At 37.6% G+C, this 288358-nt stretch overlaps 5 protein-coding genes and 1 pseudogene across 14 annotated transcripts in view; 2 read left to right on the top strand and 4 right to left on the bottom strand.

Annotated features, from left to right (window-relative positions):
• The window catches only part of LOC127639113 (sterile alpha motif domain-containing protein 3-like), a 9901-nt gene extending 704 nt beyond the window's left edge, over positions 1-9197 (top strand). The window contains exons 1-11 of one of the 5 annotated variants that reach the window (XR_007969925.1): positions 352-441; positions 1190-1245; positions 3103-3194; positions 5813-5954; positions 6076-6268; positions 6375-6462; positions 6837-6989; positions 7111-7304; positions 7418-7592; positions 8279-8358; positions 8643-9197. Coding sequence is in view for 4 of the 5 variants with exons in the window: in XM_052120968.1 (XP_051976928.1) it covers positions 1244-1245; positions 3103-3194; positions 5813-5954; positions 6076-6300; positions 6375-6462; positions 6837-6989; positions 7111-7200 (792 nt within the window). In the remaining variant the exon portion in view is untranslated. Of the gene's footprint in view, positions 1-351; positions 442-1189; positions 1246-3102; positions 3195-5155; positions 5694-5812; positions 5955-6075; positions 6463-6836; positions 6990-7110; positions 7305-7417; positions 7593-8278; positions 8359-8642 lie in introns of those variants that run through there. The other 4 variants (XM_052120967.1, XM_052120968.1, XM_052120969.1 and 1 more) reach the window with 4 other exon arrangements.
• A 62830-nt stretch (positions 9198-72027) lies between these two features.
• LOC127638906 (plasma membrane calcium-transporting ATPase 1-like) lies at positions 72028-129320 on the top strand. 6 transcript variants are annotated; one of them, XM_052120653.1, is made up of 23 exons: positions 72028-72225; positions 88305-88713; positions 104507-104704; positions 104815-105072; positions 105194-105319; positions 106020-106178; positions 109850-109888; positions 111245-111400; positions 113552-113766; positions 114609-114851; positions 115638-115879; positions 117913-118150; positions 118692-118871; positions 118952-119039; positions 119155-119261; positions 119849-120040; positions 121978-122191; positions 122425-122636; positions 122780-122887; positions 123077-123265; positions 124449-124535; positions 126802-126853; positions 127507-127724. In XM_052120653.1, the coding sequence occupies exons 2-22, from the start codon at positions 88521-88523 to the stop codon at positions 126808-126810; spliced, it is 3453 nt and encodes a 1150-aa protein (XP_051976613.1). In that variant the 5' UTR covers positions 72028-72225; positions 88305-88520; the 3' UTR covers positions 126811-126853; positions 127507-127724. The 6 variants fall into 6 exon arrangements, with proteins under 6 accessions (XP_051976613.1, XP_051976609.1, XP_051976612.1 ...); XM_052120649.1 differs by lacking the exon at positions 126802-126853 and having other exon boundaries at positions 127507-129320; XM_052120652.1 differs by lacking the exon at positions 126802-126853 and having other exon boundaries at positions 124449-124614.
• Positions 129321-131994: 2674 nt separating this feature from the next.
• LOC127639199 (coatomer subunit gamma-2-like) lies at positions 131995-147057 on the bottom strand. The gene is made up of 23 exons (XM_052121102.1): positions 146942-147057; positions 146122-146174; positions 145958-146038; positions 145805-145876; positions 144220-144299; positions 143979-144054; positions 143659-143751; positions 143129-143215; positions 142884-143041; positions 142661-142794; positions 142369-142436; positions 141866-142054; positions 141514-141609; positions 141008-141251; positions 139873-139948; positions 137363-137466; positions 136497-136622; positions 136199-136267; positions 135692-136003; positions 134890-134987; positions 134662-134800; positions 134452-134550; positions 131995-133030 (listed from the first exon to the last, which is right to left on the bottom strand). Exons 1-23 carry the CDS (start codon positions 146976-146978, stop codon positions 132900-132902), a joined length of 2622 nt encoding a protein of 873 aa, XP_051977062.1. The 5' UTR covers positions 146979-147057; the 3' UTR covers positions 131995-132899.
• A 3567-nt stretch (positions 147058-150624) lies between these two features.
• On the bottom strand, positions 150625-153360 carry LOC127639255 (urocortin-3-like). Its single transcript, XM_052121171.1, has 2 exons — positions 153098-153360; positions 150625-152475 (listed from the first exon to the last, which is right to left on the bottom strand). The coding sequence occupies exon 2, from the start codon at positions 152464-152466 to the stop codon at positions 152020-152022; it is 447 nt and encodes a 148-aa protein (XP_051977131.1). The 5' UTR covers positions 152467-152475; positions 153098-153360; the 3' UTR covers positions 150625-152019.
• A 4174-nt stretch (positions 153361-157534) lies between these two features.
• LOC127638858 (collagen alpha-1(VII) chain-like) lies at positions 157535-223748 on the bottom strand. The gene is given in 92 exon segments (XM_052120592.1): positions 157535-157557; positions 158417-158506; positions 161076-161124; positions 161211-161257; positions 161379-161408; positions 161411-161452; positions 162472-162516; positions 162519-162582; positions 163291-163344; positions 163900-163935; positions 164040-164090; positions 167730-167916; positions 168796-168818; positions 172024-172080; positions 172160-172213; positions 172595-172648; positions 172752-172796; positions 173085-173138; positions 173502-173576; positions 174550-174594; positions 175007-175114; positions 175383-175565; positions 175724-175825; positions 176010-176144; positions 177293-177328; positions 177420-177458; positions 177565-177600; positions 177689-177706; positions 177931-177990; positions 178101-178169; positions 178296-178322; positions 178409-178444; positions 178528-178572; positions 178758-178823; positions 179191-179223; positions 180206-180265; positions 180550-180588; positions 180681-180743; positions 180841-180882; positions 181164-181193; positions 181449-181484; positions 181659-181730; positions 181898-181942; positions 182327-182362; positions 182561-182641; positions 182908-182943; positions 183182-183241; positions 183347-183418; positions 184482-184514; positions 185549-185584; positions 186233-186268; positions 187051-187095; positions 187590-187625; positions 187814-187858; positions 188128-188154; positions 188280-188339; positions 188686-188757; positions 189008-189061; positions 189147-189173; positions 189552-189647; positions 189772-189840; positions 190105-190149; positions 190486-190512; positions 192254-192334; positions 192851-192919; positions 193342-193368; positions 194380-194397; positions 194509-194586; positions 194679-194866; positions 195196-195339; positions 195718-195841; positions 196011-196150; positions 196542-196805; positions 197214-197360; positions 199783-199902; positions 200099-200245; positions 200364-200501; positions 203025-203174; positions 203418-203531; positions 203649-203807; positions 204202-204321; positions 204434-204580; positions 207851-207967; positions 208653-208808; positions 209035-209151; positions 210630-210759; positions 210964-211127; positions 212778-212951; positions 214398-214491; positions 215500-215659; positions 215852-216032; positions 223673-223748. Coding segments are annotated over 92 exon segments (7242 nt in total).
• A 141-nt stretch (positions 223749-223889) lies between these two features.
• On the bottom strand, positions 223890-272819 carry LOC127638857 (uncharacterized; annotated as a pseudogene).
• Between the last annotated feature and the right edge of the window lie 15539 nt (positions 272820-288358).

Genomic DNA, 288358 nt, shown 5'->3' with positions numbered 1-288358 from the left:
CATGAAATGAAATATAGATTTTACATTTATTTAATAGTAATAATAATAATAATAATAATATGCATTTGACCACAAACAGTACAAATGTGACCCTCAAACGAACAGCTGTAGGCTATATTAAATTGAGTATTTTGTAATTCTGAATTAAATAGCTTTCAGGACTGGCTATTGCTTAAACTGGTCAACAATTAATACAGTGATTTATCTTTATGTTGTTATTGCCATGATGAAACCTATTACAGAATATATATCAGAATATATATAGCCTATATATATCAGAATATATATTTTTAAAGTGTAGTATTATTATAATTATTAATCGGAAGAAAAATACGAAGAAGAAGAAGAAGAAGAAGAAGTGCTCTCGTGCGTTCTGCTCCCGCGCAACGCAAGAAGCGGTGATTTAAAAAAAAACGGCTTCATATGACTTCCCCATTAAAGGTGAGTAAAGTCGCCAAAATTATTATGCAAAATATATACTATGTGTACACACATTGACACACTAACACGCTTAATTGTATGGCTGTTTAAAAATGTATGTTTTAAACTTTTTAACCGCTTATAGCAAAGAACGTATATTGACCATACACATTGACAGTAAGTTAGGCCTATAGCAGAATAGGACTAACTGTTTTAGCTGCGATGCTAACGAAATGTAGCCTAAACGAAATTACTTTGTGGGTCGAAATGAGCACTGTTAAATCACAAACAATGATTTTAGTTTTGTTGTTAACTTTTAGACAATGTAACGTTAGCGCTCTCTTTTTTATTTAACTAACGTTATTTGTTGTCATTGGCATTTGTGTTAATTCGTTGTTTACACAAACATACACAAATTGGGTTTACATGTTTTAAGGGGACATTCCATGGCCTTACGAAAATTAGCCAAGGATTTATTATAGTAAAAGTGTAGTAAACATTGTTTTCTGTCGGATTGATTAGTATTTGTTTAAACACAGTTGTACTACAAATAGGCCTAACGTTACCATGGTAAAACTATGGTTAGTGTAGCAAAACGATGGTTCATTTGTGGTTACTATGGTATAATAACCATGTTTTTGTTTTATTTGTAGTAAAACCATGGTTAATTTTCGTTAGGGTAGACATAATGATTTTTATACTGTACAAACTGTATACTATTATTTAATATTTACCCTAACCCTTTCCTTTGATCTTTTTCTGTCCTCAGAACATCCAGTATACTTTATTCCTCTGAAATACAGGTTTCACTGAGCTGCAACAAATGTAAGTGTATTTCTGGACTTCAAAATAACTGAAATGGTGCTTGTCAATCAGGTCTTATTCATTAAAACACTAGCAGAAAAATATTTTTTAAATCAGTTTATGAATTAGGGGTCCAAGCACCGAAAGAACAAGTCATTCTGAGCAAACATTAGTTTAATTAAAAAAGAAATTCAGATGTTCAGGAAGCTAACAGCAAATTCTAAACTGTTCTGAATCTTTTGAGCCTAATATCATATTCATGGACTTTGCTATAAAAACCACATAAGATACATTTCAATTGAATCACTGATCGCCCACACGGGCCATTGATGCTTGGACCCCAATGATTGCCGTTTGTGGCTATATTTTTTCTTCATTTATTCTAATCAACATATTAGAATCATTTCTAAAGGATCATGTGCCACTGAAGACTGCAGTAATGATGCTGCAAATTCAGCTTTGACATCACAGGAATAATATATACTTTTAAATATATTGAAGATACAATATGTAAGATTTTTGTAATAAAATATCCAAAAATCACTTGCACAGTGTGATATATTTCCTGCAGTTGTCTACTTACAATACCCCAAAAGTCCACAAAGATTTTTAATTTCGGAGAAATTCCCATTTTTAAATAATGGTCCATCCCGGAAAAAAATGTTGCATGTCAATGACGCAATATCCGCGCTATCCTTGGTTTCCGCAATATCACGTGGACAAATGCGGAAGTGGTGGTTATAGCTGTTGTGTCCATCATGGATCACCAGGGGCAGAGTGGCAATCGGGAGAGTCGGGACTTTTCCCGGTGGGCCGGTAGTGTTTTGAGGCCGCGAGGGCCGGTCTGATAATAGTTATACATTGCAAGTTCTTAGCAACACCATCCGGTGGCCTGGTGTGCGGCCGCTGCCCGCTTGTCAAACTGTGCAGCCTCTCTGCTCAACCCGTAAATAAATGCATCGATGCGCATTTTGTTTGAGTTTTTAAATGGTCCAGTGGTGGATCTTTTGCCAAGCGTGTCAGAGGTTACGGGTTCTAATCCGCACTCGTATAGTTTTTTTTCTCTCTCATCAAAACTGAAAATGTTCATCAGTGGTTACAGTATATCAAGCAGGGACACGTTGTGTGCATGTTTTTTTATGATTTCACCGGAACGAATAGAGAGTCTCCCCAACGGCGATAGATTGAAGCGTGCGTCCTTGTGAAAACTGTGCGCGACATAGATGTGACCAGTAGTGGTAGCTTACTTAATCTATTTAAAATAATTGTGCAAGGGTTCTTTTTATCACGTGTGGTGACCAAGATTATGGCAGTGCAATTAAATACAATAGGCTGTGTGTTAAAAAATATTTAGCCATTAATTGCAAATACTGTCGTTCAAATTTACTTTGAGCACGATTGTTTTGAACACGTAAAACAACACGGCATTAACCATAAGCACGTAAAACTGCAGCATTAACCCACCAAATCATTTGACAAATAGCTGTAACAGGATAATATATTATTACATTTCGTGGTCATTGCATTTAATTCATTTTGATTACATAAAATAGTGGGATCACACGTACAGGTAATACAAAAAATGATAAGTTACCTCATCCGTGATCATTATTTGGTAATTCAATACATATCTGGATGGTGAGAACGACATCTCCCATCATTCCACTCTCCTTCATAGCATCATCAAGATTCACCTTTATTATTGTTTGTAATCTGTGCCCTCTTGCGCTAAAAAATCTTACATATTGTATCTCTAAAATAGAAAACATTTTAAATTTGTTTTAATATTTTACAATATAACTGTTTTTGTTGTATTTTTCATCAAATAAATGCAGCCTTGATGAGCATAATAACTGACTCATGAATTGGCTTTTATAGGGACATCTCTAATGTGAGGCAGTGGACAGTTTCTGATGTCTGTTGCTGGCTGACAAGAAATGACCTCTCTGTACTTGCCCCGTCTTTTGAAGGTGTGTAAATAGTTCAACAATGACCATTTATAATTGCCCTCTGTGCAACAAGAAGACATTTTATCTTACCCATTTACTCAAACACATTGGACTGTACCATCAACATGAGCCTCATTTCCACATAACTTGCGGACTGAATGACTGCAGCCATAACAGTAGTTGTTTTACTTCCTACCGTTCTCATGTTTATCGAAAACACAAGGAACTGTTAAAACGCAATACAGTGGACAGCCATCAACATGCTGAGCATGATTTAGGATCGGGCATAGTACAAGAAGATGAGCCTGATTTAGAATCAGATATCCCAGAAGAAGACTGTGACCTAGTACAGACTGATCAAAAGTCTTGCAACCTTACTCACGAACAATTAATTGAAGGTTTAAAAAAAGCCTTTGCTTGTTTGTTTTAAAAATTCGTGAAAAACACACAGTGCCAGCAGTTGTACAGAAAAGTGTTGTTGAAGATCTCAGAACAGTATGCGACACATTTATCACACATTACACAGAAGCCATCCGTTTTCATCTGACAAATAAGCAAATAAACATTGACGATGACCATGAGCTCCAGGCTTTGCTAAGTAACGGCTTGTTTTTTGAGCAGTGCATTAAGAGCATTAGTTCTGAATGGATGCTGGAACAATACTGCATCAAAGAGCTGGATATGATACAACCCATTGAAATATGCCTCAATAAACAAGAGAATGAAAAAATCGTTTCATTCCAGTACATTCCTCTGCTTGCTTTGCTGCAAAAGGTTGCAAAGAACAAAGATGTTTGGGCTACTCTTAATAGAGCCCAATCTGTAAATGATGAAATTCTCACAGATTTCACAGATGGTGAAATGTTTAAATCAAACAGACACATGACCTTTCACAGCTTACGTCTCCATTTTTATGTGGATGAATTTGAAGTAGTCAATCCACTTGGTTCAAAAAGAGGAAGACACAAACTAACTGCTGTCTATTTTAAGCTTGGAAATCTGGACCACAAGGATACATCCAAGCTACAAAACATTTATTTGTCAACACTTGTCCATCATCGGTTCCTCAAAAATGAACTCACATCTTATGCTGAAGTACTTCAGCCTCTTATTACTGATCTTGCAATGTTGGAAACTACTGGGCTTATGTTGTCATGTGACGGAGAAAGTAGGTTATTTAATGGTACAGTGGCATCTGTATCAGCAGATAACCTATCTGCTCATGCCTTAGCAGGACTCACCAGAAGTTTTTCAACTGGAAGAGTTTGCCGCTTTTGTCTGGCAAATGCAAATGACATCAAGACTAAATTCACAGAGGATGAGTTCATCATGAGGAATGCTGCCAATTACAGGTATCATCTTGATGCTGTTGAAGAAGATTCAGCAAACTCATCAGTCTACGGGATCACTAATGCCTGTTGCCTTTCAAAGTTGAAGCATGTGCCCTCTCCAATATTACACCTCTTTCCACCGGACATTATGCATGATTTCCATGAAGGGATCATACCAATGGTCCTTAGTCTAAGTATCTCCCAGTGGCTAAAATCAAAATACTTTGCACTAAGTGACTTAAATTATGAGATTGAGAACTTTCCATACAGCAAAAATGATGTGTCATCAAAACCTGTACCACTCTCAGACAGAGCTCTCAAAAGTGGCCGTTTAGGAGGCAGTGCTATGGAGAATATTACTCTTTTTCGACTACTGCCATTCATGATTGCAGAACAAATTCCAGAAACCGACTGTCTATGGAGTCTTTACCTCCTTCTTCGAGAGATAGTGGACATTGTCATTGCTCCTGTAATAAGGAAATCCTGGATTCCATATCTATCAGAGAAAATAGTTGAGTTTTTGTCCACGTTCCATCAACATTTTCCTGGGAAAATCACCCGAAGATGCATTACATGATCCATTATCCAAGGTTAATCCTATCTTATGGTCCTCTGGTGCATTTGTCATGTCTCCGCTTTGAAGCTGAAACACCAGTATTTTAAAAGAGTGGCCACAGTTCTTGGGAACTTTAAAAACATTTCGAAGACTCTTGCCAGACGACATCAATTTAGGCAGTGCTGGGAACAATCAGATACTTATTGCCTAGGTATCAATACTAAAACTGCAGACACACGAAATATTCCTGTGGAGGCTCTGCCAATTGATGCACGCAAAGCCTTAATGTCTCAAACAACCTCTGTGCCTGTGACTGTCAGTAAAACAAAATACATCTATGTAAATAATGTTGCATACCATGTGGGAGACTACATCGTTGTCAACACAGTGCATGCAGAGGAGATACCAGTGTTTACGGAGATCCGGGGAATATACTGTGTCAATCAGACTTGGCTTCTGTGTGGGAAAATGTTCATTCCTTCCTACTTCGACAATCATTTCAGCTCATATGTTGTTGAGGAGAAGCATCAATGGACTGTTGTAAAACCTGGTGAGGAGATTGGACACCACTGCCTTGATGGTTACAGGAAGTCAGATGGGCAGATATCAATCCCACTTAGACACTGGATTACAGTCAGTCCCTCTTGTTAATATTTTTTTCCTGCTCCATTTTTGCACATTTCCATTTTCATCTAAACAAAGTTAAAAATGTTAATTATTGAATTTCTTGATATAACAATTCTCTCTTTTAGAACACCAAATAGATGGAGATACATTATTGGCACTAAATGAGAGGATGGTGGAGCAATTGGTGCCAATAATAAAACAAAGAATTAAATTCAATCGAATGATGGACAACCTGAATATCGCCAAGAGTATGGACAAGAACCATGAGTAAGTCAATTTAAGTTTTCTGTTTTTCTCAACTTTAGTTCAGCATCAATCCAATTTAACATTTTTATATATATTAAGAAATAACGATAATCATGATGATAATGATTATTTTGCCCTGTAGCTTAGTGCTCACTCCATCAGGTGGAAATGGACCATCATCTAATATAGTTCATGAGACAAATTCAGGACAAACTTGGCCAACAATTTTCAAATTACCAGATTTTCCAGCTCTGTTAAAACAAAAAATGGAAAACAACATGGCTGAATTGCACCAGCCAACATTCCGTTCTAAATGGAGGTCGCAGATTGTTCAGGTGTTGTTTGACTATATATGCACCATAACTTGGTAAGTCACACATATATTATTACTAATATGCACTGCATTTACTTTATAACCGCAAATGTATAATTTTGCCTAAGGTATCCTACACAGCAGCAGTATAAAGAAGTCTGTACTGCACTTATTGAGATGTATCCAAACTTGAGGGACCAAACAGGCATTGGACATGTAAGATGTTTTTTATGATAAAAATTGTATTGTATCACTGTCCTAAGTCCTTTCCACCTTTGATGGAATTCATGAAATAAATAGCATGTCCCCATGTTTTGACTTGAAGCAGTGAATTATTAGTATTAATTCTACATTAGTTCGAACATTATTTCAATAGTTTTTGTTATTTAAATGGTTCATGATTGAAGTCAATGAAAAAAGCAGAATTTAATGCCAAAATCACCATTCGCTTATGGATAAAAGATGCAGTGGAAGTGAATGATAACAGGAAAATTGGTAAATGACGTCAGAAGTTTCATTTGTGTGTAAACTTTCCCTTTAATACCTGTTAATACTATTATACTATTACATTTTTTTGTTCTTGTTTGCAGGAATCCTGGCATGGAATGCTGAGAAACAAATTCAAGAAGGAACGGAAACCACTTGTAGATCTGAATTTAATTAATGTGCCAGGACAATACATCAGTAAAGGCAAAAAAAGAAGCCTAGCTGAAAATGAAAATGATCCGGCTTCAATTGCTGATGTACGTTTAATACACTTGCGTTTAAATGTTCTGCATAGTGCATCATTCCAGTTTTGTCTTAGTTCCGTATTTGTCTGAGAGTGTTGCTCTTTTGCTCAACTATTGTTTTTCTATTACTCAGATGACTACAGAGGATGAATTTAGTATAAGACAGCACATAAGCAAGATGAAGACAGAATGTGAGAAAAGAAACCTAACATCTCCATGTTGAAGGATAAAATGAAGAGAACCGAGAGAGAGAGAGATGCCTTCATAAAAGAGAGAACCACTCACGAAATACTGATTCAGTACCCTGCCTTGCGATTATCTGCAATTGTAAGATTGACATATTTTATTTAAATACAGACAATAATGTGCTTCAAAAAGTATTTCAAGTGACATTAATATCTATGGTAATGTAATTCCTAAAAAGATCTTTGCCAAATCAGATTTTTTCAGAAATGAAAACAACATATAATATTGACGTGGACAGAAGAATTTTGACTGGATTTGGGACCACTGCAGAGAAAATACTGACTGAGGCACAAAGAAGAGGTGTGGCTAAGGACCTTCTGGCTATGTACACCACGGCACTTCAATCACATGCTGAAGAAGCACACAAAGGTGAATATTTTTTATTGCTTTTATTAGCAATACAAAATTAAGCAATGGTAGTTTATATTAGTAAACTACCATTTTTCCTAGTTATCTCAGTGGCAAAAAAGTGTCCTAATTAATGTGAATTCACCCTATTTGTTTTTTTGTTTTGTTTTTTGTTTGTGAACACTCAGCATAATCATCTATTCAACCAGTAATTTTTTCAGTAACATTTTTTTTGTTCACAGCAACTACTATATATGATAAAGGGTGTATTCTATAACTATATTTTACATATTTGTATATGTATTGTTAAAATACATTGTGCTCATACTGATCATATATATTGTACTTATTGTAATAATTCTAACCAAAGGTTATTGGAAAAATCACATTTCTTTTTTGGAGCACCGTGGCAGAGAAACATCAGTAACCTTTAAAAAAAAAAGTTTGGTAACACTTTATTTTACAGTGTCCTTGTTACATATGTTACATGTACTTACCATAGTAATAACAGTAAATTATGCATAATTACAAGTAACTAACCCTCAACCAAACCCTAGTCCTACCCTAACCCTATAGTAAGTACATGCAGATGCTTAATATTACTCAGTACTTAAATATATAATTACACTGTAACAATGACACCTTAAAATAAAGTGTAACAAAATGTTTTATAGTTTATTAAACCATTATTTTCTCCATATTTGTAGGACTAATGGTCATTGCAGGAATCCTTCTCTTGCCGTACCTGTTACATGATGATCCTGCTGGACTGTACATGATAAACAAGGTCAGTTTTTATTTATACATGCAAATGTTTTGGGCCATTGACAATTGAAATAATCAGCTTAAAGTTTTGCCAGTATTATGCCAGTTATTGCTAGTGATTTTGTGCATTTAACTACTCCACAACCATAAAAGGACATTGGATATTATGTATATTTTTAACTCTGTGACCAGTTGCATTTGATGTTCCTAATTTTTAAGACACTTTGAATAAATGTTTGTGGAAAATTAATTAATGTAAATGTTTTGTAATAAAAATTTATCTTATCCCTTTTTTTCAACCAACAGCCTCCACAGAACCTCACACCAACAATGGTGATTACAGGAGACCCATTTGGTGAAAGCAGCATTGCGGTTTTTCTTGATGGCGAAGAACTGCTTGCTGATGAACCTGATGACATAACAATGGGTGTAGGCCTTACTATGAGTGCCTACTTTCTGTTCAACATTAAGTACAGGAAACCAACTAAAAGTACACTGACTTTTCTGCAGTATCTGTTGGGTATTCAGAAGGAGAGCATCAAGCTACCTACAGTTGTGTTGAGGCTTATCAATTTCTTAAAATGTCCTGTGTGAATATTCCCAGAGTGAAAATGTTACCATTGACTGCATTGTAAATTGAATTGTAGTCAATTTGAATTTTAGGCTACTGTTTTTGAGGAACCTGAAATATATTCGAAAGTTTTAAGATATTTGAGTCATATTTATATTTTACAGTTTTGTCAAGATTTAAACTCTTAATGTATCACAATATTAACATTATACATGTGCTTCCATGAATTAGATGTTGATACATTTATTTATTGACTATAAGGTGATTATTTATTGAACTTTTTATTTGTATGGATGTTATTGTTGTTTATCAATAAACAATGTTTGTTTTGTATTTGGTTTCAGTTTTTCATTGTGTTTATAAAATAATAATACATGTAAATAAATAAATAAATTGTATTTATTAGTAAAAGAAAGGGAGGGGGAGGGTGGGGACAAGAAATAGAATTCAAATTGGGAAATGGTGCCTTGAAGCACCAGAGGTGGTTCCTGATCATTCTTAATAAAAGGGTTCCTCAAGAAGCCTTTAAGGTTCCTCAGAGAACCGCCCCTTTTGAAAGGGTGCCTAGAGGATCTACTGACGGTTCCGCCGGTGTGGCAAAGTGAAGAACCCCAAAAGGTTCCTCCAGGCACCTTTTCTTTTTACAGTGTGGGTCAGCTACTAATCGCAGGGTTGGTTCGATTCCCGGCCCATATGACTCCACATGCCAAAGTTTCCTTGGGCAAGACACTGAACCCCAAGTTGCTCCAAATGGCAGGCAAGCATTGCAGCTCTGCCACCATTTGTGTGTGTGTGTGTGTGTGTGTGTGGGTGGGTGTGGGTGAATGGGTGAATGGGACACAGTGTATAGTGCTTTGATAACCTCTAATGTTAAAAAAAGTGTGAACTGATAATCTTCTGTTTTACTCGTAATTTGTTTGTAGTGCCTCCAGTTTTCATTTAACCTGCAAACTTCTGTTATACGCACAACAAGCCACGTAAAAATAATTTTGCAAAAATGTATAGTAGCATAGTTCTATGAAACCAGGTTGATATTTAATGTATTCTTTAACCATAGATTTGTTCACACTTTTCGAGGATGAGGGCTTTATGCAACTTGTCCACTTTAAAGGGTTAGTTCACCCAGACATTTTATTTCTCTCATCTTTTAATCACCATCATGCCATCCCATGTGTGTGACTTTCTTTCTTCAGCAGAACACATTTGAAGAAAAAATAGAAAAATATACTTAAGTAGATCCTTAAAATGCAAGTGGATGGTGATCAGTCCTTTTTGAAGCTCCAACAATCACAGGCAGTCTGGATAAACGTCATCCAAATGACTCCAGCGGTTAAATGAATGTCTTCTAAAGTGACATGATTGCTTGTGGTGCAAAAAAGATAAATATTTAAGTACTTTTTAACTATAAATCATCGCTTGTGAACTGACATCGCACAAGAACTGACGCACTTGCAACACACCCGGAAGAGCAGCACTGTTTACAACTGAGGAGGAACACTATAAAGAAGGTTTTGATCTGGATTTGTATTTCTTCACTCACAATGGTGCGTTTGTGTGCTTATCCTGAATGTCACAACCGAGAGAAAAACATGAGATTATGTCCGTAACATGCCAACACGAATTTGTCACACGAGAGACCACGTGATCTCAGCGCTCACGTTAATGCGTATCCTTCTGCTGACCGGAAGTAATGGGTTATATTTAAAAAAAGCACCTCAATATTGATCTTTGTCCCACCAAAAGTGATCATACGCAACATTTGTCAACTGCTGGAGTCGTTTGGATGTGTATATCCTGAGTGTCTGGGATTTCTGGAGCTTCAAAGGTCAGATCACCATCCACCACCAGGACCTACTGAGCTGAGATATTTTTCTTCTATTGTTGTGTTCTGCTGCAGAAAGAAAGTCATACACACCTGGAATATCATGAGGGTATATGATGTGAGAATTACAATTTTTGGGTGAACTATCACTTTAAGTTGCATTTTACCTGAACAATTTTTGTAATTTGATCAATTATTTTCTATGTAGGCTCACTTTCACTTCCACAGAAATACAATATACTTTTGATCCACTCCACTCGAGTGTCTGGAAGAAGACAAGTTTTCCAAGAGCCGTACACTAGAGATAAAGCCCTAGTGTGATGGTATGATGAAAAGTGAAATGAAGACGACAGCTTATTTGGAGCGAGCGATGGCAAGGGAGTGATAGAAATAGATTGTGTGACAGAGACAGGAAGACGGAGAGAGAGAGAAAGAACAACAGAGAGAGAAGAAGATGAGTAAATTGCTGTTCGATGAGAGGAGCAAGACCCACTCCCCTGACTCCTAGAAACACTGAATTGTATATAGATGCTGCTGCCTGCAGGAGGTAATTAAAGTATCACAGGAGAGTGATACCATACTCTCTCACAGTTACACACAGACTGAGGGGGTCTGGAGAGGACCGGTGAATCGAGAATGGCAGCCCCAATATGTCATGTCCTTAATGAAGATATCCCTGAGGCCTTGTGCCTAAACGCTCACATACTCTTGCCAAGACATCTTCATATTAATCAACTCACAATTCTCTGCATGTACAGTAGCTCATTGATCCAATCACAAAATCCCTTTGAAGACATTTGTTAGGTGGCCTGCTCTGTTACACCAAGGAGACATCTCACCCGGTGATAGCATGGTTTATTTGCACACACTGTGTGCTTTTATTGCCCAATTCACTAAATTCCACACGATTTTGTTGCTGGTCAGTTAAGAGAAGATTACTGCGGTCTGACATACTTTACTCGGACTGCAGCATTGCTGTGATTGAGACACCTGAATCATCTCTTTAAAATGCCAGAAGTGTGCTTAGTTTGACTAAACTGCTAGTTTGACCATAAGCCAGGTGTTCTTCATTATTTGATCATCATTTGATGAAATGCTGCTAAAATCACCAGAACAAATCTCTTTTAAAGGAATATTCCAGGTTCAATACAAGTTTGGCTCAATCTAAGGCATTTGTGGCATAATGTTGATTACCACAAAAATTAATTTCGACTCATTAATTTTCTTTAAAAAAAGGAAAAATTGAGGTTACAGTGGGACACTTACAATGGAAGTGAATGGGGCCAATTTTTGGAAAGTATAAAGGAAGAAATGTGAAGCTTTTCATTTTATAAAAGCACTACATTAATTATTTTGTCAAAACTAATGTATGAACTGAGATGTAAACATTTTTTTAAATGTTATTTTTAGTCATTTTAGGGTTTTAGGGTTTGTTTGCATTAAATCGTCATGGCAACAAAGTTGTACAATTGGCCAGAGACGATTTAGCAGAGACGGACCACTTCTATTAAAATGAATGGGAGAAATTGGAACGCCCAACTAGGAAGCTCTAGAGCCCAACAGTCAACGGATGTAGAAAGGAAGTCCCGCCTTACAGGTAAAAGTGCCAATCACATTTTAGATACAGATATTGCCTTTCAATCATCTCAAGAATGCACATTAGCTATACAAGCTGGGAAAATTGTGTTTTTTATTGTGATCTGAGCTAGAGAAGCAAAATTTACGATACCATTTTTTTTGTTTTTTGTGTTTTCCCACAAGTAGATATGAGCTGCACTGTCATGACTGGAAATAGCCTCCTGAGAGCGTTCCAAAGATGGCCGATAGTGGACTGACTTGCTAGAATTTTTTTTATTGTCTATAACTTTAAACAGAAAATGTTAGTAAGCAATTTTATCACACTAAAATCATGTTTACACTCATATTGTTTATGTCTTGTGGCTATGCTTTAGAAATATTGAGAACTGTGTATTTTAACGTTAAAAAATTAACTTCCCCTATTCACTTCCATTATAAGTGCCTCACTGTAACCCAGATGTACGATTATCAATTCCACAAAAAGCATTGGCCTAGTGTTTGAATGTTCTATCAATCAAATCAGATCAGTGTGTTATTATGGGTGCAGTTCCCAGAAGGAGCACATGTATGGCTTAACAGACAAAGCTTCAGTCTTTGTGTGTTGATTACGGTGGCGTGTTGAGAGGAAATTAATTACCCCTTTGTTGCAGAGGGTGACTGAGCTTCTCCACAGAGCAGCTGATTTGAAAGTCTGTGTTGTGTAAAGTAGGAGTACGGAGACAATGCCTAAGAGACTCATCTTATGTATATTTTTGCATGAACCTGTTTATAGAGAGTGTGAGAGAAAAAAAGTGCCTTTTCGCCATTAACTCCTTTATAAAATATTTTTTTATGTAAATTTTAAAGTAAATACACAGCTAGGGCTTTCACAATTATCAAATTTGGCTGACCATTAAATGTCAATTAAATGATAATGATAATTATCTGTTTTTGGTCTGTGACAATTAATTGTCTGGTTAAGGGCTTTCATGATGAATTGAAATAAATTGCACCCTAGTGCCTGACTCAGAGAGCTCGGAGAGCAGAGCTGTGTAACGCTCGGAGGGCAGAGCTGTGGAACACTTGGCAGGTGCGGGAGTCAAGGCGACCACCAGTTGTGACTGGACTGACTGGACAGCAGCCGATGGGAACCGTAGGAGCTCAGGCAGGGGGGCGGCCACTTGGGATGGGACAAACTGGACTGCGACCACTGGGAACTGGACAGACTGGGCTGCTAGACAGGGGTCATACTGGGCTGCAGCTGCTGGAGAGGTGTCATACTGGAGGTGGGCGGCCACTGGGCACTAAACAGACTGGTAGCTGGTGTCTGACAGGTGCTGGTTACTGGGCTGAGCAACAGATTGGTGGTTTGTGTCTGATAGGTGCTGGTTACTGGGCTGCATAACAGACTGGTAGCTGGTGTCTGCTGGGCACTGGACAGAGCAAAGGGCTGGTTAACGGCCGCTATGGACTGGAAAGGATAGTCAATAGTCACAGGGGACTGAACATGATCAACAATGGTCACAGGGGACTGGACAGACTCGTCGATGGCCTCTGTTGCCGGGAGCGCTGGCAGCGACTGGGGAAGCGCATTCGTGGCCGGGAGCGCTGGTAGCGACTGGGGAAGTATCCTCCGTGGCCGGGAGCGCTGGCAGCAACTGGGGAAGCAAAAAGAGGCTTTAAGTGCAGGCTTAGAGCGCTTCATGCACTCTTCAGGACAGGAGCTGGTTGACCTCTGTGGTGCGGCCCTGTGATGCTTGGACGCAGAGTTAAACTGAATGACACGTCATTCATGGCATTTATACAGTATATTAGCTTAATTTCATTATTTGGGCATTAAAATGTGATTGGAATTTGATTGCTCAATGATCGTAGTTGTCTCAAATAACCACGGTTAGATCAAATAACTGTGATCAGATGGTTATTTAATAATTGTGACCGGCCTAGACACAGCAAGCACATTCATTGATGACATGTGCTCTCTCTCTTTTCCACTTTTCCTCACTGCTAGAAAGGTTTAACCCATCCTAAGGGATCATCAGTGTGTGTACTATCTGTACCTTTCGAAAGCACAAATGCCATTTAATGACTATCCAAAAGAGAGACTCTGTGCATGTTTGTGTGCGTGTGTGTGTGTGAGTACGTTTTAAGTCTTATTGTTCACAAGAATCTCATATTCTATAGGCCAGACAGCCTAGAAATATAATCTTTCCAGCTTGTCCTAAGTCTCCTCCCAGACTGACATGCCCAGAATACCTCTACAGGTTGGCATCTGGGGGGCATCCCTAGAAAGATGTCCGTACCACCTCAACTGGCTCCTTTCAGTGCGGAGGAGCAGCGGCTTTACTTTGAGCCGTTCCCCAATATCCAAGCTCCTTACCCTATCTCTAAGGCTGAGGTCAGAGGATTACAAAATCGATCATCGACCTGTGGCTTAGGGTGTCCTGGTGCCAAGTGCACTTATGGACACCTGTAAAACAGTTAAAGGATGGGAAAGGAGGAGGCGAGAACCGGCTTGACGATATAAATCATAGTTTAATGGAAAACTTAAAAGACAACACAAACACACATGACGGACATGTCCGCTAACGATCTCTCTCTCCCGCACAGCCCTCTGCAGTCGACCTTTAAACCTCACGGAGGCATAATTAGCCTAATACGGGACCGGGTGTGTAGGATCACGACCCGGCCCCGCCCTCCGCCCTGCCACAACACCCTTATGCTCAAACATGGTGTTCGTTATGGGCAAACTGTGATTAGCACAGAAGTGCAATAACAAAACACCTCTATGGTTCAGATCGGATGGGCCGTTCATCCCAATCACACCCTTCCAGGTTTCACTGCCATTGCCCACATGGGCGTTGAACTCCCCCAGAAGAACAACGTAGTCTCCAACCGGAGTGCCTTCCAACACCCCACCCCAGGACTCCAAGAAGGATGGATATTCTGAACTGGTGTTTGGCACATAAGCACAAACAACAGTCACAGTCCGACCTCCAAATACGAGCCTCATGGAGGTGATCCACTCGTTCACTGGGGTGAACCCCAACGTAGAAGCGCCAAGCCTCAGGGCTATAAGAAAGCCCACACCTGCCGGATGCCTCACCCCTTGGGTAAGTCCAGAGTAAGAAAGAGTCCAGCCCCTCTCCAGGAGTTTGGTTCCAGAGCCCAAGCAGTGTGTGGAGGTAACCCCGACTATATCTAGCCAGTACTTCGCTATCTCCTACACCAGTTTTGTGGTGCATGGCACTTACAGTAAGGGATTGTCTATTTCATATAGAGTCTTTTCGGTTTACATTTTATTATCAAACCTCTTCAAATAACATGTTAAATCAATATAATTTATATTCCAAATGATATTTGTACTAAAGGAGCTATAGTCCTTTCGTTTTTTTTTTTTTGCATGCCCCGAAGTATATATTGTACACCCAGGGATGTGAACAGAATCTAATTCTAAACATATATACATACATGTATATTGAGCAAATACACTGTACAAAAACAATATATATACAAGTACACTCAAAAAATATCTAAATTATGTTTTTATGGAAACAAATACCTAAAATAGATCATAGATGGATAGTTAAATAGCCAGACAGACATACACTGTAGGTAGACGTGAGTATGTTTGTGTATATATAGTGTATTTGTACAAGTACATATACATATATACATTATATACAGACATTAACGGAATTTCTGGCTCCCATTATTTCCCGAACCTGCTCCCACTCTTTTATCCATCATTTCCTCTCTCTACTCTTCCTATAAGTTATAATAGAAAAAAATAATAAAGCTATAAATGCTTTCAGACCAGTCGTACCTCAAGATGGCAGATTTTCAATCTATTCCTGTCAATTCAGCATCAGCACAGTTCATATGGATTAGTTTTATGTAGGTGAGCATGTGTGTGTGTTTTGTGTGCGTTTGTGACATTTGCAGCCCATCTGATTAGTATATCAGGGTCTCGTAGGCTCGATTGCTGCTTCATTTTGTACTATGCTGCATAGTGCAGTCACATGCTTCAGCGTAGTGTGTAAGCCACCCCTGATTTGCTGCACTTTCTTTCATAGAGAAGCCAGCACATGCATGCATAATGGCAGATTATTCTCAGATCTGATTCCTACATATTTCAGGTGTGCCAGTGTAAAAATAGCACCCTGTCTATGTTTGTGTATACAGCCTAGAATAGCTCTGAAATCAAGACTCACTTTCTCTGTCTTGTAACCATTTCTCACCTCTCTCTCTCTCTCATTTTTGAGTCCTCTGCTGTCACCTACCACTTACTCGTAACACTTGTGGCTTGTTACTTATGGGAATAGCTTGAGAAGAGAGAAAAGATTCCCTAATCCTGAGAGAAAGTAAAGCTAAGTGGACTTTACAGGGCAGTGCCATTGCGGATAAAGAAAAAAGAATTCAGTTAACTGAAAAAAAATAATAAATACTAAAATTAAACAGAATTAAAACTTAACTCAAATACATTTTGATGACATCAGAACTAACAAAAATAAATACAAAATTACCAAAAATTGATTTTAGTTTTAATTTTGTGATACACCATAAATTATAAAAATGTAAACCTTTACCTGCTTTCATTAAACACTAAATAGAACAACATAGTTTTTCTAAATTGATACAGCTGTCAATATTTTTTTCAGCAGTATATAATGTCTTCAAATTATCTCTAATTGTGTGCTTCTGCAAATACTGAAAATGTGATTAATTGTGATTAATTAAATTAATCAACATATTAAATTTATTAGATCACTTGTTTTTATCAATTAACAGCCTGAATTTATAACATTTATTACTTTGTTATACTTTATAATTGAAACCCTGATTCTGCACTAATCAAGTGTTGTCTAAGTTTGACAACATTGCAGGGCATTTCAAATGCCAAATCATTTTGTCAAGTGAAGTGAACATTTATACTGTAGATAACCTCTAAATGTAAGCAGCAGTATGCAAAGGGACCCTATGAATGAAGTGATATCACACAGGATTTTTAATTGGGTCACTAGTGTTCTGAAGAGTCAGACTCACTTTGCAGCACCTTTCACAGCTTGAACCCTTAAATAAATCTACAGCCTGTCTCAGTTAGAGGGTTTCAGGATCAATGGATCTCTCTCGCACTCTCTCTATGTCTCTCTGTGTGTCTGTGTGTGTCTGTGTGTGTGTGTGTGTGTGTGTCTGTGTGTGTGTGTGTGTGTGTGTGTGTGTGTGTGTGTGTGTGTGTGTGTGTGTGTGTGTGTGTGTGTGTGTGTCTCTGTGTGTGTGTGTGATAACACCCTCGTCTTCAGCTTTACGGCTCTTTTAGTGTTCCAGACAGATAACATGCCTTAGGACTACCTACAAGCTCTATGAGAGCCATCAAGGCTACTTAATTCACATTACCATCCTTGACAGCCACGAATGTGACTCACTGAACCATTTAAGACTTATGAGTTTCACTATTCACTTGATTCTTCAGTGGGAACATGCATCATATTACATGTCCGGAATCATTTTTTTTTGCCATAACATGCAGAATTGTACTATTTTGTATTTTTCTTTTTTAAATAGGGCTTTTTTTTTTTCTTCTTTTTTTTCTTTTTTAGCATAACTCTGTTTTGTGTTCAGTTTGTATTTTAAAGTCGTCAAAATGAGCCACAAACAACCCTTTAGCCAAGCAGATGTGCTAATATCTTAGTGTAGGCTTAGTACTTCCCTTGTCAACAGCTTCTACAGCTCTATAATTAAATAAAAATAGTTTTCCAGGCAATTAGCACAACATTTATTCACTCTTAGTGTTTACCAGGTTCTTTTGTTTGCATTGCAAACCACAGTGTCCTCCAACTGTACCAGATACACTATTATGACTTTTGTGTGTGTGTGTGTGTGTGTGTGTGTGTGTGTGTGTGTGTGTGTGTGTGTGTGTGTGTGTGTGTGTGTGTGTGTGTGTGAGCGTGTATTTATCACTTTGTGGGGACCAAATGTCCCCATAAGGATAGTAAAACCCGAAATTTTTGACCTTGTGGGGACATTTTGTCGGTCCCCATGAGGAAAACAGCTTATAAATCATACTAAATGATGTTTTTTGAAAATGTAAAAATGCAGAAAGTTTTCTGTGAGGGTTAGGTTTAGGGGTAGGGTTAGGTTTAGGGGATAGAATATAAAGTTTGTACAGTATAAAAACCATTATGTCTATGGAAAGTCCCCATAAAACATGGAAACACAACATGAGTGTGTGTGTGTGTGTGTGTGTGTGTGTGTGTGTGTGTGTGTATTTTATGAGCCAGTCGTTACAAATTTACAAAGACATTTCTGTTTTATACAAGCACATTTGTGTTTCTATGTCAAACACTGTTATAAAACACTTTGACTGAATTGCGCCAGCATAAAGGATCCGATATTACATCAGGCAGAATGTGTACAGTTTACTGTATTTTGTCTACCATTGTTTCATTGTAATTATTTATCAATATACACATAATCAAAGAGTTAGGCATGTAAGAGAAGAAATGAGAAAGTGATTGACAGAGAGCAAAACATTAGAGACAGAGAACTGGCAGGTCAAAATAATGGCTTGTTCTTACACCCAGTTATTCTTAATAAATATTATTCCAAAGAAGCTTTACAAAGAACCCAGAGGAAAACATTTTAGTCCATAAGTTCTGGGGCCTGTTTAGCTCAGCGAGCATTGAAGCTGACTACCACCCCTGGAGTCACAAGCTCAATTCCAGCATGTGCTGAGTGACTCCAGCCAGGTCTCCTAAGCAACCAAATTGGGCCGGCTGCTAGGGAGGGTAGAGTCACATGGGGTAACCTCCTCGTGGTCGTGTTTAGTGGTTCTTCCTCTCAATGGGGAGAGTGGTAAATTGTGCGTAGATCATGGAGAAAAGCATGAGCATCCACATGCTGTGAGTCTCCACAGTGTCATGCACAACGAGACACGTGATAAGATGTGTGGATTGACTGTCTCAGTAGCAGAGGCAACTGAGACTTGTCGTCCGCACCAGGATTGAGGTGAGTAACCGCGCAACCATTATAACTCGCATAAATTGGTATCTTTACAGATTCTACAGATTCTGATTGATAAAATGCGTGTTGTGACATTTGGAAGTCTATTGTGTTGATTGTATCAGCTCAAATGCCTTTATAATCAATGTTTTTATTGAGCTGTTACTTATCTGGCCTGGTTGAGGTATTAGTTTCCTTAGAACTGATATGCATAATGCATTTTCCACTGATTACAGCTGTGGTGATCCATTTTTTCAGTTATATTTGACAGAAGCCTGTCAAATATTGTTGCAGTATTTACTTGTTCCTTATTCAGTCTCATTTGAAATGCATAATCATGTTTCTTTTTCCCCACTCTCTCTCTTTCTCTGCTGAATTACTTCAGATTCTGAATAAATAAGACTTATTGTGCAAAAGTCATGGGCACATTATATTTTTCACAAAAAAACTTAAAACGGTTATATTATATTATGTGTATCAGTAGGAAATATCAATTTTAGATTTCATATTTCCCTTTGCAAATAGAACAAGGACAAGGAGTCCTACAACAGATGATATTTCATCAACAGAGCCAACATGAAGAGACAGAAGCAACGGAGACAGCCTAAATAGATAGAATAACTGTTGTGAATTATCCAAGAAGTTTGAACATCCTATCTGTCAACAACCAAGAAAAACTGTGTCCAGGTGTACCGAGGAGAATTGTTGCTGTTTTGAAGGCAAAGGTGGTCACACTGAATATTGATTTAGATTTTGTTATTCTTACTGGGCTTTGTATGATGTTAATTGAAAAATGAAAACTATTTAAGGCATCCTCACTATGCAACATTTTTCACATGTGCAAAACTTTTGCACAGTACTGTAGGCTATATGTTGAGCTATATGAAAAGGTGTCCAAAGTGCTCACCCCCCTCTAATACTTTGAAGAGACAATAAAGCAAATCTTGATTTTAACAATGCCTAATTATACCTTTTTATCATGCGTCATCTGATATCTCTGTGTTAGTAATTATTGCCATTGATCATTGAGTCAGTTGATAAGATGGCCTGAAAGCATAATAGAGGTGAGCTGCCAACATGGCAAGTCACACAGTGTGTGTATTTGTGTGTGCTCCGTGACTAACACTCAGGTGTGTGTGCAAGTATTCTATTCATACTTTGACTGAGCTGGAATGCGCGGTCTTATTTGCAAGACAAAAAGCCCAGATACAGCGGTGGTGACACACACACACATACACAAATAAACGCAGGATGAGTCAGACATTCTACATTTTACTTTTTCTTTTCTTTTCCCAGTATTGAAGCTGAAGATTTGGACACTGTATACACATTGTGTTTGTCAATGTTATGTAAGGAAGCCAAGGTCTTGTGAAAATGATGAATAAAAAAAAAGATAGAGTGGCAGTCAGGGTCAGGGGGTGCTTTGAGTAGATTGTGTGTGTGTGTGAGTGCTGTATGACAGCAGAGCAGGGAGAATAATGCCTGCTTTATTTAGCTCCCACTGACTTTCTGCCAAACACAGACCAGCATGGATGTGAATGGCTTCACACACAAAAGCATTCAAACACGATTACACACACACACACTATTAAATACCTTCCAGCACTTCATTAATTTTGTGTAAACATTGCAGACATACATTTAGCCCTCTCACCTGATATATTGTTTTCTCTTATTGTTGGATACATTTTTTTCCACATGCAATCCCACCTGCGTGGTACTGAATTCATGTTGTTTATCAAATAGGCCAATGTAATTTTTTTTATTCTCCGAGACAAACCTGTCTATTTTTTATCGTATTGTTGTCAATAACTGCCATTACTACTTCCCCATGACAGGAGTTTTGAAGTGACAAGATAGCATTAAAAGATAGCATGCAGCTTTTGACATTACAGGCTTGGGATAGTGTGCATTCTTGTGGTACCATAGACAGCCAATCAGCGTTGTCAATGTGCTGGGGCTTCAGAGTGATTAGACACATTTACGGCTGATGATTGGCTCATATTCTTCTGGAACTGAGTGCCCATGAGCGAAGATAGCAGCATTTAGGTTGTGTACTTTCATGGCTTTATGCGCCAGCCAAGCAATCATTGAGAGAACATTTTGCTCTCTACAGGAATTTTAGACCTCCTTGATTTTAAGAAGTACTGAATTGGAATGTTGGTATGTTTTTGGAATGAAGAGTGACCCTTCACATTACTGGTAGTGAAGGGGCACCCCCCCTTAAAGGTGAAAGCCTTACACAACTCTGAAATTTGACTCAGGACTAATTTACTGGCTGGATGGCTTACTCTTGAGTTCTTTAAATAACCTCACAGACCCTGACAGAGGTCTTGGAAATGGGTTTGGGATCAGGAATTGACATTTCCAGACTAGGGTATCCCCCCCCACCCCACACACTGCTTTGAGCTCTACACGATAGCATGTCTTAAGTCACATGACCTAGCTCCGAAATACGAGACTGTATGCACGTGTGTGTGTGTGTGTTTATGTTAGTCATGTACCAAGAATCTGGTTTAGAATCTGGTTTGTCAGGGTCACCACCATTTATGGTGACTGCATAGCTCAGTGCATGCACATTCCACTTGTTATTTAGCCACAGAAACTTTGTTGTTCATCCATCATTGTCTCAGCTGCTATGACAGTTGTTGTTAATTAGCACACTCAGTAAAGGTCAGTTTTCCATTCTGACACATGCCGAACTCTTTCTGCGAAAGCTCCTCTGGTAAGGAGTCTGTCTGGGGTCCGGTGGCCCAGTGTTTGTATTTGAGAAGCTTCTGTAATGAAGAGTTAGGAGGGAAATCTCCCTAAAATCCAGAGGGTCTTCCCCTATGTTACCACAGCTGTCTGCCACAGCACCTGGTGCTCTGCATCAGAACTGGGCAACTCCCAACAGCTGCCTGTCTCTCCCATTCTTGGACAACTTGACACCAAGAGTTTTTTTGTTTTAGCTCATAGTACACGTTATGTTGCTTTAGACACTCTTTAACACTCGGAAAGCTGCAGTGAGAGATAAAATAAGCCTTGCGGTGACTTAAAGCGTTGTGCGTGGATTTTAATGCTCTGTCAGTCTCAGTAAATCAACAAGCTTGGGGATTTGGGGATTTTTAGATGGTGTTGAGTTTTCCTGTATGGAAGTCCCCATCCCAGTGGAATTAAAGTATATTTGTTTCACCCTGATGAAAAGACTAGCTTAGACTAGACCAGCATGAATTTACAAGCTGGTCCAGGCTTTTTTGTGATGTTAAGTGCTAGTTTGGTGTTGGTCTAGACTGTCAACCCGCAAAATGTTGAGGGTTTACCAAGGAAGTCTTAGAAATGTTGCATCCAAAACGCTGTATTTGCTGGTGACCATTTTAGCTTGTCTTTCATCATGAATTGGCAATTTACAAAAGTTACGGCACTCTAGGATCGGCGAATATATGCTGATTCACTGTCAATCGCCATCTCCAATCAGACATGTTTACGTTGGCTCCAGTGTTTTTACCATCCCCTGTGGCGCATCACATCAGCAGCGGAAGAGAGCCAGGTCTGGATACCGGCTTGAAACCAGAAAGTAACCGCGTTCGCATAATCAGTGATGAGTGTGATTCAGAGATTGCATTATTCCCTCTAAGATTAAATTTTTATTCGACTAATGGTATAGCTTTAGGTTTGGGTTGGGTGCTAGAGTAAATTATGCATTCCTCTTCACTGTTACATCCTGTAAATCTGAAAAGAACTTGCTTCACAACTAGCTTTTGGCAGCCTCTCCTGGACATAAATTGAGCTTACACATGCATATATGCCCTACAATGTTTACTGCTTTGGCCACTGGGGGCAGTGTTTTAAATTTCAGTAGGCACACAGTATACCGTTTTTCGCTAAAGAAAAGTCGACCTACTCTTTCAGATTTCACTGTGAGATCAGGTCTTTCCAGCAATTTCAATGAAGGTTCAAAGAAATAAAAAAATCACCCAAAATGTTTTGCGACAAATGATTAAATCATTCATTTAATTTCTCTCCTGATTAAACATAGTTCACTATTAATTTAAATTAACACAGCAATAAAAACGATTTAATAAAAAAAAAATATTTAGCACCACATAATGTCTACCAAATAGTTTTTGATGAGGTTATGTAATATTATTAATTAATAAAATAAATATTGACATACAAATTTGGAGATAATTAGAGCATTTTGAGAAATTAAGTGCTTATCCATCAAGGGCCTTTTAAATTAAAAGTGAACAGATTAACAATTATGACGTGTATTATATTATAAAAATTCTTATTTCTATAGATGGTATTTCAAATAATTTTTATTAATCTCATATTTTTTTGTCTGCAAATATTGTGTGTATACAATGAACATGTTTTGGGGTAATACAAATTACTTTAAACATTTACATTGATTTCTTTAAATTTCATTCAATTTTAATTCTACTACTTTAAATTCAAATTTAAGTTACAAACCTCCATCCTTTTTTCTACCTTGAGAATTAGAATTTATTAAGCCATGCTTTTTGCAATGCATGGCTTAGAAGAAAAAAATAAACATAACCGTAAGTTCTTCAGAATTCCTTATTTGTTTTGTTCTCAGTAAGAAAGAAGTCATATGGGTTTCAAATGAAATGAGGGTGAGTAAATTATTACAGAACTCAATTTTGGGTAACCTTTAAGAAGCCTGGTGGGGACACCTGCATAAAATAATGGAAACCAGCATCCAAAACATTTACTGGTGACCAGCTTAGCTAGTCTTTGCTTCTTCCACCAAGACTTTCAAATGTACTTTAGCCCTAATTGACCTCGTGACTTTATGTGACACAATCACCAATCCTTGTGTGATCCACCATTTAGGAAACTTGTGACCCGTTACCTGTTTGTGTGTGTGGGTGTCCTTTGTGACTTTGGACAAGAAATGGGTGTGTGCTTTGTCGTTAGTCCTTTTTAGCAAGGATTATTTTTTACATTTTCATATATCTTTTGTGTCTATTTGCCTACTGTATCTGTGTAAGTGAAAACAGTCAACTTAGTCTTGTATGTCCAGCTTTGCTGTTGAACTCTTTCAACTCTGTGTTTTGTGGTTCGTTTCTCAATAGAAATGAAAAGGAACTGAAAGATCACAAATTGGATGGAAAAACAGAGATATAATATGATTACATCCGCAAGCTTGTTTACGCTCCAGTCAGTCCCCATCAATAACTGCAGTCAACACGCACACACATTACCACTATGTTTACTAATGTAAGCGTACACACACAGAAGGTGCTGTCTGTATGCGAGGGCTCCACGTGTGTGGCGAGAGCACATGATATTTATGAAATGGGAGTCATTATGAGGGGCAAACATCCATTAGAGCTGTCACAGCCACTGCAAAAGCAAATGGCGGCTCATAAAATCGAAATAAACTGAGGATTTGCCCTGTAATAAACCGGTCTTATTTGGGGACAAGAAATGCGGAAATTGGACCTCCATCTTTTTTTTTTTTTTTTTGGTATTTATCAGTCTGTATTGACACTTGGACAAATGCAAAGACCTTTACACTCCAGATAAGTCCTAACTAAAGAACCATGACTCATGGGAGGAAAAAGGGTGAAGCCAAAAGAATAAAAAAAGCCCGGGCATCGGAGCCTGATGAGTGGGGGGCTTTTGGAGGGAGTTTACAGTAAAATTGCCCTCTGTGCCATCCGTCTGCCCACCAGCCACTTTCCTACCATGGGAAAGAAAGCAGAGATAAGCCAGTAAATAATAGCTCTTTGAAGCAGGGGATGGGTCATGCTTAGGTCATTAACTGGACAACTGTGACTAAGGGTTATTCTGCTGATCTGAGTATATGGGATTGTACCAACTGGTGCAGGGTGAGGGGGAGTGATGAGAAGGTTGGTTCTAGAAAACAGTCATTTCCTCAGTTATTCTTTCTCTCGCCTTCATGCTTTTTACCTTTCTCTTTATATAGATGAAGAAAGGCTGAAAATCCCCCGTGTGAGTCACACAATGACAGTGATCGCATCAAAACTGCCACACATCTGTTAAGTTGAGGAAATTCAAATTTATGAAGAGTAACAAGGTCTGTTTACATTAAATTAGTCATAATATATTTGTCAATCATTGCCTTTGACCTACAGCTTACCATTCGAAATATTAATAGTTAAGCAGATTATTGAAGTCAGTGTGCACACAGAAACCTAGGTTATTTTTTCTTCCAAAAACAACACCAAACCATTCCTTTTTGATTACATTTTCTTCAGTATGTGTAGCATTCATGTGACTAATGCTAAAGCATTTCTAAAAGACTTAGAGGTTGTTCAGACCAAAAGCAGTGCTACAAATAGAGTAGAACAGAACACTGCTGTCTCGAGACATGTTTTTAACGGTTGATGTTCTTTTTAACTTGACATAGATCTTAAAGTGTGGCACTCCTGCACGAGACACCGAAAACACTGCAATACGTAGTTCGATGATCAGATGATCTGTTTAGCATGTTCACATAGAAAAGTAACTGAAAACAGTATAGATGGAAGCAATATGGCGTATGGTGTGAACAGACCAGTATTAAAAGGACACAGCACCAAGTCCAATTGCTCATGAGTTCATGACAAGACCAACACCTTATATAAGGTCCTATTACGGTCTTGGACTCGATTAGCCTAGGGGAATACAGCAAGCACATGTCTGATATGACTTCTTTAATTTCATCTCATTCTCGACTACTCTCCTTGACCGTCTCTGCTACGTGGCCTCTCTTCCTTCATTGTCCCTGCACTTCTGGAGAAACTATGAATAATACATCATCCTTTACATCACCATTTGTAAGGCGACAGTGTTAGCATGTCAAAGCGCGGCATACAATCCACTTTTACAATGACAAGATGGAATATGTTGGTCAGTATTGGTTTTCAACAGGCACGGCTGAAATATTGATGAGGACAGAGGCAGTTTTTCCACTGTGGTTAAGCTAGACACTGGTCACTTCACCCGCTTCCCATCACTTATTAGCCCAATCCTAGGCCACAGCCTGGCTATCGTCCGTGTGTGAGAGAGAAAGACATTTTCCATTGGGTGTGAAATGAGAGCAGTTCATTATAGCAGAGTGCTCAGCATGTGCGATGTATCCAACATACGTATAATTGCGTAAGAGGATGACAATGGGAGTGACGGTTCCTTCCACACCTTTTGCTCAGTGTTGGATCAATGAACTGGATAAGTGTTTAGTGACACATATAAAATTAAAAGATGCTCTGCACCATTTAAAGTTCCTCAGATGCCACACTGGCTGAACCTTCTTGAGATCCTCAAGACACCCTTTTATTTGTCTGAGAAACGTACTTTTAGTGCCTTCAGGAATTCTAAGGAACTCTAAAGACTGTCAATGGTTTCTTGAGTAAACCCATCAGAAGGGAAAGGTTTGAGACATTGAAATTTATCTTTAAGTTCCTTGACTTAATAAATATGATATTTGAGGCTCCTTTAAAGGGCTTCTGGAGAATCTCCAGAGGTTTCGTTGGTGTGACATCTGGGAAACTCCAAATGGTGTCTTGAGTAGATTTTCATGTTTACAGTTCGGAGTGTGATTCAGCAGGAATCTGGCAATGTGATCTGGGGGTGCGACACAACATTGCAATTTTTTTATTTCTAGTGTATTGCAACCTTTACTCACTTGTTTCTTATTTGTGTTCATTGCTGAATTTCCAGTCTTAAAAACTTAATTGTAGACTTTGTAACTTAGACCCTGTTTACACCAGGTATTGATCTGATCTGATATGGTCAAGTGAGACACATTGCTGTTTACACCTGGATGCATTTCCTGTGACCACTTGTGATCGGATTTGTGGGGGAGGGACTCTATTTCATGACAACATACATCAATCCTTATGTCAGTGTGTAACTACATTAAAACAAACTGCAACAAAGTCAGAAAAGACAAAGAAAGTGCAAAAAAATGGCACGCTATTTCTTCTTGATGCAGCTGAAATTTAAGTCAGCAGAACTGTCCATCATTTTAGTGGATTAGTTGTATTAACCTGAACTGCAGATGTTCGTGCTTCTCATAAGTGTCCGTGCTTGTTGATATCATACACACTGAAGAAGATCCGTGAAGTTCTATGCTTGTGTGTGTGTGTGTGTGTATCTGCTTTTTTAATTTTTATGATCTGACGGTTATTTATTTTTAGAGGTGTGCAGCAGTTGATTGACAGGTGAGGGGTGGTGCTTTGCAGCTGCCAGGACGCATTCAGGATGGATTAGCATTTACACATCAAATGTAATGCGGTCTTATGCGTTTTTGACAACATACGTGTGTGGTTTTTGTGATCCGATCACAAAATATTTTAGAACTGTTTAGACCTGTATTTAGTGCTGACCACTTGTGATCGATCACCAGAAATGCATCTTAATACCAGGTGGAAACTTGGTCTTAAAAGTAAAGTAGTTAGTAATGTGATTGCTTTTTCTATGAAGTATTCAGAAAATGTATCTGATTACCAGATACAAGTAATTCTATATTTGTACTGGATTACTTTTGAGTAACTAACCCAATACTGCAAGTTATAGACTTATATTCTTAGCTCCTTCTGAGTTAGCATTTTGGTCGAATCAGAAAGGAAAAAAGTTTTCGTTGACCTAATGCCATTGTAAATTTCTTTGTTTTACCCCAAAAATATAAATATTAAAATAACATTTTAATCGTTAGTATTTATTTTAAGTTATTTTATTAACTAAAAATATTGATTATAGGTATTAAAATATTAACATAGCATTGTGAATCTTTGAAATATTGATCCCCCCACTCCACATATAGTTTAGTGTAATTCAAAGTGCACTATACAGCTTCGTTAACACTACTCACAGTGGAGCGGTTGACTCAATGCAGTACATCGTGAATAAACCATGACTCTAAACGCTCATCAATAATGCAGAGAGCTGCTAACACAGCTGGGAGAACGTAAGGGTACAACTGTTGGATCAAACATTTATCAAGTCTTGGAAGACCTGAAACTGTTGGATCAAACGTTTATCAAGTCTTGGAAGACCTAGTTTAGTTCCAGGTTACACTAATATCCTGAATAAAAAGCAGAAAGAAAGTAGGGCATGCTCTGCTTTTCTTTGTGTCCTCATCATCATTTAGAGTGGCTGTCTGTCTTAGAGCCAGCAGTTCAGGTCACTTCTCTGGGCTGTCCCTTGAGTCACTTTATTTCCATTCCTCTTCTCATTCCACACCATTTAATGCAAGTAGAACACTGGGGCTGGTTCTTCATTCCCTCACTTATCTGCTGGCATACAGTGAAATTAGAAAGGACAAAGACTCTTCAAAAGTGCATTGGTAACACTAACACAATAAGGTTCAATTGTTAACATTAGTTAACAACAATAGTTAATATGAACTAACAATGAACAATACTTTTACAGGATTTTATTAATTTTAGTTCATGTTAAATTCATGTTTACAGGGTTAAGAGACGCAGCGGCCCATGCTTTTTTTAACCCATTCAGAACACAAGCCAATCAGAAAAGCTCTTTGTCAGACAATAATTTTGCATGTTCAGATTTGCTAACATCAGGTTTGCTTAAAATTTCTTTGGAAGGCCGTGTTTTGGAAAGCGGGCATGCAAAATGGCAGAAGATAATAAAATTGCTGAAATTGTTTACAGCACATTTAAAGGAATAGTTCACCCAAAAATTAGGATTGTGTCATCATTTACTCTTCCATGGAACTCTAAAAGGTAATGTCAAGCAGACTCTTAAAATCAACTTTTTTCCATTCAGTGAAAGCACTAGGGCTATCAAGCTCCAAAAAGGCCAGAAAACCTGCATATAAGCTTCATAAAAGTAGTCCATGTTATTTATATGCCATTTCAAGTCATAACCTTACAATAGATACATTTTCAGTCTATTCACTCTCAAATCACATTTGTGCTTGTGTTCAATTCAAAACATCCAACATGTCGCAATCTGTCATGATATGCGCAAGAATCACTGATAGTTTTGTCAAATTTTGACAGGTTGTCCATTTAAACAAATTCTCCTGCACTCAGTCAGAAGAAAATGTGTCACTGTGCCTGAATCTTCTAATATGTCTATCATGACACATTATGGAATTACCTTTCCGTTGCCATCAGCCTTTGATTTCAAGGCCTTTCTGTGAAGCTGAGAGGTTCCAGTCCCTTATAAGGAATCTGTTCTCAATAGCCACAGCCAACATATTTGTTTTTATATTTCATATTCTGCCATTGGACAGGAATAATAACATTTCAAGGTGAATTTATTTTTTCTTGTGACCTTGTTTCCACACCCATTCTGGCTCGGCCATATAAGTGACAATAAAAGACCCAAAAGGCCACCTTATAATAGCCACCTGACAGGGGTGTATTATTTACCATTTTGTAGCATAAGTTATTGCATTAAAATTCTTAAAGTGGAAGTGTGCGATTTCTAATACACTATTGTAGTCTTTTGTAATGAAAGGAATAGTTCACCCAAAAATGAAAATTCTCTCATTATTCACTTACCCTGATGACATCCCAGATGTGTATGACTCTCTATCTTCAGCAGAACACAAATGAAGATTTTTAGAAAAAATGTTGAAGCTCTGTAGGTCCTTATAATGTAAGTAAATGGGTGCCATCAGTCTGCTGGCTATATGACAGCCCAAAAGGCATATTTAGGAAGCATAAAACATTTGAACCTGAGAGAGGTCTTGCAAAGGGTTCTTGAACCATAGCAATTTCACAATGCAATAAAATTACATATGAATCTGAAACTGCAGCAACAACTCTTATCTTGCATTGCAATGGCAGTGACAGTTTTTTTTATTTGTGTGTGAGTTTTATTTATTTTTTACAATGGAAAAATGTGATTACAGGTGCTGGCTCAAGATGTAACCTTTAATCTGTTGCTGTCTGCTGACTTTGGAGGTCTAAACCTTAATTAAAGTTTAGCTTTCTGATTTAATCATTCTCCAGTGGAAAATGAATGCGGTTTACCACAGGTTCATATGAACAGACCTATGACACAATACTGCAACTGTTCGTGCTAAACCAATCACTTAATTATAACAAAATCAATGTTTTAACAATGTTTTGAAAATATTTTTTTTTAGGTTGGAGATAATTCCATGTTTCTTTGAAATCTGTACCCTGAGATTTTACAGTGTTTGGTTTTCCTCTGGATCTACATGTATGAGAAGGTGTTAAATGAGGAGAAACAGCCGTTGCCCTCGACGACATGGTGTCTTGCCTCATTCAGTGGTTTATGATTGTAATAATATCTTGTGATATAACAATGAGGGGGCACTTAAACTGTTGAACATCTTCTAGTCTAAAGGTGATGGACTGTGGTGAAAGTATTTGACAATTATGTGCTAAACACATATTCACCCAAGGTTGAACTTGCCATCAGTCTTCTGTCAAAATCAATGATGAACGACAGATGCAACCAAAAAGTGTAATGTCCCACACAGACAATTTTACATAATTCTATATAATGCGATATTGATAGTGCTTTAGACATTTGTTCTGTGCAGTTCTTTCTTTTTGCTCTTGTATTCAATTCCAAACATTAGCCACAAGATGTAAACAATATGCATGTTTATTGTGCAAAGATAATTTACTAACCTTTTTATGTGTAAAGTTATGTCCGAAAAAAACACTTTTAATCCTAAAAAGACCATAAATACTGAGATTTAACTCAACAGCTCAAACAATGCCTTTACACCTTTCAAAAAATTGGCTCTATTCACTTTCATTGTAAGTGCTGCACTGCGACATAGAACCCAGAATAACCCTATAAAGTATATAATATTTTATATTGCTGGTAAAAACATAATTGTTCCAACATATAATGTGTTTATAGTATTACAAATGCAGTATATAAAAAGAAAATAATCACATATAAACCTTTTTGATGTTCAAATTTAGACAAAATTTACATATTTAAACAATGCTTGAAATTTCAGTATTTGATTAACTACATTTTAAGACCTTTACTAAAAATAAATAAATAAAATAAATTGATCAATTGTCACACATTATACATACATTTCTGCATATACATGGTGAAATTATTTATTTTTCACATATCCCAGCTAAGCTGGGGTCAGAGTGCAGGGTCAGCCATGATACGGCACCCCTGGAGCAGATAGATTCAAGGGCCTTGCTCAAGGGCCCAACAGTGGTGTCTTGGTGGTGTTGGGGCTTGAACCCCTGACCTTCTGGTTAGTAACCCAGAGCCTTAACTGCTGAGCCACCACCGCCCTCCTACTACTATTTGTATCTGTTCGACACTTAAAAAGCATGTTATGTCTGGCAAATTCCCCTGCTACTAAAGGAGGTTGTTACAACATGTTCTAGCTGATATCAGCAACCTGGACCGAAGCTTTAAATGAAGCTTTCTATTCTGCTATAAATGTGAGCATTAGAACTTGGCCTACAGGGTGTAGATTGTGAGATTATGGCAACACTATGTTGGTGTGTGTGAGACAGAGAAAGAGAGTTAGTCCCATAGTGTCTGCTTGCTATTAAAGTCATTAGCTGGGATGGCAGTTAGATCATTCTCACTAAGCAAAATCTGCCTTTTGTGCCAATTAGAATAAACCATCCGCATCTGTCACAGAGGAGGAAGGATTTGGAATTCAAATTAAATGGTCAACTGGTCTAGAGGGATACAAGAGTGTGGAGGGGAGAAGGAGAAATCCATGGTCTCTTTCTTCTCATACAATAAAATGATTTCTACTCATATCAGTATTTCACATCCATGTATTAATTAATTTGTTAAGTAGCCATGAATTAAGCAGGATAATGTACAGTCAGCTGGTCATTATCACAAAATAACCCATCTGCTTTTCATTGCCAGGGTTCTCACAGTAATGATTGGCTGCCTTTTATGTGTGTATATACAGTACATGGAAGCAAATGCTAGGTTTTTGACCAGCTAAGTGGTATGATCATGTTTTTAGGATATAAGCTTTAACCTCAGTTCCACTGTGATCATTGTGGTTTGGCCCCAACTCAACAAAACAATCTTACACCCACATTCTGCATGGGTGTCAGGCCATGGAAAAGTGTAAACACTTGTTCTACCATGTCATCATGATGCACCAAGGCAGCGGTACTGGTGAGGATGTCATTGCCTCTGGGGCACTTTCACTGGACTCTCAACCTGTGTGGAACTCTCAAATTCACTCAAAAAAGGAGAAATTACCAATGGCAGACACTTTGTTTGGGAGCAGTTTTGTTCCATTTGAGGAGATTATTTAAAATTGGGTTCACGGATTGAAACAAACCCCCACATTTCCATGCATATTTTGCGAGGTGTGATTTGAATTCGTCCACTGAGCTGATTTCAGCACTGCTGTGCAGAGTGGAGATTGTGTGTAGTGCTTGCCACTCGACTGAAGTTTCCAGCTATTTTTAGAGAGAGGTGAATTGTATGTGTTATGTTCCTATATGGAACAGTGTGCAGCATTATGGGTACTTTTCTTCTCTCACTCTCGAAGAAATGGCACCACAATCACTCCATCTTGCAGAGCTATACCTGATTGGAGGCTGTCTGCCAATCAAAGCACAGTGTGTTAGTTTTATAGAGCTATGAAGGAATTTATTAAGGATGAATTGCGCCCACTGATTTGTTGTTGATTTTCATAAACTGTCTATCTCTAAAAGAGCTATGTAAATCAGGTCACAGCGAAACATCCCCAAAAATTAGTGCTGAAATTAGCGCAATTTACATAGCCCAGAATGGCTCTTTCAAATGCAGAAAGTGAGCATGACTGCTTTGGACCTGGGTATACAGTATGCCCGCATGTGCCATCTCCTATCACACATGTTTAGCAACAGCCCCAATGTGTTTACCTTCCCCTGTCACGCGACTGGAAGTATGTTGCATCAGCAGCGTGGGAGACCTGATTCGGATACCACATTGAAGCCAGGAAATAATCACATTTGCATTATTAGTGACGAGCACAATTCAGAGGTTGCATTTTTCCCTCTAACATTACTTTTTTACTCCAGTGATGGTTAGGTTTAGGGGTTGGGGGGATTCAATCATAAAACTGAATTATAAACTGAATTACCACTTTATTATTGCCAGTAAAGTTGAAAACAACTTGCTTTACAACTTACTTTTGGTGCCCTTCCATGGACATTACACTGGGAAAATAGAGCTCACTCGTGCCCATATGCCCAACAACACTTACCACTTTGGCCACTGGGGACATTGTTTCACATTTCGACAAGCACAGACCGATTTTAGCTGAAGAAAACTCAACATACTGTTTCCGATTTCACTGTGAGATCCGAGTTTTTTTATTTAATCAAAATTTTTGTCTTTTGACAAAAATGCCCTTTTAAAATTAGTCAATATTTCATCATGTCATATTAATTTTAATCAGTTTTGCTCTGACTATAATGGCATATAATTTTAGTTGAAAAATAATGCGCAAAATAACAAAACATATTTCAAACTGTAACTTTAACCAAATATTAAAATGTTTTGAAAAATTTATGAATTTGTATGAAATTTATGAAACATGATGTATGAAACATGTATCAAACATGTTAAACAGTTTAGGATATTATGTTACATGTAAGGGCATTTTCACAATGCCAATTACACATTCTGACTAGCACATAGCTTAGTTCAAGATAGTTCACATGCTCATTAGTTTCATTGTCTATGCAGATGTATGTTGTAATATTACACTGAGGTAGTGAATATTACTAAATTATATAACATTATTTAAGTAAATTCTTTAAAGATTTTTTTTTCTTTAAAAAAATGCATAAATAAAAAAAAAATCAGTGTCAGTAGTAGCAGTATTATTTTTTCTTGTCATATATTGGCCAACAGTATGTTTTTGAAAGTGCTCTCTAGGACTACATACTGCAAGTACTGCAATGATGATGTTAGGAAATGGAAAATTTTCAACCAAAAACCCATTAGTTTGGAAGTGGCCTTGGCCTAATTTATAGAGAGCAGGCACATTTGCACTAATAGGAATTACAGTTAATATAAATGCACATTCTGCAGCACTAAACCAGTTCAGATTGTGCCTAAACGGAACTGGTTTACGAAGATAAAATACCAAGCACAAAAGTGGAGCAAGTGTTTAGTGAATTTGAGTGTTTGTATTTTGGTTTGAGTGATTTTTGCACAGGAGTGGATGCATGTGCTAAAATGTGAGTGTGTCTGTTTGCATGTCCGCTGTGGTTTGTCTTTGACCTGATTGCTGAAGGGAATTATCAGACTGGGCCATTGGCTCTCGCAGCACTCTGTGGCACCCACCTACTTTTCCAACTCCACTTTCGTCTGTTGGGTCACTCTGACTTTTTCTTCCACATCTCAGATCTGGGACATGGAGCATTTTGAATACTTGTGATCCCAGGCCAGTATGCCTCCATCTGATCAAATGTTTCGTAAACTTTTCCTCAACAGCAGCAAAATGGATTGAATGTATTTTTTTAAAGATTCTTCATTGCTGTGATTTTGTTTTTTTAAACTGGAAAGAAAAGGCTATCTGTCTCTCTTTCTTTCATGTCACCTTATGGCTGGTCTCCCACTGTTTGTGTAAATTGGCCTTTTAGTTAAAGGAACCGCAGAGCTGTGTCTATATGTCTCTAAATAATTTTGATTGGTGTGTTCAGAGAAAGAGACCCCGTTCTTTGGCTGTTCTGCATGGTTTTTTTCAAAGTGCATTTGGTTGTCTTCATTGGTAATAAATTCTGTTCTGCCAGCGATTTTGATAAGACTTTTTGACAGGCCGGAAACCACCCATAGACACTGATGTCCCCTCCAATATTCAGAATAGTGGTCAAGCATTGGGTTTTCAATTATTAACTCTTAAACTTTTAAATTTGGTCCCCCTCGGTCTTGAATATTCTTCTTATGTCTCCAAACTCTCTCAAATGACTCTTGCTTGCTCTTTAATTGATGAAATAATTTTTAGTATGGCATTTAAAATAGTACGTGACATCACTGTGTTACCATCTGGGTAAAGATTTCATCACATATCTGATTATTTAACTGAAAACCACTTAAAGATTTGATGATTGCAATAATGTTAGTTAATGATTTTATTGAAAGTTATTATAAAGTGGTACTGTGAAACCTAGTTTTTTTACACTGGTGGTCCCTGGGTCTGTTTGAAAACTTCAGGTGTAAAAAATAAATCCTAACAAATTTGAGCTGGCATTTGTGTTGAATTTTCAATAAAATCAAAGGTAATTTGAGATTCTGAAACCCTCTTTTTTTCTAGCTCTTTGTCTGTGTGATGTGTGCAGGGCTGGATTGATAATCTGGCTTTCCGGGCATTTTCCCAGTGGGCAGATGCAAATTGTGGCCGATCATGGGCGGACTGGCCATCGGGAGAACCGGGACTATGCTGAAATGAGCCGCTGCATTATGCAGAACAGGCAACAAAATGGCGCCACAATATGCCAAAGGGGGCAGCGATATGCAGAAAAGGACAGGAAGTTCAACAACTTTTGGACCAGTTTCTATGTAAAATTCTGGGCGATTTCTCTTCCCAGTCCACCCCTGGATGTGTGGGTAATTTTCAAATTGCACATGCAGTTGCATCACCATAGGTGAATTATGGACTGGGCCAATGGGGCCAGTGCCCAGGGGCCCTTGACTACCAGGGGCCCTGGGGGGCCTTGGCTGCTTGGTCTCGTGGCCCATCACCTTTGAAAACAAATGTTGATATATGCTTAAATATGCAGCCTGGTCTCATGAAATTAACGTGAACAACAAAATAACATAACTTACATGTTGTACATCACGTTTGGTTGCAGTTTTCCAGTGAATTGTCCAGCTGGGTGCGCCAAAAGCAAGCAATGTGCTGTCGTATTCAGATGAGGTTTTAATGTGAATTTTAGATTTACATTTTTTTAAACATACCTCCCTAACGTAACATTTTTACCTGAACCTAACCAATAGTGTTTTAAAATATATATGAGATGTTTTAAAAAGACATCCTTAACAAAGCAACTCCAAAACTTAACCATTAGTGTTTTAAAATGTTTATGAGAAGTTAAAAAGACATCCTTACATTATCCTAAAAACTAATTTTCTGAAGCAACCACCTCATTTTGTGCTCCTTCTATGACTCTGTTTTGTCACGAGTCAACTTGAGCTTATGGCTGGACTTGACTCACAGTCCTCCGACTCGAAGACCAATGCCCTATCAGATGGGTTACCATGCAAGCTATCCATGTTGGAATAAGTGTATATACGTATGTAGGGTACGATGAGTCTGTAATAAAAGCATTAAAATGTGTTGTTTTTAAAAGATGTGTTTGAGTAAAAGTGTGTCAGTATCATAAAATAGCAGGGTCTGAGTAATACAGAGAAAAATAAGTAATTATAAAGTCATAATCAGCGATTTATGTCATGATACGTGTGAAAGTGAATAAAACACACAGTTGCTGTAGCGCCACTAGCATTCATTTCTCCTGGAAACTGCAGAGAATTGTACCTGGAGACACGTAAAACAAGTTTTGCAAATTGTATATACAGTAGAGTCACATTTTCACTATGAGACCAGGTTGTAAATATGTGGGCCCCACAGCGTATTCACGGCCCCCTCAGCAGGTCCCTGTGGCTATGAGGGCCCCCAGCCCTCTTATAGGACTCTTTATAGCAACTCTTTAACCTTATAATGCAGTGTGCATCATATTTGATGCATGACATTCTAAAGCCTCTACATCATCATCACAATGTGTATGAGATGTCTACTGTCTCCTGGTGAAAATTTCCTTGCAGTTCTGGAAGTAAAAGTGAAATATGTGAAATCTTTGCTGACTTTGATAAATTAAAATTAACATTAATGTTTATTTTTTAGTATTTATTGAATTCAAGCAACATGTGCATAAAACGTCATTATTTTATAGAAAAATAGGTTTAAACGGGTTTAAAAATATATAATGTTTTTGACTATTTCATATGCTAGACTTGAAATGTTTAAGCTTTATTCTTTGTATAAAAGGACTATCGAACAAAAACAGTTATTATACTATTCATTGCTGCAACTGCATGTTTGCCCTATGTTACAAAAAAAAAAAAACTTGGCTTAGGTGGTTTGGAAAAAAACATTCTTGTGGTTCAAAAGTACAGATTAAACTAGATATTTAAAGTTTGAGACAAACTGTAATGTTGGTCTGACAAAAACCTTTTTGAAAGTATTAAAGTAAGTTTAAGTGCTTGAAGTTAGAAATTTGTACAGGTTTTACAGAGAGAGAGAGAGAGAGAGAGAGAGAGAGAGAGAGAGAGAGAGAGAGAGAGAGAGAGAGAGCATCTGAAAGCAGATTTAAGGATTGTGTGTAAATTTTGACTTCTGAAGTTTGAAATTACAAACATCCCAAAACAGACTTGTTGCTCATTTAAATATTCTGTCAATGTAATGTAGTTAAGGGGACTTTTGGACACTTTGAAAAGGCTTAAATGATGCCTTAGCAGGGCTTTCCGATGGAAGAATAATAATGGTAGCCAAGCTGTAGGGTCATTCCAAACCGAATTACCAAAACAAATGACCAAATGATCACTATAGTTTGAGCCCCAACCTTTTAGACCCTCAAAGCTCTCCCAATGTAGGGTAAAGCCTTTGAAGGATATAGGGTGTAAAGATGATCACTTCTGAATGGAATGCACCCCATCATTCAGATAAGATACAAAAGGTATAGCAGCGTAAGCCAAAACTCTTTGCCAAATTTCACCAAACACTTCCATAGATACTGTAGGAGCCAACTGTATTTGTTAAATTCATAAATCTTTAGTGTTTTTTATGAATTTAAAATATTTCGTAATTTACTATGGCCCCTTTAAATATATGCATTTTGTATGCTTACATGTATGTAAATGTTAAAATGGTACTGTCTCTTTAAAAACAGTGGCTGTTCAGCAAACATGTTTCATTTGAGAGAATACTTTACTACATGTGTTTGAATTAAGCTGACTATAAATAACAGAACAGGTATTAAAAGAGACTTAAATCTTATGTTAATGAAAATAGATTGCGTAGATCTCAACTTTAAAAGATATTTGGTCCGAGGGGCCCTAATAGAAAATTGGCCTGCTAGTCATAATCCGCCCCTGTGCATCACAGATGTGCATAAGATATGAAAAGATTGCATTAGACCATGACATGATTTCATTGCTGCTGTTCTCAGCTTTGCCTAGAATACCATTATGGATGTACTGTAGCTGAGACTATTGGCTTAATCCTGCTGTGACGTGTGTTTTTGGGGGCATGTGTGCTTCTCTGTAATCCCAATTTGTCTGAGTGTGTTTGCAATCCTAAATGTGTGTGTGTGTGTGCGCGCCTTTTATGTGTATTCTTGGATTGTGCTTTGGTCCATTTGTTTTCTAGTTCTAAAAACTCTATACATAAAAACTGTTTGCTGAAGTATTTTGGTCTTGTTTACCAATAAAAAATGTTCTTTATACGAGAAGCAAAGCTGTGTAGGATAAAACAATTTTTTTTGATAGAATACACTGTATATTTCACTGTATTTCAATTTCACCAAAGAAAATGTGTTTGTTTTTCTGGTTTGAAGCATTAAGCCTGACGTGTGTAATTTCTTCGATTTAAGTGTCACCAAACAGAATTGCAAAAATAAACACTGAATTCAAACAGATTCCAGAAAAGTCCTACCCTGTCTTCCATTGGTTGTATACACCCCAAACTCACACTATTGTTCAAGCCAGTGTTACTGTGTCAGGCTCCACGGCTGCTCAAAAAGTCGCTGTTTACACTTTTAGGTTAAAGCAACCTACACATTGTTTACTTATATTTGACTCTGCTTATTAAGATGGGGAACACCATTTTAAGAGCACTAGCGTTAAGCACAGTGCAATGCTTTATGTCACAACCACAATTTAATGGCCATGGCCATGAGGTTTTGGTATTTTCTTGCAAGCATGTTCTAAGTCTAAGCACAAGCGGGTTTGGCAAAATCACATGCACAATGTGCTAATGGACTTGTTCAAGTTTAATTGAATTCTGAGGTTCCTCTCCAGTTATTACATCATCTGCATCCTATTATATAGTCCATTTCCTCAAGGAACTTGATATAAACAAAGACAAAACCTTCATATGAAGTTGGTACTGTGGAATTTATGCAATGAATTAGAATTATAGAAATATGGATTTATCTCTTTTGTGCATTAACTGCATCCTTGTAGAATGTCAGGCATGCCATTTCAATAACAGTGACACGCTGCTTTTATAGGCTTAGAAAATGTTGTTCTCATCAGGATTTAGATGTATGTTCCATTAAATTATAGGGAATGTAATACTGTATGTATACTGGCACACAAATCATGGTTGGTATTAAAAGTGATTGTATCTGCACGCTCTTCACTTCTACCAGTCAATTTAGATTTTGAACAATGAAATGTATTCTGTGAAACAAAAAAATAAACAAAAAATAGTTCTAAATTCAAATTACACTTCAAACTACATAATATAAACAAAATATTGAAACGTTAGAAAAAGAATCATAAACCAAACACAAGCATTTTACCATCTCCAACATTTTCCACCAGCCCCTTTTGCAATGACTTAAATTTCACTAAATGACAAAAGGTGGAAAAATACCAATATAATTAGATCATAAATACAGTTGTAAAAATAAACATAATAATTAAAAAATCGAAATAATCCATGACCTATAGATAGTTAAACACAAATCTCATAACTTTTTGTTTCATAATACAACTCTGGGTTGCATTTCCCAAAAGCATTGCAAACTTAAATTGATCGTAGAGACCATTGGCACCAATAGTTTCTATTATCTATTATGCTTACAATGCTTTTGGGCAATGCAATCCATGACCATCAGGGACACTTTGTTGTTGCACTATATTTTCAGAGTTTGAACTTGAAATGTATTACCACCTGTGGGTTGAATCACAAAACTGCAAATTTTGCAACTAAATTTAGACTTTGCACTGAAAACAGACTTACTTTTGAAACGTCTTCGCGCAATGAAAATAGCTAATTGTGCCTTGCGCCACTTCGTTAACATACAATACACCCACAGATAGCACAAACACCTCCCCATGGCTACTTGCGCTTTGCAGTGGCATAAAAATTGTGCTTAGAATTAGCGTTCTCGCGAAAATAAGGTAAGATATGGCGCACGGTCGTTGCAAGTAGCGCTGTGCTTTGCGCACTCACAAAAATAAAGCACTTAATATGAGAATTTTAACGTCATAAATGTTTACACACATCAGCTTTAAAACTAGAAAAAACTTAGTTTATTATACTGTACAATTTTGCTTCTCTTGTATATATTTTTAAGGATATTTTTCAAGAAAAACAATATTGATTAATGAAAATATTTTTCCAAGAATTGTTTGATTTTTCTTCCTATTTCATACTCTCTCTCTCTCTCTCTCTCTCTCTCTCTCTCTCTCTCTCCCCTTCCTTTTCTAACTTTCTCCATGCAGGTGTGTCACTGCATTTCCCAGGGGCTTTGTGAGCCATTATGCTGTGAATGGTAAAAACCTGTGGAAAATGTATACAATCCTGCTGTGAATTGCTCCCATCCATTTAAAAATTTCTCTAGACGAACAGAGATTCCTCAGTAGGTAGAGGAAGCAACATGCATCTGTTTTACCACTTATTGTTTTGCCTCTTTGCAGTCACTCCTAGTCAGTGTCAACATCACCCATGAGCTGCTCCCATACAAGTGATTTTGCATTTCAGACACTTAAAGGCCCCATACACTGTTTTCATTCTGGCCACTCATTTTTTTTCATGCATGGCTGCATATGTCAGATGTTATATGCCAGTGTGCAGTCCTTTTTATCAACTGTAATCCTTTCTACTTGCCGCAGGAGTTTTCCTCATTTATTCTGGTGAGTGTTGCTCCACACGCACTGCAACAGCTGGCTGATCTGATCACAGACATGGAACAACAACACCCCGACTCCGTTATTATTATTCTCGCCGATATTAACAAAGCCGATCTCACTTGTGAAATGCCAAAATACAGACACCACATTACATGCCCCACCAGAGACAGAAATACACTGGATCACTGCTACAGAACAATAAAGGATGCATATCGCATACAATTGAGGCTGCAGACACAAATCTGGATGAGCTCACAGATACCGTGTCATCATATATCAGTTTCTGTGAGGATATCTGCATTATTTAACATGTGAATTATTTTAACATTCAACATGACAATCCATGGTTTACAGCAAAAATCAGGCAGCTTTGGCAACCCAAAGAGGATGCTTACAGAAGTGGGGATAAAATCTTGTACAATCAGGCCAAATTTAATCCATCCAAATTTACTTGTTCATTGAACCATTGTATATAAGCAACATCACACTCGCAATCGTGCTATATGGCCCTAAATCAGCATTGCTGGGATTAACTATGGCACTCGGCAGCGGCCGAATCATAGCAGTGCTGATGTAGGGCCTTATCGCAATCTTGCTCATGTGATATTGCTTATTATGTGATATATACAGTATATATATATATATATATATATATATATATATATATATATATATATATATATATATATATATATATTGTCCTATCTTGTATTTCTATATTTACTAATATTTTCTGTTCACTTTTTGTTTTTATTCAATTTGTATTATTATTGTATCTGTCTTGTTGTATTGTTTGTGCACTGGAAGCTTCTGTCACAAAAAGTCCATTACAAAAATTCTGTCACAAATAAATTCCTATTTTTCTTGGCATACTTGGCAATGTCCGATTCTGAATTGTCCATGCTGCCTCAGAGCTAACGCATCTGTGATATAAAAGTCATGATTATTTGGCCAGTACAAACAAGGTCTTTTGTCCTCAGTGAAGGACTACAGAATGAAATGTTCTTTCCCAGATAAATCTCTCCTCATTATGTGGCATTCCATCTCTATTGTTGATCAAACAGCCTTGTTTAAACAATATTGATGATATGTTATACTGGTATAACCTCATCTTTTTGTTCAATTGTATGGATATTCAATAACTGGATATTCATCTTTTTTTTTTTTTTTGTAAAATAGCCAACTGTTTAGTTAAATAGTGTCAGAAATGTTAAATAATGCCAGCAATTATACAGTTCATTTATACAATAAACACTTTTTACTTCTCTTATTTTATATTTTATTTTTAAAGATTTCCATTTGCTGTCCATTTCACAAATAATCAGAAGAAAACTAAGAAAATATAAAAAATAAGAGCAAGATGGCTATATAACTTTTATTACCCTAACAAATTAATTATTTGAATCTAACTTAAACTTCTTAATATACAGTAGATTTATACAAACATCAAGTATATACGCATATTCATAGTACAATGTTCCTATCAACCTACTCTTTCTTACTTTTTAAACACCTCAATTTTAAACATTTTCTTAAATGTATACATTTTTTTTTTTACACTATTTTAATACAATTTTAGGTTGTTCCATAATTCCACTTATTTTATTACAATGCATCTATTCTTCAAATCCATTTTAACTCTCCTTTTCTTAAATATACATATTCCTTTCAAATTATAATGTCTCTCTCTCTCTCTCTCTCTCTCTCTCTCTCTCTCTCTCTCTCTCTCTCTCTCTCTCTCTCTCTCTCTCTCTCACACACACTAAATGATCAAAATCAAGTTTTAAGTTAAAAGTAATCTGACTCTACATTTTCTTTACATAAAGACTTTAATTAATTTTAGACCTATACTACCATTAAAAGTCTCTTCTGCTCACCAAGGCTGCATTTACTTGATCCAAAATACAGTAAAATCAGTGATATTGTGAATTTTTATTTATTCATTTGTTTTACAATTTAAAAGAACAGTTTTCTATTTGAATATATTGTAAAATGTAACTTGTGATCAAAGCTGAATTTTCAGCATCATTACTGCAGTCTTCAGTGTCACATGATCCTTTAGAAATCATTATACTATGCTGATTTTCTAATATGGGCATGTGTATTTCAAAAAACCATGATGTAATTGTTTATATGTTTGCCCGCATGTGTTTGGAGGAATGGCAGAAATGCAATGATATCATTGCAACACTTGTATATCATACATCTGTGTGTGTGTGTGTGTGTGTGTGTGTGTGTGTGTGTGTGTGTGTGTGTGTGTGTGTGTGTGTGTGTGATAGAGAGATATGTTTAAAATGATGACGTAGTGTAATCTGAAATACAGAGAACTGCATCTGTGTGCTGATTCCGGGTGTAGAGTAAAGCAGGCTTAAGTTATGTCATCCTCTCTGTTCTGTGACTATGCCACTACACGCTGGATTACTCTGGACAGAACAGCACCAGAGGACACTGTGTTTATGGGGGGTTGGGTGATGTGGTCATAAGCATTTACTACATTATTGTGACATGTCCTTGATATACTGATGAATTGGCTGACGATCATCACAAAATCATGTTTTGCTCTCTGCTGATGTCATCTCTCTATTGCAGGGGTCTTTTTCAGGACAAGGACCACTGGGTGGATTGCAGGGTTACATATTGTACAAAACTGAGTGTTGCATTTTAAGCCTGGCCTATAATTTGTTACCTTATGCAGGTTATTAATGTACAGCGTTTACTTTTTATTATGTTGCTTACATTGCAAAGCCATTAAAATAATCATTATTTATGTACAAAATCATATACTTGTACATTACATTTTATTTTATTAATTTATTGTGGGTTAAATAGTGAAACATTTAGCTGAACTTTGGCTTCTTTAGCTTAATTTGGAGTTTAAGGAAAAGTTCACAAAAAATAATTTTAAAATAATTTTAAAATAATTTGCAGTTCCAAACTCATAAGGCTCTTTCTTTTGCGGAGAACAATTATTATGAGGTGGGGTTTTAAGTCATTGGGGTCCAGAAACCTTGTAAAGGTAGTATAAAAGTAATTCATCCAATTCGAGAGGTTTAATCCATGTCTTCTGAAGACATATGTTAGCTTTAGGTCTGTAAATACTATAAATCCCTTCTAAGTTAGGTCAGTAAATAACCGCTAAAACCACCAAGCAACAGAACACCCTAGCAACAGTATAGTAATGCACTGGCATCCACCGTCATCTCCCTAGCATCGTGGTATTGAGTTGTGCATGGACAAGCCCTAATCATCTTTTTGGTGAAAACTAAATTTTATATAATATAGAAATTGCTATATTATCTATAGTTTAGACATGCATAGATTAGTGTTTGTGCACATTCAGCATTGGACAGGAACTGTCTTTATATTCAGATAAAATTGAATTGCCTAGACCCTTTACAGCTGAATTTGGCACTTCATATAATGAATGATATATTTAGGATGTTTGGTTACAAACCACATGATTATGGTCATGTTGAATAATAATGTTTTATGTATAAGATGCTGATGTCTGTGGCATATTTACAGTGCCGTTTCTGTAATGTGGTCACCCATAGTCACAGTTGCATAATTATTCTTACACTTGCATGGCTATTTATGGCATATTTCTTCTTTAGGCGATCTGTCTCTCTGATTTATTCATCTCTTCCCAATACACCTGGGGTCATTTATAAAACTGAAAGGAAAATAAAACACCAATATGATTTGATTGGACAACCAGTGGCTGAGATTGATGTCTTGTAAGGGATATTAATGTAACTGCCATTTGAAAACTAATTTCATTCTGCCGGTTAAGACTAGTATTAATGTCTGTGTACGCTCTGTGTTGTTTCCCTCTACACAACACAAGTTTTTATGTAAAACAAAGCTGTTGTGATCTCATATTTTATGGGGTTAACACACTTCCAGATTTTGTCCTTCTGTATACATTATATAGAGATTGTCTGAGGGTTGTACATTGGTGTTAAATTAGCTTTGGACTGAAATGGATCATGGAATGACATGAATGTGTAGAAAGATGTTGAAAACAGACAAACGTTGAATAACTTCTGAATGACTGTTGGATTGTTTGGACTGCAATGGTTACACTGGTATGTGTGGTGTGTTTAACCTGAGAGGCATCATGTCTTGGCTTTATTATAGTAAAATGGCAAACATTTTGTGTAAAATATAAATTCATTTATATTGGCATATACAGTACTTTAACCAAAGCAAAGCATTCAGTGCATTCCATGTATACAATTCATCAGTGCATGTTTTCTCTCTGGGAATCAAACTTTTGATAGTTTTTTCTTCCTTTGGAATAATGTACACATGCACCATAAGACAAGAAGCATGCATTCAGAAAGGGCATTGGGTCCACTTTGATTTCATGTTTTCTTAAAGGCATAGTTCACCCAAAAATAGCAGAACGTTAGCCTCAGTCACCATTCACTTTATTTTTCTTACAATAAAAGTGAATAGTGACCTCTGTCTAACAGCACTGAAGCAGCACTTCAGCACTTTTCTATTTCATGGGAGAAAGAAAGACATAAGGGTTTGAAATGGCATGAGTGTGAGTAATGACAGAATTGTCATTTATGGGTGAACTATCCCTTTAAAACTGGCATGATTTATCACAGACATTCACTCATTATAATAAATCAAGATGGCAGATAAGTGCTGCTAAGTATTGTCTCTGATCCTCGATTTAACCCTTCCTGCATAATGGGTGTCTCATCTCTGCCAAAGCACTTGCCACACTCACAATCAAGCTGCCACTTATCCATTAATTTGTATGGATGCTCTTCAAGCTTTCAACAGGCCTGGACTAAAGCCCTGCATAAGCATTAGTGCCATACCCACTGGAGTGCACCAACCAAAACATGACTGGTGGTTTTACTTGCCCACAAAACACTTGGTGACATTTACCAAGGGTTCTGGTCAGATACAGTGAGATGAGCTACATGGTCCACTTGAAGTGCTGCTTGAAGTATCAAGTTGTATATTAACAAATGGAGTGGAATACAATTCTAACATAATGAGAGGAGTTGCTGTGGTCTACAGGGGTGGCCAAAAATATTGGTGCCCTTGGTAAATATGAGCAAAGAAGGCTGTGAAAAGAATCTGCATTTATTAAATTTATTAAAAATTTGCATTTATCCTTTTGATATTTCATGAATAAAATACACAAAAACCTAACCTTTAATTGAATTCAAATAATTGAAATGGGGGACAATTCCATTATTAAATGTTTTTCTCCAAAACACGTTGGTCACAATTATTGGCACCCTTAGAAATTGTTATGAGTAAAATATATCTGAAGTATTTTCCAATTCATGTTTTATATTTTTAGTGCACCTGGGTACCTAGAGGTACCAGCCATGACTTCCTGTTTCACAGGGGTACAAATATGAGGTAACACTCAGGCCAAATTCCCTTAATCATCAATCACAGTGGGTTAGACTAAAGAATATAGTTCTGATGTGCGCCAAAAGGTTGTTGAGCTTCACAAAATAGGAATTGGCTATAAGAAAATAGCCAAAGCATTGAAAATGCCTATTTTCACCATCAGGGCAAAAATTAACAAGTTCCAATCAACTGGAGATGTTAAGAATTGGCCTGGAAAAGGACGTGTGACTGCACACAGTGAGGAGGATGGTTCAAGTGCCCAAAGAATCTACAAGGACCACAGCTGGAGAATTGCAGAAATGGGTCTTGAGGTCAGAAAGTCACAAAAATATCAGACATCACCTACATCACCACAAGTTGTTTGGGAGGGTTTCAAGAAAAAAAGGACTCTGCTCTCATCAAACAACAAACTCAAGCATCTTTAGTTTGCCAGACACTACTGGAATTTCAAATGCAACCTGTTCTATGGGCAGATGAAACAAAAAAAGAGCTTTTTGGCAGCAAACACCAGAGATGGGTTTGGCGCACACAGAGATGAAGTAGTCCCCAATGCAATATTATCAAGAGCAATAATCGACAATTACGAGTTTTGCTATAATCGTGCAGCCCTACCAAAGACAGTATATTGAGGTGGAGATGGACCACTCGTAGGTGAAAGAATGGGAGTAAGCATAACATTCTTAATATGGCATCTAAAGTAATTCCGGCCCTTCAATTTAATAAAGAGCCTATTGCCTTTTGGATTAAACTCAGGACTCAGAATAGAATAAAATTGTATAAGAATCAGAGTCGATGAATATTCCTAAGTCGACAAACAAGAAGTACGGTCAGCTGCATTTATTTACATTTAAAGGTTTTTTAAACTATTTTTAATAGATTACACAAAATTGGATTACCATTTTATTGATTTAGTAGATAACTGGATTACACTCATTGAATTAAACGTGCAACATGATAAAAGCATATGCTGTTTGAAATGTTTATCTTCAAATAATGCATGTACTAATTCCCTTTAACAATTTATTCCATTCTGAACATAACATGGGAAATAGCTACACAGGGCATTACCAACATGGCCACTGAGTGAAATAACTTGCCTTAAAGGTGCACTCTGGGGTTTTTCCCCATTCAAAATGTTGTACTACTAAAGAAATTAATTATATTTTTGAACCATATTTATAAAATCATGACCACTCACATGAGATGAAGAATCTAGTCACATCAGTAACCTTATAAATGCTGTTTTATTCTACATGGGGCACCCTCATGGGGGCTGCCATTTTAGAATCACATGACCAGCAGAATACTACTTGCTTAATCTCAGTAACCGTCTTGTTATTGGACACTTTCACTCTTGGATTAAATTAATCATGGCTGATTGTGAATATTGAATTTCTACATTGGCATTTGAAACTGAAAACAATTGATTTTGAATGATGCTGCATCCACACCCCTTGGTGTCACTGTAAGTCCAAGATGACACAAACAAAAAGTTACGGAGTGCAGTTTTAACACAGAATCATCCATTTGTTATTAAAATAGCCAATAGCCTTTAGTTTTACCTAAAAGAAATTAGCATGATTTTCTATTGCTAGTCAGGGGCATGTTGTTTAAGGAGGACGGTCATCCTCATTCTAGAGAACATTTTATTGGATAAAATAATAATACTCCCGGAAGAGAGAGACAGTACATTTTAAATGTGTATATCTGCTAAATTTGTATTTTATCAACATTTAGGAGAACATGAGCAGATAGCTTTAAAGCTAATTTATAATGAACAAAAAGACACAAAACTTTTATTTTGATTTCACAGGGTCTCTAAGAGGACGAGGGTTAGGGTTAGGTTAACATATTTTTTTTTAAATAGTTATGAAAAAATATCATAACAATGCCTTAGATTTGGGCCTGGCTACTGTCTCCTTGAAATATTATGGCTATTCTTAGGTTGCTGTACTGAATTACTGAAAGAAATGCCACCTGTCATGTTTTCAATTTACATTTGGTTCTGAAATATTTTGACATGGTCATATAATAGAAGACATGGAAACTTAGAGACTTTTATTTTTAAGGCATTTAAGTTGTAAATACATTTATTGAAACTTGACTTAGACTAGACTTGACTTGAAACTTGCCCTGGACACCAAATTAGAGAATTAATGAAATTGATTTTTCTTTGACAAGCTTTATAAAAATAGCCTGCAAAATAAAATAAAAAAACTATTACCGAAAGGGATTTGAGACTTCACTTAGTCCCAGTGTAAACCTGGTATTAAGATGCATTTTTAGTGATCCAATCACATGTGGTCATAGCTAAATACAGGTCTAAATGGGGGTCTAAAACATTTTTTGACCATATCACAAAAACCACATACGAATGTGGTCAAAAACTCATGTGACGACATAGCATTTGATGTGTAAATGCTAATCTGTCCTGTAATCATCCAAGGCAGAAGTGAAGCTTCACTCCTCACCTGTCAATCAACCGCTGCACTAAAACAGAGTGTAATCTTTGCTATTTATGAGCAGCTTAAAATGGATATAATGGATAGATCCGATCAGAAAATTTGAAAAAGTGATGTGTCTCACCTGACCACATGTGTTCGGATCACCTGAGACACATCTTAATATGTAAACTGGGTCTTAGACTTGTCCTTAAAACACTTGACTTGTGCTCCACCTCATAGTCTTGGGACTTGACTTGAACTCTACGTCAGAGACTTGAGTGAACATGTCAGATAGTAGGCAAAAGTGACTTTAAAGGACCATTTTCTCCCATTTTATTCCCCAATAATGGCTCGCTGGTCCATAACGGCACAATTTCACCCATTTCAGTCCATTTCCCAATTGATATTCTGTTTGAAAAGTTCCTCTTTAACATGGTTCACATGGGTTTTTATTTGGATTATGTTGAATAATTTATCTCAGGTGTAGACTACTTACCTAATCTTAGTTTGTGTGTGTGTGTGGGTGTGTGTTTATGTGGCATTATTGGAGTGATGAGTTATTTATACCATGCATTGGGTACACCGTACAGCCCGAGGGATGATCAAGCCATTTGCCAATCAATTATTTACGCCCTCTTGGAACAGGCTAATTCATCCTTCTTTTTGCGTGAAAATGTCATGGCAACACAACAGGAAGAGAGTGCTTTTGAGAGGTTTTTGCTTAAATAGGGGACAGTGCTCCATTTAAAGCCTTAAGTCCCTCTTACCATGACCACCAATGTCAAAACCTTCTGTTGGTTCTGTAATGGCTGTGGTCAGCAAAGTGGCACAGGTTTCGATCAGGAATATTCCTAGTCTCAAGTGATCTTACTTTAAATGGGGGTTAAAATAGGATACTGATTCAAATGCAGTACACAAACATTAAAGATCAGAGTCAAGCTGTTTCTCTAGAGATGCTGATTCTAGATTACCAGACGGTACATATAAGGTTAGTTGATGCATAACATGCCTGTGAGTTGTTTTATTTTTTTTATCATTGTCAAGATTTTAGGTTAAAATGTATGTGAGTGCATAAGGGAAAGTATATATTAATTGGTTACAAATTCTTTCAAGTTTTTCACATTTTAATCACCTTTATACGGCTACACTGGTTCATTTTAAATGGTCCTGCATTGTGATAAATGTATTTTAAAACAAAAAACGTGCATGTGCAAAGACTGGTTCAGATGGAGTTTAGCATGTCACACACCAGGACAACTCAAATTTCCATTAGTATTTAATTTAACTCATATAGAGTGCAATGGTGTCTGCCCTCTTTTATAGTCATCTTGGTTCCAGAAGTATTTTTCCCATTTATTCCTTCCCTAGGGATTACATAAAATCCTTTATTAAAGAGTTCTGAGTCATAAACCAAACCAGCCAGCACCAAGGTGAATCACAACATTATAAACTTTGATTTGAAGCATAAAAGCATTTAAAAACCAGACAAAAAGACAATGATACAACACTTTGTAAGATCTTATGTGAGGGCATGAACTACAATCCCAAGAAGCATTGCGAAGGACAAATTAAAAACGATATAAATATATTTTCGTTGCCAAATGTTGTTTACATTGTTGATGGGTTTTCGAGCAGGGAGATCACCAAACTGGATCATGCAACGTTAAAGCCCAGGGCACCCCCCTGGCAGTCAAGGGCCCCTTGTAGTCAAAGACCCCTGGGCACTGGCCCATTGGCCCAGTCGGTAATCCATCCCTGTGCTTTATAGCAAGTCCATCAAGCAGCTGCATGGCTCGACGTCAGTGTGTAATAGAACGGTAGAAATATCAACCGCTAGAAATGTATCAAGTCTTATGTCTATCGTAGTTATGCAAAATCTGTGTCGGTGTCCGTTCCCAAAAATCATTGTTTTATAATCATAACGCATCCATGTCGGTGATATACTGTATGTGTAGACTTATATATAAGTAGAGGGGCCTTCAAGGTAAAAAGGTTGGGAACCACTTGTCTGGTGAATATTTTCATAGAAAAACTATTAAAAAATATATATATATTGTACAGCATATACAGATGCAGAATTGCTTTTTTTGTGGTAGTTTATGTCATATAAAATATATTAACACTGTATAACTTGAAAAACCCATTAAGTATTATTGCATTATACAATGCTTAATAGACAGTTAAAACTGAAAATACATTGATGTAGTTAGGGGTGAGGACCCCCATATGACTGGAAACAATTCGGGCACTGCCCTCCTTCAATGTAAGGCTATGGGATTTTTCGCCCATGTTATTGTCTCCAAGATGAAAATTGTATAGCATATTGACCAAAAGTCTATCTATCTATCGATCTCTCTCTCTCTCTCCCTCTCTTGCATAAAGGTGCATTATCTTATCTCCTCAGTGTTGTATCCATGGGGATTCATCTTTTTGAAGTGATGCAATAGCACAGGGATTTAATAGTCTGCTAGTCACAGTGCGATCAGTGCCTGGCATGCAGAGACACAATGTTAGTTATTAGGTGCTGACTAAATGAACATGCCTCCTCTTTTTACCATTTGTTTACATATTTTATTCACAGCAAGGGCTCTGATTTAGTGAATTGGTGCTGGAAAAACGAGCAAGGAGGTGTTATTCCCAACTGCATGTTGAGAAGAGCTTGGCTGAGAGAACAAAAATTCTGCTAATGGAACGTCATTAAATAGACCATAAACCTTTCAAAACAAGTGTATAATAAGCCATTACACAATAGTGCAGGACTTACATTGACCAGATGGAACTGTTTTGAATGATTGGCCTTAGGTGTGCTCCCAGTACACAGGGCCAGGCTTCTGCTAATTTGAGACATGGTTTAAAGTTTTTTTGAGCAGAAAATATTGGGAGTAAGTGCAGTCGTTCATAAAAACCTCCCAACTACTGTATAAGCAGCACACGCCTCACGGTATGCCAGAGAAAGTGTAAGAGAGGGGGTGGGAATTTACCGTGAAGAAAAGGGAATAACAAAAGCATAATTTTTACATTTATAATTTGGAATTTTTTTAAGAGCTTTTCACCACCAATCTGTAATATTCTTTGCCATGCACTGTGCAGTTTTTGCAGGTTTACAAGGATATATAGGTTGATAAAACTGTTGCTCATTACAAATCTGGTGGAACGCCGTCATCACCATCAATATGTCGTGGTTTTAGACTTGTATAGGAACTTGTAGTGGTTACAAATGTTTGAAATTGCATGAATGTGTGAACCTATCGCACTTTCACAATACAAGCAAATCGCTTTGAGACTGCATATTATGAGCTTGCGTGTGCACACAGAATAACGCATCACCCATTCACTCTGAAATGCAGATTCTACAGACCATGAATTAGTTTAATTAAATTGCAGCCTTTTGTGGTTTATTATTTTAATTAATTGTGCAGCCCTGAAGGATCATGAAATTAGTCTCCCCTGGCACACTTCATACAAAACCGAAGAACTAATGGGTGTGACATAATTTAGAACAAAATCTGGCCAAAACTAAGGTGCTTTTGATTTTGTTTTGGTGGTTCATAACAGCTCGCCAGTGCAAACTCTTAGGAAAAGTTGTGCCGGCTGCTAAACCTTCTTACTGCCATTGGTCCATATCATCGGTAGGTGTGACACTTTGAGGCCATCAGCTAATTGCCTTTCAGTAAGGTCAGTCAACATGAACACACCAGTGTGCAGAGTTATTAGTAAGCTTGTGCAAATTTACCTACATTGGTTTGATCATTCGCGAAGAGACATTTTCCAAGAACATCATGTATTTCTGTTTAGTTAGTCTATAAAAGGAATCAAATCTACTCAAATACTCTTAAGTGCCCATGTACTCTGTTGTTTGATATGCTGCTTCAATTATGTGCCATCTGCATTGAAAGCTATTCACACATCTGGCCAAAGTAACATATTCCTATCACCATTCTTTAGTCTGTATTCTGCCCATTAACCATATTTTATACACCCGTCTTTGCAGTAGTACCAGTGTCATTATACAGTATAATACAATACAGTAAGTAACCGGCGAATATTATAGTCACATATAGCGTGTTAGCGCCATGAATGTAAAAGGTAAACATTACAAATGACATATTATCTACGGCATATACAGTATATATTACTTTAAATGAATGAATGAACGTTACATTTATATTTTTACATCTATATACCGCTTGTCTGACAATACACTCAAAGGCCTTTACACAGTGAACAGGGGACCCTCCTCAACCACTACCAATGTGCTGCATCCACCTGGATGATGTGATGACAGTCATAGTGAGAACTTATTTTTGGCTCTGAGCAAAGAACGAAGAATCACTTCACCATGAGTGTGCCAGGGCCATAATGACACGTTTTTTTTTAGGAAACAAGGTGGCCAAATAAAAAGCACACTACATTCATCAACATGATATTAACAATATTGCTTAATTTTGTATCACAAGCAAAATCATTGTGATAATATTGTAAATATTCACAAACACCTACTTTTATACCCATACATGAGGACAAATTTCATATAACTACATACAATATTTCTTTCAAATTCAGCAATTCAAATTTCTATATTCTGTAATTTCATTAAATGCTGCAAAAATAATCATTTGTGCATTGCAGATGCAAATTAGCATTGATATTTTAATTGTAATAGTCAGTTTCTCTTCTAATCTTAATGTGTCAAAAGCATTGATTCCACATGTCTGCATAGTTTCTTATTAACGTGATGACATTTTTTTGCTTTACAGGCAAAATCTGAAGGATCTGAAATGTTGTTTTTTCTGCCTTCAGCACTGACACTGTCTTGTCTCTCTCTTTTTATCACACACACACACACACACACACACACACACACACACACACACACACACACACACACACACACACACACACACACACACACACACACACACGTTGTGTTTCCATGTTTTATGGGGACTTTCCATAGACATAATGGTTTTTATACTGTACAAACTTTATATTCTATCCCCTAAACCTAACCCTACCCCTAAACCTAACCCTCACAGAAAACTTTCTGCATTTTTACATTTTCAAAAAACATAATTTAGTATGATTTATAAGCTGTTTTCCTCATGGGGACCGACAAAATGTCCCCACAAGGTCAAAAATTTCGGGTTTTACTATCCTTATGGGGACATTTGGTCCCCACAAAGTGATAAATACACGTTCACACACACACACACACACACACACACACACACACACACACACACACACACACACACACACACACACACTTCTTTTTCTTTATGTCTCAGAGTGCTTCTTTATGTCTGCCTGCTTCATTGTCCCAGGATTCAATACTTTTCAGTCCTTCCCTTGGATCATACACACACACCCACACAAACACACACAGACACACACTTTCTCTTCAGCTGCACCTTTCTACAGGATTGTTACACCTACATCGCCACAGCAACGGCTGGCTGAGCAGGAGTCCTGTGATTTGAACAGGGTGATGATATCAGGCATCCACTGTTCCCAAGTGAGTTAGGGACATGCCACTCACCTGCACATCCAAGTCAGGGTACCACACAACAGCACAGGGCAGCACATTTTAGTTATCTGCATATCTGCAAACAAAGAAAATAATGGCAAAAAACTAAACAAAAACAGGCTAACATGAAGTTCTAAAGAGCAGTTCTTGTTATGCTTGGTTGGCCAGTTTGCACCAAATATCAGAAACAGTTCAAATTTATACGTTAGGAGGTTCATTTGGATTGGTTAGTAAAGGTTTTCATCTAAACGACCATCCATCAAACATTTCTTTGTAAATGTGCAGATTTCTATATAATATATATATATATATATATATATATATATATATATATATATATATATATATATATATATACACACATTGATTTTGCTGTCTCGATTGATTTTGAGAAATCCACACATTAGCAAAAAGAGAGGCTAATAAAACAGTAGCACAGAACAATACAGTTCACACAGACAGACAGACAGACTGACTGACTGTCTGACAATAGTTTATATATATAATTATGAATAATCATGTACACCCACAGGCACACATACATAAGTTGTCTCACACGTTCACACTCTCTTCACGGCATGTGCACACATGTACTCTCACATGCACACAGGTGGTTTATGTCATCTGGGTTTGAGATGACTGTCGCCATTAATCCCCTGCATTGACTTCAGTAGCCCTGGGGTCTGGTTTTTATTAATATCTCTGATGCTGTATGTTTTCAGTTTGAGGGGTTTTTTATTTAAATGAGCCTCGGGCATATGTGTCTTTATAAAGTGTTCTGTGCATCACGAACAGCAACGCATCCCATATCACATTTTCCTCTCTCTCTCTCTCTCTCTCTCTCTCTCTCTCTCTCTCTCTCTCTCTCTCTCTCTCTTTCTATCTCTGTGTGCAAACTCAGTAAGTGTTTATAATTATGTAACAAAAGCGTTTATTGCAATGAATTTAAGCAACACCACACAAGCAAGAGTGCTGCAGTCTAATGGTTGAATACGGTGTCCTCTTCAGCTGTCAGTCTCTAATAGTTTAGATTTAACATTCATGTATGATATATGCACTGTGTATTTAGCTGATAATAGCATTTAAATTATATATGAATGTGTGTATGTATATATGACATGTGTGTATGATGTCTGGAGATACCATGGAATCGATGAGGCTTGAATGTCGCATGTGGTGTATGATGAAGATCATAAAGGGGTGTGATGAAAACTTTAAACTCTCAGTCAATGAGACTTCAAAGTTCATGAATCAGAAATCAATATCAAATAGTCTCTTTGCTGCGAGAATAACAAACAGAATATCATCTGAGCACAGATAAGTACAACATTTTCATTTATTTGTTTTGAAGATGCTTTCTAATCATTTAAATTACTTAAGCCTTAAATCGAAATAAGTTTATTTTTGGTCAAGGTTGGCTAAAAGTATACCTGTCTCATAGTTTGTGTTAGATACTGATCTAATATGACTTACTTAAATTCTATCTAAATAAAGCAATTCATTTCCACTCTGTCCATCTATCCAACACCAACAAAAGGTAAAAAAATGGCTGTACTAGTAAACGCTCCTTAACTGTCCCCTCTGTCACATACTTAACACACAGAGCCAACTGTTCAGACTGCCCATCCCTGACCTCATCTGCCATAATGGCAAACATTCCAGACTTTGACATCTCAGAGACTATGGTGTCTAATCTCTTGGGCGCAGCATTCGTTCATGTCATTCTGATATCCTGAAGACAGATACAATGCATTTGATGGAGTATTGTACGTTTGCATGAAACAGTCTTACTCCTTCAAAAGCTCCATACATTCAAGAAAGTTCCCTCTATTTGTGCATTCACTAGATTCATCATTGGCATGGAAAGAGAGTTCCTGTCTTCCTAACATTGAGGTGACCGCAACAATTCTCCTCATATACTCCGTTCTCTCTGCAATTTCAATAGCATGGGCAGATGTTAAAATCTGAGCAATGTTCCCATGATTGCTGGTTGCCTGGTAGCTTTGCCATGCTACAACACAGTCTCTGTGTGTTTGTGCCACCCTCATGCATACCGAAGATAAACAAAGCTTTTTTTCCCATTTTTACAGCCATTAATGACAAAATAATCTAATTTAATGTTTTTGCCGATAGAGTACTCTACGCAACTATATTTCTCAAATCAGCAGTGCTGAAATGCCCTTTTCTGTGTACCAAACTTTTGTGTGGGTAGATATTGAGCTTCACTTGTCTGGGCCCAGTGTCTTGGTCACTTATATCGCTCTCATTTCTGGAAGGAGTTGCTGCACCAGCTTGATTACTTTCTTTCTCTGTATCTGCTTGTTGTCCCTTCCTGTCTGGATCTGTTTCTTGTCCCTCTTTCTCTGGACATGCTTGCTCTCTCTCACTTTTACAGCTCACATGTTGATCTCTGCCTTGCACAGAAGCCTCTCTTTCTGCATGACCCTTTAAGATATCATGAACATAATTAATTTTTCCCAAATAAAACAACAATAACAAAAGTAAGACATATGCTGTACAAATGTAATGCTTTTTTATCACTAACTTTCATCAGACATGCTCCCTCAGCCCTGTCAGCCTCCAGCATCTTTCCGTCATTCTTGTCTGCTGTGTTTTGAAATGTATTGGTATTAAACTCATATTTACAATAACTCAAGGCTTAATAGGTGATTCATCAGTTTTAATTTGTTTGTTTGAACTGGTAAAAATCTTAATTTCTCACCAGATTGGCCTTCGGCAGAGCTGCTGGCACTGTCTCTCTTCAAGAATATTAAGTTAGTCGTTAGCTAGCCTACAGTTGAGAAATTGAGTATAATATAATGACATTGTGATCAACACTATGTTACCTTTTCTACACATGACCTACTGATAATTGTTTTGCAATGGCCTACTGAATGAAAGCATTTGAGTATGAAAAGATATGTGCATGATATTATGTCATCTGTCTTATTTATAGCCTGGCACAGATAGCAAAACTACACTAAATACAACATTAATTAGATGTCATCGCCACATAATTTATGTCGACACTGTTACCGTTAGCTAGCTCGCAACGTCTGTTACAGTGTAACTTACATTAAAACATTTTGGTTAACAAAGCTTTGATTATGACCAAAGTATATAGTAGTGAATACTCTATACTCTATAAATTTCTGTGTCACTGTTCTAACTTACCACAAATTCACATCGTAGCCTATCTGCATGAATCCATCCTGTTAGAGCCTTTTCCTGTCTGTTTACTGTTAGCTAGCAGTCTCAAGCCACAGATGTGGCAAATATTATTCAAAATGTTTGCTACAAGTAGGTCTAATGCTGCATTCCATTCAACACAGAAAGTCGGATTTTCCAACTTCCGAAATTGCAGGTCGGCCCCTTATCGCAGGGTTGGTGGTTCAGTTCTCGGCCCACATGACTCCACATACCGAAGTGTCCTTGGGCAAGACACTGAACCCCAAATTGCTCCCAATGGCAGGCTAGCGCCTTGCATGGCAGCTCTGCCGCCAGTGGTGTGTGAATGTGTGTGTGAATGGGTGAATGAGTCACAGTGTAATGCACTTGTGCTATAATAAGTGTAGACCATTTACCATAATGCAACTGATGCTGTTTTTTGGTTCAGTCAATGGGGCGATAATGTTTTATTTGCCATGGATCTTCTCACTTGGCAGGAACTGCAATTTTATTTAATAACTGTCCAGGAATATTAATTTCTTCTAGAACTGATCTAAATGGACATTGGATAGAGGTGGTTTTAGATATTGAAAATATATTTTTAATTCTGATTTATATACATGGTAAAAAAAAATGCTATACAGAATCAACATCTGCTTTCTGAGGTTTCTTTCTTAATCTCTGATTTAAAGAGGTTATATCCAACAGATAATATTGTTGTAGGTGGGGACTTTAATGTTAGACATCCACCCAAAAGCAATACCTCTCAACCAAACTCCTTAATTACCCAGTTTTGCAATAATCTTAAACTGATAGATGTGTGGAGATATCTTAATCCTGATCTCAGACAGTTTTCTTTGTTAAGACCCAATGTTTCCAGCAAATCAATTATTGGCTTATTTCAGATGATTTATTGTTGTTTATAAAAGATTGCACTATCTCTGCAGCGCCTCTGACAGATCACTGTGCCGTTTCTTTATTAGTTAAACCGAATTATAACACTTCATGGAATAAGGGATATTGGAAATGTAATTCTGATTTACTTAATAATGAGGGATTCTGTGATAGAATAAAATATTTAATTCGGAAAATGATGAATAATAATGACTTCAGTTCTCATAAAGCAAGACGGGAGTAGCCTATCTTAAATTTAAAATATGTGATTTTTCTATTAAATATAGCAAAACACTTGCTAAAGTAAGGAGACAGCAAGAACATAATATTATCTATGAGATTAACAAATACTGTAGTAAAAGTTTATTAAGTAATACTGAAAAATGCTAAATATTTTTGCTACAATTAGAATTGGATAATCTTTACATTAAGAAAGCCAAAGGTGCATATATACCTTCAAAAGCTAAATGGATAGAAGAGAGTAAAAAAGTACTCCTTCTGTAGATTAGAAAAAAGATAACAATCTAAAAATGCTATTCTTTCATTAATGGTGAAAGCACAGATCCTAATTTAATAAGCAAGGAAATCCATTGCTTCTACAGTGACTTGGATTCTTCTAACTTCTTCCAATAGTTTGCAATAATTTTTTGAAAAAATAATACATTTCATTCCCGCATTGACAACAAATTGAGAGATTGCTGCGATGTTGGGTTACAGATTAAAGAACTTGATGTAGCGGTTAAAAATTTTAAGATAAATAATTATCCTTGTCCTGACGGTCTCGCAGCTAATTTAACAAATGTGAGTGATCTTAAATTGTTGTTATTTAATGCATTTGTTGAGTCTATGGAAGATGGGTCTTTAGGCCCCACTATGAGTCAGGCCTGATTACCTTAATCCCTAAACCAGATAAAGACCTATGATAAGTAGATAATCTTCACAACACTGATTGAATGTTTTCACACATATTTTTGTAAGATTAAAAGATTGCATTAATAATGTAATTAATGAGTCACAAATAGGATTTCTTAAAGGATATCTGTTCATAATAATATAAGATTGTCAATCATTTAAAGTATATTTTATACTTTAAAAAGGCCTTTGACACGTTAGAACACGTTTTTCTTTTTAAACTTAAGAACTTTTTGGTTTTGTTGAATGATTTATTAGTGTAGTGTTATAAGAATGATTAATAAAGACATGAACAGTTCAGTATCTCTCACTTTCGGTATATCATAAAGCATCTTAAATATGACAAACTGTTTATTGATTGCCTACATGATATGTGACATAAATATCTCATTATTTAGCATTCCCTTCAGATTGTAACCAAATTTTAGTTCATTCCAAAGAATGAGCGTTTCATGGTATCTTACGTCCAGCTACAAATGACTTTTCAAGGCTCTGTTTGTTAACATTAGTATAGTCCTATCAATAATATAACTAATAATGACCAAGGTAAAGAAGATGGAGGTTATAATGCATTAACTAATGTCAGCATAACTTTCCATTTAAAAAATGTGTCTGTGTTCAGTATGTTGAAATGAACATAAACCACGATTAATAAGTGCTGTAAAAGTATTGTTCATTGTTAGTTCATGTCAACTAAAGTTAACAATTTTAAACTTATTGTTAAGTTGGTTAATTTTTTTTTATACATTATATAGGACCTACTGCTTTTATAAAACATGAGTCCCTCCATGTCTTGGTCTCTGCAGCTCCAAAGTCCCAAGATGGAACTGGTGTTTAATTTGAAGCCATTTAGCTTGAGGGCATTGCTCTGCCAGACCATCATCTCTCTACCATTGCTGACATGGGTCAAATATTCAATCACTATGACCTTGCCCTTGTCATAACCAAACAGATTGATTTGGGATGTGCTTGCCTGTAAAGAGAATCATGGGTAATATTAAGAGATTAATTTTTGCTGTTCATTAGCAGTCTGTCCCTGAGTGTCCAGCCCTGTTGCTCTCTAATCTGAAACATACCTATAATTCATCTCTGTCAGAAACACATGGGAATGGGTTGATTAGAATCATGTGATACATGAGGTGATACTGAAACTTCTCATTTTAGGATGACAGTTGGGAAATTTTGCTGTGGAATTAAATTTGAAAGAAAAAATGACTCTTATTCCCACGGTTGATGGATGGGGCAGAAGAAGTCAATCTCTTAACACTAAATTGATCTCCAGGATCAATTTCCCCAGGATGACACAGTTAACTCGTGAGTGTATGCAAGCCTTGATTGCATTTTGTGAGTGAGATTTGCCACAGAGGAAGCACAGAATGGGAACATGTTCACTCAGGGACCAGAGCGAGAGCCATTATTGCAGCACTTATCATTTCAAAAGCAACAAGTCAGCGTGTAGCGTCTGTGACCCTGGGACTGCTGGGACTGGTTACTATATATGGTACATTGGAGAGGAAAGAGACTCAGGGGATAATTCACTAAGAATCAATTGTGTAGCTGAAAGCGTCATTTATTCTCACGCTGTGTCTGCACTGTGCAGATTCACCAAAGAAATGTATGCAAATTAGGCAACTTTGAAAACGCACCCAATAAATCAGTGCTGAATGCAGTTTTTGTACGCCCGATCTTGCGGGCTGGTTCTGAACGCTATACTGAAGACCACCGCGATCATGACATACTACCGGGACTGTGCATAATCACTCTAATGCTGTGATCCAGGGTTCACAGAGAGTCCTAGTGCTTACATTTAAAAGGATAGTTCACTCAAAAATGTACATTCTCTTATCATTTACTCACCCTCATGCAATCCCAGATGTGTATGACTTTAGTTTGCCTGCAGAACACAAATGAAGATTTTTAGTAGAATATATTTTGCTCTGTAGGTCCATACATTGCAAGTGAATGGTGACCAGAACACTAAAGTTCCAAATATAACATAAAGGCATCATAAAAGTAATCCATACGGCTTTAGTGGTTATATCAATGTCTTCTAGAGCAAGCCAAGAGGTTGTGAGTGAGAACAAACCAAAATAAAACTCCTATTTACTGTACATTTTGCCATCGCAGTCTCTAGTCTTAGTCAGATTTCAAGATCGATTACAATTCCTAGACGCATGCGCAGAGTGTAATCCGAAGTGCAATCAAGCTTGAAATCATGATCGCCAAGGAGACTGCTGTCAAACATTATAGTGAAATGGGAATCACATTTTGGTCTGATCTTTCCCAAAACTGATTGGATCGCTTCAGAAGACATTGATTAAACCACTAGATTCGTATGGATTACGATTTGGATTTAATGATGCCTTTATGTAATATTTGGACCTTCAGAGTTCTGGCCACCATTCATTTGCATTGTATGACTGAGATATTCTTCTAAAAATCTTAATTTGTGTTCTGCAGAAGAAAGAAAGTTATACACATCTGGGATGGCACGAGGGGTGAGTAAATGAGAGAATTTTCCTTTTTGGGTGAACTATCCCTTTATGTACTTAAAATACCTGGAAACTGTAATGTTGAAAGTGCTTAAAAGTCCTTGAAAATAAAACAGATTTTTTTGTACATTTAGCATGTCTGAAAAACAAATTATTTTTGTCTGAGATGTTGCTTAACAGCAAATCGGCATAATGGGATCAATGTCTGGGTTCTGGAACATTCGGAAGCAACATGTCGACTTACCATGTGATCATGTTGTTTTGTTGTTTAATCTCCCCTCTTTTGGTTAGGGTGTGTAAATGATGTGAGAATTATCATTTTCGGTTTCTGCTTTCTGCTGTAATGGAAGTGTATTTGACATGTACTTTTGTCACTGTCACTTTGGTTTGCAGACCGCAAATAGTAAAGAGGATTCACTGGTTATTCTGTCATATTTAAGATGCTTCTTTAAGATGTTGTTACATACGAACAGGTCAGTTTGAAAATGAAACCTGATAGTAAATACGGTTGTTAATCCCAAACACTGACTGTGCACGTAGCCTATTAGACTGATGTTCTCTGCTATCTGTCCAGCTTCTATCCATTCAAAGGAAGTTTGCAGGAGTCAGGATCATAATTCTATGTGTCAGGACACACATCATCACCAAAACTAAGATAGATGGCACCCTTTCTCTTTTTCATTTACATTTTCCAACACTTCTGACTCGAAAGCTTTGCGGCCTCTTTGCTCCAGCTGCGCTCTGGACATGCAGCCAGGAATCAATGAGGTTTTTTTGAGGTGTGAAGGTTTTAATTAATTAGATAGCCATACCTGCTGGGCTATGAAGAGTCTGGCCATGTGGATCCATGGAATTCCAAACACCTTTGTCTTATAAGACTACAGATAAAATTCTGCAAAAACACTTTAAGTGTTACTTTAAGTGTTTTTCCATTGTTTAAATGGAACACCCGGTACACCCATTTCTTTCCATGTAAAAGTAAACATCCTCTCCCTGTCTCACAGATGTGCAGCACTACAGTGTTATTAATATTTGGCCAAAGTATACATATTTGCCACTATACTGGAGCAAACCCCAGGTGTCACCTATTTGGTCCATTAAGAGTGGCTTTGAGATATGAAAATCTAGACCCAAGAATGTGGCCTTGCCCTATGTAAGTGTGCAGAGGAAGCTAACCATATGTCATGTGCACTTACCAAGGCCACTCAAGTTGGGACTGTTAACTTGAGTGCTCATCTTCCACTACTTCTTGCCAAGCACCAGATAGGTGATAAAAATGTCTTCTTCCTTAATGGATGGTGATTTCCTGCTCTTTATAAATGTTATCCCCTGACATTTCCTGCTTTTTCATTTCTTGGGGCTTTTTTTGGATAATTAATTATCTTTTTTTGTAAGTTTCTCCCCTTTTCTCCCCAATTTGTTATACCCAATTCCAAATGCGCTCCAGGTCCTTGTGGTGGCATAGTGACTCACCTCAATCCGGGTGGTGAAGGACGAATCTCAGTTGCCTCCGCGTCTAAAACTGTCTATCCATGCATATTATCAAATGACTTGTTAAGCACGTTACCGCGGAAACATAGCGCATGTGGAGGCTCACGCTATTCTCCATGGCATCCACGTACAACTCACCATATGCCCCACTGAGTGCGAGAACCACATTATAGTGACCACGAGGAGGGTAAACCAACGTGTCTCTACCCACCCTAGCAACCGGGCCAATTGTTTACTAAGGAAGCTTGACTGGATTAAATCAGCATGCCCTGGACTCGAACTTGTGACTCCAGGTGTAGTAGTCAGAGTCTTTACTTGCTGAGATACCCAGGCCCCCTTTTTTGTATCATTTTTAATATATATATATTTTTAGGGGGGTTTTATATAGTTTTTTTTGGATGTACTGCAGGTTGGACAGAAAAGGAGAAGGTTAATGCTCAGGTTACTCACCATTCTCATTCATTATTTGTAGCCTATTTTAAAATGAATGCACACTGCTCCTAAAGCCACCATTAGCCCTGCCTTCCAGAATCCTGACCTATATAGACGCACTGTGCAGGTGTAAAGATGATGATCTATCCATCCACCCATCATTAATTAGGGGTTAAGTGCCCCCTTAGTTTTCAATGGCATGATGCTTATGCATGCAAATAAAAGATTAGCATCAATCTTTTGTTTAAAAATACTTCCTATGATGACGCCATAGTTTGTATCATGCTCTCTGTGTTAGCATATAGGTGTGACAGCAATGTGAGGATAAAGAACAGGCCTTTCTTCTTTACAACAAACACAGAAAGAGCACGGCCATCAAATCCTCCAGATGATTAGCAGCAGCCGCCTTTCTTTTAAACATTCGTCATGATTTCAGCCCTTATTTAGCCGTCTCTTACGACCAATCCTCCAGAGAATGCTCTGGGCAGTGTAGTTTTTGTGTTCTTTCCACCACGTTTGACAGTCTGGAGGTTTTTGTTTGACAGGAGGATGTAAACGGCCACTGGATTCCAGATGGCCTGTATCACACAGCCAGGTAATCAGCAGGCCAGGCTTGGAAGCTGGCATTGGGGGCTACCCTGCTGGGGTAAAAATTGCTTAAACCAGTCTAAGTTGGTTTGATAGTCTTAGCTGGTTTAAACTGGTCTCAGCTGATCTAAGATGGTCTAACTGGTCTCCCAGCTTGGCAGCTCTGGTGCTCAGCTGATTTAGCTGGTCAGCAAACTGGTCTTCAAGGCTGACCAGCTGGCAAGTGACCCTTCTGAACCCTTCTGAAACCAGCCAACAGAGAAGACTGAGCTGGGATAACACATAAGACCACCAAACCAGCATAGGCTGGTTTAAGCTACTTTTAAATCAAGGTAATTCGTCATGCATAGTTTACACTTAACGTTGCCATGACGAAAGCCAACATGTAACTTCTGGGGATAGTGATGGAAGAAAGTGTCAGCTAGTGTGGTAGAGAATTTGTCTTCATCCTTTATGCAGACTCTGCTACTGGATTGAATGACCTGATAACATCTGTATCCAAAATATACAGTTTACAACTAAGGCTAATTAACATCACTCAATCTTTCCAGCATAAAGATATTTTAAGCTTGCCCTTTCATTATCATAACAAGCAACATAAGCCTGACTACTCCTTGCGTTTTGCATCAAATTGCTTTAATTTACTCCATGGTACACCAGCAACTTCTCCAAGTAGTCAGACATGAGTAGAAATTCTGAAATATATTTCTGGATATTTGCCTTTTCTCTCTTCACTCTCCAAACACTCCTCCATCACAGTTCTGTTTGTACAAGTCAGCACAAGAGCTGGTTTATTTGAAAGCTGTTTTGATGAATGAATATTAGTGCAAAACATCATTCTGAAGTTAAACTGAAAATCCTTTTCCCTCTTTCACTGAAATGTGCTCAATCTGGTTTAAGGTTTGGCTGTAACTCCCCGAACAGGGATGTGATATTTTTCATTTATTGTATGGAACAATGGCCTGTCTCAATGCTTTCACACCTTCAGCAGGTCTTTCGAGATTTCTGGGATAGTGAAGAATCTGAATATGAGCATCAGTCAGCTAACACACTGGAAGTAGTCTCAAAAGAATCAACTTTTTATTCAAATTTCCTCACAGCGATAGCTCCAGCACATCTGTTGAGCTGTGAATGTAAGGCTGTGATTGCAGAAGTGCTACAATATATTGAATTTTTTTCTCCTTTTTTGCCAAAGGGTGATATATTTGAAACACTGTTTAATCTCTCTGGTATTGTTTGACAATGACGAATCATTAAGCCTAGCACTGTGACTTTTCTCATATAACTCTTTTGCATTCATTGAGGGAAAGGAAACGATCTACTAGAACAAGGAAAGGAAGTCTATAAGTGACAACTAACGTCCAAAACCACGTTAGGGACATGAACGTCTTGGTTATCTACAACAAACGAACTACTGCACCACTGGTTTGGTGCCATCAGGTCACCAGAACGAACCACCTTATTGTAAAGTGTTACCATTATTCAAAATAAAACCTCATTCTAAAGATTAAAACATTCACCCACGCTCAGTACTTACTGCACTATAACACAGTATACAAGCAGAACAAAGAGTTCAAAAGTATGTAAATGTATGTAAAGTGTATATAAATAGATAAACTGATACAAGAAAACAGAAATAGAAATGACAGAGAAAGGTTGACCTACAAAAAGAGAGCAATCTATTTGAATATATATATATATATATATATATATATATATATATATATATATATATATATATATATATACATTATCATGTGAAAAATATAGAAGGGACCGTTAACCCAAAAATGCAATAACAATACAATGAAAGTGAATGGTAACTGAGATCCCCTCCTGGGATCTCTCAGTGGTCCTCTCGGGCCTTCAGAGACCCCCCATCGAGCCACTTGACTCAGTTGAGCTCAAGGCCCTCTCCTTGAAGATGGCCCTCCTGATTGCGCTAGCTTCCATCAAGAGGGTTGGGGACCTGCAAGCGTTCTCTGTCAGCGACACTTGCCTGGAGTTCGGTCCAGCAGATTCTCATGTCATCCTAAGACCGCGACCAGGCTACGTGCCCAAGGTTCCTACGACCCACTTCAGGGACCAGGTCATGAAACTGCAAGCAAGCTGCCCCAGGAGGAGCCAGATCCAGCCTTCGTTGCTGTGTCTGGTACGTGCTTTGCATATCTATTTGGACCGCACGCAAAGCTTTAGATGTTCTGAGCAGCTCTTTGTCTGTTTCGGCGGATGGTGGAAAGGGAATGCTGTCTCCAAACTGAGGCTGCCTGCTTGGTCATTGATGCCATTTCCTTGGCCTTCCAGACTCAGGCTGTGCCCGCCCCTTGCAGGTTCGAGCACACTCGACGAGAAGTGTGGCATCCTCATGGGCACTGGCCAGCAGCACCTCCCTAAGCAGACATCTGCAGAGCAGCTATCTGGGCAACACCCAACACCTTTGTGAGGTTCTACAATCTCAGGGTTGAGTCAGTCTCGTCCCATGTTTTGTCAGGTCCGAGCCGGTAGAACTCGGTAATACGGAACAGCCACCGGGTGTTCCACTTGCACCTAGCACCCTTCACCAAGTTGATCCAGTGTGGAGGAATTTGCGACCAGACCCACTACGAACCGCAAGTGCTCTGTACTGGGGTAGGGCTCCTAATTCCCTCTACAGGTAACTCCCTGTGATGTATTTTCTGCGGTACGGTCCCCCTATCGGCGGACCCGCGTCTCCCTTGGGCAGTCCCTCTGCCCCCAGTCACTGTGTTTGTAGAGCTCCTCCCTCATCAAGTAGGACCTGGGGGCCATTTTTGTAGGAAATGTGAAGCTTTTAATTTAAAAAAAGCACTGCCATTATTTCTTCTGTTAAAACGTATGTATTATTTGAGCTGTAAAGTTGTTTAAATCATAATTTGCACAGTCGCCTTAGGGTTTTTATGGTTTACAGTGTTATGCTGTCATGGCATGTCATTACAACGAAGTTGTAAAATTGGATATAAGTCCAGACATTTTTATTTGTATTGCGCTTTTCACAACACACATCGTTTCAAAGTAGCATCACAGAAAATCATGCATTAACAGAAAATGAAACTGTAATATTTATACATTCTTAGAGTCATCATTGTGTAGTTTGATTTAATATTATTGTAAAGTGTGTATAAAAATGAAATAATTTAATAATAATTGTATTTAGAACTCCTGTGAGCAAGCTGAAGGCGACTGTGACAAGGAACACAAAACTCTATAAGATTGGGAGAAACCAGGCTCACTGTGGGGGCCAGTTCTCCTCTGACTAAACAGCATGCACATACTGTAATGCCAATAATTGTTATTTGTGTGCAGTGCAAGTTATGGTTTAAAATTAGTAAACTATGTAAGTGTTAAGTTAAGTGGCCAGTTTAAACAAAGATTTTTTTTATGAACTGTAAGATAAATGACTAATGTCTTTAAAGTCCATCCTGGATCACAGTATATAACTTTTATATAACTTTACACAGAAAAGTTTATTAGGGGATTTTATCACACTAAAATCATGCAAACATGCATATTGTTTACGTCTTGTGGCTATACTTTTGAAACAGTGTGCATTGTAGTGTTTACAGATTGGCCCCTTCACTTCCGTTTTAGGTGCTCACTGAAACCCAGATTTTTGCTTTTTTTTTTTTTTTTTTTAAGAAAAGGAGGGACAAGTTGAAATATTTTTTTGTGGTTATCAGCATTATGCCACAAATTCAGTTGACTGAGTTTAACTTGTACTGAACCCAAAATATTTCAGGTTGCACTATGCCTGCAGGGCCATTTGGTTTTCACTATATAGGCAAAACCTGACCCACTCACACAGCGCCAGACAGGCCTTAATATCAGTGTATGATATCCAGTTATTCCATAATCCTCATAAATACACTTTTGTCTGGGTTTCTTGATTTAAAGACTAGATGTGCGAAGTTGCAGCCTTAAATAGAGCCGCCCTCACTGTAAATGCTGGTTCACTGACCTTCATGAGGAGCCAAGGCTTCTCCCTTTATACAACACACACATAAACATACTCTGAAACAGTAAGTGTAAATATGTAAAATCAGGCTTGGAAATGTAGGATGTTGGGTGGGAGAGGCACTTCACTGGCCCTCAGAGTGAGGGATGTCCTCTCACACATACGCTACATGCACACTGGGCACTTGAGGTGAATTATTGTTTGCAAGTGGAAACTTGGCCCCCCATCCCGGCTGCCGGTCCAGTGCTGACTAAGAACATTGTCTGTGTTTTTGTCCCCCTCATACATTACACTGTACAGCTGCAGCCTCTTTCCACTGGGCCATTCACCTCTGAAGTCCTGCTGTAAATTCCAGGAGTAAATGGAAATACAAACATACCCCTGCCCAGTGCAGACTAACACTCAGTATGTTTATATGCACTTTAAAACTTTGATTTTTGGTGGACTAAAACGATAATTTGTCCTTTAAAATGCAATGTTAATGCTTTATTCAGTCTAAAATCATACTGGTCAGATATTTGAAAAGTCAGACTAATAGACCTGGATAATGCAATCATAGCTCGGTCTCTTCCAACTTGTATAGATGTTAATGAGCCTCTGTGTTGTGTGCATACTTTGTATCAAAGACAGAGCTGATGCATGACATACCTAAAAGACATTCAATGTAATATCTATGTTTACAAATATTTAAAATGCAATGCATTACACTATGTATTTACTAAAAGTTTTGACTTACACTAACTAATTACTTTGAATTGCATTACACCCAACACTGTGCAAATAAAAGCATGTTTGAGTTTGTGCATGTATTGAGGGACACGGTTGCCCTTCACAGTGTGCTAATACCATTCTACTTTCTCATGGAAAATAACCCAAGACTGTCGCTCTGTGAGTGAGGGGAGTTTATTGTTGACTTAATTAAGCAATCTTACACCACACAAACCCTATATTCACCCACATCTAGTATTTCTGAGAAGAGACAATTATTGTAATTACAGCTGTCTGATGACATGTTTGGTATAATGAATGTTTCTCATTAAGTTTCTCTAAACCCAGACAACCTGCCCCAATAGAAATCCATGGCTAAGCATTTTGCAAAGTCTGATATTGGTAACCCCGTGTTTATAGGATTTGGATAGTGAGGAGCTTGGAATGTAATGATGCTACGTGCCAGTAAACATTGATTTTTAGTCGTGTGTGTATACTATTTGGTGCGTTCTTTACATTTGGGGTTTTCCATGACATGCATATTATGTATAATACTAAATACAGTCTTTATCTCTCTTTGGGTCCCATCGGAATAAAGGAAGTTATGTGCTGACATGCTGAGTTTGTGGAAACACTAGGAGGAAGATTGGTGACCAGGGGAAGTAATAACACCAGGTGTCCTGACTGATAGAGTACCGGACCCTCTTGTGGATGTGCTAATGGGCCATTTCCACTGTCCTCTTCTTCAAAATTGATTGAGTCATGTGATTAGCTGATATTAAATGACACCTCTTGTGTCATCTTTTTCAGAGTTTCAGCAGTAACACCTTTAAGTCTTATGATTGCTTTGTTGCCTACCCTGAGGAATGTTTCCTGTCAAAGGAGTATTTTGAAACAAGAACGTTTTGTTGTCCACTATAAACTGCTTGTTAAGCAAACATTCTAATCTCAAATCTTGATAAGAAGGCCAGACTACTATAAAACATCCCTGTTCTGACATCACAGTATGTGTGACAGGCAGATGGACAGATGATTGATTGATAGATAGACAGACAGACTGACAGGTAGATGGTACTTTAAAATGTGCCTATGTATCTGTGTATGTTTAAATGTGAGACGGTCCAGTTTCGCAAAAGGAGAAAGAGATGACTTGTGGATGCCTGCAACACTGGGACATCTGCTCAAACGCCAGGCATCACTCTGTGCCGCCAATGGGAGAGGCTCCAAATAAAAATCTCAGAAGTGGAAACTGGAACAAATAAAAATAGGATTCATGTCCTCTCCACTTCAGAGATTTTGGAAGCACGAAAGGAAACTTTTTTTGTGGCTTAGCAAGGGCTGTGTTTTACTTTAAGATTAAAATATGGTGCAAACCAAAGTGGTCTGGCCTAATAGATTGACTGGATACTCCTGAGATTCCTATTGCAACCATACTGTATGCATCACATGTTCCACATTTACAAGCAGCTCACACTTAAGCTGAGCAATCAATGCACTCACTGACATCTACCCTCCACACCCTGTCTGATTGAACATTAGTAAACCTTTGAGCCTTACTGAACAAAGTTAAAATGACATGGTCTCAAGTTGAAGTTTTGCTGTATATCTACAGGATTGAAGAACTGCTCTTGTGTTGCTATGTACATCTTGTTAATGATAAAACCCATTAGGTGAATGGATCTTGTCAATAGCACCCACTGAGTCTGATACAAGTGTTGCTCCCAGTTTATCATCAACCGTAGTTGTTTTTCTCTTCTGTTGAGCTAAGGTCTTTATGTGTATTGTATAACTAGGAGACACCCTGATCTTTGATCAATCTTGGGGCACTTTTTAAAATCCTTATATGTACATAAGTGGCAGAACATTAATTTGTGTTATCCAATTAGAACAAGGCTGTGCTTTTTAAAATATCAGCATATTAATATTCATTATATTCTCATAGATTAGCCGTTAATGGTCTTGCGATCATTTTTAATATTCGACATGCGCTGATATGTTGCAAGTCTTGCAGCACTCCACCCTAGAAACAGGATGTGTCTTCTTTATCATGATAAAAGGAAGTTGTGGCATCTGCATGCAAGTTGAAATAGAAGTACAGTAGGCCTACAAAGTACTTGTCATTTTAGAAATGTGAGTGCAGGAGAACATCTTTGCTTGGCATTCCCCTTGTCTTTTTAAAGAAAGCAACTAAATTATTTGTTGTTACTTAACCAAAGATTCTCATTTGCCTCTGGTACAGGTAGTCCCTATACATGGGGACTCAGCAGATAGCAAAGGTTCACAAACAGAAATGCTCTAGGCTGCTCAAGTAAGTGCTTGAGTGGACATGAGTTTGATGAAAATGCAGAAATAAAAATGCTGGCCATGCAAGTTCACTCAATTTGCATCAGAAAGGCAGAGAATAGCACTGAGTGGGGGAAAGAATGCACGTTTTTCCAGGAGCACAATATCTTGCCATCTGTCTGGTTATCTTTTTCTCAAAACGTTAGTTAAATTCCCAACAGTGATATTTTAACAAACTGACAAATGTTTAATATATACTCTGAAAGAGGGTGAGCAAGATCAAGGCTGGAGAACGTAGTAATCCGGTTCAGATCAGCGAGTGTAATGAGTTTCTGCACACTGCGAATCAAATACAACAGATTCGAGGAGAGAGCGTCATGGAAATTATGACGTCAGGTTTAATTAGCCGCCGGGGAAAGACTCGTCCATGTAGGCGGAGCCAACGATACCGGCCCGTGCTTGAAGCTTATCGTGTATTAAGTAAACAAAATAAAAACGATCAGAGTTAACAAGCTATTTTTCATTTCACCGATCTCATAAACATCTCTGAAAATTATGTTAATAAACACGTATAAGACCAAATGGGGCTGCGAAGAGGGGTCTTCTCGTGTGACTGATATCTCAGCCGATCCAATGAGGGTCCTCCTGTATGTCAGTGCCAATCCTACTGACGTGCATCACATGTCTCAGGCGACGCGCGCCTGTGGGAGGGATTTCTCTGCAGATTGGAGCGGCTAGATAGACGGCAGAGTGAGTCTGAGGGAGATCGAGAGAGCGAGGGGGGTCCCAGGCACCGTTCGGAGAGCACTGTGAGTGTAATTTGCTCATTTCTCGCTTGCATGCCTGTTTAGGTCATTGCTGTATTTTGAGGTGATGAGCTGGTGAAATGCATCGTTTTCCTGCTTTATCTCTGCCTATTGTCTGCCTTTGCTCACCTCACCGTACTGCCCGCTAGCCTGCGTTATTATCAGCTAGCCAAATTGGCTAGGAAACTCCTGCTACTTGGCAAGAAAGCAGCGTGACTGCTGTGCATTTTTAACACACAGCTGCCTATTGTCACCGCAAGGGAGGCGGGTGCCTGGAAAATCAATGGGGGTTTAATGCTGTCGCTCCATGTTGAGATGCAGGGATGAGGTGAGCTCGTGCACTGCACGCTGAAAAGTTGCATTTGACGTATGAAGCTCTTGAAATGTGTTCGACCGCACGCGCCTTGTTTCTACAGCGACACACGCGATACGACATTTATTTTACAAACACTCGGATAAAAAAAGAAGCTATATCCCTTTAACAATGGAAGGACCAGGCATTACTGTTCTCCTGTTGTGTGCTTTCGAGACGTTTTCTAAGACCGGGTGACCCGTGGAGACAGTAGATAATGTCGTTTTACCCGCCATAGGGCGTTTAAATCCCTCCTATAACACAGCAGTTAACGGTAGTTTATTAAAGCAAGCGTTATCGACAGTTCGGTCATTTAATGGCTGTCAAACGAGCTAATGTGTTCCGCTTTTTAAGCGACTGTCTCTATCTTGTAACGGACTCGTGTGTCTCGTTGGATGGTCAGGGGCTTGTGACATTAGCCAGCAGTACATTTGAGTTTTACCTGAACAGCCACACAAATTGAGGTGGAAAGTTGAACACCAGTCCAGCTTCACGAAAGATAGTTTAGGTGCGACGCTGTCATCAAGATTACAGCAATACACCCTTCTTGACAGGAGGACTTGAGTTGAGACCGCTAGCGGTGGAGCTAGCCGGCTTAAGCCAACTGCGAGAACGCCTCAGCTGTCAACTTGCTGTTTGAACCATTACCTGCTTTGTCAGTTACCGCATGTGGGTATGTATTTTAATACTGTCTGCGTTCAGTCGGATGATATGCTTGTTGAGCAGCGTTAAGCTTGGCGCATTCATTTCTACAGTTGTAGGATACAGTCCTAATTCCTCCTGTCAAGTGTGACTTGGCATTGAAACTTACAAGCGCAGTGTGACACGTCAAAATGGCTAGAATCGAATTTGAAGGAGCAGATGTGCAAGACACAATGCACCCTACCTAATCGGCTGAGATATTGTACGCACTGTCTGCCTTATGTGTTAAAATTGAATGTGGCACTTGGAATTTAGTAGATAGACCCCTCTGCTTTACCTCTGTAAGGACCCTTCAGTGGCGTGTCAGGACCATTGCTCTTTGACACACACACACACACACACACACACACACACACACACACACACACACACACACACACACACACACACACATTTGCTGCCCTGTTGCTTTAGCACAAGCGTCTATTGCCCCTTATAATACCTCGCTATATGACAGCAATGCTGGATTTGACCTTGAGTGTTTCTCTGCCACAAAACAAACCTCAGATCTTCGAAATGTGTATTTGTTTTTAAAACTATGCTATGTTGGTAATTGCAGTGTACATTTGTTTTGGCTGGAAAGGTCTGCAAAAAGTGCTTTAGGTGTATACTGACCTTTGACATGACTGTTGACTTGACCCCTGAGGAGGATCATTGAGAGTTAAAAATGTTTATAAGGAGATTTATAATGGATACAAACTGTATAAAACAGCTGAGAAGCACCACAGCATGACATATTTCCTGATGCATGATAACAGAGACCGGTTTTCCAGAGACAACACAGAGCAAAGTACCTTGATTGTTTTGTTCAAAGTGCAGTCTGGTATTCTGTTTGTTAAATGGCTCAGTGCTGCTAGCTTATAGAAAAATTGCCCTCATATGCTTATGTGGTGCCTCGGTTTTAAGAGCTAGGCTAAATGTTTTTCTGCAGATGTGATTTATTACAGCATGGCATTATGATTTAACTTCAGGAAAAACTGGGAATGGTCTAATTTTTAAATGATTTACTTTTTAACATTAAATAAACTAACCTTTTACTCTGTCAGATGAGCTTCAATGGCCTTTTAACTGTTATGTGTGCAAGAATAACTCTCATTATCCAGCTATAAACTAGCTATAAATATATAAACAGCTCTGGATAAAATTAAGAGACCACTGCAAAGGGGGGCCTGGGTAGCTCAGCGAGTATTGATGCTGACTACCACCTCTGGATTTGTGAGTTCGAATCCAGGGCGGGCTGAGTGACTCCAGCCAGGTCTCCTAAGCCACCAAAATTGACCCAGCTGTAGGGAGGGTAGAGTCACATGGGGTAACCTCCTCGTGGTTGCGATTATGGGTGGGCACTCTAAACTGGGTGTGTGGTAAGTTGTGCGTGAATCCCGGAGAAAAGGATGAGCCTCCATGTGCTGTGAGTCTCCGCGGTGTCATGCACAGCAAGCCACTTGATTAGATGTGCGGATTGACTGTCTCTGAAGTGGAGGCAACTCAGACTTGTACTCTGCCACCTGGATTGAGGTGAGTAACCTAAGTAGTGGGAATTGGATATTCTAGATGGGGAGAAAAGGGGATAAAATAAGAAAAGAGGCCACTTAAAAATGATCAGTTTCTCTGTTATTATTCAAGGTCTGAAAATACTGTGTCAACTGGTCAAAATAACAAAAAAGATACAGTATTTTCAGACCTCGAATAATGCAAAGAAAACAAGTTCATATACATTTTTAAACGACACAATACTAATGTTTTAACTTAGCTTAATTCAGAAATCAATATTTGGTGGAATAACCCTGATTTTCAAATCACAGCTTTCATGCGACTTGGCATGCTCTCTACCAGTCTTTCACATTGCTGTTGGGAAACTTTATGCCACTCCTGATGTAAAAATTCAAGCAGCTCAGCTTTGTTTGATAGCTTGTGGCCATCCATCAAATAACTTGTTTTCTTTACATTATTCGAGGTCTGAAAACACTGCATCTTTTTTGTTATTTTTTCCAGTTGTCATTTACTGCAAATAAATGCACTATTTGACAATATTTTTATTTGTAATTTGGGAGAAATGTTGTCCATAATTTATAGAATAAAACAAATATGTTAATTTTACTCAAACACATACCTAGAAATGGTAAATCCAGAGAAACTGGTAATTTTGCAGTGGTCTCTTAATTTTTTCCAGAGCTTTGTATGCGTGTAAATATTTAAGCAATATCACATGAGCAAGAGTGCGATAAGGCCCTACATCAGCACTGTAGTGATTCCAAGTGCCGTAGGTAATTACAGCAGTGCTGATGTAGGGCCATATAGCACGATTGCGAGTGTGATATTGCTTATATACAACAGTTCAATGAACAAGTACATTTTAAAAAATTGGAAAAACTGAGGACGGTCATAAAAACGCATTTGTGTATGGAACTACTTTATTACGCAACCAGAATCTGCCATTGCTGGTTCAAAACAAATGCTGTGTCCAATTCTCCATAAGTAATTCAAAATGTTCACTTCAGAAATAGTATCATGGCTTGTGCTGTTTCTAACAAGTCATTGGATAAACTAGGATAGACGGCTGGATGTGTGTGCGCGTGTGTGTGAGAGAGAGAGAGATGGAGAGTGTGCGATCACTTGTTGCCACACGCAATCAGAGATACTTGCAGCTTGCTGAAGGTCAGCTTTCTCAGTGGAATATAGACATCCAAGCGGGGTATTTCTCTCTATTTCAGGGTAGTATGTAAACAATGACGGATTCACTTTACGTCACCAACTGGCTCATATTACAAACAAAAATGAGCTTTTGCCACCACCTGCTGGCTAACATATGTCATTTCAAAAATAAAGACAGTAACGCTTAACATATGCTTACACTTTAGTTTAGAACAGCATGAACGCAAGCGGAGTGATACACACAGTGAAGTGTCTGAGCGCTGATGCTGTCACACCATCAGTGCTCATGGAACGTCTCTCGTCCAATCAGATTCGAGGAACGGAACTAACTGTGATATATATCAATGTTTCCCCTATATCCAATCAGCAGCGGTGCACCGCCACTGCTGAGATTTCGCATGGTTCATTAATATTCTTTATGCAATGTATCTCTTGCTAGGTCCATTAAGCTGTGCATTTTTTTCACTGCATGCTGATGAATGGGGCTGGTACTATGAAACAAATAGGAACCCACCACAATCGCACACAAATACACGCACGTAATCACACTGATATCACCGTATAGCAGTCCAACGTGAGCGTGTCCTGCAACGGAGAAGCAGGATACCCACAGGGTCTGTATATCATCGCGGGATTGCAGGTATTGCACAGAAATTTAATAATTCCCACATGTTCCACGTTCAGAATGTGGGGAATTACCTCACACATTTATACAATTTAATGTAGCATCACATTGGTAAACCAATCCATACAGATTGTTTGTTGAGTCTCTTATAAGCGCACTCAGAAAGTCACAAGTAAGTTTGTCGCATATTTACTGAACTTAAGATTCGATGTGTGAATGGTGTTGTACCACGTCTCTGTAAGCGAGCGATGCGATAAAACTTTAAAACTATCACTCATGTTTGTAATCAACAAATCAAAGCTGTCAACATTGCAAGCACGCAACGTCAATCTAGTTTTCCTGCCTTTCATATCGCATAGCGTTTTCATGTCACTCCCTCATATCATATTACAGCACCTTTGGCAAGAAAGGCAGACACAGCAAAAATGCTTTGTGTAAACTGCTACCAGAACTACTCTGGGTGAAGAGAATCTACTGCAAGGAGAAGAGAAACAATTTAACACCTGTTACTTCTGTCATCTCCATCTATCTGGAGCTCCATTTGACCTGTACAGGTATTTTCTCTGCCCTGAGAATCAGTACATTTTAAATGGTATGTATATATAAAAAAGCATAATATAGGAATATAAATACTATATTAATAATATGAAAAAACATCCTTTTCTGTCTTTAATATACATATAATATAAGCAAGTTTGTCTCTCAGGATTTCATCTGTTAACATTTTCAATGTATTTTGTCAACATTAAACTGCCATTTTAATGTAATTGGTGGGTATTGACTTGTACTCTTAAAGTGAGTGCAAACGTTTATGATTTCCTTTCTACCGTGGAACTCAAAAGGAGATGTTGGGGAGAATATATGGGAAAAAACAGTGAGAATGAATGGTGACTGGAACTAACATTCTTCCTAACATCTCCATTTGTGTTCCACAGAAGAGAGAAATTCATAAAGTCTTGGGGGACAGAAATGTAATTTTTGGGTGAACTGCCCTTTAATTACCTGTTACAGTCTTTGTTAAAGGTATCTGCCATGAACAACAACATTAAATGTAAGTCACTCAGCACATGATTGTATCACGTCTTGCTGCGAAACAAATAACTGAAGCAGAGGACCATAATTGGGCTATATACTTTATAAAAACATTCTATCTGAATAAAGCTAGAGGAAGGAATTGTAACCCCCTTTGAGGTTTACGTAAGATTCTTGTAAATGTTCAGATGTTTTATAACATTTTACCACCTGAGGCATCCAGAGCCCTTCAAAAGCCCCCAGTAAACAAACAGGACAAGGCAAACATGAATTCTAAGATTCTAAGGTCATTTAATGCTATTTCTCCACCGATGTGTGTAAATACGAGTCCGGCATTATGGGCTCATGGACGCAAACACTACAGCACTGCTGCTAAAAAAAAATCCTATGACCGTGCCGGCCAAAATTCCATTTGCCTTTTAATGGATGTGAGAAAAGCCATCTTCAGGAGTTAAAAGCAACTCTTCATACAGATGGGATCATCACCGATGTTTTGTAATATTGTGACAAATTTATCAGACCTGAAAACAACACTAAACATTTGTAACTTCTGAATGAGAGATTTTTACGGTGATGTGCAGGTGTACTTGCTGGACACATCAGACTCGCCATATACTGATATGAATAGTGTTTAAATGTCTGCAAAAGTACAATTTGGCTGTATTTGTGCCATCTTAAGTCCTGTATGAATGTTCCTGGGACTTGCCATGGATCAAAAGCAATTTTTAATGTATTTCTTGATATTGTTTTACAGATTTTATATATTTTTTTTTTTCTCCATTCACCGCCATTGTTTCCTCCTAATGTCATAAATAAGCCGGCTGTGAGAAAAGTGACGTCACTGAATCAGGTCCATAAATATCTCTAAATGTCTTTAGGTCTTATTGTCTTAAGATCTTTATTTGTGTTAGGAATTTTCCGCCTGTTGTCATAGACTTGTGTAATTGGAAATTAGAGACGGTAAATGGTTTGATATGGCGAGGTGCTTGTATAACTTTGTTTTACCACTTTATTTTAATGGCATTTTGTTTCGTTTGAAGTGGAATTTGTATGTATACATATCTTTGGTCAAGTTTTTGTGTTTTAATAAATAATTACATTTTTAAAGTAAAATCAATAGATAATGACAGATCCCTCGGAAGGTGGGGTTGACGATTTTATATATATATATATATATATTTGAATGATATCATGAAAATATTTCTTGCATATTGCCCAACCCTAATGCACATGAGAGTAAAATACAAGTGAGATGTTGTAATATTATAGTAATGAAAATAAATGTTGTAATTTGTTCCACTCTGAGTGGTGTGGAAAGATGGTAAGCCCCTCTCTCTAGTATTTTTTTTTTTATGCAATAGGCCACTGACTTGGTGTCAAATTAATCTGAGGTGACATTCAACCCCACGGAAGCTGTTATAAACAGCTAAAAATAGTGTCCTGAGCTATTAAAGGAATATTCCGGGTTCAATACAAGTTAAACTCAACCAACAGCATGTGTGCTATAATATTGATTAACAGAATTTTTTATTTTGACTTGCCCCTCCATTTCTTTAAATAAATAAAAAAGCTAAAATCTGTGTTCCAACATGAAAATAGGTTCCGATCATACCAATGCACTAACATCAGCGTGAACTGGTTCTCTTCATGGACACAGAAGTAAACCATTATAGTGAAAAGGACTTGATCTGTTTAACACATCCGTTAACCAGTTGACTTTCACAACACATTATTTTATAGCAATTAATTGTTATAGTCATCACTTCTTAGTCAATGAAATCTTCATTGATATGCTTTTCTTGGTGCTGGTGAGAATATGAAAGCACGGAACCTTTAAGAAAGGTATAGGCTAAGTGATAGGGATGCACCAATACCACTTTCTCTTCCAATATCGGAAATCTCCGTATCTCCCGATACCAGTGTTGTTTTTTGCATAATCAGTTTAGAATATCTTTTATATTATTTTGTTGAACTAATTGGGTGTGCTCTTTTAATATGTAAAGAAACACAAACCTTGAACTACACATAATTTCAATATAAATGTGTAGGTTATTAAGAAACACTATTATTAACTAGTATACCGGATAATGTAGCAGCAAAATGAACAGTAATTACAGTGTAAGTCATCAGTAGAAAAGAAGCACTTTTTTTTTTTGCAAACAATTTTCAACTTGTATCTGGACTAGAGATGTAATGGTATACAAATTTCAGATCACTATTATCGTGAACAAAACTATTATCACAGTGTTGTTAAAATTTACAAAAAGTACTGATACACACATTGAAATCATTTAAACAGGTTTTATATTTGAAAATCAACAAACGACAAATAAAATGAGTAAACAAGGAAATGGCAAATAAAGTATTGTAATAATTATTATTATTGGTGTGGTTACATTTTGTTATTATTATTATTATTAACTTGTGCTATTATTAACCTTTAAATGATCATATGTTGGATGGGTGACTATACTGCCGTACATAACATGTTATTACAAAGCTCTCTGAAATTCTTGATTCTGGTCACTCATCCTGAAACTCCGGCTTCTTTCATGTCTCACGCTCTCTCATTTCAGTTATCGATTGTATTGAAAATGAAATCTGAGGACTTCAGTATTTGTATTGGACAATTGTTTTGTAGTCTGCAACGGATTATAAAATAATTGAAGAACAGGTACAATTTTAAAACGCTCTCAAATCACTATTTCATGTCCCCATAATTATTTGAAAAGCCGTGTATTTGTGGTATCACTTAAATGTTGCACATATTTGTTATTTGTTACTGTCTTGTTTTCTTGTTCGTTTGTCTTGGCTCAAAGGGATGCAAGTGCTAGGAACTTTTTCCTTTGCAGAAGCTTGCGTTTTTTACAAGTTAAATTATTTCAACCCAATTAAATATTGTCCAACTATTTACTTTTCTTCATACTGTTCCCCAACTCATGCACTCTGCTAAAAGTGAACTTACTGTAATGGAATGCAATGGAAAGGAGCAGGCGAGAACCGGCTTGTCAATATAAATAATAGTTTAATGAAGAACTTAACCAAAAGACACAAACACACACATAGGACAGACAGCTGCCCGTAAACGTTCTCTCTTTATCGCACCACTGTCCGCAGTCGGCCTTTATCCCTCTTGGATGCTTGATTAGCCTGATCAGGGGCCGGGTGTGTAAAATCACAACCAGGCCCCGTCCTCCGCCGGTCACACTTACCTTGCGTGCACTATAAAGTGATGGATGGTTGTCACGAGGATGACTTGCCAGATTGGACGCATGACCCCGTTTCGCAGCGACTTTCCTCTGGCAATCTTTGCAGACAGATTTTCCATCATCTAATTCTTATAAAATCCAATATGTGACCACTCTTCTGATTTGGTCTTCTTGGATGGTTGGAAATTCTCCGAAGCGCTGTCATTGCCTCGCGCCATGTTTTCATGCTAAATGGACAGCATTTATTGGAGTTTTACAAATCACTTTAATCACACACATTTTTAATGATAATTAAACGTGACATGGTAATACTAACCGTCAGGGAATTTTATCGTGGTTTACCATGAAACCGTTAACCGATTCATCACTATTCAACCCATTCAACTTAAATATTATTATCATTTGCAAACGAATAATAATATATTATAAAAGTAATATATAGTAATATATAGTGCATCCGGAAAGTATTCACAGCGCTTCACTTTTTCCACAATTTGTTATGATACAGCCTTATTCCAAGATTGATTAAATTCATTATTTTCCTCAAAATTCTACAAACAATACCCCATAATGACAATGTGAAAGAGGTTTGTTTGAAATCTTTGCAAATTTATTAAAAAAACAAAAAAATCACATGTACATAAGTATTCACAGCCTTTGCCATGACACTCAAAATTGGAAAGCAGCATGTTTGGAGGAAACCAGGCACCGCTCATCACCTGGCCAATACCATCCCTACAGTGAAGCATGGTGGTGGCAGCATCATGCTGAGGGATGTTTTTCACCGGCAGGAACTACTTTAATGGTGTTTTAATGGTTCTTTTGACATTTTTGTAGCTTGACATTAACGTACATGACTAATACACAGTATCAGATTTGGATCGGCCTCGTCGGACCGATACACGATCCATCTAAAATCTTCAGTAGCGGAGCCGATACCGATCCAGGTATCGGATCGGTGCATCCCTACTAAGTGGTGTCTTATTTTATCAGTGTGATGGATACAAGTTGTTTGATGGCCATCCTAAACAAGGTTCACAATTTTAGGACTAGTTTATTGAGCGGTTTTGTTTTATGTGGCTGGCTGGTGTGAGTTGGCTGGATCGGTGTCTGAGGGTATTGAAGAAGTGCCCAGCCAGTGGTGTGAAGTGGACCTAAGTGCACTGAGCTATGCAGCATAAGAAAGGCGGAATGACTGTATTGTACCCTCCACATAGAAATGGCCAGACACACTTCAGCAACAGCCAGAGAGGGGGATGGGAGTGGGCAGTCTGAAGCTGCTAATAATACCCTGTTAACGACAGCTTCACTCACTGCAGAGGGATCCCTGGAATTGCTGCCCTTGACTTGCATGAAGTTGGCTCTTACAGTATAGGGTCTCCAGTTGCCAACCAAGACCAAGAGGGTTTTCCTTTGGTTTTCTTGGAACCTCACCACTACTGCTTTCAAATACTTAACAGGGTTTGTGTGGCGAGCAGGGCGGGGCCGAGCAGTAGTAAGTCGCAGCCTGGAGAATTCCAGGGCCTGAGTTTGGCAATGGGGGTATGGGTAGAGTGTTCCAGTGAGGGGCGGTTGGAGTATTTAAGGAGAGGAGACTGCGGCAGATGTGGAGAGAGAGATGCCTGAAGCTGTGTGTTTGTTGATGTGTTAGTGTGTTATTGTGTGCGACTGAAAATTGCAACAATAAATGTCTACGTGATTTGTCAAGCCGGTTCCCACTACCTCCATTACAGTTTGTTTTAGAGGGGCAGTTTTGACAAACATTTCTAACATTATTCCCAGGTGATGATTGGTGCATGGTGAAATGTGTAGTTTAGAGGTTTGATTGATTGGTGACTAAATTTTTTACTGTGTAAATGCATCACACAGAGAAAAAAAAATGGTGCTATCTTTGTCGTGGTTGTCATACAGTTCTTTTCATATACTTGTATTATCAGTATTTATGCATATCAGTGTAGTCCAATGTTTCCCAACATTTTTTCTGCCATTGCACACTTTTTACGACTAAAAAATTCTACGGCACACCATTATCCCACGTAGGCTAACCAACATTAATATTTTTCCTTTTCAAGAACTTGTCCATGTTTTCTGTCCATCTTAGTAGCGTGTTTACGTGTAATGTTTGAAATTCGGCTATGCAAAAATGTTAAAAAAATTAGACGACCTCGTCCGTCATATTAACGGACATGGTCGTAAAAATTCATTCAGTAATTTTAATTTTCATATTTTAATAAGAACTTTTTAATAGCTTTTATTTTCGTTCACATTTTCATTTTGAATCATGAGTTTACAGAACAAGCTTATTGCAGATTAAGCATTTATTTATTTATGAAGAGAACAGATGAACAATAGAGACACGAAGCAGATTCGTGTGTTTTGTTTTTTTTCCCCCACAGTGACAGCAGAGGCCACTAAAACACGACATTTGAACAATACAATATATATAAAAAAAAAAACATAAACGATTAAAATATGAACAAAACACGTAAAAAATGAACCGTATCGACAACTCTATTGACAACTCAACCTCCACCTGGTCCGCATCAACTTAAACGGGGTGCTCCTCTGTGCGTAATCAAACTCATCAAGGGAGACTGATGCTGAGGCAATTGTCATTAGATTTTGTGTCTTTGCCTCGGACAGACGACTTCTCGTGGCATTTTTAATTTGGTTCTGGAGGATGAACCCAGCGTCATGTGCCGCATGACAAGAGTTGCAGAAAGCGTCACAGAGGGGCGATTTTACAAGTTTGCCATGTAAAAAAGCAGGAGGTGTGCACTGTGCAAAATAAAAATTGAGAACATGTATTTGGAAGAGAGAAAAAAGCTTGCAATTGCTTTGATAACAAAGTAATAAAAGGACTCGTTTATGTTTATGTCTAAGCGTTTTCTTGGTGAATTTAAATTAGTTCAATAACTGGGGTCTCTGAAATTCATAAAGGATAAGGTAATATTTAATTAAAAGTAATTATGAGATTCAATGTCTCTTCAAAAATGTTTTTTTGAAGAGACAGTTTTTAAATATTTCTTGTGTTTAGTACTCTCAAAGACATTATTGGTGAAGCAGAAACGTGTGTGTGAAAAACTCTTTGGTGTAAAGTGACGTCACTTCATAGACTTCAATGTATTTTGCAGCGCTGATGCGAGTCATGTGAAAGACACTTAACTTGTATAAATATCACTCACTTTTGCACATCAATCATTGCTCTTCACAATCACAAAAGTGACCGATTATGCTTTCAAAATAGGGCTGAGATAAACGATTATTTTTTAAACGATTAATCTAGCGATAATTTTTTTCCGATGCATCGATTAATCTAACGGTTCATTTTTCCCAGTCCGTTTCGATTCGATTAATCGACTTGTGACAACACCGGTAATACCGGTTTCATCGGGGGTGGGGGTGTATAAAATGTAAAAAAAAAAAAAAAAACATTTTCCGGGAGTTTGATTGACTGGCGATCTGATCAATCAATCATAATACGCCATTTTTGTCCGACAAAGTAGTCAGGAGAGAGAGGATTAACGTCGGTGGATTTGAATTTGAATAATGGATTGTAGGCTACTGTACTGACATCTTTCTGCGGTTAAAACAACCGTCCTTCTGATGTAGGCTACATTCATGTTTAGCCTATTTGATGCTATAAATTAACCAAGGAAAAGATGATCGGTTCACGAGCAGCTTTAACTGAGGCAATCTGTCACGACACATTAAAGAGCCACAAAATAGTAGGCCTATTTATGGTTTAATTTTCTTTGAATGACCAAATTTGAAAGTTGAGACTTTATTAAATGTTACCTGCTTGGTCCTGTCTGTCAGCGTGTTGTCAGTGTCCTCTATGTATTTTTCACGACATTCATAGCTATAAGCGCATTATTAATAGCTATAAGCGAAAACTTTAGGTGTCGACAACGTATTATAGCCTACTCCAACATCGAGTGCAAAGTGGGGAGTTGAAAAAAAAACTTACGGTGCTCTGTCATCTGCTGGTGCATTGCCGTGGTGCTAGAATGGAAGGCCATCTCCATTTTGCAAAGACGACATATCACTGAATTGTTTCCTTTTAAATTAAAGAATTCCCATACTTTAGAGGAACGAGTGCATGCCGCCTTGCACTTCTGATAGTCTGAGGAGCCACTCGTGTTGCTACTACTCGCCGGCGCCGCCATCTTTGTTTTAGGTCTGACGAATCGACGCGCATATTTTGCGTCAACGTCATCGATGACGTCGATGCGTTGTCCCAGCCCTGTTTCAAAATGGTGAATTTCTCCGAAAGGTGAGCAGTTTGGAGCTCTGAAAATATTATTTCTTTTTTTCACCCATTTATTTATTTTGTGGAATTTGCTAATTTTTCACGGCACACCAGACAACCTTTCACGGCACACTAGTGTGCCGTGGCACAGTGGTTGGGAAACACTGGTGTAATCTATAATATGGCTGAAAGATTCATTGAAACAAAATCGAAATGCAATATGATCCAGTGTGATTATCAAATCGCGAGTGCTGGAATTTCATTAAATGTGGTTTCAGAGCTGTTCTGCGCTCAATACACAATGTATCTATCTGGAGCCCAAAGCGCCTCAGAATTATTTTTAATTCCACATTTGAGTAACGTCTATGCTTGGCTGCTAAAATGTACTATGCAAATTTAAAATAAGCCAGTGGCAGCAGGTTTTTGCAGACGGCAAGGCAGAAGAAAGCATATCACGGGATTAAAAGGCTGTTGTCAAATGACTACATAGAACAGAAACTTCTGTTCCCTTTAGTTTTCAAAATAAAAGCTATGTCCAAAATAAAGGGTTGAGGGTTTAACCTGCCTTATAATGCCACGAGCAAGTTAAGAAATTGTTAAATAAATAAATGACTACTGAATAATATTAATAATTGTTATTATTATTCATTATAAATAATTAAGTCAAGTCTGTATGGCAAGGGTTAACAATAGAGTTGCTGTTGCTCAACCATACCATGGTACCTGTTAGTTGGAAAATCATTGTGACTGGATCTTCAATTGTTGTGACATGTGACCTGAAACTGTCACAGCACAGCAAAGGTTTGGCACTTCCCTCATCTTGGCCAAACAGCCATTCACAGATGATAATTAAGAGCAGTAGAGGTACTGAAAGGTTATCTTACTTGAAACCTGAAGTTATCCCTCATGTTTCTACACAAGTTTTGTTATGGGTTGTTTCATAAGTCACGTACACAAGTTTGTGAACACGTATTTTGAGAATTGTTGTATCAGATCATAAAATGCATTACTTAAGTACTTGACATGCCAGTCATATTTGGAAGTTCTTTGTTAACCCATAATTGTTTTCCCTGTGACGTGATAAAGCATTCAGTTTTGGGCCACAAAATGTTGCTGCTTCAAAAGGGCAAAATAGCTAATTGTTACAGTGTAAAGCGGTTGGGTGTTTCACTTCCAGTTTTAAATGTTTTTTTAAAACTGAGCTTGTTGACTTTGAAAATGTCCTGCTGCAAGTGAATATTTTTTTTCCATTTAGAAATAGGGCTGGGCAATATGTAAAAAATATTTAATTGATAATAGAAGTGATCAAAAAATCTAATTTTACCCCAAATCCATTGGCCCCATTTGCAATCACACAAGCATGTCACCGACAACAGGTGGAAAATTACTAATACCCTACAGATTAAGAATAAGATAATAATATTAATAAAGCCTAAAGAATTACCTTGTGCTCACAAAATAATGCTGCCATTTGTGTTTATATTTTGTTTTGGGAATACAGTTAATGCTGCATAATGAAAATGAAATCCCAGATCCATGGTTTTGGCATTGCCCGATATTGTCGATTTGTTGATCATCTGTCAATGTAGTGTTGCAGTCAGCATTGGGATCTTTGTAAGATATCGTTGATATCCAATAACATCGTAGTATTGTCCAGCCCTACTTAGAAAAGGCATTTTTAACCACATCATCTTTCTCCCCTTCAGTCAAAATTTCCATGCCTCTACCTTTTCACCCAACTGGTCCTTTTTTTTTTTAATCCGCACAGATCACCCCTGACCCTAAACCAGTTATTATACTTCTTGATTATAATTCTAAGAACATCTTTTAATGAAATCTTCCTGTTAAAGATGGATAATGAATGCACTGTATGCCAGTGTTTTCAGAATGAGGCGGTTACCTTGTATGCACGAGCACATGGACAAGTATGTGGCTTTGAGACGCAGGCAGCACTGAGAACTATATAGAGCCTTGATTGTGGATCTTTTGATGCCAGATTGACTGTCCTTGAGTTAGCCCTACTGGCTACTAAACTGATCATGTCAGCTGGCCCTTCCTTGAAGGGAACATTCGTTTTCTTATATCTGTAGTGCAGTAGAGGGTCACCCTATTCACTGCGAGATCTGCTAGTGTGTTGTTGGGTTTGAGGTTATGTTATAGATACAAGATGGTTAAGCACTGTCTGTATTCACTGTGGTCTCACTGTGAATGGTTGGGTGTTATTAAAAGGCTTTCTCTTCAGTTTTATAGTGCTAGTTTCCTTATTCTGTATTAGGGATGTGTAAGTCAAAAGAAATGTCATGATTGACTAGTCAGTGGGTTGAATGAACGAGTCGAGTTAAGGATAATAATGTATAATAAGGCTCTGTTCACATGACCCCAATCAGATACATTTCACAGAGATGTACAGATGATAAGCACAGCACTTAAATGTGGGTAACTAAAGTATATTTATAGTAAATAAATAGGCTAAACAACTATAACATTGCACAAAACTATTAAATAAAGTTAGAAACAAGGCTCAAATACAGAGCAGCACAACATCCTGAACGCAGAATGACATGCTTCAATATACAGAGTAATTCATGGTGATCTTCGCTGCACATTCTAAAGTGCAAAACGCAATATTGTTTCTACTTAAACAGGGGTGGGGAATCTTTTTTTCCATTTAAGGGCCATTCGAGTATTTACGAATTATTCGCGGGCCATACAATTGCTTGCAATTTCTGATTGTAGGTTGAAATTCATGTACATTCCGTTGCATGCTTGCACACCAAAAACACTAAAAGGTCTGTCTATTATACAATATTTTCTGTTATTTAAAATTATTTTTAAACATTATTTGAAAGGAATTGTTTTTTCAGGTTATTTGAATCAATTATTTCTCAAATGGCCTCACGGGCTGTGTAATATGGTCTTGCGGGCCTTATACGGCCCTGAGGTCTGACGTTCACCAACCCTGACATAAATAAAATTACAAATAAATGTGAAAATTTTAATGAAATTGAATTTTTTTTTGTACCAACACGATGGTCCAAAAAAGCGAAAAGTTCTATGAATCCTTAACTATTCAAATGCCCCCAAATGTTCTCTTTGACCATGGAAACATCATGAAATATTAAAAAAAGTAGGACAATTTTTTTTTTCTTTCCAGTAATGACAACAACATTAGGGTTTACAGGGTAGTTGGGTTTTGTTTTTGTGAATTCAACATTCAAGAACAGTAATCATAATATATTCTTCTTTCCATTTTCACAGATCTCCTTGGGCTGATTTTTCCATTCACAATGAAAGCAACTGGACAGTCTGAGAGGAATGGCTTGTGAATTATCCTGCCACTTGCAGTCGGGCATCTTCCTCCTCGTCTGAAGGACATCATTGTTTATGGGAACTATTGGCATTGTCTCCTGAGGATATAGCTCTCCTTTTGGGACGCCATTTTCCACCCTGACTGAGAAGCAGTGTAGCCAGGAGATGGCTAACAACTCATACAGCGGGGTGAAGAACTCTGTGGCTGAGCCCAATCATGAAGGAGAGTTTGGCTGCTCGCTCAAAGAGCTGCGCTCTCTTATGGAACTGCGGGGGGCAGAAGGATTAGACAAAATCCATGACACTTATGGGGACGTTAATGGACTGTGCAGCAGACTGAAAACATCGCCTGTTGATGGTATATAATCATTATCTTACATTTGCTTTGGTTTGCAAAAGTCTCTCTTAGTTTGTCTAAAGTCACGTTTAGCTATAACAGGTAGTTGGCTAGGCGATATAGCCAAAAACATTATCACAATATCCTTTTTATAATGTTCAATATTTATCACAATATACATTCACATTTGTACATTGCAGTTGTGGTTTTTTTATTTTTTATTTCCAAGTTGGCAGAAGAAGACTTTTTTTTTTATCATAAATAGTCATTGGGGTTTAAGGGATCTTCTAGCAAAATATTCAAATATTTTGAGTTTATCAATCGAGTGCATTTGGATGCGAATGTTAAAAGATCATCTGTTCGTTGTGAAGCTTAATGACAGCAGTTCAATATTTGTTTGAATATTTGTACATTCAAATTATATATATATATATTTTTAATATTTATTTTCATTCAGATACCCAAGCACAAGGGCACAGGGCTCCAGACATACATTGTCTCCTAAACTGAAAATTAAGGAGCCAAATGGCTGTTTTTTTTGTTGCCAAATCACAGAATTGCTCGATTTAGATGGAAAAATGTATACATATAAATGATGCGATCCAAAGTGCATTTGAACAGCGGTGAAACACTTTCTTACGATGTGTTACATTCATACGAGCAGACATAGAAGTGCGTTTGAAGTAAGTTTGGAGCACAAGAAATAGAAATAAACATTGTGTAAATTGTCAGCTTTACGCTAAGCTAAAATGCTATTTCTAGCCACTGTACATGCACGTTACCAGACGCAATCATATTTTTTATCAACAAAATTCATGTTGGATCATAATTTCTTTTTTCTAGTAAGACCTTTGATATTAGGGCAAAAATCTTATTCTTGATAATAATTTTTGTGTTTTCCTGTAAAAATATCGAAAAATCCTTAAAACAAGATCAATTTGATTAATCTTGTTTTAGAAACAACACTGCATAAGGTATTTAGGTTTTTCAGAGAATGTGTTTTTAACATGTGTATTTTGTCTTACTGTACTGGCAGAGTTTTTATAGTCAAAACAAGTGAAAAAAAAAAAATCTACCAGTACTGAAGAAGTAATCCAAAGTATTTAAATACATTACTGACCTAGAGTAATCTAACAAAATACATTACAAATTACATTTTGAAATGTATGTAATCTGTAGTGGAATACATTTAAAAAAAAGTGTGTGTGTGTGTGTGAGAGAGATCCATGAGTTGAGGTATGATGTTGCATGATTACTAACCTCAAAGAACAGTTTAATCAAAATGATTGCGCTCCCTTACTCCATTGTGATTGGTTTGATTGAAGTGGAAGCGCGTGATCGTTTGTTGAAGTTAAACAGAGACTCGCATGTGGTAAAAACAAACAGTTTTGTGAAATACCCAGAAATATGCACCTGATTTTGAATTCATAATGTGTATACATTATAAAACATAGAATATAGCATTAAAATGTAAGTCATGCGCTGGAGAGAAACCACTCTTAAATGCATCAAACAGTACAAGCACTCTTTCAATGCACCTGACGCAGCAATCACTCCACATGAAACTGTATGTTTATTATGATCTTTGGAGTGTTTATAAAGTGCTATTGTGCGCTGGACAACTTGGGTTGTGTTTTTCTGCTTCAGCTTCTCTCCGTTGTTTTTTCAAATGAGTTTCATCATGCAACACATTTTCACTAGGTTGTAAAGTGAAGTCACCGATGGAGCTTCTCCATGCTCATAGCAAATATCCAAATAATCAATAATGAAAATTGTCAATGATTTCCATTATCAATATTTATTGATTGGTTGTTGCAGCCTTAATAGTTGCACACACACGTTTCTTTCGGTCACTGGAAGTGAGCAGGTATTCTCTAGGTTAAGATGGGAAAAAGTGCAGAGTCAGTGTGCAGTCCACAGCTGCAGCTCCATTGGTTTGTTACCTCTCTGTAGACATTAGGTTTAAACACTGGCCTGACCTTGATTGAAATCTTGGGGGAAGGAATTTTCAGTTTGATCCCAGATTAAAACAGCACCATGTCATAGCAGTTCTCTGCAGATGACACAACTCCCTCTTTCTTGTGTGAACATGCAGTGATTAAAGACCTGTGTTTCACTGTTTTTACTAGGTGCTTTTGGCCAGTGTTTCCATGTGAAATCTGCTCTTGTATTCATGTTGACCATCAGTAATAAAACAAATATACCACATGTGATAGAGAGTTCCGAAAGGATCTGCACTTCCTGGTAATAGTGTTTTATTTAAATGGATGACTTTTGATCCATTTTGTCCCACCCACATTCATTGTCCCAGGAAAAAGATGGATAGATCACTTATTTCTATTTAATGTGTAATTTTCACAATGTATTGCAGATGAAATATAACACCGATACCAGTTATATTTAGATGTGATCTTATGATTCATCATTAACTGAAGTACAAATCTTGAATTATCTACATGATTTGAATGTTAAGTAGATAATTGTGCTGAATTGATTTTTTTTATTGTTTTCTCCCCTTTTGCTGTATCATATAGTGTTTATATCATTACAACAGTCAATTGAAAGAGAATCTGACTTCCACTACATTTCAGTGATGCAGTAAATGACTAAAGTAAAATGAGAACACACTATTGTGTTAAATTGGTTCATTTTCTGTTTGTGATAATCCCGTATAAAATCTATACGGTACTGTTACTTATCCTTCAAGATTATTTTCGAGAAAGAGGCTCTTAAGAACACGCAGCATCCCCAATAAGCAGTACAAATACAGAAGAATGCATGATGGGAAAATGAGGATTATTTATCACTTAAACACTTTCCTGATCAATGCACTTGATCGTTCGCAAGCCAATCAGCATCTTCATTCGACAGTGTGAACAAGTCGTTTCTTTTCACAGCATTTAACAAAACTAACGTTTAAAGTCTTTCTACGTTATAAAATCATGATGAAGTGAAGATGTGCCGTCCGTCTTACCGCCATGTTTGTGGTTTTTTTTCACTTATGACAGTTTTAGTTTTCAAGCGAATGGTCAACTGCTCTTCCTTCGAGCAAGGTATTGTGGGCAATATTAGCCAAAGGAGTGTTCAAGGCTCCACAAATCTACTGTAAATGGCTGACCATCAGGGTAACTTTGGGAACTTAGGGTGGATAGATTTCAGTTTGGGACACAGAGAGAGCCTTCTTTAAAATAGCTTTCTGGTAATGTTACTGGAAGTGCATCATCCTTTTTTTGTTTTTTTATACATTGTTGAAATTGTCTACTCTATATATAAACACTTTCAGTGAAAATATATTAGAAGCTTCTTGAGCTCAAACAAGTTTTAGTGATTTGTCTATGATTCTAATACAGAAATATAACTTTCTTTTCATGTGGGCTTCTAAGAAACTGTCCCTTTTGAAAAACCTGTTTGCTCATAGTCTAAAAGCAGAATCATTATTTAATTTAAACACCAATAACAAACATGATATACGTTTTGAAATGGTGTTTTTTTTTTTTTTTTTTTTTTTTATTCATGAAAAAAATATTATGTTTACATGGACTACTATTTATTGAGATTTATTTTCCATTGACCCCTATTGTTCCTAATAAGCCCACTAAGCAAATAACTTCTTGAACCCATTGGAAAATTATTAACTGAATTATTTTTCTACTCTAAATACTGAATCTATTGCAGGGAGAAAATGAACAGGCAGAGAAAAAATTATCCGGATCGTCTGAATATGAGTAAAGCTTGCTGAAATCAGTCTAAATCTTCAAATAATCTAAAATAATTAGTTTTTTGTAAAATGTGAAAGATTGACTTTGCATAGTGGGCTTATTAAGAACACCTGGGCTTAAATGGCACACATGTTCCTCATAAGCCCACTCCAAACATTTCACGCTTTCAATTAAAGTATCTTAATTTTGTCAGTTCCTATTTATTGGATGTCTTGATATACACAATATTTACTGTTAAAAGTAACCCCGCTACAATATGCATAAAAAAAAGAAACAGTTAAAATATGAAAAACGTATCATACATGTTATGATACGTTTTTCATACTTTAACAGTTTTTTTTAATTTTTATGCATATTGTTCTGGACATAAACTCAAAGTGCATTAGTATTATTTGATTTTTCTGGGTATATTGCATTGAGCCTGAAATGTTTCAACACTAGTTCCATTGCTTTATCATGTGTTGTTGCGCTAAGTAAAAGGGGCAGACAATAACTCCTAACATTTTCCAGCACTGTCTGAAAATTATTTTTTTGGAGTGGCGGTGGTTAGGAAAACAACAAACGTCCGGCACAAGTCTGATTAGGAATATAACTATATCAAAATTTCATGTCACGATAATTGCTGATGCTTTTGTAATGGTATACGATATTATCACGTTATTGAATTACATTACAAATATGGGTTGAACTATAAACTTTTGTTCTCTTAATAAAAAGTTTACATTTTCAATACCAAACTGGCCTTTAACAGATAACAAAGAACTACCATCAACACTATAGATACACAGCCAAATGCAACATTTAGTTGACATCTTAATATTTACATATTCATTCTGCCGCAGGGTCACTGATCATTACATATCAGAACAGACCTTGTCTTGTAGAGGCTATTATTAATGTAAGGATAGAATCATTTTATCCATCCAGCTATGCTACAGCAATATTATGCATGTTTGTTTTTCTTTTCTGGATAACCACAAGTTCACTCTCACTGTATGGCAACGTACGATTGCGTGGCATGCCAATTTGAAATTAATACTGAAAATATAATTGTGCCCCATTGCCGTAATTAATTACAGGACTTAGTGTTATCTGATTCCAACTGCATTTTAGTTGTTACTACGACTGTAATTGGGAACTACTCTCTGGCCAATAGAAAGCAAGCTACACATTATTTGCAAATGGCAACAAGAGATCACTTTGTCGTATTATTTGTCACTTAGCTAGTTGTCTCTTAGGGCTTGTTTACACTTGGCCACTTCATGCATTTTCACTGATCGTATAGCTATGCAATCACGAAAAGACCAGGTGTAAATGCTTTCAAAAACAGTTTGGAAAAATGAGCAGAGCTGTCACAACTTGCCTTTTATCTAGCCGAATTGAACGCAATGATTGAGCCATCTCCAACCAACAATTCCTTTTTTATGAGAGAGAGAGAGAGAGAGAGAGAGAGAGAGAGAGAGAGAGAGAGAGAGAGAGAGAGAGAGAGAGAGAGAGAGAGAGAGAGAGAGAGAGAGAGAGAGAGAGAGAGAGAGAGAGAGAGAGACCACATTTATCATGTGAAAATGGTTGAAATTAAAACTTGTGCTTGTTTCAAGTGGGCTGTATTATCCAGAGAACACAAACATAGTTGTCTTTGATCCAAATTGCATGTAGACTGCATGTAATATATGGTTTCCCCATAATACGCTCCATTTTAACCAGAAGTGTTTTGGAGAACCTCGGCTTTATTCTCAGCCTTCAAATTATGTCAATGTTAACACTAAATCCAAACAATAAATATTGTTTTAATGCTTCGTGTGGCAGTATGATCATGGCAGCTGCACATTCAAACGGAGTGGCACAGTGCTCTCTCTCCAATGTGAATGTAGCATGAAAAAAAACATGAATGTATATCAAAGGTTATATTGAAAGAGTACTGTATAACTTACTGCAATGTGTCATCTCTTGTAATCGGCCAATCTGTTAATGTTGAAAAGACATGGATGAGATCTCATGCTTTTCTGTTCGTGCACCCAGCCTTGGAGCACTCAGAAATGCACCCAGTCTATTAATTCACGTTTCATTTGCTAGTATTCCTCTACAAATCAGGGGTTGTGTTAACAGAAAACATGACATTTGGAGCAAACTTGTCAGTTATTTTTGTCAAATACCTGCATCAGAGCCTCTGAGGTGTGTGTGTGTGTGTGTGTGGTTCTCATCTGTGACATTTTATGCATGCCTGTATGTATGTATGTATGTGTGCATTTTCAAATTTTTCATTCGGATGTTTAGTTCCTTTCAATGCCACACATAACCGGAGTAGTATAAAAATCTTGTTTTAGCACGGTGGCTGATTGACAGGTAGAAAAAAACATAATTAAAGCCTATCCACTGTCATGTATATGCCATTATATTGAATTCTACGCCTCTGAATGTTGTAGACTCTGACGGGTAAAAATAGACCAAGACAGAAATTTTACAACTCAAAATGATGGATAACAATTTTTTTCTAGCACAACCACAGGCTTTTGTGAGGATAGAATTGTGAATTCAGTACCATAAATCAAACCAAATCCTTACGAGATATGCTAGAATGTTTTATACAATACTGAATCTGAACTTAATATCCCTGTATCGATATTTTTAACTATTTGTGTATTCGTATTATGCCTATTTCAGTAATGAAGAAGCATGTTGTCTAAAGTGCACTCTAAGACATGCATTGCTGTAAGAACCGCTTTTGTGAAGCATGAGAGAGACTGCAACTGAACCTACAGATTTACTATTTCTCCCGCAGACACACTGGGTCTTTCTTGCTCACTAGTGCAGTTTTCAATCACGATCCAGTTAAGATATAGTGATTCATCTTGTTAAATTTAATTGGTGGTTTGCGATACCCAGCCCTAACAATACCATCTACTGTTAAGCGAATAAATGTTGTATATTGGGGCTGTTAGTTCATAAACAAAACCTGCTCTTAATTATAATTTGTGATTCTTAGCGTTACAAATGCAATGTTTGACAGAGCAATTAATTTATCTCTCACTCTTAATTCAACTGCATGATTTGCATGGCATGTTTGAATGCTGTTATGAAGTGTCACCTGGCCAGTCCTGCCCTCACAAGGTCTGACTTTAATTAGCAGGTGGCGAAATACTGAGTGATTGAAACAGAGGCTTACTGTGCTGTCTGTAGGCCAGAGCTATACCTTTGTCATAGTGCCAGTGGAAACTATAGCGTCAGTGGAAATGTATATTTTGACATTGTGTCGACATTTATGGCTCAGATAATGGGGTCACACTGATGACATCAATATGTCATTGTGCACTGACACCTAAATATATAGGTTTTCTGAAATAAACGGATAAGTCTGCAACTAGGCCCATGCTGTGCCTGAGCTTTGTGAATTGTGTGGAAATCTGCTGTTGTCATAGAAAAAGGGGCAGATATTTTTCTTTATCAGCCTGTGTGCTAAACACAATATCTTGAGGTATTCTGTGCACTATTCATACTACACACCACCCAGCTAACGGAGCTCGGACTCCTAGAGCGATCCGCCACGGTCAACCTTAAAGCTTTTTTAGCATCGATTTAGATAGCTATTTTTAGCCATACATCCAAACATTATCTAACATTATGTTGGTCCCAGTTTATAGGACTATGTCACCACGCACCGAAACGTTAATTTAACAAGTACACAAATGTGTACCACTACAAGTTAGCCGATTTTGGATGACTGCACCGGCTCGGTCTTCTTGCAGTTGAAGCGGAGCAACATTCTGCTCTTAAATTTATTCTGTGCACTGTCAAGTGCTTCATCAGATTTGTTGTGTTGCCAGTCTTGGCATTAATTATCTTGTCGCAAATATTGCATTGCATGCTGTTGGCATCAAGCTTAGTGAAATGTAGCCACACTTTTGATCTTTTCCACATCTTTTACATCTATGGGGGTTGGGAGGCATACACACTACAGCCTCACGTGTGAGCCACTTCTCTGGGTGTAACCGGCGTAAACTAGTGTTGTTCCTTGATTCCTAAACCCAGCCAATCACTGGCAATTTTAAATTTGTTCACATCTAGCATGCTACATGCTTATCACTGACGTTGACAAGATTAACCCCTTAGGTATCGAAATTTGGTACCGAACGACAAGACAAATTTTTTGATACGCTATAGTTTAGAGGCAATTTGGTCGGTGCCTAAAATGTATCAAACTCGATACCCAGCCCTATCCGCCAGTATAGCTCTAACCTGTTCCCTGCGCTTCACAGTAGCATGCTAGCAGGTCGCCTTGCTGACATTTTAAAGCTTAATCGGATCACTCCGCTTTACCATAGGAAATTAAAGAGTTATTCAAGATTACAAAAGCTTTGACAGTTGAAACATTTCTCAATTCCAAAGCAAAACCACTTCTAATCTTTCCACTCTTTCAAGTTTAACTTGTTACTTTTTTGAGCCGTCTTGGCTTCACTTTAAATGCTTGTTTCCTTTCATTCAGATAAATGTTTTTATGCTTGCTTGTATTCTCGCCAACTTTGTTCCTAAGAACTAACAAATGAAAGCCACAGACTGTACCCAGTGCTCTAATTAAGGTGTGTTGTAATTGCTGGGATTTTAATTGAAAGGGATACTAGTATATGACCCAGCCTCTCATGCAGGGATTAAAAATGAAATGTTTTCATTCAAGTTCTCCAGCCTCTTTTGCAAATTTTAACCAGTTAGAATGAAATAACAGTTAATAACTTTCTTTTTAAAATGACTGCATTAAGGGGTGGGTGAAATACCAATTGTAGTGTTGCCAGATCTCGCAAGAGAAACAAGCAACCTGGTCTGGGAAAACAAGATCAAAATAAGACACTTGCCTCACCAAAATTAGCAGGAAAAAAAAAACAATAAAAATGTTCCTGTGTGGTGGATCTATAAGCATAGAAATGATAACAAGCATCCAGTTAATTAACAGTGAAGTATGATTTTCATTACAGATCTGCCTCTCAGTCAAAACTCTGCAGTATCTGTATGAATGCATCATATCTAACAATAATTCAGTGAAGACTTGGAAACAACTGAGAAATTTAATTTTTACCTATAATAATATTTTCCTTGTCTTTTAGCCATGCATGTATATGTAGTATTTATACATGGCTTTTAAAAAGGTCTTCATACAATGACACACTTGTGCCTCACTGTGCTATTGTTGATCTCTGTGTGTGTATTTATTTATTTATTTATTTGTGTGTGTGATTTTATATATATATATATATATATATATATATATATATATATATATATATATATATATATATATATATATATATATATATATATATAATTAGTATCTCACAAAAGTGAGTACACCCTCACATTTTTGTAAATATTTCATTATATCTTTTCATGTGATGACACTTTGCTACAATGTAAAGTAGTGAGTGTACAGCTTGTATAACAGTGTAAATTTGCTGTCCCCTCAAAATAACTCAACACAGCCATTAATGTCTAAACCTCTGGCAACAAAGTGAAAATGTCCAAATTGGGCCCAAAGTGTCAATATTTTGTGTGGTCACCATTATTTTCCAGCACTGCTTTAACCCTTTGGGCATGGAGTTCACCAGAGCTTCATGGTAGATGACGTCATGGAGCTGGTGGATGTTAGAGAACTTGTGCTTCTCCACCTTCTGTTTAAGGATGCCCCACAGATGCTCAATAGGATTTAGGTCTGGAGACATGCTTGGCCAGTCCATCACCTTCACCCTCAGCTTCTTTAGCAAGGCAGAGGTCTTCTTGGAGGTGTGTTTGGGGTCGTGCTGGAATACTGCCTTGCGGCCCAGTCTCCGAAGGGAGGGGATCATGCTCTGCTTCATTATGTCACAGTACATGTTGGCATTCATGGTTCCCTCAATGAACTGTAGCTCCCCAGTGCCGGCAGCACTCATGCAGCCCCAGACCATGACACTCCCACCACCATGCTTGAATGTAGGCAAGACACATTTGTCTTTGTACTCCTCACCTGGTTTACACCACACACGCTTGACACCATCTGAACCAAATAAGTTTATCTTGGTCTCATCTCTTGGTTCCAGTAATCCATGTCCTTAGTCTGCTTGTCTTCAGAAAACTGTTTGCGGGGTTTCTTGTGAATCATCTTTAGAAGAAGCTTCCTTCTGGGACGACAGCCATGCAGACCAATTTGATGCAGTGTGCGGCTGACCCCACCCCAACCTCTGCAGCAATGCTGGCAGCACTCATACGTCTATTTCCCAAAGAAAACCTCTGGATATGACACGGAGCACGTGCACTCAATTTCTTTGGTGGACCATGGCAAGGCCTGTTCTGAGTGGAACCTGTCCTGTTAAACCGCTGTATGGTCTTGGCCACCGTGATGCAGCTCAGTGTAAGGGTCTTGGCAATCTTCTTATAGCCTAGGCCATCTTTATGTAGATCAACAATTCTTTTTTTTCAGATCCTCAGAGTTCTTTGCCATGAGGTGCCATGTTGAACTTCCAGTGACCAGTATGAGGGAGTGTGAGAGCGATGACACCAAATTTAACACACCTGCTCCCCATTCACACCTGAGACCTTGTAACACTAACGAGTCACATGACACCGGGGAGGGAAAATGGCTAATAGGGCCCAATTTGGACATTTTCACTTAGGGGTGTACTCACTTTTGTTGCCAGTGGTTTATACATTAATGACTGTGAGTTATTTTGAGGGGACAGGAAATTTACACTGTTATACAAGCTGTACACTCACTACTTTTACATTGTAGCAAAGTGTCATTTCTTCAGTGTTGTCACATGAAAAGATCAAATATTTACAAAAATGTGAGGGTTTTGGAATATTATACGGAGTTTGCTCTTATGAAAAGAAATTGGTATGTTTATTCACCAAAGTGGCATTGAACTGATCACAATGTATATTCAGGACAATAATAACCTGAAAAATTACAATTACAATTTGAAAAAAATATTCAGAACTTCAAATAGTTTACATAAAAAAAAATCCTCCACAGGCAGCAATGACAGCTTTGCAGATCCTTGGCATTCTAGCTGTCAGTTTGTCCAGATTCTCACCCCACACTTCCTGTAGCACTTGCTATAGATGTGTCTGTCTTGTCCGGCACTTTTCACGCACCTTACAGTCTAGCTGATCCTACAATAGTTAAATGGGGTTAAGATCCATAACACTCTTTTCCAATTATCTGTCGTTCAATGTCTGTTTCTTTGCCCACTCTAACCTTTTCTTTTTGTTTTTCTGTTTTAAAAAATTGCTTTTTCTTGGCAAGGCCTGCACCTCTGAGTTTTCTCTCTACTGTTGTACATGAAACTGTTGTTGAACAATTCGCGGAGTAACTTTGCCTTGTGAATATGCATGATTGTGTATTTTCTTTCCCTCGAGATTTGCTGTAGAAATAATAAATAATGTTTAATAAAAACAGGCTGTTGTGGCACTGCTTTCTGATGTCGCTTTTCATGTAGGTAAAGGCAGGAAAAATGCTTGATGAGGGAATCTATGGATTATAATCCGCTTTTGTGAGGATATGCAGCTGAGTGTGATGGAAACATTCAGATCAGCTTTACATCTTGTTAGTTTTTCATTAAAAGAAGCTCATTGGTCACTTGATGAGAACACCAAGACCCCACCTTAGTGATTTTAGTTGTTTTTTTATGTGCTTTTCCATTGCTGGAACCAGCAGTGAGTCCATATGGTCATGTGATTAACGACTTACAACCGAGAGACACTAATGTGCACTTTGTCTCCTTCCGATTATGTAAATTAAGATTTTAGGTGAATGTTAGCCTCAATCACCATTTGTTGTCATTGTATCTTTTTTGTTTTCCAGTCATAAAGGTGTGTAAAATAACATGAGGATGAGTAAGCGATGGTGAACTGTCCTTCTAAGTGCATAATACAAATATTTCTGTATGAGATCTCTGAAAATACTTTTGAAACATGTATAAAATCTTGAACACTCATGAAATGAAGACTTCAGTAATCTTATAAAAGCAATTTTATTGTGCATGCTGAGGTTCCTCTCATGGTGGCTGTCATGTTATGATCACACTTGCCTAATGTCAGTAAGAACCCTGTTATTGGACACTTTCACAAATGGATTAAATTAATCAAGGCTGACTGTGAATAGTGAATCTCTACTATGGTGTTGGTAACTGAACTTTTGCATTTGAATGACGCTACATCCAGTGTAAGTCCACGACGACATATACCTCTAAAATTACTTGGTGCACCTATAACCAACATGCTGATTTACTCAATGGAATGTGGTATATTTATATTATATTATGCCCTCCCATCACTGATAATTGTTGTCTGAATGGTCATGACATGGATGGGTTGGTTAAATATTTACTGGATGCTCAATTAGTCTTTTGCCCCGTTTCGTACATGTGTTAATGGAATAGAGATGACTGATAACATTATCTTTCCATAGAGTCTCCTGTTTTTGTTGCCTTCAAGGTCTGAAGGTTGATGTCAAATAATTCAGTTTTCATTGGGAAAGTGCAAAAACCTTAGTCTTTGCACAAAGTAGAGCTAACACTAGTTTAGGATTAAAACACCTAAAGCTTGAAGTCACATGCAAATATGAGTAATTGGCTGTCTGAATGCCCATGTTTTGATGTGCTTGGAAGTCTTTAATAATTTAATAATTTCTTCTCCTGTTGACTTATCTTCCCCTCTGTGATGCTTATGATTCTTAGTTGTCTGCATTAGCTGGAGTCAGTGAAATTGAGATGTGTATGGCAGCGTAAATGCATTTTTTAAGCGGCGTTAGACCTGACTTATCTGCTCCTTAGCCCACTCTCGAAGCAGGCAGTGTGACTATAATCCTTGTCCTCAATTTCCACACTACACAGGCCTGGATTTAATGCACTGACATGGCAATGATAGGAGCGTGTTTCTGAAACCAGTTTAGCTGCCGTGCTTTCATTTGAGGAGTAGCAATGATTACTTTTTCAAAGAGCAAAGTTTTGGTGCACATTCTTCCAGTTTTAGATTCTCTTCCCCAATTAGGGTATTTTAAACTGATTTGGCTTCTAGCTCAACTCTTGAAATTTGTTTTATGGTTTACGTTTTTTTTTTTTTATGGCAAAGTTCTTTCTCCTGTTACATTTTAATGACTAGAGAACAATGTTAGTCATCTGTAGGTTGGTTCCCCCAAAAAGTGTGAACACTACGGCTCTGCGGCACTCTCAAAACATCCCCGCTAGTGGTCTAAGTTTATGGTGGAATTGCTGCTTTATTTATTTATTTATTTTTTGTCTGACCAATAGAAGATGGGGGTGTTTTGGGGAAATCTGTTTTAAACGGAAATAATTTTTGCGATTCCACTTTAATTGCAAATTTCACTTTAAAAGCTTGTGTCTCCTTAACTTTGTACTCAAAAGTGGCAACCAGTGATGCATGCCATCACAGCCAACCAAAGACTTGATGCGTTTTCTTGAATTTAAAAGACCACAGCATTCCATTGTGATAAGGCTGCATATTACATTTTTCTACTAGAACAATTAATGGCTAAATTTACTGTCATATTAGGAACCGAAACGGTTGATGCATGGTGAAGTTGTGAATGCTGGTTCTTTTTTAAGAAACCTACATGTTCCTGTTGTTCAAATGGTGGTAGCGCATGACGCTAGCAATAAGAAGGCCATGGGTTCCATTCCCAGGAATTACAAATACTGATAAATACGTACTTTGAATACTGTAAGTTGTGTTGTAGAAGTGTCCAACATTAAATAAAAAAAAGATTCTGACATTTTAGAGTTCTTGCATGTTGTGCTAAAGCTGAATGGAATCCACCACCAGAAGTGTGTGTGTTTGAGACACTTAAGTATTAATGAACCCTTCAGCTGAAAGAGAGCAAGTTAGAGTACTGAGGCTGAACATTTCTATGGTTTTGCTGAGTAATGTGGAGGATGATGTCATGACAATAGGCTCTGCTGACCAGGCTGCGCTGGTCTGTCAGGCAGACCATCATGTTCAGTCATGCATACACATTCAGTCTGAATCCCACACACTAGATGCATTAACACACACACACACACACACTTTCATCCACATCCAGTTGTTCCTTTTTTTTTTTTTATAAACAAACTGAATACACACACCATGACCTCTTTTGTATACCTGGTTTGAATATAGAGAGTTATTCAAATGGGCAAACCAGAGGACTGCTGTTAAACCTGTGCATTTGAATGAATCCATAGAATGACAGTGTACAATGGACCTAATAACATTCACATTCCCTGGAGCTTGTTTCAATATCGCAAAAAAAAATGTTTGTGGTGTGGGCTAAATATTTTTATGCTTAATGGCTTAACCACCAGCATTGATTGATTAGTTTCTAAAATGGACCTTATCCACAGTAGCAACATGTTTGAATTTTGATGACGATAAAAACGAGGCTGTGAAGGATAGACTTACATTCCATTCTTTGGGTTGTACTGTTGTTAAACTGGTTTTGATCGTGCCGTGGATGAAACATAAAAAGGCATCTTTCTTTAAAATGAATTAGACACTATCTCCAGAAAGCACAAGTTGTGAAAATTAGATGTGATTGTGGCAGGGCGGAGGGCGGGGCCGGGTCGTGATCCTACATACCCGGTCCCGTATTAGGCTAATCAAGCCTCTGAGGTATAAAGGTCGACTGCAGAGGACCGTGCGGGAGAGAGAGATCGTTAGCGGACATGTCCGTCATGTGTAAAGTTATTCAATGGAAAGGAGGTGGCGAGAACCCTACTACGACGTATCCCTCCTCCTTCCCGGGCTTCGGCACCAGTGTAACGTATTCAGTGGAAAGGAGGCGAGAACCGGCTTGACGATATAAATCATATTTTAATAGTAAACTTAAAAACAACGTAAACACACACATGACGGACATGTCCGGTAACGATCTCTCTCTCTCCCGCACGGTCCTCTGCAGTCACTGGGCAAGACACTGAACCCCGAGTTGCTCCCAATGGCAGGCTAGTGCCTTGCATGGCAGCTCTGCCGCCATTGGTGTGTGAATGTGAGTGTGGATGGGTGATTGGGACACAGTGTAAAGCGCTTTGGTAACCTCTAAGGTTAATAAAAAAGCGATATATAAGTGCAGACCATTTACCATGCTGGTTGAATGACTTTAGTTTGTGGCAACTCGTTTAGTGTATCTTCATGATTTTATTATGATGGTTGATCTACTATTGTAGCCTACATTTATTTTTCCTCCATGTCTTTTTCCACAAGAGAAGTAGATTACTAGCTAATTTAAACTCAATATACATAAATGTATTCTCATATACTATTTTTATATAATATTTATGTAATGTTTTGTCGATAAATATCCTTTTTTTGCTAGTCTACAAACTTGCCTTTCTGCATGCTAGTATCTGGTGGCAAATACTAGCCCTGAGTAAATTATGGTAAACCTCTCACCTTTTTCTCTTTACCTTTTGTGACATGGTCCGTGTCTTCACTGTTTGTTAGCAGAGTAAAACCAGGGGGGAAAGCAGTCCTAAAAACTGTAATATGCAATCATCCTCCATAGTGCACTCACTCCAATGTATTTCTCACGTCAACAAAAGATGGATCTGTTACGTGCATTCTCCTGATTTCACCACACCACTTTTTTGGAAAAAGAAAGCTTAACCAAGCCAGCTGGCCCGGATCAGAACGGTAAAGTTTTGTGATAAGAACTGTTCGGCCCAGTGGTGGAAAAGAGGCTAAAGTCTATCCCTCCCAGCCTCGTTTCCATTCTCGTCAAATTCTAATTTGCCTCTACTGTGAAATAAGGTCTATAATGTTATATTCTAAAGAATTTAGTTTGACATTCTTCTGTTCCATCTTATCAGCTCTGTGAATGCTGTCTTAAAACAGAGTAGCCAAATTCTTTTTTTAACCGCTCACATATACCATTCTTCTCTGTGACCTTTTGACCCTCTCCAGAAAGCGAGCTTATCTTTTGAAGCTATCGTTTGTGACACACAGGCCTTTTTCTTCCTTAGTTATCCTAAGACTTATAAAAAAATCATTAATCTCAGAAAGATGCTAGCCTATGTGAAAAGGCTGTGTTCAGTATTTGCTTTAAAAATTAATTTTGTTTCTTTGTCTTTTTCTTCCAGGTTTAAGTGGGCAGCCCTCAGATATTGAAAAAAGACAAGAAGTGTTTGGACAGAACTTTATACCCCCCAAAAAGCCAAAAACCTTTCTTCAGTTAGTATGGGAAGCGTTACAAGATGTAACATTGATTATTTTGGAAGTTGCAGCAATAGTTTCTTTAGGCCTTTCTTTTTATAAACCTCCAGATTCAGATAATAAAAGTAAGTAGCCTATTTTTTCCCAATGGCTTCATTTATAATTCATTATACCATTTCATCAGGCTGTTTTATGTTTTTAGGAGCTGAGATTTACTTTGTGTGTTTGTGTGCAGACTGCGGGGAGGCAGCGGGAGGAGTGGAGGATGATGGAGAAGCAGAGGCCGGGTGGATAGAAGGAGCAGCTATTCTCCTGTCTGTTGTTTGTGTTGTGCTCGTGACGGCATTTAACGACTGGAGTAAGGAGAAACAGTTTCGTGGCTTACAGAGCCGCATTGAACAAGAGCAGAAGTTTACGGTGGTTCGGGGAGGACAAGTCATTCCGATCCCTGTGGCCGAGATCGTCGTCGGGGACGTTGCACAAGTTAAATATGGTGAGCTCATTAATTGACGAGATCTCTTGTTTCCTTTCGAGTGATTGTTACCTTTTCCTAGATAGTAAAAACTTTAATATAACTCTAAAGCTGCTGACATAAATAAACTTTTTTTTGTCAGGTGACCTCCTGCCTGCTGATGGTGTTCTCATCCAGGGCAATGACCTCAAAATAGATGAGAGCTCACTAACTGGAGAGTCTGATCATGTGAAGAAATCATTGGAGAAAGATCTTATGCTGCTGTCAGGTGGGGCTACATCCACAGTTACTGCAAGGGATTATTAGTATTAATTCTATTATAAAACGCTTTCAATTCTTGTTTGGCTGTGTGCCATTTATAGTTTGCGCTTTTATGAGATTTCACCCAAGCCATAGAAATATCCAACTGTGGAGTGCAGATGTTAGCAGTAGAGAATCTGCCTATTGCACATCTTCAGCTAATCACATTTTATGAAAGCCAGTTGATCCTCTGATAGAATGGCATTGCTGTGTGCCATCCCAGAGGAGATGAGGGGAGATTTGTGAGCCTAAGTGGGCAGTCGTCCAGCAGGGTCTGCATTAGCATGCCTAGTTTATACCCCAGCAGAGACCTCTCCTTGATGCTTTCCAAAGATCCCCTCTCCTCACACAAAGCTAACTTATGGCTTCAGAAGACTTAAAATATAGCACATGAGTCATTTGGACTACTTTGTTTATTTATTTTTGGAGCTTAACAGCCTTGGTCACTATGTACTGTTGGAAAGAAAACACCTGTGTAAAGATTCCTCAAAATATATATTTTTTTGTTCCAGACTGTCAAAGACAGTCATACAAGATTTGGAAGTATATAAAGACAGAATGTTCATTTTTTTATAGAATACTCCTTTAATGGATGCTTCTGGACCAAGCTCATAACAGAAAATGAAAAAGTGGTTTTGCCCTCATTCACCTCACCTTCTTCTGTGCAGGTACTCATGTAATGGAGGGCTCTGGAAAAATGGTGGTCACTGGTGTCGGAGTCAATTCCCAAACTGGAATCATCTTCACGTTATTGGGGGCGGGAGAGGATGAAGATGATGATGAGGATGAGAAAAAAACAGAGAAAGAACGAAAAAAAGATAACAAACGTAAGTTGTTGTTATTTGGTTGTGGTTGGGTGAAATGGTTACAAAAAATATTTATTTTCTTAGCTAACCTCAAAAAGGGCAAACATATAAAGGTAGCACTAAAACTTAATTCATTGCTATTTTAGCACATTATGGTAGGGTTGCACAATTATTTGTATTTTAATCACGATCATGATTTCTGCTTCTCTCGGTTAATTAAGCGTAATCGTCTGTGATATTAGTGAGCTAGCAAACAGAAGGTTTCAGCCAGGTAAAGTTGCAAATTGTTGTTCATTTTCATTAGAAATTGTGTCTACGTATGATAGACCAAATCACAAGCTCTCTCCTATTTAGTTTTCACCTCACCTGACCAATCAAACTCTCTTCAGAAGTTCACTACTTGACCAATCACGGTTTCTCTTTCGAGCATGCGCTGATATACAGAACTCCACCGCAGATGTTTACGAGTCTCGTATGTGTGGCACACAAGGATGATATGCCGTTCTGTGCTTATTCCACATGAAATTAATTCCATCTCGTGCTTTCATAATGTATGTTTTATACAGAACAGCTGTGCTCTGAGTTCGGTTTGTGCATATCGCTAAGTGTGCTGACCGGGTTATTTTAAAGTGCTACGTATTTACCTCTGTTACACATTTGCCTAATTCCAAATATATTTATCCATAACAAGTGTGTAACAAATCGAAAGTAACCGCATGGCACCGAGGTTGTGTAGAGCGAGGAAGAGACGAGAGCATTTCTCCATGTATGGAAGGAGCACAAAAGCCACCGTGACCTCTGCTGGTAATGCACAGAAACACACTGTCTTCCTTCAAAATAAAAGGCTTGATAAAATAATTAGGCTTCCTTCAAATAGACTCTTGAGACTGTATAGCAATTCTGCACACTCAATTATTACAGAAATACATTACTATTAGCCTTTGTATTACTGTATGGTATGGGGATATAATGATAATAATAATAATAATTGAACCTGTTGATACGCAATCGCTTGCACTCGGGAGTGACGTCACTCTGTTTACATTTAATATATAATTTAACGTCTATATATGTAATTGATGTTTACAAATTATCCATCTTTTCAATGGTCTAAGGGTTCAACATTGATATCCGATCTCTGTTTCACGATAGCATTGTTCCAGAAACAGCAATTAAGTTATTTTTGCCAGGAGTACAAATGAAAGCATGTAATATCAAAACGGGACTTCATACCTTTATGAAAACGCGATCGCCAAATGAATCCAGTTCGCCACACTTGGGTCAGTTGTCTGTCAAACATTAATTGAAAAACACCTAATAGCACTTTTTGTCCATAAAAGTGATACATCTGAGAAATATTGATATATTCTCCATTGTTTACATGAGATCTCGCCTGAAAGAACTTTAACAAACTATACAATCTGAGCAGCATTCATGTTGTAAAACAATATATGATCTTATATATTAGAGTCTCGTAAACAAAACGAGCCTGTCTCCAAAGTCTGTTTTTAAAAATGCGGCATAGTTTTATTCAGAATAGCCAAGCATTGCAGTCAAATTTTGTGTCGTCGTGAAATTTGTGAGTCTTAATTTTAATTTTGCGATTTTCAGAGAAAAAAATCTTGCAGGAACCTAATTTTTTGTTAGATCATCTTCAAATTTGAAACGTAACTTCTTTATACTTGTGGCTTTGAAAACATTTTATTTCTGGGTTGTCTTGGCACTTTTATTATTGTTTTTTTAGATTATAAATTCATGTTCAGCACAAAATATTTCCAATACTATAAACTTCAGCTTCTCCAACTTTTGCAAATAACAACATATATTAGTTCAGGTATGTCATTTTCATGGTTTTTGCTCAAAAAGGGTGTGCGTATCAACAGGTTAAAGAATGGATCTTAAAAGAACACGCAAGTGTAAACACCAGAGTGACCGTTTCTATTAGCAGTAAAGAATGGGCAAAACGTGCCTTGATTTTGGTCAAAAAAAATTATTTACTAGTTTGTAGTTATAACAACTTGTTTAAAATGAGAGCTACTGTGTATATATAATTGTTATGATGTTTGTTCATTTATAATCAAGCAGTCACAACAGTATTTATTAATTTATTTATTTGTTCAAATTGTGCAGCCCTGTAATTTAAAAAAAAAAGTTTTCAAATAACAGAATAATTGTGATTTTTAAAATTGAGCAAAATAATTGTGATTTTCATTTTCTACATTATAGTTCAGCCCTACATTAGGGCCCACAAAAAATTACATTTAGATAAAGATATGACTTTATATACAAAGTCGCTTGTCCTCAGTTTTTGCAGGGACCCTCTTTTCATTATTTCTCACAAAAATATGACATACTCACTCATTGCTCCTTTCCCCAGCCTCTTAAATATTTGTATCCCCATGATACAAAAACCTTTTTTAGGGTTAAAGGCATTAAATAAAAAATAAAAAGCCATGTTTCCTGGAGTTTTTCACTTAATGAATGAACACTAGGGAGAATGAGATCAAATCATTTTCATTGATGTACACTTTTATATTTATATTCCATATACAATTATGTATATAGTAAATAAAAAACATTGTTTACCTTCATATATTTTTTCTAAAATATATTTTGTTATTTCACAAAAATATGTATTTCTCATATTTCTTTTGTCAAAAATGTATTTCTTTTATTTTGACTCTTAAAAGTGCATGGTGTATTTGATAGTTTACAATGTTCCACATCTGGTGAAGCACTGTAATCACCTCTCTTTCTGTTAAACTGTGCCGCGTTTGTAGATTTGTGTAATAACTTGGAATTGTGTGGCTGCTTGAACCTGCTGTATGTAGATTTCACAATGCACGTGAATTGCTCTGATAGCCCTGCGTCACCTGTTTATTCTAAAGCACACACAGATCAGATTTATCTGTCTTTAATCACAGGCGTTGTGCGGTTTAAGAATCAAATATGACCATATCACCATTTTGACAGTCTTTATGGAAATTAATGGCCAAATAAAAGGCACATTCAGATCATTGGGATATTCACGATATTGCTTAATTTGAAATCATCAGCAAAATCTTTGTGATTTTTATTTTATTTTTAGTCAATCCAAGAAAGTAAAATGGACCAAACAGTGGTCTTTTGAGTCTACAGTTGTTATGGCTAGAGTGAGATTAATTGAAGTGTGTGTGTGTTTGAGTGTTTGATTTGGCTTAAGAAAAGAGAGTAAATTGAAAAACAAATTTTACTGGGTTTTTTCGCAGTATTTTGTCTGCATAGAATTTAAGCAGTGACTCAAAACATATCTTAATCATTTTTCTTACATTCCATTAACTAACGAGCATTTAATGCATTTTGGCAGCTTGTGTTTTGTTGGGGCTCCAAATGACTGCCTGCAGATATAGATGAGTACTTGCAAAGGTTGGGCCCCAAGTTGTTGTGCAGTGAATTAGCATCTCATTGCAATTTGTGTGTTTGTGGTCTAGCCATAGCAGTAGATTTGCAAGCCTCATGAGGTCGTGGCACACATCTGTTCGTAACCACATAAATATTTGAAGAGCCTTTTCTCATTCTGTTAAATCAAAGAGAAGATTTGCATAATTGGAAATATGTTTAAATGTGCACTGCAGAACTGTCACTTTGATAATGGTAAATAATGAATAAATTATGGAGTGTTTGTTATGGGGTTTTTCTTTATCTTTCTGCAGATAAAAAGCAGGATGGCTCTGTGGAGAACAGAAAGAAAGGTGAGTAACCCTGTTGACTTAATGATATAATGAACACCATATTGGCTTAGCAGGCCACCCTCTTACATGCAGCTTGCATTAAAACCACCGCCTTAACCCATTAGTGCTATTGGATCTTCATTAAAGCTTATCCACACTAGTGTGAGGCCCGCAGAAGTGTGCATGTGTTTGTAGTGTTGTTGAGACGTAAGCAGCTTAAAGAGATTGTTCAACTGAAAAATTGTCATTTACTCATGTCATGTTGTTCCAAACCTTTTTTTTTTTAATTTTCTTTTTTTTGTGGAACATCAAAGTAAATTCTAGTTGGGGCAACAATCTGTCACCGTTTTTTTTCACACTATGAAAGTGAATGAATGAGGGCTGAGCCTGAACATTTGGTCCTGTGTCCTCTTTAGCCTGGTTTACATTGGTCTAATGTCTCTGATCTGGACAGGTGTTGATGTATCCGGTCATGCTAGTTATTTTAGAGCTGTAAATTGCAACTCGAGTCCAAAGATCTGCACCTGTCTCCCTTCCAATCTTTTATTATCTAACATCACCTAGCCAAGCATAGCAGAGTCCACATTCAGGCTGCTCCGTGTTCTGCAATGAGCTCTTGAGATTCTGAATATAGCGTATGCTTTTTGTTGAAGCTCATGGCTTCAGGTCGCCTTGCCAGAAATAAGATCTAATCCACCAGACTAGGATTACATCCCTGTGAGTAGAGATATATCACGGCACCGTAGAATATCACCACCATGGCACCCCTTACCCCCTGATAATTCAGACGCACTCACATTACCTTACATCACATACCCATTAAATCCTGAACACAGGCTGACTACATCACGCCAAATAAATAAAAAAAATTACAGCAGCAATCGACTGAGATGTCCTGCTGTGTCTGTCAGATTGCATGCAGGCTGAATTCTTTGTGTGATGTTACTACATTATACTGGCAGGCTGTACTCTCAGCACGCCAAATTATATGCTAGAGATCAGACCAAGTGTGTGCATGTCTTTTTTTTTTTTCATCAGCAATGGCGCAAAATTATGTATTGGAGCTCATTTGTGGTTGTATGTGAAGTGAGATATGAGGCTTTGTCTTATAGGTTACTTGGTCAGATGGGTATGCATGTGGCTCTTAAATGAAAGATCTCAACCAGTGTTTCTTGGTCTACATAATAAAATTCTCGTTATAATCACTATTATTATTAATTTATCTCCTCAATTATATTTGTCACATGGGGAACCACAATTGAATTAGAAAAAGCTTCCTGTGATCTGGCTAAGAGTAAAGCATGTACACAGAGCTCTCTCTCTCTCTCTCTCTCTCTCTCTCTCTCTCTCTCTCTCTCCTCCTGTCTTTCTGTATAGCTAAAGCCCAAGATGGAGCTGCAGTGGAGATGCAGCCTCTGAACCGTGATGAAGGGGCTGAGGGTGAAGAGAAGCGAAAAGCCAATTTGCAAAAGAAAGAGAAATCTGTTTTGCAAGGGAAGCTGACCAAATTAGCAGTCCAAATTGGCAAAGCAGGTAAGCACGTAAAATGCTGGTAGGTCACTTAGTGTTTCTGTGTATTACAAGTTGTGAAAAAATGATATGTAGGGATGGGAATTGTAAGAGATTTAAAGATTCTGATTCCACTCATATAACGTTGTTATTTGAGCAGTCAGAGAGTAATTAGTAGGGATATCTTGATAAACATTTTTACAGACAAATGGGGTCAGAAGTTTACATACACCAAGTTAACTGTGCTTTTAAGCAACTTGAAAAATTCCTGAAAATGATGTCAAGCCTTTAGACAATTAGGCAATTAGCTTCTGATAGGAGGTGACCTGAATTGGATGTGTACCTGTGGATGTATTTTAAGGCCTACATTCAAACCTCTTTGCTAGACATCATGGGAAAATCAAAAGAAATCAGCCAAGACCTCAGAAAAAAGAAATGTGTGGTCCTCCACAAGTCTGGTTCATTCTTGGGAGCAATTTCCAAATGCCTGAAGGTACCCATGTTCATCTGTACAAACAATAGTATTCAAGTATAAACACCATGGTACCAAGCAGCCATCATACCACTCAGGAAGGAGTTGCATCCTGTCTCCTAGAGGTGAATGTAGTTTGGTGTGAAAAGTGCAAATCAAACCCAGAACAACAGCAAAGGACCTTGTGAAGACACTGGAGGAAACTGGTAAAACAAGTACTGTATCGACATAACCTGAAAGGCTGTGCAGCAAGAAAGAAGCTATTGCTCCAAAACCGCCATAAAAAAGCCAGACTTCCGTTTGCAAGTGCACATGGGGACAAAGATCTTCCTGAGGAAACTTCCTCTGGTCTGATGAAACAAAAATGTAACTGTTTGTCCATAATGACTATAGTTATGTTTGGAGGATAAAAGGAGGATAAAAGTGTTTTGGGCATGTATGATCCAAAAAAAAAAAAAAAAACGCATTCACATTCGAAGCGCACAGCACATGCAAACTATATATTCATCTCATTCAATCGCAGCCTTCGCGATTTTAGTAATCACAGTAGGACAAAATGTGATTTTAATTTATGAGCTGAATGTTTATGGAATGACATTCGTATGCCCGATGGTATCGGTTTTTGGAATCATAGTATTTTTACAAGCACAAGTACAAGGATATGAGTGAGGTATCCGACCCAATTCCAGTATTGTATTGGGACATCCCTAATAATTAGATTTGAACTAGAACTGATTAATATAGAGTAATTTATTTTCAAATTACTTGTGTTGCCCCGCTGCTGAAAAATGCAGCACCAAACATTGTCAGAGCATTTATTCACATCGGCAGAAGAATGCAGGCATTCAGGAACAGTCTTGTAAATCATTTGGTTCCAGTTTGTTTGTATGCGTGTGTGTTGTTGTTGTTGTGTTTTTTTAATGGAATCGTTTCTTGTTTCCTAACACATTTTAAGGGATTGTTCACCCAAAAATGTATATTCTTTCATCATTTACTCGCTCTCATGCGACTTTCTCTTTTCTGCTTAACACAAATAAAGATTGTTAGAAGAATATTCTAGCTCTGTTGGTCCACACAATGCAAGTGAATGGAGACCAAAACTTTAAGGTCCAAAAAGCACATAAAGGTCGCATAAAATTAATCCATGTGATTGCAGTGGTTAAATCCATATCTTCAGAAGTTATATGATAGGTGTGGGTGAGAAACTGATCAATATTTGTCTCTTCTTTTTTTATTTTATTTATTTATTTATTTTTTTACTGTCAAACTTCAATTTCACTTTCATATTCTTCTTTTGTTTTTGGCAATTCGTATTCGTCATGAATATCACGTGTTTTTACATATTTTTAGAGTTTCTCACCCAGACATATCATATAGCTTCTGAAGATTTAACCACGGGAGTCATATGGATTACTTTTATGCTTTTTGGAGTGTTCAAGTTCTTACCATCATTCACTTGCATTGAATTGATCAATAAAACAGAGATATTCTTCTAAAAATCTTTTGTGTTCAGCAGAAGAAAGAAGATCATACACATCTGGGATGGCATGAGGGTGAGTAACTGATTAGAGGATTTTAATTTTGGGTGAACTATCCCTTTAAAGCTGGCAGTCAACCCTCACAGTGGTTGTGGTTTAAGCTAGGATATTAGATTTATGCTAACTATGCCTCTTTAAAGTGTTAAATTATGTGTTAATGTACAGGTCTGGTGATGTCTGCTATCACAGTGATCATCTTGGTGGTGCTGTTTGTGGTGGACACTTTCTGGGTCCAGGGACTTCCCTGGGAGAAAGAATGCACGCCCATTTACATACAGTTCTTTGTCAAGTTCTTTATCATCGGTGTGACAGTGCTGGTTGTGGCTGTTCCAGAGGGTCTTCCACTGGCCGTAACCATCTCGCTGGCTTATTCTGTGAAAGTATGTCCCCACACCCAGACTGCTTTTTTAGTTCTGTTACGTGTCTTTACCAACCATCTTAGAAATGTGACCACAGGTTGTGTTGACCAAAACGTTTATTTACTGAATTTTGAAAATAATTTTTGATGATTCATTATGCTTTCAATCAGTGTGATCGATAAACAATCCAGTGCATTGCATTTCCCTTATTTAAAATGTTCCCACAGTAAATGATGCTAATAGGAGTGAAGAAAAAAAGAGAAAATACTGTTTGAGCCCCCTGCTAAAAATAGACCAGGAGAGAGATGTGAGGATTTATAGTTAGAGAAATTAGATATTCCAAGTGGAATCCAGTGGAATAATTAATGGGATATTGTTCATCAAGTAGGATGAGATGATCACAAGACCACAGTGTTTCTTGCACATTGGGTGAGCACTGAAAAAATATAACTTATCAGTTTCACTGAAGTTGCTGCTCAGTCCATGATTGTAGTTTTTTAAATATTTATGAACTTCTATTGTAGCCTACAGTGTGCACTGTCAAGTCCAGGTCTTTAAATTACAAACAGTGTTTCTGAACACAATATAATTGTCAGGAAATTGAAAACAACGATGGATAAACCTAGAGCCTGATGGAAAATATACAACCCAGTCTGTCAAAATGATGGATAATGATTATTTGTAGTGCACACGTGTTACCAGCCCCATTGTGGCTGTTGCAGTAATATTATTTTCTGGATTTCAGCCATTTAATTAGGGATTAGTGGGTTGCTTAATCTTGTGCTCAGTCTGTTTTATATCACCTATATCACTTTTGTATTTATTTATTTTTTTCATTCTTTCACTTTGGCACTGTTTTTCAGAAAATGATGAAAGATAATAATTTAGTGAGGCATCTTGATGCCTGTGAGACCATGGGCAATGCCACAGCCATCTGTTCGGATAAGACGGGAACTCTTACTATGAACAGGATGACTGTTGTACAGGTCTTTATGGCAGACAAGCACTACAAGATGGTCCCTGAGCCCAACGTATTTCCTGCCAGCACCTTGGACTTGCTCATACTGGGCATCAGTGTCAACTGTGCTTATACCACCAATATCATGGTGAGTCCCTAACCAAACATAATATAATTACAAACAAGTGTCTCCTGCGGAGTTCTGTTTTTGCAAAGATTTCAGTAACCTCGGAGTTAATTCAGTGACTTTTTTGTTCGACTGATTCAAAGCCAATAACTTGAGTCTTGTTGACCGATCGATTGCATCCAGCAAACGCAACACAATATAAAGATGTCTTGTGTTATTTTGCTATATATTAAGATACTACTTTTCACATTCTATTCCAACCGCAAGCCCATATTTAACTCATGGAAAATAGAATTTGCCATGGTGAATAAATGGTAAATGGTCTGCACTTACAGTGTATAGCGCCTTTTTAACCTTAACGGTATTCAAAGCGCTTTACAGTGTGACTCATTCACCCATTCACACACACATTCATACACCAATGGTGGCAGAGCTGCCATGCAAGGTGCTAGCCTGCTATTGGGAGCAACTTGGGGTTCAGTGTCTTGCCCAAGGACACTTTGGCATGTGGAGTCGTGTGGGCCAGGAATCGAACCGCCAACCTTGCGATTTAGTGCCCAACCCTCTCTACCACCTGAGCCACAGACGCCCCAATATGGTGCTGTTGATTCAGCGGTGAAATCATTACCACAAATATTGTATCTTTTACCATTACCGTTTCATGGGCAGTTAGGAGCAGTGTCTTATTAAAATATTGCATTAGACTGTTGTATTTTGCTCTGAAGACAATACTGTCTTCTACTACTAATCATATATCATAGTATTATATTTTTTAACTCTTGTTTACTTCTATATCATCATTTTCAGCCCCCTGAGAAGGAAGGAGGCCTAAATCGTCAGGTGGGCAACAAAACTGAATGTGCCTTGCTGGGGTTTGCCTTGGAACTGAAAAAAGACTATCAAGCCATCCGCAATGAAATCCCTGAAGAGAAGCTTTACAAAGTCTACACCTTCAACTCCGTAAGGAAATCCATGAGCACTGTCCTAAAGAATGCTGATGGAAGCTTTCGGATGTTCAGCAAAGGAGCCTCTGAGATTCTGCTGAGGAAGTAAGCTTTCCTTATCCATAATTGCTTAGTTTGGTTACTATTAACAGTTTGACACCAGCACAGGGCACTGCAGCTCATAGCATGAAATATTCAATTGTTTTTGTGCATGACCTCTTAAAGCTGGAGCTAATTTGTTTCACTCAGAGACCAAACTGCAGTGAGTATCAGCATTAGAAATCATAATATGTAGATAAACAGAATTTCCATCACATTTTGGTTTATTACTTCATAAAAAATATACATGAAATAGAAAGTGGCATATCACAACTTACAGAAGACGATTCTGAATCAAATAACCTACACTCAGAATAATATGATGTGTAGATGATGAAATATTTCTCATAGTGTGTCATGTCAAGCTATCGTAGCTAATGGCATCTTTATAGAGACTGTTTCTATAGGATCAATTCACTAAAACACAATCCTTCGGTTCATAGATGTTAGATTGTCGTTCTTGGATGTCTAGTGACTGTTAGAATTCATTTTTGGAAAGAGGCATATCCCACATGGCTGAATAGAGCCACAAACGGGGCACAAAAGGCGCTCAATGCACATTTTTTGGAGTGATGGAATAAGCTGCCCATTTGATAATTTTGTCAGTAGTGGGTACTAATTTGATATAAGTGGATATCAGTTTTAGATTAGTGAGCAGTGTGTAAATCTGAAATCCTAAAAATTGTTTCTAATCTATATGTGCATTTTCTTTCTCATATTTCTAAGGGGTTTCTATCCATTAATTCATGGAATTAAACCACATTTGTTTTCTTAAAGTTAGGAGCATTTATTTTCTGTTTCCCCTTTAGAAGGTACGTCAATCAAAATGCCTTCAGGGTGTAAGGGTTTATAGGAATTGTTCACCCAAAAATGAAAATGCACTCACCCTCATTCCATCCCAGATGTGTATGACATTTTCTTCAGGAGAACATATTTGAAGGAAATTATTTTTAGAAGAATATTTCAGCTCTGTAGGTCCATATAATGCTAGTGAATGGTGATCAGAATTTGTAGCTCCAGAAATCACATAAAGGAAACATAGAAGTAATTCATAAGACTCTGGTGGTTAAATCCATATCTTCAGAAGTGATATGACCGGTGTGGGTGAGAAACAAATCAAATTTAATTCATTTTGGTACTCTAAATTTCCACTTTCACTTTTACATCTGACAGTGAAAGTGGAGATTTAGAGTTAATAAGGACTTAAATATTGTTATTTTACTCAGCCACACCCATTATATTGCTTCTGCAGATATGTATTTAAACATTGGAGTCATATGGATTACTTTTGTGTTTCCTTTATGTGATTATTGAGCTGCAAAGGTCACTTGCATTGCATGGACTCACAGATCTGAGAGATTAAAAAAAAAAAAATAATAATTTGTGTTCTGCTGAAGAAAGAAAGGCATACACATTGGAGATGGCATGAGTAAATGATAAGAGAATTTTCATTTTTTAACATGAACTATCCCTTTAAGGAATGAATCACCCAAAAAAAAAATTCTGTGATTATTTACTCACCCCCACGTTTTTGCAGCTTATTATGACTCATATTCTGTGGAACACAAAAGGTGATTTTTTTTTTTTTTTTTTTTTTTCCTTAAACAAGTCTTATAATATAATGCATGAATTGTATGGACCACTGTTGATATTGTTATGGTGCCTTTTTGTGTGTCATTTTGGAGCTTGACAGCCCCAGTTCTCATTCACTTTCATTATAAGGAAATACAAAAGAAATATTTTCTACAAAAAAAAAATCACCTTCGAAGTCGAACGGGCTTGGAATGACAAAAAGGAGAGTAAATGATGACTTTTCCTGGGTGAACTATTCCTGTAAAGAGCTGTTCCAGAGAGCTGTTCCAGCAACATTGATTGACAGATCAAAAGCTTCACCTCCCCCTCCAAAGTCCTCCGGATGTTTTACTTACAGATTTCCTCTGAGAAATTACTGGAATGGCTCTTTTGCTGTGGTTCAGGCCGAGTGCTGTTGGGTATCTTCAATATCTTTACCAGCCCTTACCTGCTCCCATCTAATCTAGGTGTCATAAGATCCTGACAGCAACAGGCGAAGCAAAGGTTTTCCGGCCCAGGGATAGAGATGACATGGTGAAGAGGGTGATCGAGCTCATGGCCTCTGAGGGCCTGAGGACCATCTGCCTGGCTTACAGGGACTTTCCTGCCTCTGAAGGAGAACCAGACTGGGAGAATGAGAGTGAAATCCTCACTAGGCTCACCTGTGTGTGTGTTGTGGGCATTGAAGATCCAGTCAGACCAGAGGTACAAGCCTTAGCCATCTTTAACAATTTTTTAATCTTGTTCAATGAATTCAAACAGGTTATAACATTCACACGAAAGCAGCAGTTACTGCAGGAGCATTTTTTTCCCCCATCTTTAGCAATATTGGCTTTAATGAAGCAAGAAGTGTATGTCAGACTTGATGCCCAATTATTGACTTGATACAGACAATTAAGAAGATTATAGTCTGCATTTTGGTTTGGACTTCAATACATGTGAATTACTAACCATTTGGATTTAAATGTGGTACCCCAAAGCATGTAAATTAGATTTTGTGACCATTTGCGATTTTGTCATTATTGTCAATGGCCCCATTCATGATAAAATTTTCAGAATCATAGCTGTTGTTATCAATGGAAATACTTACGGATACGGTAACCCAGAAATCACTTCTGTATAGAGCTGCAGTTCGGTTTCACAGTGGAAACTAATAATGTAGTGTCAAATTATGTACTGTCAAATAATAAGCCAAAGGCCATTCTGTCTTTCTCTCTTGATCACACTTTCTTTCTTCCTCACTCAGGTCCCTGATGCCATTAGAAAATGCCAGCGTGCAGGAATCACAGTACGCATGGTCACCGGGGACAACCTTAACACTGCACGTGCCATAGCAACTAAATGTGGCATCCTGCTGCCAGGCGATGACTTCCTCTGTATAGAGGGCAAAGAGTTCAACCGCCGGATCCGCAATGAAAAGGGAGAGGTGAGAGACATAATCTATTATGAGAAAAGAATAGATTCAAACACAGACACACAAGCTCATGATATGTGCCCTCTTTTCAGATTGAACAAGAGCGAATTGATAAGATATGGCCTAAACTCCGGGTCCTGGCTAGATCTTCACCAACAGACAAACATACACTAGTCAAAGGTGCTCAGAGACTCACTCCTCCAGCATGAGTAATTCATTCATTGAAAAGTGCAGTAATTCTGCTCTGTAATGTTTCACTCTTTGTCTTGATGCATCACATGTCTCTCCCCTTTAGGTATAATTGACAGCACTGTTGTGGAGCAGAGGCAGGTTGTGGCAGTTACAGGAGATGGCACCAATGATGGCCCTGCCTTAAAAAAGGCCGATGTTGGGTTTGCAATGGTATGCGTGTTATCTAGGGCTGGGCAATATAGCTAAAAAAAAAAATATTTAGATATTGCTGGCTGGCCTGGGAAGCTCCGCAATTAAAGACGCTGACTTCCACACCTGGAGTCGTGAGTTCGAATCCAAGGAGTGCAGCGTGAATCTAGAAAGGCTTATTGAGCAACTAATTGGCCCGGTTGCTAGGTAGGGTAGAGTCACGTTGGGTTAACCTCCTCGTGGTCACTATAATGTGGTTCTCGCTCTCAGTGGGGCACGTGGTGAGTTGTGCGCGGATGCCGCGGAGATTCGCGTGAAGCCTCCACATGCGCTGTCTCCGCTGTAACGCGCTCAACAAGCCACATGATAAGATGCATGGATTGACTGTCTCAGACGTGGATGCAACTGAGATTTGTCCTCCGCCATCGAGTCACTATTCCACCACAAGGACTTGGAGCGCATTGGGAATTGGGCATTCCAAATTGGGTAGAAATATATATATATATATATTATTTCTTTGCTAAGGCCAATGAATGTATTTGATTTTCCACACATTCTGCTCTAGATTTGGTTTGAAAAGTTTGATATAGTGTGCTTTTTATGCTCAGGGCATTGCCGGCACAGACGTGGCAAAAGAAGCCTCTGACATCATCCTCACTGACGACAATTTCAGCAGCATCGTCAAAGCTGTCATGTGGGGGAGGAACGTGTATGACAGCATTTCAAAATTCCTCCAGTTCCAGCTCACCGTAAATGTGGTGGCTGTGATCGTGGCCTTCACTGGCGCTTGCATCACACAGGTACTACAAAAAGAGCTCTATTCCACCATTCTCTTGTGAGCTATCTTGTTGTCTAAGGTAAAATTCTAACAGAGATATCTCATTAATGACTGATTTGAAAAAATCGACATAATTCAGCAACTCCGAGTTTTCCATGGGAGATGCGGCTCACATTTGATTAAAGTAGAATTTGGCGTGAGCATGTTGTTAAAGGGATAGTTCTCCCAAAAATGTAAATTGTCTCATTATTTACTCACCCTCATGATATCTCAGGTGTGTATGACTTTCTTTCTTCATCAGAACACATCTGAAGAAAAATAGAAAAATATCTCAGCTCAGTAGGTCCTTAAAATGCAAGTGGATGGTGATCAGACTTTTGAAGCTCCAAAAAGAACAGACAGTCAACATAAACTTCCTCCAAACGACTCTAGCATTCAAATTAATGTCTTCTAAAGTTACCAGATCGCTTTTGGTGTGAAAGATCAATAATTAAGTACTTTTTAAGTATAATCTATCATTTCCGGTGAGCTCCACAAGAGCACTGATTTCACGTGACGATTTCGCGTTGGCATGTAACGGGCGTAATCTCATGATTACATCGCATTTGTGTGCTGATCTTGGATGTCTCCACCAAGAGAAGAATGTGATATTACATCTATAACATGCCAACATGAATGTCACACGAGAGAGCATGTGAACTCAGCACTCTCGTGAATCTTATTGGAAGTGTTGTATTATTAAAAAATACTTAATTATTGATCTAAAGCAAAATGAACACGTTTGGTTTGAAACAGAAGACATTCATTTAACCGCTGGAGTCGTATGGATGACGTTTATGCTGACTGTCTGTTCTTTTTGGAGCTTCAAAGGTCTGATCACCATCCACTTGCATTTTAAGGACCTACTGAGCTAAGATATTTTTCTATTTTTCGGCAAATGTGTTCTGGTGAATAAAGAAAGTCATACACACCTGGGATATCATGAGAGTGAGTAAATGATGAGAGAATTAAAAAGCTAACAATCATCCTATGAGGACCAAAGCTAGGCACCTGTCTTACCTCAAGTACAAAAACACAACTATTGGGTATGAGTAAATTTTTAACTTAAAATGTTTTAGGTCAATAGATTGATACTTTTGAACTAATTACTAGTTTAATTACTAGTTTTGAATGAAATACAGTATATTTATTATCGTAATTTTTTTTCAATCAAGGTTGCTTACTAGTCATAGTTATTCTTCCTACTGTCTGAAACAGCCTTTGTGTCAGGAGCATACCTATGATGCCTTTAAATGCTGTCCTCTTAGGCAGCACACTAGGTTGTGGAACAGAGCTAGGACGCGATGCCGACCGAGATGTTAAGTTAAATATTCCAACTCTAAGTGAGGGACTGCATCTTTACAGATGCACCGTGGTGGCTAATGGAAGTAGATGATTGCTACCCATCCTGAGTGAAGTGATTGGAAATGGTTAGTCTGAGGCAGGAAGGTCTGCATTGGGTCTGGCACTGCTGTCCACAGGCAGAGAAGCAGTCTAAAATTATCCAGCTCTCCTCTGTTAAATGGAATTATAGTCAGGCTGATTGCAGTTGAGGTCCTGTATTAATGCATAATTAATGGGAGGATTACATTTGCACTCTGCATTGCTGTCGAAAGCCCAGGCTGTTCTCAGTCTCAAAGCTCAGGTGTTCTGCATGCCATTTTCAATGGATATTGTTTATGAGTAGCTGTGGTGTTTGAAATATACAAGGAATAATTGCCAACTTGAAAGCAGCTTGGGTAACTCTGCTTGATGTGACTTTATCGGTAACCTTGACATTAACTTTATAAGTGGCAAAGGACAAAAGACTCTACAAAAGAAGATGCTAATGCAAACGAGATTTTGATTATTATGCAATGTTATGGATGTGGCAGTAATGTATGAGGTCAGAATGGTCACATCCTGTTCTCTCTTTTCCAGGACTCTCCTTTGAAAGCTGTACAGATGTTATGGGTGAATCTGATTATGGACACATTTGCCTCTTTGGCTTTGGCCACTGAACCCCCCACTGAATCTCTTCTGCTAAGGAAGCCTTATGGTCGTAATAAGCCCCTCATCTCCAGGACAATGATGAAGAACATATTGGGTCATGCTGTCTACCAACTCACCATCATCTTCACTCTTCTCTTTGCTGGTAATTACCAGCATGCACAGGCCATTTAGATCAGGCAACAGAATGATGAAACAAATACAGTTGTGCATGTTTTCATTGCAGAAAGCAAAAGTCTACGGACTACAAACAGTAGCCAGTTTGTATTAATTCTGCTTAAATTAGTAATGAATTTATTAGATGCTCATTACTTTAGAGTAAATAGATTTAATTAGCAGTTTTGTTTTGCAATGTGTTCCTTTTTTCTTTTTTTTCAGGTGAAAAGATGTTCGACATAGATAGTGGACGTAACACCCCTCTTCATGCACCCCCTTCTGAGCACTATACCATTGTCTTCAACACCTTCGTGATGATGCAGCTGTTTAATGAAATCAATGCACGCAAGATCCACGGAGAACGGAATGTCTTTGAAGGCATTTTCAACAATTTGATCTTCTGTACCATCGTCTTTGGCACGTTTATCATTCAGGTAGAAAGTCAATTGTATCTACATGGTATATAATCATAGCATTTTGGTTACACTCAAATCAATAGATCAGTTGCATTGTTTTAATCCATGAATATGTATGGGAAAAGTCATGAACTGAATAAAAATTACCTTTGTCCACTCAGATTGTGATTGTGCAGTTTGGAGGAAAGCCGTTCAGCTGTGTGGGGCTAAACATTGAGCAGTGGCTGTGGTGTATTTTCTTGGGCTTTGGATGTCTACTCTGGGGACAGGTAAGCATCGCAGAGTTCTGCAGTATGCAGCAACCTGTAGCTTTAACTTGCTCTCAATAATCCAATCTAGACTCTTCAGTAGTAGCCAAGCAGTGCCCCCTTAAGGTGGTGAATGGAACGATTAGGAATGGCCCATATTGATTTTCTGTATGGAATGGCCTCTAAATATTGACCTGTGCTCTTATGCAGGTTATCTCCTCCATCCCCACAAGTCGGCTGAAATTCCTGAAGACTGCGGGTCATGGCACGCAGAAGGAGGAAATCCCTGATGAAGAGTTGGAGGAGCTGGAGGAACTCGATGAAATAGACCATGCTGAGCGAGAGCTCCGTAGGGGACAGATCCTCTGGTTCAGAGGCCTCAACCGCATACAGACTCAGGTAACCTCATTCAACCACCACAACTCCACAGTTCCTGCGGTCCAACCCCAGGAGTCCAAAAAAATGCCCACCGGTTCTCTCTGAGAATTCAAACCCTCTAGATTTTCTGGAGTCTCTCTCAATTGATCTGTGCTATAGTCCTCACTATTCTGTTTTCATCCGTCTGATTATGGTTTAAGTTAATGCTCGGTCATATCACACCTTAAAATGGTGGAAGAGGATTTAATGCAGGTTGTCAATGCAAAAAGCTGATCTATTATAAAAGCCAATGTCAGGGAGACTGTTCTTTAATCTCGTACAGAGGTTGCGCTTGGAAAAATATTTATCCGTCACTTTGACTAAGTTGTAAAATTTCCGTCATGGTCTATTTTTATCCGTCATACTTTTTTAAAATGTTATAACTACTACATTTAGGGGTGGAAGGATCCATTATAATGGCATATACATGATAGTGGATAGGCTTAATGATATTTTTGACTCCCCAAGCGCAAGTCTGGTGCAACCAAGGACTTCTTGGGTGAAAGTAGTTACTTGTCAGTCAACCACTGTGCTATAACAAGATTTTTCTAAACTTTACCAGTACGTGCAGCTTTTAAATGAAATATCCGTCCGGTCGGAAAATGCTCAGATTCACAAACTTCTTCAATGTGCCTGATAGCCTATAACAAAAGTCACAGATGAGAAGCACGTATACTGCCAGGTGTTAATGGTGATGTAGCCTGTTAATATACATCTTAATATAAGGCAATAAACAGGACACACACACAGCGGTAGTGTAGTGGTTAGCTACAAACCTGGCGACCTGAGTTCGATTCCCGCTCACGGCCAAACCAGTGACGATTACCTGAACCGGTCCTGGGACTCCCCCTACAGTCTGTTAAGGCTAAATGGGGGGTCTTTGGTCTTTGGTGTGTGTGTGTGTGTGTGAGAGACAGTGAAGTCAAAACTGATGCACTAGGTGAAAATGTTTTATATTTATTTTTATCAATGTTTAAAAAAAATCGGTAAATGGAGTTAAGGCAACCCCTGATTCCGTGCCTTTTTTCTCTCAGCTGATATCTGTCCCTGTCTTCTTTTATATGGGTGCCCTTCGTTCTCTATCCGTTCTTCTCTCACTTGCTGTGACTGTCTTTCTCTCTTCTGTGCGTTCTCTGGGCCTATCACCCTCTCTGATTCCTTCCAGATGGATGTAGTGAGTGCGTTCCAGAGTGGAATTTCCTTTCAGGCAGCCGTCAGGCGGCAGCCCTCCAACTCCAGCCAACAGCACGATGTAACCAATGTTTCTAGCCCTACACATGTAGCCTTATCTCCTGCTACTGCCTTCAACACCGCTTCTGCCACTGTCGGGTGTGAGTGCGTGTTTATTAGTGCATGACAATAACATTTCCTTCTCTCGCCTAATAGTCTTCATTCTTCTCCTAAAGTCCCTCTCTCGCTCGCTGTATTTCAAAACGAAATGTATTTCTAAGCATCTTCAACATTGCTTTTCTATGTAATGGCTGCATATTTTGAGCCTATGCTTTAGGGTTAAGGTATCTGTGTCTGTGTTCTGTTTGATGGTTTTGTCTGGGTTTCACGGATCAAGAGATGCTGTCTAATAACGTCTGGTGTGTCTGCAGTCCTGCGCTGGGTCTCCGGGCTCTGTGGCAGCTCTAGTCTTCTACTTGTAAATGTTTTGAGTATACGCCCATGGTCACACTGATAAACTGACTTAATCTGTCCTCTCTGGAATGGAAACTTCTCTGTTGTTATCCTTTTTCAAATAAGCTTCTCTATGCTTCCTCGACTCCTGCTGTTTTTCACCTTTTGCTGTGGTGTCAGTTGATCAGATGGATTTGCTGGCCTGAAAATGTACAGGCCTTTATGTACTTGCCCTTATATTTACAGTGCAATGCCATATAAGTGCAGGTAGACCATAGGGGGGTGTGTGTGTGTGTGTGTGTGTGTGTGTGTGTGTGTGTGTGTGTGTGTGTGTGTGTGTGTGTGTGTGTGTGTGTGTGGTAAGGGTTAATGTTACTGCAAAAAAAAAAAAACCCTGACAGGATGATCAGGACCCCAGTGCAAATCGGAGGGTCCTGTATTACCCTGAATTGGTTTGTTTTGCGATAACAACCGGTTGATAACTGTATCCCACTTGTATTATAACATGACTTCTTACCAAATAAATAAAGTGAAATGATGTAGTTATGTGAGAAGTAATGAATCGCTGAACAGCTAAAATTCACCTCTGGTTTGCTTCAGAGATCTGTTGGTGTTTATATTGTAATTAATGACTGTCTGTCTGCTCATTGTGCATCTTAAATCAATGTTTCATGTTCATTTATTTATTTGGCAATGAGTTAAAATTAGTTTATTGGCTTACTTTTAGAGATTGCACAGTAATCTGAGAAGCAGAAAAGTTGACTCAATACCTGTGGACCGGTCTGATATGTCTTAAAACCCAGATGTGTGGTTTTTACTCAAGATATCAGACCACTAGGTGGTGCCATTGACCAATCAGAATAGAGTTTTCCAGAGCGTTGTGTAGAGGATATAGTAGTCTCAACACATTTAGAAACTTCCATAGTTATGAAAAAAGAGATCTAATAGATTCTAGTTAATGATTTAATATAAAACAAAACACACATTTGTCAAAATATCATAATCATTGTTATTACTGTAAAATGTGAGTAATTTTAGATAAGGGTGAAAATGTGGAATTTGAAAAAACTTTATAGTTGAGAAACACTGCTCTAAAGTATTGACCAGCGAGAAATAGCTTTTTGAGTGCAATCCCTATAACATGTTTTCAAAAATCCACAACTGTGGGGCCGGGGTAGCTCAGCGAGTATTGATGCTGACTACCACCACTGGAGTCTCGAGTTTGAATCCAGGGTGTGCTGAGTGATTCTAGCCAGGTCTCTTAAGCAACCAAATTGGCCTGGGAGGGTAGAGTCACATTGGGTAACCACCTCGTGGTCGTGATTAGGGGTTCTCGCTGTCGATGGGTGCCTGGTAAATTGTGCGTGGATCACGGCATAGCAGCATGGGCTTCCCGTGCTGTGAGTCTCTGTGGTGACATCGAGCCACTTTATAAAGTGTGCGGATTGATCATCTCAGAAGTAGAGGCAACTGAGACTTGTCCACTGCCGCCTGGATTGAGGTGAGTAACTGCGCCACCAGGAGTATCTACTAAGTAGTGGAAATTGGACATTCCAAATTGGGAGAAAAGGGGATAAAATCAAATAAATCCACAACTGCAAACCCTGTCATGGGAAAGTCAATTAAATTAATCGCTGGGCACCCTGAATATCATTTAGAGTTGTCTGTCAGCTGTCTGTGTGGTTGCCTGTTGTCAAAAGCCTAAATTCTAACTAAATAATCATTTCAATTTTTCACTAGGTCATGGCTGTACATACTGTTCATGCTCAAACATACCTTTACTGTTTAGGGCACTTTGTGTTGTTTGAAACAACCTACTTGTTTTAGTCTTCGTTTTCCTGCTAATGAAATGGCTCAAAACGCTACAACACTGATTGCCACATATTCCTTCTTAGATTCTGTGAAATGTGCCATGGGCTATACTCAAAGGTTTCTGTTGACCAAAAGGTAGCACTGCTCTGCATGGGTCCAGTCCCTAGACTGTTTGTGAATTTGAACTTGCTTGGCTGCTCCAAGTTTTTCATCTCTACTTCCCAACATAATCAGTGATCGATTTCCCTACTCCCCCTCCCAAAAAAGCATGCTCAAAAAATATTAACCTCATATGTTGAGCTGTGTCCTCTTGGGTTATTGGCCTCCACTCTTTTTCTCTATATCTCTTTGTATCTTGTTCTGTTTCTCATAACGATCTCTCATTTCCATTTTGAAAAATTGGCTTTGAGAGTTCCTGGTATTACATCTTAGATGATGCCCAAAGTTCTTTCAGTTTTGTATCTTGTAATCTTGAATTGGTCTTTATTTGAGTACAGACAGAAAAGAGGATTTCTCTTTCCCTCGGTCAGAGGATAAGCTCACCTTAACCCAAGCATCAGGTTTTTACTCACCAGTAGCAGAGTTTCCTCCACACTCTCAGTTGCACGACAGCTCACACATTCTCAAGACGGTTTTGGTGCGCTAACCTTACTGATTTCCACTCATTAATTAAAACCAGCCCATTTGGCCATGGTTTAACCTGTTTGACTTTGTATGCCTGTGTATGTGTGTGCAAATGAGCAGTAGTTGTAAGCAATATGGTTGACTTTCACACTGCTCTCCCACAGATCCGAGTGGTAAATGCATTCCGCAGCTCGCTGTCACCCTATGAGGGCCTGGAGAAGCCAGAGTCTCGCAGCTCCATTCATAACTTCATGACCCATCCAGAGTTCCGGATAGAGGACTCGGAGCCTCACATCCCCCTTATCGATGACACAGACGCAGAGGACGATGCCCCCACTAAGAGAAATGCAACACCCACCCCTCCTCCCCCACCCTCACCCAATCAGAACAATAATGCCGTAGACAGTGGCTTCCACCTCTTCCTGGATCCTAGCAAATCAGCCACACCCTCAGCTCCCGGAGTCCAATGCACAGCTTAGAGACGTCACTTTGATCAGCTCCGCCCCTCAGTACGGCAGACAACACCTGTTTGTCTCCCCAGAGACTAAAGCCTGGAGAACTCATGGATGAGAGGGGCGGAGCCAAAGATCTCTTGGGAGCTTGGCGCTTGGCTTTGGCTTCTCTTTATATGGATGGTGTTGTGGTGGTATTCAAACACTGATTTCTGCATCATTTGGCTGTTAATATTTTGAATTATTTATGTTTTTTGGAAGACACAGGTCTGTTTACAAAGTTTGTAGATACTTTTTTTTCCTTCTGTTCATTGGTGGAAGAGCTTCCTGATGCAGAGAAATGGGGACAAATGAAATAAAACAAATATTTCAGAAACTGCTGTATTTTCAGGAAAAAGGGTGTTTCTATGGAAACTGAACTATTTTTGCCTGCAAGTTGATTTGTTATATATTTGTAGATACATAGAACCTTCTAGCCAAATAGATAACATCAAGGCTTGTATAGCAATGAGCAGAGATATTGAGATCCATGGGTGGTTTTTAATTGGACTGGGAGGGGGGCTTTAACTGAAGATTAAGATTTTGTCTTAGCTAGAATTGTTCAAACCATTCGAAGGAAAAATAAAAGAAAAACGTTAATTGTTTTCAATTTTATTGTTATTTTCATATTTAACTTTTTTGGAAAACAACATTTTTTCCTGTGTTTTTGTTGATCATACAAAAAAAAAAAATCTTCATATTCCATAAAGATTGGAAAATATTGATGCAGTTGTTTGTAGAGTATATATTTAAGACCTGAAATACTGGAAATCAACATGAATTTGATAGAAAACAGGCGTGAACTGGTATCACAGCACAAGGTACTTTGTCAGATCCCTAAGGAACATTTTGATACAGACCTTATAAATAAATTGTATTTTTATGTGGGAGCATCTCAACCTGCTGAACCAGAAATACAGGGATTTTACATAAATGATATTCACAGGGGGTGGGGCACTCTTCAATTAAGGGTTGTGATTGGTTCTCCAAGTAATACAATACTCAGGGTGGCTTATAGCATGAAACTTGTGGTCAAAATACTAACATGATTTGTGTTTTTTGTAATGTTTAGGAATAGATTCAATTTTTGACAGCAGCAAAAAAAAATCTGCTCTCGTTGGTTCAGTAAGAGTGTAAAGGAGAAAAGAGGAATACATGAGGAAAGGAATTCTGATTTCTTTAGTCATCACAAGCACATTTGTTTTCTTTTTTTTTAATGTTTATTAAACAAAAAGCAGATTAAGTTTGCAACTTGGAGCAAATATATTAAAAGAATCCATAAACTTTTTTTCAATAGTCTTCCTATAATGGGAATGAATGTTTATTCATCTGTTTTAAGGATTTTTTTTTATCTTAAGGTTTGGAAATAAAATTACATGTCTGTTTATCTTGCACAATGTAAATGGATATCGTGATTCAGCTTACATTTTAAACTTGTCGAGTACCGTGTATGGTTTTTAAGAATAAAAATTGATATTTAGTGTAATCTGAGGGCCATGTTTTCCTTCATGTTCAGCACACATTAGATTTAATAATAAGGGACATTTGTATTCAATTTGATAACCGTACAAACAGATACTTTGCTTTGAGAAGGCCCTCTAGTCTAGCCAGATATTCCTTTTCTTTAAAGTGGGGTTAATAAACCCTGCTCCTGTGGAGTTTAATTTAAATAGTTCACCAAAGAAATTAACATTTATCACCCTAGTGCAATTCTAAATCTGTATGACTCATCCGTGGAATAGAAATGGTACATTTTTTTTTAATAACATTATGACTTCTGTTTTCTATATAATTAAAGTGAACCAGGACTGGCTATCAAGGTCATAAATAAATTAATAAAAAATAAAATTACCATAAAAGTGGTATTTCAAATCTTGGAAAGGCAAATAATTGCTTTGTGCAAAAATGGCCTGAAATGTATATAGTTATTCAACTCACTATTTTGACTGCTTGTCTATTCCTACTGCTATTTTAATTTATTAATGCAGATACTTATTGTCCACAAGGGGAAACTAGCAAATTGTTTTGTTCTCATGCCTGCCATGTGTCACCATTTAAATGTGCAGTGTTTATATCAGCAAGATGTCAACATTTGTCCAAAACTTTCCTATGTTCCATTTTGAATCCATTTAACGAATTTCGGATTTATTCTGAGACACTTATTGACCATAAGAGGGAGCTGAAGATTATCTGTTTTGACCTGGAATGCACCTGGGTCACAGTATAAGTCGGCGTCACACTAGCTGATTTTTCAGCGATTTTCAGGTTTGAGCTTAATTTACATAATCGGTGGCCCTTAGGTGAGAGAGAAAGGGCGCATTAACATCTGCCAGCGGGAGGTCATTAATCACTTGAGGAGTCCCAGCTGAGTTACACTAGTACACTCAAAATAACTTGGCCGAGGATGTCACACTTGCTTACTGGTTAACTTAGATTTTGCTCTCTTCAGTCTGAGGAATGACACTTGCCGATACAAAATACTGAAGGGGTGAAAAACATACCAACTCACCGCAACGCTCTATTTCCCTGATACATGGAGCTTGCAGAAATAACAACAGGAGTACTGCGTGAGCACAAACAGCAATTCATGGTTTAAGTGTGTGATTGTGTATTTATGCAAAACTGGTTATGGGCACCTTACATTTTTGCAATCTGATACAAATATGTGTTTAAATGTTTATTAATATATTCCGAACAAAACTTTTTTTTTTCCCAGTGTTTTAGAATAACACCATGTCTTTTTTTTATTTATGGGATGTCATGAAAGAACGTGTGCCCTGCTGCAGAATATACCGTGCGAGCCCGCATACACTTAATAATGCATTTTGACATTGCTTTTGATAAATTAGTTTCCTGCAGCAAGTATTGTATAATTTCCAATCAATTTGGAGTTCATCAAATCACTGTTCACAACACTGCGCATGTGCACAAAGTATTTTTTGAATCCGATTGAGAAAGTAGTCCGATTCAAAATCACTCTTGGCTAATATTCTTATATTTTAAAGATTATTACCACCCCTTTTCAATCGGATGAAAATGTAATTCGGGTCGACTAAAGGGTTTATATGAAGATTTTTCATTCGGATTGTGCTTTCAGTCAGATTATTATTTGCATCAAACATAGCCAAAGAAAAACTACTTTTTGGTCTGTTCCTCATGCAAAGATATAGTTTTTTTCCTTTGGAACTTGACACCATTTTTTCCAAAGCTGTTTAAAAATTCACCTGTTGTACTTTTAGTTGTATTTGTGTTTTGAGTAAACTTTTCGTTTAAGCAGACCTTTCCCTCAAAGGCTTATGCCGCCAATATCTGTATCATTCTATACGCAATACCTCTTAATGTCCAGAAGGGGGAGCTGGCAAATTGTTTTATTCTAACGCTTGTCTGTTACTACCTTGGTTACGAGTAAAAAGCTGCCATTAGTCACCATTTAAATTTGTAGCATTTATTTAAGTAATTAGATCATTTTACATTATAGATGTAAACCGTGATTTTGACACTAGGCTTTAATAATCTGTTTAAAACGTTTCTATGGTCAATTTTCTTAATGCTAATACACTTATTGACCACAAGAGGGAGCTCATGGTTACCTGTTTTGACGTGGAGTGAGTGTTAGTTATCATTATTATTTGTCTTGTCATTATCTGTTGGCAGTATTGTATGTAAACACAATCATGCCAATGAAGTACTTTTAAATTGAAAAATTGAATTGAAATTGAGTGACTGTGGTCACAGAAAAAATCAGCTTACACAAATTCAACTAAACTGAATAAAAAGAGAATTTCGATTGAGTACGCAGAGGCAAAGATTAAACGAGGCCAAGCTTTTTGGAATCAAAGGCATGACTGCAACCAACGTTTAGTCGACTCGTGTGGTAGAAAACCAAAGAGCAGTTTGCCATCTCCTCCATTAGGTTGCATAAGCGGGCTTCACTTCCAGACTGAAAGCTTTGAATCCTTGGCAACATGACGCCTCGTTGCAGTCGCCTCAACACCGTTGGTCAGTATTATGCAACTTAGTATATAGATCCTGCAGATGAAAGCTCAGTGAGAGACCCTAAATGTCATATATTCAAGTCTATTTATTTACAAGCCACAAAGTATCAGAAGATGGCCCAGTAGTGCACAACAATATAAGCAAAGCAAATAAAAATTTAAAACACAAAAGGAAAAAAAAAAGCCACAAGACAACAAAATTAAGGCACAACACAGTGTTGTGATGAATGCCTCAACTCTTATTACTTCACCATTTCTGAAGGCAGTGCTCGAAGTGGGCTGGTATGCACTGATACAATATACCAAGGATTATATCACAGTAGCAACAGATACTCTTGCGTACTGCATTGCTCTTATAAAGGTGCCAGTATGGTGTATTTTCTCATGAAAATGGGCAGTACCGGCACAGATTTCTTTCCACTTAAAGCACTGTCCAAAGGTATTAAATACATTTCTAGCAAACATGTCTTGCAGTTGTGTAGCAGCTTAATTTTTTGTTATGGCTAATTTCTGCATAATTTCGTTGTGCGCTGCAGGGGCCACTGTAATCATTTTTTTTTGCTTAAATGTAAACAGACATAACACATGACTCATCATATATAGCTTGTCAATGTACAATGCTATGACATAAAATAACAATGTGTTTTGTGCATGAATGCCTTAAATAGAGCTTTATATGAAATGTCATGTTTTGTGCAGAAAAGCAGCAAGACAAAAGTTCTACATGTTTTTGCACTGATTTATTTATCAATGAAACTGTATATAATGAGCTTAACATTTGTTTCCCATGACAACATTATTATTGTAAGATCTCATCCACGTGATCCAAAGTGGCACAATATTTAAGAAATCTCTCAGATACAAAACAAGTAATTGGTCAAATATAGAAACTGGTCATTTCTGAGGAGTCATAAGAGGCATTACTTTCAGCTTAGTTTCTCAAATTTTGTTGTGCTGCAAAGACGTTTTGGAAGAAGTTATTACAGATAGTCTGCATATCAGAGGACAGAGCTACTAAAGGACATTGACCTGGATTGGCATGTGACCAGGTCTTGGAATAAAATTGAACATTTAACCCACGGATGCCAGGATGACGTCAACCACGCTTTCCTCTGTGCTTCTAACAGTAACCTGCATCGTGACACCATCGGCCAAGGCCAACCGCGACCTCACCAACACATCATGACATCCCCTAAAAACACCTTCAGAATGACACATGAAATCATTAATTTCTGCAGTAAGAGAAAATACATATTTAAGACAACTGCATGTGAAGTGTGTAATTTCTTGAACACTTTCAACTAGAGGTTGACTGATATACCTGTTTTGCCGATTAATCGGTACTGATAACGATTTCTGGAACTATCGGTTATCAGCAAAAATCCACACCGATAATTGTGTCTGGTGCTGGAATTATACAGTATGAGAGCGGCCTCTAGAGGCGAAATAAAAACTAGCACTGAGGCCTCATGGTGGATGTTAACACATGAGACTGCATGCTGAATGCCGAATTAAAACACCAACAACTAAAAGGTATGTATACAGTACATGTTGTCATATCATTATAAAGTTATTAATTTCTTGAATAGATGCTGCATTAATAGAGAACAGCGGTATGTTTGCAGACAAGGCTGAGAGGACGCTATTAAAGCTAACCTCAAGTGGTTAGAACAATGTGACAAAAACACGCAAGTCCTACCCAACGGTTTAAATAAAATGTATTACCATCTATTTGCATTAGTTTAGATCCATTCACATTCATGCTTTAGCCAACTAAGTTGTATATTTAAAGGTGAGAGATTTGAGAAAAATATCTTCATGCAGTCAAGAGAAACATGTAACAAATCAGAAACGCATCTGATTTTAATTAGATAATCATCAAGTGATCGGTGTGTGACGAGTTTCTTGGAGAATTTAAACGAGTGTAACAGTGCAAAATACAAACAAAAATATCACCGAATCTTATAGAAGCGTTAAAAAAAAGACATTGCAATTCACATTAAAGACCCCTCACCAGAAGTGAAGTGATCACCCACTTGAAGATGTGTGATAGCTCTGTGAATCACAAAGGCTGTGTTTAATAAGTAAATATATAAAATGCACGTGCAGTGTGTGAATGGCGCTGCTCTGTTTACAATGCGTTTACTGTTACAATGTGCAATATTTGAGGGCTACTCATGAACAACATCTCAGATGTAGATACTCAATAGTTCGGCTCACTTATAATATGCATTTAGAATGGCACTGGAGGTGCATGTTTCTTTATATATTAAAGAGCACACCCAATTAGTTTAACAAAATAATGTAAAGATATTCTAAACTGATTATGCAAAAAAATAACACTGGCATCTGATCGGGATTGGCCAATACTGAGATTTCCGGTGTCAGAATCGGATCGAAGAGAAAAAGTGGTATCGGTCCATCCCTACTTTAAATGTTTTTTCATTCAGTATCAATTTTAAAAACTATCGGCCGATTAATCGGTTATCAGCTTGTCTTCCCAACTTAGTTATTGGTAATGGCAAAATCCCATATCGGTCGACCACTACTTTCAACTTCATGTGAGACAATGCCCATAACAAAATCAAAGTCATCCTCACCAAATTGCATAAACAGTACATACCAGCTAGGAACAGAATGTGAGAGTTTTTGTTTTCAGGAACTTTGTCTGAGCGTTCACAGGGCTGCATGCCTAAGAAGCTGATGATGTTATTTACTGCCTCTGTAAAGACAAACGGAAGATTTCAAGAGATGACGATTTCACATTCTATTAATGCACCAACTGCACCACCTAACGCAAAACCACTGTCATGAGTATATAAACATTACTTACCATCTAAAGTTCGGACTGTGGCCAGCGCAAATGTTTCTTCCTTCTCAAACTCGTCTCCGATCTCCTCCCACGCTGCACCAAAGTTTGGCTTTAACACCTTCTGTATATGGTCAGCTACTGTCACCTCTAAATCTTCCAGCTGGGTGGAAATGAGAGATTGAGTGAGGATTGACCACACATACATTTTCCTGTATTAGTTTTCTAGCAGTGCCTTTCAAATTCACGTACCACGTATTCATCATCATATCCATCATCATCAGGCTCTCCTGTGTTTGGATCACAGTCCCGGACTAGATATTTCATCGTACAGCTGAACGTGCAAGAGACTGAGACAAAGGTGCAAATTAATTAAGGAAAACTTGAAAACATTACACCCATATTTCTAGCAGTTTTAAACATGCAAGGAATGTTCAGGGTTAAAAAAAAGTTAAGCTCTATTGACAGCACCTGCGGCATGCTGTCAATTAACACTGGAAACCCATTTACACTCGTCCCAAAATGTTTACAATAGAAGTCTATAGGGCAAAAATACAATGTTTGCTCCACAGACTTACATTTTTGTACCAGTGTTAGGTGCAGCCCTATGCTCTACGTCTTTTACAATTTTCATGCCAGGGCAACGTGCAAATGGGTGTGGGTGGGAGTGCTTGCGCCATCTGTGGGTGTATTTATGGGAGGTCCATTTAAATTAAGCCGGGCAAAATGCAATCTGCCATTTTAGTTAAAAACTGGTCATTTTGCTTTAGATGTCTAAAAACCACATCTATTCTCAGTGCTGTCTAAACTCAGTGTGTGCAATAAGCTGTACCATGGAGGACCTTAATGGGGCCCTCCCTTGTCACAGGGCCTGGGACATCCTTGCAAGTCAAAATTATTTTTGGTGTTAATCAACAGCATGTCACAACCCTAACCCTGTTCATGTGATTTGCGTGTGTTTCTGATAGAGCTTCACTTATATTTTAATCCAGAACATTCCATAATAAACCCCCAAACAAACAAAACAGGTGTGATTTGTGCTGCACTCTCTGACCTGCTGTGGGGTCATCCTCAGGTAACCGAACCAGGCTGTAGCAAGAGCCGGGCTGGCTGTAGGGGAGGCTGGTTGCAGGTATGTAATGCAGCACCTCGTAGGCTTCTGATGGCTCCATCTGAACCAGAACCCTCTGCAGCAGCTGGTCGTTCAGCGTGTTGGTGCAGTCGAACTGGAAGATCATGTGATTAGAGAAAGTGTGTTTGATGCACCGCACCACATACTCTGTCTCTGCTTCTGTCAGCTGAACCGGCTCGGATGACTTGAAAAGGGGACCCAGGTCCTGGAATTCTGGGATGGCTGCAAGTTGCTCTGAGAAAGAAAAGACAAACGAAAAAGAGAGAAGGGGGAAAATCAATTAGGTTTATGATGGATCAAACACATGGCACATTGATTGAGGTGACCGTACCAGTTGATGTGTGACAACATTTGCTTGGTGTCCGCTACACACCAGTGGTATAACGGTGCCCACACACATTGTTTGACTGATCACTCCGATTGTTTTACCTTGGTAAATGTCTTGGCGTGAAGGTGCAAGCTTTTCAGGAAGTTTGCTTGTTGCCACCTGTGCGATTTCTGGCAAAGAAGAAAACTGTCAGTGAACTTGTGCAGTCTGAGCAGTTGAGTAATTCTGTTTTTATGCCAAAAATGTTAACGACATAGGAAGATTAACATCTAATCTGAGGCCAAACAAAGGCGGAACGTAAAAAAGAACATTTCGAAAGCATACGTGATTGTGAAAATATCTTGCGTTGATGTGGATTATGTTGAGTAATGTTTTAGTTAAACAATGTGGACATCTAACCATTTCTCTGTTCTGTGATGGGTGCAGTTGCCAGAGGAACAGTCTTCATGTCAAACGGTTTCTCCGAGGGCTCCAGGGTGTACTGGTGGAGGGACTTCTCCAGTCCAGGAACGGACACAGACAGACCTGTGAACAATCCGTTCAACAACCATTGTTCAACCAAGACACCTTTAATGTGCACACCAATCTTAAATTACCATAAATGTATGCAATAGAATGTATTCATCCACTTCAATACAGTACTGTGCAAAACGATACAGTACTTTCACAAAAGCATTTGTCTTAAGATGGTTATTTATATCTTCAGCTTTAGTGTGTCAATAGGAAATATAAATGTTAGACTCCCAGACATTACTTTTGCGAATAGAAAAGATTAGAGTAGAAGAACAGGGAGCCCTGCAACAGATGTCATGGCCCCACAAATCCCCCCACTGTATATTGTGTCAGTCTGAGAATACATGAAGAGACAGAAGCAGTTGAGAGAGCCTAAATAGATAGAAGAACTGTGGTGAACTCTCCAAGCTTGGAACATCCTATCTGTCAACAACCAAGAAAACCTGTGTCCAGGTGTACCTATTAGAATTGGTGCCGTTTTAAAGGCAAAGGTTGTCACAATGAATATTGATTTAGCTTTTTTATGTTTACTGGACTTTGTATGACATCAATTGATAAATTAAAACGATTTATGTCATTATTTTTGAAGACATCCTCACTATACAACATTTCTCACACGTGCCTAAAACTTTTGCACAGTACTATAAATCAAATCACATGTTATAAAAAAAGAAACACTAACCTGAATCCTTCAACATCCACCAAAAAATACTCTTGAATTTCAAGACAACCTCTATAACACAAACCCTCACCATTGAAGATATAAGCAGCATTCAGGGCCTTCTGTTTCTGCTGTAGGACCTTCACGTAGAATGTGGCTCTGTCTCTCACCTCATCATCGCTATCCATCATGCACCTGTCAGAGACGCACACTTAAGTAAATCTGTATCTTTAAGACATTCCCCATGGCAATATTTGGGCTGAGCGCTTTATCAAAATAACAAAATGACCCAGTGAAAACCATGAGGGCTGTGATTTAAATTAAATAAGTAGTCTGAATGTGCTGCACTTTCCTAAATACATGTACAGTAAAGGGGGTCATTGTATTACATGTGTTTTCAGTGGTTTCAGAGTGGTTCTGTGCCTGATAAACACAAATTCTATCTATCTGGTGCACTGAGTGACACGACACCAGGTTTTATTTGTGGACAGAAAGGGAGAGAAGAGCATTTTACTGCATTAAAAGACTGTTGTCAATCAGAAATATCAGTTCCTTCAGATTTCAGCCATAATAAAAGCTTTATGGTTTATGCAAATCAATGCCAGTTAAGAAATTTATTAAAGTAACAAATTACTATTGATTAATCATAATAATATATTAGTTCTTAACAGTGAGACAAAATTTGACAAAACAAATATAATTCAATCTATTTGTATGATTTGTCCATGTTTGCTGGTGCTAGCACAAATTGCTGGTTGGAAAGTTTGATGTGGTTAGCCAAGAGTAACTAAGGTGGGTGCAAATCAAATAAAAATGATTTGAGATTAAAGTTCCAAACTATAGAGGATGTACCTTTTTTTTAAAGGGATTGCGCACCCAAAAATGAAAATTCTCTCATTCAGATATGAAAGTAGTAAAACTAAACAGCCACTGATTTTCATATGTAAAAGTGAAGATTTAGAGTAAAAAAATGACTAATATTTTGATCAGTTTCTCACACACACCCATTATATTTTCTGAAGATATGGCTTTAACCACTGGAGTCTTATAAATTACTTGTTTCATTTATGTGATGTTTTGAGCTACAAAGGTCTGGCCACCAATCACTTGCATTGTATGGACCTACTGAGCTCAGATATTCTTAGGGATGTCCCGATACCACTTTTTCCATTTCCGATCCGATTCCGATATCGGAAATCTCAGTATTGGCCGATGCCGATCCCGATACAGTGTTGTTTTTTTACATAATCAGTTTATAATATCTTTACAGTATTGTGTGGAAATAATTGGGTGTACTCTTTAATAGGCTATGTAAAGAAAAACAAACTGTTAACTACACATTATTTCAATATAAATGTATAGCTTAAGAAACATTTTATTATTAACTAGCATACTGGATACTGGCACTCCCTGAGTTCTGATTACACGCACCTGCATATCATTAGTGGCTAATCAATGACTGCATAAATAAATACCCCGCTTTCGCACGCACGCACGCACGCACACACACACACACACTCACACTCACACTCACTCTCTCGCTCTCTCTCTCTCTCTCTCTCTCTCTCACACACACACACACACACACACACACACACTCACACATTTCAGGAGTCCCAGAAATACTATGTCAATCATGTGTCTTCATTATTGCCTGCATGTATCATAAAATTGTTTTGAGTTATCTCTTTCATCATATCTATACACTGTCTGGATATTACTTACCTGCTGTTTGCCACTCTGCTTAACTGAATTTACTCACAATATTTACATCACTGTTTCAATCCTCTGCTCAATAAACCCTGCTACTGAGTTCATATCTCTGCCTCTCCGTGAGTCTCCCGTGACAGCTTTAACTTTTAAACCCTCACCCTTTTTATTCACAGTTTAATTAAGCTTCTCAATTAAATTCTGGTTAAATGCACCTCCAGTGCCTTTCTAAGTCCATATTATAAGTGAACCGAACTGCTGAGCATCTACATCTGAGATGTTAGTTTGTAGCGCACAAATATTGTGCACGGGTGAAGGCTATAAATAGCCGCGAGTGTGTGTAAAAGCACCATTCACTACCGCGCTGAAGCTGCGCGTGCAAGAACATATATGTTTACTTATTAAACACAGCCTATTGCAATTCACAGAGCTATCGTGTGGCTTCAAGTGGCTTTGAATAAAATGCACTAGTCATATGAACCGCTTTAATGGTGTTTTAACAGTTCTTTTATGTCATTTTTTAAGCTTGACAATAACGAACATGACTAACACAGAGTATCGGATTTGGGTCGGGCTCGTCGGACCGATACCCGATCCGTCTAAAAACGTCAGTATCGATGCGATACCGATCTAGGTATCGGATCGGGACATCCCTAGATATTCTTCTAAAAATCTTTGTGTTCAGCTGAAGAGAGAATGTCCTACACATCTGGGACAACATGAGGGTGAGATGAGATCATTTCTTCCTCTTCCTCCATCTTGTGGTGATTGGAACGCCCATTCCCTACCGTTTTGCATTAATCGCGAATGTAAAGTTACTCAAACAATAACAGTATATCGCCCACCACCACTATTCCCTTCAAAACACACTTTCTATCAGCGGAGGCATACCTCTGCATAAGGACCAGTACGCTGGGAAGCAGGTCGTCGTTCTGAGCCCCAAACTTGGCCAGTGCACTGACAGCGGCTTTGAAGAAAGAAAACGTGAGAGGAGTGTCACATCAGAAGTTAGTGAGTCTATGGAACCAATTTATTTTATCACCCCAGATTAAACTGAATAATACTTGCAGTCATACTGCATTTAATATGCGATGCACATGTAGCACTGATAGATTTAAAAAAAGAAAAAGTAATCTTGAGGTGAAACACAAGGGTAGAACCCAGGATACTGGTCATGCAAGATTACTCATTCTTGATTCAGATTCACAAACTTTTGATTCAATGTGATTGCAATTTCAATTTGATTCAATATTGATTCATATGGGTTTATTTCAGTTATAATGTCCCTTTTGCTTTTATATATCAAATAAATTATCTCCCAGCTAATGCTGTTAATGATACAGGGGACCTTTAAATTGTGTACAATAGGAAAATATTAATGTTACTAATGATATATTATTAATTGTCATTATTTTTGTCACATTTTGGCTTTTTAAAAATGAACAAATAAATGTATACAATCAATAAGATGCTATATTTCATATAATATTTTTGTTAAATTTTAAAGTATTTACATTGATTTGTTGAACACGTGCTAAAACCGGTACTGTCTCTTTAACAAAAAACTGCATTTCTGTAAACAGAACCTTTAAATGAGTGCATGTTAACTAGAGAGGATTCTAATGACTTTATCTCATCTGTGCGATGCATGATTCGATTTTTTTATTTTTTATTGTAGTTTTTGATCAACCGATGACAGTAAAGAACAGAAAGTGTTTTAAAAGAAACTGTATTTGATGACAAATGGGTTGCACACGGAATAACTTTTACTCTCAACATGCTGTGAAAGGATCTCGCTGCTGATCACTTTACCACTAAACTAAACGATTACTGGTGAGTGAAACTTTAGTCACTTTAGTTGTATATCGCAAAATTTGGTTACATATGCGAGTAATTTCCTCTCACTGTAGTGAAGGGTTGCACTTTGAGTGAAAGATCGATCTTGTGATTTAAGTATCGATATCAATCAAATGAAGATAACGATACACCAAAAAAACTATATTTTTACCCACCCCTAAATACTCACCAGCCCGCACTGCCTCACTCTCCAGCACCACTCGATTGAAGATGAAGCGGATGTATTTGGAGGGCATGGGGGTACGCGGCCCCTCCTTCCCCAAAAGGTGGAGGATCTTAGTGGCCAGGACGTTGTGCTCACAGTCCTCGATAAATTCACACAAGTGGGCCAGGCCAGTCTCCTTACTCTCTGGGTTCTCCTCTATGATGCTGATGATACAGTCCACGATGGCTCGCTTGTACTCAAAACCACCCTAAAGAAGAATAAAATAAGAGTGAAAAATCTTATTTCTTACTTATTAATAATGTTTATAAAAATACTGATCATGCTGATCTACGTCCATGAATTCTGGCACTAATATTTAACAAAATTAAGCCATGATTTAAGAGGTCTGAGGAGTTTCAGAGAAACTCAAAGCACAATGCTGGTCACGTGGCTTTGTGCATTAAACGTATCATGACCGAAACAGATTACAGTGTAACAATAGAGGAAATGATATCCTTAAATGAACTTACATCATCTCTCAGCATGCTGGAAAGGAAGTTCATCATCACACTGTGCTTCCTAGGATACTTTTGGCACAAGGCGCTGATGGCCTGGACCACCACAACCTGAAACATAAACATTGTTTAGCACAAGGAAAGAGAAGTAAAATGCATATATCCACTTCTGACAATGTTCCTGAAATAATACAGAATGACAGGAAGTCATAAAGAATTTTCATTTCGTGAACTATCCCTTTAAATGCTTTATAACCATTTAGTGAAGCAGCAACTGAGATCAAAAACAAACACTCTCTAGTACAGAATTTATAAGAACAGATGTTTGTTCTCTGATCCAACCAAGATTTCTGTCAGGTTCAGTCACCTTAAACTCATCAGAGATCTCAGACACAAAGGAGGATATCTGCTTCATGAGGCGGTCCACGCTGCTCTCGCTGCCGGTCTTCAGCAGGGTGGTGATGGCCAGGGTGGCAATGCTGCGGTTTGAGTCGGTGATCAGGTTCTCCAAATCTAGGTTACATGCGGTCACAGCTGACGGATGCTTCATCGCCACCTGTGAGCACAGAGGAAAAGGCATGCCTTTTTAGTATGTTAATAACGAAAAATATATATATATTTTTTTAACCAACTATTGGCTATTGTTTATAATAACAAAGAGCCAAAAAAGCAAAAACATAATAGGTAGAGAAACTACAACTAGTTGCATTTGTGTTTATGTATTTCATAGATGCTTTTTTGCAAAGTGACTTCAAGGTATACATTTTATCAGTATGTGTGTTCCCTGGGAATCAAACTGCCATGCTCTACCGAATGAGAAACCAAAAATTAAATCCTACACAAAAGACAAAACTGCCAGGTAAATCTGACCTTATTGAGAGTCCGTACAGCTGCATATCGCAGGGCTGCCTTGGAAGAGCTGCAAAATAGCTGGAGAACTACAGAGAGAGAGAAAGACAAAACAAATTTTAACATCTAGTTTATATGGTAGATGTTTTATCCAAAGCAGCTTGCAGTGCATTCAATCCATCCATTTCATTAACATGGTTGTGCTCCCTGGGAATCAAACCAGTTGAGCTAAAGCAACACTCAAGATTTAGATGCGTGTGGAGGTTTCAGAAATCGAGAGTAGAGACAAGGGCAAAAAATGTAAGAGACTAACCAGACACAGCAGGAGCCAACTCGCGGGCGGTACAGCTGGGCATGTGAACGATGGCGGAGGCGGCTTCATAAACCACCATCTCATGTTTATTCCTTAAACAGCTCTCAATGAAGTCAAACAGTGGGCTCTCATGCCTGTTAAACCACAATACAAAGACTTAAGTTTACTTAATTTAAATCATGCATCAGCATGAATAGAAGAGCCCAAAGTCCACGACACGTACCCTCCATCTGTTTCTTCCAACAGTTTACTTGCAATGCGAATCATCATGCAGTATGCAAACGGAGACTTAAGACCAGACTTGGTGAATTTATTAAGCATCTTGGTCACAGCCAGGCGGTCATTCTTCCTCAGATGGTATAGAAGACCCAGAGCATGGTACTGTGGAGTGAGAGAAAAGGATTCAACAATGAAAGATGGAGAGCAATAGACACAGACAGAATAAAAGGCAGTGGGTGTCTCACAAACCTGCACCATGATGTTATCACTTGAAGCTGCCTCTTGAGCTTCATTGACCCAGCGTTTCACCACATCAAAGCTCATCTTCACCATGTGCTGAAGAAAAGAGAACAAACACAGGGCGACATTATCCAGAAACCATCATGCTTAAAATAAATTCATGACCTTAAAAAAAAATGTCTCCCAAAAATGAAAATTCTCTCATCATTTACTCACCCTCATGCCATCCAAGATGTGTGACATTCTTTTTTCTGCAGAACACAAAATAACATTTTCCGAAGAATACCTCAACTCTGTAGGTCCATACAATGAAAGTGAATGGTGACCAGAACTTTCATTCTCTTTAATGCTGCCTTAGGGTGCTTTTTAGAGCTTCAAAGTTTTGGTCAACATTCACTTTCATTGTATGGACCTACAGAGTGAAAATATTCTGAGGAAAGAAAGTCAAACACATCTGGGATGGCAGGAGGGTGAGTAATTGAAGAGAATTTTCATTTTATGGTGAACTCTTCCTTTAAACAATCAGTAATTTATCATACCAGTGAGGATACCAATGCAGAGCTGGAGACACTGGGCACTTTGTCCACGATGGCCTGTTTCATGTATCTTTCAATAGCCTGCAGCATGGTGGTCTGATGGAGAAATGGAACCGGTCACAGTTACCATACTTCTATAATGGGACCATTACCAAGGAATTTGGAAATAAATCAATGACACAGAAAGGCTGCAGCAGACATAATCAGAGACATGCCATTACCCTAGTGTGGTTGAACGGTTTACATACAGTTTGTAGCTAATCAATTACAAATAAAAATTCTCCTGTGCACAGAAAAATGCAGATCACGCAGTTATGACTCACATCAGTGATCCTGCAGAGAGCTCTGATTGCTGGGCCTCTGTACACATCCTCTTTACCAGTCATGTCCTTAGTCAAGCTGACACAAAAACAAAACAACATTTATCAGCATTTTTATATATATATATTTATTGTATATACATATATCTGATACGAGTGGTCATGTCAGCAGCATGAGCGAATATGCTTTATAATTTGTATGTTTCAGTAAAAAGTTTATTATAGTACTAATATAGCTTATCACCTGCTTGTGACAATGATCACATCCTCTGAGATGTTGGCCATCTCCTTTATGGTCAGGTAACACATCCTCCTCAGGGTTTGCTGTAAAATGTTGGAAGAAAGAATGAAACTGTCATTCAAAAATAAATCTCATACCCTCCACAACCTGCCAAGTCAATGACGTGGCATGATTAAAAAAGATATATATATATATATATATTAATTACCGGTATTTCAAAAATACATTACAAATGAAATTCACACAAAAAAATTGGTTGAATACACCGCTTGTATGATGAACATATTTTCAAATACAGAGTTCAAAGTCAATGTTGATTACCATCCATATTTTATTGAACTCATCCCTCCTTTTCTTTAAAAAAATAAAATAAATCTTAAAATCTGGGTACTTACAAATAAATGAAGGTACATACAATGGAAGTGAAAGGGTCAATTTTTGGAGGGTTTAATTGCAGAATTGTGAAGCATATAATTTTATAAAAGCACTTACATTATTTCTTCTGTTAAAACTCATGTATTATTTGAGCTGTAAAGTTGATTATACTGTCATTTTTACAATCGTTTTAGGGTTTTATGTTTTGAAGACATTACATCATCATGGCAACAAAGTTGTAAAATTGGTTATAAATTTACACAGGAAAGGTTAGTGATTTTATCACACTAAAATCATGTTTACACGCATATTGTTTATGTCTTGTGGCAATGCTTTTGAAAAAGTTTGTATTTTGTAAACCAGATTTTGCTTTTTTAAAGAAAAGGAGGGACAAGTCAATTTATTTTTGTGGTAATCAATATTATGCAACAAATGCTGCCAAATGCTGTTGTCCCTGTAATAAGTGCACTGTAAGTCGCTTTGGATAAAAGCGTCTGCCAAATGCATAAATGTAAATATATATATATATATATAAACACTACCGGTCAAACGATTTAAAACACTTGACTGAAATGTTTCTCATGATCTTAAAAATATTTTGATCTGAAGGCATATGCTTAAATGTTTGAAATTAGTTTTGTAGACAAAAATATAATTGTGCCACCATATGAATTTATTTGATTATAAAACTAAAATAAAAAAAAGATTGAAATTGATGACTTGGACCAAATAATAAAGACAATCAGCCAATATGTGCCCAACATTGATGGAATCTCCTTCAATACTGTTTAAAATGTATCCCAGGATGATTCCTCAAGAAGTTGGTTGAGAAAATGTCAACATGTCTGCAAAATCTAGGCAAAGGGTGACTACTATGAAGATGCTAAAATATGGGATTTTGTTTAGTCACAACATAATTCCCATAGTTCCGTTTATGTTATTCCATAGTTTTGATGACTTTACTATTATTCTAAAATGTGAAAAAAAGAGAAAGAAAAACAAATCATAATAAAGAATGAGTAAGTGTTTCAAACATTTGACCAGTAGTGTGTGTATGTATGTCTATATATCTCCTTGGAAATAATTATTGTCAATGACCTTCATATTAAAATTCATTCTCTGCACAAACACACACACTATTAACATTAAATTATGATCAATTAAATCACTTAAGTATTAATCAGTTAATAGAGCTGTAAATAAAGTTTCTTACATCATTAGATTGGAACAGTCTTGTCATGGCAAAGAAAGCTTCAGTGGCCTCTGTGGTTCCAAAGTGTTCCCCCTGTAATAAGGAAAGTGTAAGTCTCCATATGAGAGCAGCTGAAAACTGACACATTAAAAGCTGCCAGGTGTGACCACTGACCTGGTTGAGCAGGTAGATGATCTTCGTCAGGATGTGCAGACATCTTCTTGGATTGATGGGAGTCTCATTGAAGATCCGAGCCTTTGAAACAAATACTCGTTCAAATCTACAGTGTACACAGACACATTTATGGACAATCTACTTTTAAGATGCCTATAACTCACCTCCTGTAGAACAGCACTCTTCTCCAGATGCTGAAAGGGGTTCGAGCCACTTCCTAAATATCATAACAACAGAGCATCAGACACTGAATCAAGTCTACAGTCAGAAAAACTCAAGTTATATCGTGCAAATAATGGCATTTCTTATCGGTCAAATTTGGGGAAATGGGAAAGAGCGGCATCTGTGTGTGACTCGCAGTCCTGCAGTCAACATTTCAAACTAAAATATTAGTCACATACTTTGAAAAAACGTATCTTATTGTCTGTTGTTACAAGAGTGAAAAAAAAATCCGAAGAGAGAATACGTTCACTTCATGTATATAATTGTGTCTACCTTAAATCAGAAATTCCCGTCGAATATATAAAAACAAGGCTATGGAGAAAACAAACAAATGTTTTTGTTGATTAATCTTCTTTCTCTTATATTTAAACGTAACCATATTGTCCGTATGAATAAATGTAACTGTTAGCACATTAACCTTGTACAGTACATTAACTCCTAAATCAGTTACTCCAAAATCAAACATCTGCTACTGGTTAATCTTCTACTCAAAGACACAATTAAGTATGATACAATATATATATATATATATATATATATATATATATATATATATATATATATATATATATATATATATATATATACAATATAGTGTTAAATAAGTGTTTATTTAATTTGCAGATGTTAGGCAGTGGCCTACAGACGCTCTTCCGTGGATAGGGCAACAACTAGATACTTTCAGCCACGGAAATAAGCTATGTACAGCATATAGATTTTATAACGTGCCAGTGAGGTTTTAATGATGTTTAATGATTTTACCCGACTCCTCGTCCTTCTTGTCGAATTTCTTGATCATTTTGCGGAATGTTGGAGAGCAGTAAATGACAGGGTCGTTCACGCTTCCTTCTCCATGTCAACCAGTATGACGTGTGTTGTGACCTGGCAGGTTTGAAGATGGCGCCCACCTTGACCACACTTCAAAATAAAAGTCTACATTTAAAAGCCCTGAAGGCTTTCTCTGTACAAAAATTCTGCTTCGGTTTATATATATATATATATATATATATATATATATATATATATATATATATATATATATATATATATATATATATATATATATATATAAACAGTTTCAAACATTTACAAGAAGCAGAATATATATATATATATATATATATATATATATATATATATATATATATATATATATATATATATATATATATATATATATATATATATAAAACATTTGCAAAAATGCAAATTGGCTCTTTGCAAAAATGTTAAAAAAAAAAAAAAGGAAAAAAGGTAGAAAAAGAAAACTGCCCCTGAAAATTTTTTAATTGTCCCTTAATGTGAAAGTTCATTTCTGACACTGAGATACTGTATATATCATTTTAATGTGAACAGTATATATATATATATATATATACACACAGTCAGCCATGACATTAAAACCACCTGACTAATATTATGTAGGTCTCCCTCGTGCTACCAAAACAACACCAACCTGCATCTCAGAATAGCATTCTGAGATTATATTGTTCTCACCACAATTGTACAGAGTAGTTATCTGAGTTACCATAGATTTTGACAGTTCGAACCAGTCTGGCCATTCTCTGTTGACCTCTCTCATCAGCAAGGCATTTCCATCCACAGAACTGCCGCTCACTGGATGTTTTTCGCACCATTCTCTCTATACACTCTAGAGACTGTTGCAGGTGAAAATCTCAGGAGATCAGCAGATACAGAAATACTCAAACCAGCCCATCTAGCACCAAAATTCATGACACGCTCCAAATCACTGAGATCACATTTTTCCAGGGGTGTAAAGTAACGGATTACAAATAATCACGTTACTGTAATTAACTACTTTTCCCCAAGAATTTTACTTTTTAAGTAGTTTAAAAATGTTATACTTTTAAATTGAGTACATTTTAATTGCTGTAACTTTACTTTTAATGCGCTATTTTCCCACCATCTGTTTTCGCTACTTCCCTGTCTTGATTTTAATTTTATCTATCAACATGATTAGCTAGAGAGAGTCTTGTGACTAGCATCAAATCAAATCACACACTTGAACAGCAGCTCCAGATTTTGTGCCATCTGTTCAAGCACAGTTCACCTGAACATCACTGCCGCACCTAAAAGGGCTTTTTGCAGTGAAAAGGGCCAATTGATTGATTGTGTTGTGTGAGTTTAACTTGCTCAAGCCAGATATCAGCATTAATCCTGCCTTGAAGAAACACATCAAGGTAAATTTAATATTTCTGCTCACTAGATTCTGTATGTCTATAATGTAGCCTGTAAATGAGCTATCTATCTCTGAGATTATTGGGTTGATGTGAGAGATTAAGGCAATGTTATCAATAGGGCTGGGCAATAAAACAATCTTGACATTTATCTGAAAAAAAGAGAGATGTCCGCTATATGGATGATAAATTAATTAGAGTAATTTTCTATACTTAGCCTATGTTCAACATCTAGAACAAGGGTGTTTAGTACATCGATTGTGATAGCAAGACAACCACTGGATGGTTGTTCTAGATGAAATATAAAAGATTGACTTTTTATTTCCTGAGGTATGTTGCTGCGTGTTGTTTGTTTGACAGGCGGCTAATGTTTGTGCGCTAATGCGCCTACATGATCAAATATACTTAATAATTCTGCAAATGTCATGAGGCATGCAAACGCAGTCGCTTTGGTCTGATAAAAAGCATATTTGTATCAAAATGTTGGACTTGACATGTGCATGTAATCGAATTGAGCACTGTCTAATAGGCAATGTCATATAAAGTCTATTAATCAAACAACAATAACAAGGAAACAAGAAAAACACTCACTACTTTTGTCTGAATAACTTTAGTAGCTTTAAAAGTATTAATGTAATAGAATAAAACAGTGATATATTTTAATAATATTGTTAGTTTTTTAATAATACTGACCAGTGATGTAGAGAGTGTGTTAATTTGTATAATAAATTACCAGGAAAGTAGAGATGATAAAATAATTTTTAATTATATTGAACTATTTCTGGGCTTAAAAGATACAAGAACTAAATGAATGTTGAACATTGTATCTCAAAAGGAGGACAATGTGCCCTCACGTGTGCTACTTAAAGAAATAATTCACTCAAATATGAAAATTCTTCCATCATTTAATCACCCTCATGCCATCTCAGATGTCTATGACTTTCTTTCTTCAGAAGATCACAAATTAAGATTTTTAGAACAATTTTTCAGCTCCGTAGATCCATACAATACAAGTGAATGGATGCCAACATTTTGACGCTCCAAAAAGCACAAACATGCAGCATAAAAGTAATCCAAATAAATCCAGTGGTTAAATCCATGTTTTAAGAAGTGATATGACAGGTGTGGGTGAGAAACAGACCAATATTTAATTTTTTTGCTAGAAATTCTTCACCCTGCCCAGTAGATGGCGATATGCATGAAGATTGTTAATTACCAAAAACAAAAGAAGAATGTGAACGTTAAAGTGGAGTTTGACTGAGCAGGGAGGAGAATTAACAGTAAAAATGTACTTAAATATTGATCTGTTTCTCACCCAACCTATCATATTTCTTCTGAACATATGGGTTTAACCACTGAAGTCACATGGATTAGACTACTTTTATGCTGACTTGTGATTTTTGGAGCTTCAAAATTTTGGCACCCATTCACTTGCATTGTATGGACAAAAAGAGCTGAGATATTTTTCTAAAAATCTTAATTTGTGTTCTGATGAAGCAAAATTCATACACATCCAAGAGTAAATGATAAACGAATTTAAATTTGTGTGTGAATTATTCCTTTGAAGCCTGATGTGGCCCCTGTAACAAACAACTGCTCAACAAGGTCACTTGGTGCGTTATGTCCCACACAATAGAGGGGGTTATTGTGTGGGACATAACGCACCAAGTGACCTTGCTTTTTTAGTGGGTTTTCATAAAAAAAAATTCCTTGAATTGTTTGAACATGTTTTATTCGCAACAGTAACTCTCTCTGTCTGCATTAAGGGAAATTTATATCCTACACATAAACTGATTTTAATGTAATTGTGATATTGAAAATAACTTATTCATCTTCATTTCTGTAATCATGTCACCCTTTTATTTATGTTTTTCCATCAGATTAATTTAGTGTTTACAGGATCATAGATAAGTGATGTATTTTAAAAGCTGTCAATCACAAACACCTAAAAACACCTATATTTTTTATTCTTCCTGGCAAACAGCCATAAAATTGAATGTAAATTAAAGGATGTGTGCTACATTTTTAAATTGCAGCATAGAGTTTTATTGTAAAGGGGCATAGCTTTCATAAGTCAGTACTCAATACTCACTACTCATGAGTACTTTTAAATGAATTACTCTTTTACTCTTACTTGAGTAGTTTTTACTTTTAAGTACTTTTACACTACTCATACTAAAATTTTTAAGATGTAACAGTACTTTTGCTTGAGTATTATTTTCAATACTCTTTCCACCCCTACATTTTTCCACATTCTGATGGTTGATGTGAACATTAACTGAAGCTCCTGACCCATATCTGCATGATTTTATGCACTGCAGCCACACGATTGGCTGATTAGATAATCACATGGATGATTGTTGCTACCAGATGGGCTGGTTTGAGAATTTCTGTAACTGCTGATCTCCTGGGATTTACACACACAACAGTCTCTAGAATTTTCTCAAAATGATGCCAGAAACAAAAAACATCCAGTGAGAGGCAGTTCTACGGATGGAAATGCCTTGTTGATGAGCGAGTTCAACAGAGAATGGCCAGACTGGTTCAAACTGACAAAGTCTACAGTAACTCAGATAACCACTCTGTACAATTGTGGTGAGAGGAATATAATCTCAGAATGCTGTTCTGAGATGCGGGTTGGTGGCACGAGGGGGACCTACACAATATTAGGGACTGTATAGAATTTGGATTTTTAATAGGTCTAGAAATGTTTTATATTTGTCCTATTCCAATACTTTGTTGAGTTTTGTATATGAAAAAGAGAATTTTAACATTACAATAGTGAAACTAATCCCATATTTCATACATGACTTTGACAGAGATAGCCTATCGCAGAATCTGTGCAGTGTATCTTGTGTGTAATACAAAGAAATTATCTGTGATCACATCAAATGCTTCGTATCTTTTGTTTTAATTTGCTTTTATTTATCAAACAAAAATTATTATTATTATTATTATTATTTTCAGTACAAAAATAGCGTTAATCAACCCAAATTTTCGTCCTCAGACATATGTAACCCTCCAGTCGTGTATCTTAATCAATGAAGAGGAGTGATTTTCGGTAATAATCAAGTCAACTTTCATCTGAGAATAACAGACTCGGCCATAAATATGTGTTAATGAATGGGGAGAGAGTCATGAAAGAGAACTGCGGAATATGTCGCATGTCCTTCTGATCCGCAATTGGATCCTCCAATCATATGTCCTTTGAAGTTTGTGCTTTGAAATAGACAAAAAAATAATAATTTCTTCAAATGTGACATGAGTCTCACTGCCGTAATGAGCCATTTAAAAAAAAATAATATCCTTCTTAATAGAGTAAATTAATCCATCCATGAAAATAAGAGGGGGGAACTTTCAAAGTGACACATCTTTTAACCAATCTGGCAAGAACAAGCTTGTTTTCTTACGTTATTTGACTGTGCGCTTTCGTGGATAATAAATGAAAACTCGTTGAAGACACTTATTTTCATGTTAGCCAACAATACATTCAGTATTGCTATTATTACTGAAAATTGGAATTGCAGTATTGTTATGCAACGGGGAAAAACACATTTATTACAATATTAAATTAGAGATAACATGCCTCCTTTGGTCACAAAACACATGTGCTAAAGTCAAGTTAGTGACATCAATGACAGTTCATTTTCTCTTTCCAATCTGCGCCAGCAGGCGCGCGTTGTCATCCGCCTTCTCGCGCAGGTTCTTGGCTTTGGCAATGTTGAAGAGGATGTTCATAATGTTGGTGGGAACATCGAGGGAAAGAGTGACCTGATTGCGTCTGTCGCTATTGGCACTGTTGCGGTAGAGTTTACTCCTGAGCTGCGTCTGGCTCAATAATCTGTATTTGGACGCGGGTACCACCGTCCTCCTCTCGCGCGGCTCCTCAGAGGAAAGCGCGTGAGCTGACTTATACAGCAGGTTTACACTGTCCTGCAGGGAGTTTGTCGGTTGTCCATTACCGTTCGTCTCGGAGAACACCTGGTTGTTGCAGAGAAAGTAAGATTCGGGGTCGTACGTTGATAAGCAGAGGCTTGAAACCGGTGCGCAAAGAAGTGCCAGAGCGAGGAGGGTTCGCGCGAGCCACATTGTTTTGCCCTGTTGAATGGAGACGCATGAAAATATACACGATTAATTTAACACAATACAGCATCATGAAGGCAAACATTCCCTTGACATGTGTCAATGCGTCCTCAAGTTGGATTTTAGAGAAACATTTGGTGCGTAATGACTACTTGATGCTTAATAGCATTTCATTCAGATGTGCCAATACACCCTAGAAGTGATTTTTGGAGAAAGATTTATTGTGTACTGCGTAGTGATTGTCTGATGAAGAAAAAAAAAAAAAAAAAAAAAAAAAATATATATATATATATATATATATATATATATATATATATATATATATATATATATATATATATATATATATCAATGTATATTACATTGATTCAAATGTGTCATTGCATCCTAAAGTTGGCGCGTGGAGAAAAATATTCGTGCGTAAAAATAACTTAATACGAAAAAGCATTACATTCAAGTGTGTCAATGCATCCTGAAGTTGACGTGTGGAGAAACATTTCATGCGTTAAATAAGTTGATTTAAAAAATGTTCTTGAAATAATCTTTGTAAAATAAATTGACATTTGCACGGAGGAGTTATAGTTCTAAAATACCATAAACAAAATATGCAGGGTTGCAAAGGTACTCAATAACTTACCAGCACCGTTTGGATGAGGAGAGTTTTCAGAAGTGATGCGTTTTTAGGACGACCAGAACTTTTGGATCCTGGATTTAAAATGTTATTGAAAAGGCAAGCAAGTCAACAATTTAATAGCGTCAACTTAATGTCGCATTGAATCATAAGACAGATTTAGTGAATTTGATATATCTCCCTGGCTGCTCATGAAGAGCGCGTTAATATCCGCTTGGACTGCATGCCTATTGGATGTGGATCCATTTAGTATAAGCCCAATTACGCTGCAGTCGTACGCCAGCAATAACGTCATATGTCATCCATACTGGGATCCTCCCGATAAAATGAGCCAGTGATTAATGCGCTCGTGCACCCAAAGCGAGTTTACTGTCACCATATTAAAATACTTTGTGTTTAATGTTTGCTGGGCGTGACTAATGAGATATAATGGTAATAAGGCTTTTCAATCGGCAGGCATACTGCGACGGAAAACTATCACAGATCTTCAAATAGGACATTCAGCACCTTGGATAGCTCAGCAATAATTACTCACTCTGCATGTGCATAAAGCCATTTATGAGACAAGAATTTCTGGGTCTTTTATGTTGATTCCTTAGACCATTTAAAATCTTGTCTCTTTTTAGCCAGAACAGAAAGTTAATTGCCCTGAAGTATGTCACTATGCACTGCTCATAAGTTTGAATTTACTGAGTTTTCGTCCCACCTCCTTACCTAATGATTGATTTGTTTGCTATCAAGGGCTCTGAAGTTTGGAAGCCTCATTAATGATCACCTTTAAATTTTGTTAACATTGTGCGTTGGGCAGGATTATAATGCATTCATTCCACATGACGTTAAAGGAAACTCATTAAATCTTAATAATAACAGCCTACATTTTAAAGGAGGTGTAAAGGGCATCTGTACTCTATAGTGTACAGCGTGAAGTTCACTCAGGGATCCCCGAAGACACACTGTAAAGGGCGTCCTTTCCTATGACTGGTGCCTTAGTCTTCTCTATGTGTTCTAAATTTGACCATGGTCTGATACACAGCCCCCTACAGCTGGGACATATGTAAAGAGCGAGAAACATTGGGATGCAAACAGGGAGCAGCTTGATTCAGGATTATATAAGACAGAACAGAGTGAATGTCAAAGGAGAGTAACACTGTTAAAAGTGGAAAAAGAGATGAGCAGTGGTATTGGGGAGACTAAAGAGGAGTAAACACACACACACACACACACACACACACACACACACACACACACACACACACACACACACACACACACACACACACACACACACACACACGTTGGTGCAGCTATCAGAACTATACATTCTATCCCCTAACCATAACCCTCACAAAAACTTTCTGCATTTTTACATTTTCATTAAAGCTTTGTTTACTATGTTTTTTCAGTGATTTGAATTATGGGGGACACTACAAATGTCCTTATAAACCACAATTCTAGCATAATATCCTTGTAATTACCAGTTTTTAGCCCCCAAAAAGTCCTTGTAAACCACTTAAACCTGCCCACACACCCACACCCACCCACCCACACACACACCATCACTGCCTACCCCCGAGGAGACACTGTCCAGACACGACTCGACAAACATGGCTGAAGAAAAGGCAATATGGTGGCATTTATACACACCACAGAGCCAAGCTCAGAGAGCAAAGTCCAAAATCAAAGGTCACGAAGTAAACATGTAAACACATGTGTTTTACACACATTAACCCATAGGGGTCATATTCAATTTATAGGCCATTCAAATCTATTTTTAGTTCTTTATTTTATTGTCTCACGTGTTTTAAATAAAAGTCAGGTTCAACTGAACCATTAGTGCAAAATGGTGAACCATATGGTCAGGAATACTTCCAGTTTAGATCAGGTCATAAACACATATAGTTCATTATCATAATAGTGCATTGTCTGTTTGAGGCATCTATAGGCAATTATTTGTAACAGAAGTTGTGCCATATCTATAAGAAATATTTAGGTAAGTCAATATTACAGTGCAAAAATGTGTGGTGCTATCGAAGTGAAACGCAACCTGATGTAGATGAAATATTTTGTGAACAATTGTTTCTGCCATATACAATTCCGATTAAAACCAATAGTATGACAAGAAAAACCTTTCCAAAAATAGTCATTTTAGTCAGATGAATGTCAGCAAACATTAAGAATTAGCAAGTTTTCTTCTCAATTAAATTCTGACAGCAACTTTGGAACCACAGAGAACAACAGTGCCTGCCCACTTTTTCATCTGCCTTGGTTCTGGTATTCCGGAAGTATTCTCCCATTAATTTTTTCCCATAGGAATTAAACTAAATTAAATTGGTAACACTTTGTAAAAAGGTTCCATTCGTTAACATTAGTTAATGCATTATATATCATGAACAATTAACAATACATCTTTTACAGAATTTATTAATCTTTGTTAATGTTAGTTAAGAAAAAATATATTGTTCAATGTTAGTTTTTGTTAGATCATAGTGTATTAACTAATGTTAACTAATACAACTTTAGATTTAAAAAATGTATTAGTATATGTTGAAATGAATATTAACTAAGATTAATAAATGCTGTAAAAGTATTGTTCATTGTTAGTTCATGTTAACTAATGTTAACAAATGGAATCTTATTGTAAAGTATTACAAATAAAATCCTTTATAAACGGGTTCTAAGTCATGAACCAAACCAACCAGCATTACAATATTTGATTTGAAGTACAAAAATATTTGAAAATTGGACAAAGAGACACTAAGAGTGTTCTTAACGTCTTTAATGAGGAAATTATCTACAATCCCATGAAGCATTGCCAAAAAATAAAACTACTGATTTTGAGTTGTTGATAATAAAGTCTAGAAACAATATTTATTATATTTTAAAATATTCAGCTATTTGCAAATATATCAGTAGGTTGAGATTGTAGGGAGACCTACTTGATTGTGTCCTTTGCAGCGCATCATGGGAGTGGAAGGTCACTGCAGAGCTCTTTTGATGAGCTTTATTGGCAGCGATTCTCTGATTGGTGGATGTTCTCTGCAGTATCATGTGTAGTGTAGTTCTTCAACAGGAATTCCACTATTAAACATGATTTTGAAACAATGAAGTTGAAAAAATGTTGACCAATGGTCTGCACTTATATAGTGCCTTTTTAACCTTAGCGGTATTCAAAGCACTTTCCACTGTGTCTCATTCACCCATTCACTCATTCACACACCAATGACAGCAGAGCTGCCATGCAAGGTGCTAGCTTGCCATTGGGAGCAACTTGGGGTTCAGTGTCTTGCCCAAGGACACTTCGGCATGTGGAGTCGTGTGGGCAGGGAATTGAACCACCAACCCTGCGATTAGTGACGACCTGCTCTAACACCTGAGCCACAGCCGCTCTGACACAGCCAGACCGATGGCTTCGACAGAGGAATATATCATCAATTAACAACCTCAGAGATCAGGGTAGATATCCCTTTAAGTTTTTATAAGTTATGTAAAAAACAATTTGCCAATGTAGAAAATAAATGGGATTTTTACTTCTGGAACCCAACTGTTGACACTTTGACACTGAACATTGCCTCTGACATTTACTGTATGTTGGACACACTTTTTACATCTACATTTTAATTGGCTTCTTACCTCTCCTGCCTAGAATACAATGACTCTGACAGTCCTGTTTGGACCTAAAGCGGCTCCTATTTCCTCCACAGCCACCATACTACAAAGGGACGGCATTCTCCTGAGCTTGCGTACTAGTACCAGAGCAGGACATACTCAGTTCAGTGGCCCTCAGACATGTGTTCTAGGCACAGATCAGCAGCACAGTATACTCTATAAGCAGCGTTACATAATCAGTCACAAGCTGCTTTGTCATCATTTAACTAATTGACTAGTGAGTGATTGAGCAACTTTAAATACAGCTCTGAGCTAATGGCATCCATACACCACTTCAAAGATGCCATATAGAATTTCTCTAACAATAGTTCCACTTTAGAATCAGTCAATGTTTATCTTGATCTCTCTGTCTTTTCAACTTGTACACATGCAAGCATACACACACTTGAAGACAGAACATCTGAATTTCTCTTTGATCACTGAATTAATTATAGTCTTATCTGTCTGTTCTGTTCCCTCACTGTCTCATATTAAACTGAGGATGTGACAAAAGAGACAGAAGAATCTTAGTCATATCTAATATCTAATGCTTTGGTGCCAAGTGCAGAACTGCACACTTTTTTAGGGCTACTTTCATGGACGTGGGCCCTCTGTTTCCAAGCTTCATCTTTGTGTATGAAATCAGACTAAATAGCAAATGTGAGCCATTTTTGTAGCTTCATTAACTCATTAGAAGCACTTGGAGTGGCAGTCAGTAGAGGACGATGTTGTTCTCCTGTTTTATTGCACACACACGTCTGACTAGATTTTGAGTGCACGTCTCCTCTCTCTCCGGTGTCAGTTTCTCTCTGTGCTGGCCGCTGAGTGGAAAAGACAAGCTTATAAGCAACATTACATCCAGATTGTTACATTTAACATGAAGTACAGCACATTACAGACTCATTGTAGAGCCATAATCACATGCAGTTGTTATCTTAATAAACTATTTCTGATTTTTAAAAATGATTTTGGTCCGTGTATTCAAGTTGATTTAGTCATATTATATATAAATTAATCTAAATCATACCCCATGTGGCACACTTTGTACAGTGTGGTCCAAACATTATACAGGTTTTGAGTGGTTATGAACATTGATCTTAATTCAAGTCTGCGATGTCCATATGTAATGGAGGTAAACCAGTGTTGCTAATAAATGCTCTTCTAAAAAAGCAATTTTATTAATATCTTTCACATCAAAAGTGTATTTCAGGACCAACAAAGTTCACATACGGCTGTCATGAGGAACATCTATGTGATAATAACAATGAAATACAATTCTGATTTCCCTAAGAGATATCTACCCTGTGTGATGCATTGGCATAAAATTACACAAAGATATCTTATTTGGTCCACCAGAGCATACAGAACTTCTGTGTCTGACTATGTATCTATTTCCTACAAACATTTCCTGCTTTCCAGCCCATAGAAGAACTGAACAGTGGTCATGGATGAATGAACTCATCTACCATGATGCCAGATCTCTACAATGGGATAAGCTTCTGGCACTAATGTTCTTGGAATGGTGCAACATTCATTTTTTTCTGTTAGTCAGTGTTCAATGTTGATTTCAATATAATATTGATTATGTAAAATTAGAACACAAACCATTCCAGGCCCAAAAGTCAAAATATAAGGCTCACATTAGAGAGAAACATTGGGTCAAATCAGGAATATACCTACTTGTAACATTGCCATATGCTAATGTTGGCTCAGACTCTGAAACAGCAGGATGAACAGTCGTGGTTTCGTCCTTCATCTCTTTAGCCCACACTTTGGGGAGGGTGTACATGAGAGGAGAGACAGATTCTTCCATTTCTCTCTCATTTCTCAGGATGCTCCCATTGTCTGGATCATTGGTGTTCAACATTAGAAGCTAACCCTTTCCTGTGGTTAAGAACCTGGTTAAGAGTATTACCATGCTTTCTGCTTATTACCATTTGGCTAACATCAATTCATTTGTTTAATTTAACCCTCAAGTAAACCCATTCTTTATGTTTGGGGTCCCGGAGACCCCATGCTGACAGATATTTATGAAGCTTTAAAGGGATAGTTAAAGTTAACTCAGAAGTGAAAATTCCCAAAGAATCATGCCATCCAAGATGTGTTAATCTTCATTTGTGTTCTACTGAAGAAATAAAGTCATACACTTTGGGATGGCCTGTGGGTAAATGGTAAATGGTCTTCACTTACATAGCGCTTTTTTAACCTTAGCGGTTTTCAAAGCGCTTTACACTATGAACACATTCACACATTCTCTCACACACACACACACACACACACACATGTTGTGTTTCCATGTTTTATGGGGACTTTCCATAGACATAATGGTTTTTATACTGTACAAACTTTATATTCTATCCCCTAAACCTAACCCTACCCCTAAACCTAACCCTCACAGAAAACTTTCTGCATTTTTACATTTGCAAAAAACATAATTTAGTATGATTTATAAGCTGTTTTCCTCATTGGGACCGACAAAATGTCCCCACAAGGTCAAAAATTTCGGGTTTTACTATCCTTATGGGGACATTTGGTCCCCACAAAGTGATAAATACACGCTCACACACACACACACACACACACACACACACACACACACACACACACACACACACACACACACACACACACACACACACACACACCAATGACTGCAGAGCTGCCATGCAAGGCACTAGCCTGCCATTGGGAGAAACTTAAGGTTCAGTATCTTGCCCTAGGACACTTCGGCATGTGGAGTCGTGTGGGCTGGGAATCGAACAGCCAACCCTGCAATTAGTGGCCAACCTGCTCTACCACCTGAGCCATAGTGTGAATAAATGATTAGAGAATTTTCACTTTTGAGTTAACTATTACTTTAAAGCTTCATATATGATGAGAGATTGACTGTGTCTAGTTTCGAAGGCTGCGTGTAGGGACGAGTCCTTTGAAGGCTGCAGTATACCTAGCGTCCTCCTTTAAACAAATCTAATTTAAACGAGACGGCCTTCGTAAGACAAACTTAAATGGAACGTAAATGGAAGTGGAGCGTAGTTCTAGCGGGAAGACCAGCAGGTGCAAATTGCTGTTTCGGTGTGCTAACACTGCAACCTCCACCTCCCCACCACCACAAGTTGAGCACTGTCCCGCAGAGGGGTAGGCTCCTCGCCCCTGCCTCCTATCTCTGGCAGGACATGACGGTTCCGGGTACAACTACCTCGGACTGCCGGACGGGGCCTATGCCAAAGAGAGAGACATCACCACCTGTTTTACATCTATCAAATAAATGGCATCTCAAACTTCACTCAAGCCCGCATGTCTTCCCGATAGAACATGGTTGCTATGACAACACGCCACTCTTTAACAAGCGCAAGCGCTTTGAGTGAGAAGGGAACAAAGTCCCTTTAGAAGAGAATGTATGAGGTGCATTTTAGAGGAGATATAATAATAAATAATATAAAGAAATGCGACCTCCGTAGGACGCAGCCTTCCAAACGAGACACAGCCATTGTCATTTTTGGGTGAACTATTCCTTTAAACTACTTTTACAAAATGACAAGGTAGACACAGAATTTTTAGAAATTTGACTTATAGTAAAGCCTCTGTTTGAGGTCAGTTTGACCACAGTAAAAACACACTATAGCAAAATAAAAAAAATACAAATACAAAAATACACCTCTGGCAGGAATACACTGCTATACTGTACATCAATCACAAAATATTGTTATGTGAAAATCACTATCCATTAATCATGTTTTTTTTTCTATATAAACACGTAATGTAATGTAACATTTTTCATTGAGGGTTTTGATGCATTTTTTCAAGATTAAATTTTGCGTGTATTGAGTTCTCGTTAAATTAGGAAAAGTCATGAAGCATCAACCTGATACTTCAATTCCAAATATGTTCCTTGAGCTACCTCTCAGATTTTACTCTTTCAATAAAATCTGAAAATGCAGACACTGTTTTTTTTATGGATTCTGATATGGTTTCAGGTAATATGTATGATAATTAATTCTGAACATAGAGTTCTACACAGGGTTATTATTTTTTTCTTTTTTTTTTTGTCAGTAAAAGAGTCCACAAGAACACAACAGATGGTGGAACCCATGGGGTCTTGAGGCCACAGCAACAGGGGCCTCCAAACACATATACGGAGAGACACAAACTCACTCAAATACACACAAACAAGAACACACAAATGTGTTAATGAAGCTCTTGTATTCTGTCAATGGAAATTGTGTTTCATAATTTCCCTTCAATGGACTGCTAATGTCTAATCTGACTGAATTGGCAGTTCAGTATTTGCTCTTTGCAAGACTTGCTACAAATGTATGTACACAAACACACTCAAACTCACCACACTTCTCAACCACCTTCTTTGTCACTAGATCCTTCACTTCCTCGACCTGAACAAAGAGAAAATCTTACAATTTAGAAATAAGTATCTGTGATCCAGAAATCCTTATATCAAAGACAGGAACTGTACACATACACTGAGTCCTGGCTCCCCTTTTTCTCGCCTAATGCTCCCATGTTCCCCTACATAGAGCACACCTGATATTTATAACTTTAGACTGAACATGATTGTGAATGGATACAATTGTCCTAATAGAGTGGACGCTACAATTATCTGTGTGTAGATGCCTCATTACATCCAGGCCTCTGAGGCCAGGAATTCCAGGGGCCCCCATTGGCAGACCTTTCCTCTGCCTCTCCTCCCCTTCTCTCCCAGGGAAGTGATATATATATATATATATATATATATATATATATATATATATATATATAGCTTGTGAGGGACTACACAACAATTGCAAATGGACATTCAGCAAGTTACAGCGAGGTATAGTTGTAGAGGATGAATGGTAATTTTGATATTGAGCAAATTCAACTTCAGCATGCAATATGTTTTATATCTGTATGTATGGTGCCTAATAATGCATTGGCAATGTATACTTAAGTTAGTCTTGCCAATAAAGTTTGACATTAATGGAATCTATCCATTTGTTCCTATAATTAAAATAATCAATTGGAAATCACCAGAAGATTTTGCCCAAATTGTAATTACAACCCAATGTCCACTCATTTTATGCCATCTATCTATACACTTGTTTCAAAGATTAACACATGTAAAAATGTGTCTAATTAAAATATAATTAGCATATAATTAAAATAAATGATGACTAACCAATTACTTGCAAGTTCTTTGAAACTAAGTATAAAAGGAAATACATTTATGATGATTTTTTTTTAATTGTTGTTGTTATGTAACATATACCATAATTGAATCATGATTAATCACATAAAACTGTGCGGTTAATTAGTTCAATTGTTTTCATTGATTCACAGCTCACATTACCTAAATAGAGTTGGTCCAAGAGTGCATGTCAGAAAACCATCTCCATTCCAATCATCATCAAGAGATGCCTAATTGTGGCTAAAGGCAGCTTTAGTGCAGCTCAATTATTCTTCTGTATTAATGCAGAAATAGCTCCTCCCCTTCTCTCTATCTCTCCTTCATCCTTTTCACTTGTCTTGGTTAATTAGGGCCCTGTCCTCCTCCACGGTTCTTCCACATGAGATTGAGAGAGATATAAAGATGGCCATAATTACGCTGGCTTGACTATTTATCCATCTATCTGTCAGTAAATTCTGATGAATGACATACACATAGGAATATTTTATTCAGCTATATTGAACTTTATTCTTAATTGATGTGGAATCTTAAGAAGTATAGGTGTGTTGTACCTTCAGTCCTAGTTCTCCTTTTGGTCCAACTGGACCAGGCCGACCCTGAGCCCATTAGATCGTGGTGTACCAGGAGATCCCTTAAAACCAGAGAAACCAGGGAAACCAGTCGCCCCCTGCAGAACAATGGAGTAAATTAATACAGAACTAACATGAATGAATTTGCAAATGGGCTGTAATAGAATACAGGGGGGAAAGTAATTGTACATCTGCAGAGGTTTTTTCACACGGATTACTTTTTTCATCCTTTTATGGTGCTTTTTTGTACTTTTTGGATCTTGACAGCGTCTGTTCACAATATGCTTTCACTGTATGGAAAAGAGTGAATCTGCAAAATATTTCCTTTTGCAAAAAAGAAAGTCAAATAGGTTTGGAAGGACATGGGGGTGAATGAATGATGACAGAGGTGTTGTTTTTGAGTGAACTGTTGAAAAATGAAGGTGGTGTTCTTTTACAGTGTCACTAATAGTGGTGCTGTAATTTTGAAACAACTAGTGACAGCACAAACCTTCTCTACTTTCTGCCCAGAGAGTCCATCAAGACCATTCAGACCACAATCACTTTTTTCTCCCTAATCATTAAAACAAATAAATACATCTCACCATAATATCACAGAATAACAAGGATGATAGCAATAGTCGCCAATAGTTGTCAATTTCTGTAGTGCCTCACCTTTCGTCCCAAGATACCATTCAGTCCTGGGATGCCAGGTGTACCAGGATCTTCAGGGTCACCCGGTGTTTTATAGTCAAAATACATTTCCATCATTCATTTATTTATTTTAATTCCTTTTTATATTTAAAAACACACACTCAAAAAAATACCTGTTCTCCATCCAGTCCAGGGCTTCCTATCCATCCAGGGAAACCTATGAAGCCCTGCAGCAGAACAAGAGGTCAGAGGTTACCTGTTTGTACACACCTAAGGTGCAATGTAATGATTACAGGCAAGTGAAAGGAAGAAAGAGAACGTTAGGTCAAGTAGTCCTATTTCCTGTATCTCCAGGTAAACCAGGCTCACATGTCTCACCCTGAGCATAGAAAGTCCCCAATTCCATGAATAAAGTGTACAATCCTAAAACACATCTAAAATAAACCTGACAGGAAAGCCTACTTCAATTATTAACAAATCAAGTAAATAATATATCAGTAAGAAAGGTTAAGAGATGGTGTTCTCCTTCTCAGCTGCTTTCTTTTGCTCAGAGGAATTTGTTCTTAATTAATATTTAATTTAGACGATTCAAATTCTCACCTGATCCCCCATTCGACCCTGCAGGCCCATGTTTCCCTTATCGCCTTTCTCACCATCCAATCCATTTTCTCCATTTCGACCATGTGACAAATGCAGACAATCAGCAGAAGAAAATCCAGAATTATAATAGCAGCTCAATTATGGATTGTAAAATAGCAATTCAGTAGTGCACCTTAGGCTACCTTTATCCCGTTGACTGCTGGCTCTCCAGGATCTCCCTGAAGTAAAGATAAAAAAACATACAGCTCAATTCTAGCAGTACATTTCATACTAATAATGCAGTTTCATCAGCAATTTAGAGAGAAATATAAAAATGTGTCACAATTGTGGCCTGTGAACCAAAAGGCCCCATGACTCCTTCACCCTTCAGCCCCTGCAATTACATGAAAGAAACAAATAATAGAAATCATAATGTGTCAGAAAGAGTCTTAATTCAGTTAATGGAGATTAATCTGTACAGGAACAATATCTTTCTTACTTTATTTATATTTGTTTTACTCAGGATGATATGTAAAATACATTTTTCTCCTTTATCTCCATCAAATCCTGTAAGGCCCACACTCACCCTAACATATACAGTACCACCAAATATAGTCATACTGTATATCCACATATAGTATATTGATGTATTGTTTATATATAGGAAACAATAACTAAATCTACAATGTCTGACATGTTTTTTGAAGTGTTTTGAGTTTGTTCTGCATGTTCATTTGAAATTAATATCCTATGTGGAAAAAATGATAGTGTAATTAAAAATTTAAAATCCAGAATGATCTCACTGGCTCTCCTTTTAGCCCTTTGTATCCCCGGGGACCTCACATGGACAGAGGGCTACCTGAAAACAGAACAATATATGAACTGACAGAATCTAATAACCACCATTCAGTTATTCAGTTTATATATATATATGGTGTCCTTACCTTTTCTCCTCTGTTACCAGGGACACCTCTATCACCCTGTCAGTTAAAAAGTGTTGTTTTTTTTACTATTTTTGTGTGTGTGTGTTTTTTAAAGTTAAATAGTGAACTGAATGAGTGAAAACTGATGTGTCTGGTGGGCTGTTAGGTAGTAAATAAAAGGCCTTAAAATCAGGTTGATTTAGTGATAATAAGTAATATTTTTTACTTGAATCAAACTTTATTTATATCAAACTTTATTTAGAAGTTACCACATGAAGCATGTTTTTTAGGTTAAACATTTCAGTGTAAAAAAGTGCTTCATGTGGTAACATCTAAATTAACAGGTTTTAAAAAAGTCAAAAAAATGTTTTAGTTTATTAATGTAAACACATTTGGTTACACCACATAACTAATTAAAGGAATATTCCAGGATCAATACAAGACAAGTTAAGCTCAATCAACATTTGTGGTATAATATTGATTACCACAAAAATTTATTTGGACTCATCCCTCCTTTTCTTTAAAAAAAGCAAAAATCTGGTTTACAGTGAGGCACTTATAATGGAAGTGAACGTGGCCAATTTTTGAATGTTATAAAAAAACAAAAACAAAGTATAGCCACAAGACATAAACAATATATGTGAATGTTGCAATTTAAACAACTTTACATCTCAAATAATACACGAGTTTTAACAGAAGCATTAATGTAAGTACTTTTATAAAATTATACGCTTCACATTTCTGCCTTAGAAATCTCCAAAAATTGTAAAAAATTCACATCCATTTTGAGTACCTCACTGTAACCTCCGTTATTATATTTTATTTTTAAAAAGGAGAGACAAGTCGAAATTACTTTTTGTAGTAACCAACATTAGGCCTCAAATGCTGTATAAATAGCTGTTTAAGTTAACAATGTCAGATTACCATTTTCAACAGTGTTCTGTAAATGCCATTATTTCAGCAGTTAAGAAATGTACCTTTGCAACACAACAAATGTTTACCGTTTACATTAGCTGAATCTGTCATGTGCAGCACAACATGCAGTTAAGCAGAGTAAATCTGATATCAATCACAACTGATGCAAATTGTGACGTTGATGTCACTACTTTATGTCTAAGGGAAGAAAGTGCTGTTTGCAGCAGATTCAATCATGCAAAGACTGTCTTGAGCAGAGAAAGGGTTGAGGAGGCAGTCGACTGAAGGCACTACCTTGTCAATACAAAGAGGAGAGAGGCCCTTTGAGTACAGTAGCCCCATCAAAGCTGTCTATAAGTCTTTGAGCTACAGGAAATGACACTGGCAAAACTGGCTTGCCTATTAAAATTTTAAGCCACTCAATATGGTGAACTTGTTCGGAATTTAAACCATGATGACTTACAAATAGAGCCTCACCTTTTCTCCTTTCACACCAGCCAGCCATTATTTCGACTCGTCTCTCCTTTTCTTTAATAACATTTTTTTTTAGAGGGTTTAAATGTAGAAATGTGAAGCATATAATTTTATAAAAGCACTTGCATAAAGTTTTCCTTTGATTTGTATAATTTGAGTTGTAAAGTTGTTTAAACCATAATTTTTACAGTCTTTCAGGGTGTGTTGACATTACATCGTCAGTCCTATTCTGCAAACGAAAATTCCAATATCATCATATTTTTGCTAAAACTGTTTGGTAAACGAATAAACCCATTAAAAACACAATATTATACATTCAGACAGAAGTCGACTAATGAAGGCAAATTGTAATCAAAAAAGCTGAAGATTAAGACGATGACAAGGATATTTTTCAGGCGGGGGCAAGTTGTTAAATCTGATTTGTTTTATTCTTATTTGCATTATTATATTTATTTTATACTTTTATTTTTATACACATTTTTTATTAAAGTAGTTTTTAATTTATTGCTATGTTATGAATTGTATTGAGTTTCAGAATTACTTTTCAGTTAAAATCTGGCTGAAAAGCCAATTAAAGCTGTTTAAAGGGATAATTCACCCAAAAATGATCATTCTCTCATCATTTACTCACCCTCATGCCATCCCATATGTGTATGACTTTCTTCAGCAGAACAAAATTAATATTTTTAGAAGTATATCTCAGATCTGTAGGTCCTCACAATGCAAGTGAATGGTGATCAGACCTTTGAAGCTCCAAAAATCACATAAAGTAAACAATAAAATAATCCTTAAATCTCCAGTGTTTAAATCCATGTCTTCTGAAGCAATATGATAGGTGTGGGTAACTAAATCTACACTTTACCTTTCACTTTCAGATGTGAAGGTGAACCTAAACAGGCACCACATGTGACTTTTAGATGTAAAAGTGAAAGTGGAGATTTAGAGTAAATAAAGCACTTACATTTTTATCGGTTTCTCTTTTTGGAAATGTAAAGTTATAATCACCATTCACATGTTGTATGAACATACAGAGCTGAAATATTCTTCTAAAAAGCCTTGCCTATGTTCTGAAGAAGAAAGAAAGTCATACACATCTGGGATGGCATGATGGTGAGTAAATTATGAGAGCATTTACATTTTTGGGTGAACTATCCCTTTAATTGCAGGTTTCCAATGTGCCAAATTAACACATTATAAAACACATGAACATGTTCAATAGGTTTTATGGTAGCCAAGACATAAGTTTTGCGTTTGACTCTCAAAAATAAACCCACTCTAAGAAATATTCACTGGAGTAAAAAGTGTGACATCTATCACGTTCTATACACATACATTATATGATTTGGGGTAGGGCATGGATGCTTCACTTTGGCATTGTGACCCAAACATTGTATATATTAGATTCAGTATAATGGAGATTTTATAGCACATTCTTACCTTCAAATAATCACAGGGTGAAACATGTGGCCCAATGTCTTCTTCTCTGTCTATCTCTCCCATTTGCTCTCCCATTCCAATCTTTTCCTCTTTAACTGGCTCTCTATTTCCTCCTTTTCCTCTTGCTCCATCACCCTATCCCTTCCTCTTTTTCTCATTCCAGCTCCATTATGTCTTTCTCCATCTCCAGTCTCTCTCTCTCTCTCTCTCTCTCTCTCTCTCTCTCTCTCTCCATCTCAAAGTCTTCCCCTATTTTCTTGCTTCGTTTCTCCTCGTCTCATCACTCTGGTCTCGATCACTGTATCTTCCTCCATATCCCAGTGTCCCTCAGTTCCCCTCTCCTCTTCAATCACTTGTTTCTCTTCCCTTTCATCCTCATTTTGATGATAGACATCGGCCTCTCTCTCCCTCTCGCTTTCCCTGTACATGTCTTCCACAAGCTCATGGTCTTTGTTTTCTTGCTCTATTTTTCTACAAGAATGACAGAAATATAAAGTGTGAAGTTTTCTATCATGATACATGTTTATTTCTATTCTTAAAGTGATAGTTCACCACAAAAAAAGGTGAAATGTGAAACAAAATCTTAATGTTGTTCCAAACACAAAGGACTTGCTTTATATAATACAACACAAGAGGATATATTTTGAAGAATATTAATGCTGCTATTTTTTTTCTTCCATAATGAAAGAGGCTCGTATCTGGGTTCTCCTGTTGTGTTCCACAGAAGAAAGTTTTACAGGTTTGGAACAAACATAAGAGTGAGTAAATAGTGAAATGTAATTTTTGGGTGAACTATACCGAATGTACAGTACTGAGCAAAGGTTTTAGGTACTTGTGAAAAATTATGCATAGTGAGGATGTCTTCAAAAATAATGACATAAATAGTTTTCATTTATCAATTAACATCATACAAAGTCCAGTAAACATAAACAAGCTAAATCAATATTTAACGTGACCACCTTTGCCTTTACAACAGCGCCAATTCTTTCATAGGTACACCTGGACACAGTTTTTCTTGGCAGATAGGATGTTCCAAGCATCTTGGAGAATTCACCACAGTTCTTCTATCTATTTAGGCTCTCTCAACTGCTTCTGTCTCTTCATGTAATCTCAGACTGACACGATGTTCAGTGGGGGGATTTGTGGGGGCCATGACATCTGTTGCAGAGCTCCCTGTTCTTCTTTTCTGTTCTATGATATTTGCAAAAGGAATATTTGGGAGTCTAAAATGTATTTTTCCTATTGGTACACTTTAGCTGAAGATATAAATAACCATCTTAAAGCAAATGCTTTTGTGAAACATCTTATGTGCCTAAAACGTTTGCACAGTATTGCATATCCAACTCTTACAAACATTTAGCACCTGATGTTGACTGCAACAAACAAGATAAAATAGCATAATTTTGACTTTTTTGACAGAATTTTCCACATTATATTGTCATTTTATTTGCAATATGAGATTATTCAAACTTTACTGCTATTTGTACCATATTTATTGCTAAATAGGGTAATCTAGTTCTTTTTTCATCACCATGTTTGAAATTATTTTGTCCTCCTGGTGTCTCAGGCATGTAGGCCTGCAGAAGACAGATGTGATTTCTGCTTCATTTATAAGTTTTCAAACAAATTAAATTACATGAATATTTTATTCTTTCAGAACAGCAGGAGGACTGTGATGAATGAGATGTTTGACCACGTGATCAGGCAAGTGCTCGCTCCTCTTCACTTTAGATCTTGCCTCTGCCAGGCCATTAATGCGCAACAAGTTACCTGGTTTATACCCAAACAAACAAACATGTATTGTGTACATTATAAATAACTTTTAGTTTATGTCATAGTCATGAACATGATTTTTTACTTATTATTTCTAGCCAGAAGTAGGCAGAATTAGGGGAAGGACAATCTAGTTCTACAGAGCATTTGATTGGACAAAATGAGTGAGAGCAGTATGAGACATCAATATTTTTGGTCTTTATTCCCGTAAGACAGAAACTGTAAATTTTAAATGTGCATATCAGTGTGCAGTGAATTTTGTCAGCATTTAGGAATACACTAGCATAAAGTTGACCTCACAGCTAATTGACATGGAATTAAAATGTTTAGTTTTCATGGCATGGGATCTTTAAGAACCATTACACTGATGTTTTCAGGATATTTTACCAGAAATACTCTGCCAACCTCTAAATGGAAGATCACAATGCCCCAACAAGCATCACCTAACAGTAAATACCAAAGGTTGTTAGGTTTTGTTGGATCAGTGAATCAACACTGCTGGTGTTTGTTGGAGCAGAGTAAAATTGACATTATGTTAAATCCAACAGCCAACATTAGGGTTTGTTCACACTCAATGCATTTTTATGTCAGTCTGCACTGTTTTAAAATCATTTTTCTATGTAAACATGCGATACACATCTTGATGTTTTTCAGCATCTTATGCAGGAGCACCATATGTTGTAGATGCTGTGGCGTCTTTTTAACATGACCCCCCCCAGAAACGGGTTAAGACTGGCTTAGGAAGGATGAACACATTTACTGACAAGACATGCACAAGCAGATTACATATGAAACAAAATGCCATTGAATTTCACCAGTGAAAACAGGTAGCACATAATGTTCTTGCAAATAGAAAAAGTTTAACAACAGATAAAATACAATCTTTTTCAGTCTTATCAATAAATAAGGCACTAATGAAGAAATCTACATATTATGAGCTGTCAGGGCAAGTGAGTCTTAGCACTGTTTAAAATGAGACTTTAATTTATAATAAACTAAGAAAACATTCAGGAGTGTTTTCACTTTTATGAGTTATACATTATATATATATATATATATATATATATATATATATATATATATATATATATATATATATATATATATATATATATATTATATATATATACATGCACAGGGTTGGGGAGTAATGGAATACATGTAACGGGATTACGTATTTAAAATACAAAATATAAGTAACTATTCCACTGGTTACATTTAAAAAGTATTTTGTTAACTGAAGAGATTACTTTGTATTTTATTGCCATTTGTTTCATTTAATATTTAGTCCTTTCAGATGGAAAAATGTATTTATATAAATGATGCGATCCAAAGTGCACTTGAACTGGGGTGAAACACTTTCTTATGATGTGTCATGATTCATACGAGCAGACAGAGAAGTACGTTTGAAGTAAGTTTAGAAATAAACCTTGTGTAAATTTTCAGCTTTATGCTAAGCTAAAATGCTATTTCTAGCCATTTTACAAGCACATGTTACCAGATAGGATCATATTTATTATCAAGAATGAATTTTTTCTAGTAAGACCTTGATATTAGGGCAAAAATCGTATTCTTGATGAATTTTTTTTTTTTTATTGTTTTCCTGTAAAATATCTAAAAATCCTTTAAACAAGATCAGTTTGATTTATCTTTTTTTTAGAAAAAACACTGCATAAGATATTTAGGTTTTTCACTGAATGTATTTTTAACATGTGTATTTTGTCTAACTGTACTGGCAGAGTTTTTATATTCAAAACAAGCGAAAAAATCTACCAGTGCTGAAGAAGTAATCCAAAGTATTTAGAATATGTTACTGACCTTGAGTAATCTAAAGGAATATGTTACAAATGACATTTTACAGCATGTATTCTGTAATCTGTAGTGGAATTCAATTCAAAAGTAACCCTCCCAACCCTCCCAACCCTGCATATACATATATGTAACTATATAAATATATAAATATATATATATATATATATATATATATATATATATATATATATATATATTTATATAGTTACATATATGATTTACGGTTTCGATTTTGCATAAAACAGAACTTTACAAGGACAGTTTTTATGTTTAAACTGGACTGGTCTCTCCTCATAGATTGTGATGGCACTGCAGATTACTGAACAATAGTTGTGATGGAGGCAGCATGGGTGAATGACGACATCATCATTGTGCGACAGGAAAGGAGGTTCTCCCAAAGTAATGCTGGCCAGTCAGATCCTCCCCCTCTTTTACCCTTCACAGTTTCTACACACTTGAATCTCTCTCTTCACAGAGTTTAGAGGAGTTCCTGTGTTAAGAAAATGAATATATTACTTAAATTAGCTGTAGCTTATCTATGACTATCAAGCATGTTTAATGTTTCATTCTGCATTCCATGTGCACAAACCACCTACTGAAAATCAAGTGCAGTGCATGCTGAGATGCCAGTATGTTACTTTTGTTTTTGACATTTCTCTTGTTATTGAGTGCTTTGACATTTCATTAGCTTTTCATTGTTTTTACAGGTGAAATTCACTGATGAACAAGTAAATAGGACGTTTTTTATTCCCTAATGATTCTTATTATTTTGTCATGCAAGAAACATCAAAAATGGGGACTGTATAAAATGCATGCTTGTTCAATCACTCAGAGGCCCAATTAACAAATACATCCAATGCCATTAGCTAAAATGCCCAACAAACATGATACGAAATATTCTCAAAGCTGACGTTAATTCATACTTTATACAAGAGCCACATGCAAAATGGCATGGTCACACTTAAAGCAAACAGGCAAATTCCATGTTCTTACCTCCTCTTCAGTTTGTGTGGTATTTAGTACTGACAATAGTGTGGTTTCAGTCTGCTTCTATAAACATACAAATAAGAAGTTAATGTGCATCATATGAATAATTAACCTGCTAAATTATATCATGTAGAACCAGTACCTGTTCTGTGACTCTCGATGAAAGTAGGGGACCCGCTGTAGTTGTGTAAGTAGTCTAAAACACATTTAGATTGAAAAAAGTAATCGCTAGTTACTCTAAGAAATAGATCTGACTTCTGTGGTGTGCATTTAACAACCTAGCTAATGCTGATGCTCTAAATGAATTATGAATCAGAGGGTTATTAAAGGTTGCCTAGCAATAAATAATAAACAATCCAGGGGATTTTTTTTTGTCAGGGTTTATTATATGAAGGATTCAGGTTTGTATTATATGAAATTATCTTTATTATAGATATACAGTACAATATCATTATATTAACTATAGGAATTTCCATTACTTTTCCTGGCCTGGAAATAACAACTGATCTCCCGGATTTCTAGGTTTTCCATGACTGTGGAAAGGCTATTAAAAATAAATAATGAAATATATTCCAACCTGTATAACCTTTACTGGAGACTGTGTCGGAGAAGGGGACATTTCTGTCTCTCCCTGTGTGAATTTTGGAATTTTTTTTAACAACACAGAACGCCTGAATCCAATACAATTTAATGGTTTATAAAACAGAAACAGGTTTAGCAGAAAATACTCTTACTTCATGTTCTTGCATGTATAAAGCTGTTGTTGAAGAGTATTTTAGCTAAGGACAAAAAAAAATTGAATAGAAAATTGTAACATTGTAAATATAATGTATTATTATACAACACTGTGACAACAGAAGCAGTGTTATAATTGCACACATCCAATTATTAGAAATTGACTTGACTTAATGACTTGAATTGACTTGACTTATCTTGATTATGACTAAGTACAGCTTTTTGTTGTGTTGTAGAATTGTAAAGTGATTATGAGCAGTCAAACTCCTTGTGGCCTTCTGATATTTAAGAACGCTCTGAGAATAACCGAGAGCTGTTTTGCTAATGCTCACCTTCTCTCTGCTCTCCTCTCGAGTCAGAAAGGGCTCTTCTGTAGGCAGCTTGTCCTGACATGACACAAACAAGGCATTTTACATTTATTATAAAAAGTTCAAGAGAAACTGAAGAGTTTAAAGTTCTTGTGATTATAGTTGTAAACTATAGAGAGAGATTTGAGGCAAACTCTGGTGGATTTTAGCGTGGGTTGGTATGTCAGGTCCCAGTCAGCTAATTATGCATATGAGAGTACTTCAGATATATTATAAACAAAGTCTAGTGTACTGTACTGATGCTGAGCAGACACGTGACATGACCAAGGTACACAGAAGAATATGAAATGTTTGTGGCATCTTTTGAATTTTGAGAATTTGTCTGTCTTCATTAAGGGCTCTTAAATTAGATTCTAGATCATATCAAGGCCCCATCAGTACCTCATATTCATAGCTGTATTCTTCATCATTATATGATGTTTCCTCAACATCATCTTCTATGTTGTCTTGGTCTTCCTGTAATTTACAGTAATAAGAGAAATTTCTGTATTTAAAAAATGGGAAACGATAGAGCATAAATACAAAATGCAAAAACATTTGTTTTGACAATAATGTTCAAAAGTGGTTAACAAACACGCAGTCTGCGCAACTGTCAGTGAGAATAGAATAGAAATTAACAACAGTACTGTAATCATGCATTCTGATGAAGTAGTTAAGTGGGTTTATCACATGAATGGCATTAGTAATGACTGTAATTAATGAAGTTAGGAAAAGTTTAGTTAAATTAATTATGCATATGATGAGCAAAAAAAGGACCACTAGAGGCACAGAAACATAGATGTATATAAAGTTTGATTTAAATGTATTTTAAAATAATTTATGTATGTTTATAATTTATTTAGGGTTTATGGATTTGCTTCCCAATTGGGAATGCCCAATTCCCAATGTGCTCTAAGTCCTCGTGGTGGCATATTGACTTGCCTCAATTCAGGTGGCGGAGGACGAATCTCAGTTGCCTCCGCACCTGAAAACGTCAATCCATGCATCTTATCACGTGGCTTGTTGAGCGCATTACCACGGAGACATAGTGCGTGTGGAGTCTTCACGCTATTCTCCACGGCATCCACGCACAACTCACCACACGCCCCACAGAGAGTGAACCACATTATAGTGACCACGAGGAGGTTACCCAATGTGACTCTACCCTTCCTAGCAACTGGGCCAATTTGGTTGCTTAGGAGACCTGGCTGGAGTCACTCAGCACACCCTGGATTCGAACTCGCGACTCCAGGGGTGGTAGTCAGCGTCAATACTCGCTGAGCTACCCAGGCCCCCACACATCAGAATACTTAAGTAATTATAAAAGAGAAGCTTGATGTAATACAGTATGATAATGAGAACAAATCAGCATTATTTAATCATTGTAAGGCTCTCTTGGTGTTGAATGATGTATGAATGTCAGGTTAGGTGTGATGTTTAAAACATTTACCAAACGCTTCCTTTGCCGTTTTTGACGTCCTTTATTTCCTTTGCCCTGGTTGAGAGTTTAGCAGTTGAGAAGCAACATAATTTATAAGAAGGTTTTTAATAACATTCATCAGAAATGTTTAAAGACATTTAGGAGGTTAGTTTAATGGCATTTAAATCAATTGAACAAGTTAGGTGTATATTTATAGAATGTACAAATCATCATGAATTGATTAATGTCTCAGCTGTCATGTTCAGTTTTCTTTATGCATGGTTAGGTTTTTTTTTTTAAACGCAACTAGTAGGTTCAAATAGTTGATTAAATTATGATTCTCTCGCCAGTCTGCTTAAAATCCTGTTAATGGCTAATTTAACTTATTATGAAATCATGTTCTGTTAATGTATAGAAAACACAGATTAAAAGAACTGATACATTAATAATGTATAGCTGTTTAACAATAGCTAAATCACTCGAATACCTTTCCCTTTTCTCTGCCTTTCTTCTTATCTCCAGATGTTTTCTTCCCCATATCCTCATGACTGTGTAAAACTGTTTCCATACCTACCTCTGCCTTTCCGGAACCCAGCTGTCAGAAAACATTGTTTGAATAATCTAAGCTTGTTTTAAAAGTAGCAAATGAATGGCAATTTTAAAATCAGACATGCCAAATAAAATGTCAGCTAAAAACATAAATTCTGATGTTTTAAAAATAGCAAATTGGATTGATGAGCAGTGATTAAATGTAAATGAGTTGCAGCATTTTAATGGAGAGATTGAATTATGTCTACTGTATATAAATCACAATAACATTCCTCACTCAAATGAGGTTTATCAAAAAGTATCTCTAAGCCTACCCTTTCAGAGGAAGTGTTGGTTTGAATAAATTTGGAGGGTGTTACATCACTGAAGTTGTTCTTCATAGGTTTCTTTTCCTCGTCCTCTGCCAGCATTCCCTTTATTTTGCTCTGATCATCCTTACTGTGGTTGTTAGAGATGCTCCAAAGAGTAGGATCAACCTCAGCTTCTACCACTGACTCCTTAAAAAATAAGACAAGTCATTGAAATTGGCTGTGTAACCAACACGGCAGCTATCATAAACAACAGTATTGCTTCCATTAAATATACTGTAGATAAACTTGAAATAAATGTCTTATAATATTGAAACAGGCTGTTATTATATTGAATGTTTGCTTACAGGACTTGGTTCAGGCATCATTCCCTCTTCCAAATCAGACTCTTCCTCAATCAAATCCACATCAGGTGGTGACTCAGGGGGGTGACTGTACTTTTCTGAGCTCTTGGGATTAAGGAGAGCTTTAATGACTCAAGCATGCTTAATAAACAAAGAATAATTTTGCTAAAGGTAGGTATCTCAGCGTGTTAAACCATAAATCTATCTGCAATCACTAGCAATCAGAGACCTTGTAGGGTCATTTTGTAGTAATTAGCAACTAGTTAGAGATGTTCAGGAGGTTACTCACAGTGTATTCAGTGATAATGTTGGAATCAGGCTCATGTCCCTCCTCTTTGACTCTTCTGTTGGTGGTGATGTCATGAAGAAGCTCTTCCATACCATCCTGAAGTAGCCTATCAGTGAAGGCCTTAAGCAGCGAGAGCTGGGAAGTGTATATATATATATATATATATATATATATATATATATATATATATATATATTTATTGTTGTGTGATAACAATGTAATACAAAGTTATTAGAATTTGGATATATCTGAAAGTATATTCGGGTATATATATCTGACAACAAAAAATAAAGGTGAAGTGTGTATTTCAAAATTAAAGGGATAGTTAACACACACACAAAATAAAAAATAAAAAATCTCTAATCATTTACTCATCCTCATGCCATCCCAGATGTGTATGAAATAATTTCTTCTATAGAACATATACAAAGATTTTTGGAAGAATAGTTCAGCTCTGTATGTCCACACAATTAAAGAGCTCCAAAATGCACATAAAGGCAGCATAAAAGTAATTCATAAAACTTCATTGGTTAAATCTATAAAAACTATTTTTAAGTATTCTTTTTTTATTATTGCAAATTCTCCTCCTTGCCCAGTAGGTGGTGATATGCACAAAGAATGTGAATCTCCAAAAACAATACAAGAAGAATGTGAAAGCGAAGATTGATGGTTAAAAAGGACTCAAATATTGATCTGTTTCTTACCCACACCTATCATATCACTTCAGAAGATATGGATTAAACCACTGGAGTCATATGGATTACTTTTATACTGCCTTTAGGTGCTTTTGGAACTTCAAAATGTGGGTACTCATTCACTTGCATTGTGAGGACCTACACAGCTGAGATTTTCTTAAAATCTTCATTTGTGTTCTGCAGAAGAAAGAAAGTCACACACATCTGGAATGGCATGATAATTCCTTTAAAATGCATTCTCCTATGCCAGCTTAAAATGCAGATACAACTGCAAGTTGTTGATTTCCACCAAAATTGTTAACATTGCTCTATTTAAGCAACTGAACATACAGTAGCACTATTGACTAAATCAATTATGTGATTTTGGAGGTGGGACAACCTGTTTATTGACGTGAGGAGTGTTCTGGAAACTTATTTGAACACATTATTAAAAAATTATTTTTGCAATTCCGTTTGGTGACGCTAGTGCCACAGAAATGATATACTTCACCTTCACAAAAATCTATGTATTAAAAAAAATTTGTATATTGTCATTTTTGTTGTTGAGCAGTTTAAAAAACAACAATGGTTCGGCTTGACCATACTTACTTTAACACCATATGATTCAAATAAGGCTTCAATGTCCTGGAATAGAATATACAATTATATTTACATCACATAAATTCAGTTTTTAATTGAGTTAATTATGTATTAGGCATTGAGTAACAATGAAGACCTTCATTTCAACAGTTCTCCCAGGCGGGCCAGCATCCCCCTGTTAAATAATACAATGCCAACTCTCATTGTTTCTGCAAACATGAAAAACACTTCTGAAAATAACTTGTGTACTCAAGAGATAGAAAGCTAGAAAGCTATAATACCTTCTCTCCTTGTAAACCCAGCTCTCCTTTATCTCCCTGCCAACCAAAGAAGAAAAACTTAGCCAACAGCTAACTCTATTTGAATTTAATTTATTTTATGGATGGTTGGCAATTTATATCTGACCTTCTTTCCAGGAGGACCCTATACATACATGAACACAGACAGACACATACACGCACACATAAGAGTTGAAAGTCAATGCATTACAAATGTATGATGGTCTAACTCAAACTTATAATGAACAAAATGCTCATGAATCCTTCACAGACTTTTCATCCAAATATCTATAAATGTCTGCAGATGTGAATTATGTGCTGATTGTCTAAAGAAGCTCCTAATCACAATCCTCTGTGTGAGGCACTCACCGTCACTCCAGGGGGTCCCATTGGTATGGGAAATGTCTTTATGTCCTCCATTGACATACCCTGAGAATAAATACAAATAAAATTAACCAAGAGTCAAGAGGCTGACTAAACAATTATGCAAAGAAGAGAGTTTGTTTTGGCGCAAGCTCAAACAAAAAAAAAATGTGTACCTCTTGAAGAACAATGGGTGGACCTGGCAAACCTGGAGATCCTGGCTCTCCTTTTTTACCTTCATTTCCCTAAAAAAGTTAGAATTACATAAACACACCACATAAACACATAATGATATATAAACTAACCATTTAACTATTGAACTCTAACCACAATAACATTAGAGCAAAATGTGTAATTTAAGAATGTCTTACATTAACACCAGGTTCACCATTTTCACCCTATGCATTAAAAGAGAAAGAGATGTCAGCTGCACTATTTCATTTTAGTTATGGATTAGTAGTTCATATCTGTTGTGGTGTCCCACCTTCGCCCCTTCATCACCCTTGTGTCCGTGTTCACCCTGCAGAAAACACAAACAGAGAGGTTCAGCTTTTAGAGACATTTGAGAGCATTTAGAGGTACAAAATAAGGCAATAAATGTACATCTTTTCCAGCCATCCCACGCTTCCCGTCAACACCAGGCTTCCCCTGCAGGAAGGGGAAATGGAAAGGGAAAGGTCAAGATGGAAGAGAAAGGGGAAGTGGAAGAGGAGAGGGGAAACAAGAGAAGAGAAGAGAATAACTGATTTGTCAAAGAATATATTCTTTTCTAATTTAAACCTGCTGAAACTTTTGCTCTACACATGTAAACAGTGCAGAAGGACTTTACTCACAGGTGTTCCAGGTAAACCAGGCATACCGGTAATCCCAGCCAGTCCAGAATCTCCTTTCTCTCCTTTCTGTTGAATTAAACACTCTTACCGCACTTAAAGACTCAAAAGTACTTTAGACACAGAAATTATGATAATAGGCTGTTCTATATAAACAAAAGATAACCTTTAGGAACATTGGTGAAATCATAGATTGGATTATTTTACATATTTTAGCTAGATTCTGTATTTCAATTGACATTTACCAAAATGACAATCAAAAGGTTCCTACAGACTCATCAGTAAACGTTGTGTATTTTGATGCATTTAAATACAGGACCCCATTTGCACAACCTGTAATTAACAACCTGTTAATGTCATAAAATGTTTAAATATGAATCACATGCAACAGCAAGAGTGTCAAGCTAATTCTAAGCAAACAAAAAATATGACTCACTGGTCCTGGGTCCCCTTTCTGTCCTGGTTCACCCTGCATAAACACACCCAGTTAATTATAACCAGCCTGGCCATTCATCCACAGAACTGCCACTCACTGGTTGTTTTTCGCACCATTCTCTATACACTCTAGAGACTGTTGCAGGTGAAAATCCCATGAGATCAGCAGTTACAGAAATACTCAACAATCATGCCACGGTCCAAATCACTGAGATAAAAAACATTTCCACATAAGATGTTTCACAAAAGCATTTGTCTTAAGATGGTTATTTATATCTTCAGCTTTAGTGTGTCAATGGGAAATATAAATGTTAGACTCTCAAACATTACTTTTGCAAATAGAAAAGATCAGAATTGAAGATGCAACAGATGTCATGGCCTTCACAAATCCCCCCACTGAACATTGTGTCAGTCTGAGATTACATGAAGAGACAGAAGCAACTGAGACAGCCTAAATAGATAGAAGAACTGTGGTGAATTCTCCAAGAAGCTTGGAGATCACATCCTATCTGTCAACAACCAAGAAAAACGGTGTCTAGGTGTACCTATGAGAGAATTGGTGCTGTTTTAAAGGCAACGGTTGTCACAATGAATATTGATTTAGCTTTTTTGTTTACTGGACTTTGTACGACATTAAGTGATAAATGAACACATGGCACTATTTTTGAAGATGTCCTCACTATGCAAGATTTTTCACAAGTGCCTAAAAATTTTGCACAGTACTGTGTGTGTATATATATATATATATATATATATATATATATATATATATATATATATATATATATATATATCTGATGGACTGGCTGACCTGTCCAGGGTGTCCCCGCCTTTAGCCCAATGTTAGCTGGGATAGGCTCCAGCCCCCCGCGACCCTGTACACAGGATAAGCGGTTGACGATGGATGGATGGATGGATATATATATATATATATATAGTACATGCATAGACATGATATATATTCATTAGTTGGACAGAAGCTTAAAACTGGCATTTGAAACAGTAAGTAGCCAAACCTTAGATCCAGGCCTTCCAGGTAGACCATCCAGACCATCTCTTCCAGTACCAGATCCAAACTATGAAAAGAAATGCATTGAGCTTGAGTACACAGTAATCAAAAAGTAATCATTGCCCAGTAATCAAAAAGTAACAGTGCCAGTCAAATGTTTGGACAAACTTGGTTAAATATGTTTTACATGATTGTTATTTATGACATATCTTATAAAACGGAAGCATCCAGCTAGCTTAAATCAGTGAGTAATATAAAATTCATACCCTCATAACCAGAGCATATTTGCTTAGTTAAGAACCATTAAAATTATCTGATAATTTGAAGATGGACATGACTTTAGTGACTCACCAGTGAATTCCCTGGAGGTCCTGGTTTACCTTCAGGACCCTTAGGGAGAGTAAAAGCCAGAGGTTATAATAACTAATTTTGTTTTAATTCCGATATAATAAGTCTACAGATGATATGACAGTGCCACTCACAGGCGGCCCAGGAAGTCCTGTCTCCCCACGGAGTCCTGAGAGCCCCGGCTTTCCTGGCTCACCCTTTAAACACACCAAATATACAAATAAGTAAAGATTCCCAAACTAAGGGAAAATAATCCACAACTACACCCCAGACCGTCTAATGGTCCTACTGTACCTTAATAGCCCTGGTGAGAATGGTGTTGTCTGACATGGTAAACTAAAAAGGAAGAATTATATGGATCTGTAGATATTGATAGTATGAATAAACCAGCAAAAAGATGAAATAGTCAAACTATTGTCAAAGAAAAGCTAAAAAAAAAAAAAGTATATTTTTAATATTAAACAGAATAAAGAACAATACAGGCTTGACAGCAGAAGTGACATGTGTTACAACAATCATTTTAATGGACTGACAGAAAATGACAAGATGAACTAAATATTCATTTATGTTAAACAGTTTGATTACAATATCCAGTATTGACCACAAAACTCACTCACTTGAGAGTCTGCCGGTGGCCCCGGCTTTCCCTGAAGAATGATAGATTTGAAAAATTATGAGCTGAGAATAAAAGATTAACACGGTGACTGCTCTTTAATTCAAGATCTGAGAGCCCAGCATCATCCACTCAAGCAGTCAGCATAATGAGACAAACAGAGATCCTGTTATGAGATCAAAGAGCGTGACCAGCCAATAGCATATTCACTTCAAAATCAAGTCAAAAAGTCAAATCAACACTGTGTTCAGTAATACTGAAAATCCATAATCATAACAGCAGCACATACCGGCTCGCCCTTCTCTCCTTTGTGCCCCTCTGGACCCTGAAAAATAAAAGTGAAAGACTTTCAATATTGACAACATTTCAGCATTGACTGTTCTGAGCTGTTAGAATGTGGTTTCATAATTCAGTTTCTATATGAGCAGTTTAGAGGAGCCTTATGATCAAAGATTATCTCTGTTAATCAAACAGGTGGAAAATGAAGAAAGCTGCTCACCGGTAACCCTAAATTCCCAAGCTCCCCTTTTCCTCCAGGGTCACCTGGTCGTCCCGGCAGACCAAGCGGACCCTGATAATGGAGAAAAGAAGAATTTTGAGTGTTGCAGATTTTATGCTATGAGCTACAAAAGGAACTAGTGTCTACAAGATGGTTTAAAATGGAGACAAAGAAAGAAAGTTCTAGACACAAGTGAAAGATATAATTGACAGTCTAATTTACTGTCTTAGAGACTTTACCTTGACACCTCTCTCCCCAGGCTCTCCTGGCGAACCAGACTCTCCCTACAAAAAATAAACACACACACACACACACACACACACACACACACACACACACACACACACACACACACACACACACACAAAATCAAGTGACCTCCCCAATATAAAAAGCTAGATTTTGTTGGTAACAATTCATAATAACTTTTTTCTCTAACTTTAAAAACATTATTAACTTACACAGTATAATGTTTAACAGTTCATTAATGTACCTCATTTAGAAATATACATATTTTTGTTTATTTTTAAAGAAAATCATGTTTTTATGCAGTGTTGGTTGAAATCTGATTACCAAGTGATTAGTTACTGTAATCTAATGACTTTCTTTGTAAAAATGTCAGTGCATGTAAAGGTATGGATCTCTTTGTGCTTGGTGTTGATTCTCACCCTTGGTCCCATCTCCCCTTTCAAACCTGGTACACCCTGAAATCCATTAAGGCAGAAATGTCAATTAAATATGAATAAAGCATTTATTAAAAAGCAAACAATGGCTACACTATGAAAAATAACACACATACATTTAATATTCACACACACACACACACACACACACACACACACACACACAAGCGCACACACGCACATGTTGTATCAGTCACTCTGGGCTCTCGATTTACTTACATCTTTACCTCTTAGTCCTGGAGATCCGCCGATGCCAGCGAAACCCACGTCCCCTTTCTCTCCTTTATATCCATCGGTGCCCTGGTCACAATTAAAGGTTTAATTATGAGACTGAACAAATACATTTGTGTTTCAATCAGATTGTATCATTTATTCATTCTTAATGCCAAGATCAATGATCACCGTTCTGTCTCGTTGAAATTCATTGGGATATTTAAAATGCACAAATTGAGAGATTGCATCTTTTAGTCATTCTCTATGCCAAAGATTCACAGTCACTCTTGTGGCCTGATTGAATTTCATTGGTATGTTTGCAATGCAGAATTTAGCAAAGTGAGTGAACTTACTTTAGGCCCTGGTTTCCCTGATAATCCAACATTACCCTGTTTATAAAAACAGATGAGACTGAATAAAAAGAAAGACTAAAATTTTTATTTGCAACAGAAATCATGTTCTAATATGATGTTTACACATATTACTTGAGTAGGCAATTTCTCAGGAGAGTCTATGTTTTTGCTGTTTAGCCCAAGTTTCTTCATATTGATGGTTTTAGTGCATCAAGTCATCCATTTTGCCATGCTATTTGAGTTTGGATTCTCTAAAGCTCATATAAGAACTCACTCTTTCTCCACTCTCTCCTTTGGGGCCAGGTTGACCAGGGATCCCAAATCCAGGGTTACCCTTCAAAAGCCCCCAAAACAACAGATCATTACATTCAGATTGGCAGCTAATCAATGAATGCAATCATTTGTACTACCACATCTAAACGTACAAACAAACACACACCATTTCCCCTTTAGCTCCCTGGTCTCCTTTGATCCCTTGTGGTCCAGGTGGGCCAGTTGGTCCGATGTCACCCTTTATCCACACAGGGGAAAAAAAAAACTCATATTAGATGACAATGAAATATTTCAGCTAATGAGCTCACATTTGAAGTATGCATATAATAAACAATGTAATCTGACAATCTTGGCACCACCCCCAGACAGCTGTTTTCTATCTTCACTATAAAAAACAAAATTCATAATCAGTATTTATGCCCAATTTTTCACTTAAAAATACCTATATATCCTTAAAACAAGATAATTTACTTCAGAAGCAAAATTGTGCAATATAGTAAGACTTTTTTAGAATTATACTATACTATTTTATAGAAATATCTTGAATTACAAGTTTATGTTTCTTACCTCAAAGGCAAATTAATTTTAAGTGTTAGCTTAAATATAATAAAATATAGGGAGGTTTATGTTTAAAATACTGGAAAACAAGACAGAGGTACTGATTAAGATGTTTTATCAAAAATATTTTGCCTTTACCAATAAAGTGATTGGCTCATTTAACTCAAGGGAGGGACTTACATTCCTACAGCTGCCATGTTGAGCATTGATATCTCTCATATAAATTTTTTTACAAGTGGTCTGTCTGTCTCCTCTTTATACTGTGTGTTTTGGTGAAGCTGCTTCAAGTTGAATTTGGTTTATTTAGACTTGTTGCCTCAAAACATTTAATGAACCCTCCAATCATAGATCTCACCCCTGCAGTGTTTTGAGACTTTAAACAAAACTTTGAAGTCTGCGAAAATGTCCTTCATTTCTGGTGTGTTAATTGACAAGCAGACGTGCGGGAGCTTCTGGTTTCATATCAATGCTCATGGCAGTAATTAAACTTTTTAAAATTGTCCAAGTGCCAAAGGCACTGCTTCTTTTTACCAATGCTGATGAGGAGAACCCAGGGGGAAATAACTGTCAGACTTGATTCATGAGTATAAAAAACTAAAAAATAAAAAACTCTAAACACTATGTGGGAGGAACCACCCATAGATGACCTAGCTTTGGTGCAGACACTTGCTAATACATTAAGACTGACATCCCTTTTTAAGGTCCTTTTCCTGAAGTTTGAAATTGATTCTTGAATATCTTACCCTGGCACCCTTTTTCCCCAGAGGACCAAGAATCTGTGAGATTTGAGGGGACATATTAGCAATAGTTTATTCTTAGCTGAAAATATATTGTGTTAGATGAGACATTGAAGCTTTAAATGAATAGTTCAATAATAATTCTCTCAATATGCACTCACTCTCACGTCGTTTCCAAACCCATATAACTCTTTAAAACATACCCATAGTGACTCACTTTAATGCTTAATAAAGATTGTCATAGATGTAGTCACCAAATTGGATTTCAGGGTTGTTTATGGACTTTTATAATGACTGGATTTTGGGGCCTGGGTAGCTCAGCAATTAAAGACGCTGACAGCTCTGGAGTTGTGAGTTCAAATCCGGGGTGTGCTAAGTGACTCCAGCCAGGTCTCCTTAGCAACCAAATTGGCCCGGTTGCTAGGGAGGGTTGAGTCACATGGGGTAATCTCCTCGTGGTCGCTATAATGTGGTTCTCGCTCTCGGTGGGGCGTGTGCCGTGTGGTGAGTTGTGCATGGATGCCACGGAGAACAGCATGAAGCCTCCACACATGCTATGTCTCAGCGGTAACACGCTCAACAATCATACCCACGTAATATGATGCAGGGATTAACGGTCTCAGATGCGGAGGCAACTGAGATTCGTACTCCGCCACCCGGATTGAGGCGAGTCAATATGCCACCACGAGGAATTGGGCATTCCAAAATTGCTGAGAAAAGGGAAGAATAAGAATCAACAAATAATAATGACTGGATTTGATTTGAGAGTAAATAACAAGTTCAATTATCACAATTAATCACAAAAAAATATCATATGTATTCAGAAGACTTGATATATGATGCACAGTTCGCATTAACTACTTTTATGACACGTTTGGGTTCTTTTTTTAAGCATTAAAATGAGTCACAATGTACTGCCATTGTATTTAGCCAACAGTGCATTTATTAAATGATTTCCTTTTATGTAAGAAAGAAAGAAAGTCATATGGGATAGGAATAACATAAGGGTGAGTGAATAATTACAGAATTTTCATTTTTGGGTGAACTATTCCTTTAAGGGACATCTGTTTTACCCCTTTAGCTGGCTCGCCGGGAGCGCCACGTTGCCCCTGAGAATCAAGCACAGTACTGAATTTAGAATATGACTAACACATAATCACACTTCTGTTTTATGACACACTCCTATAAATATTGATGTCCAATGAACATATATGCATGTACTGTAGACACACCATATTAATTCAAATAACTTTCTAAAGCCACTTAAACTTGCAGACCCATATTTACACTATATGGCCAAAAGTGTGTGGACACCTGAACACTGTGATTACTAAATATTACATTTCAAAATCATGGGCATTAATATGGAGCCAGTCCTTCCTTTGCTGCTATAAGAGCTTCCACTTTTGTGGGAAGGTTTTCCACTTGTTTGAACTTGTTTGATGTTTGAACAAGTCGGCAGGGATTTGCTCAGTGAGGTCAGGCACTGATGTTGAGCCAGGCACACAGTTGGCTTTCCAATTCATCCCAAAGGTATTTAGTGAGGTTCAAGTTTGCTAGTGGCATTCTATAACAGTGCCCCATTGAACATTGCTGAGCTCTTTGGTACCCTCCATTCTACGTTCCACTAAAAATTATTCTCTAAGGAGATTGCTTAGCTGTATGTTTGCTTTTATGCACCAGTTGGTAATGAGTGTAGCTTAAATAGTGTATTAGAGATACATGACTTTGTTAAATGAAATGGAGTTTAGATTCACCTCATCACCCTTTTGTCCAACAGCTCCAGGCAAACCCTAAAGTTTAAGAAAAAGAAAGTAACATTTCCCTCTAATCATGGCATGAATTAAGAAATTAGTATTCAACAAATATGAATGACCTTCAATACTTTTAGTCAGATCTAGTCTAGGTGGGGTTCTCTTTTCCATTGACTCAGAGAGCTGAGGTAGAGCTCCAAACCAAATGTTTTAACAAGTTTCTGAAGGGAACTGAGGATAATGAGGAGTCGAAATGTTACAGATGTTTCCTTGATCTCTTCTCTGAAGGTTTGGTTTAAAACATTTTAATTTGAAAGTGACTGAAAGTCTGAAATGCCACACATGGACACAGCGGCAAAGTTGTGATGTGAAGGACAGATAGTATTATAAGAAACATAATTATTAGTACAGCTGTCCTCCCGTTTCTTTCTCTTGCTGTCTTTCTTTGATCATTATTAGGTTAAAACTCAGCAGGTGTTTCTCTATTTAATCAGGTCAATAATGTGGATCTGAAACTTTGACGTATAGGCTAGAGTCATTACTGAGCAGAGAGGAGGAGGGTTTCTCTTCTTGAATCAAAAATTTTAAATTCCCCAGGGGTCTACAGCTCACTCTTGACCTTAATATAACTACAACAGCACCGGACAGAATAGAAAAGTTTGAGGAGCTGACAAACAAATAATGATTTGACTTTTTAATGTTTATGTTCTGGTTAAATAGTGGTTATAAAATGTACAGGTTAAATTCATTAACTGGTTCATCATACACAGTCTTTATTTCTGTTTCTCAAAGACGAGAACACCCAGAAGATCTGGACTTACTGCAATTCCTGGAGGACCGATTGGCCCAATCTCTCCACGTTCACCCTGTCAAACAAATACAGTTGTATTGGGTTTAGGCTGAGGGACACAACATTTGTAGTTTATGCAGTTGTGAAAAGGTGTCAAATTGATCCTCCAAAACTAACTTTTTTACACTGCGAAACACTTGATTCTGATTGGTCAATCATGACATTGTGCAGTAAATAAATGTCTGTAAAATGACCTGAGAATTTGTATAATTGGCTGTTTTATGTAACCAATTTCCTACTTAGCTGTTTCATGTCTCTAGCATCACTACATAATTTCTACTCACATTATAAAATAATTAAAACAAAAATCAATATTTCACATAAATGTATTTATTTATTTATTAGTAATTATTATGAATCAGGTAATTAACAGCTTTAGACAAAAGCATTGACTTGAGGTGATTGATTTTTTTTTCAATGTTCTGCATCTTGTAGAGACGGAGGAAATCTGTTAAATTGACCAGAACCTTAAGAAAGCCATGTGCTTTGCTAAATTTAATAAAATCATACCTTGTCAGCTTGATCACCTTTTAGTCCCCTTTTGCCCTAAACACAGACCATACACACCAGTGAAACACCTCAGCCATTGTGAAGCATTTAACATTAAGGAAACAAAATTGCATTTCTTAGTCAATTGGAGAAATCAGTCTGTGGCGCCCATGAATATAATTTCAAAGCATGCTTTGAGAGTTAAAATAATTCACTTAGAAACAGTCATGTATAGTCCAACGTACCCGAGAGCCTATGATTCCCTGGACTCCTTGAAGACCTGAATCACCCTGTGAAAGAATGGGGAAACTTTGAATATAAGATACATTGTTTTCTTTTTCTTTTTTTTGTTTTAAAGTAAATATCTAACCATCCTTGAGAAGCAAAATTGAATAAGAAATTTTCAGAGATTATAATTAAAATTCAGTTTATCTTTGTTGCTACATTGGCAAATAATTTGTTCTTGTTTTAAGTATAAAACTATCAAAATTTAGTGAGGGGAAAAACTATTTGCCATTATATCATTTTTTTTCTCGATTTTTGCAGAGTACACACTTACCTTTGGGCCTTGTAGTCCAGTATTACCCTGAAAGCAGTTCAGCATCGACTTAATAATAAACCCATTAGATTATTTGAAAAACAGATCATTTATAATATCAATGAGGCTAGATCTGAATCAAAATGTAATTTGTATTTATAAGAAACAGATACCTTTTCTCCAGCTGGCCCGGGCGGCCCTTGAACACCTTGAATTCCAATACCTTCCTCTCCCTTTACGCACAACACAAAATAAATTAAATCACAGAACCAGCTGTTCTATTTTTAGCTTTATGGTCTAGAAAAATACAGACAAAGCCTGTAGACGTGAGAGTGGATAACAATTACATTTTTTACAGCACTCAGAACAATAGGACTTTCCACACAGATGAGCAAAGAGATTTCATATAGGCTTTTTTTTTTACTTTCTTACAATAGAAAGCCTTTGTGTAAAAAAAAAAAAAAAAAAAAAAGCTTTCATACCACTGCTGCAAGTACAATATCAAATGAAACAGTTCAGTTCAGAATATGTCTCCTAAATAATGATACATGTATATCTCTCACCCTCACATAAACCTACCTTGTCCCCCTTCTGACCAGGCAGTCCTGGGATCCCATCTACTCCCACAAGCCCTGGCAAACCTGCCAAACCCTGATGACAAACACAACCACAAGACACAGTAAGACTGTTATTAATGTTATTTCAGAGAATGATTACAACTACAATATATCAGGTAAATTATTACATGATATTATAATATATTATATTCAACGTACAGTAGCTGGGAAAGTCAATGTCAAAGTGAACTTGAAGAGAGTCTTTTTTGAAAGTATATTCCGTAAATAAGATTATAGATGTTATTATTATGAGGGAGTATTGATGTAATACAGCAAGTACTAACATTATTTCCCTGCTCCCCTTTTTCTCCTTTGGGACCTGGTCTCCCACGTGGACCCTGAGGCATTTATAATGAAACACTGATTATATATTTTCATGTATATTTTATTAGTAAAGTGTTACTTGCATGACAGATAACTTACTTTAAAACCAGGTTCTCCAGGCTCACCCTGAAAGGAAGTACAATTGGAAATACAAGTTGAAAGGTATGTTGGATCGGCTAACAATTAACAGTGTTAATGTCACACATATTACATGTAATTATAATGAATTAATAGCAACAACACAAAATTGGTGTAATTACAAAGTACTTATGTAATTTTACTATACCAACACTGAACTGTATGGAGTGACCTTGAATTGTAACTGTGAGCTGTGCAATGAAGCCACAGCTGATATACAAGTAAAAACCTTCTGCAGCTCTGTAGGTCATGCTAAACAAATTTGACACATTTTAATGTGTTTACATTTTTTTAAATGTTTTCTCTTGGCTATCCAGATTCAAGGCTAATGTATCTCTGCATACCCATACTAATTTACATACTAACCTTGACAGAGAGACCAGGAGACCCCTGAGGTCCAGGCTGACCAGGCAACCCTGGAGGGCCTGATACCCCTGGGACACCTGGAGCACCTAGGTGGCCCTTTTATCCATGGACAAAAAATGCATGAAAACTGTCAAGCTTTCAAAATCTGAAGAGAACTACAAAATATTATGGAAATCAAAAGCTTAAGATTAAAGATAACTGCTATAATAAAAGCACTTACAGAGGAGCCGGGTTCTCCTTTACGCCCTGGAAGAACCTCCATGCCTCCCATTACATAGCCTGGCTCTCCCTGTAGGAAATCAAAACCGTATCTGCAACATATACTTGAACTCACTGAAGACCAGCAAATGTAGATAATTAACATGATACTTTAACTCCTTGATAAATGTATATGCTTAGTGAATAGAGAGAGAGATAGAGAAAGAGAGAGAGAAAAAAAGTAGATTTTAAATTGTGTATAGTCCAAATTGATTTGAAAAGGGATTTCCGGCTTTATTGGCAAGCTAAAGCTAAATCAACAAGCTTTAGAAAACATCTGAATAATTGAACTTACTCTCTCTCCTCTCTGCCCTTTTGGTCCAGTATTACCAGGAAGTCCCTTGGATTGTAGACCGAGAAAAAGAATTAGGGAGAAATGGAAAGAAAACAGACAGTTAAACATTCTTGATACACAATCGTTTGTCAGACTCAATGAAGCCGCAACTGTTCTTTTAAAAACGTGAGATGTGATAAAAGGTTGTGAACGCCCAACCGTTTCTCATTACATTCTCTGTGAATCACTCAAGCATAACTACAGATCTTTTACCCATTTATCCACTATAATATAGAACAGGGCTAAGACATTCAGTACGTTTAAAATATCGCCGCAATCTACCGTTTTAAATATCGCCACCTACAGATTTAGTTTACGAGGTGAGATGTAAAAGACACTTACCAGATCACCAGGAGTTCCAGGTGACCCCTGAATCAAGATAAAAGATTAATTATGTGCAATAAAAAACTATTCTGAAAGCACAATAATGTTTTCAATTAACCATTTGTTATATATTCTGCTGCATTACTTTCATGCGTTAATTTTGCAGTCTGATCTCTAAATTAAAGGGATAGTTCACCCAAAAATGAAAATTATCTTATTATTTACTCACCCTCATGATATCCCAGGTGTGTATGAATTTATTTCTTCACCAGAACACATTTGAATAAAAATAGAACAATATCTTTGCTTAGTAGGTCCTTTTGACATATGACACAGCTGTTAAATTAATAACTTCTAAAGTGACATGATAATTTGTGGTGTGGAAAAAGATAAATATTTATGTACTTTTTTTCTTTTTTTTTCTGCTTCTGTTCTGCAGTGGTATGCATGTGTGACGTTATTGCATTGGCATTTTAAACATGTGTGAACTAAGGCATCACAGCCGGAAGAGCAGCGCTGTTTACAAGTGAGGAGGAGGAACGCTTTACAGAAGCTCAGTTGGTTTTGGTTTAGATCTGTATTTATCTGTTTCTGTTCTCAAAATGGTGTGTTTGTGAGCTTTTCCTAGATGTCTCAACTGAGTGGAGAATGTGAGATTCTTTCAGTATCATGGCAACACAAATACAAGAGACCGTTTGAACTCAGCGCTCTCGTTAAGCCTAACTGAGGCATGGTTTATTGTTAAAAAGTATTTAAATAGTGATATTTTTTGCACCAAAAGTGATTGTATCACTTTACAAGACATTAATTTAATCGCTGGATTCATATTGATGACGTTTATGCTGACTGTCTGTGATTTTTAGAGCTTCAAAAGAGAAATCTCCCTTCACTTGCATTTTAAGGACCTACTGAGCTGAGATATTTTTTTAAATTTTTCTTCAAAGGTGTTCTGCTGAAGAAAGAAATTCATACACACCTGGGATATCATAGGGGTGAGTAAATAATGAGAGAATTTAGGTGAAAACAATTTTTGGGTGAACTATTCCTTTAAGTGGTTCATTGCACATTTCACTGCCGTTTCCCAATGAAATGTCTAGTGAGGGGCGACAAAAATATGACGTCGTTTTAAAGGTGAATGCAAAATAGAGGTTTTAATGAGTAAAAAAGTACTTCTCTACCCCAAAACTTGAACCAAAATCTAACCAATAGAGTCTTAAATGCAATTTAGAGGTGAACAAAACCGACATCCTTCCCCTTAACCAACACCTGAACCTGACTGATAGTGTCCTAAAAGCAAATGCGACATGAAAATATATATTTTTTGAAGCAACCACCTCATTTTGTGTCATTTTTGTGCCAGCTTGCGTGCTTGGCTCAAACCGCAGTCTTCTGAGTACCAAGGCCAACACTCTATGAGGTGAGCTAACATGCAAGCTAATCATCTATTGGAAGAAGTGTGTAAATGTAGGTGGGTATGCAATGCAAGTGTTAAAATGTATAATTTTTCAAACAATGTATTAGAGTAAACATGTTTTGATATCATAACATAGCAGTATGTGAGCAATAGGGCAAAAATAAATGCTAAAGAAGTCATAATCAGCCATTGTGCTTGTGATTTGTGTAAAAGTGAATAAAAAGCATAGTTTTTGTTGCACCTATATTGTTCATTTCACCAGGAAACTGCCACAACATGTAGAATACGGCATATAAAACTCAGTTTGCAAAAATGCTGTTATAGTAACATTCATTCTACGAGACCAGATTGTAATTTCGATTAATCTTTTACCCTTTGTCCAGGAGAACCAGGGGGTCCCGTTCTACCCGGTCGTCCTGGTAATCCCGGGATTCCATCAATTCCGGGAAGACCCTGTTATTGGGTGCATAGTGGGAATGATGCATTCAACACACAAATATGACCACGTACAATTCAATGCACACAAAAGGGCACAGAAATCATTTGATGTCTCTCAAATTTAACATCAGAACATGTTCAATGCACATTTAACTTTGAGATCAAATATAGATCAATATCTGTGGGTGCCACGCGTTCACATTCATTTGTTATTCAAGAAAGTTACTTTGATATGACAAGTGCTTTCATGTGCTTCCGTCGCAAAGAGACAACACACAGAAAGAAAAGTAAAGTACGAATAGCACCCTGTATGGAGACTTATCTGTGACATTATTAATTCGATTAAATCCACTACTCAAACAACAAATTCATCTCAAAATCAATCCCATCTTTAACAGGATGACTCAGTGTAAATGAAAACTGCACTGCAGTAATTAGCATACAAATGAACATGTAATTACTAAGAGAATGGGGGGAGTTATATTTATGTTTATATAAAGAACATCATGTGCTTCAGATATTAGTACTTACCCTCTCACCTTTCTCCCCTTTGACCTTTAGAGAGAATGAGTCATAATATCCTGGGCCTTGCTTTAAATGCTGTGTAAACAGAAACATATATAAAAAAAATACACTCAATATTGTGTGAGTGGTGATGCACAAAACAAATTAAGATAGAAATTAGAGTTCTTTCTTTGAAGAAAACTTTATCGTCTGCCAGGTGAAAATTGTACTTCTGACAGCTTAGTAAAGTAATAGCACACTTGTTCTCAATAAGATGCAAAATGTGAGGCATTGTATAAATGGTGCAGGGCAAACTACATTCCAAAATGTAACAATAAGTGTTAGGATGTTGCTCACATCCCTAATTCTAAGAATGGCCAATAAGATGGTTGTCTAAGCAAACAGCACTAACAAAGACAAGACGTTGCTGTTAGAGTTTAAAGAGCATTATGAGGTGAGTCAATGAGATCAGGGAGAAAGAAAGAAAGAAAAATCAGGCCGCCTGATTTTTTACGTACCAGGCCGCCATGACCAAATCCATCACCCTATGGTAGAGAAATATGGGCTTTAGTTATAATCATATCATCCATTTAATTGTAGTGGAACCAAAATTAATTTGGAAACTCAATCTACATTTAAAAGTGTATGTATTTCAAGGCATGGAGTAAATATTAACACAAGTGACATCAAAAAACTAAATAATACAAACAGTACTTGACATTTTCAAAGAACTAACTTTTCTGATCCATTTTTGCAGCCATTTTCTCACTAAACCTATTGTATGTCTTCGGAAGACTTGGAATATGACACATAAGTTGCAAGGAGTACTTTTATGATACTATTTTAACACTTTAAAAGCTTTAAAGTGTATCCCTAACAACTGAAACTGTATTAAAAAGACAAACTGGAAAAGGTGTGGTAATATTTACGTTTACGTACGGAATTTCGTGGACGAAGGTGTGGGGGGATGTTGAGTGCATGTGAAACCAGCAAGGAATGAATTTCCAAGCAGCCTGTTTTTAATAGTGCACTTCATACACTGTGAGTGTAAAGCTGAAAAGAAACTCGCCAATAAAGTGATATCCTTGTCCATTGTGAATATTCAGTGTAGCTGTGTACGAACCAGCGCCCACACAGGGGTCACTGCCAAACCAAGCACTTCTTATTGATCAACTCCCTGAATTCGCCTGTCAAAGCTCACCAAACATAATTCAACATGAAATCCGTGAGGGGAAATTCTTCGCCACCAGAAGTCCATTGCGGGACATTCACGATTGCACGGATTCCCATTGTGATGACTGTTTTGCCTGCGGAATTTTGTCGTGCGAAGGCAAATAGGACCGCACTTATGTTCTTAAGAATATTTACTTTTGTGTTCTATATAAGAAAGATAGTCATACAGGCTTTGAACGACATGAGGGTGACTCAGTTCTGACAGAAATGTTCATTTTCGGTTAAACTGTTTCTTTAAGTGTCCAAATACTTTTTGGGGCCACTGTATATTATTATGCATTATGAGGTCATTATAATAGCAATATAATATATAAGAAACTTACCTTATCCCCTTTTTGACCCTGTGAAAAACAACAGTTTGTTTCATATGAGGTTGAGGTTTCATATAAGACCGTGTTTAACTGCTACAAGCTTAAAAGTGATAATAAAGAGTACAGTAAGGAAGCCGTTACCTTGCAGTTAAGCGGACAAGGCCCTTCAGGTTTAGTGAGAGCCTCTGGGTCACCCGTAGGTGTGTCCAGTTGGGCAGACTAGGACAAACATACAAAAACATTGTCTCAGGTCTCAAGCACTGTACTGTGTAAATAATATCCATGATTCCACCTTGACGTGCATGGCCCACCTCATCGTCTTGTTTGAACTCTGACTGTAATGCTTCGCTACAGATGCTGCTGATAAACTCTCTCTCGATGGACGGCAGATCGTCAAAGTCACTGGCGAAGAAGATGTTCTTGTAAGTGGTGGGAGAGGCGATCTTCTCAAGCTCCTCAATATCAGCATGAGCAATTCCAATGGCCAGCACACTGACACCTACAAGTTTACCAGAATGGAATGTCATCATTGAATTACCCTATATAAGATAGTGTAAGATAAGATATAAGATAAATAAGATTGTGTTTTCAGAGAATAAATCTTGAATTGAGTTTATTGTTCATACTCAACTAGCAAATTGTTTTTATATATACAGTATATACAGTACATTAACAATTAACAAGGCTTACATGGAAAACGATTAAAAAAAACTATTTGCTGATGGGGTAACAAAAATAAACTTAATCCAAGATACATTTTATGAAAATAAGTCTTTAATATCAGTAGTTTATTTTGGCTATTACTGCACTGCAGTTGATAGGACTAACCCAGTGCATGGGCAATTCTGGAGGGCGGCTCTACATCATCCTGTGCCCTTCCATCTGTTAGCAGCACTAAGATGTGAGGAACTTCCTGTCTCATTCCTAAAGACTCCTGAAACAGCTCCCTGAGGACATAGCTGATCCCACGACCTACAGTAGACATGTACACACAAACACACATATTCACCAACAATCACCACATTATACATAAACCAGTGTTAAGTTTCAGACATTAAAAATTTATTAATGCATATGTATACCTCTGTCCTGGATATCAGTTGAACAAGAGACTATCTTTTTAAGATTGCACATGACCATTTACCAAAGGGCAAAAGGGAACCTCTTATTGTGAAGTAAACGGAAGTGTGTGGGAGGTTTTCGAGGGGAGCGAACGGTCTTGTAAAATAAATGGCGGTCACTAATAAAGTTGTAATCGATTAACCTCTGAAGTGTGTCTTTGAGAGTTACAGCCAGAACTCATTCTTCTAAATTTTGGATCTTAAAATGTTTTTATGTGTGTATGTGCACCTGTTTTTGTGTTCCCTCCTCCATAGTGGACCTCTCGGAGTGCTCTCAGAACTGAGCTCCGGTCTTTGTGAGCGTTAAAGTTGAACTCAATCCTGGGCTGATCACTATAGTGAACCACTGCTATCTGAGCAAAGCAAAAACAGATTAATGGCATGGTTTAGCCCAAACCTGTAGCATTTGATGTTTGATCAAAGCTCATCATTTTGTACTTATTATAAGACTAAGACACAGATTGACTCTCATTGAGGTGGAAAGATTATTGTTAAATAACATAGTGTATTAGCATGCCTTACCTGTGTTCCTTTAAGTCCTATAGTGGGGAAATAGGTGACGATTCTAAAGAGGAAGTCCTTCAGCTTGCCAAAGTTATTAGTACCAATGCTCCAAGATTCATCAACAAGAAAAACAATGTCTGCCTTCACCCTGCCACACACTAACAGATAGATACAAACCATTCATTTACACATATACACTTAAAATGCAGCTTAAGTCTGAACTATTTATAATGCAAGGTGTTATACAATTTTTACTTCATGAGATTCAGTGAAATGTTTGATCAGAATATGAACTCTGTTCCAGGAAAATTTAAAACTAAACTATGACTGTTATTGGGAGCAAAAACACTTGACTGAAATGTAGACCTCAGTGAACAATTAAAACAATAAAAACAAATTATGATATCACCTCTTTAAATGTAACATAAGCATTTATGCTAAAAATTAACCACTTTTAAATCTAAATGGAAAATATTGAATAATAAAAAAAAAAGATATATAGATAAGACCAAATGTCGGTAGTTCACAGTATAACCATTTCAGCCTGACCTGGTCCAGGTGGGGGGGTCTCTATGGACAGGGTGGTTTGGTCATGTGCTGTGGTAATTCTGGTCAGTGCTGCAGCTGTTTGGCCAATTGTGATCTGAGGCCTCACAACAGGTCTCCGAGTGCTGGTGGGTGTGCTGGGTGCTTTGCCCACTGGTGTGTGGGTGTTTCTGGTTGTGGACTTGAGGTGAAGATCATTGCTGTTGTTATTAGATGATACAGGGGCAGGTGTTGCACTCTGAACAGGAATGAGACGAGGAGCACCCACTGTAAGACAATCACAGCTTTCAGAAACTGAAACTCAACCTTGCTTATTCAAATAAAGATAAAACAGCACGTAAACAGTCTGTTACAGACAGTCAGAGAGAAAATAATTTACATTAAAAAAGTATCGAAAATCTTTGAAAAAAGTATATATATATATAAAAAATGAAAACAAATCTCTCTCTCTATGTCTGCAAATTCTAGGCAAAGGGTGACTACTTTGAAGATGCTAAAATATAACAAAGTTTTTATTTATTTTTGATTTTGTTAAGTCACAACATAATTCCCATAGTTCCATTTCTGTTCTTCCATCGTTTTAATGACTTTACTATTATTGTAAAATGTGAAGAAAAAAAAAAGAGTAAAGAATGATTAAATGACCTCAAAATTTTAAACGGCACTGTATCTTACAGATTCTTTTAGTGATGGTTGTTACGGGACCCTCCACTTCCCCATAAAGAGGTCTGATAGAAAAGATGTATGTTCTTCCATACTGGAGATCTTGGATCTTGTAGGAGGTGAAAGCCGAGCTTAGCAGCTCAGAGGAGATCTTCACCTCTAAAAAGAACATTGAATTAGACATTAGAATTTGGTGTACAGTGTGCACTCAAAAGTTCAGCATCCCCAGTGTTTTACGATGTACAAACGTTTTGTCAGGTAAACAAAACAAAAAAAAAGTGCTTTGTGTGGTAGCATCTAAATTAAGTGGAATTATTACATTAAAACTATGAATTTAATAGGCTGGTTATCAATCTGACTACATTAGGTTACACCAAAAAAAATAAAAAAGTCATTTTTTTAAGGGTCAGATCAGGTAAAATCAGCTCCTTTAAGTAACAAATGAACATTTTGACTTAAAATACTATATGTCAGAATAATGTCACCTCTTTGGTAACAGATGAAGATGAGGAAACATGTGCAGGAAACTAAAAACCTCTGTGAGAGTCTATTTTAAACAGAAAATTCATTTAAATGTTAAATACATTCTACTTGATAAGTGCCATAAACCTCTTTTGTATCAGTTTAAAACACTTTGAGGACACAGTGACATTTGAAAATGTTTAGCATCCTCTGGGCCACAATCATAAATGTGTTATATGCTACAGAATAGGCGTCAATCTTAAAAAAAAGCTCATAACCTTCATGTACAAGCAAAGGACACCCTCATTAGAGGAAAGGCTCTGCTGATGCCATCATAATAACAGGAATGAATCACAGATCTCTTCTTGACATTATCTACATGGCCTCTTCTATTCTTTCTTGTCTCATGCATCAGACCAAAAGGCCTTTGTGTGAGTAAGTCTTATTATAAGAGCTTATCTGGATTCTGGAATTGGTTTTGTGCTGCCATATAATGATAAGCATTAATAAATGAATGGCAGGAACCTTAGCCAAGCCCTCTTGTTCTAAAACATCTACAGAATTTGAGCCCAGGTTTTAGATAATCAATAATTGCTAATCTAGACTTAGGTGCAAAATGTCAATACCTTCTAATGCTGGGTTAAGATGAGAAAATGAAAATTTCCGTTCATTACGTAATTTGGTTTAATGTGAATATGTTAACCTAAAATACAGTATGTGCTTCATGTGGTAACATCTACATTAACTGTTTGTTTTTCAAGTCAAAATTATTATTTAAAATTGCAGAATCAATTTGACTATATCAGGTTACACCAGCGAAGGCAATTTTTAAATATAAACTGGGCATATGCTTTGACGCCATGTAGTTCATAAGCCTCACTGTAGGCTTTCAGCGGTTGGCAAACAATGTAGCAAATTGGTGCATTTAAACTGAATGTGCGGTCACATGTGCACGTTTTATAATCATTTTACAATGGCTTTGGCGGCAGCTCATCCAATTAGAATTTTCATTCTTAACTATCTGTTTTGTAATTCTGCACATATACAATAGATTCTTGAGATAAGGGAAAACACTGTTTAAAAGCTTAACTTTTAATTTTTAATACTAAATTAATTTGAAATGTATGTATTTGTAGACAAAGGTCTTAAATGACGAACCATGTAAGGAAACAGTTTTTTATAAAAACACTTTTTTTCAGAAAATCACTTCATAACGTATCTTACTGTGACACACTTGAAGCATGCTATTTTTATTTGATACATACAACAAGAGTGTAAAGTCTTTAATTATCTAATAATGGTGTGATAAAATACATTCAATACATTTTTTTTTTTTACAGTTGACAAAATTGAAAATGTTTCTATCTTAACTATGTGTTGTACTCTGGAGCCATTTTGTTTTGTTGTTGTTGTTGTTTTTTCTCAGTTAAAGCTGCCTCTATAACCTAAACTAAAATGTCCAAATTATTCCACAATTCTTAACAGAAATGATCACAATGTGAAGACGGAGCTGACATGTTGAAGCTGTGACTGCAAAGACTTAACATTTATTTGTATCAACTATAAAAAAAAAAAACAATTACCAGACCATGTGTCCTACTGTTGCATCCACAATGAGCAGGAAGTGGGAAAGGGGTCCTCAGAGTTAAAGATGACCATGATATTGACTGATTTATTCAGGATTATAAACAAGTTTATAGTTTGAACAGAACTTTGATGTTTTTTTTTTTTTTTTAAGAAAATACAATTTAAAGTTTATTTTATATATTGTTATATATCTTAGAGATCCCTACTATTCATTTGATATTTATATGTATGAATTTGTTGCATTTTTAAACACTCAAACTCAGTTTGACATTATGAACTCTTTCTGAGGAAGGTTAAATTACATATGAGTTAAATACAATATGTTAAAAATATGAGTAAGAAATGCACTGAGTATACACATTTCCTTTAGATTTAACTTTTTCATTATTTATTTTTATTATGAATTTCTTAATTTTTAACATAAAGAGGTATTTTTATGTAGGACATATTTTGTCCCTTATCTCAGGAATTAGGGAGGTTCCTCTGCACAGGTGAAATCCTTTCAGTAAATGTGGATTCTTCTGTTTCTGACCTGATATGTGTCTCCAGGACAGCAGGTATCCAGAGGCTCCAGTCACAGTGGTCCAGTTAAGTATCGTGCTGTTGTCTGTGGTGTTCAGAGCACTAAATCCAGTCACTTTAGGCAGATCCACTGTAACAAAAATAGCAACATTCATCAAATCAAATACAGTACTTTGAAACATATAATGCTTTTATTCTTCTACATACAAATATTTTTATCTTATGACATTTTTGACAGCTCAGTAACATTAGTTTAAGTGAAAACACTGGCTGTGGAGTAGCTGGTTAAATATTAAAGGTGTATCTGGTACAGATCGGAGACTCACAGGTGCGGGCGGTCACCATGACTGGGCTTCCCGTTTTGCTCCTGACCACTGCAGACACCTGGATCTTGTAGGCAGAGCTGGCAGGGAGATCATTGATGGTGAAGGATGTGGTAGAAGAAGATACAACTGCATTCTCCTTCTCACCACCTGAGAGGAAATAAACACATTAAATTGGAAAACAGCTCAGTGGATGGATGGATGGATGGATGGATGGATGGATGGATGGATGAATTGATTGTAATGTTTAAGGATAATCAGTGCCCACCATGGAAGGGGCTCCAGGTGATCTTGTACCCTGTAACGCCTGGTGTTTTTCTCCAGGCCAGTTTGAAAGAACTGGCGCCGATGTCAACCACTTTTACCTCCCGAACTGTTTCAATTAGCTCAGAGTCAGTCAAGGATGCTGTAAACATAAGGGACAGGGCAAAGCAATTATTGACATATTTGATCAAATTCATTCATTCAAGATGAAGACATTAAATCTAAAACACAAAAGAGATTAAAGGTCAAACATGTAAGGTCACATTTTTTTTACAGACAGGTAATTAATTAATAACAGGTCAAATCAATTTATTATAAGCTAATATTGAGAGTAGTGTTGGGAAATTAGAATCTGTTCTTATTTGGAATTGGTTCCATTATTCTTGTACAAGAAAGTGATCTTTTGGGGGCACGTGAAAATCTGGGGAGGCGATGGGAGGTGCTTAGACCCGACCATGATATATAATGATTTTCATGATGTAGGGTTCCATTTAATGTAATTGGTGCTTCCTCAAAAGAATCATAAATGGAATCGTGAAGCAAGCAGAATCTTTACATTGAATCAGAGTCTGAGCTAGAAGTCAACTGTTCGCAATTTAATATAAATCTACATCTAAATCTAACATCTTGTTCCTACACTTTTTACTTGTTTACTTAGTTGTTTACTACTATTACTTGTTATTCATGATCTTTTTCGTCAATACATTTAATTGTACTTTGACATATTGAGTGGTGGTGCTCATGTGGGAGACACAGGTTCCCCATCTCTTTCTCTGTGTCTATCAAACACCACCCCCGCCAAAAAAACAAAACCATATCAGACATGTCAATGTACGTAGCTGCTTTCCACTTTCCTGCTGCTTCTCAGTATTTCCTAACAAAATCTGTAAAAAGCACAGATTCTTCAACAGACGATGTGCTGAGAACAGTGAGGCAAAGAGTAACACACACACATCGACATGTCCAAAACACACACACACACACACACACACACACACACACACACACACACACACACACACACACACACACACACACACACACACACACACACACACACACACACACACACACAGCTTCAGTAAAACTACTGTTGTAGACAGCTGTGGTCCCACAGCGAGGAGCTCAAAACACAGGTGCCACCAATCAATCTCCTGATATCCCACAATCCCATTAGAACAAGAGGCGGTGATCTCCATATCACCACCCCTGACTGTCTGAAATGCCTTATTAACTGATCAGAGATTTCTTCTTATGGCTTTAGTAAATGACATGTGCCTGTTTACCATTGCAAGCACACACAAAGCAAAACACATCAGCCCAACTGAACTGAAAAAAATTAATTAAATGCCTAGTCAAGATTTATTGTTATTATTGCTTTTCTAAAGGAAAAGTGGAACACATTGCAACACTCTGAGACACAGCATGAAACACTATATTAAATGTAGCAGTATGCACTGAAACATTTTAAAACACCGGCATGAATTACACAGATAATTGAGGAATGGGGAGGACTCGAGTTTAGATGACAGCACATTAAAGGATAGCTTACCCAAAAATGAAAATTCTTCAATCATTTACCCACCTTCAAGCCATCCCAGATGTGTATGACTTACTTTCTTTTGCAGAACACAATTTTTAGAAGAATATTTCAGCTCTGAAGGTCCATACAATGCAAGGGAATGGTGATCAGACATTTGAATCTCCAAAAATCACATAAAGGAAACATAAAAGTAAACCAAATGACTTCAGTTGTTAAATCTGTCTTCAGAAGGATATAATAGGTGTGGTTGAGATACAAAACAAAGCTCAAGTCCTTTTTTTACTCTAAATTTCCACTTTCACTTTCACATCTGAGAGTCAAACGTGGTGCCTGTTTAGTTTCTGAAACATCTGAAAGTGAAAGTTAAAGTGAAGATTTAAAGTAAAAAGATTTAAACATTCTATTTCTCATCCACACCTATTATATATCTTCTGGAAATATAGATTTAACAAGTCTTATGTCTTATGAATTACTTTTATGTTTCATTCATGTAATTTTTAGAGCTACAAAGGTCTGACCACCATTCACTTGCATTATATGGACCTGCAAAGCTGAGATATCCTTTAAAAATCTTTGTTTGTTTTCAGCAGAAGAAAGAAGGTCACACACATCTGGGATGACATGAGGGTGAGTAAACTATGAAACAATGATCAATTTTGGGTGAACTATTCCTTTAAAGACCCCAAGCAATGATTGAAACAGGAGGGTGTGACATATTGCATCAACCCTTTAAAAAAAAAGGCCAATAGCCATTAGTTTACATTACAGCAATGATCCATAATTTGCTTTATACAGTTGTTTTACTATAGTCAGAGGCTGGTGGCATCAGGGGTGAAACACACTTATTCTACAGGGCATTTTATTGGACAAAAAAATTATGCAAGATGAGTCATCAATATTTATAATCCAAGAGAATGTCTGCATATAAAATATTTAATATAGCATATGAATGGCCTCAAAGCTAATGAACATACTCCAAAAGCCACACCAAACTTCAATTTTGACTTCACAGGGTCTGTATCTCTACACAGAACGACACCCTTAGCAAACCCAGAAACAACCCAAATAAGACTAAAATCTTGATTTGTGTGAATGCTGTCTTTATCTGGGAGGTGGTGGTACCTGTTTGCTGTGAGAGAGTGATTTCTGGCCCTTCTGTATTGCTGTAAAGAGCATTAATGCTGATGGAATAAAGGGTGTTTGGCTCAAGACCAGAAATGCTGTGTCGTAAAATGTTGCGGTCAAGATAACGACTCTGAAGACGTGCAAATTCTAGAAGAAAACAGTCACACACATACAAAAATACATTAATAACAAACAAAATGTGGAATTTTTTATATAATGGGCCCTATTAAAGCTGATTGGACAGATTTTTTGTGTAGTTTGCAGATCCATTATGACAAAAGGTTTCAAAAAGTATTGTAAAACAAAAGTCAAAGTGTTGTAACAGTCAACCATAACTATAAATGACATGTGGTAAAAATAAGAGGGTGTCTAGACAAGCATAGTTTTTACCTGAACTCCAGGTGAGTTTGTACTCCGTGGCCCCTACAATCGGGCTCCATTCCACATCAATGGATGAGCTGGTGTATGATGTCACCTTGAAATTTGAGACGTACCCTAGAGGTGCTGGGGAGCAGAACATGTGGAATGAGACCCAACCAATAAGGGACTAAATGTCTGAACTATTCAAGTGCTCACCATCAGAATGTGTTCATCATGAAAGCTTAACAACATGTCACTCACATGTCCTGAATGTAGCAGTGATGCCTGGTCCAACCACAGAACCAAACAGCACGTAAAGAGAGAGCACATACTCAGTGTCATGAACCAGATTCTTCAGCGTATATTCAGTAGTGCTACCATTGAGAGCCAGCTGTCTGGGCCGATCTCTCCCTAAAAACTCTTCATACACAAACACACATGTAAACATATACAGTACATGGGCCATTTTTACAGTGTTAAAATGTTTTAGCTTATTATTATTCTAAGATGCTGAAGAAACAGAAAACAATCATTTTTACTTGTTTAAACACTTAAATTGTATGAATTGCTTTGCATTAGATACAATATTTTGGACCAATTGCTATTTGCAAATAAATGCAAATAAATGATGATTACTCAGATCCAACTTCAGTTTATTTACGGATGCACCGATACCAACTTTTTGGAAAGTAGAGACAGAAAAGAGAAACAGACTACAGAGACTGAAGAGTAGAGAACGGCCAAGTGCAGGAAAGGATGAAGAAAAACACAGAAAAAGGGGGTGGACACAGCACAGGTTATAGAGGTACAGTACCTGCAGTGGGACCCCAGGCCAGTCTGTATCCTGTGGCTCCAGGCACAGCGTTCCATGAGGTAACGGCACTGTTAGTGCTCAACGCAGAGGCTTGTAGGGTCTGTACTGCACTACTTTCCACTGAGAGAGAAACAGACAATCAACATCATCATCATTGCCTTCATAAAAGAAGCAAACCTATTGATTTACAGTATTTTTCACTATGGTATATTAGTATATGTGTAGCCCTCACATGTCTTGGCTTTGGCAGAGGTAACAGGCCCTTCAATGTCCACAAAGACGGGGTTGATGGTGATGGTGTACTCCGTGCCTGCATGTAGGCCCTGCACCATGTAGAAATTAAAGTTGTCCCCCAGATTCACATTTTCTATGTGTCCCTCTGCGGGAACAGGGAAGCAGAGTTTATGTGTGATTTTATGATTTTAAATCAGAGACTATGGTTCATTGATTAAAAATTTGCTTATATATAGGCCTAGTGAAAATACTTTAACACACACACACACACACACACACACACACACACACACACACACACACACACACACACACACACACAAAAGACAGTTGTGGTGGAGCAGATGAAAGGCGATGGGTCCCCTTGATTATTTTATGTATGAAACTAAAAAGGCACCACGTTTGACTCTCAGATGTGAAAGTGAAAGTGGAGATTTAGAGTAAAAAAAGGACTTGAATTTGTTTTGTGCCTCAACCACACCTATTATATCTTTCTGAAGACAGATTTATCCACTGAAGTCATTTGGTTTACTTTTATGTTTCCTGTATACACAGGCACACTCATCAGTCAACTAATTCACTTGAATGTTACTACGAAGACTACCAGGGCCGGCCCGTGGGTTTGAGGGCCCTAGGCAAAATCATGAAAATATTTTAGAAACTAAACAAGGTAGTTTCACACGGGACCTGACAACTGATAAAATCATGCAGCGTTTGTGCAGCCAAGACTGTATTCGCAACAGTTTCATCATGGTTAAAAACTTTCAAACAAGAACTTCACTGAGTCAAGTCACCCTCATCATGCTGCCATTGAGAGCCAGCTGTCTGGGCCGATCTCTCCCTAAAAACTCTTCATACACAAACACACATGTAAACATATACAGTACATGGGCCATTTTTACAGTGTTTAAATGTTTTATTTTATTATTATTATAAGGTACTGAAGAAACAGAAAACAATAATTTTTACTTGTTTAAACACTTAAATTGTATGAATTGCTTTGCATTAGATACAATATTTTGTATCTAAACAACATTGTTTACTATAAACAACATATCGAAATAAAAATACAGAAAAATAGTAATAATATTGGATATGCATAGGCCTCTGCGCTGTAGTCTCTTGTAGTCCATGCCATGTTGTCAGCTTGAACTGCTCCATAATACAGTAGCTTGATGAATAAACTGTGTAACTTTTTAAATAGTCTTAGAAAAAAATGCTATTTTCAAAGCACTGACGAGCTGCTTAAAATGCAATATTTTACAGCATTTGTACACCATTCACAACATTCAACCATGCACAATAAAATATATAGAAAAAATATATTTTGTGCAGTGACATTTTCGTTTATAATTTAATTATAAATTGTAAAATGTATTATTCAGTGGCAGAGTTTGTGTATGAAGCTAAACTTCATGTAGGAGTTTAATTATTTGGTTATGACATTTGTATTATAACTTCTGCACATCTTTTTTAGCCTATATCTCTGGAAATTTAAAAGGACAATTCTGTTCAATTTATGACTCAATATTATTATTCTCCGTGTTTTGCAGTTAAAGAAGAGCTCAGTGTAATTTTCTTTGGTTGGTATTTCTACATTTCAGAATGACTTTAGACCAACGCTGCTACCGCTCAAGCAAATATCAAATATTTTCATCTTCGGTGACAGCTGCTGGGAGGCATACACGGATGCATCATTGTTTTAGGTGCATGAGCAGTGAGCAGAACTGACCTGTATTGTGCCGTTTTCCGCAAATTATCTAGACAATCATGTCCGTGTTAAATGGCCCTAATATTAGCAGTGGGTTTTCCAGTGATTTTGGATGTCGTGAGATGTCACTTCTCAGCGAGTGTTACTTACTACTGTGTCGACTCATTTGTATGTATTTTCCCAAATCAGTCCACAGATAGAGAAATAATATTCAGAAAGAAATCTCAGTATAGACTATTATTTCTTTAGATAGGGATAATTTTAAATAAAAGTAAACTAAAGTAAATTGACAAATTTAAATTTAAGTAGAAATAAAAACTAAATAAAAATTCAAAACATAAAAACCTTGGTTGTTATGACTAACACAGCTTTCACTTTCTTTAGTCTAAGTTTGAGTGGAGGGGGAAAAAACACAAATAATTGAAAATGTCAACAGAACGCAATAAAATTGTGTACACTTTTCATTATGAAACCACTTTGAAGTTTGTTCAGCAGGATACTAATCATAAAATGTGAATTTGAAATGCAACAGATGTGTTTTTGTTACAATTATATGAACAAATTGTTTTCCTTAGATGTGAAGATTAAAATAAGCTTAAAATATTGATGTTGACTTTACGGTTCCTATTTGATTTAATATGCAGGAACAGATTCATTAGCACTCAGACTCGACTTGGACTTGGCCTCTTATTGTCTCTGTCCCTTTTGGACTCAGACTTGACTAAGGTGGACTCAATAATAGTACATGACTTTCTTTCTTCTGCAGAACACAAATAAGCTCTGTTGGTCTTCATAATGCAAGTGAATGGTGACCAGAACTCAGAAGACAAGCCCGAACCAGTAGGTGGCTGAATGTGAACGTGAAAGTGTAGATTTACAGTAAAAAAGGACTTAGACATTGATCTGTTCTCACCCACACCTATCATATCACTTCAGAAGACATGGATTTAACCACTGGAGTCGGATTACTTTTATGCTGCCTTTTTTGTCCTTTTTGGACTTTCTGAGTTCTGGTTATCATTTACTTGCATTGTAAGGATCTACAGAATTTAAATATTCTGCAGAAGAAAGTAAGTCAAACACATATGGGATGGCATGAAGGAGAGGAAATGATATGAAGTGTTGGGAAAGTTACTCTAAAAAAAGTAATTAATTACTAACAACTAATGACATCTTCTACAGTGTAATTAGATTACTGTACTAATTACTCTGTCTTCAAAGTAATTTCATGACTTATTACTAATTTGTTTCTACAACCCCTATCAACCTTAACCAGATGAAAAATATAAGGATAGACATGAAATTGTTCTTTTAATTCTTTCAAATAAATCATATAAAATCAAATAAATTATTCATAAACTGGCCAACGAATTTAAGGGGTCTGCATTACATTAGAAAACATAACTTTTAGCATTAGATGTTACATTTAAATTTAAATTAATTATTGTTTAGAAATGCTCTAGAGTCTATACAGTATTTAACACAATTACATCAGAAGTAACTGTAAGTTAATTACTGAAAAATTAAGAGTAATCCCTTAATTTACTGTTTTTAAATGAAAAAGTAATTTAATTACAGTAAATAATGACTATAGTAATGCATTACACCCAACACTGATGATAAGGGAACATTCTTTTTTGGGTGAACTACCCCTTTAAGCAGTGCTTTCAGCTGGTCTGATCTCAGTAGTCCAGCGCTGGTTACCTGATGATGACCAGGTGAGTCTGTATCCTGTAGCCCCTCTGACAGATGACCATCTCGCCTGAACTGTGTCTGTAGTGGCGTTCTGCACCAGCAGTTTCTCAACAGAAACAAGTTTCACTGTAAAGCACAAGGAAGGGTAAGTGCACAGAATGTTTGGGGGTTAGGAAAATAAAGCACTAAAATAATGATAAAAGTGTAATTGCAGGTAGTAGATAGAAAATAGACAAATCATAATATGTCATGAAGTTTATTTTTGAATGTGTCTTATACTGCCATCTAGTGGAGAATGCGTTGACCACCAAAAGGCCAGTTATACCATAATAACAACACTTAAAAGGTCAAAAACAATATAATATGAAATAAGTTACAAATTACTTATTATAATTAATCTAATAAGATATGTTATTATCAAAATAATAACAGTATAACACTAACAATATGCTTCAATAGATAGGTTAACTAAAATAGTAGATGTGCTGTTCATTAAACAGGTAGTGTTTACACTTACAAAACAAAACCTGCTAACAATGATAATACTATGCGGGGGACATGTAACATGTTATATTTTGAAGCAACATAGTGTGCTACATCCTGTAAATAACATGGTACATAAATATGGCAATTATTCACTGCCATGGAATGTATCAAGGAAACATGGTATTAAATTGTGATATCATCAGTGTACCATAGTACAGACACAGTACTTTTTGTAAAGGTTGTCTTATACAAGAGATGAAAATTAAGTATAAAGGTAAAAAAATAGAAGACAAAAAAGCAAAAAAGAAAGAGGTAAGGGACTTACAAGTTCTCCCGACTATAGACACAGGTTCACTTGGGCCCTCAGGGTAGATGGCATATATGCTGACATTGTACTCTTTGTCCTCTTCCAAGGTGTCAATCACATGAGAGGAGGTGTCACCCCTCAGCATCTGCTCATAAATGAGTCCGGGTCTGCCCGCTGAGGTGGAAATTATATCGGACTACATTAATTATCGTACAATAACCTCTTATTGTACATAAGATCCTTTTGTAAGTTCCTGTCAGAATCCCTGTAAAAATGCATATGAAGCACATCCACTGTTCTGTGCATACTGAGAATAAGTGCTAATTTATGTGGGAATCTATCAGAAGAACATCTGTAAAATGGGTGGTATTCAGTCCTAGAATAAATGAAGGTTTCTCACATCTTGGAATGTAGATTTTATATCCATCCACTTTTCCAAGTGGAGATGTCCATCCCAGGCGTAAAGAGAAGAGACCTTCTTCAATCAAACGAAAGTTGGCAACCGGTGGAACAGGAGCTGAAACACAGAAGCGAAATAATGCCAGTGTTAGAGTATGTGTGTGCAAGTTGTGATTATATATATATATATATATATATATATATATAATTTATTTTTTAGTGCATGTATGATTCCTTTAAAAAGATCAATAATACTATTTTACTATCAATGTACCCAATATGTCTTACAAAAATACTGAAATTATGCAGTACATGCCTTTTTAAGGAATGTTTATCATGATAGAAACAAGATTTCTTTGAAATAGTATTTGGACTTGAGCCACACTTTAATTGCATTAAACATAAAATATCAAAACAAGTTTCATCTGTAAAAAAAACAAAAATGATCCTAGACACATTCTCAAAAGTAATTCCAATTTTCTGAGCCATTTGTGCAATGTCTTTAAACTAACTAGTCCCAAGGTGGTTTATAGTTGATGTATGTCTGTTCTCCCCAAGTTCACACAGGGTTCCTTGCAGAATGATCACAAGTCTAGATCATCAAATTAACTATTAACATTATCCACTAACTTTTGACAACCACAAAGAGTGCAAAATTCTTGATTTTGAACAGTGTATCTATTGGTTTATCGTTTAAAAAACCCCAAAACATATATTAGGTTTTGCCTGAGAAGTGTGCCTGTGCTAACAAATTTATTTCTTTCAAATAAATGCCACTTGGTTTGAAATGTTGCTTAATAATGCAGTGAAAATCATAAATTTTAAAGGGAAATATTATGCAAAATTAAAATTTTCATGGTGTTTGAACATATATGTGTGTTGGCAGTGTGTGTACACAACCACCCTATAATGCTAAAAATCCACCCAGGCCTTTTTCTTTTTTTTTAAATCCCCATTAATCATAAGCACCGTCTCAGAACAAGCCATTCACAGATTCTGTATAAAGTGACGTCACTACCGACGGACATATTTGTTTGTGTTGTTTCGTTATAGTGCATAGCGAACGTTGTAACAGTATTTGTGTGTGTTGCTAATCCATCATTGAAAAACTGCTGAAACAACTCTACAAAAAATAAATACATTTATCAAATAACCATTCAGAAACTTCCTGGTTCATTCTCAAAGTTGTTCCTTCTGACAGTCTCTTCCTCATCAGTGTCTGACACGGTTCAAATATGTAGGGCTGAACACCACTATTTTCACTGTCAGTCATTTTGCTTATGATGTCTAGTTATCCGAAGCAGAGATGTCTAAACTCTGCCCTATTCAGATTAAGGGCGGAAAGCACCAGCTAATTTAAAGACACACACACAAAAACAGCACGTTTTTATTCAGACCCAAAATTTGCATTTTCAACAAGGCATAATAAATGATTTGTAATGTATTTTGAGCTGAAACTTCACAGACACATTCTGGGGACACCAAAGGTTTAAATGACATCTTGTGAAAAGGGGCATAATAGGTGCTCTTTAAAGTGTGATTTAAGGGTCCAAATACTTTATGGAACCTGTAAACTGTATACAGCTCAACACGCACTGGTTTCTGTTATGATACTGGCAGACTCTCCTATGCGCCCAGGGTAGATGGAATATAAAGCGAGAGAGTACTCAGTCTTGGCACTCAACCCGGTTACTTGTGTGCTGCCAACATCTCCCTTGAGATCAATCTGAGAGACAGTGAAAGAGAGAGTGAACAATATTTATTTAATATTTCTGCTGTAAGTAATATACATGATATACAAACCATACACAAACAGCTTGTTGTCACAAACTCAACACACACATACACAAGCATCTTGTCAATGTGCTCCAATCCATCTGTTGTGCGGTGCTGCATGCGGAGTGCATGTGAATAGGTGAGAGTGTCTCACCTGTCTCTGTTGTGCCGAGAGCAGATGGCCCTTTGGAGACACAGGGGTGATGAGCAGCCTGTAGCCGGTAACGTCTCCTGTGGCCTGACTCCAGCTCAGCTGCAGAGAACTGTAACTCAACTCACTCACCTGCAGATCTTTAGGACCCACTATCCTCTCCACCACTATAGCAGTTGGAGATAGAAAGTGTCAAAATGAAGGAAAGAAGCAGAATGGATAGGAGAAACATGATAAAATTGTGCACTACAAAAATTATTTTGTGTGTGTGTGTGTGTGTGTGTGTCATTGTTCCCATAAAAAAATATCTAAACATTTGTAAAACAAGATTTAGTCGAGAAATAAAATGTTTTATGATAATAAGACTTGTTTTCAGAGAATATATCTTAAATATATGTTGATGATTTTTTGTTGTTTTAAGAATAAACCTCAAAACATTTGTTTGTTTAGTCTTAAAATAAGAAAAAAACGGTAAGAATAAAAAATCTTTGGGAATTTTGTTTCTCAAGTAAATTAAAGGAATAATTCATCCAAAAATGAAAATTCTCTCATCATTTACTCACCCTCATGCCATCCCAGATATATGACTTTTTTCTGATGAACACACATTATGATTGTCAGAAGAATATCTCAGCTCTGTAGGTCCATACAATGCAACTGAATGTTGGCCAGAACTTTGAAGCTCCAAAAGCACATAAAGGGAGCATAAATGTAATCCATACTACTCCAGTGGTTAAATCCATGTCTTCAGAAGTGATATGATAGGTGTGGGTGAGAAACAGATCAATATTTAAGTCCTTTTTTTAAAACTACAAATTCTCCTTCCTGCACAGTTGGTTGTGATATGCACAAAGAATGAAAATCACCACAAAAAAAAGAAGAATGTGAAAGTGAAAGTGGGGATTTATAGTATAAAATGACTTATTAAATTAAATTATCTGTTTCTCACGCACACCTATATAACTTCTGAAGAGATGGATTAAAGCACTGGAATCTTATGGATTACATCTATGTTTTATGTGCTTTTTGAAAATTCTAAATGTTTGGACCCTGTTGACTTGCATTGTATGGATCTACAGAGCTGAGGTATTCCTCAAACTATCTTAGTTTGTGTTCTGCAGAAGAAAGAAAGAAAGAAAGAAAGTCAAACACATCTGGGATGGCATGAGGGTGCGTGAATGATGAGAGAATTAAAATTTGTGGGTGAACTATCCATTTAATCTTGTTTAAATAATGTTTAGACATATTAATTAGAAAACCAGACAGAAATACTAGATACAAGACAAAATGTTTTTAGTGTTCAGATATTTTTTTGTTGCTTTATCTTGATGGTTCATGTTTATCAAGCCTTTAGCAGAACTGTGGGGCCTGGGTAGCTCAGCGAGTATTGATGCTGACTACCACCCCTGGAGTTGCGAGTTCAAATCCAGGGCGTGCTGAGTGACTCCAGTCAGATCTTCTATGCAAACAAATTGGCTCATTTTCTGGGGAGGTTAGAGTCACATGGGGTAACCTCCTCGTGGTCGCTATTACTGGTTCTCGTTCTCAATGGGGCGTGTGGTGAATTGTGCGTGGATTACGGAAAATGGCATGCTATGACTCTCCATGGTGTCATGCACAGATGCATGGATTGACTGTCTCAGAAGTGGAGGCAACTGAGACTTGTTCTCCACTACTCGGATTGAGGTGAGTAACTGTGCCACCACGAGGACCTAGTAAGCAGTGGGAATTGGGCATTCCAAATTGGGGAGAAAAGGGGATGATAATAATAATAAAAAAAAAAAAAAAGGCTTTAGCAGAACTCATGGGTGTCTAACCTAGTGGGTTTTGTTTGACGGGTCGTGGAGGTTCTGACGCAGTGAAGCAGATGCGACGGGAGAGTTTGGGCAGCAGAAGCTCCAGGAAAGAGAAATCTGGGCTGAGCATCAGATGTTCCTCATGAGGTTCTGTAACGATCTTCCTGAGCTCTGACTGATTGGCATTCCTCACCCCTAAAGAACACACAGTAAACACATTAGTTGGTGAAAAAGACACAGATTAACTTATCTACTTACTTTAAATGTATTTCTTTCATTTATTACATAGCTCGTGAAATACTGGATACTCTGATTGGTCAATAGGTGCATTCCGCAGTAAAACATTTTTGTAAAATGACCATTAAACTTTGTACAGTAACTGACTGTTGCCGCAAACAACCAGCTTTCTTCATAGTTGTGCTAGTTTTCTTTTATCTCGTATTCCTCAGTGGTTTCATTCTTGTCTAACTGCACAGTATGATATTTCTTACACTCAATTATATAGGCTGAATTTAGGTAAATTCGTCAGCTTTTTCAAAAAGTGGCTTATTTGCCTTAATTCAGCCTACAATTAAATCCATTTAACTCCTAGTTCCGCTCTTGGAATGACCATCTAGACATCACTGTGATAGTTTATGCATTTGATGATTCTGAAATGGACAGCACATTCCAGATGTCCCTTCATTTTTATTTTTAGTTTTATTTTACATTTTTGGTTTTAAATAATTATAATGTATCATGGGCCTGTAAGACACAGTCAATGGTTACAGCTCAACAAGCATGTTTTGTGTGAGTGTATATATAAGTGACCCTGTGTCTCAGACCGGTGTCTGTAGTGTTATCAAGCAGTATATCAGTTGTAGAAGTGACACAGAGAGTTATGACAGCAGAAACATTATGGCGTGTTGCCCTGCTGTACATATGTCTCATAGATGTGTCAGACGGCCTGATTTATTCACATATCTAAGGGAAAACTGATTAGAAAGGCAGGACACAGTGTCAGTGTGTTAAGGGCAAGAAGGAATGAGCTTGATGAAAAATTACAGCAATTAGTCAGCCACCGGGTAATGAGCCATAATTATTTCAGCACTCTGGGCATCAAAATGGAAAAAGCACGAGAAAGTCAGGTAAACATGGCTGACACTCACACACACAAGCATACAGTACATGGTTTATGTCTTGGTGCATTCACCAACATACTCAGCAATCTAAATGGGGATTTACCATAGACTTCTACTTTTTTTATATAACGCTAATGTAATTATAATTATCGCAGATTCCTTAACCCTTAAAGACTTTTTTTTAATATCTTTATATAACAATTTTGCCCCCAAAAGAAAACTTTTTAAATGTAAAATTTTTATTTAAAATGTTATATATGTATATATATATACCTAAAATATTTAAATTTTTGTTCCATTTTTAGGATTTAACATTTTCATTTAAAATTTTATAATAATAAAAATCTTTTTTAAAAAAATTATGTATTTTGTTTTTGTATGAATCGTTTTTCCAATTGAGGACATTCCTGGGTGCCCAAAAGGTAGATTTGTCAGGTTTAGCTCACTTTTGGGGATACTTTTGTCTTACACACACTCCTAAAGCATAAACAAAGGGAAAATAAAAACTTTGAAGACTCACCCACAGCAAACAGGGATATTCCACTGTCTGTTACAACTTTAGCCGGACCATCAACCGGATCATCCGATTGGCCATTAGTGATCAGAATAGCAATCTGAGGCCAGAGAGAAACATAGTTGGATGCTTTATATTCCAGCAAGCAAATACCATTCTAGTGCATTCTAAAGAGCCCTGACATCTAGGTCACACTTGCAGATGCCCATAGACTTGCTGTAGGCTTCTGAAAAATAATGAATCTTGCAAAATTCAAAGGTGAATAAATGCATAAAAATGTCTCTCAATGACTGAGTTATCTACAAAATCAATCTTAAACTGCTCAATCTACCATTAAGAACACTACACTGATACTGATGCCCTTGAAAGCACACGGTATGAATTATCATCTCATTGAATACAAAATTCCACAACCACTGCATATCTAAACCTGCAAAGTCGGTTACACTAACAACTGGTAATTGGGGAAAAAGAAACTTCACTTGGTTCACATAAAGTTCATCTGCATTATATATATGCACCAAACAGTGAAGCGCCATTACAGTTTATGTGTGTGATGCCAGTTTAAATAAAAGCTGAAATCTCTGCAGTTCATTATGAACACTTGCCGTTCCTCTCACATCGCCACACCAGGTGCTCTATGGCAAGACCGGCAGCTGTGTGCAGTTTGGAATCCTAATCAAGCCCTAAATTAGGATGGGTGGGACACTGCGGTGCGGTGCATTGCATTGCAGCACGGGACGAGATGTCCTGACAGAATCAACAGGGTGATTACTAGAGCAGCTCTCTGATATATATTTTTTTCTGCTGTATATATATATATATATATATATGCCAGGATTTTCAGCTTTGGATAGTTTGGAGTAATGGCATTTTTACATTTTCCAGCTGGTCTCCCAAACTGGACAAGATAGTTGGTCAGCAAGACTTTGTTCTCTCACACATAGGCTAGGCAGTTGTGAGTCAACTCTAACAGAAATTCAAAATGAATTAAAATGTAAAATTCTAAAATAAAAATAACAATTACAACTTTATTCTTTATCAGTGACTAGAAATATGTCTTATCACTAATTCAGTTTTGTAATTCATTGTGATTGACGGGTCTCACCTTTGGGGCATTGTCTCTGATGATAGAAGCACTAAAGACAGACTCAACAAGGAATTCCAATGCCAGACCAGTGCGACTGCTGCCTCCCTCGTACGGCACCTCCTCGACGGCCCTCAACACCTCATCCAGAGTCGAATAATCTGTCAGAGCTATACGCATCCTGTAATAAAACTCACAAATTATATAAAGCATACAGACCCTTATGAGGCATTCTTACGGTGTATTCATGTTTACTTAGTCAAAAAGTCATGCATACAAACACTTGCATAAAATCTCCATGCTTTATTCTCTCATAATCATACACATACTATTTGCACTAACACACTGCAGTGTGTATACTGTTCATCTATACCTGGGGATGTCTGCATAGACTGTCACTCCAAAGCGAATGCCCTCCGACCCAACCACACTGCCATGAAAGGCTCTGATGATGTCTGCTACAAACTCTTTGATCTGCTGGAAGCTGGTTGGCCCCACTGACCAGGAGTCATCCACCAGGAACACAATATCTGCAGGTATGGCAGTGCGACATTCTGCAAAAGAAGAAGTTACATTTCTTTTTGACACAATAACATCTTTTAGACTGTTTTTATTACTCATTGGCATGGATTGAACATCCAACCACATGTGTGAAGTTGATTTAATAGTCACCATTAGATGGCAGTGCATACTCAAAGAATATCTTTCAGCAGAGAAAACAAATCCAGACCTACAATAAAATTATGCACTGGGACCTGCACTTTCGAAACCATATCAAATAAGTAGAGCAACTACAGACACAAAAGAAGACCTAAAGATGTAAAGTCCAGTCAATAAGTGCTCGTGTTTTGGTTTGATGTGACCAATAAAAACAGGACATTTAACTCTTGCGCTTCTTGTTTTGCAAGTGTAAACTCTTAAGAGCAGATCCACATATTTAGTTCACCAGTTCACTGGTACATACAGTCCTGGAGTGCATTAAGGTAAATGGATTTGGCATGCTTGCCTGTCCATAAGGGAGGGGCTCGAGCACAGGACATGGTTTGACCCCTAAGATCACCCCATACCACAGCCGAATAATTGATATGGGCATTATTAAATATAAAGTTGGGGATGGGAAGGTGGAGGGATGACGGAGGAGTCATCATCGGTGCGAAGGAAGCAGCTTATATATCAGCTTATATATATCCTTAGGATGTGATTGGCAGGCCAAGATGAACAAGTTCCTCCTGAACTTGGGTATTAAACTTCTCTCATTGATCGTTGCAAGTGTGGCCTTAGTTCTTAGGTCATTGCACAATCATTTTAAAACTCATGATGACAGGCACAAAGTCAACTCCAGATGTCTTTTGATTCAGACAACTCTCCAAAGACGAGCCGTTTTAGGCTCGAGCAGCTTTCTTTTCTCCCTCAGCAACCACACTATGACAGAATCTATCATAAACTCTAAACATAATACAAATCTAGAAACAAAAGTATATGCATTAAACACCAGGACATTATTGATGATCTTGTGGGAAATTCATAAAAAGTTCTGCTTCATTTCCAGAAAAGTTGCTTCAGCTCGGAAACTCTGTGCCGCCCACATCAAAATGGAACAAATAGTCTACACTTCAGCGATTTAACACTGATATACAGCATGCAGTGTGCTATGAGAGATAATAATGCTTTTATGGAATAGGGAAGTTCACCAAAGTGATCTTCCAGCCAGCAGACTTCAACGGTCTACTGAAGACACTCTCTGCAGGCAGTGCTGATGGTCCAGGAGCGTTCGACCACTGTCAGAATAGAGGACAGACAAACTGGGAAAAAAGACGAATTTTTCATCTGCATTCTTAGATTGTGCATCTTAATTCAGGGGTAAGCATTACTTTAAGAAGAGTAAACTTTATTCTTCTAAATATTCACCACACCTTGTAGTTTAATAATACCCATCACTATCTCGAATCCATTAGCATTGACAGCGACATCTTCAACCCACAACAGAGCCACAATGCACCACTGACATGTCAGGACACCTTCCTCATCCCATACTGTACAATAAACAAATCACCTGTCTTTTCAGCTCACCGCCCCTGTATTATCTTTTCAGCACCTAATATTAACAGTGATGCATCTTAACTTTTACTTTCTAGACACAACTCGTGTGTGGAGAGGATTACACTAAAATTGCATGCCACTAGATTAAAACCATCAGCCTGTGAAGATGTTGTGGCAGGGCGGAGGGCGGGACCGGGTGTGTAGGATCACGACAGATGTATTTTAACACGATACAGTGTAGGCCTACAAGGGTTTGTTTATTCAATGCTGACTCACGAAGTCATTGAAGAATGGGGTTATTAAGTAAATATGTACTTAATTATAAAGTGAGCAACTCGTTCACAGATTGACCTGACAAGCCCATTACAACAATGCCCATTGAATTTTTATTTACAGACAGCCCACTATAATTTCATGGTAATCCACGGTACATCAAAGAATAGTACTACCACAGTACACATAATGTGAAGATATGGTAATGTCATAGTATTTTTTTCATGTACTGGCTTGATACTGTTTTGGTTAGAATGATGTTTACCTGCAGTACAAAATAAGGTGCAGTACAGCTATTGAACTTATCAAAGATTTTGTCATTGGTAAATCATAACATACAGGGTAGTTTAAAGTTTTTGAAGGTAAATATCCACTTCATTCAGCTTAAATCTTTATTTTCAGTGTTTCAAAATATCTTGTCTACATTATACGTAGAGAGAAAAACCGCTCCGAGCGATTCAGTGCTTCAGTGAGCTGTCCAAATGATTTAAACAGAACCGTGAACTGATTTACAACATGTTTCTAATTGTTCATTGTAAAGAGCCGACTCAAAAGGGTGACTCGTTCAAAAATTGGACATCTCTAGTTCTGAACAGCAGACTTGAAACACCAGATTGCTGAATCCTCACTGACTGTTTGTATTGCTGCTTCTGTTGTTTGTGTTAAGGTTATATTATCTGACCATTAATAACATAGGCCTATAATGTTGATGCCCGGGTTTAGACGTTTGTACTTTTACCTCTACACTGAGAGAACAAAATATATAAAATTGTTGGCTCAACAACCAAAATGTATAGAAATAAATAATTTTAGTCAATAATAAAACTATTTATTAGTCAGCAATGTTCTTATTTATAAAAATGGTTTTAGGTTTACTTCATGTATTTATGTATTAATGTGTACAACATTAAGGTTATTCTTGTTCCAAAAGTGGTCAAATTGGATCCTGTTCAATCCATGTAATTTGTCCTTGCACATGTGAATATCATGCATAGCTTAATTGCAGATTTTGTTGCACTTCTTTGTGGAATCAAGTTTAATGCCAGAACTCAGTAACAATTTTTTTGTGGCAAGTAAATTAAGTAGAAACATGTGATATAAATGTTAATTTTGAAACAACTTGTGACATATTTATTAAAGACTTTTAAGAGATGGACCAATGAAGCAGAGCTGGAAATACAAGCCTGCTTTGCACTGATTGGAGTGTATTTGGGGCTGCAGACACCAATCTGGATGAGCTCACATTTACTGTGACATCATGTATCAGTTTCTGTGATGGTATGTGCATTCCTACTAGGACTTATTTAACATGCAACAATGACAAACCATGGTTTACAGCAAAACTCTGGCAGCTTCGTCAGGCCAAAGAGGATCCCCCAACACTGTAGGGAATCAACAACTGGCTGACGACTTGAATGTGTGTTACTGTAGATTTGAAAGGCCCAGTCTCACTCCCCACCCCTGCTCTGACCTTCACTTCACACAAACATAAACAGCTCCTGCAACCCCCCTCCTCCCCGTCCTGCTACTCAACCTGCACTAAAGATCTGTGAAGAGGAGGTGTGCCGTGTCTTCCGGAAACAAAGAACAAGGAAAGCACAGGGCCCAGATGGTGTTTCACCCACTTGTCTATAATGCTGTGCTGACCAGCTGGCCCCCATCTTCGCACAGATCTTCAGTAGATCAGTGGAGCAGTGTGAAGTTACCTGCTTCAAATCCTCCACCATAATTCCTGTCCCAAAGAAACCCAAAATCACAGGACTTAATGACTACAGACCCGTCACTCTGACGTCTGTGGTCAAGAAGTCATTTGAGAGACTGGTGTTGGACCACCTGAAGGACATCACTGGACCCTTTCCAGATCCCCTTCAATTTGCTTATCGAGCAAACAGGTCTGTGGATGATGCAGTCAACATGGGATTGCATCATATCCTGCAAAATCTGGACAGACCAGGGACAGTTGCAAGGATCTTTTTTGTGGGCTTCAGTTCGGCTTTCAACACCATCATCCCAGATATTCTCTGGACAAAATTATGCCAACTCTCTGTTCCCACGTCTATCTGTCAGTGGATCACTAGCTTTCTGATGGACAGGCAGCTGCTAGTGAGAAAGGGGAAATTCACTTCCAGCAAATGTATAAACAGCACTGGTGCCCCCCAGGGATATGTGCTCTCCCCACTACTCTTCTCCCTGTTTGCCAATGACTGCACCTCCAAAGTCCCCTCTGTCAAGCTCCTGAAGTTTGCAGATGACATAACTGTCATTGGCCTCATCCAAGATGAGGATGAGTCAGCATACAGAAGGGAGGTTGAATGGCTGGCTCACTGGTGCAGTCAAAACAACCTGGAGCTGAACACACTCAAAACAGTGGAGATGAGAGTGGACTTTAGGAAGAACACCCCAACACTGACCCCCTCACCATTCTAAACAACACTGTGGCAGCAGTGGAGTCATTTGGTTCCTGGGCACTACCAACTCACACGACCTGAAGTGGGAGACCCACATTGACTCCTTTGTGAAAAAGCCCAGCAGAGGTTGTACTTCCTTCGCCAGCTGAGGAAGTTCAACCTGCCACAGTTGCTGCTGATTCAGTTCTATTCAGCAGTCATTGAGTCTGTCCTCTACACTTTGATAACTGTCTGGTTTGGTTCAGCTATGAAATCAGCCATCAGAAGATTACAAACGAGAGTTCAGACTGCTGAGAGGATTAATGGTTGCCCCATTCCCTCCCTTCAAAAACGATACACTTCGAAATAGAGGAAAAGGGCTGGAAAAATCACTCTGGACCACACTCAACCTGCCCATTAACTTTTTTGAACAGTTGCCATCTGGACAGCACTACAGAGCACTGAGCACCAGAACCATCAGGCACAGGAACAGTTTTTTCCCCTCATGCTATACATCTCATGAACAGTTAAAACTGCCCCATTGAGCAATAATTATGTGCAATAGTCTATTTATATTTATCCAACCTACCCTACCTCTTCTGCCATACATTCCCTTGCATCTAAATATAACAGATTTGTATTTGTACATACGTATGTATATATTGTCTTATTTTGTATTTCTATACATATATTTTATATTCACTTTACATTTGTATTCTATTTTTTATTATTATTTATGTCTTATTGTTGTATTGTTTGTGCACTGGAAGCTTCTGTCACCAAGAAATATTCCCCGTATGTGTAAGCATACTTGGCAATAAAGCTCATTCTGATTCTGATACATTTTTAATTAAATAAAGTTGAACTGAACTGATAGATTTGTGTTCTAGTTGTGCTGACATAAAATGACCATAAGTTGAACTTACCTAAAAAGTGTGATGCAAAAATGTTATGTAAATATTTTAAATAAATCCAACACGTCATGTTTTTTTCAGTGTCCCTGTATTTTAAAAGACAAAAAGCTGGTGTGATACATAACGAATACAAGGACGTGACCTCAGAGAGCACATTCTTTCCATTCCATAATCAAGTGTCTGTCACTACAAACAGCCATTTTTAAGAGGTGTGGAAAATTACAGTGTTTCAGGGCATTAGAGCCTCAGTCAGTAATTGGCCCTGACAGACTCCTCTAAAACCATCCTGCGTGAATTCAATGATTCACATTACCCCCTCAAACACACAGCTCAAGGTGAAACATATACATACTGATTTCTTTGCAGACAGTAATGTGGGGATGGAAATCAGAGAAGGATACATTGATTTATCTTAAAAGGCCTAGATAAGAGGCATCAAACCACAGGAGGCATACAGATGCCAAACAGAAAACCCGCTGACTCAGGATGTAGAAAGAACTATGTGTCCATTTCAACTCCACCTGTACAGACAGCTCAGGTGTGCAGACAGACATGGACTTCATTTAAGATGGACTTCCCTGACACACTATTACAAATGAACTTCTAACATAGCCAAAATCTTTCATAAGAGACTGATGTGAAATCTATTATTTCACCAACAACTTCTTTATGATTTAGGGGACTTTTTGCAGGACAAAGGCAGTATAGTGACTGTTAGCCATAAGGGAGGGAGGGAGAGGAGAGAGAGAGAGAGAGAGAGAGAGAGAGAGAGAGAGAGAGAGAGAGAGAGAGAGAGAGAGAGTCTGAAAGGAGAGAAAACATACAAATGAGATCTCATTAATACCTATATTGTGTCCCACAGATAAAAATAAGATAAAATTGAAAGCAAAGGGAGATTTCTGTTGAAGTCTTCTGCTTCTTAGATTTTCATAGATTCTCAACAAAGTCTCAAACTGACCTCAAGATAACATCTGAGTCTGAGCTTGATCAATGAACTTCTCATCATATTCCTATAAGACCAAATGATCTGAGCTATGCTATTCATATTATTTATTATACTCCTAGACATTGCTATGTAGTAACAGATTACATGTAATCTATACTATGTAATCAAGATTACTTAATCATATTTAAAATATCAAGTACTCCTAATTGGAATAAATTACATTTGAAAACATTCATAATCAGAATACAGTTACTTTTTACATATATATATGTATGTATATTGTGGAGCGGAGGGGGGGGCGGGGCCGGGTCGGAACATCGCGCGCCCGGTCCCCAATCGGCCTGATGAGGCGCGCGAGGGATAAAGGTGGCCGGTGATGATGGTTCGAGAGAGAGAGAGAGTTACGGGCATGTCCGTCGTGTGTGTGTTTGTGTATGCTTTTGGTTTAAGTTCTCATTAAATATAATTTATGTTGACAAGCCGGTTCTCGCCTCCTCCTTGCCCATCCTTTAACTGGTTTACATATATATATTTGGCGCATCAGTGGAGAGTTATTCATATCTAGACACTGCAGCGGTTATGTATAAAATGTAATTTATTCAGGAGAAAGAACCAGACAGATTCATGCAGTCCGAAACAGCGCTAAGTCTTCCTCTACAAACAATAATGAATGGATGTTACCACATAAAATATCTTGATTTGGACTTATATAATTCACAGCAGTTCCAATTATTTTTCAGTTCACTTGAGCCTATATCTTGTGCCTTCCTTGACAGCGCCCATTTGTTGAAAACTCCTGTACTAATGCACACCTCATTCATGAACAGAGAGCTCGCATAAACTTCCCACAAATTCAGCCCGGTTGCATTGCAAAGTTATCTCCCTGGTTAGTGGTGTTGTATGTAATGACCTAGATGCTCTACTTTGCTGTTGTCCACCACATCACTTTGATGTTACTGACCTTTCGATTTATTCTCAAAATATTACGACTTTAATTTCATAATGATTCGATTTTCTTCTCATAATTTTTACTTATCAAAATATTATGATAAATGACAATTGCAAATTTTAATTGTTAAATTACTTTGATTTTATTGTTAGCATTACTTTCTGCACAATGAACAGTGAGCCGACATGTTCTCGCTTTGATCCACAATTTAAATTAAAATGTGTTTGATTAATTTATTGTGCGCCTGACGTTTGCATATATAAAGGTCTGAACCGGTGTCAGTGTTGCGCTTAATATAATTTTATTTGACAGGTAGGGTGGTCATTTTTGAAGTCATGGAAGGAAGGATTCTTCTTATTTTTATATTAGAATATGGCCTGTGGGCTAAGTCCCAGATGACACTGATGTCTAGCGACGCCCCTGCTTATTCATCTAAAACACAACATGCTGGCCTTTTTGACAGGGATAAAGTCATGATTACACAATTATCTTTTTATGTGTTCAATGAAAACATGATCTTTTGTTATATGTAGATATTTGATTCGGAACCATTCGAGAATACTAAACAATACAGTCCTGCAACCTATTCAGAGTGTGACCGATTGAAAGGCAGGGATATTGGCAGTTTTCAGGGTGACTGAACAGGCCCTATGACATGTAGATAAAGTGTGAGTCAGCAATCTACCTTCAGCTTCTGCAGTGACGATTTGATAGGAGTGAGACAGGGACAAGAGGAAGATCCACATGCCGCAATATACCATTCTCTCTCTCTCTCTCTCTCTCTCTCGTCTTCCGTCACTCTCTTTCGGGCACTGTCCTCCTCTTCTTATCTTCTCTTCCCTGGACTGATGTCCTGAGACAGGCTTGTTCTCTGCTTTATTTAGCTGCAACACTTATTCCTTTTATCTGCAAAACAGAAAGAGAGAGAGATCAGTATCGCCATACATATGCATATAGACACATTCAGAATAATATTTTTTATCTGCTCTGTTAGCAGAGTCAATGTAATCTCTCAATCACCTGTGTAATCCAGCACATTTATCCTGTCAGATATGGCTGTACTGTCCAGCTGAGCGCCAGTTAAGAAATGAATAGCACTCAAAAGGAGACAGGTAATATTTAAATGAAAAGGAACTGTTTCCTACAGGTTAAGAGACTGGGAAAGTGAATAATGATGTGAGAAGGAAGAAGTAAATTAATGACAGACCAATATTTGGACAATAACTGTGGCCACTTGCTGATTAACAGGAGTGTTAGAATCATTTAATTTCAGCAGTTTGCTAATTGCTTTGCTAACATAAAACTGTATTATACCGTATACTTATATCGGCCATCAGCCACACTGCGCTCTAAATGTTGGCATCGGAATTTTAAAACTCAGTCAACCACTAGTCTTTAACAATACAGCAATAAGTAGCAAGTACCATTATAAATTCAGTATCCAGATACATTTCAATTTCCATCTTATCTTCTACTTTCATCTATATTATTTCTCTTGAACTGAGCAGTTGTATTAAATTGTTCAGTGTGACAGAACACAAGATTGGAAAACACTCCTAATAGCTGAAAGATATTTCAATATCACTGAATCTGGAAAACTCCAGCTTATTCCATAAAGGGAGAGCTCTTTATACAAAAGTCAGACAGGTGTACAGTCTCCTCTCCAAACGCTGTCATTTCCAAAACGTGATAACCAACTATGTACTGTACCATATGGACTCAATGATCTTGCAAAGAAATGCTGCGGCTTTATCAGGGTACAACTGTGGGGAATATAAGAACTAGTGAGTTTCTGTTCAGCCAACAGACAACAATGTCAGACTGCGAGGAAACCACAACCTTGCTAATGCAAGGCTTTACTGCATGACAGCCACTTCTAATATGCAGGGAACTAGTTTGACATTCCACAAAATGAATGCAGCTGCACGGGTTCAGGGACTAACAAACTTCTCTGGGCTGTATGTGAGACTCCATAAAGCATCTTTACATAGTGCTAAAACTTTATCTTATCAGGAGTCATTGCAGGCAATTTTATATTGGCATCTACAGTTAAAGGGATAGATCACCCAAAAATTGTATCACCATGTGTTAGTTAAATGGTTAGTTCACATAAAATTTTTAATTCTCTCATCATTTACTCACCCTCATGCCATCCCTTGTGTGTATGACTTTCTTGCTTCACCAGAACACATTTAAAGAAATCTTAGCTCTGTATGTCCTTGAAATGCTAGTTGATGATGATCAGACCACTGAAGCTCCAAACAGGATAGACAGTCAGCATAAATGTCATCAATATGACTCCAACTGTTACAACCCCAATTCCAAAAAAGTTGGTACAGTATGAAAAATGTTAATAACAAATAGTGATTTCAAAATTATATTCACCATTTGCTAAATTGAAAACACTACAACTACACATTATATGTTTTACCTTGTGAATGTTTTTTTAAAATGTACAATCATTTCAAATCAGATGATGAGATGGGGGAAATTTAAGACTAATAACAATTTAAAATAACAAGGTGATGTGAAACCGGAGATGTTAAACTGGTGAGGCAATTGCTTCATAGTATATAAAGAGCCTCCAAAAACAGTCCATCAAGAGCAAGGATCATTCGAGACTTGTCAATTTGTCAAGAGATGCTTCAGCAAATAATGCAGCACTTTGAGAACAATGTTCCCCAAATACAAATTGGAAAGATTTGAGGTATTTCACCCTCTACAGTGAACAATATGCTTAAAAGATTAAAGAAATCTGGTAACATCTCGGTGTGTAAAGGGCAAAAAGAAAACCACTTCTGATCCCTCAGACATCACTGTCTTAAAAAAACATCATTCATCTGTAATGAATATCAAGAACATGGGATTGGGATAACTTTAATAATCCTTTGTTAGTCAACACCACTCGCCGCTGCATCCACAGATGCAAGTTAAGATTTTACAGTGGAAAGCAGATGCCCTACATCAACACTGTCCTGAAGCTCTGCAAACTTCTCTGGGCTCGGTCTCATCTTAGATGGAAAGTAGAACATTGGAACTGTATTTTTGGTCCAATGAGTCCACATTTCAAGTAGTTTTTGAAAAACACAGCCGTTGTGTTCTCTGGGCCAAGGATTATCCAAGGTGTTATTAGCATCAGGTCCAAAAGCCAGTGTCTGTATGGGCCAGGGGTGTCAGTAGTAGAGGGTAACTCGCACATCTGTGAGGGCACCATTAAGGCAGACATAAAATGTGAGATTAAATCTGTAACATGCCAGCACGAAATTGTCAAATAAGAGACCATGTGAACTCAGTCCTCTTGTGAATGCGCATCCTACTGCTGACTTTATCGATTGTTTATAGTTAAAAATAACTTAAATCTTGATCTCTTTTGCACCAAAAGTGTTTGTGTTGCTTTAGAAGACATTAATTTAACCGCTGAAGTCGTATGGATGACTTTTATGTTGACTGTCTGTTCTTTTTGGAGCTTCAAAGTTCTGATCACCATCCACTTGCATTTTAATGACCTACTGAGCTGAGATATTTTTCACCAAATGTGTTCTGGTGAATAAAGAAAGTCATACACACCTGGGATGGTTTGAGGGTTAGTAACTGATTTTAAATTTTTGGGTGAACTATCCCTTTATTAGTGACTGAGGCGAACATTCTGCTTTACATCTCCTCTTGTGTTCCATGAAGGAAAGAAAGTCATATGGGTTGGAACGACAGGAGGGTAAGTCAATGATGATAGAATTTGAAGAAGCATCCTACAGCAGATACTGTGGATCACTGCCAGACCTTTCGTAGTGGAGCTACTCTGAGCATACCCACCTTTTTTTTTAAGCTAAAATCTATACTTACCGAAATTCATAACACTGAGTTGTTTTCTGCTGTACGGGCACTAATATAGTGAAGAGAAAAGACTTTTTCACAAAGTCTACCACCCATTCCATCCCAAACTTACACCTATGCACCATTAGTGGAGCAAAAATGAAATGTTAGAGGTGAAAATGCAACGAATCGCAATCTTCACTGATTATCCGATCGCGATTACTCCCTGGTCTCTACATGGGATCTGAACTCTGGTCTTCCTTGCTGCTGATGCGACTTGCTTCTGGATGCAATGCACTTCCGGGTGCATCATAGGGGTAAAAAATTAAACTTGAACTGAAGCAAACATGTCCGATAGGAGATGATGGCAGTTCATGAGTCAGCATAATGTCGCCGATCCTAGTGTACCGGAAATGCAGCTCCACTGATGTCACATAGCTAAATACAGGAGGAATGATGTACTCTGTACGGGACAGATAAGGAGTTTTGGTGCCAATCTTAAATTGCTACACTTGGACTTCTGAGACTGATGTCTGATTGTGTGATTTATTAATGTATCTGATTGAACGAGAGACTATTTGTGACAACATACCAACAGGAAGGCGTTACCACCGTGACTCAAGGGATATGCCTGCTGAATCTGTTAAATGCACAACAACTTACATACAGCAAAGTCACGCAGCAGAGAATGTAATCTCATAAGTGCAGGCTGACCCGTGCAATGACGGAGAGGTGAGTGTGCAGTTGGATTGTGCTTTTTGAAGGATTATAAAGGTACATGAGTTAGCTTAAGTCTGCTTCTCTCTCTTTACAAGCCCTGCTGTTTGTGAGCATTTCTGCATGATGTCACTTCACAGGAGTTTATCTCTGTAACTGTAAATTGGGTAATAAATGCACATTTGGCAAAACTTATTACTTTTTATGTTCATTCCCTCACCCTCTTATCATTCCAAACCCTTCTGACTTTCTTTCCTCTGTGGAAGTATGCAGAATAAATGCCAATATTCACTTTTATTCTATGGAGAAAAAAAGATAATCGCTCTAAACTTACCACCGTCATTGTCATCACCTCCAGCCATGCATCTGTTGCTTTATGTTTTCTTCATTGCCATTTGCATCTTAATTTCAATTAACTGTGTTTGTGTTTTCTCCATTCCTTGGCCTTCCTTTTCAAACTGTGACAGAACAATATGGCCAAAAATGGACCCAGCCGAGGACACTTCATTTTGCGCCGCCCTTAGCCAACAGGGGTGCTCCTCGGTCATCAGCAGGATCAACTCAACACCACTAGCCACACCTCTGAACAGATGGCAGGGAGGATAAATTAATTAACAAGTATACTCCAGAAACTGCAAGTCTCTCCCAGTGCCGATCTCACCACCACATCTGCTGAGGAGCCACAACTCCTCCTGCAGTTGTCTCGTCCATCAGACACTCCAAGCCCCTATTGAACCTCCCAGCTGCCTACTCCGGTGAGCCCAAGACATGCAGATCATTCCTGTCACAGTGCTCCTTGGTTTTAGCTCTCCAGCCATCTTCGCTTCCCACTGAGAATTCCAAAGTGGCTTATGTCATCACCCTCCTCTCTGGTCGGGCTCAGGAGAAGGGAGCGACGGTGTGGGATCATCAACACCCATGCTGCTCGTACTTCCGCACTTTCCCCGAAGAACTTTGCAAGGGGTTTGATCATTCTGCCACGGGAACGGAGGCGGCAAAGGTGCTGTCAGATCTTCGTCAAGGATCAAAAATGAGTTCTACGCTCTGGACCTTCCTAAAAGCCTTGATGACCCTTTGGATTTGGCCAGAGTTGAGTGGATAATAAACTTTCCATTCAACACAGGTATCACAGAGCTGCTCCTTCAGCCCCTGCCGATTCCTTCAAGAACCTGGTTCCACATTGCTTTGAATTTTGTCACCGGTTTACCCCTGTCCAATGGCAATGCGGTCATTTTGGCCATGGTGGACCGGTTCTCGAAAGCGGTCCATTTTATTTCCCTCCCCAAATTGCCTTGAGCGAGGGAGACTACATTGTTATTTTAACTACATTGATCACTGTAGAGGGTGAAATGCCTAAAATCTTGAAATTGTATTTGGGGAAGTGCTGGATTATTTGCTGAATAATCTGTTGGCAAATTGAGAAGTCTCGCAGCTACTGTCATAGTAGTCTTTCGCATTCATGGCCTCCAGACAGATGTGGTTTCTGACCGTTTGTCTCTAAGTTTTGGACAGAATTATGTCAACAGATGGGTGCAACTGTGAGTTTATCCTCTGCATACCATCCCCAGGCCAACAGGTGCTGTTGACTTGGAGTTCCATAACTTCCTTGCCGGTGTCATCTACGAGTATGTCGCCCTTCCAGTGATGTTTAGGCTACCAGTCCCCTCTGTTCCCCTCTACCCAATGCTTTTGTTCTGTCATGGTCCTGGTGGGTCTGCTGGGTTTTTCCTGTGTCTGCGTGGCTATTGTTTCCCTCTGTGTTTTCTGCTGACATGTGGAAGGCGTGATTGGCTTCCATGGGAACCCTGCCTATAAATACCCTCTTGTTTCACGTTTTCATCTCCTCACCTGTTGGATTAACGCTCTGTGGACATTATCATTGGAATACCTACCTGGATTTACTAACTGTTAGTTTCATCATCTGCTTCTCACCCTGGTGTTCCCACACTGATCATTGCGGTCATCTTACTACTGTCATTGTCATCACCTCCAGCCATCTGCACCTATTGCTTTACATTTTCTTCCCTGCCATTTGCATCTTAATTTCAATAAACTGGGTCCTCCTTTACAAGTCAAGTCATTTTTGGGGTTAGTCTGTTCTGGTAGGGTTGCAAACAGCAGGGAATGACAAAGCTAAATGCAAATAGTAAAAAGCAAATAACAGTATAACTGTGCATATAGCCAGGATGGCAAAATTAATAGGCTTCTCAACTTTTAAAAGGGAGGAGAAAATTTTCCCATACCTTTTGTTGTTGACGTCAGAGGTTGTGTGTCCAATCAAACACTATGATATTTTGGCACAAATTCTAAGCTAGCCAATCTAGATAGATGCCAACATGGACAGGTTGCTTGACATTCGCTCATCTTCAAAAACCATAAACAAAACAAAATATGACCCAGACAACATTAAATACGGGTGCCAGACTTGTTATTGCATTGGGTCACAAATTGATGCTCAATGTAAAGTCTGGGTTTTGAAACAAAACCAGTTGAGACATACTAGATACTGAGACATCAACGTGAAAGTCAGTGAGAGTCATCGTGAGAGAGAAAAAGAGGGACAGAGAGAGAAACTTGGCAAAGACTAGGATAGATACACAGCTTTTTGGATTGCGTGCCACTGGGCTGCAAACTTAGAGTTTTGGAAGACAATACAGACACATTGTCAAACATTACAGTTACATTACAGTGCATCCTAAAGAGACAAATCCTTACTCACCTCTCCCACGGTAACCAGCACCATGATCTTCCTCTGAAACACAAAATCAGCTCTTCTCTTCAAACAGACCCAATCCACTGGAAATCTGTTATCCTACTGTAATAATCCAATTTAAGAACCAGTTATGGGACGACAAGCACTGTAGGGTACAGTCCCAGGACAAGGGGAGTGAGAATCAAAGAGAGCCTCAGAGGAATGTGTATGGGAGAGAAAGTGAATGAGTGAAGCACACACCTCTAAGTTAAAGTTTTAGGGGGTGTGGAAGAGATACAACAGGTTAGATCACAGTTAAGCCAAAAAGACAGTAAAAGATGGATAGGGGAGAGAGAAAAGAGAGAGAGAAAGCAGGAATGAAGCAGTTGAGGCACAATCTGCATATTGCATTAATGCATGTTTTCTAGGCACAAGCTGAATCAAAGATTGTTCCCTGAAAGTCATTTGTTCTATATTTTGTAATGACTTCTTACACAATTACCGGTACTATGTGCCTGTAATTCATTTCATGCATGGTAATTGATTCCTTTGGGCTTTGGAGGTTAACTTGGCATACAAAAGAACTGTTGTTCTATATACCAAATGTTATATTTTGTACTTTAGAATTTTGGGCAGTATAATCAAGATAAAGACAATGTACGTATAGATTTAGTAAGTATAAAGACGTCTAATCTATACTAAGGTTTTGATTGCATATGTCATCTCTCAGGATTAAATCAGTCACTTTGAAAAGGAAATTCAAATGATTTTTTAAGTATCTGAGACCTCTCAAAAGTGAATTTCTACAGCAGCAGAAGTTGAGGGCAAAGAAGTTGACTTAAGTCAATTATGAGTCGGAAATATCGTAATTACGAGTTCCGAACACATGAATGACTCAGCACTGCCATATTTGCAACTGGGAAACTCTGAATTCTAGATACCTGAGTTACCGAGTCATGACGTTGGAAGAGCGCGTTGACATGAAAGATGATGGGAAGCAATGATTTTGCAAAGCTTTTTAAATTTCAGTGCTTTATTTCAATAATATTTTTTTATATAATATTTTAGATCCATATATAAACCATATACATTATGTCACGTATAAGTGATGCAGGTTTATTCATTCATGTTTAATTAATGGTACAACAGAAAAATAACTTTTGCTTTCATTCAATGTGAAATTGTTTAAGTTTGGCTTCTTCAGCATTTGGTTTCCCACTTGATTGCGTGACATGTTGTAATAACGAACAGCCAACTTGGAAGTAGGAGCTTCCCAGGTCTACTTGAAGGCAGCATTATTACACAGAAATTAACAATAGGTTTTAAGACCACTGTGCTTCGCAAATAAAACTCCCAGACCCCTGAACTGGTGAGATGCCTTCCGAGAGTAAACCCAGTAAAAGCAGAACACCCCAGTATAAACAGAGAAAACAGAAAGTGGTATGATGTGTCTTCTTTAATGGTCTTCCACAGGAATGCAGGGGTGGAGTTTATTGGTTCTTGCCAGCTTTCACTCATGACACACTATAACTCAGCCAACCCACTTACAAACAGAGACCTGACAAGCTGAAATACGTTTTGACCTCCAAGGTCAAAGGTCATGCACAGAACTATCCTGCAGAGAAAAAGAAAAAACTCTAGAGGCAGTATAGTTTGTTAAGAAGAAAGTATGCAGTCTTGGAGAGCGGAAAGATGATTCAGTGTAATTTGGTGTTTTATTGAAAGACAGAAGGGGGAATTAGCATGTCCATGTCCCTAGGGTTAGTTTTAAAGATACTCTGGAGGGAGTCATTGGATGAGTGGAAGGACTGAGAGAAGAAAAAGAAAGGAGATGAAGAGGTGGGTGAAGATTCTCATTGTCTACCTTGCTGGTCCACATGCGTGCAGAGGCCTGCTGAGCACTGTAAAATCAACCCTTCGTGTTTTAGAACCTATCTGGATGCAGGGTCAGCTCTATTTATAGGGTGTTAAGGCAGCCATAAATCCTCATGTCTTTTGGGTTCCTGTAGGGATGAAGAGGTGGAAGGCCAAAGATACAGAGAGACAATTCACCTGACTGAAAGAAGAAAGAGAACATAGTTAATTAGATGCATAGCCTTTGGTAAAAAGAGGAAAATATTTATCACATCAGATCATTTTGCATCTATTATGCAACAATCTTAGAGAAATTTTCAAGACATCAAGAATTATTCTGAACCACACATGTGAAATGCATTTAAAGGAATAGTTATCCAAAATTGACTAAAATAAAATTCGGTCATCATTTATCCTCCCTCATTTTGTTCCAGACACATTTGGCATACCTTCTTAAGCAAAATGATTGCCTGTTTTACCATTTACTTTAATTAATTTACTTATTTTTTCTATACAGTGAAGTAAATAGTGGCTGAGCCTGCCTGTTATGGAAACATTAAAGACTATAGTTCAAAAAAAATAAATTATATACATTATACATCCCTCATACAAAGGGCATTCTGGACTCATTTGGGCACTGGTTTGAGTTCAATTGAATAACATTTTAAAGATCGCTATGGGTTTGAAAAAAGCTTTGACTAGTCTGAGGCCAGTTTTGGATTTCAGTCTGGATTTTAAGCCCTCACTGCTCTGAAAACTTGTATGGTAATGATGATACTGCAGCAACATCAAGCAATTAAAAGGCATTGGGAAATATTTAAAAAGTGCTGAACAAAGCTGATAATGGCTAATCATCTTGGGAAATATTAACTTGGCTTGTCTTTATAAACTAGCAGCTAATTGCTGTTTTTAGTGCCTCACAATCCCCAAAGTGGTTTGTACTATGGTTGAAGAGTGCTTTGATTAATTTCCAGCTTTAGGCTTAAGTGAAAACAGTAATAAATGTTGGGATTAGCACAAGATGAAAACAAAGAAACATTTATAGAATACATTTCTCTCTTACTCTCTCTCGCATTAGTCATACAGAACATGGAATTCAAAGGACTGGGCTGACTTTCTGAGTGATGTGTGACTGTGTGATTGAAAAACATTAGTACCAATAATGTGTAATTGCTCCTTTAGTAAGACCGCTTGTATTTACAGGTAAGCTAGTTATCGGCCTCCATCATTCACTATCACATCTCTTTTCTACACATGTCTGTATCTCGTGTTTATACACAGTAGCTCTATGTGTCCAATATACCAATATACAAAGACTTCGCCATTCAGACTGACTACTAAATTCATTCTACCTTCCAAAAAGTCCATTTTCATGTTTTCAAATGTTCAGGTCTGAATAATGAAGAACTATTGCCTCACAGGCTCCATGGAGGAAAAAAATCCAATTTGATGATGTATAGATTTAATGTAACATTGAAATCTTAATTATAAGTTAATTTTCTGTGCTCCGACGGCCCCAATAGTTCATTATTGTGCCCTGCAGTGCTTTTCCGACTCGAATTTAATTGTGTTTTTGACGTAGAATGAGTTCAAAGTCCATGTTTAATAATGCGCCTGCTCGAGTTTGCTATTGGGGGAGAAGTATTGATTGATGTAACAAACACAAGTGTCTAATTTAAAGTTATGGAAGTGCGTCTGTAGAGAAATGAGTGCAGTGGAGTAGAAGCAACTATGTGAGTTGGAATATAAATGCTAAATTACAACTGGCCAGTCCTTTTCTGATCTACCTGGCAGGTTGTCTCACTCCATGGGTGTATTCAAGGGTGCCAGGAATGTGACAGCTGAACCCACAAGAAAACACCTAAACTATGGTGTTTATGGTAACCTAAAGTCATCACAGACTCAACACGAACCCACGTACCTCCATTTGACATGCACACATTTAAATGCATTGCCAATGCCATACACAGTGTGGACTTTCCATTCACTATAATTGTTTTTATACAGTATAAATGAAAATGTAAATACCAAGCAAATAAATATTATACACACACATATATATATATATATATATATATATGGTAAGAGTCAAATATACACTGATCACAACATGAATATGTAAAAAGCCTTTTGTGGAGCTATGACTCTTCAATTTACAGTATGTCCGTCATGTAACACTACAGCCATCAACTGGGTCATAAAAGAACATCTGAAACCAAAAGTCTCTAGTGTTTGCACATGGCGCAGTCAGGTAATAGTGTCTCTTTTAGACCTGATCCAGAAACCCAACTTTTGCATTTGTTATTTCACAAGGCAAAAAAGCAATTGAGTGTAATGAATGTCAGAAAGTAAGCCAAGCATACATTATATGAATGACAGAAATTGAAGAGGAAGAGTGAGAGTATGTCAAATATTTAAACGCATCAGTCCACATAATGAGACATTGCTGTAATGCATCTATATGTTTGTACTTGCAGCTCAGCTAAATCTTGAGTATGTGTGCTGATATGTGTGTCCATGTATCTGTTTTATTTAAAACAAAATCACATAGCCACAAACATGTACACATGATTCAGTGAGTGTGCTTGCAGACACTCAGATGTCTAATGAGTCCAGTCTTTGAACTCAGGCTTGATTTATGCTTTACTGAATATCAAAACCATGCACAAATTTATTGGAGCAGGAATGCAGCCTCTCTCAAATTCGCTCAAGCATTGGGCTGAAAACCACAAGCAAGGACAAGCCCTACATTTCCCCAAAGCAAAATCCAGTGTTTCTGTCTACATAAGCTGATATACACACTGAATACTCCTCCTCTGGTTTATCGACTTCCTGTGACCAAGTGCAGACAGTTAAAAAAGAAAGTATAAGTATCTAAGATTCTTCACTGAAAGACCATATGGTAAATTCACTAAACCTTTTGCCACTTTAGCACATATTTCAGAGCAAATCCTTATTCACTAACCAATTGCAATCCACTTTAACCAGTCAGTGGAATTTCATTTCAGCACAAACGCGTTTTCTTTCTACGTAAGCAGGGCTTAATATAATTTATATAAGAGTGAGCACTATTCACAAAAGTCAGTGCTATTTGCCTTCCAAATTAAATGTTACACTATTTATAAATTTACTTTTGTTCTGCATTTTAAAGAGCCAGTTCAGGTGCCTGGATCACAGTGGTGGAAAGAAGTAGTATTGTTACCTGCAAAGTATGCCAGATTCTGGCAGTCTTATGCATTCTCTGAAATCTAGCACACATATCTGATCCACAAGATCTATCGCAGATTGAATTCAGCACCAAATTCTTCAGTGTGTTTGCGCCAATACCTGATTCAGATAATTCCTATAGTGAATTGGGCTCTACAACTTCTCAAGGCAGTGCATGCAAATAAAAGATGATATCAGTGGGTGCAATTATTTATTTGTGAATTCCTCCTTGTAAGTGTAGGTAAGAGTCAGCTGCTGTCCCGCAGGGAGAGGTTTAGTCACCATATGGTTTAGAGATGTGGCTATGCTCAGCATGCATGGTTATTCTGTTACTGCCAGATCCACACCGCCAACCAACCCCTCAACACTGCAACGGCTGCACCACCCACATCTGTCAGAAGCTCTGGAAGCTGAATGAAGCTGAAAAGTAATTAAGAATCTGAAGAGGAGGAATAATGAGGAAAACAATTGACAAGGAAGAAAGGATAGGACAGAGAGAGGTTGGACTGTAACAAACCATATGGCAGAGTTAGAGACTGTTACTGCTGAGATATATGACAGAGAGCAGAGATGGGTGGAACAGTAGGAGATTGTGTCTGTTAGGACATTGATGGCCTAACCAGCTGCCAGGAGATGGGTGTATGAGGTACACAGACAGAAAGAGGATGAATGATTAAAACAGCACAGACAGCTAGAAATACTAATGACTGGTGGTGTACAGGCCATTGTGACCAGGCCTGGAGGAATGACAGAGCTCAATGAGAAGGGAAGGGCTGAGAATGCCAATGATATCAAGATTTTTAGCTATAAACTTTAAAACATAGATCACGTAGAATACTGCATTTTACAACCTATGCACAATTTTCCTGGCCAACCACAGGGCTGCACATGATGATTTTGATCTGACACTAGACTGTTTTCTGGTTCTGTTCTCCATAAGAAGCAATGTAAAACTAGTAAAACTAGCAAAACTAGTGATCCAGAAGGAGAACAACTGTTGGGTATCATAGCAACTCAAATTAGTTAATGATATCAGCCTAACTAACCTTGGGCCATTGCTTCATATCATCTACACACTCTGGTGAGGCACTGTCAAAAGACATTATGACTCTGTAAAGTATTAGTTTTTAAACTGCATAACACATGATCCAAAGTTAAACATAACATTATCCACTAAAAACATTTGCCGATCAGTTATGGATCATACAAGGCTTCCGTTACGAATCGTGGAACACTTCAGCTTTAAGGGAAAAGGTGGATAGATGCAGACCTGTATTTTTGTGAGTACGCTAATGTGAAGCGCAATGCGAAAACACCATGTGCAAGATCTTATCTAATCTTCGTGAGAGCGCTAATTCTAAGCGCAATTTTTGTGCCACCGCAAAGCGCAAGTGCAGGTGGGTGGGAGTGTTTGCCCTATCTATGGGTGTATGCGCACAAACTGTGAATGAATTGTATGTTAACGATGTGGCGCAAAGGGAATTGTGCTATTTTCCTGAGAAATAGGTCAATATGCTAAGACGTCTGAGAAGCAGGTCTGTTTTCATCACAAAGTCTAATTTCAGTTCCTGCACTAGTTTGGAGATTCCACCAGCAGGTGGTAATAAAGTTCATGTCCAATGTCTGAAAATATAGTGCAACATCAAATAACATCACTGTTGCAGACGTTTTATGAAACGTTTTAGAAATTTGTGTTGCACTATCTATAGGTCATGGTGTATTTTAAAATTATTATTATTATGTTTATACTTACAATTGTATTTATGATCGAATTTGTATTGCTATTTTTCCGCCTGTTGTCATAGAGTGAATTTTAGTCACTGCAAAAGAGGCCGGTGAAAGAATTTAGGGAGAGTAAAATTTTTGGATTTAGGGAGCTGTATATATTTCTTTATATTATAACATTAATTAGTTATTTTAACTATATTTTCATTTAGTTTGAAATGTAATTTTAATTTAGAAATATTTTCAGTTTAGTCTTAATTTGACATGGGGTAATCTCCTCATGCTCACTATAATGTGGTTTGTTCTCGGTGGGGTGCGTGGTGAGTTGAGCGTGGATGCCGCGGTGGATGGCGTGAAGCCTCCACACATGCCATGTCTCCTTGGCAACAAGCCACGTGATAAGATGTGCGGGTTGACAGTCTCAGACGTGAAAGAAGTTGAGATTCGTCCTCCGCCACCCGGATTTCGGCGAGTCACTACGCCACCATAAGGACTTAAAAGCACATTGGGAATTGGGTATTCCAAGCATAGCGCTGTGCTTAGAGCTAGCGCAATTAAAATAGGGCATGTGGGGGTATTATTTTTACAGTGTCATAATGTTTTTCATATTGTCTGTAGTAAAAGTGCCTGATTGAACATAGACTGGGATAGTTTCCTGTGCATTGCTTATGCCATGTTTTGGAGTAAATTTAGTTGTATCAATGATATTTTTGTATTAATTGTCCTTTTTTGGGGGACAATAATTTAAAGTTGTAAACAGCACTTTTGTTGCAATGTCTGAGCAAATTTCAGCATGCTACTTGTGAACTATGTGACACCTCAATTAAGTGTTAACCTACCTAACTGCTTCCTCTCTGTCTTTCATCAAAAGCCACGAAAACAGTTATCTCATCCCAGTTATTAACATATCTCCAGGAATGTAAACAGAATCCTGGGCTTCAAAGGTGTCACACTGCCCTATGGGGAGAGAGATCTCAAGCCATTGACATTATATCTCTGCAGGACTGGGCGAGTGATCACCCCACAAAGAGCCTATGTTAACAGAAAGGAGTTGTCATGCCATGACAGGACAAGCTAAGGCTTGTGCAATTATAGCCGTGCCTCACAGTGCTGACATTGGCTGTTATTTAGGCCTGATGCTGTGGCCTTTGATGCTTACATACTGTACATTTGGGATGGTGTGTAAGAAAGATTTCTTGAAAGACCAGTGTCAGAAATGAACTTTTCAACTGAGGGGCAACATTTGCCCTCTGAAATTGATTTTCAGGGGCATTATTTGTATCTTTGAATTTTTTTTTTTTAACACAAAGATATACATTGTATCAAAAACTTCATTTCAAATTAACACATTACCATAAAATCTGAATATTAATATTATATATTAATGTTTACTATATGACTGTATGTTATAATTATGACTTATTTAAAATAAATTATTTATATCATTAATAACATTATTTATTATAATAAAATATTAAGATTATACTATTTATAAAGTTCATAAAGTAAAATGTATTAAACTTCTTAACATTTTGTGATGATATATAACTAGGCCTAGAACAGTATAATAAGAACTATGTCAGAAAAATAAAAAATTAAAGAGGAATTTACACCTTTTTACTTTTAGTGGCATTCTTGCTCCAAGAGCCCCTAATTTCTGACCCTGCCTGAGACTATGGGGAACAGATGAGAACTGAGTATGTCTTTAAAGCTTTTTTAACACAATGAGGGGATTCATGATGTACTATACAGATGTTTGAGTTGGATGTGGATTGCTGTATCTTTTCAGTATACTTTTGTTATAACCAAGAAAGTTATAACCTTTGGCCTGATTTCATCTTTTCCGAAGGCACCATGCTGTGCACAAAAGCTGGACATGTCATTATGCAGATATCAGACAGAGAAACATTAACCAGAGTCTTTTTATCAAAGAGTCTTGTACATTTTACAATGATAAAGCTTTGTGTCTGTGCTCCAGATTTGTCTAAATTGATTCAAAGTATAATTTATCCATGACCATGTGCTTAAGAAATGTAACCACTCAACGTAAATCCAGACCAGAGAGTGCAGAGAATCTGGATAAGAATGTTAAGCATTCTTACGGACAATTACGGAGTGGTGGTGGCGTAGTGGGCTAAAGCGCATAACTGGTAATCAGAAGGTTGCTGGTTCGATCCCAACAGTCACCATCATTGTGTCCTTGAGCAAGGCACTTAACTCCAGGTTGCTCTGGGGGGATTGTCCCTGTAATAAGAGCACTGTAAGTCGCTTTGGATAAAAGCGTCTGCCAAATGCATAAATGTAAAATGTAAATGTAAGCATTTTAGATGCCTGATTCCACATTTACTTATGTGTACAAGACACGGCAGGCAGAGAACATGAAGCCCTGGCCGTATCATCAAAGGGTGATAAATACACCTGTTAAACACGCCCAATAACACCCGCAGAGCTGCCCTCCATCAGAAATTAAATGCCTCATTTAAAAACCGGCATTACATTTATGAGGCATGGAAAAGCCTTTGCCCAAGATGAAGAAGGCTTGAGCCAGCTGGCGTCCTGCTCCACAGGAAATCTTGTGTGGTTTAGTGCAAATGATTGATGCACAGACAGACAGAAAGATTGAATTGAGAGTGAGAAGAAACTTTACATTTATTCAAATTTTGTTCTGATTCACCATCTGAGCAAATGTGATTTATATAAAATGTCACCATTGCTGTAAAAACACTGACTAATGGAGAAGCGGTTCAGCCATTAACGAAATGCCCATTCTATGCTGCAGAATTGTAATATATATGAAAGAAAACTTCCAAATGCATGCCACTGCAACATCAGTTGCTGAACTAATAGTCAATGATAGTCACTGAGCTCTTTGGTACACTCCATTGCGGAAGGGGAGGAAGAGAGAGAAAGTATTCCCTAATTAAAAGTATTAGAAATCTTCTCCAATCTGCATGAGGGGGAATTAATGTGGGGCTGTTGGCACATTAAGCCAATGCTTCAGGCTTCCTGTCTCCAAATAGGAAAACAGGAGGTGCATTGCAGAGAGCCAGTTGCCTTGGTAACAACAACTGAGCTGCATGGATTCCAGACAGAAGCGCCAATGAATTCTCAGGGGTGAAGCTAACTACACCTTTTAAGATTAAATGTTGACTCAACACAACAGCATAGCAGCAAAGCCAAGCAACAGAATCTTCTTCAGAATATTAAAGTAATTACAAGTTGACCTTAACACTGAAAGAGTAACGCATGTATAGGTCTTAGATTATAAATCCATCGATCTGTCATAAAGAAATGTTTGGCACATATTGATATCTTCAAACTCTTAAACTATTCGTTTGCATTCTCTAAAAAGAAATAACCTAAAATAAAATAAGAAAGGCCCAAATCCTTCATGGTGGACATTAATATGTGCCAAGCAGATTTAAAGATACAAATCACATATTTATTTCTGGTGAACAGTTGAAGAGAGGTGAAATGGAAAAGATGTAGATCATTCATTGACACTTGTAATAATCTGTCTGTATCTTATAGTAAGAACAGAAGACTTCTGAACACCTTATTCTGTGCAGATGTACTCTATTCCATCTTCTCTAATACTGTGTCTCTACTTCAAAGGCTTTTGTCAGTTCATCTAGACAGCTGATTCACTTTATTTGCAATAAACTTTTGTCCTAGTACCAAATCAGAGGCGTTTGTTCTATCATGGACATTTTCTTATCCATCACATAAGAAAAAAATAGAACTTGAGTAAAGAGTAAAAACCTTTTAGAAAATGTTTATCAAATGGTCCAAATATGAGCCTCATGTTATTTTCCCAGTAGAATAACAAACCAGAGAGGCTTGGCTAGGCTATGCATATGTTTTGATACATGTGGATGGTGATTGCAAGTCTTTAGTGTGATTCTAACAAAACCTGTCAAGAAAATGCACTGGTACAATTTTATTCCAAAATCAAAAGAAACAAATGCATATGTAAAATGATGCCTATTTTTTGGATTTTTACATTTACTTGTTTTTTCATGACAGTTACCTTTTAACCCCCAAATTCTCATTATTAGGTGAAAAAGGATCATGTTCTCATTAATCGCAACTTTAAAATGAAAAAAAATATAAAATTATTTAGATTGTACAGTATTTAGACATCATTTCAGTAATGCCTTGGTGTTGCTGGTGCTTTCATTTTCGCTGATTTTAATTTAAAAGATCATTATATATATATATATATATTAGGGCTATCAATCGATTAAAAAATGTAATCAAATTAATTACATGATGTCCCGATTAACTAATCGTGATTAATCGCATATACAAATATTTGATGAGAAAGCCCTCATATAACAATAATTAAATATATAATAATTATACATATTTATATCAATATATAATTATACATAGTTATCTTTAAATATATATATATATATATATATATATATATATATATATATATATATATATATATATATATATATATATAAATATAAAATTGTTTACATATTTCAATACACTTTACAGCTTTCTTGTTACTCAAATTGGAAATTGTTCTTAGGTATTGCTGAACCAACCCCTGAATTAAAACTAATGGTTTATAACCACCATACTTATATTTATGAATACTAAACTTTGCCAACAAAATCAGAACATTAATCAAATAATATTCCTTATGAAGAGACATGTCATAGCTAAAAAAAAACAAAGTTGAAAGCTGGGAATGATATGATCTCTAACAATCTTGCAGAAATCAAACCAAAAACAAGTCGAGTAGGTACAACTCCAAAATAAATTAAAAACAAATTCCGCCTGTAGACCACAAAATGTACAGAATATATCGACATCAAAATTAAATCTCTCTACAAGAAAATAATTGGTGAGGTAGTACTTATAAATAAGTTTGAAGGAAATTTCTTTGATTTTATTTGTGATTAAAAATATATGGGTAACTTCCAAATTTTGCAGCATCTCAATCCAGCCACACCCTGCGTCAGACATGCTTGTGTAGTGTCTCGGGTGCATTGCATCATAAACATAAAATGTTTAGGTCACTGTGTCAAGTTAAATATAGTTTAATACTCAATCTTTAAACACATCTTGAGATCCCTTAGTTCGCATTTGCGCTCCTTCAAATGTTTTGAACACAAGAACGTAACACATCTTTGTGTTGTTGCTGCTGAAGGTTGTTTTCTTCAATGTATAAACTGTGCGTTGCTCATACAGCTGAAATTTCACTTACTGCCCTCTGGAGTAAACAGGTGGTACTACAAGCTTGCATTTCTCAGGACTCTTCCTTATTATGGTCTGGGGGAAGTGCGATTATTTGCGTAAATTTTTTTAACGCATTATTTTTTGTAAAATTAATCGTACTGAATTAACGCGTTAAATCGACAGCCCTAATATATATATATATATATATATATATATATATATATATATATATATATATATATATATGAATCATAGATATGAATCATCCTTGAAAACAATGGCAATAGTAAAAGGGAAATTTCCGGATGCATTAAAATCAGGGAGTAACAACGGTTCAAGGAATGAAAACTAAAACTGAAAATGTATTTTATTTTATTTTTTTGCAGAATGTAATCGAAAACAGGAACAAAGAGATTTTCAATTGTTAATTTTTTAAATACTGGTAACAGGTTATAACCGGTTAATTGTGTTATGGAAATCTTTTCAAGAAACTAAAGGCCAAATGATTTAATCACAGTACGTTTTTGTAACTACACCATATCATGTTGCCCAAAAAATGAAACCTGTTCTTTGATCCTGAAGAAAAGTGCTGCTTTACACATTTCTTTGCCTAATTGCCCATTGTGGAAGTAAATATACATACACTGCTAAAATACAAGGAAAATATTATTAGAGGTAAAAAGTACATTTCTCAGTTGTTTCCAAGTCTTCACTGAATTATTGTTAGATATGATGCATTCATACAGATTTGATACTGCTGAGTTTTGACTGAGAAGCAGATCTGTAATGAAAATCATACTTCACTGTTAATTAACTGTATGCTTGTAATGATTTCTATGCTGACAAATCCACTACGTTGTTTTTCCAGACCTGTTTGCTTGTTTCTGTTGCGAGATCTGGCAACACTATAATTGGGGGTTGGCTGTGCACAGCTGTACTAGTGCAACGTAATTTATTGTAAGTTCTCACATATTACACATACATTATAGGAATGGTAAATACAAAATTAAATGTGTGAATTTGTGTGTATATATACAGTAATACAAAAAATAAAGGAGTATTGTCTGTGTGACCTCATATCACTTGTGAAGACATGGATTTAACCACTGGAGTCATAAGGATTCCTTTTATGCTGCCTCTATGTATATTTTGGATCTTCTGAGCTCTGGTCACCATTCACTTGCATTGTATGAACCAACAGAACTGAAATATTTTCCTAAATATTTTCATTTGTGTTCTGCAGATGAAAGAAATTCATACACTTCTGGGATGGCATGAGGGTTAGAAAATGATGAGAGGATATTCATTTTTGGGTGAACTATTCCTTTAATGTGGACAGATTTGTCTTTCTCTGAGATATGATATTGGTTTTAAGAGTGCAGTTTATGGAGATATGTTCAAAGATGAAAGAAGGAAACGGAGGATGTTTTAAGACTAAAATCAGGTGTGGAAAATAATGTAGCTACTTTAGTGCCCACACAAAAACAAACATGAAGAAGAAAATAATTTCCTGTTTGAAAACAGTCATTATTTTCCATCACAGACAGTACACACTTTACCTTTGTGAGGACAACTGAACATATGATGCTATTGTGAAGCATTACGAGACAGTAAAGAGCGAGCTGGAATCTAGATATGGATGATAAGGTAACTAAGGTGTGAAGACTGTCTCTGTAAGTAGGTTATGCCTGAGGCTCTCACAGTACTGGAACTGTCTTGTCTGAAACTGCCCCTGAATTATGAGATCATTGCAACATCTGCTGGTTAGAGGGACTGACGCTGATGGACGGCCAGGTGTGTGTACATACAGATACACACACACACACAGGCTCACCAACAACACATACCTCACATTGATGAAAATGCATGTGAAAATGAAATGCAACTTGTGTCAAGGAGATATCAGTATACAATAGCTGTCTCATTATATTTACTCAGCCAAGGTGTGTCAGATATAATAAAGAGACACATTCAATATGGGCACTCAAATAGAAAATGAAAGAGATCCACCAAAGAGATCCATTTTGAGCACATCCTTATAAAATTACTCAAGAAAGCGTTCCATTTCAGTTAAGCCCATGTTACAAAATGATACCATTTTGCTATTTACACAGCTAACAGAATTTACACAACACTCACGTGGGGTGCTAAAATCTCTTTCCCTCTATCTCAGTGTGGCAGAGTGGAGGGCGGGGCCGGGTCGTGATCCTACGCACCCGGTCCCGTATTAGGCTAATCAAGCCTCTGAGGTTTAAAGGTCGACTGCAGAGTATCGTGCGGGAGAGAGAGATCGTTTACGGACATGTCCGTCATGTGTGTTTTTGTGTCTTCTTTTAAGTTTCTCATTAAACTATTATTTATATTGAAAAGCCGGTTCTCGACTCCTCCTTTCCATTGATCCCTTTACACACAGCTTTACCAGCCCTCCACTACCGCTCTAACCTGGCAGTAAGTGCTTTGTGTTGGAATCATTGGCCTTGCGTCCAGATGTGATGGGGTGACAGGTTTGGCACTGGCACCTGGGAAGACTGGGGAGGAGGGAAGTGTTGGTGAGACATGCTCGGAAGCTGAGCGAGGAGCATCAAGGGTCAGATCTGAGTCCATGTGACATGCAGGACATCAGTCGCTATGCATTAGTCAAATTAACTCATTAGTTTTGTTAGGTATTCCTAAGTAAAGTGTGGTTCTACGATTGAATAGATAAGGATATGTACACTATAAATATATGGATGATGTACACACAAATCATTTTACACAGCAACATTGTGATTCACTTATACTTTGTACTTGTTCAACTTTAAGGATAATTCTATTCAGCCATACAAGGAGTGCAACTTAGAACGACTTTGCTGTTATTAGTTCAATTTTAAATGCATTTGCTATTTAAAAGGTCTTTCTTTGACAAAGTTTCATATTATTTGAAAATAAACTTCTTTGACAAAGTTTGATATTTCATATCATCATATTACTGATAATTCAAAGTCTTGTTATGAAATTGTGTTGAGCATTGAACTCATTGTACATACGTGAAAGGTTTATGATTTAGATTCTGTCAATTTGTTAACATAAAAATTTTCAGTGTTGATCCAAATGTACAAAACATTATGTGTACACTTTACATACAAATGCCTACAGTATGAATCCAAATAAAATCACCTTAGTAAATCAGTAGCTGGATGAAGATGGTACCTTCATATACGGTATATGTGAATAAAATCAACATTGACTTAATGTACAGATCAGATCTGTTACACAGCATCTTATATATGCCATTGGCTCTTCACCTCTAAGGGAGTCTCGGTCCTGCCCCAACAAAGACACATCCAAAGGCTCAATGTTGAGCCCTGACCCAGCGTCTGATCCTCTTGCTGGGCTTTCTGCTGAGAATGCTCCTGCTGAGTTCCTTATAGACAGGTCAGAACTGGCGCGAGATTCCTCAGAACTGTGAGAAAGGGGAGGGAAAGAGAAAGAGAGTGACAGAGAAAGGTAGAGAGAGAGAGTTGTAGAAGATGAGATGGAAAAGTTAGGCAGTTAGAGAGGTAATATTAGTTAGACCTATGAAAGACTCCATGAAATCAAAAGTGGAGTTTTGTGGATTTGAGTCCATGTCTGTTAGCTTTGAGATATGCTTATGTAGACTTAAGTAGGGCTGCAACTAACGATTATTTTGATAATCGACTAATCTAATGATTATTGCAATGATTAATAATTAGCCCTTATCGACTATTCATCTGTGCCTCCACTTAAAATGTTGTATTAAACGTGAATACAACAATAAAGAGGACAAAATCATCTTTTAAAAATGACGAATTTAATTTTTAGATGCTCTGACAGGCAAGTTTTGCTCAAGTGGAACACCAGGTCCGGCTTCGATTTATCTGTATTTACTTATTTTGTATTTTTGTAGTATAATTCCCTCATACTTTGCGATCTCCATCACCGTATGTTGTTTGGAAAGTTTGAGGTGCATCTGAACTGTGAGTTGTGTCTTCCTCTCCTCAGTCAAGCGTGAGCTGCAGTGCCCCTCTTGCGCTTCATTGTTAGAATTTCCTATTATCTCATGTTACGTTAAACGAGATCAAACGACTATTCAGCGATGGAAATTTTTTTTGACAATTTCTTATTGTCAACATTGTCGATAACATCAACTAATCGTTTCAACCTTACTCCTAAGAGTTGACAAAACTAACTTTCAAGCTGAAATATGCTTTGTAAAATATACAGCCATTATCTTCTAGGAAAATGGACCAAACATTTTGATGACTCATCTATCTCTGGAATTTTTTCCAATGAAAAGCTCATTAGAATGGGAATGTCCCTCCCCAAAATATCACCTATTTCTGACTAGCAACAGCAAGCAGCAAATCATGTTCATGGCTATGAGGCAAACACATTTTTTTGAGGCTGTTTTTTTATTATTTACAAAATATTCAAGCTCTTTGTTATGTCCTGCCCCAACTTTCAATTTCTAAAGGAAATACATCAACATAGGAAAGAAAACTGTGCTCATCAAGCCATTTCATGGATTCTTTAGGGTTTAATTCTGAAAAAATACTCAGTTTAGCTGGAAAGAAACTCCAAAGAACATCTTTTTTTTTCTCTCACCAATTTGTAATACCCAGTTCCCAATGCGCTCTTGGTCCTTGTGGTGGTGTAGTGACTCAATCCGGGTGGCGGAGGACGAATCTCTGTTGCTCCCGCGTCTGAGACAGTCAATCAGTGCATCTTATCACGTGGCTTATTGAGCGCAGTACCGCAAATACATAGTGCGTGGAGGCTTCACATTATTCTCCGCGGCATCTACGTACAACTCACCACGAACCCCACAGAGAGCGAACCACATTATAGTGACCACGAGGAAGTTACCCCATGTGACTCTAACCTCCCTCGCAACCAGGCCAATTTGGTTGCTTAGGAGACCAGGCTGGAGTCACTCAGCACGCCCTGTATTCAAACTCAAGACTCCAGGGGTGGTAGTCAGCGTCTTTACTCACTGAGCTACCCAGGCCCCCCCAAAGAACATCTTTAATATGGAAATTGCTCAGTCTCTATAGGTTTTAGTTAAACACAAACACACACACAAACACACACACACACACACACACACACACACACACACACACACACACACACACACACACATCAGCGCTAATTTAACTAATGTCTCTAGTCTGCCATTAAAATTGTTTTGATTGGCATCAGAATGATACAGTTTCATTTTTACAGGAGTTGGCAATGGACTCTTTGTATATCCCTTGATTCCACAGCTTGCAATTTCAATTGTTTTCACAGTAGAATTTATAACTAGATTGTGAACTAACAAACTCAAAATGCATATCGCCTTTCCCCAGCGGAGAAAAAAAAAAGCCATGTTTACCACAATTTAGACTAGCACATTATTTTTATAATTGTTTTCCTATCTAAGTAAAAGCCGTTGCACCATGCAGGCTGGGCGGCTCTGTAAGTCTCTAAGGATTCCTCTTAATGAGCTAAATTACTGTGTATTTAAATATCTTGGGGACATGCATATTTCACAGGAGTAGTCTTGTTTTTCCTCGCCTGTTTAGAGTCCCTGTGCTCACACACAGGAGAGGCAAAAGCACCGATAGCAATAAATCTACATTTACATGCTCCAACACATATATCTTCCAGATGGCCTGGGGTGTGTCTGCTACCTGAATGCTTTGACTTTGAGCTGGGGATGAAAACTTTGATATTTTAGCCTAGATGTGTGTAAAATGGAGACAGAGGTTCTAAACATAAAGCGAGGGGTTACAAGATAAACACGTCTCGGGAAATGATATACAGAAGCATAGGACTTTGGGGTTAATTGTCCTGCTGCGCCAGGGTCAAAGGGGAGAGGTGAAAAAGTCAAGGTGTGTGTGGAATACCTGCTGTCCTCATCGAGGTCAGGAACGCTGAAGCCAACTGGATGCATTGGGGAAGATGAGGGCCTATGTGGAGGCCAGGAGTGAGAGGCTAATGATGATGGAGCTGTTGGTGCACGCCTGTGACACAAATAAATACACAGATATCAGTAAAGCAGTGTAAACATGGGCCTGGGGTGGTGCTGGCAAAATGTTGCTGAGGAGACAAATTTTGTTCGGTGTGTCAACTTCTGGAATAACCAACAGTGTGAGTTTGGGTGTGGGACTACCTGTTTGACCAAACAAACTTAAACTTACATTTAAATCATTGCATATAAAAACAGTATTCCACTTGATTAACTCTTATCAGTGTTTATTGTTGGAACAGTGGTCCTCTGTCAATTAATTCTACATTGCCCAATTTCAATTTGTGGGTAATGAACAGTTAGGTTTATGTTACCTCTAAAACAGCTTCCCAAATCAGCTGCTCCCATATGGCGGTCATTCCCTACCAGGTTTAAAGAAATATTTTAGACTAGAGGAGTGTGCTCACATGAGAGTGACTGTGGTTCACTTCATCCCATTATGTTATTTATGACCATGATAGCTTCTGTAGGTTTTAATAAAAAGAATAAAAAATAAATAAAAATAAACACCGCAACCGTCTTCTAGTTATGTGCTCATGTGGTTGAATTTAACAGAGAAAGTTATGGTATTGCATGAATGACATGATCAATGATGCTGGAAATTCTCACTCACTGCAGGGGTTCATTTAGGGCTCATTTTGGCCTGGATTTTGTTCTGGTAGTTTCTGCTGTATGAGTTCATGAGGTCAGTGGCTTCCTCTGTGTTGGCTGCCAGTAACCCACGTGCTGCATCTAAAACATACCTATCGTTAGGGCACTTAGCCATCATGAACAGATGTCTGCTGTGGCTGGAGCTGTATAATGCCACAACCTCATACATTCCAACTATTTATAACTATAAACTATGTATATAATCCTGTATAAGTGTCCCACAGATAGAACTCATCTCTTTTAAAGTGATAGTTTCACCCAAATGAAAATTATGTAATCGTGTACACGCCTTAATGTTATTGCAAACCAGTATGGTTTTCTTTCTTATGTGGAACACAAAAATAAATGTTTAGCAGAATGTCTCATTCTCATAACAATGTTAGTCTCAGTCACCATAAACTTTCATTGGAATTTTTTCCATTTAATGAAAGTGAATGGAGACTGAAGCTAACATTGTTATTTTATTAATTAACATTCCCTTTATGTGTATGGCAAAATGTGGCTCAAGGCTCACTAGTGGAGGTGTTGTTAGGTGTGAATGAGCTGCTTTCTCTTCCTCCTCCTCCTCCTCCATGCTCTTCTAAACCCAGGTACTCCTTTACCATCTGCTTTAAAGTCCAGGAGTACTCAGCATGATCATCTGATGAAAATACAGCACATTCTGGTCTGTTCTCACCCAAAGAGAACAAGATCACTTTAGAAAACACAAATTTAACCTCTGGAGTTTGATGGATTATGTTTATGCTGACTTGATCTTCTTTTTGGAGCTTCAAAGACCTGGCCACCATTCACTTGCATTGTATGGACCTACAGAGCTGAGATATTCTTCTAAAAATCACAATATGTGTTCTGCTGAAAAAAGAAAGTCATACACATTTTAGATGGCATGAGGGTGAGGAAATGATGAGAATATTTTCATGTCTGTGTGAACTATCCCTTTAAAGAACAAACAAAAAAATGAAAATGTTGTTATAATTTGCTCAACCCCAATATTATTAGAATTTCCTTTTCCATACAACAAGAGTGGATGGCGATTTAGCAGTATAGAAGTATTATACAAGTATCATATTAATCAATTATCATTAATCTTACAGATTATACAAAATCTGTAACATTTTAAAAAAGTTTTAAACATTGCCCACTAACATCTACTCACTTTACTCAATTAATACATGACTTGCATTACACATAAACTACATTTTCATCCAAGGTTTTTTGCAACAAAAGGTGTAGCGCATCAAAACGTTTACAGATTGGAAACACTTATTGTCTAGAAAATTGGCATTAACACAAAAATGTAGTGTCACATGACAGAATTTACCTCAATCATTAACCTGTGTTAATCATGATGACAAGGTGTAGCCTACATCCTTGAAAGACAATTTATTGTTTCATTTTGTTTTTGTTAATGCATGATTTCCTGTAAATCTGCTTTGAAATGATGTGTGTTGTGAAAAGAGCTATACAAATAAAAATGACGACTTATGGATTGGTCTTAATGGCATACCTGCACAGATCTGATGCTGCAAACACATCTGCATCATGATCCATTTATTAATTAAAGTTACTTTTCCATACCATTCAAAATAATAAATGGCAGTCAGCCCACAATAGAAAAAACATATAATTCCTGTGCATAAAGATGTTTTAAATTAAAAAATAAATTCACAATACTAGGAGAAAAGCATCTGTGTGCTTTTCTGGAACACTAACATATAGCCCAATTCTATCAAATTATTGTTTTGCTTAATTTAGAAAGAAATGCCAGCAAAATTCCCTGTAAATATTACCAAACAAATAAAGTGTTAAATTAAAAAAAAGAAATGACCAAATGAAAAAAATTACATTGTTAGGCCTATATAATACAAACTTAAATTAGCCTTATCCTGTTCTGTAGATGAAAAAAGTCGGCTGGATGACATTCTCAGAATATTCTACACTTTTTTAAGACTATAAACTATCAGAACTATTTGTCCAATGCTGAGTTCACATTCAGAAAACTAGCTTTTGAACATTTTAAAACATTTAAATATTTTAAATCTAACCATCTTTACCTCAGATCACATTCGCTGAGCTTCTTCAGAAAATGTAAATTGCATTATGACGCTAAAATTAAATTCAACAATCAAGTTCAGTTGGTCGTTAAATGTTGCTGGACAAACATGTGGGACATGTGATGGCAAGGCATTAGATTAGATGATTGTTCAAAATAGTCAGGAATGTATCACATATGTAAACCCTAATATTACACCACATCAATTTTTCTTTAATAGCTGTGCACATAGATGGATGGTCCTTATAATAAGACTGAAAGTTTCCCCCACTACTTGGTGCAGGTTGCCAGCTTTAGCAGGGCCATGACGATACGCATTTGGGTCGGAACCGGTGGCAACCTGCGATAGGCGCAACATCAGGACCAATATTACAGTCCTATCAGAAGGGCAACAGCTCCCTTTTGATAGAAATTCCTCCTCTTCTGATTGCATTTATTTGTGAAATTAAAATGACAGTAACATTGAAACTAATTTCAATGTATTGTCTCAATATTCTCCCTATTTTATTAGGGAATTAGGGACATATTTAAACCACACAATAAGGACTTTAAGACATTGCAGCTTCATTTTCTGTTACAACAAAGGTTTCTGTAAAGCTGCTTTAAAACTATGTGTTTGTGAAAAGTGCTATATGAATAAAAATGACTTGACTTGACTTGACATACCACTCATGTGCTTCCAAGTCCTGTGACTTGTATAAGGACCAGACTAAAATTTTAGTTGTTATTCATTGATAATTCCCCCCTGCCCTGCTCAAGTTCTACAATGGGCTACAAAAGTTGCATTTACTACAAAAATGACCCTTCAATGTTCATGACACTAAATGTCAGATTGGTTCTCACATGTCTTGTGACCAGACGTAATGATGTCATACTTCCACCATAGGCACTATAGCAACATAAGAGGGGAAGACTACAGTATATAACAACTTAAATGTCAGCACCCTGTCTACACTGGACGTGAGCATTGCATCACATCAAAAGCAAATAGAACATATTATAATCAATGATGCTGTCTACACTGGAAGTGCCTATTGTGGTGCGGAGCATCGAATAGTGCCATTCTATTGCTGACGCCCTGAGTAGCGACACCAGCAACTTTATTATCCTGTCCGTCTGAAATTAAATGATTATATAATATCTAAATATTTATACCATTTGATTTCCTTTGTAAATAAAGTAGGAAACAGGTTATTCACCCATTTAACGCTAGCCAAAGTCTATTCGAGCTCACAGCCGACTGGTCTGTGCTTTCTGCACATCAATTAAAATGTTCACGTCGTCGCTTCCAGACAGCCTCAAGCCATTGCTTCAAGCCATTGCTGCAAGCCATTGCATTGCGTCAACGGATGCACCTGGTGTAGATAGGGTGTACGAATGGACCACCTTGTAGGTGCTTTTGTCATTTTTGTACTTGCCATTATAGGTCACAATTAATTTTCATTGTATGCAAAGTGTTGCTAGGATATTCTGCCTGACATCTCTTTTTGGAAGAAGGAAAATAATACAGCGTAATGGGTAAATGGGTAAATAAATGTTTGTTACCACAAGAGATAGCATTGTCAAAGTTAATTATCAAAAGTAATGGGGATCAGCAAGACGTAACAGGGCTTGAAATATGAGTTCTCCAAGCTATACACTCCCTGGTATTGGAGCAAAAACACAAAACGTCCAGTACAATTAACTACTGTGCCAGTTGACCCAGTCAGTGGTATTTTGTGGTTGTTCAAAGCATGTTAACATGGTGGAACATGTTTTCTTAATGCGTGCCGCTAGTTCCATATGTACACAGCAGGCCAGACCCTCATGAGCCACACGCTCATTGGACTCTCAATGACCACCATATTGCATCGTCTGGACAAATTTACCCTAAGAGAGAAAGAGTAAAACAGAAATGTATCCTTTTCACACTTTGATGAAACATCTAAACGTAATACAGTTTCAAATACAGCTCCTGAGTGAGTTACAGCAGATTTGGCATCTTTGTCTCTTCTGACTGGTGTAATCCACCACTTTGGAATGGGAACATGATAGTGGATTTTTCTTTTGGTTTTGGAGCAAATGGGATCACATAATAATATTTGCTATTGTCTCACATTCACCCCCTATAGTTTACTTCAGCAACTCAAACCCCAAAATGTGAAAATTGTAGATGATTCTGTTAGTGGAGCATGACTGTCCAAAAACATCACGGTGAAAGTTCATCTCAGATTCATCTAATCATCTCTAGAATGGGCATCATAATGGATGTTCAGGGTGTTCAGCTCAGATTCAAGGCAGAGCAATGCTCTCAGCTATGACCTGAACTCTTGACCTTTGCAGACCAGAGGAACATCGCTCTTCACTTGGCTTCACATAGACAAACCTTTGACCCCTGTGTATAAGTGTGCATTTAGGCAATGCAATGCTATATATCACCCAGCATGATGCTGAAATCTCTTCCTGTCAAGCTTTTACTCCGGAAATCCATTTCAACAGTGAAACCTACCTTAAACCTTACCCAATCATGCTTTAATCCTTACCTTTATTTGCTTTAACAGGCCTAGATAGACATACAAATCTTTGTAGAGGAAAAGGCAGGGAAACATTTGCATCTGCAGAATCCAGACACACATCTGTGTTGCTGTGATATAGGTAGGAAAGTTTAGTCTGTAAAACTCACCTCAGTCTCGTCCTCTACGCAGGCAGCATAAGGTTATAATCACACTTCAAAAGGCTTCCTTCTAGACGCTATCAATCAATAACACTGACTTATATAGCAACACTTAAGAGTCAAATAAGATAGTGGAATTGTGCACTCTCAAGGGGCCCGTGGAAAGAGAATCGGGGGCAAATTCTCTCCCCTCATTAATTATTTGGCATTTTATTGCTTTGTAGAACAATATGGCTCCAGGGACTCTATTTCCACAGATGAATGGTCACAAAAAAATTAAAGAGGAAACTAAATAGCATCCACTGTTAGCATTATAAGTAAAATACTTCAGTTTAATGCCTTCTGTGGATTAACAACTGTCACAACAGATCATAGCAATCATTCAAATGTGGCAGAGAATTACCATTAGAATCATGCTTTGAAATTCTTCCTCTGTGACAAGGTGAGAGTCTGAGCCATCCTCTTCCCCATAATAGGGCCCCCTAGAGGTGTGGCAGGGGGTGATCTAGTTATGCAAGAGTACAATTAGTAAATGTGGTTAGGCCACAAGTGTTAGGCCACAAGTGTAAAAGAGAATAACAATTTAAAAAAAAAAAAGTGTATTCAATTTCTACTAATGGGTATTCATATTCATACGAAAAGAGTTTTCAAAGTATTTTCAAGATTTATATCACAAAATTCAGACCAAATTAAAGTATTAATTAAGAACATTCTTTCAGTATTGGCTACTAAAATACACTCCAAACTGACACACCCATAAGCAAAATAGTCTCTGAATTCCTGGCACAACTTATGGGCAAGTTCCCTCTTTCCACAGGCCTGTGGGCCAGTGAGGACCAGCATGGGGTAGTAGGGAGCATCCAAACTAGGCTGAGTGCTTGTTAATTAAACAGAATGACATGGAACAATCTATATTAGTGAATAATATCAGCATGAACTGTGCTTAGGAAGTCTTTGTGAGGAAGTTAACCAAATATGATTAAATGGCACACTGAATTACTTCCAATGGAAACACACTACTGGTCTAAATTAAGTACAAATCTGAAGATTGTACTGAGTGGTTTCTGCTCTGAAATGCCCCTAAAAAGAATCAGAAAGGGAATCTAAAACTCACACCTGTCAAATGTAGCCTGCGGCTGCATGAGCTGGCACACTAAGTGCATCATGTGATCTCTGGCTGCCACCACCTCTAGTGGAGGCTCATACTTGTTCACAGCAGACACCTAAAAATAAAAGACAACAGCAACATTAATATTTACCTCACAGGCACAGACGTAATCATTCATATACTTTATTTTCCGACAAACATTCAGAGCAAGTTTTCTTTTCTAATTTATCTCTTTTGGATCCTTGTCTAGTAGAGCTCTGAACTTAAAACAGCCTGCAAAAGGGATTTCTGTTGAAAATGTGTTTTAGGGCAAAATAGATGCTTACATTTTTAGAAACAAGAAACTAGAGAAACAAGATAATAGAAATCACATTATCACATTCTCTTCTGCAGTAACAATGTGTTGGTCCAGAAAATCTGTTGAGTTTTTGTGTGTACATATTAGATGTTGGCCTGATCATGAATATGATACCACATACAGTCACATACTGTTTTCCTTTGAGATTTTCACAAAATGAAACCAAGTTTCACTTGATCATATTGGTTCTTTTTTTTGTTAGCTCTTTGCTATTCTGTGGTGTCCTGTTACATTATAGACTATTTGCATAATACAGTAAGACAACAATACAGCTGTTCCTTTACTAGATTACTCTCAAGGTTGATGGCTCCCAGGAGATCAAGGTTTTGGAGACCTGCAAGATTTTGAATGCAGTTACAGGACAAATCCAGAGCCTGCAGGTTCTGTAGAGCCTGGAGACTCTCAATCTTTTGTATGACATTCCCCTTCTTAACACACATACACACAATTTGAATTTCAATGTCTAACTATAAAGTAACTAAAACACTCTAATGCCCATCTGCATGGTCATGGAATATGGCTATTATTGTTTGATTGACAGGTGAGCTTAGTTAGCACAAGGTTGACGGTAAGGACTGACAGGTGAACATCTGGTGAGATAGAATATGCATATCAATGAACAAGAGGCTCTCTATAGACCCTATGGCTATACAGTAAATCTCCTGACATAGCTTATCATCGACTGTCCTGCTTCCAATTCCCTGGCCTTACAACACCCCATGCCTGGCAGAGAACAGCGGGGGACAGCATCCACGAGCGGCTTTAGAAGCTCCAGATCCAAAGCGTGATGGGTGTGAGAAGAACAGGCTGACAGGAGCACACTGTTCAGGGTCTCAGAGCAACTGGGGGGTGGACAGGTTCAGGATGCGGGTGGGTGTGTATGAGTGTCCCCACTGCTGTGTGTGTATTAATTTTGAACGAGGTCCAGGCTCTCTCACACCGGCAGCTTGGCCTCATAGGGAAATGGACACCAAAGGACGCAGCACTGCTGACGATGGAGAATCTCTTTGATAAAGGACAGCATAAACATCCTTCAGATGAGTGGCAAAGGTCTGCTGGCATGCTGGCCTGCCATATGGTGGGCTTCAACACCAGGCTTTGTTATACTGTCTGAGATGGCCAGAGCATAATCAAGCATACAGCCTCAAAACACACAGTTATGGGAGCTGAGGTGTAAGAAAAAAAAATCAACTGTCAAGTGTATCAAACCAGTAGGAGGAGTGGCAAACAAGAGATAGTGCTGTTGCCCACACTATCACAGACTGTGAGCTAGGTAACCTTACTAAAAGGGTTGACAAAACAACATTATCAGGAGGAGGATGACAGGTGACCAGGAGATACAACGAGGTGAGCAGTGAATATAGAGCAGAAATGTTAATTAATTAATCCAACAGGGACTCATAAACACTTTAAGGAAAGAGAGGACTAATACCACAGACATGATTAAAAAAGCACATATTTGAAGTCCAATATAACATTAAAATCAAATGTTATTATGTTCATTCATCAGCTCATAATGTAGAGTGTGACATATTTTATTCCCAAAGAAACAATATGCCTGTCCTTGCCTTCATCATCTCACCCTGATGATTTCCCACCTCAAAACACACATAAATTACTTTGCAATCCTCCTCTTAACGAGTAATTATTTCAAGATATACACTCATATTTTATTATACCCCTCTGCACTTATTAATCAGCAGGAATATATTAGCTATCCTAAATGTGTGTTGCTGTTATAAAGTTGCTGGGTACATTTATGTATGTGTGTTTAAGAGGGCTGATGGGACCAGACATCTCTGAGTGGTCGATTGCCCAGGTCTCTAAAGTGCGAGATGTTGTTATGGGCCAGGCTGAGGTGTGTGAGCCTTTCACACATTTCCAGCCCCTTGATCACACTAAATGAGTTATCTGAGCAGTGAGGAATGGTCAAAGAAAGTTTTGTTCACTTGTAACTTTAATAAATCAATAGTTTAACTGTCAACATGAAATCAAATGGAACGCTATATACTTTCTTGAAGGAATGTTTCCGGTCCAATACAAGTAAAACTCAATCAACATAATTTGATTCATCTTGGCTCAAAATCACAGTTAGGTTACAGTAAGGCATTTACAATAGAAGTTAATGAGACCAGTACACTGTTTCAAAATTATAGCCACAATACGTAAACATTACATGTGTTAACATGATTGTAGTGTGACACAATCTCTTGTCTACATGATTTTAGTGTGATAAAATTGCTTACAGGGTTTATTGATGGCAAAGAAGTTGTAATATTGGATATAACTTTAAGGTTAATAAGCAAATAAATCACACTAAAACCAAGTTAGCATGTATGACGTTTACATCTTGTGGCAAAACATATATTGATATAATGTGTATTTTAATATATATGGACTGGCTCTATTCATTTCCATTGTAAGTGGCTTAAATGTAACTGCAATTTTTGCTTCTTTTTTTTATAAACGAGGGATGAGTGGAAATCAATATCATACCACAAATGCTGTCAATTATGCAAAACGTCATGGTTACTGTTGTAACCTCCATTCCCTGATGGAGGGAACGAGATGTTGTGTCGAATGTAGTGACACAAGGGGTCTTTCTTGAGAGCCTTGCGTAACTCGGAACCCTTGAGAAAAGGCCAATGAGAAATTGGCAGACAGTATTTGCATGTCCCGCCCCTGGACATATGGGTATAAAGGGATGCGGACATGTGTCTGTCAGTCAGGTTTTTGCACTGAGGAGCTGAGAATAAGGTACTGCCGTTTACAGTGGTAGGTCTAGTGTCGTGGCAAGGGGGACACAACGTCTCGTTCCCTCCATCAGGGAATGGAGGTTACAACAGTAACCATGATGTTCCCCTTCTGTCACTCACTCGATGTTGTGTCGAATGTAGTGACACAAGGAGTCCCATTTAAAAACACCATGCACTAGAGCGTGTTATGTGAACTGCTGATACAGGTGCAAGCAAACTACTGCATGCTAGAAGCAAATGTATCGGCCGCACGTAACCCTCCCCAACGTCCCCAGAAAAAGGTGTCATATACAGACCTCAGGTTCCCAGCACCACTAAGGGGGGAACAGGTGACATGACTATCATGGGAGCAAGCCGGCCAGCCACGGCCTTTTCTCTCTCCATGTTTCTCGTCATAGAGCATAAAAGCAGCTGGGGCTATCTTAATGCTATGAAATGCATCGGGGAAGGCGATCTTTTCTGGTCCTATTCTTTCAGGGGGAAAAGACCCAGCGGAAACAACATCCTGCCCCAGACTGGGGCGAAGAACCATGTGGCCAATATGTCACATGGGTTATCAAGCCACACGTGGAAGTGGCGCGGTGGTAGGTCCTACCTTCTGTGAGGGAGGAGCTCTACAAACACAGCGACCGGGGGCAAAGGGACTGCTCAAGGGAGATGTGGGTCCGCCAACAGGGGGACCGTACCGCGGAAAATACATCACAGGGCGTTTCCTGAAGAGGGAATTAAGCCTGTGGAGCCCTACCCCAGTACAAGGCACTTAAGGCTTGTAGTGGGTCTAGCCACAATTTCCTCCATTGAATTCGCAGGCCAGAAGGATAGGGAGGAAGAACATCCAGGAAGCGAGAGCTTAGTGGCTAACCTGGGAGAGAGAGCGCACTGGATCACTTTGGTGAGGACGCTAAGTGCAAGAGGAACACCAGGTCGGCTGTTCATTATTACCGAAGCGTGGCTTGCTCTTTCACCATTTGATCTGAAGCCCTAGACGGCTAAGGTGCCTGAGCACCTGGTCCCTGTGGGCTCATAGTGACACTCGAAAGTGAGCTAGGATGAGCCAGTCTTCGAGGTAGTTGAGTATGCAGATGCCCACTTCCCGTAGTGAGGCAAGGGCTGCCTTTGCACAGTTCGTGAAGATGCAAGGAGACAGGCCGAAGGGGAGGACCTTGTACTGATATGACTGGCAGTCGAACGAAATGTCGAGGCAAAATGGAGACGTGGAAGTACGCATCCTTCAGGTCTACCACCACAAACCAATCTTGATGCCGAACGCAGGTTAAAATCTGTTTCTGCGTGAGCATTTTCAACTGGAGTTTGTGTAAAACCCGATTGAGAACTAACAAGTCCAAGATTGGCCATAACCCACCGCCTTTTTTGGGTACGGTGAAGTAAGGGCTGTAGAGAACTTTCTTCATCTTGGCTGGAGGGACAGGCTATATCACATCCTTGAGTAGCAGAGTTGTGATCTATGCCCGTAAGGTGCTGGCCTTTTCGCCATGCATCGAAGTGGAACGAATACCACTGAAACGAGGCGGGAGCCTGGCGAATTGAATTGCGCAGCTGAGTTGGATGGTCCTGGCCAGCCAACGTGACGGGTTGGATAGCGAAAGCCATGCATCCAAGCTCTGTGCGAGGGACACTAGGGGGATGATCGTTTTTGACGTACCATGTGGGGCTTCGCAGCGGGGGTGGATCAGGTAACTGGGAGGGAAAAGAGCATCCCGAGGCTTGGTTGCTGAGAAAAGACTCAAAGCACCTATCTTGCTCCATGCACCCGACAGGGGGCGGGATAGAGACTGAGGAAGAGGTCCTGAAGAGACGTCTTCTGAAAATCGTCAGCGCCAGCCTGCTGGGGACGGGCAGTCTCGGGTCCAGAGGCGAGGTAACTGCGTCCGGGGAATTGGGACTGTAGGATTTTGGTGCTGGGACCACGAGAGTGCCCGCGCTGTGACCTTTGTGGCTCTGAGAGTGAGGTCGGTGGCAGAGCACAGTTCCTGAAGCACATCAGGGTCTGGACTACCCAAGTGCAGTTCTTTGAGTGTCTTAGCTTGGTGGACCTGCAGGACCCGCCTCACCGTCAAGTGTAGTGAGAGTGAATGAGTGAGGAGATCAGTTCCGGGCAGTGAAAGGTGCCCTCCACGACCTCGACAGCACATCACGCACTTCCAGGTGGCTGGGAGCAGAGTACCTCGGGACAATTGACCCGAGGTACCAATTGTCAAGCCGTGAGGGCTATGGGGAGGACGGAGGGTTCCAGTCCCGGAAAGCATGTTGGCCATCTGCTTATCAGCCCCAGACTAGGTGGGCTCATCCCGAAGGTGCCGAGTCTTCTGCGTCAGACACCTGAATGCTCTCCGATGCAGCGGCGACATCATCATCCAACTCAGGGGGCTCGAGGGAGAACACAGGCTGGCTCTGAGGCAAGCCGCACTCACCTCGAGCCTGGACAGAAGCAAGCAAATGTGCCGATGGGCGGGTGGTTCGTGGGGGCGTACCCAGCAAAACCTAGTCCGCTGCCATTCCCAAACTGCCTCCATCACCAGTCGGGTCATCCTCAATCCTGTGGGAAGAAGGAGCGACGCGGGGGGCGGCTGAAGTGGCATTCACTTTGAGAAATGAAAGCCACGACCCCAATGCTGCCATGGTCATATTCTCGCAGTGAGTACATCCACAAACGCTGCCTCAGTGTGATCGCTACCCAGCTTTCGCTTATACTCTCTTTTAGAAGTATGCACTCTTTCAACAGAAGCGCTGTCAAAGCGCCCAGAGGCATGGACTGCACAGCGTGCAGAGAAGGAGAAAGCCGCTGGTAACGTGCCGTAGATCCAACAGCAATGCTTTGCTTATAGAGGTGAGTGGAACAGTAGTGAGATTCAGCTTGCTGCTGCACAACCGCTCGGCTACAAAGAAAAAAATCTGACTGACAGACACACATCCGCTTCCCTTTATTCTGTCTGCCAATTTCTCATTGGCCTTTTCTCAAGTTCAGAAGTATGCAATGCTCTCAAGAAAGACCCCTTGTGTCACTACATTCAACACAACGTCGAGTGAGTGACAGAAGGGGAACTTGTATGGCACCTGGACTTTACCTTTAAAAACATATTTCTTGTCTTTTTGTTAATGATTTATCAGTGCATGTTATTTCAAAGAAATAGTTGTATTTTTTATTTTTAAAGGAACAATTCATGCAAAAACGTAAATTCTCTCATCATTTACTCACCTTCATTTCATACCAGATGTGTATGACTTTCTTTCTTCAGCAGAACACAAATTAAGATTTTTCGAAGAATATTTCAGCTCTATTGGTCCATACAATGCAAGTGAATGGTGATCAGACATTTATAGCTCCAAAAATCACATAAAGGAAACATAAAAGTAATCCATACGACTGCAGTGTTTAAATCTATATCTTCAGCAGTGATATGATAGGTGTGGGTGAGAAACAGAACAATACTTAAGTACATTTTTACTCTAAATCTCCATTTTAACTTTCACTTTCAGTTGTGAAAGTAAACTAAACAGGCACCACATATGACTTTCTGATGTAAACGTGAAGTTAGGTCTCTTAGTTAATCACTGTTGTATGTTAAAGCACGACCTTATGTGACATCACATGTTATACTGAAAATAATCACCTTGAGACTTTTTGGCAACTGGAATGCAAAGAAATCTGAGAGCTTATTACGGAAAGCATCCAGTATGATGAGTTGTGGCATGTGACTCATACAGGATAAATCTACCAGTCACAAAACATTAAGCAGAAAGAGCAGGAGAAAGATGGAAGGCAAGCATCCACACAGCTGAGATTATCCATCCCCTACCAAGAAATCATGAAGGATACGGATGGAAAAAATCAGACTTTCAACAAGAGGATATTAGAGCAAATATCTACATTAGTGCAAGACAAATCTGAGTGGGTCTCAGACATGACAGTAAATATCATCTCACCATATAGTTTTCTTGTAACACAAACATTAAGCTGATGTAAACCTACCTTTTATTTTATTGTTGGGAAGCTCTAGCTTTTGAAGATAGACATAATTGCATAAAATGGAGATATTTTTCAAGTTGTGCCCCTGTGGCCAAAGACACAATCAGAAATTCAGTTAAGGTGCCGATAAAATGTCATCCGGTAAAACTCTGAAACTAGAGGAGAGTGTGACGCATTAGGAAAGGGACATAAACTAATTTGGGGGCCACTTCTGTTTCTCTCCAGCACAGTCATACAATTAAATAATATCAGAGCTTCCTGAAAAAAATATTAATATTCCACCCAGAGCCTGGGGAATATTATACGGAAAATATCAGTATAATGCAGAGTGATGTAACAGTCTGAGTGCAAAATTGTCCCTGGAAGTTAGCTAAATCTGACAAAACCTCTCTTTTGGGACATCCTAAACTGGAAAAATTATTAATAGATATAATAAATTATGTTTTTCTTTACTTTATTAAATGTATTAAGTTTTAATTTAGGGGTAGGATTATTAATCTTTAGTACACTGATTATAATAGCTTTACAATAGAAGTCAATTGTATGTCCTCATTTAGATGAGGACATACAATTGTTTGAAAATGTCCTCACTAATATAGTGAAACTTGGACACACATATTTATCTTCAGCAGTGATATGATAGGTGTGGGTGAGAAACAGAACAATATTTAATTAGGTGGTTCACACTAGTAAAAAAGGTAAATAAATAGGCCAAATCATGTTTAGCTTTAAATCTACTGATGCACACAGGTTTCTGTGAGAGTTTGATTTAGGGGCTGGGTTAGGGGATAAAAAATATCATTAACCTGCTATGAAATCAGTGGAAGTCTATGAGATGTCCTCACTTATATAGTGAAACAAACCTATGTGTGTGTGTGTGTGTGTGTGTGTGTGTGTGTGTGTGTGTGTGTGTGTGTGTAAGGGGATTCTTAAAAGACTTTCAAGCCATTAATTGGAATTTACAAGCATGTACACATCCATTTCATAAACCTCTCAAATTATATAAAACTTTTGTTTAATGTATTAAACAAAATACATTACTAAAAGAGTCAAAAAGAGAGAAATAGTGTTGCTTTTACATATTGTGCAAACCCATCAGATTCAGTTCTATTATGTAAATAAGTATTACAATTGACAATAAATGTAAAAAAAAAAAAAAAGATGAAAAAAAAAGCAATTGCTAATCCAGTTCATTTAAAGAATAGTTCACCCCAAATTTTTTACAATTCTCTAATCATTTACTCACCCTCATGCAATCTCAGATGTGTTTGACTTTCTTTCTTCAGCTGAATACAAATGAAGATTTTTTTTAAGAATATCTCAGCTCTGTAGGTCCATACAATACAAGTGAATGGTGACCAGAACTTTGAAGCTCAAAAAAGCACATAAAATGAATCCACATGACTCCAGTGGTTAAATACATGTCTTCTAAAGCGATATGAAAGGTGCAGGTTAGAAACAGATCAACGTTTAAATCCTTTTTTTACTATAAATTCTCCACCCTGCTCCATAGGTGGCGATATGCACGATGAAAGTGGATCACCAAAAGCAAAAGAACAACAATGTGGAAATGAAAGTGGAAATATATAGAAAAAAAGGGCTTCAATATTGGTCTTGTTTTCACCCACACCTATTAAATCAATTTTGCAGACACGATTCATTTTATGTTGCCTTTATGTGCTTCTTGAGCTTCAAAGCTCTGGCTACTATTCACTTGCATTCTGAGGACCTACAGAGCTGAGATATTCTTCTAAATATCTTTGTTTGTGTTCAGCAGAAAAAAGAAAGCCACACACATCTGGGATGGCATGAGGGTGGGTAAATGATAAGGAAATTTTATTTTCTTGTGGTAAACTATCCCTTTAAACAATAGTTTGTGACCCTATAATGGCAAACACACAAAGGCAAACACATAATGGAGTCTACATCCTTGCCCAGATTACTCCTATATGACTCCACTTCCTAGATATATTACAGACATATTCATATAAGACAGACATATCTTAATGACCATATCTGTGACATTCACACAACACTATTCTCACCACACATGATGTCATCGCTGTTTTCCTCTCTTTGGCAACCAGGTGACGATTATTGATTTGAGGGTTTGGGTCATTAAGATGGATTGCTCTCGTGGCTTCCTGGTGTTTTACCTCTTTACACCTGTGCTCTGTTTTGACTTGGCTTTTTGTACCACCTTCTCGTTAAGTAATATTCTTCATAGTTAATGAGCTAAAACCAGCAGAGGACAGAGAGTATGATTGATTTGTTGCTTTATTGTCAGTTTGAACGAGGGGCTGTGAGCATCATAAACCGTTGATATAAAAAACCTGCAAAATGAGAGCTTTAAAGGGAGCATTTGGAGAGCACAATTTTCTAATATCAGTGATTTCATTACGTCATCAAATATGTTATAATGTCCTAATGATTGTGTAAACATGAGCCATAGTCAAAAACCTTGACTATGAATGAACAACTTAACACAACGTAGGGGAGGTAGAAAAGTACGAAATACTGAATGAGATTAGGTATTCCTATTTCCTCTCCTAAGGAAGCAAAACAAATGAACAAACGCAGGGTGAACTGTTTCGTTTTGCCTGATAAAAAGTTTGGTACTCTAATCTGGCATCTGTTATTCCAGACACAGGCTGCAGGCCTGGTAGGGAGATGGCATACGGGAAAATTCTATAATTGAGAGCAGCGGTTTGATAAAGTAAGAAAATTAGACGAAAATGTCCCCAAGCCAAGTGACAGAATCCTTTCACACTCTAAAAGGTGTGGTCTGGTCCCTTCTGTGAGTGCAAGTGTGTGTGTGTGTGTGTGTGTGTGTGTGTGTGTGTGTGTGTGTGTGTTTGGGTTCAAGGCACTGGTCTGAAATGTATCTAAAAAAATTTATCATATAAAAAAACAACACAAGCAACTAAAGAAAATAAAACTGAAAATAAGATGTAAAGCTCTTTGACCATGAACACTACAATGTTTGCTTGAATGTGTGACACGATTCGAGGTTGATGACAAAACAAATGGAATAGCTCAACCCCCCAAAAAACAAATTCTGTCATTCTGACTTCCTTTTCTTCTGTGGACACAAAAGGAGAGGCTAGGAACAATGACAGCCTCAATCACCATTCAACGCCATAGTAAGTTAAAAAAAAAAAAGATGTAATGAAAGTGAATGGCGACTGAGACTCTCCCTTTGTGTTCCACAGAAGAGTTAAAGTAGGCTTTGTTGAGTAAATGATGACACAATTTAAATGTTGGGGGAACTATACCTTAACACAGACACACATTTGTTTTTGAGTATGAGTGTGTCTAGACTGTGGTGATCTTTTTGTCCTTTGTAGCCTGTTTAATGGCAGCCTGTCTTTGAGACGCTGTAGCCTCATGTTTTGCATGGTCAGGTCTCCCACGCCTGTCTGGCTGCGGTGGAGGAGGCTCAAAGCGTTGATGTACTCCAGCTCTGCGTAACGCACCCCTTGATCAACCACCAGGTTGAGCAGTTCATCCGCAGTATTATACAGCATCTCATAGTACTGCCTAGATAGAGAGACAGAGAGAGACAGTGTGTTATATCAAAAAGCAGAATATGATAATGCTCCTTTGAAATAAGGTGGCGGCAGTGTTTCCGAGCTTCATCGTAAGTCGAGGATAAAATCATGCTGCATTTTTGCATTAGCTCCTAAGTGGATTCATTGGAAATGTGACATTTACAAAACATGTTAGAACATCAGGGCCCAGTTGCATGAAACCCCTTAAGTTAAGAAACCCTTTAGAGACAATACACTTACAATTATAACTATGTTTTAGTAACTTAAGAGGGTTCTTGCAGATGGGCCTAGACCACTTTAACATAGACTCTTTGGTCTAAATATGCTGCTGACCAATAAGATGGGGCAACGCATTCTACATTAGAAAAATAGGTCAAAAAGCACACTTACACATGAGCACACACACATACACACATACACACATACAAAGAGCTTACAACTTCCATTTCTGCAGCCAAGGCACATTTGTAACAGGGGTGATAAGAGCTGAATGTGTTTGTGACCCCATCAGAGCAGACTCCTCCTCTGAATTGCTCTCTCCTAAAGCACCTCTCTCATGCTGCATTACTGAGGCAAATAGAAAAGTTCTTAGCCAGCAAGAATCTTTCTCACTAACTCCCGTATCAAGCTGGCACAGTCTTCCAGGTGCTCAGAGACTTCTGGCTGCACTCTAAATGAGCCTAAGAATCCATTTGAAACAACTTCTCACTTTTAAACTTCTCAGGTTAGAGCAAACAGTGGCAGAAATATTTTTGTTTTGCCTTTTTATGACTAAAGCTGTGAAGATTTTCGAGCCAAGTCAGATGGCTATATTAAGGATATGAACTGGAGATAGTCAACGCAACTAAACATATATGCTCCATGGCTGTTATTTCTATCTACTATATTATTTCCACATTTTCTATGTAGTGCCCATAAATATTCTGCAAACATCACTACTACTATTGAATATAGGGGTTAGATATTCTGTTTGTGCTATGGTCATAAATGAAACCTCAAATAATGTGGCTTGATGAGGAGAGTTTTTAGTACTCTCTGACTTGTGATTTTTTTTTTTGCCAGGCAGAGCATAAACAGACAAAACCATTCCATAGACTTTAATTGAAGGAGGGACCCAAAAGTGTGAATCTGAGCACAAGTGCACCTGCAGGACAGAGAGAGGGCAGTTCCATTAACCCCCATTCATCTCTGACACAGAAAAAACACAGCCATTTATAACGGACCTGACAGTACAGTGTCCCAGTAACCCTTCCTGTGCCAGGGCGTTAAACCACCCGACCTGCACTGTTTGCTAATTAGGACTCAAAGCAGGACACTGAAGGAGATATTCTCCTATACAAAGTTTTATTTTAGACTATGTTTGAGTTACAATTTTTATCACCTGACATCCATGATTTTATGTATTGATTCAAATAGGACTAAGATTTCCATTTTTATTACAGAAGTGTGAGTGTCTGTTTTCAAGATGTGGGCATTACAGAAAGTTGAACACTTGAATTAATTTAGGTGATAAAATTCACTTATCTTTTAAAACTTAATCTGTTTAAATTTAAAAGTACTTGCCATTTTAAAAATACATTTGAAGAGCGGAGGAGGGCGGGGCCGGGCTGGAACGATGCGCGCCTGGTCCCCAATCAGCTTGATGGGACGCGCGAGGGATAAAGGCAGCCGGTGACGACGGTTCGAGAGAGAGAGAGAGAGAGAATTACGGGCAGCTGCCCTGTGTGTGTTTGTGTGTGTCTTTTTATTTAATTCAATATTATTTATATTGTTAGTTCTCGCCTCCCCCTTTTCCCTGAACCCCCCATTTTAAATAATTATTTAATTAATTTATTTAATTTTAATTTATTAATTCCACATAATAAATTAATTTGATAAAAACCCTATTAAAACAAACTTCACGAGCTTGTAGAAGTTGGCGCTTAAAATAAACCCACTGAAATAAAGACTAATCAGTGTATTATACATTTATAACATTATGCAATTGAGCTGAGAAATTTAGGTAAGTATCTTACCTGATGCTAATATTACAGTGGCCAGTCTTAGCAATTCCGGTGATTTGGACCTCCTTGTTGATGTTATTTCCTTATGTTTTCTTCAGATAGCAAAACAAATCTACATCCATATTGAAAGGCGCACAGCAGGCAGAAGATTGAAGTGCATAAGTACGATCTTAACGGTAGTTCATGTAGATCAAAACACTTGAGGAGAAGCATTGGTAAAAATGCAATATCAGCAATCACAGACATTTGCATTTGGACAGGATTATATTTCTCAGAGGACCCTTGAGTTAGCTGAAAAACAGTAGGTAATTTGCTCTGAAATTATTACAGCGGTTGTGTGAGGAAAAACACAGAATTGTCAGATTCAGACAGGAATAAAATCACAAATTATGCATGTGAAACACAAATTTCCCTAACCTCCTCAGGGACAACTCCCGTCCGAAAAGAGCTATAGGCAGCAACTTTGTGTGCCATTAAAAAGGTTGATTCTTATGCAAAATGCACAGGAGACTCTAATAGCAATTCATTTCAATAGAGTTCAGTGTAAGCATGTTGCTAAACTAACAGTGCTATATTCTCATTAACAGAAAACATACACAGCAAACACAAATATTGGTTAAAAGAGTAAATGTTTTTTACTACACAGAACACTGATTTATTAATAATATTCAGCATTGCATGAAATCAGAGACTATTTAGCTGAGACGGGCCATTTCTATTTAATTGAATGGGAGAAATTTGATCTGCCAACCAAGGAGCTCAAAGTGCCCAATGGTCAACAGATGTATAAAGGAAGCCCCGCCTTAAAGGTAAATGAGCCAATCAACAGCTTTTAGATACAGACATCGCCTGACAATCAACTCGAGGATGCGCATGCACATTAGCTATACAAGCCAGGTAAAGAAGTACAATTTAGGATACCATTGTCAGATTTCACTGTATATTTGAACAATGCTCTTTGATCGTAATCCTGCCCAACTGTTTTGGAAATTTTGGTCTTTCTCCATACAATTAAATAGCAGCTAAATGTCATAACCAAAGATGGCCGACAGTGGACTGACTTGCTAGCTAGACTGATGAAATACATGTTTATTTCTATTCAATACTTCTCTTGCTTTAACTGCCATCATGGATTTCTTTTTAATTAACTCGTTGCAATGCATTCTAGATTGCCTTCTGCACAAAGGATACATGCAATGCCACCTAAGGCCCGAAATGGATTCTACATATGTTCGTGAACGTACACGCTTCTACAGTATCTACACAAGCTTTCTTTTGTGCATTGTTGCATTCTGAAATTTGTTTCTTTACACAACGCAAGTATGCGTTGCAACCTCAGTGCAGCCACAAGGGGCGCCTTAGTGGACATTAGTGTGAACTGTCCGATTCTATAGTGAGTTTTATCTTTTAAACCAACAACTGTAATGGAAGTGCAACCGTTCGAAGAAAATGTTGTGGAGCAAATATGTTGAAGTCAATATATTAACAGCAACTTACCTGAATAATAACACATCTGGTTTTATGGCACAAACTTTTGAAGGTAACGGTAATTGCCCCCTTAAGTAGTGAGGTTTGTTACCACCATAACACTGCAAAAACATTTGTTAAATATGTTTAACCGGACCGTGCGTTGGCCAGGTGCCTATAGTAAGACCTAACTTTTGGAACAGCATTTACACCTACGATGTGTCTGTTTGTTCGAGATTGGTTGGACAACTACAAAACTCTACACACTAAATTTAACACATTTTAAAAACAATTAGTAAAAGAGAAGTGACTTGCTAATCTAATTAATTCTCTGTGGCTTTAAGACCTCCCCCTCATTCCCAATCCTCTCTCTCATCAGAACAGGAACCTCTCACACATAGGACTTGCACCTGTGTATGTTTTTCTGAGTGCCATTAAGTTTTAATTAGACTGTTTCTGTGTGTACAGTACTGCACACCAGGAGTATTAAGCTCATTTATGATGAATGCAGTGAAGGATGCTGGGAGATGTTTGTTGGCATAAAGGGAGACAGTGAAAAAACTGGAATCAGCACAATTAATTTCCTCCAATTTCCAGCATGTACAATTTTAACGCCATTAGGAGCTGCTTCTGTCAGCGCTTTCTTTGCAACACATTAGTTATCAGCTGGGAGAGAGAGAAAGCGGGCAAGATGCCCAAGACAATCCTCTCCTTCAAGCAGAACATGCATGCTTGTCACCAAGGTAACAAATGCCATTGCTTTACGTGCAAAAGTGCATATCAGGCTTCACTGAAGTTCCCTCGACAGGTCTGATCTTCCCGTTAATCGGAACATTTTGCAGGCAGGCTGGTCTTTTATCAGTAGGTCTGTTTAAAGTAAGATGGACTTGGCTTTGGTCTACTGAAGAGAAAACACCTGGACAGGAATCATGGGATAGCAGGTTGCATAAATGGTATGTGGAGACCACTGTAAATTCATATTATATGTCCAGACACTGGCTGTGAATGCTCATTTCAATGGTATCTCCCATCTTCCAATGATAACTGTGCTAAAAGTCAAAAGAGAATATAGAAAAATATTTATAAAAAAGATATCCTTATAAACAAATAGTGGCTCCCAAAATAGTATTTGTCACACTTAAAAATGCATGGATGGTATTGCATTAGATAACAAAATATCAAATCAAGTCAAACCAACATTTATTTTCAGGAAATACAGCACTTTTCAAGCAAAAGATAACACAAAAAGAAGCGTATTAAATAGCAAATGTTACAACAGTGGATATAATGTAAAATATAAAAGCATTTAATCATTTTCTGGTTTTCAAACCTTAGTGGAACATGCCTACAGTATTGTTAATTTGATTAATTACACCAGGTACCGAAAAGTGACATTATTATTGAAAATAGGTATAGTATCCTATGCTTGCAGATGTTGCTTGGTTTGATATTTTGAATCTGAATGAAATTTATACATTTCGGAGTATTGCTTAAATATCTGTATAATTTTTTGGGACCACAGTATAAACAGATATAGAAAAAAGGCCATATGTTCAGAGCAATGTGCTGTCAAGTGCAGCTGCTGGTTGTTTTTTGGATATTGGGAGCACAGAGCAGCCGTGGTAAACAGAGCAGGCTGTCATCTTGACACGCTGGTAAAATGTCGTTTTTCCAGAGGCCGTTACAAATGGCCTCACAAGACAGGTGCTTTTCCAGCAGCCTGACCACTGACCCTGCATGCCAGTCAACCAGGTGAGTCTCTGAACTGAGAATTTACTTCTCAGTGATCCAGCTTATATACGATTTTCCACTGGGAAGTGAATGAAAGAACTTGGCTGACAATAATGGCAGATTTGTAATTACGTATTAAGGTTTGTTCACACTGACAGCAATGTTTGACTGCAAGTTTGCCAAGCATCTGTACTGTTGGTTTCTAGGAGGTGTTCCTCCTCGAAAGCAGTATCCAACCATATCAGGAGCAGGATCATGTGAGTTTATCTGTCTGCACTCCCATTGTTGGTTGCCACATTGCATCAGGCTCATTCGCATGAAGCTCAACTCGGCTCATCTATGTTGCATTGGCAACTGTCACAGCACTGCAAAAATGAATTTGTGTTTTTATCTTATATTCTGGTAAATATATCTAAACATTCTTAAAACAAGACAAAATTACTTGAGAAGCAGAATGACATAAATCATTAAGAGGTCCACATTTCTCCAGATAAATTTGATAATGGTGTTTTTGTTCTCTATCCACACCCTTTTCAAATGTTTTCCAAAAGTTGCTCATCCACAATAAAATGAATGAAAATGCTTTAATCCCCTTATGCGAGTTAAAAGACATAAGAAGTGTAGTCTGAAATGCAACTGTCCTCATGTTCTGCCGCCTGATAGCAATAACTAGTAAACTTCCAGTCGCCTTAGTAAAGCAATTCGAAGGTCGTTCAAAGTAGCATTTATATGTAACAAAGCTCTTAATGTGGATAGCAGGCACAACAACAGCGCTACAACACAGGCCGCCATCTTGTGCACAATTATATATATTTTTGACAAAACTAATTTCAAACATTTAACATACGCCTTTAGATCAAAAGATTTTTAAGATCATTAGAAACATTTCAGTCAAGTGTTTCAAAAGTTTTGACCGGTAGTGTATATGCATTTGGCAGACACTTCTATCCAAAGAGACTTTAGGCTAATTTATAATTACTGGATGAACAAGCTTCCTTTAGTTTGCCTAAAAATTATGACAAAATGCAGATGTTTTGGTTCTGCTAATGCTTGATTCTCCTGTTCATTCTCACCTCTAAAAATTCTCTGCTAGTCGAAAAGCATTTTAATCTAATCGTGGGTGTGGTTTTGACATTCCTCAACAAACTAATTTTAAAATGACGGAGCACATAGTTTAAATGCAGGTTTCGTTCACCCAAGGGGTGCTTTAGTTTGTTCAGTTCGTCTTCATCTGTTGTATAAATTAGTCTTTAAGTGCAATAGTCTTTACATTTTATCAGCATGCATGTCTCCTGGGAATCCAAGCAATGATCTTGGTGTTGCTAACAGCTGAGCTACAGGTGTGATTGAGTGTTACTGTCTGTCACCATTATCTTTGTAGTATATACTGTATGTATCTACTGACACTCTAAAAGCCTTGGATGAACTGGGTTCTAAATGGGTTCTAGATGCATAGAGGTCATGGGATAGTTTGTCCTCATGAGTTATCCTATTGTAATCTTTGATCAGTTCTATCCACCATGCTTCATAAGCTAATGAAATATAGGGATTTAAAATCACACACACACACACACACACACACACACACACACACACACACACACACACACACACACACACACACACACACACGCACGCACAAACACAAACACACACAAACAGCAGTCACCTGCGAGGTTTGGGTGACGTTGATTAGACATTACTGAGGCAACTACAGGACTCTGAACATGGTCTGGCTCTGTCTAAGGCAGTGAGCAGATGGTGTGAGTATATGGGTGTGTGTGAGTGTGTGTGTGTGTGCGTGGTGAGCATGTACTGAGAGTAAAAGCACTCTAATTTTGCTGGGGGACTGAACCAAAACAAGGTGCAAGGTCATTTAGATGAAAAACTCCAGAGTGACGTTGTTTACTCCTGATTTAAACTTAAAAATGTCAGCTCCTGTGGCAGTAATTCTCTGCACACAAACCACACTGTTTGTACTAGTAGAAAATAAATGAAAACACTAACTGCTCAGTTCCATATTGATGCTTTTAAGGATGCTCTGCTGTGTTTCTGCATCTCCTCTGTGTTTCACATCACTAGATGGCACTGTGTCCAAACTGTGCTGTAATCGTGGAGTGCTGCTGGGTTTGGCCACTGCACTGCACAGCTTTAACTCAAATCGATGGTTATTACTATGTCCTTGGCCCAGTCGCCCACAGCACACATTCAGATGGGAGAGCAGCCAGCGATTCCCTTCTTCCTCATGGGCCTTTCTCCATCTCCCAGCATCACTTCCATCCAAATAAGCCTCCATCTCTCTTAATTAATCCCTCTTTCTCTTAAACCATTCGACAGACATACACAAGCACACACAGCCATTTACACACACTCAAAACTGAATGTAAATGACAGAGGTAGAGCTGCATGAGTCTGGCGCTATATCGCTGCAGCATAGTCTACAAGCAGTTTCATAAGTATTGTACTGCAGTGCGTGTCTGTGGGAGGGGTTAATCAGAGGTACCATTAGTAAACAATGCACCACCTGTACCTCCCATGCATCATATGAGCAAGAGAAAGAGAGAGACAGTTCAATGTAATGCGCTGTAATAATCATGCAATGAATCCGTCATTATTGATTTGATTACTTCTACAGCAAAATGCGCAATAATCTATCTAATTTAACTGCCCTGATAGTAATCTTCAAATAAAAACATAGAAACATAGTGTTAGACATCTACAGACTGGAGAGAGTTTACGTTTATTGACTGTCTTTTATAAATTCATAAACAATTAAGGAGCACACCGGACAAGACTGCATGTAGGGTTCTTTCACATGACATCAATATCACCATATGCAGCAAACATCAAGCAACCGAATTAGACCTGGTACCCAAAGTTCAAACAATTTAGACTCTAATCCCGTTTGCCACTGACCTTCTGAAGCACAGCTAATGATATATTACATATTGTTACAAGATGGAAGACTAGTCTGAGTTACAGTAGCCTTTCTGTCAGCTCGAACTGGCCATTCTCTGTTGAACTCTCTCATCAACAAGGCATTTTCATCTACAGAACCACCACTCATTGGTTGTTTTTTGTTTTTCGCACCATTCTCTATACACTCTAGAGACATGTTGCGTGTGATTTGGTTCATAACATGGGACTTTTAACTTTAAATAAGCCCCGCAACACACCTGGGACACTTATTTTTAAATTACATAGATTTGGCTCCGTTACAATGCTCTGTATGTAAGTATTTAACAAAATAAGTTTTATATAGCCTATAGATTCATCAGATGAAGAGTTTGTATGTATATATTTTACCGGATTATTTTTTTTATAAGGAAAAATTAGTGGAAATAAATGAAAGTAAAATATTGGCAACTATTGTATTACAATTTTTCAGACTGAAAAAGCTCCAAAAAGCAACTATTGGTACAGATTATTCAGGAAAAACGATAAATCTATCTACCTCTAGTTAGGACGCAGTGTATAGGAAGAGAGATCCTCTAGGTATCAGCTTCCTGTTGAGGTACAGTTGAGTGCTTAAGTTTGCATCCTCCCTTTGTCCCCATTTTAGAATTCATACAGATATAAGAGATAAAATATCATAATTAAAAAGAACTATCATATTTTAAAAGTTCTATAACAAAAGACACAATCAGTCATTGACCATTGAGAAAGTACCACACCTAATTTTAACCAAGGGGATGTACATTTTTTAACAGGATCATATGTGAAAATTCAGTTATTATTTTGCCTTATTTCGGAATATGTAAATATCTTTTATGTCAAATTGCTTCATCAGGGCAGTACTAAAGTAAAAACAAAATTAAATGCACCCCCTTTTTTTTTTTAAATTTGTACTTAATTTATTTTGTAAATGATGAACATCTTGCAGATTCTGCAAGGGGGTGCAAACTTATGCACTCAACTGTATAAGAGTTCACTCTCCCTCAAAAATATACTGGAACAGCTCCCATCACTTCCTCTAGCTTCACCACCAGGGGGTCATAGTCCATGCTGGCTGCATTGGCAACGATGGCGTAGTTTCCTTGTTTAGCCAGAGGGATCAGATAAGGGAAACAGTGGACCCTAAAAGGATAGAGACGACAGGCAATGAATGACAATTATGGTAAAGACAGATAAAAACAGATTCCAGAAGCTTTTTTTCCAGATTGCACAGGACTTAAAAGTCTGGTTGGACTATATTGTAGATTATTACATGCTTCCCATCTAAATGCAAATACACATTTAAAGACATGCAATGTAATACATGTACTTTTGTGTACAAGGTGCATATTGTGTAAAACATGTAGAAATTTGTTTTGTAATGTCTGTTTATATCGTTTATTCTTCTAATTTGTCTGTTTATTGTAATGTGCATGATGTATCTTGTTCTAAATGTTGCCTTTTTCTAATCCATCCATCCATCCATCCGTCTGTCTGTTCATTCATCTACCCATCCATTTATCCATCTATCTCAAAAGTAATGTATTTGAATGTGTGTGTTGTTAGCTTAGGCGCACTGAGTAAGCAGTACACTATACTGTTACTGGTCCCCAGAGAAACTCCAGGTACTGGTGGTGAATATCTTTCTACACAGAACCACTCAATAAATACTGAATAAACTAATATGATGTAATATCCTGTGAGCAGGTGCATTTGTGGGTAAAATCTGTGAAGTGTTCATGGGGTTATAAACCGGAGTATAGGTGTAAAGATAAAGAGATTCTGAGAGATACAAAGAGAGAAGTTAAGACAGAGAGTGTTTCTGTAATGACTTCAGTATCCCTGTAATAAAACCTCCCCTTCCTCATTCACTATTAAAAAGGCTTTAAGAGAAGCCTCCCTGCTTCCAAACCATAAAGCCTACATCCTTTTTACCTTCTCTGATGGCTTAATTTACCCTCAAGCACTGTCAAGGGAAATTTGCTTGATGGAAAAAGTCAATAACGCATAGCATGGGAGCCACAAGTTATTGTTTCCAAATCATAAACAGAATCACACAAGCTAAACGATATCAGAGAATAATAGGGCAAGTGGGAGGGAGGGCATGTGGAGGGGGTGGGTAGTGGTAATGGCCTATTCGTGCTCTTTAGGAAAAGCTGAATTTGGGCTGACTCTACCATAAGTGCAGGGAGAAAGAAAAATAGGATGTAGGGTTTGGAGGTTTGGATATGTAGATTTAGTCCTTGTAGATTCAGTCTGTCAGATTCAAAGTGAGTTATGGCAAAACTTAAAACATTCATAACTTTTGGGTCACACGACAGAGCAACACTTTTTCCACTATGTCCTTGAGTCCTTAAAATTGGTGCATTCACACAGATGGAGTGCTTCGACCTACCCGACCTCCAGATGCAGCACTGGTAAGAATCAGTCGGCGATGTCCTGGAAGGATCTGGAGAGGTCTGTCAATGTCAGCTCTCGACTGCATACACTCTCATTGTTCACCTGGGCATCTGAGCCTGGGGAAACACCTACAAACACACACACAAAAAACAAAATTAGATGAAAAACGTATATGAACAGATATCTTTAACATCTTGCAGTGTGTATAATCATTGCAAAAATGGTTTATTTGTGACAAATTTGCAGTAATCCTGGACAATTTTTCAATACTAGTAACATCTAAATTTCTAATGTCCCCATAATTCAAATCTCTTAAAAACATACTGTACTAAACTACGTTTTTTTTTTTTTAAGTAAAAATGCAGAAAGTTTTTTTTGAGGTTAGGGTTAAGTTTAGAGAATAGAATCTATATTTCAAACAGAATAAAAATCATTATGTCTACGGAAAGTCCTCATAAGGATAGCTGCACAAACGTGTGTGTGTGTGTGTGTGTGTGTGTGTGTGTGTGTGTGTGTGTGTGTGTGTGTGTGTGTGAAAGTTCAACACTGGGTGATCAATGAGGCAGGAGAGATGGACTCTGACTTCCTTTAACTCTGTGGCGTGTCTCCGCACTTCTGAAGGTCACATTCAACACAAGCACACACATACAACACGGTATGCAGAGCAGTACGTGTGTGTGTGTGTGTGTGTGTGTGTGTGTGTGTGTGTGGATGTGTTTTCTGTGCAGATGGATGCTATTATGCTCATATAGCCCTTGGTCCCTTGTGTTTGTTCAAGATGATGGGCGCTGCCATACAGCAATTATATAAATACACACAGGCCAAAATCAAAAGACATGGAAAGAGACACAGAATATGTGTATGTGTGTGTTCATTCTGTAGTTAATTACTGTCTGCTTATAACTATTGGAAGAAAAAGGTTTGTTGGAGATAAGGGAGTGTTTGTCGTGGCTTGATAAAAATGCTTGAAGACAAGAAGTACAAACACACTGATCAGTATAAGGAATGATTTCTAATATCAGAGAGAACTGAGAAATCCTTTGTTGTGATGTCCTGTGGTTAGCAGAACGGTTAGCCTTCCATAAGAAGCAAACAGTTCAATTAGGGTTCATTCCATAACTCTGATGAGTAACAAATCAACAATTTAAACTTTCCTGAAATCATATTTTAACGGGTAAGTGATTTAAATTCAACTGTAATTAGTAATGCTTGCAATGGAAAGCATCCCGATTACTATTGCTCATACTTTAGAACAAACACCTAACTCTAAGGTTTAAACCTTGTCATGAATGAGGAGAGGTGTGCTAAGAGGCCAGACTTACAATGTTCACCTGGTGGACACTAAAAGAGGTGAAAAAAATCCATAGACTTGCATTGAAGGAAGGACCCAAGCCATATCTAGGGGCCAGAATATCTTAGAGACTTGGGGTGGACTCTTTTCACTTGGGCCACTAAGAAACGACCCCGAACACCTTAGCAACCGTTTTTAAAAATGCCCTGGCAACCACCTACAACACCCTAGTATTGTGGAAGCGCATTTTGCATGGCAAGCATCACTCAAATTTTCTTTATAAAATGTAAAGATTTAGTCTTAATATTACACTTTAAAATAAACCCAAATTAGTTAGCAGCCAGCAACACACATTTTCAATAATAATAATAATAAAATGCTAATGCTGATTGCTTCAGTCCTCTCTGAGATAGGATCTATTTTTGTATAACTGACACATACACATACTGTTTTACCAGTTGGGTGCAATCAAAAATGGCTGTTTATATTAGACAGTTTATCATTTTTGTGAATTTGGAACACAGCCCTGCAAGAACAGCATGATTCCAAATGTTCAGAGTGTACTGCAAATCGAAAGGAAATCAATGTTGCACAGCAATTAACCTGCAAATTTGCAGTATGCAATTAGTGTGAATGTTGTCCATATGCAGAGCTGGATGTGGTTGTCTTGTTGCGTGTGTTGTTAACACATGTGTGCTCATGTATATACACACCAACTGCTAGTGAGTGAGTCAGTGTGCGAGCGTGTGTAGTGACTCACAGTGCAGTGGAATGTAGCATGTGGCGAACGATGGCTGCTCGGTTGAAAGTGTGTGTGCCAGGCCCCCTGCCCCTGGTCCCCACTGGGGGTGTGAGAGAGTGATGGGGCCCACTGTCTGTGTCCCTTTCCTCCATACATCTGAACTCGGCCTACTGTGAAGACATGATCAAGGATGCGCTGTATGGGGTCACCAATTTAGAGCCGTAAACAGACTGCCGTATTCCTCCTGCTTGGCACAGCTCTCTTCCTCTAACTTCTAAGCTTTTAAATTTCTTTAGCTGGAGGGTGTGTGATTGCATAGATGTGTGTGGTGTATTTCGTGGCTCATCCAAGTATTTTCAAATCCTATTTTGCCTAAGGGTCTGTTCGACGCCATCTGCAAGAGGGTGGCACTCATAAAGATGGAGAGAGGGTACATCAATCACTCACTGATATTCTTCTACACGACCACATCCCTCTAACTGTCAGGGTGATTGAAGCTCTACCCATAAACTGCTGTTGACAAACTGCATCACCATGCACCAGTGTTATTATCACTAACGAAAACTAAAATTAAAGCGAAATAAAACATTTCCTTAAATGACATAAAAATACAAATGAAAACGTAACCAAATAATCAAACAAATACATTTTTGTTTTAAGTTATCAAATAGCATTATACATATTAAAATAATTAGTAACACTTCACATAAGGTTCCATTCATTAACATTTGTTAGTGCATTAGGTATCATGAACAAACAATTAACAATATATTTTATATAGCATTTATTAATCTTAGTTAATGTTAGTTAATAAAAATGCAATTGTTCAATGATAGTTAATGTTAATTCATAGTGAATTAACTAATGTTAACAAATACAACTTTTGATTTTTAAAATGGATGTTTGTAATATGTTTTATTTAACATTAACAAAGATTAATAAATCCTTTAAAAGTATTATTCATTGTAAGTTCATGTTAATTAATATTAATAAATGTTGTTAAATAATGTTAACAAATTAAACCTTGTTGTAACGTTTTACCAAATAATTAATTACATTTAATTAAACTGATAACTATTTAAAGAATATCGGTTAGTGCTTTAACACTTTGGCAGCACTAAAAATCCCTAAAATATTTTATAGAAATAATTTCATTTATTTATATTTTATTATTAATATTTAAAGTATGAAATATAACAATATATATATATTTTTTAAATAATAAAAAATATATAAAGATAAATATACATAAAAACTAAAGCTAAACTTTAACTAGAAAACAATAATAATAAAAAAATAAAATAATTAATAACCCTTAAAAAAATTGAGAGTTCACTGCAAACTTGCAGCAAATTGTCTATTGTTGCCGAAGATTTGCCGGAGGTTCACCACTACTGGTGTAAAGCTGCAAACTTCTGACAAACATTTGCGGTGAATCACAACAGAGCTTATTTAGTAGAGATGGGACACTTCTATTAAAATGTATGGGAGAAACTGGAATGCTCAACCAAGGAGCTCTGAAAGCCCAACAGTCAACGGATGTAGAAAGGAAGGCCCGCTTACAGATAAAAGAGCCAATCATCTTTAGATACAGAGACATCACCTGTCAATCAACTCTAGAAGGTGCATGCACATCAGCTATAAAAAAAAAAATGTGTTGCTTTTTAACATAATATGAGGTAAAGAATCACAATTTATGATACCAGTATTGTCAGATTTTATTGCTGATTTGAAATATGATCTTTGATCGTAATCTTGAGATTTTGGTCTTTCTCCATTCAAGTAGATATGTGCTGCACTGGCATGACTGGGAATAGCTTCCTGAAAGCATACCAAAGATGGCTGACAATGGACTGTCTTGCTAGAAAGACTTATATCACAAGCTCATTTGCATGTGAAAATAAGAGTGTGAATAGTTTAGTTTGCGGCTAGTTTAGATTTTTTGTAAGGGAATTCTGTGTCCCACCGGCTGCAACACAGCATTCTCCTAAAAAATATCTGACCACCACAGCACCAGAGGAAACGGAGAGAGTGAGCTGCTGAAGAAGATAAAACCAGAGACAGAAGCCTCATGAATGATGCATGTGATTGGCTGAGAGCGTTAATAATTTGTCTGCAGTAACAGCAGTAACATCTGCATGGGGAGAGCAGTGCACTGCCTGCTTGTGACCTTTGACCTCAATGTGTCAGCACAACAACTCTGCAAGCTAAGCCTCCAGGACAGGGCTTGAGCGGCAGGAGAAAAATACAGAGAAGGATGTGTAGGTGTCTTCGGTAAGAGCGATTTCAAAAATTAAACTGTGGCTGTGTGTATCCACACACATTATGCTAATAGATGGAAAGCAGACCTTTACTGTTGCCGATAACGATACTTTAAAAAGCTCCAATAAATGAACAGATCACCTGACCTCAGACTCCCTCTGTCTCTGGCACTAAAGGCTACTGCAGCTCAAAGCTCTGTGTCTGTTCAGTGATATGAGAAAGCTAAATCTCCTGAGAGTCAAGATGAATGAGAGCAGAAGATGGATTTGGAGAGCATATGAAAGTAAGACGGCTGTTTCTACAATAGTTTTGTGTTTTTGCCTCTACAGCCTCCTAGGTTTAAAAGGTTAAAGGTATGCTTAAGGACACAAGGGTAATGGTCAGCGGAAGACCCTGAGATAAAAATGAACCTGGGGTCACAGGCAAGTTAGTTCACTTGGTGGCCACCTTGGCAACATGTAAGTATGCATGCAAGTGTAGCTCCTTTCTATCTGAATGGGGAAAGACTGAAATCTCTAATACTGTCTGTCAAGAATTGCTCCTAGAGCATATGGCATACATGTTGCTTAACATGCCCATGAACTTTTAAAAGATATCAGGATTTTAGGTTACGGTTAATATGAATGTATAAGGGAAAGTGCATATTTTTGGTACTAGATCATTTTAAATGGTCGAGGTGTGACAAATGTAGACACTAAATCAATATGGCCATAAAAAAATGCATGCATAATAATTATAAAGCACATGGCAAAATATTGTTTAGGTCACTCGCCAGCAAGGATGAATGGTTCAATGAATAAAACTAAAAAACTAAAATGAATAAAAATTTTTGCAGAATGTAATCGAAAATGGGAACCATGTCATTTTCAATTGTTCTGGAGTGAAAATGTTATTTTAAAATGTTTAATGGTAATTTTGTTCCACTATCTTTTTTGATGAAACCAAAGGCCAAAGGGTTTATTGGCTTATTTTAACTTATTTTAGTGAGGCAAGTGTCTTATTTTGGGTTTGTTTTTCCAGATCAGGTTGCTTGTTTGATTGGTATTTCACCCACCCCTTATGCAGAGTATTTTAAAAAGAACGTTATTAACCCTTCTTTTATTTTGTTCTAACCCGTTACCCTTTGGAAAGGAGGCTGTAGAACGTCTGAACCGGAAGGGAAAAAATACTGTTTTTGCTCAGAACGAACTGAAATGAAAAACATTTTTAGTCTGTGCACACCAGACGTGTCAACTTTTCTACAGTTTTCCATGTCAAGTCAGCATTAAAATCTGACAGCAATGGTAGCATAACATTTGATTTTGATTTAGCTCATGATAAATCATGCTAATACTGTAAAAATAGGTTAATCTATTGCACATTCTTGAGTAAAAAAAATAAAAAAAATAATCAATCAATCAAAAATGGCTCCTTTAGCTAAAAGGCAGAACTATCATTTTTATAGCTGCCATATTGAGCAGTGCGATTTCTCCTATTAATTTCTCAACTCCTCTTTATTTGATATGTAAGAGAGAATGAAATGGGTAATATTAGTGAGAGCTGAATGTTTGATATTTCATCTGAAAGGGCTGAAATAAAACATATCTACTCACCCAGCCAAGCAACATTGTGTGAGATGAAGAAATACGAAAAAAAAAAAAAAAGACAGAGAAAAAACAAATAAACAGCTGTTCTGAGAAAAATAGGGCTCTGAGTGTAGGTAAGGAATAGAGCTGAATAGGTGATTTGAGAAGTTCTTAGATGAGTGAAAAGACATGCACAAATACAAACTCTTGCTTTCTTAACAGCCAATAAAAGCCCATTATTTTCTTCCCAAGGAAGTAGGTCTGAAAGAAGGACATTGACTTTTCACCAATATGTTCTAGTGGCAAAGCAAATTAAGATTAAATTAAGATTCAACACCATATTGCTAAAGAGACAAAGAGAAGGATTATCAGTTGCATCTTATCGCAGAGGTCCGAGTGTTTGTTTTAGCAGAGGCTGGAGGGACAAATCGAGCAATGCCAAGGATTAAACTAAGAGAGAGACGCGGGACAAGGACACGCTATTATTGATCATCTTTGTGGAATACATCTACAGCAGCAAACACAAACACCGCTGTGCTGCCACATCAAGATGGCCACAGGTGCATGAAGGATGTCTCTTCTTGACCGAGGTGGGCCTGCATTTTACAATGACAAGGGCAAAAGAGCTCTCTCTCTCTCTCTCTCTCTCTCTCTCTCGTTCTCTCTAGGAACTCTCTTCACTCTATCCACTTCAAAGCTCAGTCTCTGGTGGTGAGACGCTGTTTAATCTCCCCCACATTACACTGGCAAACGCGTATTAGTCTGCAAGACAAGACAGGAGAAAATGACTTGTTCATACCTGACTGGCTCCATAATATAAAATCCAATTTAAGGGGGGGGTTACAGAGATAAGGGTTTCCGTCTGCAACGGTCCCATCAGCTCGGCAAACACTAAATAATGAACAATGCTGAAGCTGTCCCACCATGATAAAACACTCCATTACGGCTTCTGCACAGAACTAATGGTAATTACACCACGTCCTCCACTGCGCTCTTATTGAATTTTTATCTGCAACGGACGCAAGTCACTCTGAAGGAGTCTTTACCCAAAAATCAGAAATAACAGTAGTTTTAAATTAGCTTATTTACAGTTTGCAATTTGGAAGGCATTGTAGGAAGTTTCACTGATGAAGTAGTGACATCAGACAACCAGCGCTGAACTTTTAGTCTCTGGGAGTGTATTCTGTTTGACTGGGGCATTTAGTATGATTTTTCAACTTTGATTTTGCAGTTGAATTATTGCCTTAAGAAAACCAGAGAAATATCCCAGATCCCCAAACACTAACAATTATTTAAGGTGCTGTCACACTAGACTTGTGCTCTATTCACTTCCATTTATGCAACTGTGAACGGAGGACATTTATCAATCAATTCCCATTTGGTAATCTCTGATTTGTGAATTTGTTTAGTGAAAAGATGTTTGACCAATAGAGGATTCTAAATGTTACAGATTGCCATCTTGGCTCAAAATAATGTGAAAAATAAATGAACACAAACTTCAAAGTTATGTGGTTTTCCATTGATGAGGAAAAGAGAAGGAGATATAATATGTTAACATCTTCATTGTATTATATGTAATATATAATGTATAATTTATTGAACAAAAAAGCTATTGGCATTATGTGTGACATGTTGCGTTGCCCATATGTGTTGTGGGGTCTTACGTAAGTACATCCAAAATGTGGAGACATGGGGGTCAGCACAATGAAAACACAAAAACAGCTAGATACACATGAAGACAAGCACATATATGAACAACTGCACAAATACAGACAGACAAATACTCACTGGATCTCTGGGGAAGGTTGCTTAAGAAACCCCTGAGGCGGGTGGCAAGCCACTCCATGCTCTCCTGCAGGCTAGATATAGCTTCCAGATCACTCACATCCCGCAATATCTCATTCTGAGGAATTAACTTATCCCCGAGATTCCCAGCCAGAACCTCTGATTCCTTAGCAAACAGCACACTGTGAGAGGAAGAGAGAGAAATCATCTCATATCCATCCAATCCATCAATATTTTCCAGTAAAAAAGTTACTTGCTAAAGTTGTACGGAATAAACACTCAAGGTAGTTTTTAGATAGGAATTGCTCATCCCCCAGATGTAATTTTTCCCAATACGTTCTAAGTCCTCGTGGTGGAGTAGTGACCCGCCTCTATCCGGGTGGCGGAGGACGAATCTCATTTGCCTCTGCGTCTGAGACCGTCAATCTGCGCATCTTATCACGTGGCTTGTTGAGTGCGTTACTGTGGAGACAGCTCGTGTGGAGGCTTCACGCTATTCTCCAGGGCATCCACGCACAACGCACCACGCACCCCACCGAGAGCAAACCACATTAACGATAGCGACCACGAGAAGGTTACCCCATGAGACTCTACCCTCCCTAGCAACCGGGCCAATTTGGTTACTTAGGACACCTGGCTGGAGCCACTCAGCACTCCATGGATTCGAACTCACGTCTGTACTCGCTGAGCTTCCCAGGCCTCCTGCTCAACCAACATTTGTATTCTACCATCATTTACTCACCCTCATGTTGTTTCAAACCCATATGACTTACTTTATACTATGGAAAACAAAAGGAGACATAAGGCAATATGTTAGTATCAGTCACCATTCAAGTTCATTGCATTTTTTTCTATACAGGTACAATGGTCAAATTTTACATTAGGTGTCTTTAACTATTTACTAACATTAAAATACATACAATAAAATGTATTTACTGTGTAACTACATGTTTTTATGCAAAATTCTAACAAGATTCACATTTGCTGCTACAGAGGTTCAAGTACAGGTTTAGGAGTAGAGGTAGGGTTAGGGGTTAGAGTTAGGTTTTAGGGTAAAGCTAGGGTTAGGGTTGGATTAGTTGTAAATTTAACACTGTAACTACAAATGTAATTAAATGCAGGTATTTTAAATTTAAGTACAATGCAACAACAAGTATGCACATAATAAGTAAATTGTATCAAAGTACATAGTAGTTAAACACAACTCATACAGTATAAAGTGGGACCTCTACAATGAAAGTAAATGGTGACTGAGGCTGTCCTTCTGCCTAACATCTCATTTTGTGTTCCATGAAAAAAGAAAGTCACATGGAACAACATAAATTCATTCATATTTGGGTGAACTATCCCTTTAAAACAAATCTATAAAGTATGTATTTTCTCTGTGACCTCCTTTCCTACAGGTCTGTGATAAATGTGAGGAAATTCACAAGGCTAATTTCTGAGGCCTCTGAAACAGTGTTAAAAAAAGCAACATCTATTGAATGGAGGATTTTAACAAGCTTTTATCACCCTATATAGGATTGTCATACATGTGCCGTAATCCCACTTTAGCTGATGAAACTGTCAGGGTCATTTATATGATAAAAGCATCTCCCTCGCTGTCGCCGTTTAGCTTCAACAGGTCCGCCAGATTGGCTTTTCTGTCCCACAAAACCAGTTCATTTATTTATTGTACAATTGCAGGGCACTGAACATCCAGACTGACAGGGGAACACTTTGAGGGCAATTTTGATAAAAATGGAGCCCCCTCCCTCTTGTTCAATCACAGTTTTTCTCATACTTGTGTCTTCTTTAATTCAAGTGTGCAGTTGAGAGGAAAAGGGAGAAAGGAAAAGAGATAGAGAGAGCAAGTGAATTGAAAATAGAATTGCGTGTAGAGAGAGAGAGAGAGAGAGAGAGAAAGAGAGAGAGAGAGAGAGGTTGATCGTAACAATAGAGGATGCTGGAATGTTTCAGATAGTGTGATTGCCTGCAGTTGAATTTGTTCCTGCTTAAAGATGTCTGTTGAGGGTATAAGGGCTTGATTTCATTCTCTACAATACAGCACCAAAGCAGAACACAAAACAGTTTTGAGCTAAAAAGTAAACAACTAAATATAACCTCTGTTTTGAGGATAGAAAACCCTAATGTAGTATTGAATTCATAAATGTGTGAGAAAGAACTTGTGTGTGCTTATGGATCTATTTACAGGTCAAAGAGGCTCGCTGATCATGTCCCAAGGCATCTCTGACAGTGTATGATATTCATACCTGCTTAAATGTGAGATGATATCAGCTCTGTGACTACAATACTGTGTGCATTGTGAGGACTCAATCTGTGTGGTGAGCTCACATTGGGGAAAATATGTATTTCTGTAAGTATGTACATGAATAATAGTGTGTGTGTTCAGACCGTGTGAAGTCCTCCTCCTCTTCTCTCTTCTGTCGGAGCTGTCTGGTTTGGGTCATACTGGACCAGTTGGGAAGTGACTGCAGCAGTCTGCTGATGTCTTCATCATTTGCCCAGGATGCACTGATGGTAAGCTTCTCTTCACACTGAACGATTCCCTTACAACACACAACAATCACATCATCTGAAACCCACTTCAGGACTGATTTAAGAAAGATTTCAAGTCAAAACCTATACGGAACACTTTGTAATAGCTCAAATGAAAGGTGTTGCGTATAAAAAAAAAATGGAAAAATTGCATCTTACAGTAATTAGCACAGACAACTATAAGCAAGTCAAGCACACATTACATAATGCTAAACAGATTAGAAGTTGTCATTAAATGTCAAATGTAACACTTGACAATAATATTGAAATCATTATCATTAGTCAACAACATTAGTTCCAGGTGCTGTAAACGATTTTAGCATTCTGAAGCTTTCACATGACTGAGCAGTTGATTTAACCAAACCCCGCCCTCCAAAGATCATTTTGAGACCAAAACCAAGCAAAAGTTCAGCTGTGTTTGTTCCTGTGGCTGTCAAATTCAAACTGTGGCACAGTGGCTCCCCTAACTGACAAAGATTATGAATCATAGCCTCAATGATCCGCTTCTAAATACAACACTATGAGAATGAGCAAAATGATTGACAGGTGAAACACCTTTTTGTTTGCTGTTTACAAAGTCTACAGCCATCACAAACAGGTCATCACAACAGGTCCTGAGATATCTCTCACAGGAGAGATATATTTTTTATATAACATAAAAAAATATAGACTGTTCATGTGGCATCCTTTGCATCGCAAAATGCTGTTTAGAATTTGCCCCTTATATCGTATTGATTATTTTTCAATGTGTGGGTTTCCCATGCTTCAAACATCCAAGTGTGTTAATTTGCTTGGCAGTTGTGTCTCCTAATGGATAATATAGATTTAAATAGAAACTTGGGGAGTGAGAAACGTTTTAAAAAACACAAGTCACGTAAAAAGATTTGGAATTAGTTTGGGGTTTGCCTGATGAGACTGGCAAAATCCATTCTTTGAAAGATTTCAAGCCAAATGGGGAAACACCAGCAACCTTATTGAATACCTTCAGACACATCCCACTGCTTTTGCAGAATACACATTGGTTAGTGACACTTCATTTAATCTAAATGCTTTATCTTAATATATACATATTTACAGTTTCTCAGAAATTTCTCTGAGTTGATCTTTTCGATCAACTTAAGCTTGCGATGCTTTTTGGAAATGCAGCCCAGATCGGTTTGATCAAGTCCCCAAGGCGTGCTGTCAAACCGGTGTGATCTGCATTCGTGCTACTGTTTACCAGGAGAGAGGGGCTGAAGCGGTTGTAATAATTAAACAGTTGCTCTATCTTGTCAATGTTCTTGTCAATGTTCTTGTCTTGTCAATGTTACAATATCCGAATTTTTATGCAAATTCATACATTCAAATAATCACAGAAATAATGGAATCAAAGTTTAAATATGAACTGGCTGTATTGATTAAGCAAATTGTTTTTTTTTTTTTTTTTTTTTTGCATCATACTAATAATGTATTTAGATAACAAGCTAGTCCATTTGAGCCTTCTCACAGTTCATTCATCAGTTATTTTCACCACTTCTGGAGCAACAAGTGGAATGGCTAGTTTCTAAGAACCACTATGACAAACTGATACTACTTGGTATTGTGATATTTTAGCTGGTATATTATCGCAATATATGATTTTGGTTGAAAACCCTAGTTTGTGACAGCAAAAACATTTACTAATGTTAACAAATAGAACCTTGTTTTAAAGTGGTACCAATGTTGTTTTCATACATTTGACATACTAGACTGTACATGAACTATTGATCTGTTAAGTATTATATAATGCTGTGTTAATTACTTACTAATGAAAGTTGTCATAAAATGTTACCAAACACTTTGTATTGAGCTAAAATAGGAACAAAGCATGTGATTGGCTGATGGATAGGACAAGCTCCATTTAAAGTTAATGTTCCAGAAAGTGCCAAAACATTCAAATGAACCCAAAGTTCAGATAAATCTCTTTAGGGACATAAGCGGGCAATTAAATGTGTGTGTCGGATGACAGTAGAACACAGCTCCACAAAAGAGTTTCAATGATACAGATGGGCGGCCGAAAACTTGGATGAATGAACTGTTATTGTCAGGAATGTGCAGATTGATAGAACAGATCATGTAGAATGTAATGAATTGTGTTTTTCCTCTTATGGCTGGCAAAGAGAGAGAGAGCAAAAGAAGAAAAGGAAGACAGAAAAGGAGACAAAGAGAGACAGATTGATAGCGTGTGATTACTGTGTGAGGAAACGGCTGCCTCTGCACTTTCTTCCCATGACTGAACTCAGTGCAGACCCCTTTCTGGCAAACACACATTAGGCATACAGACACCACTGTCTAAATGT

Source organism: Xyrauchen texanus, chromosome 47 (genome assembly GCF_025860055.1).
Source record: "Xyrauchen texanus isolate HMW12.3.18 chromosome 47, RBS_HiC_50CHRs, whole genome shotgun sequence".
Lineage (NCBI taxonomy): Eukaryota > Metazoa > Chordata > Actinopteri > Cypriniformes > Catostomidae > Xyrauchen > Xyrauchen texanus.
Note: the sequence above shows the minus strand (reverse complement) of the source record. Positions and strands in the feature narration are given on the sequence as shown.

What these genes read in the sequence shown, in the direction of transcription:
- LOC127638906 (XM_052120649.1), top strand. Translation starts at nt 88,521, where the DNA reads ATGGCTAACAACTCATACAGCGGGGTGAAGAACTCTGTGGCTGAGCCC. An exon ending in CAAACATACACTAGTCAAAG is followed by an intron (nt 119,040 to 119,154) that starts GTGCTCAGAGAC and finishes TCTCCCCTTTAG; the next exon opens with GTATAATTGACAGCACTGTT. An exon ending in GATGTCTACTCTGGGGACAG is followed by an intron (nt 122,888 to 123,076) that starts GTAAGCATCGCA and finishes GCTCTTATGCAG; the next exon opens with GTTATCTCCTCCATCCCCAC.
- LOC127639255 (XM_052121171.1), bottom strand. Translation starts at nt 152,466, where the DNA reads ATGTGGCTCGCGCGAACCCTCCTCGCTCTGGCACTTCTTTGCGCACCG.
- LOC127639199 (XM_052121102.1), bottom strand. Translation starts at nt 146,978, where the DNA reads ATGATCAAGAAATTCGACAAGAAGGACGAGGAGTCGG. An exon ending in CTGCATTGGTATCCTCACTG is followed by an intron (nt 143,216 to 143,658) that starts GTATGATAAATT and finishes TCTTTTCTTCAG; the next exon opens with CACATGGTGAAGATGAGCTT. An exon ending in TGCTGCTTATATCTTCAATG is followed by an intron (nt 136,623 to 137,362) that starts GTGAGGGTTTGT and finishes GATTGTTCACAG; the next exon opens with GTCTGTCTGTGTCCGTTCCT.